The 288,358-nt window shown below is 45.2% G+C and overlaps 8 protein-coding genes across 11 annotated transcripts; 2 read left to right on the top strand and 6 right to left on the bottom strand.

The window, feature by feature from the left end:
• Window positions 1–2,091: 2,091 nt before the first annotated feature.
• On the bottom strand, window positions 2,092–7,370 carry LOC126545168 (glutamate receptor 3-like). 2 transcript variants are annotated; one of them, XM_055078259.1, is made up of 4 exons: window positions 6,965–7,370; window positions 6,619–6,836; window positions 4,110–4,396; window positions 2,092–3,015 (listed from the first exon to the last, which is right to left on the bottom strand). In XM_055078259.1, the coding sequence occupies exons 1-4, from the start codon at window positions 7,323–7,325 to the stop codon at window positions 2,745–2,747; spliced, it is 1,137 nt and encodes a 378-aa protein (XP_054934234.1). In that variant the 5' UTR covers window positions 7,326–7,370; the 3' UTR covers window positions 2,092–2,744. The 2 variants fall into 2 exon arrangements, with proteins under 2 accessions (XP_054934234.1, XP_050048890.2); XM_050192933.2 differs by having other exon boundaries at window positions 6,619–7,051.
• Window positions 7,371–21,143: 13,773 nt separating this feature from the next.
• On the bottom strand, window positions 21,144–62,946 carry ple (tyrosine hydroxylase ple). Its single transcript, XM_050192938.2, has 13 exons — window positions 62,874–62,946; window positions 47,813–47,926; window positions 44,150–44,251; window positions 42,795–42,981; window positions 41,890–41,978; window positions 41,045–41,112; window positions 39,832–39,882; window positions 37,096–37,241; window positions 34,713–34,848; window positions 32,527–32,653; window positions 31,180–31,275; window positions 28,568–28,701; window positions 21,144–22,663 (listed from the first exon to the last, which is right to left on the bottom strand). The coding sequence occupies exons 1-13, from the start codon at window positions 62,937–62,939 to the stop codon at window positions 22,501–22,503; spliced, it is 1,479 nt and encodes a 492-aa protein (XP_050048895.1). The 5' UTR covers window positions 62,940–62,946; the 3' UTR covers window positions 21,144–22,500.
• Window positions 62,947–78,086: 15,140 nt separating this feature from the next.
• Art3 (arginine methyltransferase 3) lies at window positions 78,087–114,775 on the bottom strand. Of its 2 annotated transcripts, XM_055078258.2 has the most exons (10): window positions 114,466–114,775; window positions 110,164–110,269; window positions 108,415–108,514; window positions 107,469–107,771; window positions 103,735–103,958; window positions 96,868–97,010; window positions 93,423–93,452; window positions 85,522–85,656; window positions 81,902–81,989; window positions 78,087–80,918 (listed from the first exon to the last, which is right to left on the bottom strand). In XM_055078258.2, exons 1-10 carry the CDS (start codon window positions 114,697–114,699, stop codon window positions 80,812–80,814), a joined length of 1,470 nt encoding a protein of 489 aa, XP_054934233.1. In that variant the 5' UTR covers window positions 114,700–114,775; the 3' UTR covers window positions 78,087–80,811. The 2 variants fall into 2 exon arrangements, with proteins under 2 accessions (XP_054934233.1, XP_050048873.1); XM_050192916.2 differs by lacking the exon at window positions 93,423–93,452 and having other exon boundaries at window positions 114,466–114,774.
• On the top strand, window positions 85,609–151,538 carry LOC126545156 (uncharacterized). Its single transcript, XM_072285078.1, has 7 exons — window positions 85,609–85,682; window positions 148,631–148,867; window positions 149,308–149,601; window positions 150,078–150,200; window positions 150,306–150,454; window positions 150,725–150,881; window positions 151,079–151,538. The coding sequence occupies exons 1-7, from the start codon at window positions 85,631–85,633 to the stop codon at window positions 151,450–151,452; spliced, it is 1,386 nt and encodes a 461-aa protein (XP_072141179.1). The 5' UTR covers window positions 85,609–85,630; the 3' UTR covers window positions 151,453–151,538.
• LOC126545165 (uncharacterized) lies at window positions 123,127–127,099 on the bottom strand. The gene is made up of 9 exons (XM_072284858.1): window positions 127,053–127,099; window positions 126,914–126,968; window positions 125,786–126,106; window positions 125,110–125,406; window positions 124,681–124,803; window positions 124,436–124,584; window positions 124,094–124,271; window positions 123,592–123,878; window positions 123,127–123,416 (listed from the first exon to the last, which is right to left on the bottom strand). The coding sequence occupies exons 2-9, from the start codon at window positions 126,963–126,965 to the stop codon at window positions 123,249–123,251; spliced, it is 1,575 nt and encodes a 524-aa protein (XP_072140959.1). The 5' UTR covers window positions 126,966–126,968; window positions 127,053–127,099; the 3' UTR covers window positions 123,127–123,248.
• A 7,872-nt stretch (window positions 151,539–159,410) lies between the features above and the next one.
• Window positions 159,411–163,441, bottom strand: LOC126545143 (transmembrane emp24 domain-containing protein bai-like). The gene is made up of 3 exons (XM_050192874.3): window positions 163,173–163,441; window positions 162,062–162,286; window positions 159,411–161,328 (listed from the first exon to the last, which is right to left on the bottom strand). The coding sequence occupies exons 1-3, from the start codon at window positions 163,350–163,352 to the stop codon at window positions 161,113–161,115; spliced, it is 621 nt and encodes a 206-aa protein (XP_050048831.1). The 5' UTR covers window positions 163,353–163,441; the 3' UTR covers window positions 159,411–161,112.
• Window positions 163,442–163,514: 73 nt separating this feature from the next.
• LOC126545132 (putative N-acetylated-alpha-linked acidic dipeptidase) lies at window positions 163,515–222,043 on the top strand. 2 transcript variants are annotated; one of them, XM_055078257.2, is made up of 14 exons: window positions 163,515–164,383; window positions 169,093–169,339; window positions 172,331–172,655; window positions 177,990–178,080; window positions 186,409–186,695; window positions 187,711–187,793; window positions 188,666–188,797; window positions 190,057–190,280; window positions 192,696–192,795; window positions 200,681–200,912; window positions 202,806–202,887; window positions 207,054–207,146; window positions 211,587–211,809; window positions 213,676–222,043. In XM_055078257.2, the coding sequence occupies exons 1-13, from the start codon at window positions 164,043–164,045 to the stop codon at window positions 211,792–211,794; spliced, it is 2,445 nt and encodes an 814-aa protein (XP_054934232.1). In that variant the 5' UTR covers window positions 163,515–164,042; the 3' UTR covers window positions 211,795–211,809; window positions 213,676–222,043. The 2 variants fall into 2 exon arrangements, with proteins under 2 accessions (XP_054934232.1, XP_054934231.1); XM_055078256.2 differs by having other exon boundaries at window positions 211,587–222,043.
• Window positions 222,044–224,645: 2,602 nt separating this feature from the next.
• Window positions 224,646–264,994, bottom strand: BBS1 (Bardet-Biedl syndrome 1). Its single transcript, XM_072284746.1, has 13 exons — window positions 264,653–264,994; window positions 262,082–262,320; window positions 261,322–261,470; window positions 258,770–258,816; window positions 257,418–257,459; window positions 257,256–257,334; window positions 240,372–240,809; window positions 238,143–238,409; window positions 235,943–236,174; window positions 233,135–233,305; window positions 230,382–230,656; window positions 229,500–229,580; window positions 224,646–224,796 (listed from the first exon to the last, which is right to left on the bottom strand). The coding sequence occupies exons 1-13, from the start codon at window positions 264,742–264,744 to the stop codon at window positions 224,725–224,727; spliced, it is 2,184 nt and encodes a 727-aa protein (XP_072140847.1). The 5' UTR covers window positions 264,745–264,994; the 3' UTR covers window positions 224,646–224,724.
• Between the last annotated feature and the right edge of the window lie 23,364 nt (window positions 264,995–288,358).

The following is a 288,358-nucleotide window of genomic DNA, read 5'->3' as shown; positions in this document are numbered from 1 at the left end:
TTTCTCTTCTTCTTTCTCCTTGCCAATTGATAGATACTTTGTACACACGGAAACTATGCGGAAGAGTGGAAGACACAGTCTTGTCCTCATAGAGCGTCCGCTAGTACAATGTACAGTCTCGACAAGAATGATTGAAATAGTAACTTAGCGCAATAAAAAGACGGAGACAACAAAGGTGGACAAGGACACGCGTTTGTCCTTGTACACCTTACTTATTTCCGTGATTTTATCGCGCTTAGTTACTATTTCAATTATGGACGACCAACTAGCCCAACAATCAACCCTTCGACAAGAATGAGTTGATGCTGGAAACCCTAGCGTCTACAGTTTGAATTACAGAGAGGACATAAGGAGGCAACACGAGTCGTGACTGCCATGCGTAGTGTTGCATTCGTGTGCTCTCCATAAATTACGGCTGTACGCGACAAGATTTCTTAACCAACATACTCAAATGGAACCGTTGTTAATGCATCCTAGCCCATATTGTTCACGCATACAAATTTGATCTGCATAGTTCTAATAGGACCACACGAACAAGAGTCAGCGCAACTTCGTATCCGTAAACAAGAATCATCTAGCCTACCTGAAACCGCTTGTTTACTTAAGTGTCAATAAAATGGCGTACTTAGACACACGTTGTTTTTTTGTTTGTTTTGCTGACGAGGAGAATTAGCGCAAAAATAAATGATAACTCACATGGGAAAAAACGACAGGCATTTGTTTGTTTGTTTGTTTGTTTGTTTGTTTGTTTGTTTGTTTGTTTGTTTGTTTGTAAGTAGTAAGTAAGTGTCGTATCTATGGCGGACCCTGTAGCTGGACTTCAAGCTTGCAGTCAGAACTTATTTGCTTATTTTTTTATGCATACGTGACTCCGTAATAATGAATTTTATTGAAGTGAATACTCGCGGATAGCTTATGCATCTGTCCTTACAAAAATATTCTCAGCTTGAAATCGTTGCAAAATACGGCCCCAGAAAACTGTGTTGTGTGATTTCTGCTTTGCCTCCCTTCTGGCATAGAACCACTCGTGAGTCGAACAAGAATTAGTGTACCTCTGAAGAAAGAGCGCGATCGGAGAAATAAATGGGCATCTATCGTGCGTAGCAACAATATAAAGCCAACAGAAAGAAAACGAAAGTGGAAGGAAAAGATACTTTCCGCTGATTAGATAGAGCCAAATTTGCACAACCTTCGCATTGAGCTTGCGGTGCTCTGGTATTTTTTTTTTATCTACGATGACGGCTGCCCTTTAGTCCATTTCTTTTAGTAATTATGCACATATATATATAGCTTAGCCCCCATAATATTAGCCAAATTCACACGACCATTTTGGTGTGTGTGGAACGTTGATTCAACCGCTATGCTTTCCCCATAATGAAGAAAGAAAAGGCAAAGTGCCGACCAAGGCGATTAACCACCTCTAGACTGTTGTCGCGATTTTGCGACGTAACAAATCTATGATCCTAAATGTGTGCTGAACGCATAGGCAATATAAAACCTGATTTTCAAGCCATGATTAGTCATTTCACAAAAAAGTCGCAGTTTCGCCCGAAAGGTGAAGCATCGATTGCGATAGCAAATTAGTGGACAGCTATACGAAGTAAGGAGAGTACTTTTAGCCGCGGCATAAACTTGTAAACATAGGCGCACTAACTAAATTACCAAGCATGGTGTCACGCGCGACCAAGCAGACATAAACGTATCTCACTCGATGACTGCGGAAATTCGCCGTCATGTGCTGCAGCGAGGAAACGCGGCAGCAGCAGCGAGCGAATTGACCTTCGTGCTGCCTCTCGCATCAACGCGAACTACGTGGTGAAAACACAGCGCACAGGCGAACTCTGTACCCGTCGCAGATGGCCTTAAAAATACAGCGGCCCGGAGTAGAACGAGCCCCTCTCCCCTCCCTGCCCTATTCCCGAACCCTTGAGCGCGACGGAAAACGGTGCGCTTCCTACCCACTTTCCTTCGTTGCGTGCGCGAGATTAAGCCGCGATATGCGGGACTCACCCTCGCACGCTTTCACTGACATATATAAAGCATATGGCGTGCGGGGACGATTTTATCACCCTTATACTTTATACGGAAGATAACGGCAACGCCGACGGCAGAAATGCACCCGAAATGTCCATATAATTGCTATCGCAATAAAACATGCAATAACGTGGTTACCTGCTGGAATTTATTACTTATATAACAATGATCTGTGCTTCCAATGAGGGTGAACACTCCCTGTTCCTTGTGACATTATTTTATTCCGTCGGGGCCAGCAACTGACCCGTGAGGTGATGGAACGCTTCCATATGGGAAGGAAAGGCGACATGTGTCTTAATCAAGCGTCTATCACTCTCAGCAACAAAGAATTTCCCTATCTCGATAGCCCGTGCGGTGTTCGACGAGTCTAACCTTTATGTTTGTTGCGTAGTCAGGACCACGACTCGTTCCTTTCATTCACCCACTTTTTTGTATATTTGTTCACATTTTTTTCCCAGTAATGATAAGTTGTATGTTCAGTGCATGTGCTGTTCATACCTTCGTCAGTCCTCGTACCAACAGCGCTCTCGCCATACATTTGGTGTGAAGCTAATTTTGTGCGTTCTAACAGCGCATAAAAGTAGTTCGCATTGCAACTCGTGTATGTTATCCTGGGCCAAAAAATCGGGCTACAAAAGGCTAAAGCGGTTTTAAATACGTGTCCTCTCCTACTTGCCCACTATGCTGCTGTGTTTCTCCTGCTGAAAGTTCTATTTAATGCGGCGCACTCGCACCATCAACAATTTTGTTTCTTTGCGCCTCTTCCTCTCGCGAGGTGACAAAGCGTGCGCAACCAACTCCAGGCCAAAGCCGATAAGGGAGGCGCAGACACCGGCCAAGTAGAGGTAGAAGACTCCGTGCACATCTCCGATGCTGAGTGCGTCGACGCGGTCTTCTTCCTCTTGCAAGCAGCGAGTGTAGTTGATGACTCGGGTGTCGATCATGCGTTCGAAGAGGTGGCTGTCGATCATGTACCGGGCTCTGGTCACGAAAGCAAAGAAAGCAATGGGAATTTGAAATGGCCATGTCGTTTGTAACATGACAACGGCAACGAGTCATACCCTAATAGCGCGCACGCTTTAGTCATGCTTATGGGAACAGACGAATGTGTTCGCCATCACTGCAAGAACTGTAGTTGAAACTGCTAGGCAGGCTAGTTGGCGGCTAGATTCGTGGCTCATGTGGTTAGCGCGAGTTTTGATGGGGCATTGCCACATTATATGGGAGATATCTGCTATCGGGACAGGGCAAAAGCGACACTTGGGTGTCGGGTATGTGACTGGAAAGAATAAGTGCGAAGTGCGAGGGGTAAGAAAAGTGGTTGTTTCTAGTTGGCGCCACAATATTTCTCTCTGGCATGTTCTAGGCACAGAGAGAGGTGGATACATTAGGCGTTGGTGTCTGTAATGTGTGCAAATTTCATTGAATGTGTCGAGTGTGTCTTCATTGGTATGTTATTGGGGTCATCGGGTTCTAGAGTTAGCCCAAATTTGAATCGGCTCTGCAGCCCGGTGAGCGTTCTGCCTTCCGTAGCTGGCGTTGTACGCGCACACACACGCGTCCCTGCTACGCAGCTGTGAGCACACAGTGGTCTGAGAGGAACGTACGGTGAGCTTCAAGGTACAAATGCCGACGGTTTCCCTGTGGTGTCATCTAGTGCCCCGTCGAAATGCGACACCTGCAACACTTCTCGTATCGCCAGCATCCTGAGACGCCTGGTAGCTTCCAGGGTTATGTTCCTGCTGCGAAGCAGACGGCGCATCGCGCGCTGCGTGACGCCAACGTGTCGTCCCCACTTAATGCTAGAAGACTGCCCGAAGATCGAGCTCCAGAGGTGCGATCGAAGATTGTTGTTCGAAACACGCTTTCAATTGGATGATAATGGCGATGATGAGGATGATGTCTGTGCCTTCTGTGCCTTCTTTCTCAGCGTACTAGTGCTTTGCGCGGCTATTGCGAACAGTTAACGCTTGTGCGGCTGTAGCTAGCTTCTAAGTTTAGGGGGGCGACCTACGCACCACGCGCGCTCCAGCATACCCGCACTCGGTTGTTGAGGAGATGACTGGCCGGCGCACCTTTTCTCGATGGCTTCTCTCGTGTCCGGCGCAAGGTCCTTGCGGTGAAACATGCCGACCGTGGTCAGCGAGAGCGGATGACGAACCACGTGGAAGCGGCAGCGCCCCTCGCTGTCGGTGTAGCGCGCGTTGAGCAATCCCTTGAGGTACGTCAGCGGCAGCACGAACACGTGGCTGCGGGCCTCCACCTTGTCCAAGATGGCGGCCGCCACTTTCATTGACGTCAGCGAACCCCGAACTGGCTGCAGCCGCGGAAGCAGACTGCGAAACGTCGGGTGCGCCGGTCTCTGAAAGAATCCAGTGTGGTTGTGTGCACTGTAAACCAAAGTTCTGCAAATCGTAAATTGTTGGTCATAGGGTCACGAGCGCCTATATATATATATATATATATATATATATATATATATATATATATAGGCGCTCGTCCGCGTGTCGCATGCGCCCACATTTACGCATTCGTGGCCTGATTTGCGGTGTTTGACTTGCTGTTCATAGCAAAACCGCGGAAGCAATTTAATCGAAAAACACGGAAAACCGGGTCGTATTTGATGACTCCACTTTGGCTGTCATCTGTGTGTTGGTAGTTTCATTCATACAGCTTACAGACGCACCCTATCGCCCCTATTTGCGTCATGACACCATCGTTGGCATTATCGATCAACAACCCTCGGCCAGCCTTTGGCAAATTGATTTTTCTATTAGTTTACTCCCGTAGGCTATTTTTAATGAACTGACAAGCGTAGTTTTCTTCTTCACTGGCTGGAGAAGACGGAAATCTTTGCACAGGGCTTAATCATTACTTTTCTGAAAAAGCTCAAGCTTTCCAGTGCTCATTCATTTTTTTCTTTCTTTTTCGCGCACCTTCTTATGCAGTAGGGTTGTTCCAGAGTTTGTAAAAAACGGAGTCATCAATTCGGCAATTGTGTCAATGTTGTGCGAAAGTGCTACATCGCAAAAGCGTATTCGCCACATGAAGAAAATATTCGCGCTTTAGCCTGACGTCGGAATTGTTAGTGTCGTCTCGCGGGCTACAAAACGGCTTCGCAATTCTGTAGCCCGCGAGACGGGTTGTTTAGACGAGACGGCCATATTTAGTTAGGAATCTAAAACACCAGAAACGTAAGCCTTTGCACGTACGCTGCCGTGGGTTCGCAGACGAATGGCCTGTGACACACCGTAGAATTTGACGCGGCGAACAAAGAGCAAGTGGAAAACGAAATGCCCTGAGTGAATGGCACTTTGTAGTCTGACGAAGTCGATGGTTTGACGACATCTCCTCTGGTAGAGTAGGTAGTTCACGTCAGAAAAGAAAGAAAGGAAGCCCACCAAAAAAAGTGGCTTTAATAAGTATTAGACGTTTCGACTTCCGTACGGAAGCTGGTCCACGAACCCAAACCTGAAACGCGTAAAACTTATAAACACCTTTTTGGTCGGCGTCTTTTTTTCTTCCGAGTGGACTTTAAAGTAATTTACGAGAATGTTAATTCAGTGTCAGCACTATTCAAGAACTCTGTCAGAAAGGCATTAGAACCTTATCACATATATCTGGCTGTATATTCTTGGTCAGTTTAGAGTAACGAAGCATTTTACACCCTTACATCACTAACGTTCTCAACAGTTTTTCAGACTTAACCAACTGTGAAATCTTTAGCACTGTAACCTGTACTAATTTCTGAGTCGCGATTTGTCACTGGATCACTTCCTACTCCTGGTAAAATACAGACAGTAACAGATGGCCTTTTTATTAATTCTTGTGTCTTTCGGCTAACTCTACCAACGAAAAAGTTGCTATAGTCTAGAAATGTGCGCGCACTTGTGTGTGCGTGCGAGTGCGTGCGAGTGCGTGCGAGTGCGTGCGAGTGCGTGCGAGTGCGTGCGAGTGCGTGTGCGTGCGTGCGTGCGTGCGTGTGCGTGCGTGCGTGCGTGCGTGCGTGCGTGCGTGCGTGCGTGCGTGCGTGCGTGCGTGCGTGCGCGTGCGTGCGTGCGTGCGCGTGCGTGCGTGCGCGTGCGTGCGTGCGTGCGCGTGCGTGCGTGCGTGCGTGCGCGTGCGTGCGTGCGCGGGCGTGCGTGCGTGCGCGTGCGTGCGTGCGCGTGCGTGCGTGCGTGCGCGTGCGTGCGTGCGCGTGCGTGCGTGCGTGCGTGCGTGCGTGCGTGTTGTGCGTGCGTGTTGTGCGTGCGTGTTGTGCGTGCGTGTTGTGCGTGCGTGTTGTGCGTGCGTGTTGTGCGTGCGTGTTGTGCGTGCGTGTTGTGCGTGCGTGTTGTGCGTGCGTGTTGTGCGTGCGTGTGTGCGTGCGTGTGTGCGTGCGTGTTGTGCGTGCGTGTTGTGCGTGCGTGTGTGCGTGTGTGTTGTGCGTGCGTGTTGTGCGTGCGTGTTGTGCGTGCGTGTGTTGTGCGTGCGTGTGTGTGTGTTGTGTGTGTGTGTGTGTTGTGTGTGCGTCTTATCGTTTTAGCCAGCCCAACGAATTTTGTTTTTCTCCAATGTTTTTTTAATGTATCATGCATAGCTCACGTTGAAGAACCGCTCGTGCACGCTGCCCTTCTCTGCAGCGATGCGTATCGAGGGAAAACGCAGCAGGTCGTCCACCGAGTCCACGTGATCCTCGATGTCCTTGACGAGCAGACTTCCTTTGAGCTCGCCTCCGAGGCTGGACATCAGCACCAGCATGGCCAGGAACCAGAAGCCCAGCAGCACGCGCCCAAACTCGCTCGAGGTGCACTTGTTGCAGCCTGCAATCGTGACGTCATGCCGGCGTTCCAAGGGTGAAAGTTTTCGACCAAAAGTTGCTACCGGAATAAGAGTCCGAACGAGACAGGCGTGCACAGGAAGGAGGAGGCTCAGTGTTGAGCCGAGATACCTTGCGGAAGCATGAACTGCAGGTAACCCCAGAGGCTGTTCCAGTAGCCACCGCGACGCACGCTTATGGCGCGACCTGGCGCCAGCGTGGAAAGCAGCGACTCTCCGAGTGTTGACACGAGAGCCACCAGGAACCAGCTCAGGAAAATGGCCAGCCAGACCTCAGGGACAACAAGACTGGGGCTTTGGCATAATCTAGCAAGCACTGGAGAGCAAATGCTCAAAGCTACTCCTACTACTACTTTATTTAGCATCCTTATGATACTAAATAAACATGTATTATAGCTACTAACCGGGATATTCAAATAAGGCGAACATTCGGAGCCCTCTGATTGATTCGTCATTCTCGTACTCGCACACATTTATTAACATCTTCCGATATTCACGGAATGTACGGCTACAGATTTTTTTTTGACCGCTCGGTTTTTGTGGGCGAGACGAGACAAGACGTAGCACTGACTTCCAACAGATTTTATTCCATTAATATGTGAAATATATACTAACTGTCATACGACATCTTATGGTTAAATAAATTCGTGTAGTCCTTTGTGTCGAAATTGCATAAGCGTATTAGGGTAGAGGCTTGGGCGAGTAGGTCGTGGTTCATAATGGCGGTGTTTGCGTAGCGCGTGAATGGGAAGGACAGAGACTAGTAAAGAATGCTCTCTTTACCTGTCTCTGTCCTTCCTTTCCTACTTTCGTGCGCTACGCAAACACCGCCATTGCATAAGCGGCCTGTGGAACTCACCATCCATAATTTACTGTTCGGGGTCTGTGGGTGGTCTTTCCCGTGTCTCGACACCCTTAATTGTGACCTTTGTCGCTGGGCACAGCCGCATGAGACGGCGAGCATCCGCTGCAGATGCGGGGGCAGAGCCCTTTTGGGCCCTTCACGGGGTCTTCGCGCACTGGGCCTCAGGAACAGATTACGCAAGGGGTAAGCGCCAACCCAGCCCGAAGTCACCAGAGAGAGACTTCCTCCACCTGAACTATATTATCAGGAATGGAGCAGACACTCGGGGCTATTAGAGCGCGTGTTTCCCGCCGGAGGAGACATTTTCGGCCTGCGAAGTTGTAGGGGTAATCGGAGGGGAAGGAAACTAGGTCGGCTGTCAGGTGAAGAAGGAGAGTGGGTGATTTAAATAAATTTTGCGCTTTTACATACGCGCCAAAACCACGCTGTGATTAAGAGGCACGCCGTAGTGGGGGACTATGGAATAATTTTGACCACCTGGAATTCTCTAACGTGCACCCAGTGGGTGATCTAGATCACCGACTGTAGTGGATGCCACCATGACCATGCGCCCACTGGACGCATAAGTGCTTTTGCTGCAACGCAGGAGCCGAAAGGCTGGGTAACTACCTGGGACTGGAAGGCATTGACGAAGCTAAATGGATCCACGATCTTCCGTGGCGGCGGTGCCAGTATGGTGGAGTAGCCGAACACATAGGGGTAAAAGTTGGCTGCCTCCAGTCGCTCGGCGATCAGTCCTGCCGGGCCGATGAACAGGTCCACTTCCTGCGCGATGTACGTGGTGAGACTCTTCTCCTAGTGCAGGGTAGCAAACCGGAGGCTTTAACTCTGATTAACCTCCCTGCCTTTTTCTCACTTGCACCTCTCTCTCTGTAGAGAGAGCCCTTGCAGGCCACTAGCGCACCCAATTGTTTCATGCAGAAAGTTCCTCAAAGATAAGTAGTAATAGCGTGGACGTCACCAAAACAGACGTTTGACTTGTTACCGAACATGCTTACTGCACTGTTGGTTCAGCACACAGCAACTGCTCGAAGCAAATCTCGATACCGAGAGATAATCTACGAGAGATTTCTACGAGAGATAATCCAGTTAAAATGCCTTTTCTTGCGATAATCTCACAGTGTGCTATCCGTACCGAACTGGAACAGCAGCACACAACTATTTGCACTTACCACGCAACGTGTGGTTTCGCTATGCCGTGTAGACTTGGCAGGTAACCGTGCTTGTCTGCAACGTATTCGTCTGAACGTCGCCTACGCAAAATACTTACTGCATAAAATTAGATGCATATGATCGCCACGGTGCCCCGTGTGCAATGTACGAGAGAGAATAGCGGATTTTATCTGCTACTGCAGCTTCTTTATATTCCAAAGGACAATCCTAATTTGCGTACGCGATGCACCTCAAGGATCGCACACATCTACTTGCACTATAGACCGGTTCTGTCTGCCACCATGAAGGCGCTTTTAACTTTTACGCGAGACACTGCTGGTCTCGATAAGATAATTTAATTGTATATTGTGCGTGTTCTGTGCATTAGGTGTCTGCGTTATATCCTGTGCCTATCATGGCATTTATCATCGCATTGCATCTAAAGTAGCATGGCTTAAGCGAGCCGCCAGGCAGAATTCTCCAGTTTTCATTAAAGAACCTACCTCTCTAGTCCAACAACATTTTATGCTAAGCCACATTTCGTGTGACCTTTCATACATGTTCAGCTATATATATACGATGAATTTGGATGCTTGAATAAGCTACATTTTCATCGCGTCATCCAGTGTGAAGACACACTGTTTTCTAATTCAAAAAGTACCTTGTTCATAACTGCGTAGTCAGTATGCTTCCCGTGTTGTCTTGTCGTTGTCTCCATTGTTCGCGCTACATTTCTGGTGTAAATATATGTATAGTGAAATACGAGAAATTCTTTAAGGTAATCTTAAATTAACACGACACAATGACAACACGGAAATATAGGAGATGTAAATTAACCAGAACAGCAAAAATAAACGACGAAAAAGAAAATATCACTAGCAGTGGTTACGCGGGTGTATGTGCACTTTGGAAATGCATTGTTGATTCAACGGATACTTCTTCCTGTCAGGTTATCAATCAATGAACCCCATGTAAGCGCTCACCTTTCTCTGTAACATGCCGATGGCTCCAGTGAAGCTACCGTTCACTTTGTACCCCCACTGGCCATCCGGAGGCAGTGACAATACCGGCCTGTTTGGAGTAGACAATGCATACGCAATCTTCTGCACAGAGACTCGAATAGGTCCCGTCTTGTGCTATGCCACGCTTAAAAGGAAACTTTCTCTCAGGGGATCCTATCTAAATATACGAAAACCAAAGAGAAACAAATATATATATATATATATATATATATATATATATATATATACTCAGACATTGTTGTTCTCGGCAACCACTGCTCCGATCCGATTGCGATAACTTGTTTTTTCAACGAAGACAAAAATTCATATCAAGGGCAGAAGTGGATCTTCAATATATTTTTATTTCTTCAAAATTGGAAAATTTGCAAAAAGGAAACTCAAATATCAAGTTTACATCTCTGTAACTCAAGAATGACAATATGATATCACAATTTTCTAAACAGCACATAGACAGGAGTTGGGGGAGGGGGGGGGGGGAGCTGACAGGCTGAGGTATTGAAAAACTCTTAACTGCAGCTAGCTGAGCGTCGCTGAGATTCTCGCTAGCACGGCAACCAAACTGAGGCGTGCCAACGCAGTGACGCAGGCGGACGCAGTTGCAAGCATTAGGTTAGTCACTTACAGTAAAAACAAGTGTGTTTCTCGGGTGATTTATGTGTTAGCGAGCTAGAAATGGAGTTCCACATCTCATTCGTGTTGCGGACAGTTAAAATGAAGCAAAGAATAGCCAGTCTTTTTTTTTTCTTCTGTTCCTGTCCCACGCCGACACTGACCTTTGATGTGCTTACCTAACGTTGAGACCTCGTATGATGAGCGCCAGCATTTCGGCGACAGGTCCGGACATGTGATGGCCGTTTGCATCTTGCGTAACTACGATGAATGGAAACATCTGGCGCAAGAAGAACGCGAAAACACGCGGAGCATATTATGCAGAAACATTTTTGTATAATAAAGTAGTGACTAAGGTGCAACAACAGCTTGAACAGGGCGAGTGCAATGACGAGAAAAAAGAAAGAAAACGCCGCAGCGCAGGACGTGTCCTCGTTAAAAACGGCCTCTTTGTGTCCTGGTTCCAGTAGTGCTGTTTAACCTTGTAATGAAGGTGAAACAACTGTAGGATTCAACATGTTATTACTAGATACGTTCGGCTATTTATAAAATCAAGTCTACCCGCTATTTATACATCTACATTCCAGGCTAATCGCTTGCGTATATCAGAGAATGTAGTCAAGTACAAAATTTTACGCAACACGGGATCTTAGAAAAAAGCTGAATACCTGCGCAGCCTCACACCGTAGCCTAGTACTCGCATTTACGGCATCTACCAGTACGTGTGAACAACATTGTGATGTTCGGTTTACTGTTACAGGCTGCACAGAAATTGGACGTTTTCTGGGATCTCGTGGTCCCTAAACTTTTGTGGTTGACTGCACAACATTATTGGCGTGGCTTGTGCAATCTGATTAGATAAGGCTCTTTCGCGACAGAATCGGCGACACATTCGAGAAATGTCAGATTCAGTAGCAGGTGTACCTTAAGCCAAACGATAACTTGACAGCAGTAATTAACCAAATTGAAAACGTCACCGGCAAAAAGAATAATATCGTACACGTGAAAGTACAAAGGAACAATGTTTCACCAATTAGCACGAACGTCAAATGCCGCTGCAAGTGAAAATGTTGGCCTAACAATCACATGCAGACGCGAGCGCATAGCAGAGATATTAAAGGAATTTATTATTGGTGTAATATTTCTGGAGGCTGTGCGAACCATCAGACAAAGCGTGTGGATGAAGAATGTATATTTTCTACTCAAACGCTGCAATTTTTTTTTTTTTTTACTCTTTCATATCTGTGCGCATTTCGTGTTTTCATACGTGCTGTCCACAGTTCTCGCAATCAATCAAGTTCCTCACGCTCTGGTAGACGACACGAAGATATCCCTGCTCGATGCTTGCGTTGGCTGGTGCGTCCACCTTTGGGAAAAACATTTTTCGGCGAGCAGTTGAAGTTCCGCAAGACCGGCTTGATGTGCTAGCGCAGTTGATGTTGGCAAACAAACGGCTTGGTTGGCACTCCTTTTATTCGAACTTCCTTAAGCCAGTCGCTAAAGCTCCGCCTGAGTTTCTACGAAGCGCCCACCTAGATACCATGCACATTTAACAACAAAGCCTGCTCCCCTTCTGAAGAACTAAACGCTGTTCTTCGGCGCGCTTTCAGCTCAGTGAAAAATGTCGCCGTACTAAACCCCACCACGACGCCGAAATGAGACGGCGGCCGCAGCTCGACACGGTAGCCTGTAGCGGCTTAATGAATTTGCGCGTTATAAGCTCACCCGAAATCTCTTAGAAATCGTAAAAGCCATTACTGCTCACAGATATCTCACCTAACATCTTATGGTGTCCGCTATGCGGCGCGGGCCGTGGCTCATTACGAGAATCGACGCTCTTTACCGTTTCGTTGAGCTTCGCCATTTTATGCACGCGAGTTCATGTCATAAACAAAGTTATTATCGGGCGCTTCGTTTCGAACAGAGCAGCGTATGAAGCATTAAGAGACGTTTGAAAGCCTGCCATTCATAATCATTGCGTTTCTTTCTTTCTTTTTTCTTTCCTCTCGCTTAGAAATTAAATGCAGCTTCTGCACGGTACCACCGTCTTTCTGATCAACAATCTTTGAACGTAAGTTCGTAGATGACAAATGCCATTTCTGCTTTACAAAAAACAATAATAAAGTGTAGTCAGTCGGACTCATAAGAGCCACGGTTGTGTTAAACATAGGCCATAATGCGATCATTTTGAACTCACGGCCCAACGCGCATGCCAGTTATTGGAACAGCTAAACAACCAGAATATAAGAACCGAAAGCACTACCTGTGCCAAATTTTTGTTCTGGAATTTGTTGAAAGTCTTTTTGCTATTTTATGTCATTTTCCATTACTTCCATTCTTCGTTTCTTGCCCCGAAGTCGGTGATCGAGTAGGGATCGCCGGAAAGCGTTCTGTGCTGCGCAGAAGTTAGGCCCACTTGTTCGCGCTAGGAATAAAGCAATCAAGACTTTCTGAAAGAGCTGCTGCCCATTTTTCAACAGACTGCAGGTTTATGATGTAAGTTTGCATCGTTAAATAAGCAGAGCGCAATGTCTAATACGACGAATTGTAAGCGCCGATTACAACAACCACGCTCGCGGTAATTCTCTTGGAGCCATAAGATATTCAACGTAGATATCGGCCGACGAAAGGGGCATTCGTGACACTAAATCGATGTCTAAAACTTCGTCAAGAGGATGTGATTCCATTGGAGCCACGACCAAAACTCCTTGCAAAGCTGATTTTATCTCTCATTTGTGACGAATCAAAGTGAGAGGCACACTCATTAGTTATTCCACTGCATCATAAATATAAAGGACGTGATAAAATTTGAATGTAATAAACTGTAGAACTGGGCGAATTGGTTTATATTCATAGTAAAGGTAGCGCAAAAATAACGGCAACACGAGACAGAGAAGTACACAGAAACGTCGCCGTCATGCTGCAGTCGAATCCAGAAAGCTTTTTGTCTGAAAGACTGGCTTGCATTGTTGGCGTCTTTTTCCCTCGGATCAATCCCTAGTTAACATTGTATTGCTTTGTGCTATGCCACTAATGACTTATTTTCAATACAAGTGTGACGATTTTCCACCAATACCATCTGTATGTTTATCTTATTTTTCCTACGTTTTCTGCAATCTAAATTTAAACAAAATACCAGCAAGTGCATTTCAGGTGGTGTGCAAATGTGGTAATTAGAACTGTAGTCATTATTATCACGCTGTGAACCGTAATGCCATCGTAAAGTACTTTTGTAAGCCCACTACTCAAGGCAGATGAGGAGACGAGTCAGAATGGAGAGGGCGTCGAAACAACCGGCACACAATGTGATGCCAATACTAGGCTGCAGAAAATGGAGGCTTTCCAGGAAGAGCTTCTCAAACAGGTGCAAGAGCTCAAAAATGAGCTAAACAGTGAGCGTGAAGCACGGAAGGTAGTTGAAAAAAGGCTTGAAGCAGCCGAGGAAAAGCTGAACAGGGCCGCCATTGTGAACGACAATGTGCGTGACAATGGAACGCAGACCCCCGACGCGACACGCGAGGGAGGGTCAGAGAAATACGTCGAACGCAGGCAGGGTGATGAAGGGTTAGCTGGAAAGAGCAGCACCTACCTTGAGGCCACTACGCGGAAAAAGCAGGAGCCCAGGGGACAATCCCCCTTGTCGAGCCCGAATCACGCGGAAAATGACAAAGGGAAGCAGGGAGAGGTAGGAGAAAGGGAAATGGTCATTATCGCTGGCGATTCAAACCTGGCTGGGTGCTCAAAAGCAATTGTGGAGAGGGTGAAAGGCGACAGAAGAGTGGCGGTAGGGACATTTCCAGGGCGCACATTTGGTTCTATCATGGAGCGAGCAAAAGAAAAGCTCGCGGAAAATGCCCACGTGCGCAACCTCGTCATAGTAGCAGGTGGGCTAAATGACGTCCTAAACAGGAAAGGGCCAGGACTAGCCCAGCGCTTGGCGAAGGGGGTGGACGACTTGCGTGAGCTATCCCCTCAGGTGCAGATCGTGGTGTGCACGGTACCGGAGGTGCCTGTGCGTGACAGTCACGTACAAAGAGCCGTAGTGGCTGCTAATGAGGCAATCTGTAAAATGAGCCGAGAGAAAGGCTTCGAGGTTGTCGAAGTAAACAGGGAAGTGAGAAGTTGTGGTGGTTTTAAACGAGACGGGATCCACTTCAATTACAGGTTAGCACGAGAAGTGGGCTGGCGACTTGGTGGTCGCGCTGTTGCTTTTTTAGGGGGCCCGCAGGCGCTCAGGAGGTCAGAGTAGATAGTAATGAAGAAGGTCCCCTAGGGGAACATCAGAAGAGCATCGCCGTCGATAATAGAAAAAGGAGGAAAACAAGAAAAAGAGCTCGCCATGCAATAGGCTACATAAACATGCAGGGCGGCAGAAGAAAGGAAAAGTGGGCAGAGATTGAGGAGCAGTTACACAGAGAACAAATAGGGGTGTATGCGGTTACAGAAACGCACCTTAGAGACTCAGAAGAGCCGCCAGTTATTGAGAATTATGTTTGGGAAGGGTGCAACAGAACTAAGTCGGAAAGAAAGGGAGGGGCAGTCGGAACGCTCATCCATCAGGGAGCCAAATGGAAAAGAGTAAACTCACAATGTCAAGAGCATCTTTGGTTATCAGGTACAATGAGTGGGAAAGAAACTTGGCTGGGTCTTACGTATTTGTGGACCGGAAAAAATTGCACAGAGAAGAATAAAGAGTTAGTGGAATGCATAAGCGCTGATATTAAGGGTTTCGGGAGTGGTGCTGAAATTGTCCTATTAGGTGACATGAATGCCCACATACAGGATTTAGATGGCTATACCGACAATAACGGGAAGTCAATGCTGGACCTTTGTGAGCAACATAACCTCGTGATCGTGAATACAAGACCTAAGTGTGAAGGACAGGTAATGTGGGCAGTGGGAAACCGGCAATCAACCATTGATTACTGTCTGATGACAGAAGGAATTCATGATAAGTTGAGAGAAATGGTCATCGATGAGGAAGGGTTTAACAGCATAGGGAGTGACCATAAACGCATCATACTGAAAATGGGATATGTAGTTGGGAAAGAAAGCAAGGAGAGCAAAATGGCCAGTCCAAATTTGAACGCTGAACAAATAGCAAATACAATCACTAGAGTTGAGGAAGAACCTGGCAAATAGCCAAGTAAAGAGTGGGAATATGGTGAGCTTCTAAGTGTAATAACGACAGAAATACGGAAAGAGAAACAACGTGTTCGTTGGAAAGGAAAAAAGAAACCAAAAAGCTGGTGGAACAAGGAGATACGAGAAGCGATCGCCGAACGACAGAAAGCATCTCGAGAGCACAGGCAGGCAAAGAAGGCGCAGTTGTCACAGGATGAAGTAACTAGTAAATGGGAAATATACCGGGAGAAAAGTCTATGGTTCAAATACTGGTGCAAGCAAAATTAAAAGGTGAAAGTGAACGTTGGTTGTCAGAAATACGTGAGAAAAAGAAGGCCGCACCTAGAATATTTTGGAACCACATAAAATTATTAGGCAGGAAGTCAACAACAATACAACAACATATCCTAGACGAAGATGAAAGCAGACTGAAAGGAGAAGCGGCAATAAATTACATCCGAAAAATAACAGCCGAATCTTTCCAAGGCAATGACGAGGTTGTATTTAAGGAAAAAAAGAGCATGAAAGAGACCCTGGAAAAGGAGCTGGTTCTGACAAATTTAAACTGGAAGAAAGCGGAAGAGAAAATTCCTAAGCGCACAGCCACAGGGCTAGACGAGGTTCCCGTTAAGCTGATAAATGAACTAGGACCAAAAAGTAAGGAAGCTCTGGTGAAAGCAGTGGAAAAAACTTTCAAAGATAGACGGATACCAGACAGTTGGCGACAAAGTAGAATGAATTTAATTTATAAAGGTAAGGGGGAGAAAGACAGAATTCACTCGTATAGACCGTTGACCATTACATCGGTAATATACAGGCTAGCAATGCAGGCAATCAAATTAAAGCTTCAAGCATGGACAGAGAATAATGGCATTTTGGGAGAGCTTCAGAATGGCTTCAGAATAGGTAGGCGTTTGGACGATAACCTGTTTGTTCTTACTCGGTGTATTGAAATATCAAAGGCAGAAAGCAGACCGTTGTATGTGGCCTTTTTAGACATTACAGGAGCCTACGACAACGTAGACCGCAATATTTTGTGGGATATTCTGGAAGGGGAGGCTTAGGTAACGATTGTATACAGCTTTTGAGAGAGATTTACCTAGAAAATACCGTTTGCGTTGAATGGGAAGGGATGAGGAGCGTGGAGAAAGTTCATATCAACAAGGGACTGAGGCAAGGGTGCCCTTTATCCCCGCTGCTGTTTATGATGTACATGGTGAGGATGGAGAGGGCGCTGGAAGGAAGTAATATCGGGTTTAATCTCTCATACAAACAGGCAGGTACAGTAGTAGAGCAGCAACTCCCAGGTTCATTTTATGCGGACGACATTGTGTTGCTCGCTAACAAGCAAAGCGATTTGCAACGTCTGGCTAATATCTGTGGACAGGAAGGCAACAATTTAGGTTTGAAATTTAGTGTTAGAAAATCAGGTGTTATGGTATTCAATGAAAACAGTGAACAGACAGTGGAGATACAAGGCCAAGAAATACCTCGGGTAACAGAATATAAATACCTTGGTATATGGATAAACGAAGGCAATGGATATATGGAAACACAGGAAAAAACCATAACAGTCAAGGGGAAGAGAAATGCAGCCATAATGAAGCACAGAGCGCTGTGGGGATACAATAGGTACGAGGTCCTTCGAGGTATGTGGAAAGGGGTAATGGTTCCAGGACTTACTTTTGGAAATGCGGTTGTTTGCTTTAAATCAGGGGTACAATCAGGACTCGACGGGAACCAAAGGTCAGTGGGTCGCCTCGCATTGGGCGCTCACGGGAAGACTACAAATGAAGCTGTGCAGGGGGATATGGGCTGGACTAGTTTTGAAGTGAGGGAAGCTCGCAGTAAAATTGAGTATGAAGAACGGCTGAGGAATATGGAAGAAAGTAAATGGGCTGGGAGAGTGTTCAGGTATCTGTACAGGCAAAACATTGATTCACAGTGGAGGAAAAGAACTAGGAAGCTTACCAGCAAGTATGCGGCCTGTGGGGTGGGCAACACAGCAACAAGGAAGGTCAAGCGGAAAGTCAGAGAGGCAGAATTAATCTCATGGGTGGCGGCAATGGAAAAGAAACCTGCCATGAGTAACTACTTAAGAGGAAAAAACGAAATCAGGAAAGAAACCATTTATGATAACTCAAAGGGAAGCTCATTACTTTACGAAGCGAGATCGGGATGCCTTAGAACACGCACCTATAAAGCGAGATATAAGAGGGAAGAAGAAGCATGTGCTTGCTGCGGTAAAGCTAGGGAAACGACGGAGCATATTTTATTAGAATGTGAAGACGTCTACCCAGCAGTCGATTTAGGCACCACTGGCCTCCTTGAAGCCCTTGGGTTCAGCGGGAGCAGTGGTAAAGCAAACAGGTCCGCAATAGACATTAGTAAGAGGCGATTGGAGGATTGGTGGAAGAAAAGTAGGGAAACGACAAAAGACGGAGACGTACAAAAGCACAATTCGCAATAGGGGATCAGAAAGTTTGGACGCGGTAGTTCATAGTGTTTTTTTTTTTTCTTTTTTCATTGGTTAACCTAGGTAGGATATTAGGCAGCATGGTAGCAAGAGCTTGGTGGCGCAACCCACCGCCCCGTTCGAAAGGGAACGCTCATAACATCCATCCATCCATTCATCGGCCTGACGGTAGGATAGCGAGGCCGACAAGATACTTATAGGAGTGCCACGAAACTAGACAAGTGGGTTTAGTACTGAGCCGTTGTGTATTGTATACAAAGGCATCGAATCCATTCTTTCCCGTCTCCTCACCATTATTCGTCACTCTAATTTCACTTCCTTTCCCTTTTCTCCAGTAACAGAGTAGACCGCAAGAGCTCAGGCCTACCTCTCTGCCTTTCCTGTAAACAATATCTATCGTGCTTGGTAAAGCGCGAACTAGTTTTTTAAAAATAATGCGAAGACAATGCACCGAAATACCCTAATGGCGCCTTATGACACTTGACATCGTCTTTGACGATGCCACGTTTTATCAACGCATTAGTCTTCACGCAGAGCGAACCAGAACGGAACTTCAAATGAAGCCTGTAGCTAAGGATTTTCTATTCTCGAGAGCTTTTATTTTAAGTCGTTATATAAAAAAGAACAATAGCAGTCGCGGTCGTAAAAAAAAAAAAAAGATATTGCGTTCTTCTAATCAATATCCTCTCTATGAGTGCATTCGCTCATCGTCGATTTTGATGACTGCGTCGGCAACGATAATGACCTGTTTGTTGCATGAATGTTTTATGATTAAAATATACTCAGCAAAATATGTCCTTGCGATATAAATTTGAATACGAGCACAGAAAAATAAGGCCGAAAGCCTGCGCGTCTTTCTGTAATTTTTTCTTCTTGGTCCGTCACGTTCACGTTGGGCTGACATCGACGCTCCACCTATCCGGATCACGTGACAAACCAAAAGAGAGTAAGGAGGAAATCCCGTGCCCGCTCGTCCAATCTAAAGTGACCACTGCGTTTGAACATTATGGGCGTCGACCGATGGCTGCGCCTGCTACCTCACGACGTTGAACGTTGGAAAGGAAAACAAAGCAAAGAAAGCGTGATAAAACAATGGGATTGCATTCCTGACTGTACGTGAGTCACCGCTCTGAGATCTATGTGTCGAAAAGGTCATCCATCTGAAAATCTCGCCTCAAACAATAACTTCATAAAGTCGAGAAAGGCACAGTACCGTCGTGCGTGATGAGATTAAGGTTTGAGGAGTCAGCTGATGTAAGACTTTAGATTGTTAGGAGAGGCCTTTGTGCGACAGAGGGCATGATTACGATGACTATGATGATGATAATGTAGGCCAGCAGCTCGTTCAGCAACGATTTCACATTTTCTTCTGATGTTCGAAGGAACGAGGGTGGCAATATGGGCTTGTTTGTCGGTCATCATGGAAAGTATTCGGATACCGCAACAAAAGGACACAAGAAGAAACGAAGACGAAAACAAGCGCTAATCATCAACAAAAAAAATTTACTTCTGGGATCGGTCGTACTTATACACCCAAACAACCACGTGTAGAGCGATATCAACGAAGGAAGCCCGCTATGAAAGTGGACGCCCACGGAAAAAAGGTACACAGTAGACGGGAGGTCGGGGCCCCGTTTTCACAAAACTTACCTTACGTAAACACGTCCACAGTTGGCCCAGCAAAGCAGCTTAATTAGTAAATCATCGCGTGCTTAGTCCAAGAGATGAGGGCGCAGCTCCCACCAGAGGCATCTTTCCGTCCATATTCGTTTCCCTTTATCCTATTATTTCTACATTTCAATTAAACCAATCTCGTGTGTTCGCGCGAGAGATTTGGAGCGTCTGAAGGTTTACTAGGCTTGGCGAAGTTCTCGGGAAGGACAGCTTTCCTTTCCTACCACCGCCCTCTCTCTTGTGGTGTCTGCGGGAGAGGGCACCACGGCGGTAGAGGAGTACTGCGGTCACCTACCCCTCCCCTCCCCCTCCCCCCGCTGCAGAAAACACGCACGCAAGACGAATCAACTTACGCGTACATGCATAGCCACCTATACTACCACTTCTGATGTATTGGTTAAGGGCTCCGTTACATAGAGAATTGCGCAGTGAAAAAAAAAAAACACTACCTAAATGGCCTCACTGCAACAATTCCACGCCTTCAAGTGCATCATGAGTGTCATAAGGAAGAAGCAAATGAACTAGGAGACAGCATCACGTCACGCGGCCAGCCTTCACAAGCCAACTCTCCGGGAAGCAATCCTGTTATCTGACTCTCATAGAAAGGTCGGCCCAACACGTGGCCCTGCTCATCAGACTCGGTCCAGTGTGCCTGGTTCGCGGTAGGCTTCAATCGACGCGCAATTGTTCGGGGGTGCCTGGGCCAACCACTCCGTGTGCACCTTCTTCCGTCGTGTTCGCGCATCTTGGTTCAGTCGTTCACACTGCCACGCGTGCATCTGTAGTCGTCGCCTTCGCCGCAGCGCACGAGTGCGGCAGCCGCAGTGCGTTGCTTTCGCGCACCCGTTGTCCTTCTGGAAGAGCTGGGCGTAGCTCGCGCGGCGGTGGAAAACACTAAACCTTACCGAGACATTATCACGTGTTGGGCCGACTCGCATGGCTTCAATTTTGTTGTGCAGTGCTCCCCGCCTAGTTCTTTCCTTCCTGCGTGCACAAGAGTGCCACTTTAATAGAAAGTAACTTTTCCACAGCCCATTGTAAAGAGCTTTCATGATCATCCAATAGCACATAAAGCGATGTACGTAACATAGACGAGACATACACAGAGCTTTTGTGTTGCGTCTCTCGTTTTACGCTCTCATTTTTGCTGATCCTGAATAGGCTGAGCTTACTCTACAGTGAATAACTTGCAGTGAGGCTGTTTACGTGCTACATTAAAGCAGTTAGTAACGACATTAGTCAGTGATGCTACCTAAGTAATCATTTCTCCGTAAGTTCGCTTTCAGTGTCGTTTGTCTGGATGCTTGAGATTCACGCAAAACCGTCAGCATTCTTGAAACCGAGTTTCATAAAGACAGACTTCATATACTTAACGTTTAACGTTTATTATACACGGAACAAGCTTATTATGACACATAAACAGTTCACGAGGAGTACAGTAATTTCGCCACTTCCCACAGCGCACAGTTTGGCTCAGAGGGTGTAAGACAACACGCCGCCAAGTAGGCACGTCACATGGATATGTCGTGCTGTTGGAGCACGGTGAGCAAAAAAAAAAACAGCACGCACTTTCGCGTAAACATTACTGTGCAGCCCGTTATGAAGCTGCCACTGTTGGTTCACTCCGGCAATGACGTGTACTACGTCGATCCTACTTTACTCGGCCGTTAATTTTGCTGACAATGTACCTGTGAATTATACTGCGTACGGTAAATTATGTTATCTTTTCGAAAAGAAAATGTCGTTCTTTTGTAAGAAATAAGTACGTAACCTGCAGTAATAGCGAAATTTGTCAGTACTTTCAATGTAATCAGTAAACAATGCATAGTGCGATTGTGCTGCTAGGTTGGTTACTGTTTTCATATAACAAGCACTATGATATTTTTGCCAGACATATTTTGCTATCAGCTCTTTTCCTTTGCTGATAAGACAAGCAAAGCGACATGTTGAATTGAGCTATAAGTGTATGCACATTTTTTGATGGCATATAACCCTGAAGTGAGTTGCCACTCCACGACGTTCGAAGCCATATCTATTGAGATCCACGTATTATCAACCGTTCGCACGGTGATTGAACAACCACACGAGCGTATTTGCCAGACGCCCGCGCAATGTTTCCGTCCTGTCTTACTTTTGAGCAACACCCTTCGGCAACCGCAACAGAGCGCATATGTCTCGCACTCTCGAACTGTCGCTCTAAAAGCTTTCGTATACATGCGAACAGTCTTAGCGATTAGACTCGCGAGTGTCTGACGCCAGCTGTGGCTGTGCGGTCTTAGCGCAGCGTGGAAATCAATGGGCTTGAATGCTTCTTTCTCGGTAGAACGTGAGGTCCTGAGAGCGTCAGTCAACTCGCAGTGTCGGATTATATGCTGTTGAATTCTTGTTTACACCTGCTTTTCGAAACCACGAATCCCTATCAAGTTGTTCAACTTTCTCTCGTACTAAAGCGAAAGAGCGAACGGCATCCCGGATGTCGAAGTAGACTAGAATCCGGAGAGGTTGAATACTTCGGGAGTTGGTGAAAAGCATTGCGGAACCAAAAGTAAAACGAAGGGCAGGAGAGAAGCAGAGCTCCAGAAGGCAGAATACACCCCTGAAGCAGGGTTCACACCACCACTGCGGTCGGCCCTAGAAGTGGTGCGTACCCAGGATCTATAGTGGGACACCGCAGGCGGAGCTGACACACGAATCTATTGCAGGGCCGGCTTGCTGCGCGTCGCTGACTACTTCATCTTCCCGAGGGCGCTGGTTAGGGCCTGTATCTCGGCGCGCAGCGTGTCGACCACGCCGAGCAGCTTCTTGGGTGTGTCGAGCACCAGCACGCACTGCCGGTGCGGATCGTAGCTCACCTCGAAGGGCCGGAAGTTGGTATTGGCCACGTACTGCCTGCAGGGCACACGCGGTACAATAGTGTCACCGTTGCAGTGACGGAGTGTAGAACGAAAAACACTGCCGAAAGTGCGAGGCAGGAACTTGCGCCTAGAAAAGACAAGCAACACTGAAATGACAACAATAGTGGCGAGCACAGTGGTCTCTCATCGAACCTTATCCAATGGGTCAATAAGTGCGTCCGCTACTTATACACGGCTCACCGTACAGTCAACAGCAAGAAGTGTAGGGACCACGGTATCTGAGAAAACGTTGAATTGCCGACCGGTTCGTGCCCGCGTAGCCAGTAAGACTGTGCAAAGCTATGTTGTTCACACGTACTATAGTACAGGGTGGATCTCCGAATACCAGGCTTCGTGGCTGCAGAAGTATGCAGCTTTTCTTTTTCATATAACGCAGTCCGTAAACTTTTGTGGTTGACTGTATGCATTGTAGATTCATCGTTGGTGCTCACGCATATTCTAGAATTTACAAAACTATGTGCGACGCGTGGCAATCTGATAAGGCGCGCCTGTTTTGATGATGAATCAGCGAAGACTTTCAAGAAATTATCTGCACTGGTGTTCGCATCTTGCTCGGGGAGACTTCATAGTGAATAGGTTTACGGTAGCGCGATCAAGAGACAGGACAAAAAAGACACACAGGGACATACACGGCCTTTAATCACGCTACCGTAAAACCATTCAGGATGCGTTACCAAGAAGCCCACATTGCTACCCTCGACAACTTGATAACAGTGATAATTCGGTGAGAACGAACACTGACAAAAAGTAAAACAACGACACGTGGCAATAGTTATGCCATGTAGTGTGAGGTCACAAAAGAAAGCACTAGTTTTATTTCACAAAAAGCACAGCCCCTCTACGCAATTTCACAATTACATAACGCTGGAGCGGATGCTACAGATGGCGTACTCAGCCAATCGGGAGCACGATCGTGCGACTACACATGTGCCTACATCGAACTTCCTTCCTCGTCACAGCGTCGTACGCCTTGCCGACCGTAGTCACCGGAATCTCGAAAGCCTAAGCACGTTTCTTAGTTTACACTCCAGGAGCAGATTAACTGTGAAACTGGGGCGCGCGAATGGGAATATCCGCACGGTCAGGTCTCTCACTTACGCCATCTGCCCTTTCGCTCTGGCTGGCTGCCGGAGCACGCTCTTGCCGTTTTTGTTTCCCACATAACTGTGCATCTGATTCAAATAATTCTGGAATCAGTAGCCGTATTATGTTACTAAAGCGTTACAGACGAGTCTTCGGTTTTCTTGCCTTTCTCTTTCACAAGTGCTGCGGAAGTGGCGAAGTCAGGATTTCTTTCTTCTTATTTTTTTTTTTCGGGGGGGGGGGGGGGTCGGTAAGGCGGGGGTTGCTTGCACTTGACCAGGAAAGCCGAATTGTGCCCCCTTCCCCTCTCCCTGGCCACGCCCCTGGATGCCTCAGGCCGGATGTCTATGATGCGCCCTCTTCTGGACGCTGCGATAATCAACATGCGGCATCGCGGTGGCCCTAGTATTGTGTAGTACTCGACGTGCTTGCCTGTCGTGCCATCACGTGACCACGACGCGTTTCACGTTCTGTCCATATTTATGCGCCGTAGTTTGTTGAATATTTGTTTGCTTACGCTTACCATTACCATGGCTCTCGGTTACGCACCGACACGCATTAGCACACACACCCACTCACCCAGTAAAGCGGGCTTTTTTTCGCAAACACTCTTACTGAGGAGAAGCCAGCGTTCAAAACGCCCTTTCTTGTTTTATTTTTTAAGTGCAGGCGCACGTATGCAATGACATTATACAGCTAGCGATACCTCTGCGAGCTATTCTGCGACCGTGCGGACCACCGCGCAGAATCGGAGACCGCCTATTCGAGTTCGGAACTCCAGGTTCAAAACACGCGAGAACGCTTGGTCAGGTACAATGGCATCACCAAGCACTACCAGCTAGGCAGGTGGTTGCTGCCCCCACCTCACCCCATGCTGAAACGTCGCCAGGCAGTCGTCTGGCGACAATTGCAAACACAAACTTTCCCTAGTCCTGTGCGACTGCAGCACATTTTCCCCGCGCTATACCCGTCTGCTCTTTGCAAATTATGTCAGGAAACTAGAGCGACGCTGTCACACATGTTGTGGGGGGGGGGGGGGGGTCGTGTTACATCAGCTACAATGGCAGTAGCTCCGGAGGCTCTTGCGTCGAAGTGGGCCGCCGCTCTGCGCGGCTCCAACCTCAAGGCACAAGAGTGGGCTGTCTAGCAAGCCCGAGAGGCGGCGACGAGGCAAGGCCTCGAAGTCCCCTCATGCGAGACCTGAGCCCGGGTCGTCAAATTTGCCGGATTCAAAATAAAGTTGTTTCCATCCATCCATAGCTCTGCGAGGAACTCTCTGATGTGTATGCGTGGATGCGATGTTTGGCGGGCGCTGGGCGCAGACATATCTTCAAGTGCAGCAAGACTGTTCCAATTTTGTTTTATTTCTCGCGAGCATCCTAATTTTCTGTGCTGACTCGCTGAGTAAAACTTGCAAATGATGGCTTCCGTCTTCATTCACACACTTGTGCACACGTGCATTTAAATGTGCTACAAAGCCGGACAGTACGAAAAGAGTATAAAGCTACCACGTTCTAAACATTAATTTATTGCGTACACTGATCAGGTGAAACGTTATGTGAAGTTGTTGTACAGTACCACTTGTCAAGTTAATGTTTTGATACGTATAACGTCATGCTGTATGTGTTTGATATCGTTCTATCTTCAAGAAATCTTTTCATAAGGTATTGCATATGCACGTCTGTTTTTGAGTACAAGTACACTTTCAGATTTGCTTGTCCCTAAATTATGTTCACTACATCTGTATTATGATAGCAAAAACTATCAATCAACGCTAGACACCTCAACATTTTTTTTTTTTTTTTGGCGCAGCTCTCAGTCGCCCGTTCCTGTGTTGAGCGTCGGCGTCGTCAGCGTCCCTCGGCGTAACCGAGCGAACGAGCACCGCGAAGGATGAAACAGCGAACGCGCAGTGCAGTGGGAGATGAAAGACGGCGAGAGCGAAGTGAGCGCGAGGGGGAAAGCGGACGAGGACAGCATGGCGAAAGGGTGAGAAGAAAAGCAGAGTGCCGCACGAGACGTGCTTCACGGCGGCGAGCACGTCCACCGATACCATACACGGAAACAAAGCGCTCGAGTGGACTTTGGACTCACCGCGCATGCGCTACTTCGCCTGCGCCGCCGCCGCCGCTAGGGAATGCGCTCCGCCTTACGCTTTCTTCCTGAACAATGAGCGACGCAACCGGTAGAAATGCGTCGTCTTCCGTTTCTGCTAAACGAGCTGCCCGAGCAGAGTTTCAGTGCAGCCACCGAGAGAACCCTGTCGTTCAGAATCAAATTCTTTGCCACAAAGTATCGCGAATTCAAAACACCTAAACAGCTGCGCTCAAGATTCACATCAGGGAGTATCGTAATCGTCGGTGAATATTTTCTTTGCATTATCCTATAACTGTAACGACAAATTTATCTGTTTAGTTCACTTTACTTATATGCTCGTGTGCTTTCGCGTTTAATTATAACATCTAGAAATGTATAAAATTGTTTCTTTACAACAGTTGTTATGCAAAGGAACTATGCTTTGTTCGTGGTCATCCGTGCTAAGACATGGCCAGGAGCATCGCCAAGCTACCGTTACAGTAGCTTTCTCTCCTTGTCCACAGTATTGGTGAACGTGACCCACTTAGCAGGCATCCAGCACTTAACAGAAAATGCGGACCGATTCCGAAGGCTGTGCAATCTAACATAGCTTCTCAAAGCGCTTGCGGTCACGAAGCAAGAATGCTCGAAACTAGCACGTGACGCACGCGCCCGACGTTTCGTAGAGCGTAATTGAGGCCACAGCGCCGAATGGAAACGGACAAGAAAATCGACACGACGTGCGCCTCGCACGTGCTGTCGTCTTTTGTGTCCGTGTCTGTCAATTCAGCGCAATGACCTCAATTACTGCAGTGAACTGGCCCGAAAATTGGTACTCCTGTGTTTCAGAGAGCTACTTTGGCACGAGAGTACCACCCGTGCTATCATGGCCTAACGGTTTTAAGACATTTTCTGCTGCTGTTCCCAACGTCAGTCACGCGTTCCTTCACAGCATTGAACCCAACTTCGGAGTTACCTTAAAGAAAGAGTCTCGAGGTGTGTTGAGCGTACGTGAGTGCTGCGTCACAGCGCGCACGAAATCAAGTTTCTAAAGAATGCCAGGTAATGGAAACGTCACTTTGATAAATGACAGTGTGCAAGGTGGCCTGTGAAGAACGCGCGCAGCTGTCGAAACGTCACAATCATCACAATGTAAGTATGCGACAGCATACTTATACCTCGGTCACACGGCCAAACTAAAATGCGCTCTGAGCGAGCGCACTTCAGCGCGCACTGAATGTCATTTTGGCGGCGTACTGCTACATGAGAAAGAAAAGTGTTCTTTCAAATTAGTGGCGATGGCGATAGGGAGTCAGAAGGCAAAGCGTATATTTGTAAAGCTAAAAATGCGCGCACAAGAACAGTTTGTTATTGTTAGAAACAGCATTTACAATAAACTTAACTGCAAGTGAAGTAATTCATTGCAACCTCAGTAACAAGAATGATCATCACGAGCGAAGACAAGACAACGAGACTTGACCAGTACTAGTCCAAACCATAGAGTTGCCCAAGCGACATGTTTCGCCAAACAAAACTGCAGCCTTGACCTGGCGTGGCCATGAGCAGCTCGACAGTGAGAATAGTGTTTTGCTGCTGCTTTTTTTTTCTTCTTGTGTGCAGTGACACATTGTATTACCTTGTAACTTTATCTATTTAAAAATATGGTATTAAAGATTACTCCTGACTCTGCTTTCAGTATTACTTTACTTATTTTTTACTAATTGCTAACAAGTCTACACACTGTCGCCCCGATGTGTGCTCGCCAAGCACACTTGCCGACGAGTGCGCTCTGCAGTGAGTGTCACTAAGCGTTCCCGTGTGGCAGCCTGCGAATAACACTAGCGAAGAAGTGCTCTGGCTCAAAGTGCATTTAAGTTTTCCCGTGTGACAGGGGTAATAGAGTGTTAGCCATAGAGTTTCTTACTATAACACCTAGAGGGAAATCAGGCGCCGCCATCTATGGGAGTTTCTTAAGGGGCGCTGTGCCGTCATGGGAATGAAGGTATATATATATGTGTCTGCGAGGCTTTTGTTGGCTGGTGTTGTAAGAGGCTTCGTCTAAAACGTGGATATGGCTACACAAATAACGTGTTTTTTTAAAGTAATATCTTCATAAACTGTTTCCATTCACGCATATTACATCTTTACTCACCTACCAAGCGTGCCCAAGCGAAGAAAAGCAAGAAGAGATGACAAACTGTTTCAAAGCGAGCGCGAATCTTGTCGTCTGTCCTCCAACTTTAGCGGCCCGCTGATACTTTTTACGTATCATATAATTGTACACGCAATAAAATGTTCTCATAGTTAAACAAAACATGTTTTTGTGTAATAATAAAGCTAAAACAGCTATTTACGTGCTGTTTAGTAGAAAATGAATCATTGTGACAGACGGTATGGTGTTTGCCTGGCTCTCTGAGAACAATGCCAATCCAAAGTCACAATATACCGGCATTCTCATGCATACCACAGCGAAGCAGCGCCAGGTTTCCCTCTAGGCAATATAGTGAGAAGCTCTACGGTTTTAGCCGCGTTAAGTTATGGAGTAGATTTTTCGGCGCAAAGAGAAAGAAATGCTTAAGAAAGGAAACCTGAAAAATGAAACAAGTGGCTGGGTTCGCGTGCATCTCTAACAGGAACTGGTTAAAGCAAAAAAGAAAGAAAGAGAACGAGCATGGTCAGAGAGACGGTCACCCTTCGAAGTATGGTGACCAATACAAACCGCAGTTTCTCTCTGGCGTCGAGGAAGCTCTCTGCCAGGAAGTAAGTGTCCTGGTACTCGAGGTCCTGGTACTTCTGCACCGCCGTCCTCTCCGGTACGAAAGGAAGGACAGCCGGCTTGCCCGACAACGCGTGCTGCGAGACGATGCGAGGTTGGTCACTGAACGCGTTCACTCTGGTGGTCGCTATTTGTGCCGGAAGAACAATTTTCACCTTTGAGACTTAAAGCCGCAGTAGCCGCATTTCGATTGGGGTGAAATGGAAAAAACATCTATGTACCAGACGTGCCTCACAGTAACGTCCTGGTTTTGCCATGTAAAACCTCTGAATTTAGTTTAATTATTGAAGATTTTTACAGGAACACTGTCAGAAATATCATCAAAAATTAACAGTGCTGCGTATAATGCTCACGATGTTTGAACGCATTCAGCGCGTATCTGCGTTTTAGTTTGTCAGCTGTTCCAGTCACGCTAGTGTGACCTCAAATCGCCGGGGTTCTTGAAGATACGTGCATTGCCCATCTAACCCTGTTCTCGTGACACAAAAGCTCCAGAATGTTTAGCATGAGCGCCGTGAAAGCCCCAAATGAAAACAGTACAACCAAAGGGCACAACTTTAGGCGTAAGTTTTACTGTTTGTTCACTCTTGCTCATTCTATTCCATTCAATGTTACCGGCTCTGTTTTCATCTGAAAAGTTTCGATTAGGGTGCATTTCTTATGCTATTCTAAACTCAGTGTACAAGTTTTAAGCAGTTTTTCCCACGCAAACGGCGATTAGAAGCGTCACGCCTTAAGAGAGCAGATATTCAGATTTGCCATACTCGACACACCTGGACGTTTGTGACCGAATGAACCACACGTACGGTATGTCGTTTGGTTCTTCGCTCGATACACGTACTGCGCTTGCATTTTACTATTCTTTATTTGATCAGCACATCCACCAGTCCGTAACATCCGCGTCGTCTTTCAAGATAAACAAAATGAAGCAAACGTAACGGCACGAAGGCGCCTTCACCGCGTGCCTACTCAATAAGAGTGCACGCTGACTGTTTGCCCTTTCAATTCTCAAGACGCGCATCACCAGATTGTCCGGAGTCCTTTCGATCGGTCCGATGGGAGAATGCATTTCGCAGGCGCACCTTTGAAGCCAACGTCTTCGTGGCCGAGCAGTGCGATCACAGCGCGCAGCAACGATAGAGAAGCAACGATAGAGAAGCAACGATAGAGAAGCAACGATAGAGAAGCAACGATAGAGAAGCAACGATAGAGAAGCAACGATAGAGAAGCAACGCTAGAGAAGCAACGATAGAGAAGATAGATAGAGAAGATAGCAACGATAGAGAAGCTACCGTAACAAGCACAGTCGCAAGATTACGCAATCGGCCAGCAAAGACAGCTCACTCGTCCAAAGTCATCGCGAGTCACTGAAAGTGTTGTTTCTTTCCGCGATATAACCACCAATAATAAATATTGGAAGGGGTTTGCTCCTTCACTGTAGGCGTGTTGTGATTTAATACGATGCACGAAAGACAGGTCGCAAGGCTAATGTAAGACACAGACGAAGCAATGTTCTCTAACTAAGGTTTGTTGGAAGAAAGGGACACTTGCGTATTCACGCGAAGAATGCCAGTAAGCGTAGACACAAGAAAACAACCAACGAAAAAACGAAACCGCTCGTTTCGTACTATCGTCTGCTCGCGTCAGTTCTCGCTCGTGCTTGTTTGGTTTGCTTGGTTTAGTATCGTTCGCGCTTGTTTCGAGTGTCATGGTTTGTGATTTTTGTATTGTGATAGTATGCGGGACGTGAATTGTGTAGTACTTTCCGGAAGCCACGCGGGCACCAGCGATCACACGGCTAACCTTCGACGAGTCATGCATGAAAGCCGACGCCCTTCACCCGCACATCAGATTTCCGACGATCGCCGACTCTCCTATACATGGCGCTATCGCTGTCCTTGAGATTTGCTGGGTGCAATTTTTGCCCAATAAAAAGTTAAATTTGTAACTCACATTTTCGACACTCAGTCGTTCTTCGCTGTCACTACCACGTGAATATATAATCCCAATACTTTTAAAATAGCGTCGGCCAGTTCTTTCTGAACAATGAGCGACGCAACCGGTGGAAGTGCTTCCCCCGCCGCCGAGAGGACCCTGTCGTTCAGAATCATATTCTTTGCCATAATATATCGCGAATTGAAAACACCTATACCGCTGCGCTCAAAATTCGCATTAGTGAGTATCGTAATCGTCGGTGAATTTTCTTATATAAGTTACTTCCATTAATTTTCGCCCAAGCCTACTTTTAGCTTATCTGCGGTGCGGTTTGCGCGCCATCATTGCAACTTTCCTTTTCCTGTTAAAATGCGTTTTCGCACCCGTCTCCCCTTCCTTCCAGAACCTGCAGATATAAACCAACCAGCCCAGCAACACGTTCTTTTCAGTCTCTTTTAGCTTTCGCGACCTTCACCTGAAGTCAATTTTTTTGTGTGTGTGTAATAATCGCATTCACAGTGGCCTTTGAATGACGCGCGAAGAATTCACAGGGTAAGTGGCGGCCGCCAGTTTGAGATCCACAGGCGTGCGGTGAGCGCCGGGCGACGTCTTCCACCCACCTGCAGTTCCCCGACAGAGGAGAGCAAGCCGGCGCCGTAGGCCCGTATCTCGCCCGCCTGCTTGCAGAGCCCGAACTCCACCGTGAACCAGTAGAGCTGCGCGCCACGACAGAACAGGGCTCAGTGAAGCATCTATGGCAGCCTCCCTTGGAAAACAGTCTGATAGGTAATAGAGCTCTACCCCTCGCAGTTGCAGAGTCGGTTATGAGGCACACCATAGTGGAGGGCTGTGGATAATTTTACTGCTTACGTTTCTTTTAAGGGAGACTGATGCGAAATATGCTTAGCTGTATTATTAAACTGCGCGTGTGCAGTACCGTATATGTCAGCCTATTACCGCGAGAGAAGGCTCGGTGAGCCAGAAAAGACGCAAACACGAAAGACGGGGCTGCTTCGAACTGTCCCGCACCAGCTTGCCGTGACGTCATAAATTCTGACGGCGTATTTTCTGATCCAAGTAATATTTTTTTAGATGTAATGTTTGAATATACCTTGTATTCCCCCCCAAAAAAACACTAGACACCAAACTTCGCGAGTTTCGAGAACATTTACAGCGACCCACCGTGGCGGACCAATCGCGTTGTGCTGCTGAGCTCGAGGTGACGAGTTCGATCCCGGTCGCGACGGCTGCATCGCGATGGCCGAGAAAAGCGAAAACGCTCGTAAACTTAGATTTAGGTGCGCGTTAGGAAGCCCAGGTGGCAAAAATTCATCCGAAGTCCTCCACTATGGCGTGCAGCTTGGGGAGCTTTCGTGCTTTCGGCACGTAAAGCCCCACAACATAACACAACATTTACTGCGCCAAAGCGGCTAAATGCATTGAAGAAGTACTTTGAAATCCACGACGTCATGTTCAACCTATATACCGGCGCTGGGATTTAAATGCGGAATTTCTACAGGAAATGAGCTTTTCCTCTCATTCTCTATCCTAATAATCAGTATTTTAATCAAGAATAACGAATATAACGAATAACAAGTTCTTAAAGAACATATTATCAGTCCAAACTGAATTATTGCTTATATTTAGTGCCCATATAACATAGGACACCAAAGAAAAAGCATGTGGTACGATGTTCCACATACTTAGGCGTTGTTCCTGTTACAGATGCGTAGACAAACGTTCTAGGTAACAGGTACCAAGCGTTTGGAACATTGTTCCAGATAACAGTGGATATTTCACTATGACATAGCTCCACGTATTTATTTTTATGTGCAGATGAAAAGTAAGAAGTTCAAACGTATGGAAGGCAGTTCCATTTATGTAAGTGAAAAATATTTGCCAAATGTTCCACTTGTAGCCGGGAGCGAGGAGGATTGCGAGTGCAGCCGAAGTATCAGTGCGCCTACCGTGGCCAATTTCTCGATGTCCTCGTCGGCGATGCCGAGCGAGGCGAGGCCGATGTCCTGCGAGAACTGGGCGAACCCTGGATCGGCGAACATGGGCACGTGACCAATCAGCTCGTGGACGCAGTCCCTGCGCATGCGCGATAAGGCGGGTCAAGGAGGAGGAAGGGCTCGAATAAGAAAGGTTTGAAATCGTCCCCCGTTTTGTCGGAAATATAATACGGGAGAAAGAGAGGAAAGAATGGAAAGAACATATGCTACGAAAGGTAGGCGTGAAAACAAGGACAGAAGTCTCGCGAAATGCCCTCAATACTCAAAACACTTCAAAATTAGCAGACCGTACAGTTCTGTACTGACATAAAAAGAAGGAACGGCAGTGCCCATCTCACGACCACTGTCGACGTTAATGTGAATAGCGTCCAAGCAATGCAGCGACACATTGTATTGCTGAAAACACCTTCATTTACAATCCGTAGCAGGGAAGGTATGCTAAGAATGCTAATGTCATTATTACACCCGCGCACTACCACAGCGCCACCAAAGCTAGACCACAGCGTGTGCAGTTTCGGACGCCACAAAGAAAGTTGCATTCAACGCGTCCTCCCAGTATCAGCCAGTTTTGTCCCGCTGACACTGCAGAATTGGAGTTCGGCATACCTGGCTTCGAGTGAACTACAGCTCCATTGCATTAGCGACTCTTCTAGGAGTAAAAATTTTATTTTCCCTGTCAGTTATGGAAAAGCGCGCGTTCGCTCGCTAATCGCATCAAAACGAAGAAGTCGGCCCCATATGGTCGGGGTGTGGTATATCATCAATATCGGTAGCTCGTACGCAATCTTGCAATGAAGTTGTCATGCCTAAACAGATACCTTTCGCGAGCTGCCGCACGAGTCATGGTTGGCGAGTTGGAGCTGCCTTCCCTTGAGCATTGCCTCGACCATGCGCAGATGAGTTTCGTGTCGTCCTTCTTTTGCGCCGCGGTGCGACCTCTCAGTCGGCGCTTGTGTTGTCCTTTTGGTTCTAGTACTAGTGTCCGCGCTTGAACGCCTGTCTTTTGTACGACGCAACCTTGTCGTTATTCTTATCAATCTTGTAAACCTAAACAAACACCACAAAAATAAATCAAGGTTTGCTAGCAATTTTCTCACAAGAGCGGCACCAGAGAAAAATTGTGCATATCCCACGCACTGTGGGGATCTAAGTTGTGCGAAGCATTTGGCAGATACCTCGCCATGAAGCATTCTTTGGGGCTCCGCAAAACGATGCCAGGTGGACCAACGTGTAAATCGAATAGTTGTGTGCGCGGGTCACAAGCGTACGCGCGTGTGACGACAGCAGTGTAGCAACCATGTTGTAGACGATCGTATGATGACAATGACATAATTTCCACGCCGTTCGACGCGAGCCCACCAAATGGCTATTTCCGGGTTCTACACAGGTAGTGTGCGAGCGTAAGCGAGACAAACACGGATCGTGATGTCATCAGCGACTACGTGTTACACAATCGCGCGCTTCATGTGGTGCATGTTAAAACGCCGATGGCATTTCTGCTTGGGCGAAGAAATGTTAAAACTTGGTTAACTTTGCTATAATGAATGAAGGCTGCACAACGTCGCACAGTTTCTACCTAACGTAAGCTGCGACGAGGTAAGTACTGGGCAAAGGGGGCTGGTCTAAGACGGCGCCTCAAAGCGCGAGTTGTCGCAAGGAAAGCAGACGACAAAGTGGCACGGGATGCACGCACCACCGAGTGTTTCAACGAGCTTTGGAACGCGAAAAGCACGCGGGCGAAAGGAAGCGATCGCGCCGCAACGGTTAAACACCCGGCTGCTGTGCTCGACGGCAGAGGTTCGATCCCCGCATCGATTACGGACTGTTCTATCTTTCTTAAAGTGAGGCGAGACAGGAACCTGCCTGCCTACCTACCGTAAAGTGTCAATAATGCGGTAAAGAATGCTTCACATTAGAAAGAGAAGAACAAACTTGCTCAGCCTCATTCGAAAAACAGCTAGTGAGATACTGAGGGGTAACACAGCCACGAAGAGCCGTAACAAGCGACACGAAATAAGCCTATATTTACCTGCAGGTACAGTATCAACCCCCCTCCTCCTTCGTCTATGGAAGAAAAACGCTGCATGCATGTTTTTAGGGGCGATGAACCACTTGCCGCGTTTGCGGCTGTCACTTACGGCTCGGGCGAGTGGTGGGGTGCGGACCCGTGGCGCATGTATTGCGTGCACTGGAACACGCGGAATGCCAGCGACGCCAGGAAGTCGCGCGCCGTCAGCAGACCCGAGGCCGGTCGCAAGGTGAAGCCACTGCGACCTGCGCGTTCAGAGAGAGCGAAGGCGATCGTGCGCGAAGTTGATGATGATGCGGTGCGGTATGGCGAAAGGGCCAGATATGAGCAACAGTGCTAAGCACACACTAATGAGCTGTCGATGGAATGATGTATTACGGAGGATACCTATGGCACGACTGTCAAGGTCTGAAATCAACCGCTGAATAAGTGCGTAACGTTCATATGTCATAAAACTATGAAATTGACTGTAGTAAGATGAGTTGGGAACATAAAATGCCATAAACCATCGTTATAACGAGGTTATCCGGACAGGAGGATGAGTTCGTTTTAATCGATATTTTGTTAGAAGCGGAGCTACTATAAATTAGTCTTGCAAACGCGAGATGACTCCTGGTAACACTCTAGCAGCGCAGGAGATCGTCAAACGTATATTGAAACAAAGCTGCGCTCGACACTGGTGACATGTGACACAGTCGAAATTTACCTGGCACCTGTGAACAGCTGCCTCGTCTGTCGGTTTACCAGAGTCCTTGAATGACTCTGGTAGTACCACCACGTGGCGGAGTGAAGCGCTTATTGCCTAGGCAGGTTGAGACGACGACAGGTCGGTCATCGCGAATGCTTCACCGAGCGATGCCGTGCAGCAACTTCCCGGCTTCGCGCATCGTATTAAGCGGAGTCCCGGTCTACTGCACTTCGAACATTCCGGTAAAAACTATAAACTAAAACCTCACATAACTTCGAATGGAGCGATATTGTTATAACGTGGACTTACTGTACGAGCTACGAAGTAATGACAAATTAAGAATGTTGCATTTACACCAGCTCTCAAGCAGCACTGCCGCTTCGCCAAGGGCCTTGAACGCAAGTGCCTGGAGGCACGTGCTGTACGCTAGTGTCGCAGCAGCAATCCCTGTTCAGAGACTGTTGTACGGATTGTCTGAGCTGATAACCTGCAATATACCAACGCCATTTTTAAAAAAAACCTTGAATTTATTTGCCATCAAGAAACGCTTCTCCGCTAAGAAAAAAATGTCGGGTGGCGAAGTAAACCTCCGACTCGAATTTGAAGATGTCGTTCGAGGGCTTCGGCAAGGAAAAATGACGCTGACTCGAGCTCACTGGGACGAAGTTTGGTTTTCTTGGAGACCATTTGACTCCCGTTGTAACATTCCGCTACAGCCATGACGACACCGGCTCCCTTTCGTCTGAAACTTGCTCAACCTTTCGGTGTTCCGCTGAACCGCTTGATTAACCTAGCCTGTGCAGCACAGCGCACGGGACTTGTTAGCTGTGGGCTCGATATGTCTACAACGGCGGCATGTTGTCATTTTCTGTCACGTCATCCTCAATCTGACCAAGTACGTAACACGGTGGTATTTCTAAAATTAAACTAAGTTCAGTATCATTTGTTTGCTCACGTGTTTGTTTACTATGTAGAAAAAATAGAAGGTAAGCTTGTTTAGAGCCAGCTTTCTCAAAATCCCACATGCATTACTCAAGTGAGAAATAGAAGGAAACAGAAGCAAGAAGCTATCAACAGGCAATATGCAAGCACACAAATACAGTGTCTCTACAGGCACCAGTACCGGATGCACGGTGCGCTACCTGGGACCGTGACCCATTACACAGAAAGGCCAAGGGGGTGTCCACGAAAGTCATTTCATTTATGTAGTCAAGAGTTCGACGAAAGTTCGTCTGGTCAGGTAACATGATGATGAAGAAATTGCGGCCACTGACCAAGTCAAGGTGAAAAAACACACAGAGACGTTTCGGGACCCGTACGGGTTCCTTGATCACACTAAAAGCGGGCAAGAGCCGCGAGTCGTTTTTATGGCAGAATGTGACGTAGGGAACGGGTGTAGTTGGCAGGAAGATTTCCATCAGTCCTGTTGATAGTGTTGTCACACTATCAACACTATCAACAGGACTGATGGAAATCTTCCTGCCAACTACACCCGTTCCCTACGTCACATTCTGCCATAAAAACGACTCGCGGCTCTTGCCCGCTTTTAGTGTGATCAAGGAACCCGTACGGGTCCCGAAACGTCTCTGTGTGTTTTTTCACCTTGACTTGGTCAGTGGCCGCAATTTCTTCATCATCATTTCATTTATACGTGCGTACATGCAACATCCATATTTGCGCATCCCGTGGATCCTGTGGTAGCTTAATTCACCTCCTGAGACCAGTGTTTCACCTGTACGCACCATCGCCTTGCCACAGTCTTAATCGCATGCGCATATAGCGCGGACAGTGGCGTTCTACTTGCGTTTGAGGAAGTTTGACACGTCGTCCAGCTGCGGGATGGCGTCCGGGCCGTACTGGAGCTCCCTCTCCAGCCTCCCCAGGGCGTCGGCGAACTCCTGGCAAGCGTGCGTCGGCACCAGCTCGCGCATGGCCCGGTACACGACGCCCCTGCGACGACGTGACGGCAAGCAATGCGCGCATCCAACCGGACTTTCTCGAAAGCGCACACGGTGCACTTCGGTGGACGTCTTATGACGCGCACTCTGGTTGCTGGGTGGTCGTCATAGTTTCCTACAGAAATCACCAGGAGGAAAATTGGTGCCAGTGTCTACGCAAGCTGCAGGCATAGCGGATAGACCAGAGTGGTTGTAGCGTGGGAACGATGGGCATGCTGGATTTGCCTAAACTTGCTCCTTATGACTTCAAACGACTTTGTTACTTTGCAAATTAATCATTTGCTCAACAAAACATTGCGTTATAAAAAAGCAAGAATTCGCAAGAATTGTGCACGTACATACGTAGACACTGTTTTTGAGGGTTTCGTGAAATATAATTGGTTGGAAATTACGAAGAGAGCGTATTAAAAAAACAGTCGCAAGAATATCTGAAGCCAAAAGCACGAAGTTTGGAGAAGTCTGTGTATTATGGTAGCTTAATGACCGCGGCGCAAGAGTTTTCTCCGGTAACTTTTCTGGGAAAGTTTGCGGCGGTTACGGAGTTTTGGGCAAGTCGTGGCGAGTTCAATTCCAAATTATACGCAACTACACTTTCAGTCACGTCTGGCGCGGTTTCGAAGAAGTACTGACACGTGCTCACGTTGAACGTGCTGCAGTGTGCTCTTCGTTTTCCAGCTCAGCTCGCACTTTCGTGTGCTTGCCTCTTTAGTTTTTGTTATCTTTACAATGACTTTCTTCTTCATTTTTAATAATTTTTAGCGCGGAGAGCTCACGTTCCTTACCCTTGGAATGTGTGAGGCACGCAAACGGTGGTCCGCTAAGCTAGCAGTGCATGACTGACGACAGGCACGAGAAACGCCGACGGTGAGGGCGAAAAACCAGGTGGAAATTCCCAAAATTAAATGAGATCAGGAAGTCGTATGTTTGGCACGGTCGACGCCCTCGTACGCGTGCGTGCGTGGGCTGGCTGAACACTGCGTTGTCAAGGTGACACACTGGCGAAAACGCTGCCACGCACTGTCGCGTGGGCCCTTCAGAAATAATCATCCGTAATCAGTTTCACCGATGGATCTTTTTCATAGCTGTTAAGCTAGCTTCCTCACGATGCGGTTTGCCAAGCTGTTGGTGGCGCCGTCATTTTTGCTGTCATAGCGGGTGTGAGCACAGTTAGCTTGTCTGATAGCATAGAACACGTAGCAGCAGCTCTCGAGGTGAAGCCACGCGCAAGAAACGAGCCGCAGCATGTGCTGCTAGCACTTGGTCTTCATTTGAACCATCACCACCGCTGCCACGAGTTGGTCTATTGTGCAATGGACAGAAGCGCACTGTAGGTTACCGTCTCGTTGAAATCCCCAGCTCTCTTTGTCGCCTCTGCAGATATCTCCTCACTTACATCGCAACTTTTGTTGATTGATTGATTGATTGATTGATTGATTGATTGATTGATTGATTGATTGATTGATTGATTGATTGATTGATTGATTGATTGATTGATTGATTGATTGATTGATTGATTGATTTGAAACGCACCTGTTTTCCATGAAGGGCGCCGTAGAGGAGGATTCTGAATTATTGCTAACAGCCTTAATAGTGTTTTTGAACATCGACCAAAACCTCAATAGTCACCGTGCCTCATCCCGCCCCTCAGCAATGCTGCCGCCGTTGTCTACGCAGAAATTCACCTTTTCCTCAGCAAAAAAAAAAAAAAAAAATATTGCTTTCAACTTCAATTTTAAACATTGTTCAAAAGCCAGAATTTTTTTTTTCGAAGTGCGCGCTAGGAGCTTGAAAAATCTTGGTTAGACCTGTGTCTCAGTAGCCTGGCACACGGCGGTAAATGTTTATATATATACACGCAGGCATCAATACTACAAGATTTGCAAGAACATTGTGTCGCTCGCAATGCTCGAGAAAAGACGTACAAACAGTAAATATCGTAGCCATCATTCAAATATAATTTTGTTTCGAAATTCACACTATTAATTCAGTTGGGGTGGGAGGGGGGAGGGGAGGACAACAGACTTGCGCGGCCTTGCAGAATCACAATCCAATTTTCAATGAAGCTGTTTTTTCGACCAGTTGCACTGAGAATTTCAGTCTCCTGTAATTAAACCGCACGCTTAAAAAGCTTCCTGTTTGTGGCTCACCCGTTAACCCGCCCGTTTAAAAAGTTGCCCGCACATAACGCCTTTGAAGCACTTCCTTAAAGACTTTCTACAAAGGCTTTAGTTCGTCCAAAATCAATCATCTTTGCGCGCATATCAGCCATAATGCTCCCCCCCTTTTCACAAACTTTGATGCCGGTGGCAGTTATAGTTCTTCCAAAGCAGCAGGCTAAATTCCTTTAGCGCCAAATTATTCCACGCGCTTCTAAAGGTGCCTGCGCATCATCACCCGTATGATTCCCTTCACGTTCTCTAAATATAAACTCGGTCAGTGACCTAGTTCTCCCTGGACACCATGATAACCCGAATACAACTTCTTCGAACGCTTATAGCAGCACTAAATGCGTCGCTGTAAAACGCTGACATGCTCAGCCGGTGCGACGCGGTCTCTTCGTCGATGTGTGCTCGTTCACTCACCAGGTGCGCACTTCCTCCGGCGTGTACTCGACCCTCGGTATGGGCTGTCCCCTGCAGTGAGCAACGGAAGCCGGTGCACACTGTATATGGTGAAACAGTCCCCGGTACACGACAGTGGGCCATACGTATCTCAGTCGGGATTCTGCGCCTTGAAATCGGGCCATCTCTTGCAACTAAGCATGGATGACTAAGCATGGATGATTGATCGGTAAAGCTTGCTATTAAATATTAATGCTTTAGTAACGTCTATTTATCTGGTGATGTTCATCATCGGGTTCCTGTGATCAAAATCTTCGGTTTGAATTCATGTCCAAGTTAGCGTGAGGCGCCAGAATCTGGTAGGAAAAGAAACTGTCCAGGGCCAATGTGCCTATGGTACTGATACATGTGCATCTACGTTAGAAAAGCTTACTGAGCGACAAAAAGGCACTCCCTTGGACAACAGGAACTGCAGCCACACTGGAACCATAATTGCTTGCTTCCGCCTCCATGAATCTGACGAGGGGTAGTGGGAAACCGCGCTGGGGGAGTCGTTTGTCCTTCAATGAACACAGGATAGGCTGATGAAATTTTCTAACCGACTATTTCTTTTAAAATTACATCGAGCTAAACATGCTCTATAAAGAACTGGCGCGCACTTGTCTGGGGGAGCTTTCGCGTGCGTTAACCTAGTTTTCAGTAGCATTCGGATATAGATATCAGTTACGATTTTAATTTGGCCTATGAAGCCTTGCCAACTTCAAGTAGTCAAGCTGCTAATTCTAGCCAATAGCCTAAGCCACGGTAGAGTGCCCCATACAGCCTGGCCAACCTCTCGACAAGGGGAGCTATCTTTTTTAAGGCGTCCTTGTCATTGCTTTGTCATGCTTGAAGTATTAATTCTATAGTGGACATAGGTTGGACATGGTAAAGCGATTTGGCGCTGGTCACGAGCAGCAGCGCGTTGCCACATTACCACCGCGTCATTCCACCGTGTTATAACACTAGCATAAAACTAACAGGCCAAGAATATGACACGCTAGAGCGTGTCATACCCTATATATATAATCCTATATATAGGATTAGCAAGAATAGGCCCTCATATCGAAATTATCACTGTATTATCTTGATCACTTTACCGATGTGCAGTCTTTTCTCCCCAACGTGTTTTCCATTTCTCACCCTTAACAGCTCGATCTTTGGGCCTTCACGATGCACATCGTGCAGCACTTACTGCTTGTAGTCGAAGGCAATCTGGGCGATCTCCTTGCGGCGCTGCCGGTACGTCGGGTCCGAGAAACCCTGTGAAAGAGCGCGCCCTACCGGTTCAACCTCTTCGGGCTCTGAGAAATGCTCCGCGAACGGTGACTGTTCTTTTGCAGGCGCCAATAGTCCGTTGCCAATTTTTCCAAGAGGATGTAACCCAAACTTGCCCGACATGATTCGAGCGCATAGAAGAATGCTATGGTATGCTTAGTTTCGCATACGTCATGAAGCCCTAAGTTCACATGAACAGAAACGTGAACGTCGTCTTACGCAGCACCTGAGTTATTGGGTGTACGCTGCTGCGCTACGCTAAACGATTGAAATGCGAGCAGCTGAGCGCGTTGCTCGTGGAACATATCACACTTGGTCATACATATTCGCCCCCTTAGCTTTTCGTTAGGACGCGCAAAATGCACAAGCTCCGCCGTTCGCATTTTAGTCGTTGAGCACAGTACACTTCTCGCAAAACCCGATGACAAATTACGTACAGGGACGTCACTTGTCAAGTTAATCAGGTCTTAATAGTACTTATAGCAGCACAGGTCTAGCACTCTACCAATTCATCAGCGACGCTCAAAAACGGTACCTTCTGTTTTGCTTTGTTTTGTTTTGTTTTTTCTAATGGGCATGAGCATATGTTACTGCAAAGGTCAGTAATACGACTCTGCTGAGGAATTCAAATATACTTTTTTTAACTGTGCGCGTGCGAAATTAGCTCACACAACAAACTGTGATGCCACAAGCATGTGTATGTTGACGTTAATGCTGTTATAGCGAGTAACAACCGACAACTGCGCAACGCGTGTGGCTCACCGGATGATCACTGTCCAGGTCCGGCTCAAACTTGGTCAGCACGTGTGTGCAAAAGTCCAGGTCGGTGATGTGCAGCGGGAACCAGATGTCTGCGTCACATGAGAAGTCACTATTAGCCAGGCGCCTTTGACTGAGGGCTCCGTGAAATAGGGCGAGCGACTGAGTGGGCCAGACAGCGAACTTTGGGCAGGTCGGCAAGTGAGTGAACTGGCGGATAACTAAATCAGAGACTAACCTGATTAGAGTGATTGAACGAGAACATAGAGCATTGGCGCGGCCTCGCGCGCTAATTTCGTGGCTTTTAGGGTGAACAAGTTGTCAACAGCATCACACGCTACGTAGCAAGAGAGTGAGCTAAACATCCTCTTCTTCGAGAGAATACAAATGCTGGACTAATCTGCAACTACTTTGAATTTGTCGGTGGTTAGTGTGTCAGGCCGCAAAAGAATGAGCAATTACCCCTTACTATCGCACATACTTACTTATGCACAAAATTTTCGCGCACAGAGATGAGTTAATTGAAGCGACACTAATAAGTATTCCTACATGAAGTCTAGTCTAAATAAAGTATGGCAGCCTCTTCCGCACCCGAAAGCAACTGTAAGCATGCGATTGTTCGCCGATGAATATGGCGAACCTCGTCGCTGTCTTTTTGGCACCTAATGCGAATTTATTGGGGCAATAATTTATGTAAATACTGCGCATATAAATCGCGAATACACCGTCCTGCCACTACGTGTAGCAGCTGCAAGAAGGACAGTAGGGACGAAAATCGTCAACGCATAGAGTAAACGGCAGGGAGGAAGAAGAGACGCTCCGTTTGTTTTGCGCTGTTGTGCTGCCGAACCAACGCTTGGTTTTCACTTCGAAATAACTGGGACCGCATAACTGCGTGAACCACCTACCTCCAGCGAGCGCGGACCCCACGTCCTTGACGACGCGCATGTCTCCGAGGCCACCCAGGGCCAGGTTCTTCCCCAGCCGCAGCAGGCCGTCCCGCACCATGCCGCGGAGCGATGCGAACGCCTCGAGCGGTGCATCGGCCGTGCGGCCCGTGCGGGTCTCGAGGTGCGACACGCGTCCACCGCAGGCCTGTGCGAGCGCCAGCTCAATGATGCGGCACTCCACGTTCCCACGTGTGTGACGAGAGAGCAAAAGACAAAACGATGATAGGGATTTATATCCCCTTTGAAACAGGGAGGCAACAGTCACCTAGGCTATTCGAGCTAATCGGGTTTTGTTACATATTATGCAGTCTAGCATATTGCCTATATCTGCTTGATCTTCTCTCTCCTCATTAAAACCTCTCTGTATTCGACAGTTACATATGCCTGTAATGAGCCCGGCTCTATTGATCTCTTCCCTGCTTTTTTTTCTCACCAATACTCTAAACGTCTCCTAGCTTACCTGGACCGCTGACCACTTAACGCTCTCATCACTTTTGAACCCCAGCGCTTCAGCAAGGAGGACGTTCCTTACAGTCATAACTGCCTGCACATCTTGGCATTACGACTTGTTGAGTAGGCACGTTGTAATGGGTAATAGCAAAAAAAAAAAAAAGACGACCACAGCAGCGCTCCCTAGCAACACATATTACCGAGAACACTTTTTTGTTAGAGGCCGTGTGGCTTGCATGACTCCAGTCAACTCATGAGTAAGGATGGCTGTGCGATGAGAAACGATGTTTATCTTCATCTCGTATCGGAGCCACGATCTTTCAATCTTTCTCTGGTATAAGGCGCTAATGAAGAAAAGACAGCAGGACGCTATCCAGGGATATCTTGAAAGGCACGATTTTGAAAGGGAGATTTTCGAATGAGTGGGGAATAAATGTGTAAATAAATTATAAATGTACCCAATTTTATGAATGACAGCAGTTGCAAGATACTATTTAATGCCAATCTTTACAGGTTAAACTCACTTTGAAGTTCGTGGTTCACGTAGGGTGAAATAGCACATCACGTAAGCGTAGAGAAAGAGTTTCCATGGTGATAACACTCTAACAGGACATTTCGCCTTACGTGCGCAAAATAGGAAGTTGACGTGTGCAGGCGCGTACACTTTGCAAAACGAATCGTAACCATGCTGGTGAAACAGAAAATTATGGCTAGATGCGGTACAATAAAGTATCTCATCAAAACCAACTGTAGACCGTTTGCGACATCTGACTGATGCCTTGGTGAAACTATATGCTACGTAACAATGGCAGTGAACTGAATTGTCCCTGAAGAGGAGCACGTGGTGGCGGGTAATGACGTACCTCGACCTCCTTGAGGATGGTTGCCAAGTCCTGGACGCCCTTCTTGAGGCCGAACACCACGCTTATGGTCGCATCCTCGCCCACTCCTCCCACGGAAAGGATCTGCGCATGCGCACTCCGCCCAGCGTGGGACGGGGCTCGTGAGCCACTGCGGCGCACATCGTCGCGGTACACTTCGAGTCGCGGTACTTGCGCGAAAGGCTTAGGGCCTCTCTAAAAAACAAGGTTCACAGTGAGCGCGCTTCCTGCCATTTACAGACTGAGGCACCGTATGTCGAATGAAATGTCTGCACGTCCACGTTTGACTTAACGCCTGTGCGCCGTGCGGATAGAACTTCTGACACCGTAACTTAGGTTCCCTGGAGCGATAAATTGTGTCACTGGTGCCATGGGTGCAGACTTGGGTCAACAGATGACAGAAGACGGCAGTGGTTGCTGAAAGTCTAATAGAATTTGGGCCGGCCGGTATGTAAAACTACTATATTGCGTTATAAATGACTACGTAAAATATTTCAGGGATATAATGTGCAATGTAATCGCTATATTTCTTTGCATTTACGTGAGCACAGAAACTGCGTTTCTGGTCGCGGAATAGTTCTCGTGATACAAGAGTGAACAAAAAGCGAAACACAGCTTCAGTTTTTCCCTAAAGTTGTGTTTGACTTCCACTGATGGCTACAACATCCGTAGGCTACGCGTTCAAGACCAGCACTGAGGCGAATGAGCTTCTGGAACTCTTTGGGCGAGTGTTGAATTGATTCATGCCAGAGAAATTTCATGTCTGGCACCGAGCGAGTGTCGTCAAAACCTAAAGCCTTTTAAGGCACTTAAGTTCATTGGCTCCTCCACTGTGGAACGGGATTACTCTTTTTTGACAGCCTGATGAGGCCATGCGCCGTTACAATAAGGTCAATAGAGAGTTTTATCTTGCCCGTAAACGTGTTACGTATAGCGTTTACAGAATGCCGGGCGACCCTAGGCATGGACAACAGTAGCAATGCTGGCAGCGACATCTTGTGATGTGTTGCCCAACCACTACGCGTCAGACACGTTTTTGGGCTGCATGAATGTTCTTGTCACACACACAAAAATGTTTAAGTAAATGTTAATGATCACATTACTGCAGACACGTTACCTCATCTAGCCTCTTGTCTCGATTTCGCCGAGTACCGAATCTGAGCTCATAAATTCAAACAGGGAGATTAAGCGAGAGAAATTGTGCTTTTGATGTTATGTGGGGTTATCCAGCAAACACACGTCAGTGTGTACCCATCTTTAAAAAAACAACGCTTTCCCCATGGTGCTTCCAATGTAGGCGAACATTCCACGAAATTCGTGCAGCTGCATCCATTCAGGTGCACAAAGTGAAGTCGCTATCTCTGCAATACCGACTATGTTATAGACTGACATACGATGCCAGACGGTTCATCTGTCATGTGCATGTTTGTTCAGTGCGAAAACATGCCAACACTATAAAGGCGTTGTTTTGTGTTAGATGCCCGTGTCACTTGGAATATTTTCCTTCTGGCAAGATAATTCAGGCTATAAGAGGCTAAACCAGCAGCTCGTAGAATATGGCTTGTGAATGCAATTACAGCTCTGTGTCCGCTTGTTAAACTCTTGGGCCACAAGATGATGCCACAAACATCACTGTTGCCGTCCACATCTCTCGTAGATCGGCATATTGCAAAGGCTCTACGTACAAGCTGCACGTCACCGCAATCTCTTGGTGACAGCTTTGTGTCCGCAACAACAAACGAAGCAGTCCGCAGCAAAGCAGTACATCACAGCGCGACACTTGTTACAAAAGCGCGGGTACGAAACAATGCAGCAACGAAATTATTATTTACGATTCTACCACGCACGTCGCCACACAGTAGCACGTCATCGCAGTCACATATTCACACAGCGACGTAACAGCCCTCTAGCGAATCGTCATTAGCCCTGCACTCCCAATCTGTCCGTCGTCTAGAAGAACGACCGCAAAGAACGTAACACGATATTTGGCAGCCGTGGCGATGAAACGTGGATTCACGCAGGATAAATTCGTATATTGGCCCAGCAAATGGTTAAACAATGTATAACAGACTAGATTGTATTATCAGAAGAATTATTCTAGCCAGTCGTAGGGATAATTGTAATTGTTGCACTTGTAGCTGCAGTGGTTGTTTCTGCACTAATTATGACAGTACTAAATGCAGCACTAATGAAAACAACTATTTTGCAAAGTGTTTTCTTCGTGTAGACTCCCGCACCAAGGTAAAACAGAACGCCCTCTTTTTAAAGGCTCGTTTTCGAGAGGTCTGCCACCATATAAAGCTTGTATTTACCTGACTAAAGCATCGCCTTAGGTACTAAGCGCCGCTTTCTCATAAAGTGCTACGTTGCCCGCACATTGAAATAAATTTAAATTTGAGTGGTCATCAAACTTTCATATATTTACTGGTATTCCAACAACTTTATAAGTTCATAATTTCGAATGAAATTTTATCCGTTATTTCTCGCTATCATATTGACAAAATAAATTTTCTCTGACGGCTTCTGTTCACTGATCTTCTAAAGTTCGAGTTCACGATTTATTTATTGTATACATTATAAGATGATTATTGAGAGTAGTTACTATAATATTACTAGGCCTTTCTTCAGTATTTTCTTTGTCTTCCTTTATTTGTGCGATCTTCGAGATGGGTGCTGTGCAGAGATCTCTGCTGTCTCAGAGGCCATACCATATTGGAAATAGTTCCATGGTGCCCTGGACGCTGTAAATAAGTCGCCAGTTTATTTTCCTTAACAGCCGTCTTGATTGAACTTCGCTCAAAGCACCTGCACTTGCCGTCCCCATCTCGAACCCCATCGAAACGTTCGTAAACCAGCAACGAGACGACACGGGTTTCGCGATGTTGGCTGCTGTCCACGGCCCGTGACGAGTAGATGATGAAATGTTTATCTCGTGTGTCCGTATTTCCGTTTTGCAAAAGAAATAAAAAAAAACGTAAATTATATGGTAGCGGAATAAGTTCAAAACTGAACAAATCGGAAACAACTCGAATGCGTTTTGCGTTTCTACATTCGATTTAATCTGTAAGCGTTACCCAATTCAAATTTCTAAACGTACACTTGGAACTGTTCCACGCTTAGGAACCGGCGACAGAGAGTTCTCACCTCATACTTCCGGCGGTGCAGGCGTTCTGAAATGTTATTTCGTGTGCAGTTAGAACAGTAAACTTTATTGCTAAGCGGAGCACTAAACATGGTATGTAATGAATAATTACAGTTCAGTTTTGACACGAAGGCATCGCGGAAATAACATTTTATCAATATAGGTTGTGGAAACTGTTGTCACTCGTTAGCGAGCGACCTCTTTCTAAGGAAAGTGGCAGCGCCGTCGGGACTTCTTAGTAAGGTCTACTTACCGGATCACATCAAGTACTTTTTTCTTCAATGAAGTTGATAGTACGTTTAAATTATGTTGATTTGAATACCAATGAAAGGTTCTGTTTAAGAATGAGCCACACGGCATGACTAAGCCACCAGCAAGGCTTTGTGTAGCCAGCTCCGCCTGCTCCGCCCCTTCTTCCGGCTCGCCATTTTCCTGTCCTGCTGGGCAGCGCATGCAGCATCGGGAAGGCAACGAGCGAGGATCCTCGCAGAGTGCGTACTCACGTCCTCCAGCAGGGCCTCTTCGTCCTGGGACCGCAACTTCTGGGCCTCTCGGCGCTTCTGCGTCTCGAACTTGGCGTCGTCCAGCAGCGAACGACGCCGCGACGGGTAGCCATGCTGCGACGACACCGCAAGGACTCAACGCACACGAAGCACACGCACAGCGGCATCACAATCTCACCACCAAGGAGTTTGCTACGAAAATTCCTAGGGGAAATTCTGGCGCTGCGATCGTACAGACAGTGTGGGTGCGTTGACATTGAAGGCAGTCTACTGACTGCTCAGATGACACCTTCGAACCCAAGCAATTTGGAAGACGTCTCTGCCAGTTGACGCCACCTCTCGTCGACAAGAAAAAAAACTACAAAAAGCACCTATTATTGCTTTACTTCAACACTTCGCGGGTGCAATACTATGAAAAAGACAAGGAAGCTTACATTAAGCACATAATAAAGCGATACTACGTTTTTCTATGCGCAGACAGTCTTTCCGTCGAGATTCCAAGCATTCTGCTCAGCTGCCATCTTATTTGAGCAGAAAAGTAGCCCGCATGGTTTTCGCTAAGCTGCCTGTTTTTCCCGGAGGTACTATTGTGGACATTGCCAAATTCCGCCATGTTGCCGAATCAGCCATCTTGTCAGCTCTGATTGGTCCAGCGCGTTCATACGACCTCCCTGCTTGGCTCAGAATGCTGTCATTACACAATGTGACAATATGGCGGAATTCCACAATGTCAAGATAGCGTCCCGGCTTCGACTGAATTGGAACGAGACTTAAGACCAAGAGCACCGACTTTTGGGCTAGTTGGTTACGCATAGCAGATCCCAGTCAAGCGCGCACAAACAAGGACAAAGTGAGGGGTACACAACACAAGCGCTTGTGTAGTCTACTCCTCACTTTGTCCTTGTTTGTGCGCGCTTGACCGCGATCTGCTATCCGAGAATCGAGACGGCCTTTGTGCGCTTAGCAGTCCCTTTCATCGTCTGCAGCGAGTGTGAGAACGATGGTAATCAACGCGAATTTGTCTAATCTTCGCGCTTGCGCCTGCAGGCGTTCATGCGTCGGTATTTGTTAAGCTTTGTTTTTCTGTAATTTCCTAGAAATCATGTTTTTCTAAACGCACGAAGGCAACATGTTTCTGCGCACATGTATAATCATAGCAAACGACTACATTTATATTGCAATACTTTGTTAAAAAATGATCAGTGTGCAAAGCCGCACGAAGCCCTTTGAAGCGAGAAGGTTGAGGTTTAATCAAATTCATGTAGCCCTACCCATAACTAGCACGCTAACTGAACCGCCTTATTTGCATATCCCGTGGACTTTATAGTATAGGGCCTAGAACCACTAGCGCCAGAGCGCCCTCTAGTAATTTTTGTCGAGAACTCTATGCTTACTACCACCCTACTGTCACCATACGCATGCATACGAACGCAAGAACGCACGCTGATTTCACGACGCCAGCACGAAATATGCCTCACTCTTGTGAACAGAATTCCGTTGGAGTGTCTGGCGCTGAAAAGAAGCTACCACGTTTTCTCAGCCGTCAAAAATTCATGCGAAGAATCAACTGGAACAGGATGGTGAAGTGGATAAGCTTGCGTGCTGCCTAAAATGAATCAAGTGGTCTTAAAATTTTTAACAAAGCCCAACTGCTTTTGCGATTACCATGTCGCGTTGTAGATTTTAATAATTTTTGTTGCGCTCTTTTATCTTGTTATGCAGAGCGCTTCGCCTCCTTCACGTTTCAATTTAGGTACTTTCCCATGCACGAGAGAACTGGTGTATGAATAGTATAGCAATCATAATCTTCAAGAGCGAAAGCAATATTCCGCCCTGTTAGCGCTTTCGATTGATTACGACAGTGGTGGCGCTCCCTGTGGCATATGTAAAAACGTGGCTGATGTGCACAGTGGTGAAACTTCCAGCATGCTTTTCGCGTTCCACGCGCGCCCTCCTCACTCTGTATTACTGCGCTTACCTTGAATTTCCTACTTGCACGATAACATTTAGCACGAACACATTTTCTACCGCTCTATATTTTTGATTTACGTATCTCAAGGAAACGCCACAAAGTTTGGAAGTAAAATTAGGAAAATATAGACTATAAACATTTTTATTGACATATCACTTTATGGAAGAGAAAGCTGGAAGGTTCATATGCACGAGTTATAGTTATTTCTGGTAAAAATATAAACATACCGGTTCCAACACTCACGTACAAGAGTGGTGACACCCGCAGGGCAAAGGCCCCTTTCAGGGATCTCCAACCACCCCTGTGTTGCGTCAGTTGATTCCTTGCTATGGCGGCAAATTTCCTAATCTCATATACACCAGCTCATCTTCTTCTATCCTCGAGAACACTTCCCTTTCCCTTGGGACCAATTCCGTAACTCTAGTAAGCCACCGGCTAAAAGTTAACTGTATCAGCTATCCGCGTCTCCTCTATAATCTATACTAATTTCTTCCAGTTTCTTAAAGGATCCGAAGTTGTACAAACTATAACACGCTCTTCCCGCATGTAAAAGAATGAGACTTCGCAAGTAAGAAGGTTACAAAACAATATATCCTCAAGGTCTCAAAATGACACCCTGGCATCATATAAATCTAAGTATAATTCCGCCGTCAGACTTGACCCACACGATGAAGACACCTATTTAGCGGCTTAACGTTAGAACAAGCGCGCTAAAAGGCGCATACATCCAATGCAGTCGAAATCAGTTTCTTTATCCTGAAGAGTGATAGAAGTCTGGCTGACGCATGCGCCCGAGTTTGCATGCATAAAGTAGGCTTCCACAATCTCGCGGTTGATATGATTCATATTTTTATATAATATTTCCGTTTGTTCAAACATAGGTTTGCATGAGCAAACTCTACAATGCGCGGCCAGATTAGAACTTGTTTCATTCCTGATCGCACCTTGGTGCTCCCTAAGGCGGATGTTAAGGCAGCGTCCCGTCTGCAAGAAGTACTTTTTGCCACACGAAAGTGGAATGACGTAGACCACTCCCACCGAGCATGCCACAAGCTGCCCCGAATGTTTGACGCGGCACATAGCCTTTGGACGCCGGTTCAGGTCTATTGACAAGATTGCAAATCTTGTTTAACGAGTTCTTTGCTGAAAAGACTACTTGAACACCATATGTCATGGCTGTCTTTTTTAACCCATGCCCCATCTGATGTAAATAAGAGATGACTGCGTACTTTTTAACTTTTTCGATCTGTGTCTGGGGTGCTTCCCCTTTTCTTGTTTTTTTCACTAGCCCTTCACATATTGACACGATAATAGATTTTGGAAAACCGGCCTTTGCTAGACGATTGAGTTGTTGCGAAAAGCTCAGATTGGCGAGGTGGTGACATGGCTTTCTAAGTGCGGAACCTGATAAAGAAGGGTACTTCGTCCTGCTAACCAAAGGGCAGTTTTCTGAGAAAGCATCAGCCGCTTTAACAAAAAACTTCAATAAGGTACACGTTCAAGCTAAGAAAGTCAAAGATCAAGCAAAGAAATTGTTGCTGGAATTGAACCGTGAGCGTCCATCTGGTACAGTGATCAAAAGTCAGGGGTTGAACCTTGAGGTTTTCTTTACATTAAAAACGCATAAACCTGAGCAACCTTTACGCACAATTGCGTCTGAGAGAAATATATGGCAACCCGTAGTTTCTGGTTATCTTCAGAAGAACTTAACAAAGCTACAGGTAGAAGACCCATTCAAAGTAAAAAACTCGGAAGAAGTCGTTAGGTTTTTACAAGAAAGGTTGTATCCAGCATGCGCAGCGTTCAGCATCGACGTCACATATTTGTATTATTCCCGTCCTAGAAATCAGCTGATCAAGACAATCAAAGATTACATTATGGAAAACGACGGGTTAAAGTTTAGGAATGGGAGTGGCGTCCCGGTTCAGTCTTTTCTTGAACTCTTGGTTTTTTATTTAAATTCCACATTCGTTATCTGGGATAATGACATCTTGATTCAGAAGCAGGGGGTCTGCATTGGCTCTCAGGTCGCACCAATTCTTAGCGAGATCTTCCTCGGCACTGTTGACCGGGCGCTCGAGAGCGTCTTGGCAGGGGCATTGATCAAGTGCTCCAGGTTTGTTGACGACTACTTGGTAGTTATCCGCTCTCAAACCAGTTCCCAAGATATTGGAGTTATTCTCACAGCCTTTGATAAAGAAGGAATGGGTCTCAGATTTGCTCATGAACTGCCGAGCAATAACAAAATTCATTTTTGGATTTGCAGTTAAGATTAACAGCGCAACATATTTGTTGGCAATATAACCCCAGAACAAGCAAATCAATTCTAAACTACGCCTCGGCACACACAAAACTAGTGAAAAGAGGAATTGCTATGACGTGTTTAGGTTCCGCACTTAGAAAGTCATGCCACCACCTCGCCAATCTGAGCTTTTCGCAACAACTCAATCGTCTAGCGAAGGCCGGTTTTCCAAAATCTATTATCGTGTCAATATGTGAAGGGCTAGTGAAAAAAACAAGAAAAGGGGAAGCACCCCAGACACAGATCGAAAAAGTTAAAAAGTACGCAGTCATCTCTTATTTACATCAGATGGGGCATGGGTTAAAAAAGACAGCCATGAAATATGGTGTTCAAGTAGTCTTTTCAGCAAAGAACTCGTTAAACAAGATTTGCAATCTTGTCAATAGACCTGAACAGGCGTCCAAAGGCTATGTGCCGCGTCAAGCACTCGGGGAAGCTTGTGGCAAGCTCGGTGGGAGTGGTCTACGTCATTCCACTTTCGTGTGGCAAAAAGTACTTTGTGCAGACGGTACGCTGCCTTAACATCCGCCTTAGGGAGCACCAAGGTGCGATCAGGAATGAAACAAGTTCTAATCTGGCCGCGCATTGTAGAGTTTGATCATGCAAACCTATGTTTGAACAAACGGAAATATTGTGTAAAAATACGAATCAAATCAACCGCCAAATTGTGGAAGCCTACTTCATGCATGTAAACTCTAGCGCATGCGTCAGCCAGACTTCTATCACTCTTCAGGATACAGAAACTGATTTTTTGAATGGCAAGATAGGCTAACACATTTGTAAACGTCAATTTACACGTGTTTACATTTTCTGCATATTATAGTCCTTCGTTTGAAAAAAGATAAACCAGTTGTTAGTCTGCACTCGTGTTGTGTACTTCCTCTCGTCTTTCGTCCGGGTTGCGCTGTCCACCCATAGGAACATGTGTATAGCGAAGCGCCTCTGTACGCAGGTGAAGGAGGTATACGCAGTACAAAAGAAGCAAAAAGATGTTCAGAAATGTCGGTGGAAGTGGCAATACCCCGAAGCCAGTGCCAACAAGTGGCGACCTTGGGCAGAGGCAAAGCCGTTGAGCTGCTGCCGCTCTTTTCGGGAAAGGCAGCGGGTTCATCGGAGCAGCGCCTAATTCGAGTCTCCGGAAGCGAGCACAAAGGGGGCTCGTCTCTGCGGGTGGGCGCGACGCCTTTGTTCCCACTCTCGGAAGGGGGGCTCAATTGTGAGGCCCGCGCTGCTGAGAAAAGCGCGCTTTTCCATTTCCTTCATCGTCCTCCTGGACCAGATTTCACGCCTTCCTGCCGCCGTGGGTCAGCACACTGCGCTCGTCGCAGCCTACTTGCAAGAAATTGACCCTCGGCGTGGATAGAAAAAAAGCCGGAGGCACCCACCGTCGGCGTTAGGATAAGCCTCTAACACGCGTATCACCGTCGGGGACAACAAATAAAGAAAGAGAGATTGCACGTGGGTATAAGCGAAAACACAAATTTTATATTAGAACTGTTTCTTCAGTCAGAAGGTCACTCAGGAGAAACACTAAATCACTTTATACTGGCACCGGTTAAAAATCCTACTTGTTTTCATTTTGTTGTAAGCGATTGATTACTGGAACAGAAACCGAAGACCAAAACTTCAATTCATTGAATTTCGCGACGAAGCCCTAGCGCCGGTACGCCATTGTGACGTCATGGATTTCCAAGTATATTCTCGTATTCGGGCCGTTGTGGCCCAATGAAACTACTCAAAACTCTTAAAGATTGAGGAAATATTTACTCTGGGCTCGTTGGTTCCCTGCCCTGGCACACGTGTGCATGTGTGTGTTTCATATGAGCCTTCACTCCGTCCTTGTCCTTATTCCGCGCCGTTTATGTATCTATTAGAGCTCAAACGTCATTCATTGGTTTATTCAGAATGCTATGTAGTCAGTTTTCACCGAAGTGAGGACCAAATGTGGTCATTAAAAAGAACTGTACACTGTGCAAGTTTGGTCCTGCCATACATCAATTTCTTTAGCATTTGCTCTCTCCACCGTTATAATTATAAAATGTTTTGTTTAATATATGCGGTAATAACAAATATCTGATACTAAACACACCGTATTAAGTTGCTATTGTGCTTCTTAGCTCGGGTGGCGGAATAGTTATAACGGGAAAATGTTTTCCCACACCATCTTCATTAAGTTTTCTTCTCCGCGCGTTAGGTTTAGTTGAGGCAAAGCACGCTTTACAGTAACTTGAACACGCTCGAAGTGTTTAAAATGGCACAGTAGCAACAACAATGTTCGCAGCCGCACTCAAGTATCCGGCTAGACACGGCTTTTCAAATTTGCAAAATTTCTATTCCGCGAGGTGTGCATTAAAGCTTTCACCCTCGAGAATGTAATCAAGTTTAGCTGACGGTCAACCTATTCTCATTCTCTGGCTTTTTTTATAGGCATTGCATTAGCTTTTGAAACTCGTACAAGTCCTCGTAAATGACATTGTTTCAGCTGCTACGCGAGGCGACCTTAGTTCCCCGCCCTGCCAGGATATCAGCTGCCTCTTGGCGTCGAATATGGCGCCACGCCAGTGTTCCCACTAACGAAATTTATATACACGTTGCCTCCAGATAATTGCACATCTTTGTCAGCAACACTGTTATTTATTTATTTATTTATTTATTTATTTATTTATTTATTTATTCCAGGAGCCGATTCAGTCAATACATTGGGGAAAGGGTGAACGACTAATCACGCAATAATATTAGAGAAAGCGTTTGTGAAACTGGACAGTGCAACACGGGTACATTTTGAAGCACTCTTTACGCAAGTATTAAATACTCCGTCGCGCTTCAACCGTCCAGCGAAAGAGTGATAGTCCAATAGATGCAATGCTTTTCTGCGGCCTGTCTCAGCTGCCTAAGACCAAGCAAAGCGGTGAGCGCGGTTGTAAGGGGATAGAAAGTAGGATGCAACATTTAAGGGTTGTTTGCGCACCAAGGCACGGTTGACTGGCTCGGCATGCAATGCAGTGAGCCTCCCATCTTCCTAGGCTTACTATATTTGAACCTACACGTTCCCTAAATAACAATAACAACTCCTTCATGCGGAAATGTCTGGTCGCTCCATATCTGACCCAATTTTCTAGGGTTGTAGTACCACTAGCGTCTCCACTTCTTTGTCTCTCCCTCTGCCTTCCCTCCTACGAAATAGGTCCACTTTAATTGAGCGCAAACAGGAGAAACTTACTCTCAATCGGAGAGCACTGAAGCATCTCCACAGTGAAATATGGTGCAAGCAAAATAGTTCCGCGCGAAGGAGTTGCCAACACGTCGACGGGAAGGACGCACTCGCGGCCACGTTCCACGAACAGGCCGGCGACCACGGCCGGCCTTGCCTCGGCCAAGATCGACCGAGTGCGTCGGCGGAGTCAGGGGGGTGGAAATGGCCGCTGCTTGCGACAGCAGCTGACCTCCGGTGCCGTCCATCTTACTCGGAAGCGAGCCGCTCCTTCCGGTTACGCTCGGTTGCACACCCTCCGATCCTGGTCCCCGCTCTTTCTTTCTTTCTTGTCTGAACCTTCTTTTGCTTCCTACCTCGCCCACTGCAACTCCAACTAGTGCGTATGTTTGTATCTATGTGCGCGTAGCTTTTAGGGCCGGACGTCATCGCCGCGGCGAATACGGTAGGAAAGTGCCATTTTCTGCTGCTGCTCCATCATCGCCAGCAGCGCTCGGGAATGACCCACGCAACAGGCGGCTGCGGAACGGTGGCGCGACCGTGGCCTGCTTGCCTAATCCTTCCCGTCGAAGCCGGCGTCTGCGTGGTGGCGGGCAGGATTGCCAATGTGGCTCTGCGCGCAAGGACAGTGATGAAAGCGGTTCGTGAAGTTTTAAGAGCCCGAAAAAATAAAGCGCGAAGCCTGGAAAAGATGCAAACAGGAAATGGACTAGAGAAATCCGTCATTCCATAGCACCGATAACTACATATCTTTCATTTACTTTTAAGTGAAACTTTATTTGGCCTTTATTTGGTCTTCCTTGTACCCGCTGCTTCTTTCCAAGCTTGATTATCTCCTCGCTGCATTGTCCTTGCACTACTGGCCCTCTGAGCAGGAACGTGGAGCCAGGGAGAGAAACAATCGTGCGAACAAATCGCTGTTGCTTTGCCCTGACTTCCCATATTTAACATTCAAGAAATAAGAAAGCAAGAGGTGTCGCGTTGCCGGCGTAAAGAACGACCGGCTACGATCGCTTATCCTAAACAAGCACATGCGAATTTCTCGCTGCAACACCTACTTCACCAGCGGCTATGTTAAAACAGTAACCGCGAGGAAAGAATACATGCATGGGAATGCAACCAGAGTGCATGCATTATGTCGAAAAGGACCTGCTGTGGTTGCTTAGTGGCTATTGTGTTGGACCGTAAGCACGAGGTCGCGGGATCAAATCCCGGCCACGGCGGCCGTACTTAAATGGGGGCGAAAGTACCACAACGCCCGTGTAGTTGGATTTAGGTGCACGTTAAAGGAACCCAGGTGGTCGAAATTATTCCGGAGTACCCCGCTACGGCGTGCCTCAATCGGATCGTGGTTCTGGCACGTAAAACCCCGTAACTTATTTTTTAATGTCAACAATGTAATAAATGGTGCTAGTTGGTTCGTGTTATTTCTTAACACTCTCTGATCATATAGTTCCTAAGGGAATCGTAATTTTCTGGAGAAAACATTCAACATCGATAACAAAAAACGAAAAGATTCTTCTCGGAAATGTTACTGGCAGCAATGCCAATCACACGACTTGTCGACTTTGTACCGAAGGTAAATGTGGTTCTCACTCTGATATTTTACAGATGTCCGTGCGTCGCATCACGCTGTGCATCTGTGCATCTGTGCTGTAAATTTGGAACCAGCCGCCTAATGCGTATAACCTGTCTTTGGAGCTCAAAAATGGTCTTCAAATAAGATGTCACCATATTTTACACCATTATGTTTGCGAATTAATGAGTCATAAGAACCAAATGCTGCCTGCAACATTTTGAAATGTTGGCACTTCGTGACAACCTTCAATTCGTTGCCAAAAGCTTCAGTGGAAACACGAAGAACACACCAAAAAATTCGTTTTGCCCTTGTGTACCCGTGTTGCTGTCACCACTCTTCGTGTTGTTGTTGTGCTCTTCGATGCAGCACGATTTCAAATGAAAAATACACGCATTGGTCGAAACAGCGGAAGCGTAATTGACAAAATAGCCGCTATAATGATGGGAGCTGACATCACCGAGCTGATGAACACGTTTCTTTTTTTCTCTCTCTCTCTCTTGTTAAGTTTTTACCTTCGCCTCTTACATTATGCGCGTCAGTGTTGAATAGAATCGAACTGAATTGTAGCCTTCGGCTATGCATGCGTTGGATACTACCTTCCGAGCTCGATTTCTTCCTCTGGCCCTCAACTATATTATCAGCCAAGCTTTTCTATGAGAGTGTAACAGAATGTGCGCCGCGTAAAGAAAAACGCAATGAAGGACGGAAAAATATGAGACGGTCTGATTTTGGTAAATTTGTAGGCCTAGGCAAACGAGCTGGCTACTTCAAAAGACACAGCTTGGAGGTCGCTGGAAGAGGCCTTTGTCTCCTACAGCAGGCATAAAATAGGACGACGACTACTTGTAGTGCTTGCAATTGCTCTCTCTCCCTCTTTCACTCCCCATTCCCCTCCCCACGTGTAGAGTAGCAAACTGGACTCAGTCTGGTTAACCTCCCTGCCTTTCCGTCTTCCCTTCTCTCTCTCTCTCTCTCTCTCTGCTGCGGTAATTGTGCCATGCAACAACAACGATTGCGCTCTAGGCTTCCTGCACACGCGCCATTCAATCAGGCGTATGTCCTGCCTTCCTTTTTCTACGGTAGTAAAATAAGTTCTGTCAAATTAATGCGAACTGAGTTTTTGAAGTCACGAGTATAAACTGACATAATGTTAGTTTTTAGAGCCCGCTGACGTTTTCTCACTGTTGTGCGCGACCACATTTTATAAAAAAAGGTGCTTGACTCCACACACGTTTTCGATCATCCCTCAATCCTTAGAGTGCATTCACACCAGCGACTGACAGGGGCCGCACGACCGAACGCTTCTGACGACCAAGGAGCGACTCAGGGTGATTAATGTTCGTACTGACGAGCGCGAACTGCCGTCACTACACCGGAATGTCTCGCGACTAGAGCTGGTCACGCCTTCTCGCACAACAATCCTGCGGCGTCATATAAAGCGTCAGTGTACTACTACTTCTGCACCACTGATTGATTTAGTATAGGTTTGCGGTAAAGGTTGCGGTAACCCTACTGAACCAAGCAGCAAGCGATTGACCTAAAGCGGTAGCTTTCAGAGCATTTGCGAGCGACTCGGGCGCACGACGTTTGCGAATCGACAGTGTGAATGAGCTCGTCATAGAAAGACTTAGATTTAACGCATTTAGCTTGAACAAACGTATGTTAATTTCTCACCGCATCACCTACCTCACCAACGACTATAACTACGAGAAAAGTCATACTGTGAAAATACTTCTGTTGCGTCGCAAGCCATAGCAATTAAATAATGCAACGCTTCCGAGCAGATATACCGAACTAAAAGGGGCATTGTGCTTGAAGCGTTTCAGCAAATTAGCAGCCCAGCTACTTAAAAACGTATCGAGCAGTAGCTTATCGGGCGACCTCTGTGATGATACAACGTCCGCGTTACAATCAAGTTCAGATATATTTTGAGTAGTATTGACAAGGTATTGATTTTTATGCTAATGTCGCACTAACTACACATCATCCGAATGCCTATAAGGTGATATCGCTGAGATTCCCTAAATTATTTGCATAGTGAGAAGTAAGACGTAGGCTATCGCAGAAGCGGCAGCTGTTTATTATTTTATTGTCGTTGCTATCACTCTTGCAGACATCCATTTTCAGCGTTTGTTTTGCAAAAGGTTTCTATTGTTTCAAGGTTTCATAGCGTCGTCAAGCAACCATTCAAATATCAGAGCGCAGCTCTTAGGCGCCCGTTCCTGCGGCGAGCTTCGGCGTCCCTCTCGTAACCGAGCGAACGAGCATAGCGAATGATGAAAGAGAGAACGCGGAGCGCAGTGGGGGGTGAAAGACGGCGATAGCGAAGAAAGCGCGAGGAGGAAATCGGAGGAGGAGGGTATGGCGAAAGCGTAAGAAGAGCGTAGTGCCGCGTAAGAAGGGCGCTGCGGGGACGATGGCTACGAGATGGCACCAAGTAGCGCGTCGTCTGTTCACCGATGTCGCCACCGATACCATATATGGAAACAAAGCGCTGCATGAGCGGAAGTCTGTCTGCGGCGGCTGCTGTGAATCGCGCCCACGCGTCACCCACGCGCTGCCTCTCGCGATCTTCCGATTAGAGAGGCGGTCGCGCCACACTTTACTCCGTTTGCAACCTTCCGCACGAGACAGATTGTCCGCGCCAGCCAATATATGGCGAGATGAAAACACGTATACAACTGCGCTCAAATTTCGCATTATGGAGTATCGTAATCGTCGGTGAATTTTGTTATTTGAAACCAGTTAAATCTCTCAACATGCATGCGTACTAAATAAAAAGAAAATACCAAGCCCATAGAAGCTGAGAATATATAGAGAGAATTGAAGATGAAAACACCCCAGCGCAAAAGCTGCCTTTCCATACCACATCACAAAACTCGCAACAGACAAGAGCCGTGTCGACAAATGAAACAAAGTGATAAATGGTCCTACTAGCACAATTTCTTCCCGAGTTTGTTTCACTTTGACTACATGCACGATTACATTGCACTACTATAACTACATCTTAAGCCCGGTTTTACAAAGTTCTCAGTTCGACGAGCCCGTTTTGGAAAAGATGGAGGAGACATAATGCTTGAAAAACTGGCGGCCCTTCCTACGAACTGTCTATCGACTTGAAGGGTCCCAGAGAAATGGAAGAATGCCAACATTACACCTTTTTTTAGATGGTATTACGAGAAAAAACGACACCATATTTTGCATCTGCTGCCCCTTCACCTTCTAAGAATTCATATTTTTCGCAAGTGTCCCACTCTAAATATTGTTAGACCTCCTTCAGTCACGGCATACACATTTGTGTACGCGACTTCAGCCATTTCTGTGCAATACCGGCGGCAAGGGATGCACCACGAGCATTAAGCTTATCGTCACCTGAACATTCTGCTTACCTAAAGTGCCTCCATTTTATTTCCGAGTGGGGAAGCTCGGTAGAAATTGTGAAATAATTTGTTTCCCTTTCTAGTAATGCTTGCAGCCGATAAAGTGTGCATATAATTCGAGCGGTTTAATAAATGTATTTTATGGGAAAACGTAGCATGACTGATTGTTCAATAAACAGATATTCAATTACTCTGCAATTATGATGAGTCATTATAAAATGCACAAAGAATCCATTCTACGACCTTGACTTACTTTCAGTGAAGTGTGTAGCAGCTTGGCACAAAATTATGTAAATGTCTTACATTTATCGACAGTCGATCATAACGCGTGATAGAAGGGAATACGAAACCACATTTTGATCCACATTTTAATCACCTGATCTAACAGGCCGCCATCTTTCATTCGCTAGTGCGCCGGCAGCTTATATCCCCCTCCCCCATTCGGCGTTTAGATACCCTCGCGCCAGCTGAAATAACCTTAGATGCAGATTTTAAGCTATGACCGCTTTCTTGCCTACGTGTTTACAGTTCTGAGTGCCACTGAATGTTACGCGCATTCTTGAATAGAATATTCCGTTATGTGCTCTCGCAGCCCACCTTCATTGAATGAAATACTCGGTTTTGGGGCAAAGGCTACTTCAAACAGCACACCTAAGGAAAGCCTACTGAAAACGTTTACGAATGGACCACGTAGATTATACTCCCAAGGCGCAACGAGTCTGTATAACACTGCAAAAAAAAAAACGGTTCGGCCGCATTCGTAATTGACCATGCGCCGAATTTATTTTTAGAACAGTTTCGTTAATAATTGTGAACAACAGTGCACGTTACATATGTGCTTCTTCGTCTAATATTACGTCTAACAAATCACGTGTTTTTTTAAAAGACATCCACCATTCTTCTGCGGGCATCTGGCGATGTTCTGGTACATTTTTTCTGCTAATATTAATTTCACATGCATATAATAACGGGGACAAAATAGCGATCTGCGAGTCCAAAATATTATATCCTCTAGTTCATTATTAAGTATTGAGGTCGTTGAAACGTGAACGATTATTTTCGCATGGACTAGAACCTGCGATATCGGAAGCCTTTGGGGATCCTGGCTACCAGTTTGTGCGCTAATACGAACAGGAGGCTGCGGAACATTGCTCGTTTAAGTTTTTGCCTGTCGATGTATGCATTACAGCTTACAGAATGCCAGATAGAGGCGACACCTTCTGAAGCTCATGTCAACCAGTGTACGTACTTACTACTGTAACCTACGAATACGTTCTACTTAGCTGATGCCGTAAAGGCCTCGGCAGCAGTACGATGTGAACGCTCATATTACCTGCGTCTTTCTTTTCCTTTCAACAAGGACATAGCAGCACGTAAAACACAGCAGCACGTGTTGTCGCCAGCGCTGATACTGCGCCGTCCATGTAACTGGTTTGCCGAAAACAATAATAGATTGATTAATGCTTGTGCGGACAGGCTGATTGATTTTGCATACAAGAAATGTATTTACAAGAAGTAATAAGCTACATTTCGGCTGTCAAACTTAAGTTCCTTTGCCTTCTTCTTCAGTGGAGCGAAAACTGGAGCAATGTCCAAATGCCTAAATAGATCAGTGAAGTAGCTTAAATTTATCTTTGACCACCACTTACGTTGACAACTACAAAAGGTCAGCGATTGCGGTTTAGAAGCCAAAGAATGTCTTTCTACCACCCTGGTTACGATACGTCGTTTCATCTACCAATATAAAGTTAGATTGAATTTATATACGTATTTATATCTTTTGAGTCACGTGTTATGATGGACTGTGAATGAAAGCACCAAAGTTGCATAATTTTTTTCGAAGGCGCTGCAGACTCTCACACTCCCCTGAAAAAAATTCAAGGTGGCAGGATGGTCCTTCGTGCAGTTTCTATTCAGCCTTCACAATCACGAAGTCATAAGTCGCTATTTAATCTACAGTCAGACCCACTTTTATCTCTCGCAAACAGAACTGAATCACCGGCTGAAAGCACAAGCACAAGTTAATTATTAGCCGCAGGCGTTACGAGGAAGGAAAAACATTTTTTTTTTTTTCATAATTGCTAACGGAAGGAGGCACTTCAAGCATTGTATCAAACATGGTAGTAGTAGCAGTACTTTGCGAAACACTTAAATGGAATGAAGCCACACTGTCTAAAGAGAGTGCTCAATTTACCAGGCGCGTATTACGTACGTGATATTTCGCTTGCCACCATCGGATAGAAATGGTAAAAACAATTCGCGTACACATATATCTACATCGCGACCGAAGGGGATCTGATTAAGAACGAAACGTCTTATTGAATTAGGATCAACTGTAGCGCAACACTGGGACAACATTTACCCAAGAAAAAAAAAAGACGGAGCTTTTCGCAGGTGGCTATGTGGTCTTGTTGCTTAGTCATGTTGAATTTGGGTAAACGCAAGCGGTCAATTCTTTCATGGGTCCGTGACGTCCCGGTGTTAAGCTAGACTATATCCCGATCCAGTACGGCTAACCAAGAAGCCCAACCTCGTCGCACGTGTTATCTTTTTTGTTTGTTGAAGTTTACGGACGCAAACGAACGGGCGCTTGGTACGATGTCGGGAGGAACGGTACCTCTACGCTGTAGCTCTTGATGGCGAACCGGGCCCGGCCAGCGGAGGCGAACGTCGGCACAGCCATCGCGCGCAACAGGTGGTGGTGGTGGTGGTGGTCAGCGTCGGGGGGGTCTCTCTTATGGGGCCGAGGGCGGGTCACGCCGGACGGCGATCGTTACGTCATGCGCGCCGCGCAGCCAATCACGGGGGCCCGCGCATCACCGCGTTTCCCGACTGTCCGACGCAGGGGACAGTTTCTCTTCCGAGGCGACACGCCCGAAGCGACCTCATCACGCGTCGGTGCGGTGCGCTTTTCTGTGCACGCTGTGCAACGTTAGCCGTGCGAAAATTCCCAATACGTACGTGTCACGGTTTTGTAATATGTCAGAGCAGTGTTGTCAAGTCGCCAAAACTAGAGAGAACTGAAGGATTCAAGTTTCCTACGTACATAAAGTGTTCGCTAAGATAACGCGACCTAAACGTGAAGCCTTGTTGTTTCTTCTGTTGGTGGCGGTACTTTTTTTTTCTTGTCTAGTACTCCAAAGGAAAAGTTATGCTTTCCATTTATTAAGTTTATGCGCAAGTTTTGATGTCGCTGACTTCGAATTCTGTGGTATTACGTGCCCAAACCACGATGCGATTATGAAGTACGCCGTAGAGGGGGACTCCGGGTTAAATTTGACCACCTGGTGATCTTAAACGTGCCCCCAATACAAAGGACACGGACGGTTTTGCATCTCGCCCCCATCGAAATGCGGCCGCCGTGGCCTGGATTCGATCCCGCGACCTCGTACTTAACAAAGCAACACCACAGTCGCTATGCCACCACGGCGGGTGATGTCGCTCACTGCTATTTCGTAAGAGTTGTGTGGGACTCTCCGCCTGTGGTAGTGTGGTGACTGGAATATATATATATATATATATATATATATATATATATATATATATATGAACACTGGTCTATACGCATAGTGCAGCGCCTATAGGGGCGCCAGTCATAGCCACCTAGCGGGCGTTTCCAACAGTACACACGGGAGCAGTAGCAGACGACAACCCTATGCAGTAAGGATGGCTGAAGTTCGCGGCTGCGATTTCTCCTTTGTTCGGGTGCCAAACTGGTTCTTCTGCGTTGACAGCTGGAAGACGCTGACCTCTGAGGGACCGGGCGTGAGCACGAAGTTACCGGTGTTTGGGACAATCCGGTCCACATACGTGACAGGTGCGCCATGAACCCTATTTACACGAAATGTAGCTCATGTTAACTAGCCGCTCAATTTTGTTGAGCAATGCGATCTCTCGATCGTTCTTTTTTTTAATTTACCCTTGCCGTAATGCTGCTTCTGTACCACAATAATAAGCACCCGTCGTTTGTGCAGGCTTATATCTCAAACAAATCCGCACGGTGCGATGTCTGCACATGTTGTAATTTTTCTGCCGATGAATACATGTCACATCGCCGTATAAGTGCAGTCAAAGTCGCCTCAAAAAGAGTAATTGCGAATTTATTGATGGAAACGCGTACACTATTCAACGCATTCAGCAAACGCATGGGTTAATAAAAGCGTGTGTTAGCGCTGTACCGCCGATGCGATTTGCTGCATACGCCGATAAATTGCCGTTCGCGCTGCAGTTCTTGCAATTTAAGTTCCCTAAGGGAGGTGCTTGGAAACGTACAAAGCTAAAGTCTGACCAACTTTTCAGTCCTTTTTTTTAATGTTCCTAGAGAGAGATGCCACATTATATATTTCAAGTGAGAGTAATGCCAGGTTTAGTCCTCTGCGGCGTAAGCATATAATAAGAAAAAATTCAGTTGAGCACGAAATTCACATGCAAGAAGGGACTACGTTGTGAACCAAAGAAATCAGTCGGTGTGGTAAGCCCGCTCAGACAGCATCAAGTGTGATGACTTCCCAAACGTGGCGCCATCTTTTCAGCGAAAATGGAACAACAATATCATATGCAGCAACTATTGGCCTCGCCTTGAACTACCTATTTTCTAAACACATTTCCCCCCCCAAAAGAACGAAATATCTAAGATGTCGTAGGGCAAAAAGAATAAAGCTCACTGTTAAAGAAGAACTTGCCATGGTATCATTCCGATAAGACAAAGCGTGATTTAGACCCTTTACAACCGAGGCAGGGTGAAAACCTCGCACCTAAAAAAAATCAACAGTTACGCATGCGCGAACCCACGCATAACATAGAGGCAAAAACGCGAAATGCGCGACAGCTGGTGCGAAGATTTTCCGGGCCGCATAAAACCAACAATATCAGTTCTTGCAAGCTTCAGTAACTTTAACAGAACACAATGCACTCGTGCAGTCATGCTGCCTAGCTAGCGCAACGCGATAAAGAAGCGGCAAACGGCATTCAGAACTTCAGCGTAATGCCTTTGAACCGCATGCTGCACTGCAGACGAACTTCGCCGCTTACCCGTCTAAATATGATCGAACGGAAAAAACACCGACACGACAAAGGAAGGATGATAATAAGAAATTTCCCGCTGAACGGCGGTGACCCATTGCTACCGTTTCTCCCGCTGTTGAAGCTTTGCGGGCAATGATGCGGGCAATGATTAGAACCGTATCGCCGGCACGTTTCTGCCGGTACATGAGCCCCCCACCGTGCAACAATTTTTCTTCGACATTCCTTGGAGCTTTAGCCACCCAACTCATGCGAAGGGTGTTGCCTATTTTGCTCTGAAAACGTGAATAAGTCAGAGAAGCACGATCAACGACACAGCAAACTACGGCGCGCGGCTGGCTCCTTTCCCGGATGTTCTGCGCAAGGCCGCCACCAGTGGCGCGCCCATCGGCGCGCACTACGCGTATAGTGAGCCATTAAGTGAGGGGAGCATGTACATTTGAAGATAATTTCGCTCTAAAACATCGGCAAGGAAACAATCACGCAATCTAAAAATGGCATGACCAACTAGGGAAAAACAAGCAAAACTGCAAAGCACAAACAAAAATCTCTAGAAAAGAGGAGCTTATCGCTGCCGGCATTACTGTACTGTTCTGAGTACCTGTATTCAAGTACGCAAGCTTGTATTTTCGTAAAATAACGTATTTCCGTAAACAACGAACACAAAGACGACAATTGAAATAGGGCAATGACACATTACCTGCGTGAACAAGGTGTTCGCACAGTCTTCACAAAAATTCATAATGATAAAAAGATATCAACTAGAAACCCTGGGAAAGTCAAAAATGACCGTCCATTGGAATTACAAGTTTGTATAAATCCGCACAGCTGGTCGAAAAAGAAAGAAAGAAAAGAAAATAGTTTGTGAGCAAAAATGTGTGTGTGTGTGTGTGTGTGTGTGTGTGTGTGTGTGTGTGTGTGTGTGTGTGTGTGTGTGTGTGTGTGTGTGTGTGTGTGTGTGTGTGTGTGTGTGTGTGTGTGTGTGTGTGTGTGTGTGTGTGTGTGTGTGTGTGTGTGTGTGTGTGTGTGTGTGTGTGTGTGTGTGTGTGTGTGTGTGTGTGTGTGTGTGTGTGTGTGTGTGTGTGTGTGTGTGTGTGTGTGTGTGTGTGTGTGTGTGTGTGTGTGTGTGTGTGTGTGTGTGTGTGTGTGTGTGTGTGTGTGTGTGTGTGTGTGTGTGTGTGTGTGTGTGTGTGTGTGTGTGTGTGTGTGTGTGTGTGTGTGTGTGTGTGTGTGTGTGTGTGTGTGTGTGTGTGTGTGTGTGTGTGTGTGTGTGTGTGTGTGTGTGTGTGTGTGTGTGTGTGTGTGTGTGTGTGTGTGTGTGTGTGTGTGTGTGTGTGTGTGTGTGTGTGTGTGTGTGTGTGTGTGTGTGTGTGTGTGTGTGTGTGTGTGTGTGTGTGTGTGTGTGTGTGTGTGTGTGTGTGTGTGTGTGTGTGTGTGTGTGTGTGTGTGTGTGTGTGTGTGTGTGTGTGTGTGTGTGTGTGTGTGTGTGTGTGTGTGTGTGTGTGTGTGTGTGTGTGTGTGTGTGTGTGTGTGTGTGTGTGTGTGTGTGTGTGTGTGTGTGTGTGTGTGTGTGTGTGTGTGTGTGTGTGTGTGTGTGTGTGTGTGTGTGTGTGTGTGTGTGTGTGTGTGTGTGTGTGTGTGTGTGGCTACATGTTTCGTAAGTGAAGCATTGTTAAGTGGGAGACTGTTACAGAGGCGGATATCACGTGGCAGTGGTGAAAAGTTCAATGCCTGAGTCGCACCATATATGCGGTCGTAGCTGAAGTAGTGCAATCTGCGCGATGTGAAGACGTGGCCATTCAAGCATATGCTGGTGGGTGGGAATGAACCGTCAGAGTGAATCGTTTTATGTAATAATAATAGCAAGGTAATAGGACGAAGAGTATTAAAGGACTGTAACGATAGTTCAACTTTGACTTGAGTTGTGCAGCACAACTCAAGTCACACTTGAGTTGTGCAGCACAACTCAAGTCACACTTGAACTATCGTTACAGTGCTCAGTCAAGCACAACTTGTGCTTGAGCACTGTAATTACACGACTTGGCATATTTTGAATTCTATCTAACGCTTCAGTAAGGTATTCTTGATGTGGTGACCAGATTGTAGAGGCGTACACTCAAGCTATATACTCTTTATGTGCGCCAGGTGCAAGCTCCAGTAAATGGACTTGAATAAGCCCGCTTACATTAAAGTGCGTTATCTTTGTATTTAAAAAAAAAGCATTTTCCGTGAATAAATGTAGTTGTAGTCAACGTTCGTCCTGTGTGATTTCTTTCTGTTTTCGTTCGCGCTGTCTGTAATCACGTCTTTTCTTGTTTGTCTTCATATTTCGCGTGCTTTCTTTGGGACGCATTACCAACAAGTGGGATGTTAGAAACTGCTGAATTAGATTTTTCCTTTAGAATGTTGTACAACTTTCTAAATGAGAGTTCTGCCCTAAACTTAATACTTGCGAACTTGGTTAATTATTCTTGACTAATTATGCAATTAAGCTGATTATAAAAAATAGGGTCACTTGCTCCAAACAATTGCCAACAACGTACGTTTGGTCGCGTCCTCCTAGTGCATCGGCGCGTTTTTGAACCTTTGCTAAAGTCAGTAGGGACGCCCTTTAGAATCATTAAATGCGGCTAGACGTGTGCTGTACGTCGCTGTGCGTACACCTGGCCATCGCCACTCTTCAAGCACCACACATCGCCTTCGCCCACGTGACAACGCTGCATGGACGTCTCACATTGTGCATCCGCCTGATTTGGTGCATAGCAGCGTAGCTTGTGGACGGTGTAGTGAATAAACATTGCGTGACATTGAAGTTGAGACATGTTCACAGCAGAAACATACACATTGCAAGAGAATAGCACACGTTGCATCAACTTAATGTAAATAATCGTACACATTGCATAAAGTTGTACAGCATTTAGTTGACCGCTTCCCATAGATTCGAACATGTGCACCGGATTTGCACACATCTTTTTTTAATTATAGGTCGGGATTCTAGGCTGAGTTTATACCTGTCCGTTATGTGCTCCCGCAGCGCAGCTGATAGAGGAAGAAAGTGCATCAGGCCGACCTTTCTGCCTTTGTAATCCTTAAGCTTTTCTCTGTCTTCTCGCCAGCGGGCTCCGTACAGCTGAAACATGCGGCATGTTAGTCACTGCTTCAAGCTGAAATTGCGATGAATGCACTTCGACTGTAAGTATAGCGCGCCGGGATGTAGACCTGCCGACGTCACGCTGAGTGCCCGCAAAGTACATGCCCAGGCAGTGGTTGAAGTAGTATATTTAACTCGGGTGGCAATGCATTACGTAAGCCTATGCTTAGGAAACCACTGTGCTTTCGGCATGGATAGAAGGAACCGGAGATGGGAAGGAATGAAAGGGAACAGTACTGAATGGGAGGCTATCAATCCGAAAACGGTGAAATTGTTTTAACGGAGGAACGATTTTTCTTTCTCTATAGGTTTCCCGCAGACTTCTCCGTAGCAAGGATACAAAGAAAACCACTTCGTAGCATGACCTGGCGTAACCTGGCCTGCTCGATCCAGTCCAATCGAGTAGCCGTTTCTAACCCGTTTAATTTAAATTCTGGGTTTTTACATGCCAGAACCACGATCTGATTGTGAAGCACAACGTAATGGAGAACCGCAATACACGACTCACGGACGTTTTTTGCATTTCGCCCCCATCGAAAGGCGGCCGCCACGGCCGGGATTCGATATCCCGACCTCGTGCTTGGCAACACCAACACCATAGCCGCTATACGGCGGGTCAACCCGTTTTCCCACTTCACGGGAAATTAATGGTGTGCAGACTTTCGCTGTACGCTTTATCTTGCCTCGGCAGCGAAGTGCGAGCGTTATCTCGGCGGTGTTCTTGAGATTGGTTAATTAAATTATGGGGTTCTATGCGTGCCAAAACCATGATCTGATCATGAGGCACGCCGTAGTGGGGAACTTCGGAAAATTTTGGACCACCAGGGTTTCTTTAACGTGCACCTAAATCAAAGCACAAGGGTTTTTTCGCATTTCGCCCCCATCGAAATGCGGCCGCAGCGGCCGGAATTCGATCCCGCGACCTCGTGCTTGGCGGCGCAACGCCACAGCCACATAGGTGAAGGCACCTATGAGCCTAAACTCTTAAAAAAGTTTGCACTCTTTGGGGCGTACCTTAATTGTCCCACAACAATTATCATTATCTGCCTTGCTTGCGTTTCCTTTCTTTAAAACTCCGTGCTCGCTACTTTCGTTATATGTATATACAATACAATTTGTCATATGTGTGTTGTTTCCAGCGGCGCTGGCGGGGAAAGCGACTGCTAGCCTCCCCTCCCTCAGCCGCCGCGAGGTGGAAGGTGGCGAAAAGGCAGAAAGGAGGAGGGGTGTCATTCCAGAGCGCTCCGCTACACAGCATGTGGACCTTCATACGGCCCGAAGCTTTCGCGTGACATTTACGCGCCCCACAACTATTTTGCACGACCGAGAGCACTTGCCCTTTGCATCGGCGCTGTTGTATCGTTGGTGAAAGTCCGAGAACCACCGACCACCACGAAAAACGGAGAAAAGAGCCAAAGAAATCTATTCGCTGTGCGAACTGACATTATGCTCCACATCTTACGGAATAATTGGCCATCCAGCGTGTTTTGCTTCTGCGAAACGTTACCAAATGGACAAACGTGTCTGTGTGTGTGACTACGGCGTTAGTATGGCGGTAAAGGCGATGACATGGCAACAAATTTTATTTCGATAGGGACCTTCCAGGCGACTTTTCGCCTTCGGCGTTGTCGTGACTTTCTGTAAAGCGAAAGTGCGATAACATCATATCGCACGCCGTATGCAGTGGGTGCGAGGGTGAGCCGACAACGATGGTGGCTTGACGCTCGCCGCAATGCTGTAGGTTACGTGATCAAGCGCGCGCTATGGGGAGGGGGGGGGGGGGTTGAGCATGCGTCTCCTCTACCCTACCGTGACTGCGTGCGACAGTCCGCGCGGAGAGTGCATACGCAGCCCACGCGCGCCATCTTGGAGGTAATCTGGGGCGGGTGCAAAGCTTTGGTGAGCTGAGATGGCTGGTGGCTTCATGTGCGCTGTATTCCCGCGCGCATAGTGTTCGAGGTCGCGTAATCTTAAGTTTCGAAAACGCGTTGAAGCGAGGCAGCACGAAGCATTCGCTCGCCTACGCTGTTTATTGTTTATATGTTTATTGTTGCCACAGAACAATAAACGTCATCTGTCTTGTCTGGATTTCCTTTTTTTAACGCTGCGAGCCCGGTACTTCCCAGTGGCATGCACGTTATCAGCATAACATAGCATTCCCGACAGAAAAGTAGCGGACGCGGCGTTTTCAAGAAAGGAAACGCAAGCAAGGCAGATAACGATTATTGTTGTGTGGCAGATATACACCCCAAAGGGTGTACATTTGTCTAAGAGTGTACTCTTCACTCTTAGAAAAATTTACACCCTTTGGGGCGTATCTTGTCCCACAACAATAATCGTCATCTGTCTTGCCCGCGTTTCCTTACTTTAACGCTGCGAGCCCGGTACTTCCCAGTCACGAACGGCATGCGCGTTATCAGTGTGACGCAGCATTCTCGACAGGAAAGTAGCGAGCGTCGAGTTTCAAGAAAGGAAACCCAAGCAAGGCAGATGACGATTATTGTTGTGGGACAAATATACACCCCAAAGGGTGCAACCGTTTTAAGAGTGTTATACAAAGGGTGCACCATTTGGGGTGTATATGTGCCACACACTCTACAATCTTAGAAAAATTTACACCCTTTGGGGCGTATCTTGTCCCACAACAATAATCGTCATCTGTCTTGCCCGCGTTTCCTTTCTTTAACGCTGCGAGCCCGGTACTTCCCAGTCACGAACGGCATGCGCGTTATCAGTGTGACGCAGCATTCTCGACAGGAAAGTAGCGAGCGCCGAGTTTCAAGAAAGGAAACGCAAGCAAGGCAGATGACGATTATTGTTGTGGGACAAATATACACCCCAAAGGGTGCAACCGTTTTAAGAGTGTAAACCAGTTGCACCTTTTGGGGTGTATAATTGCCACACTACAATAATCGTCATCTGTCTTATCCGCATTTTCTTTCTTTAACGCGGCGAGCCCGGTACTTTCCAGTAACGAACGACGTGCGCGTTATCAGCATGACATAGCATTCCCGACAGGAAAGTAACGAGCGCAGCGTTTACAAGAAAGGAAATGCGGGCAAGACAGATTACGATTATTTTTGTGTGGCAAATATACACTCCAAAGGGTTTAAACTTTTCTTACACTCTTAGAATATTTTACACATTTTGCGAATTACCTTGTCCCACAACGATAATCGTTAAATGTAATCGATAACCACAACGATAATCGTTAATCGATAAATGTCTTGCCCGCGCTTCCTTTCTTTAACGCTGCGAGCCCGGTACTTCCCAGTCAAGAACGGCATGCGCGTTATCAGTGTGACGCAGCATTCTCGACAGGAAAGTAGCGAGCGCAGAGTTATCAAGAAAGGAGATTTTAATTGCCCCCAAATTAACTGGAATAGGCTGTCTGTATCAACAGGGACCTTTTCTACTGAAGCAATGCAGTTCCTTGAAGTAACAAAAGATTTCAACCTCCAGCAGATGATAGCATGCCCCACCAGAGGCGATAACATACTCGACTTACTTCTTACAAGTCACCCGGACTTTTAAGAACGGCATTTCCGCCTTTACCGCGATACCTGGCTTCAGCGATCATTGTCTCCTGCATGTTGTTATTTGTCTTCCAGTTTTGTCGTTCACAATATTGCCACTGTGTTCTTCAACGTCACCACCACGTGACATCTGGTGGAGGTGCTTTTTGTTCATGTACCGGACGCCCCCGACAAGCCGTGATCCAAGCCCGGACCGCAAAGAGAACACCAACGTAGTCTCGGACCATCGAGCAAGCCGCCGTTTTCAACAGCTGCCCCCGGAGCACGGACTTCTACCTGAGAAGACCAATAAGATTGTAGCCAAGGCAACCCCAATGGCATCCCCAGCGTCCGCCATCGTGCTGCAGCAGCCCAGGGAACCACCGACATTCCGCGGTTCCACGTTTGAGGACCCGGAAAGCTGGCTGGAAACGTACGAGAGGGTCGCTACGTTTAACAGCTGGGCAAGCGACGACAAGCTGCGACATGTCTATTTTGCATTGGAGGACGCCGCCAGGACGTGGTTTGAGAATCGAGAAGCCACCTTGACGACGTGGGACCTGTTCCGAAGCGGCTTCCTGCAAACATTTACAAGCGTCGTGCGAAAAGAGCGAGCCCAAGCTCTACTGGAGACCAGAGCGCAGCTGCCGAATGAGACGATCGCGATCTTCACTGAGGAAATGAGCCGTCTGTTCCGCCACGCCAACCCAGAAATGTCCGAGCAGAAGAAAGTCCGCCTACTGATGCGTGGTGTAAAGGAGGAACTTTTCGCCGGAATGCTAAGAAGCCCACCAAGGACCGTCGGCGAGTTCCTTCATGAGGCGAAGAGCATCGAGAAGACACTGGAATTGCAGAACCGGCAATTCGACCGACGCACCAAGCCAACAAGCTACGCCGGAGTTCAATCAATGGCCACCGACAACCTGCGCGAGACCATCCGGGCAGTCGTACAAGAAGAGCTTCAAAGAGTCTTCCCTTCATCGCAACCTCAAGTGGCCTCAATCGCCGAAATTGTCAAAGAACTCCAGCGATCGCTCGGAGTTCCCGAGGTACAACCACAATCATCGCAGCCCCAGCCAGAAGCGATGACCTACGCCGCCGTCGCCCGCCGTCAAGGTCCCCCTCCACGACCGCGCCAGGGCCCTGTACCGCCGCAATTCCGTCGACCACCGCCGCCGCCGCCGCCAACACGCCCACCCGTCGCCCAGCGCAGCTACCCGAGGAAGACAGACGTTTGGCGCGCTCCTGACCACCGCCCGCTCTGTTACCACTGCGGAGAAGCGGGTCACATCTACCGTCGATGCCCATACCGGGAGATGGGACTCCGAGGGTTCGCCGTTAACGCGTCGCGACCACAGATGGGCGAACGACCTCGCGATATCGCCGACCGTGTTCGCCGCTATCGTTGTGCTATAAGTGTAGCCTGTCTTGTGGGCACAGGTTCGCCCAATAAAAGTTGGTTTTGTCGTTCACAGTATTGCCACTGTGTTCTTCAACGTCACCACCACGTGACATTATTGTTGTGGGACAAATATACACGCCAAAGGGTGCAAACTGTTTTTAGAGTGTAGAGTAGACAAAGGTACACCCTTTTGGGTGTATATCTGCCACATAACGATAATCGTCATCTGCCTAGCACTAGTTCCGTTGCAGCACAGTGCGGGTGCAGTTGGGTGTAGTGCCAGTTCAGAATGTCAATTGCATTGCTTGCACTAACACTGCACGTTTATTTTAAAAAATGAAAAGCACAAACGTTGTCTACTCGGTGAATTTTGTGCGTGTGGCTCATTTTGTCTTTCTAGTGTCCTACATTCATGCTCCTGTGGGGCGAAACAGCGTGCTGCGGGGCGTGTCGTAGCATCTGCTGTTGTCGCCACAATATTGTTCTACGGGCGCTTTTTTGAGTTGGTGTGGCTCCTCGTGGTTCGAGATGCTTTGCTTTCAACTACGCAGTGCTCAAAGTTTGGCTCTTGTGCAGACACGCTTCTGAAATCTGGCGGCACTTCCCATCAACTTAGTGCAGGTCTGTCGTGAACCATTTCGTCAAATTTCAATGTATCAAAAGGGAAAGTATTTTCGTTATCACAAAATCCGTTATCGAGGTAGTAGTGCTACATCGTGATAATGAAGTGGTGGACGTGGATGCTGTTCTTCCTTTTTTTTTTCTTGTCACAGAACGCGTTCCAAGCAATTCAATGATCGGAAGCATTAACACTTTGCATAACATTACTAAGCTGGCCTCACAACACATTCAGTCATCGAATTTGTCCCTCACATTCTTATGTCAGCCATAGGAACTGTTGTAACCAAAGTGGGAGATATTTACGCTGGCGCACCATTATTAAACTAGCGCTACACCGTGTCGCCTGCTACCAAGGGCTTGCACAATGCCCGCACTTCCAAAGTGGTGAGCGCAAGCGAACTGTGACTTGTGCAGAACTTGCCTTGCACGCGAAGTAAAATTGAAGATGGCACTGCACTGTAAAATCAAAGACAATGAACTAATGCAGAATGTGCAGCCAAATCAAAAAGGTCATATATTTACCTACGTACAATAAGTGCCAGGAATGAGGCAAATAATAATTTGCATTAAAAGGTTGACAAAGAAGTGTGAGAAGAGTTGTGGCACATGGCTTAGGTAGTGTGCGGTCACTTCAGGGTGACCGCACAAGAGTTACGACTTCAGGAAAGCTGCATTTGTACTTTGTCAGTGCATGCAAAACGACGGAAGGATCCAGGAGGCCGCAATGTCGCTAAGTAAGGTTGGCCACAGTCGCTAATTGGCGACATGAGTGCAACGAGCTTCGATCAACCAAGCAATAAGGTCATTGGTGTGCAGCTCATGATACATGGCAGTTTTGCGGCCAAGCTGGCACTTGACGAAAGTGTATGCAGCTCGATCAACTGAACAGATTATAGAGTTACCTAGTAGGAGACTTTATGCTATGCAACATTGATGAAAGTTTTGTTGTTGTTAAGCCTAACTGAAAGTGCGGAATCATATACACTTTATTATTGTTTGTGTCATTACTCACAGTTTGTGTCCACGTTACTGCTTAAGGCGCAAGAAAGACATACACAGCACTGCATGTGCCTTACTTTGACTTTGTCACATATTCCTGTGCTGCTCTTTTACAGCGCTTGTGCTTACACATTATGATCTGCATAAATTCTTTCCCTGCGTAATGTAATTTCCCTTTTTTTTTGCATTCGTCACATCACACGATCATGAGCTTGAGAGGCACGGATGAAGCAGAGGGAGCCTGATGCCACTCAACATTATAAATATGTGTTAATATTGCAGAAAATGAGCATTATAGCAATACGACACATTCTCACACTATATTTTTTGTTGTGTTTGACATCACATACTAGGTGGCATTACAACACTTGTATTGAGAAGTGTTATCCCAGTTCTTAGTTATAATATTTCGAGCATCTTTGTATTCAGCTGTGCTTCCTAGAGACTAGCTCACTGCCCGTGTTATCCCAGTACTAAAAAGGATTGGATACTAATATCAAACTGTCATCCCATATCACTTACCCCCTCTTGTTGTAAACTTTTTTTGGGAGACAGAAACATTTTGTCACCCCTGCAGCACGGTTTCTGAAAGGGTTTTTCTACTGTAACCCAACTAACTACTGTTATTCATGATTTCGCTAGCATACTGGACAAATCTGGACAAATTGACGTCATATTTTTGGATTTCAAAAAATCATTTGACCTTGTTACACCCACTCAAAGCTAATAAAAAACTTGCAAGCTGCTCAATTTACCCATGTATATTATAAATTGGATTGCTGCTTACCTTACTAATCACAGGCAATTCGTCGTTGCTGATACTTACTCTTCTAGTGGACTTCCCGGTACTTCTGGTGTTCCTCAGGGTAGTGTTTTAGGGCCATTGTTACTTGTCATATATACTAATCACATCGTTGACACTGTTACTCCACCTATAAAACTTAAATTATTTGCCAATGACTGTTAGCTCTTTACCAAAATTATCCGCCCTCAAGACCAAATCACATTAAATTCGTGCCTTCAAGACATTCAGTCTTGGTGCGCTCGTTGGAATATGGAACTTAATATACAAGCAAAACAGTCTTCATGAAAACTACAACAAAAATTAATAAGCTATCCTTTGCCTACAACTTGCATCTCAGCCATTTATCGAGGTTAGCCAGTACAAATACCTAGGCGTTATATTAACGAATAACCTTAGCTCGAACTCCCACATTTCTTAATTATGCGACTCTGCTTTTCGGAAACTTTGCCTGCTCAAACACAAATTAAAACATGCTCCCGCTGAAACTCGTCTAATTGCTTACACGTACCTTGTCCGTCCTAAACTGGAATATGCAGCTACGATATGGGATCCTTATACGAAAGCTAACGTTGATGCCCTAGAAATGATTCGGCGAAAAGCAGTAAGGTTTATCTTTTTGAAATATCGCTTAACTGACTGCCCCAGCCAGCGAATGATTGAACGTAATATTCAGACATTGAAATTAAGAAGAAATATCCACACTTAAATTTCTTTTTTTACTTAATAAAGGCAAATTGTCTCTCTCTCTCCCCAGACTTACATCCATCCACTTACAGCCTGCAGAACAAGACATCGTCACTCTGTGTCACTAACACCTTACAGTGCCAGAACTAAGGTTTTCAGATATTCTTTCTTTTCTCGCACAATAACAGAGTGGAACAATCTGCCCATTGAACGACTGACCAGCATTGACTCAACTGAACATACATCTAATCAAATTGGCTGAATTTTTCATGTTTAATTAATCTGTTGATCCTGCTGCCTAATGAACCTGTTATTGTTTCTGTTGTTTTTCTAGTTTATTAATGATTTGTACTTTTGCACTACTGAAGCTGTGTTGCATAAAATGATTTTGTTGTATTGTTTGTATAATGTAACATTTCACTTTCCTCTTCTAATGTGCTCGTCACAATATAGTTGTGTTGTACTTTGATTCAACATGTTCTGCTTTATTGTACATGTACTTTCCCTCCTGCTCAGGCTTTCCAAGGCCTGCAGCATTTCATAAACAGAAAAAACAAAAAAATAATACACTCGCAAACAACTTTCTAAGATAATGAAAAGAAAGCTACAGACCTGAAGTGCACATCTCACAGCACTACTGAAGATAGTTGCGCTACGCAATTCACACTCACTAAGGTGGGGAACAGAAAACATTACCATCTTACTCACTACAGCGCTTACATTAAATAAAGTAAGACATAAACCACAACCAGTTAATGTTACATTTGATTTTTTTTTTTGCTTTACTCTTCCACATTTTGGCAAATGCAAAACAGTTGCACGTAGCCAGCTACACTGATTCTGTATATGCTTTGGGAGAAGTACATTGTTTCTTAATTGCATGCTATCTTAGATACCATGTCACACACAACCTCACTCCATATTCTGATACATGAATCTAGCTAGCCTTTAATCTAGCCATGAGGTAGAGCAGAGAGTACTGGAAATCCCACTCTATTGTCAAAGGCAATGAAAACAGGGGTACTGTTCTGGAATTGCACAATGTTGGCATTGTGAGCCAATCTGAGAGACTGTAACAGCCCTGTGAGCCAATAAGATCAGACAGAATATCGAGTTCGAAAGTATGCAAGTGTGGAAACTTGGGCAGTTTGGCAGTGGTTCATTTCGATGCTGCTCAAAGCTCTTTCACTCCATACCTGTCCCTTACTCAGTTCCTTAAATCTGTGTGCGCTGTGAATACCATCAAAATTAATCCACCCTATGGCGGAATATGACAAGTGTGTGAAATAGCACTTCACGTTATGTGCAGCTCTTGCACAACTGAGAGAAATCTAGATAGAATGATGCACAAAGTGGGCCTGCGTTTTGATGAAAAATGTCTAAGCATACAGCCTTACTTTTGCTATTTATCCTTGTTTAATTTAATTGTAGCTCTCATCTTGCATCACTGTCAATCAACCTTGTGCCTAATCTCATGATTTCAAAACTATGCAAGCTCTTGAACGAATGAAAGCGCATGTTCTGGTTAGTTCTTATGGCACCTGTCCATATGGTGACAGATGGTTTCAAAAATTTTCAGTTTAAAAGAGATGGTGTCTAAGCAAAACACTAGAAAGGACATACAAGTGCTCTTCAGTAATGGCCACTTTTATTGAAATATAAGATTTACTTGCAGCAACACATCGAACCTTTTACATTTGAATTGTGATACACACAGCTGCTGTGTGCAGAACATTTTCAATTTCAGATTAAAAAAATTAAATTAATAATAATGGCTAGATTAAATGGCAGTGAACATAAAGAATATCAGGAGAAAGCATTAACTTGGGGCCAGCTCCGATTTCCCTATACAAATATAGGTGCCAAATGCAGAAATGCACTTGCACAATCGCTTAACTGGATTGTGAATTAAAATTGTTGCATTTAAGAAAGTATATTTGAGTCACTGTATAAGAAATTTTATATAGTTCCTTTATGTTTATTACAATGTGCAAAAATTAGTAAATTTAATGAACTTGAAGCACAAAGTTACTAAAAGGTTCTTTATTTCTGAAAGATGAGATGCTCAAACAAATATGAAAACACAGTGGCTTTTTCGTGCTTGTTTCTTGATGTGCATTCAGGATTTTCTCAGTGTCAGCAAATATTCACAACACCTCAATTGCAGTATTTGTGGTCCCACTTAAAGACATTGCCTTTTCTTTAACTTTCTTTAACTTTTAACTCTGTAATTCTGCCTCAAAAACAGATTTCATAGTTATGCAACCAGCATATTGTAGTTTGTATAATGCAGATATAAATGTGGTATGGCTTACTTAACATTGTCGCATTGCCTATCAAGCCTTGCAAAAGTCCCATTCACAACTAGTTAATATAATTCAGATTGATGTATGAAACAGCCAAAGTTTGATATAACAAAGACAGCTATAACTGATTACCAGATATTAGTGAAGGAAGTCTAAAAGGTTTCTTGCCGATGCTAGCATGTAACAAATCTGCGCTTGTAACAAACATAGGATATAATGTAGGTATTTCTGAATGAAGAGTATTAATATCAATTTTGTCTGGTTTAGACATACCACTTGATGCAACTTACAGAAATGAGGTATGGTACTACTATATCGTTCTTTATTTCTGAAAGATGAGATGCTCAAACAAATATGAAAACACAGTGGCTTTTTCACGCTTGTTTCTTGATGTGCATTCAGGATTTTCTCAGAGTCAGCAAATATTCACAACACCTCGATTGCAGTATTTGTGGTCCCACTTAAAGACATTGCCTTTTCTTTAACTTTTTACCAGTCACTGGACACAAAAATCTGTACATAAGCACTTGTTCATGTATATTCATCCATGCTTCTGTCTGAATCACTGAATCAGTGTGTTGCAATGAAAGGAAATCATGGATAACATTTTAATGCTGGAATAAAAGGGAGACATACACACCACAATGAGTTATTGTGGTGTCTACGTGTCCCTTTTGTCCTTGTCTGCTGGAGCTAAAATGTTATCCAAGTTCGCATACCAGCAGACCCAACACACAGCAGTGCCAAAGAAATCAATATGTGTGCATTACTGGCCGGTTCGAGGGACAACGCTTACAGACAGAGGAAGACACAAGGACACTTGAGCCATACGGTAGTATTCAGCCCAGGGCTTTGAAGTTATACTCTATCTCACAAGTAACTTGCAGCACTGCGAAAGGTATGAGACAATATCCTTGTTTAACAGAATATAGTTCTGGGTGTAACTGTCTTAACTGTTGGTGAGGTTACAGCTTTTGGGGGACATGTTACAGCAATACGCGATATGTCAGACCCTCTGTACATGCATGTCGTATACCGTTAATTATTCTGGCTGTTACCACCAGTAACCAGGACCGCATAGCAACATGGCAATGCCCACACAATCCACATCGCTTGCTTCAACCCAAATTCAAGTTTGTTACTTGCTCTCCACTGACCGCAAGAAATTAATGGTATAATTAGCCATCACTTAGTCTCACTTCACACAGAGCACGAAGCATGAGGCATGTTTTGTTGTTATATTACTTTGATCAGCTGTTTGTCTGACGCTGCTGTGCCTACAGAGGAGACACCAAGCTGTAAAAGAGGTGCGATCTCCACTTTGCAGGTGGTTTCCACTTAACAGCATTAGCACTGGTGATGCACTGACAATGCGAAATGACCTGAAAGTCGAATTGTCCACTGCATTAATTTACTACTACACTCCAGTGCAGTACATGGTGACAATGGTGAGCAAACACCAACTAGAGGCAGGGCAGACGATACAGCACGAGTGAACACATAAAGAGGGGTGTTCACCCTTAGTGTTGGCTAAGGAGGCTGCAAGAAACTGCTGAGAAAGAGTACTGTATGCATATATGAAGCAAAGCCCCACAGTCACATTCATGTAAACATGGCTTATGGTCATAGCACCAAAACATTTGGTGCATCAACACTCGTGCCTGGAAGCATGTATCAACAGGACAAACAGAAGATGACGCAGCACAGAAGAACACATCTTGAGGGGCATTTGCCCTTTTTAACGGCTAAGAAATCCTGCAGCTTACACAGTGCTGCAAGGAACGACCGATAAAGTATAGCGACTGATGTGTTATGGATCTCTCTTTTTCTTTGCAACAGAATGTCCAAACACTCTGTTTGCGGATCTGTAGAAATCGCGTGTTCAATGTGAACAACAACACGGGCTCAAATGTTCGCAACAAAGAGGAACAGTTGCGTTCATCTGGCAGCTATGGCCATGTTTGCCCTGTTCCAACACAGCACAAACCACCATACTGCCATGAACATGGCACCTTTTCAAGAAAGCATCAACTGCAGTTGCAGCAACTCTTTAGTGCAGCATGTACTGCCGCTGTGTTGACCCTAGTGTTATCGTGACCAGGAGCTCCCTGCGGCCTTGCCGTCGACACGCCAATCGCCCTCGTACCGTCTTCTCGCCTGCGTGCATAAGTGTGCATTAGCTAACACTTATGAACTCCACACACTTGGCCTACTATTTATGAGACGGCACGAAACAGCATGTGAATGTGCACATATCTCCACCAATAGTGTCCTGCAGCCGCTAACTGCTTCAGCACAGAGTTAAAGTGCCAACTGCAGTGAAATTTAACTTCTGCTAAATTTGTTATAAATGTGTAGCACATACTACTGAAGCACTCTTGGGAAAGCCAAAGGTCTGGTAATTGTCTATTTTTCTAAATAGCAGCCTTTAAACAGCACCTAAGAAGACAACGCGTACACCTGGTGGTTAGCGGATACAACATCAGTCCCAGCATGTCGCCTCAGAGATTTCTCAACATGCCACAGGCAGCCATGGGCACCGCCTGATCTCGGAGGTTATGCTGAGGAGCTGTGCGTTCTTGGTGATGCATCACTTTTGGTGAGCGATAATGGCAGAATTTTTTAAACTGAATTTCAGCATCAAGAACACCTATTCTTGCGAGCTTTTCGTGGCACATTCACGTATACTTCACACGTTAAGTTTTACACATAGGCTGCCCTATGGTATCTACAGCATCACTGCTGTAGGTGTTTCACTGCTACAGACACTGCCAGCTTTTTCGCTCAATGGGCCATTTGATACTTTCGCATCAAAACATATGACTCACTGGCTGCCGCTGCTAAGCCACTTCAGTGGGTCTTGTATTCATTCAGGCTGATGCTTTAACAAGCAATGTTGCACATTGCTCATTGGCAAACCATTAATTGTCCCGTTACTAAGTCGAACTTTAACATAACAAACTAAGTAAAGATTAAATTTTTCTCACCAGCATGTGGCAAATATATCCTTGTGACAAATATAAAATTACAACAAAGGTATTCTCATGCCAGATGCCAATTAGTTATAGCGAGGATAGACTACCACCTTCATCCTCACATTGAGAGAATGTAACCACCTCAAAAAACACAAAAGCACTTACCTTCAGCTAATAAGAGTGGCTCTTCCAGCAAGAATACTGTCTGTTTCCAGTGTGTGGACTCTGCCTCCATTGCTGTGCTAAGGACAACCTGCCATACAAAAGCATCTGTTTGCACATCATTCTTATATCTGGGCTACCAACTTATTATTACAAAAGTGATAGCTTGCTTTAGCTACTTCCCCTGATTTTGTGGTTTGCAGACAGCTATCTAACAAAATAGAGGGTAACAAGAGTGAGGAGAGTAAAGAGTGGAGAGGAAAATGCATGCAGTCCTAGGAGAGAGGCGATGAGGGCAAGCACCAGGCTGTACCCTCTCCGCATGAGAAACGCAGCGGGGTAACTGGAAAGCTATAGCTGAATGTGACAATAATACTTTTTAAATTTTAACCAGAATTTTATTACTATTATCTGAATTTAGAAAAGACAAAGTGAGCACCTTTAAAGGGCCCGTGGAACGGTTCGGACAAATCTTGTAGACGTGTAGGGCACAGCTAAAGTGAATCATCATCATCATCATCATCAGCCTGGTTATGCCCACTGCAAAGCATAGGCCTCTCCCATATTTCAACTACTCCGTTCATGTACTAATTGTGGCCATGTTGTCCCTGCAAACTTCTTAATCTCATCCGCCCACCTAACTTTCTGCCGCCCCCTGCTACACTTCCCTTCCCTTGGAATCCAGTTCGTAACCCTTAATGACTATCGGTTATCTTCCCTCCTCATTACATGTCCTGCCCATGCCCATTTCTTTTTCTTGATTTTAACTAAGATGTCATTAACTCGCGTTTGTTCCTTCACCCAATCTACTCTTTTCTTATCCCTTAACGTTACACCCATCATTCTTCTTTCCATAGCTCGTTGTGTCGTCCTCAATTTAAGCAGAACCCTTTTCGTAAGCCTCCAGGTTTCTGCCCCATACGTGAGTACTGGTAAGACACAGCTGTTATATACTTTTCTCTTGAGGGATAGTGGCAACCTGCTGTTCATTATTTGAGAATGCCTGCCAAGCGCACCCCAGCCCATTCTTATTCTTCTGATTATTTCAGTCTCATGATCCGGATCCGTGGTCACTACCTGCCCTAGGTAGATGTATTCCCTTACCACTTCCAGTGCCTCGCTACCTATCGTAAACTGCTGTTCTCTTCCAAGACTGTTAAACATTACTTTAGTTTTCTGCAGATTAATTTTTAGACCCACCCTTCTGCTTTGCCTCTCCAGGTCAGTGAGCATGCATTGCAATTGGTCCCCTGAGTTACTAAGCAAGGTAATATCATCAGCGAATCTCAAGTTACTAAGGTATTCTCCATTAACTCTTATCCCCAATTCTTCCTACTCCAGGTCTCTGAATACCTCCTGTAAACAAGCTGTGAATAGCATCGGAGAGATCGTATCTCCCTGCTTGACGCCTTTCTTTATTGCGATTTTGTTGCTTTCTTTATGGAGGACTACAGTGGCTGTGGAGCCACTATAGATATCTTTCAGTATTTTTACATATGGCTCGTCTACACCCTGATTCCGTAGTGCCTCCATGATTGCTGAGGTTTCGACCGAATCCAACGCTTTTTCGTACTCAATGAAAGCTATATATAAGGGTTGGTTATATTCCGCACATTTCTCTATCACCTGATTGATAGTGTGAATATGGCCTATTGTTGAGTAGCTTTTACAGAATCCTGCCTGGTCCTTTGGTTGACAGAAGTCTAGGTGTTCCTGATTCTATTTGCGATTACCTTAGTAAATACTTTGTAGGCAACGGACAGTAAGCTCATCGGTCTATAATTTTTCAAGTCCTTGGCGTCCCCTTTCTTATGGATTAGGATTATGTTAGCGTTCTTCCAAGATTCTGGTACGCTCGAGGTCATGAGGCATTGCGTATACAGGGTGGCCAGTTTCTCTAGAACAATCTGCCCACCATCCTTCAACAAATCTGCTGTTACCTGATCCTTCCCAGCTGCCTTCCCCCTTTGCATAGCTCCCAAGGCTTTCTTTACTTTTTCTGACGTTACTTGTGGGATTTCAAATTCCTCTAGGCTATTCTCACTCACATTATCGTCATGGGTGCTACTGGTACTGTATAAATCTCTATAGAACTCTTCAGCCACTTGAACTATCTCATCCATATTAGTAATGATATTGCCGGCTTTGGCTCTTAACACACACATCTGATTCTTGCCTATTCCTAGTTTTTCTTCACTGCTTTTAGGCTTCCTCCGTTCCTGAGAGCATGTTCAATTCTATCCATATTATACTTCCTTATGTCAGCTGTTTTACGCTTGTTGATTAACTTCGAAAGTTCTGCCAGTTCTATTCTAGCTGTAGGGTTAGAAGCTTTCATACATTGGCGTTTCTTGATCAGATCTTTCCTCTCCTGCGATAGCTTACTGGCATCCTGTCTAACGGAGTTACCACCGACTTGTATTGCACACTCCTTAATGATGCCCATAAGATTGTCGTTCATATCTTCAACACTAAGGTCCTCTTCTTGAGTTAAGGCCGAATACGTGTTCTGTAGCTTGATCTAGAATTCCCTTATTTTTTCTCTTACCGCTAACTCATTGATCGGCTTCTTATGTACCAGTTTCTTCCGTTCCCTCCTCAAGTCTAGGCTAATTCGAGTCCTTACCATCCTATGGTCGCTGCAGCGCACCTTGCCGAGCACGTTCACATCTTGTATGATGGAAGGGCCAACTCTAACGAAGGACCTACTTCTGACCTACGTCAGAAGGACCTACTCTAACGACTCAGTAAGGTTGTACAAAATCGTTTCAGGGTCCCTTTAAGTAATTTATTGCACAAAGCAGCACAATTACAATGATAGCACACCAACAATGGCAACTGTGGTATGATAAAAAAGTTAGCTGAATGACAAAAACAGAATGAGAATGAGAAGACTTTATCAACCGACATCAAAGACTACAAATAACCGTCCTCAGATGAGGAACATTGACAATGACTTGTGTGCTGGAAGTCTTGCTGCATATGACCATGCTTTACTAAGCCTTGAATTAACCCCTCTTTAGTATTAATCATGACCATGCCAACTACGCCATAAACATATTGCAGGTCTCTATCATTTCTTCGACTCTCTTTCTACACGCAATATTATGCTCATGTCACTCTTGACCTGCCTACAAGAGCAATGTAAAGTGTGCACTCCGAGTGTTACACTATGATGTGACATTGCAGGTGCTCAAACTTGGTTCCTTAGGACATTACTGCTTTGCACAGTAAAACATAAAGAGCTGGGGACAGGCTTGTTACCGTTTCTGAAGAGAGTGCAATGACTGCCCACCACAAAGGAGAAAGAATAAGAAAAGCACAGGAAAGCGAGACTGAGAAATTGCCAAATATAAGAAGACCAAAGCGAGACAACAAGCCTACAGGGAGTGCTGGAAAATCATTGCATGTGCTAATGCTCCATAAAAGCCAAGGATGATCTGCAGGAAACACAGAGCTGCAAACAAGGTAGACATGCAAAACTGCAACAACAGCTCAGATGAATTAAATCTCTAGCACTGAGCAAAAAAAAAAACAGCAAAAAAAGGGCAGGGGGCTTGAAGTACAGAGACACAGAACCGGATATTTTTCAACTTGAAACAAGAAATGTTTTTGCTGCTTACAGGCACTGGTAGCTCAAAGGTGCAGTCAAAGTAACCGGCCAATGCAGTGACCTGTTGTGTGCCTGGCTGGAGATCCAGTTCAAAGTCGCTCGCAAAGTCACTGTCCTCCATGTGGCACGTGTTCAAGTCAAGGTTCTGCATGAATGACCCATGCAAACCAGGTAAACATGATCAGCATGGAAAACCAGGCAAGAGATTGTCAGAATAAATGCACAGCATAGAAGAGAGACGGAGAACTTTAATGAGACAAAGGCAAAGCACTTGAAAGACTAGTAGGCAAGAATGGCGAGCTCTAATACAATGACTGTATCAAGGCCAACTGCAATTAAACTTACCTTAGGCTAAATTGGTTATAAATTAGTAGTATATGCTATCAAGGCAGCTTTGGCAATGCTGTTGGGCTGGTAATTCTCCAATTGTTTTAAGGGCTTTTAAGTAGCATCTTAGCAAACAATGAGTACCTCTAGTGCATTGCAGATATGGTACTGATCTTGGAACATGGCCCCCAAGATTTTTACAGTGTACTGCAGGCGCTTCTCAATCTCGGGCGTCGTGGCTATGCACAGGGCTGATTCTCAATGTTCCAAGGGCTGCATTATTACCAGCAAGTAGTGATGGCGGTGTTCTTTAGAGTTTCAGCAAAAAAAGCATTTATTTTTGCTAGTTTCCTAAGACACACCCACTTGCACTAGTAGGGGCAGAAAATTTTGCATGGTGGCTGCTCAACGTCTGCAACATGTGACGCTAGGTTTGTCGGGTGGTCCAAAATGTCATCGCAGTTTGACTTTTAAGCTGTGAAGCTTTAGCTCTTATTCTCCCTATTTGAATGCTGCACATGTGAAATACAGAAATACTCTTCTTAGACATTACATGAACCAATCTCAATGAGAGTGGTTGCATTTAAGAGAAACAGACAATGTCTATAACAAACTGAGCTTTCCATTAGGCTCTAAAGCTAGCCAGAAAAATTGGCAAAAATAAGAAAATGTCAGAAAAGTCAAAGTGTCTATATCAGAACTCTAACTCGGCAACAGAGCATTTAAAGCAGAATAAATTTCTATGTTGCAGTGACTCTAGACAGTGCCACAACTTTGTGAATGAAGACTATTGTGAAACTCAGAAAATTTTTGCATTGTACATGAACTGTAAGTCAATATGGTAAACTTAAATGAGCTATTGGGATCCCTTTATGGAATTGTGGTATCTCTATTTCTTGCACAGTGCTAGGTTTATGTAAACATCACAGAGCAAATTTTTTTTTTGTCAATGTCTATAAACGATTGAAGGGCCTAAATAAACCGTCTTCCTCTACCAGTCTTTAGAATTAGTATTCTCTTAATAAATGCAACATTATTCAGTTAAAAAGGTTCGATGGTTTCTTAAACAGAGAAGTCGTCTTCCGCATATATTAAAATAGAGGTGAAAAGAGTTAGTCTACCTTTGGAGTCAAATTTTTGTTCAACCAGTTAAGAAACATAACTCTTTTGTTACCACGAGACAATGGTTGTTTTTTATAGGTCTTGGAAAAAATTATTTACAACTACAAATAATGTTCCAGCACACATTATAGCACAGCATATCGTGCATAATGAAATGCTCTTTCCAGAAACATAAGTTGCCAAACAAAAAAATGTAATAGGTAAAACAAAAATTCTAGAAAGCACCATTTTTTCAAAGATGAATAACCCAGGAATGTCTGAAAAAATAAATGCACAGTACACCGCCATTCTTCATATACAAAAGAGAAACTAAGATCAGTTCATTGCTTATGCCATGCGGCGAAGCAGTTCCTGGATTTTGTGAAGCATAGGTGCACTCCCCATTTTTCCCACAAAACGCAAGATTTTTGTTCAACTTTGTGGTCGTCGTTACACATTTTGCAGTTAAACCTTTTGGGCATCTTCTGAGGATCGTCCGATGAGAAGTCCAAGGAATGTACTTTACCAGTTCGTCTAGAGTGACGCACCTCTTCCAGGACAGATCGCTTTCAGCGTAGCTGGGCAACTACAAGATTATGCATCCAAGCATATCTGTTTGCATTTTTGCACATTGACTTTATCACCTCTGCAGAGAAGAGTAGAAAGAAACCCCATGCCATTGTAAACTGTCTTGCGCTGATCTGTAGTGCTGGGCCAACATGTACTACGGGCGGCCTTCTTGGCGTGAACGGAAGTTTCTTTGCTGCCGATGGCGGCACATGATAACCAAGCGAAGTATGCACCCTGAAGATAATCAGTAGAGCTCTCAGGTCGTGAACAAAGATCAGCAGATAAGCGCGCACAAGCAAGGAGACCACTCAAGGCCGTAAAGGAAACTTGCTGGTGAACAGTTGCGGATGTCCCCATGTTGACTCAAAACGTCACCGTGAGAGCTTGAATCTGCTTTACTGTCATCTTCAGAATCATAACTCAAGTCCTCATCACTAAATTCAAGTGTGGGTGCAGCATAGTTTCGAGCAGGACACTTTTCTCGCGATGCAGCCGCGCGGGACGACGCCAACAGCGTCCCTTGCCAAGATTTTACGAGAGAAGCATTACTGAAACTCTTAGAAATTGGTTGCAAAAGCCACATCCACATGCTGGACATGCGGCAGACCTGCAGAAATACACTTTAGTGGAATAAAACGACTCGGACTCCAAACCATATCTCACTAGTGAGCAGGTGGCATCATTTTCTGTTAATTATCACCGATCAGCACTGTCGGACGGCAAAGCCGGTGATATTGTTAAGGAAGGATGAAAGAAGAGAGAGAGGAAGAAGATCGCGAGACGCTGGCTGCTGCGTGTTGTTGGTGGTCAGCCATCTTATCTACTCTGACTCATCCTGTATATATATTGTAAATCCAGTCTTTATATACTCCTAACATCCCTGTAACATATTGGTGGGAGGTGCGGGGTACCACGGCTGGAAACGGAACTCCACAGTGGACGTCACACCACAGTCCGCACTATGAATGACGGTGAACACGTGGGATCAACGTCGTTGCCGCCTCCCACATCACCGTTGCCACCTACGTCGCTGTTGCCTTCGGTTGTGGTTGTGCAACCCAAGGATCCTGGAAATTTCTACGGGACCGATGGCGCTGACATTGAAAAGTGGTTGGCTATGTACGAACACGTGAGTGGAAACAACAGATGGGACCCTACGCTTATGCTAGCTAACCTGTTGTTCTACCTACGAAACACGGCAAAGGTGTGGTACGAAAACCACGAAGAGGAGCTAACCAGCTGGGACCAATGCAAAGAGAAGTTGGCAGAGTTGTTTGGCAAACCAGCCGGCCGTAAGATTGCCGCAAAGCAGGAACTGAACTCCCGTGCCCAATCCCCCACGGAGTCCTATGTCTCATACATCCAGGACGTGCGGGCACTTTGTCATAAAGCCTATCGTGACATGACAGAAGCTGAAAAGGTCAGGCACGTGCTTAAGGGCATTGCTGATGAGGCCTTTAATCTGCTCATGTGTAAAAGCTGTTCTACAGTTGATGCCATCATTAAAGAGTGCCGACAATTCGAAAAGGCAAAAAGCCGACACGTCTTGCAACCATTCGCCAGACTGCCCAATACTGCCGCAACGTCGACGTGTGAAGCTTAACCCATACATCAGCATGTGTCGCCATCATAGGACGTGGCACGAATTGTTCGACGTGAACTGGATGCAATGGCGCCCGCAGCTTTCTGTTTGTTTAGCCCTAATGCTACTACTTCTTCAGTTTCCCTTGTACAAGCCATCGTTCACCAGCAACTTGAAAACATTGGATTACAATCTGTCTGTGCTATCGCCAATCCCAGAGCTAACGAACACCCTTCTACTATTTTCGCTCCACCCCGACGCTTCTCTCCATGTTATCGCAACCTGACTGAGTGGAGAACTGCGGACGACCAGCCGATATGTTTCACCTGTTGCCGCATTGGTCATGTCGCCCGATACCATCGCAATTCATGGCCCTCAACAACACGCACACTGACCAACCTGAGCTGTTTTAATGGAAATGCCCGCAATGTTTCGCCCACCGCCGAGCCCAACAGCGCTGACAACTCTGCTAGGAACGCGTGGTACAGTCGCTCACCATCGCCGCACAGACACCAATCTCACTCAACGTAAACACATCGCCCATCTTCCCGTTCGCCGCAGCCACGTCGCCTTTCGTCCCCTGTGGCTTTTGGCCACAACCTTTCAGAAAACAAAGAAATGTAGCCCTCGGAGGTGGTGCTGCATTGCCTACTACTACAGCAAATCCTCTGTCTGTGGTCACAACGGGAAGCGTAATTGACGTTAAAATAGACAGCGCACCTGTGCAAGCACTCGCCGACACTGGAGCCCACATTTCTGTGATGAGTGCTAGCTTACGTAGACCTTTAAAGAAGGTCCTCACCCCAGCAGCTGCCCAGGTGCTTCGTGTGGCCGACGGCAGCATGCTGGCTGTTCTTGGAATGTGTACTGCGCATTTAAGTATAGGCGGCCGCCCTACTTCTGTTCTCTTTGCTGTGATCAACAACTGCCCTCACGATGTTATGCCCAACAGTCAGTAATTCTAAGGTAATCTATATGGCTTACAGTGATGGTGTATGATAGACTACTCCTTTTACAATGTTTTTCATACTTTCTTCCTGTTTTTGCTATAGACTGTGCAAGTATATATTGCATGGTTGGGACAAATAAACCTTGTTGTGAGTCAGCGCCGTATCTGTCTCCTTTTTCTGGTCTTCCATCTCGTGCCCTGTTTTAATTTCCCAGTTGGATTAGACTTTTTATGCAGTCATTCTGCTCTCATCGACTACGCGACCGGCGTTCTTCAGTTAAAACTGCCTCAACTCGCCGATGCTCTGAGCACCGCCCCACCGCACTTGTGCTTGCTTCGCGATGTACGTCTGTCATCCGAGGCAGTTACTTACGTCACTTTGACTGCCCAGCCACAGGTTTCTGACGGTGAATATGTGCTTCGCCCCATCATCGACGTGCTTTTGAACCGGAACGTTGCTGTTCCGCATACGCTGGTCACGGTTACTAGTAACGAAGTCGTTCTACCGCTTCTGAATTTCAGCCTGAGCCCTCAAGTGATTCCAGCCTGCATGTTCTTGGCCAGCGTTTCTAGTGGTTCCAAATTTGACATTGAGGGTCTGAATGCCGAGAGTGGTTTATTAGCGCCAAATGCAGCTAACAGCTCTGGTTCCTTAACGGATGGCCTCGCGAAAATGATTGTACCTGACCTCACCTCGGCACAGGCCATGGACATATGTCTCCTGCTTGTATTGTACAGTGACATCTTTCATTTCAGCAACAGGCCTTTAGGCCAAACATCTGTTGTTCACTATCGTACAAAAACCGGAGACGTGAATCCTATTCGTCGGCGTCCCTATTGTGTATCACATGCTGAACGTCGAGTCATCCAATCAGAAGTGGACAAAATGCTCCGCAATGGGGTCATCGAGCCATCAGCCAGCCCTGGGCTTCGCCTATTGTCCTCGTCAAAAAGAAAGATGGTACCTGGCGTTTTTAGATCGACTATCGCCACTTAAACAAGATCACACGAAAAGATGTCTACCCGCTACCACGCATCAATGATGCCTTAGACTGCTTGCACGGAGCTAAATATTTCTTGTCCATCGATCTTCGATCCGGCTACTGGCAGATTTCCATTGATGAAATGGACCACGAGAAGACGGCCTTCATCACACCGGTAGGCTTATATCAGTTCAAAGTTATGCCCTTTGGCCTACGCAATGCTCCTGTGACACTTGAACATATGACAGACTCTCTTCTGCAAGGCTACAAATGGACCACCTGTCTCTGTTACCTTGATGACATTTAAATTGTTTTTTCTCCCACATTCAACAGCCACCTTACCCGACTCGCTGCCATTCTTGCAGTCTTCCAAAAAGCCGGCCTCCAACTAAACTCCACGAAGTGTCAATTCGGGCACCATCAGATTACTGTGTTGGGATGCCTCGTTGACGCATCTGGTGTCCAACCAGATCCGGAAAAAGTTCACGCCATACGCAGTTTCCCTGTGCCACGTTCTGCTTCTGACGTGCACTGCTTCGTTGGCCTGTGCTCTTACTTTAGCGATTTCGTCAAAAACTTCGCCCACGTTGCTCGGCCTTTGACAGATCTTCTAAAGAAGAACACCCCGTTCTCATGGGGCTCTGAGCAAGCTCACGCATTTGCCACTCTCATCGGGTTTCTGACCACCCCTCCCGTACTTGCCCACTTTGATCCATCTGCACCAACTGAAGTCCACATTGACGCAAGCAGCCACGGCATCGGCGCTGTTCTCGCCCAACAGCAGAATGGTACCGAGTGAGTGACAGCTTACACCAGCCGCCTGCTTTCACCTGCTGAGAGAAATTACTCCATCACCGGGCGGAAGTGCTTGGCTTTAGTTTGGGCTGTCACCAAGTTTCAGCCATATTTGTACGGCCACAGGTTTTCGGTCGTTACATACCACCACGCCCTCTGCTAGTTGTCTTCCCTCTGGGACCCGACAGGAGGGCTTGGTCGCTGGGCTTTGTGGCTCCAGGAATTTTCATTTGTTGTCAACTATAAGTCTGGACGTCTGCACAAGGACGCTGACTGCCTCTCACATCACCCCATGGATCCTCCTGATCCTGCTGCGCATGATCCGGTGACCTGCGTGATGGCTTTGACTGACATGACCGACATGCATGCTGAACAATGCGACGCATCCTTAGAGTCCATCATCACCGGAGTGCAATTGGGCAGCACCGACGGCACATGCCGCATGTTCGTGCTGCATGACGGCATCCTCTACCGCCGCAATATCAACCCTGATGGCCCTGAGTTGCTCCTTGTCCTTCCTCATCGTCTGCAATCCGCCGTTCTCGAACAACTTCACGATGCACCGATGGCGGGACACCTTGGTGTTTTGCGTACATACGACCGCATACGACGCCGATTCTTCTGGCCAGATCTCTACTGCTCTGTGCGTCGCTATGTCGCAACTTGTGAATTGTGTCAGCACCAGAAGAAACCTCCCCTGCCATCTGTCAGCCGACTCCATCCAATTGAAGTTCCGTCTGAACAATTCTTTCGCGTAGGCCTTGACCTGCTTGGCCCTTTTCCGACGACGACTAGAGGGAATAAGTAGATTGCTGTCGCTACTGATTACGCGACACGCTATGCGATAACAAAGGCGTTGCCGACTAGTTGCGCAACTGACGTCGCCGATTTTCTCCTCCACGACGTCATTCTCCAGCATGGTGCACCTCGACAGTTACTTACAGACCGCCGCCGCTTGTTCTTGTCTCGAGTTGTGGACGACCTCCTCCGCTCTTGTGCCACTGAGCAAAAGCTGTCCACCGCCTACCACCCACAAACGAACGGTCTTAGGGAACACCTCAACCGAACACTCACAGAGATGCTGTCGATGTACATTTCCAACGATCACCACGACTGGGACGGCGCTTTGGCCTACGTGACATTCCCGTATAACTCGTCCCAACATGACACCACAGGATATTCAACCTTTTATCTTTTGTATGATTGCGACCCCACTTTGCTCTTTGACACCATTCTACCTTCTGTGCCCCATGTTGCCACTGAGTACGCTCATGAAGTCATCGATCATGCTCACATGGCACGTCAAGTCGCCCAATCTCGCTGAATAGCCTCACAGCATCTGCAAAAAGAGCGTTAGACCGGTGCCATCGCCATGTTCAGTTCGCCCCAGGTGCTTGGGTGCTGCTTCGGTCACCATGTCATCAGGTTGGCCTATCCCAGAAGCTTCTCTCTCGCTACACAGGGCCTTCTGAAGTCCTACATCAAGTTAACGACGTCAATTACGAGATCGCACCGTTACAGTTTCATCCATCCTCAAATCTGCCACCTGACGTCGTGCACGTTTCGCGGCTGAAGCCATACTTCGCTCGCAGTTCTTCGCCTACCATGCGCCGAGACAGCACCACCCGGGAGTTCTGTTACGGAAGGATAAAAGAGAGAGAGAAAGAAGAAGATTGCAAGACGCTGGCTGCTGCGTGTTGTTGGCGGTCAGCCATCTTATTTACTCTGACTCATCCTGTATATATATTGTAAATACAGTCTTTATATACTCCTAACATACCCGTAACAATATAATTTAATTCGTTACGTGCTGGGAGTCATTTGATTACAAAATTTTGATGCTTCTGCAGCTTAATTGTAAGCAGCATGCTTTCTTCTCGAGCGCGGCAGAAGGTGACAGCCACGCCTCTTTTTGCTACAACATGCGCACATTAGTCCACAAAAAAGATCAGTCAAAAATCCTGACATCGCCCGAGTGGAAAAATTTCAGCTGATTCTGAAAGTGCGCTGCCTGTACTAGCTACTGGATGGCCTTATATGGATAAGAAACAACTCCAATAAGTCAAAATTGGCGATCTAAAGCATTGTTCACCGATGATCAATCTGAATAGGCATGGTAACGAAAAAGTTAAAGGGAAGCTATAGCTAGGGGTTAATCAGATGTCGCCTAGTCACACACATATATGTAAAATACAGGAATGCTCTCAGTGAGACAACCCCTGGGCCAAATGAAATTTGTTGCACTTGAGAAAGAAAGTTAAATTCTGTTAACTATGGAAGCAGAATTCTGATTTCCAGCCTGCAATTTTTTTAAAGGATTGCACGAAATCTACAAATTGGTAACTATGCACCAAAAACAGGTATTGCAATTCTATAAACTCCATTCTTTAGAGCGTCTAAAGCAGATAAATTTGATATATCAACTTACGGCTTATGTGAATTGTTACAATGTTTACAAGGGTTTTGCAAAAGTCCTACTTACATATCACTGGTATATTTCAGATCATAAGAAGTCAACAAAAGCTTCTTATAATATGACTAATAAAAATCGGGCCCCTCGGTTAACCCCTCTTTCTTCTGGCATATTTCAGAGTGGTATATAATATATCAATTTTGTCTGTTTAAGATGTGTTATTAGGTATGTGCAGTTTACGGAATTGTGATATCATTTTTAATTGCTGAGTTACAGAGTTGTAAACTTGGTAGTTTCGTTCTTGCAATTTTGCAGTTTTCAACAATTTTCATTAAAAGATTGATGGCCTGAATAAAAACTCTACTTCCTACAGTCACTAGATTTTAAATTCTTTCTTTTAAATGCAACAAACCTCATCACAATCAGTGCAGCGGTTGCTGAGAGAAGCTATTTCTTTTCGCATGTATTTAGATAGGAGCTCCCACGCTAAAGCTTTCTCTTAAAGGGACACTAAAGGTAAATGTTAAGACAAGCTAAAGTGATACACTAATGCTCAAGAATGTCTAAGGCACCAATATTATCCAGAACAGATCTTTAGTAATTGAGAAATTGAGGTAAATGGGAAATACAAATTGAGACTCCACCGTGACATCATAGTATTAACCCAATGACATAGTGACCATTCATCATAATTCTGTCACTTGTACTCAACCATTGATAGCAAAAATGTAATTGTGTTGTATTATAACATGGAATAAAATGATACTTGTCTACTTCTATTTGCTTCTTAGAAAAAAGAACTCACTGATGTTACCCTTGACAATGATGCGGCAGGTGGTCAAAACGTTGTTTTGCTTGAATCTGCGCCGCCCATGCTCTCATGTTTTGGTAGTTTTTGTATTCTGTAAAGTTGCACTTGTTTCCCTGGCTCGCAAAGCCCATTTTAAAGAGGCAACCACATGCACGTGATATTCAAGCGACATAATAGATGGACCCTGTTTTACTGTCACGTCTCACTGTGGGACTAGCTACACACATGGGTGCGGCATCGAGAAAGTAAATGCAGTGACAGACTACAATCATACACCCGTAAAAGAAATCACAAACTGGCCACAAGGCCAATGTTTTAACCAAGGGTACTAGATCTAGTTTATACATGCCGTCATTGCCAGTAAAAATGCATTCCATGTTGACAGCAGTAAATGATCTGACAGCTCGAAATAAAAACACTTTCGGGACTCCATGGCTTCTGAGATTATGGCGCGCGTGATCTCAGATGCTTTGTACTCAGCATGAGATGAGACAAAGCAAAGGCTCATTTTACCATTTATTTTTTGCTGTCACAGTGGAGAGCAAGTAGCAAGCTCAAACTTGGACTGAGGTAGGCGCACTGGTTGCTGTTGTCACACAATCATACGAGAATGGACGGGCTACCATGCAGACTTCCGGGTGATGAACAAAATTTCCTCAAGCAGCAGAAAATTCCATATCCATGTGATGTTTTGGGATGCTGTCAGCTGTGTCTTCACTCGGTTTCTGACTGTGCTTTTGATTTTAAGCAAGAAAAAAAACATAGCGTCGGCCGTCTGGCATCATTTTACTCACCGACAGCAACAAAGGGCAGCAATGGTGTATGCAACGCCATAACTCCTTGCTTCTGAACGGACAATTTGAATTGCACTAGAGGAATGCGAACCCTTTAGATGATGTTTTCGCTTAAACTAAGTGTTTTCTTGGCATGAAACATACGCTGTGTGCTTTTTAGAATGGTATTTTGACAGTCCACATTGACATATTTGCCTTTAGTCCCTTTAACAATGCCTTGACATGCAACTAAATTATACATTGAGTGTTGCATAAGTAGGAGCATTGGGTTTGCATGACTCATTCAGCTAAAGCACTGGCTGACATGCACAAAAACTTCGCACGGAGGTAGCAAATTGCAATGGGTTCAGTATAATGCCACATTTGCTCATCTTATTTGTGCATTTCGTTCACAGTAAAGCCAAAGCACGCATAGTCTGTGGTGACATCACTAAAAAAATATTGATTTTGCTGCGGTGGAATGGTGGCGCCATCTGTTGCCTCTATGCTTGAATGCGCTTTTCACTTTACTACTGTATTTGCACGATTCTACTGCGCCCCTAATTGTAATTTGAGTTATAGTACCACTCAAATATAAAGAAAATAACTTGGTGCCAATTCTACTGTGCACGTCAAGTAACAAAACGTGAGTCAACATGTACCGTGTGTTGAAACAAGGTTATAGAACATACAAAAACACACAGCTGAATCTTAGCCGCTAGTTGCCATCGTAGTCCGACGACACCTCCTTTTCGCTGTCTACCAACCAGAGAAAGTCATTTTCAGTTCCATCACATGCATTAGAAAGGCCACACTTACAGCAAACTGGAAAATGGTGACCGCAAATCAAGGCATAAAAAAAATTATGCAGATCCCACGCACTGTGGGAATCTATGTAAACGAAGCTTCCTGAGCTGGTTGCTGTTATTGATGATAATTAGCGGTGATGTTGACAACGAAAGCTTAATTTCTTAAATTGTACAGTAGTTAGATATGTGTAGATGTGCAGTTAGCACACATTTAGAAGCTACGAACCACCCACCCACACGTACCAACAGAAGGGCTGGTCGCTCGGAGCAGACACTTGAAGCTGGGGCGTCCATCACATGGGCCTCGCCAAGCACTTCCTTCCGCATGCAGGTCATCTTGAAGCCTTCTACATCATCCCAGAAGCTCACCATTCGTCGATGAATGTCTGGAGAAAGAAAAAGAAAGAGAGAGAGAAAGAAAAGGGGTGCTTGATAGCAATAGCAGGCTGCCAGACTAGCTGCAGCTTGTCAGCATAGGTAAGGGTCTCTATTTTGTACATCCTCTTGCTTGCCAGCATGATTAATAACATGTGGAATACAGATAACACATGCATAATTACATTAAAGTGCCAACCTTAAAATTTGAAAAGTACTAGGGTCCAAGCCAATACATACTAAAATTTAGTGAACAATACTAAAAATTGTTTTATTAATCAAGATGTTGACTGCTCATTCTAAAAATATTGCAGACTATTCCATAACGATGTCGTGAACAGGCACCCTGCTCTTTAGTAGCCACAAGCGGAAATACTAATTACAAAGCTTATTTAAGAAGTATTCACGAAACAGCAGTCAGAATTTCACTTACTGTTACTATAGATCAGCTCTATGAAGGGGTTGCGCTGCTGCAAGTAAGCACAAATAATCAAGCAGGTAAAAAAGACTGAGAAATCTATCACTTTTGTATTCTTTCAAAATTGGTTTTGACTTAAACTGGGCGCAAATAAAAAACTGTGAGTTGTCCATGTCAATGCAACAATTGTACACAAGCTCTAAAAATTGGGCATCGTATGATCATCGTATGGGCATCGTAGTTGGCACGTATGATCACATCTGAGAAAATGAGCACAAAATGAAAACGGTAAGTAAAACGACTGGATTAGTAGTCTCTACGAGAGTTTCATGCTCGTTTTCTTACATGAACATTTCTTTCAGCATAAAACGCGTGAAGACATTATATAAGACACACATATGTGGAGAAGGTAGGAAATAACAAAAGGCATGCTAAAAACAACAGGCAATAACAAGTGTACAATACCGTCAGTTACACACAGCGTTACTTCGTCTTTTTTCACCAGATTATCACTGTTATCAAGTTATTGTTTGGCGCAAGACGCACCTACTGTATTTGAAATTTCTTGAACACTGTTCAGAATTCTGTAGCAAAAAAGGCTTGCCTAATCACACTGCGCATGTGACAGACCGTGAACGTACATGAGCACTAGCAATTTCTCTGCAATCTAAAGTGGGACACGTATAAGTAAGGCATATGGCACTCTTTGGCCACACCTGGCCCTTGCGCCATTAAACATCAAACATGAATCAAACGTATAAGTAAGAAGAAACTCGACTTGTGAGTTTAGATTTGACAACCGTGTTCACTGGTATCATTGATTCAAGTGTTGCTTGCTTTCCTGGGCACAAGTTCGCCCATAAAGGGTGACATTCATAACCCTCTGAGGGTCAAAATCGTAAATATACAGCACCGCAAACAAGTCCTAAATGGTCGATGCCAAATATTTACAACGCTGTCTGTATGTTTGGAAAGCACGCCAGTTTTTCAATTCTCTGTTGCCCAGCAAGTGCTGCTAGTCTGTGTGGATAAAGGAAATTTTTTTTCACTCTGTAGTCTCTTAGTCTTGATTCCACAGCTTGTTAATGCTGGCACATCGAGAACCCCTTGCACATCCGCACGTGCACGGGCGTGCAGTGGTTAGTTTAGGCTTCGTCTCGCAGGCTGTTTTCGTTTGTTGCACTCGCAAGAACGAATGTCTATCTGGTTTCTAAACTCTCAGAAGGTCGCTGCTAGATGTCCACTCGTTTATTGTCACAGAGGTGTGATTACATCTGTTCACATGCAACTGCCGGTATTAAAAATGATGCCGTCATATATGAACAATGCTTCCATGCCTGGGTTTTTTTTCTTGAGACTCACGAAAGCTCGATGGCAATGAGACCAATTACCGCAAATTTCTGACTCGTGTGGTTTTTCTGACAGGCGCACAACCACCGAGATTTTTTTTCGTGTACTCACATATGTGGTTCGACTATGCTCTAAACGTATGCATCGGTTGCTTTTCGGCAACAGGGTCAAGCGCCGATTTCTTTGATGTGGCCTCCTGCTAAAGTGCCGTATCAGAATAGTATATCCATTCCAGTGTATCCACTTTTTTACTCTCATTATACGTATTTGTGCAAGTCCACCTGTATTCATGAATAAACAATGCAAGCTTACCTGCAGAAAATATTTTTTGTCACTTTATGGTCACACAAAAGAAACTGAGGTAAATATTTTTCTGAATATGTCACTCTGAAGATTTTAAATCTACAATAACAAAAATTACTTTAGGGGGTCGCTTTTGGCGACCCTCAGAGGATTAACTCTCACTTTGGCAGTTACAGCTTCTTCACTACTACAGCAGTAGAAACAGAACATTTAGGTGGCATTGAACCATGGTTTTATTTAAATAAAAAGGATGCAAGGGGTGATGTAAAAGGAATATTACTAGAAAAAAAAGCGAAATGAAGCAGTGCTCTGCTTTGTGTGGGTGTTAGTGTTTTGTTTGCAGTACATACTTATCGTTAACTATCATAACACAGGAACATACAATAGACAGGTGTGTGCTACAACAAATTTTTGGAGTGGCCAGTGTGCAATTATATTTGCACCTATATAGTTTGTAAAAGAATAATTTGCAATCAGTGCATGAGACTCCTATCATTGGGTAGGGAATTGGAGAGTACCATTGGCAGTGGACAAGCATGTCACATTCATTGCCAAATTGTGTCGACCTTACGCGCGTGTACCACTCATGGCAACAGTCCAGTTTAAATTTATTTTACTGACAAAACAAACAGTTTCCAAAACTCTTTGGACCAGCAGACAAAGAATGTAGTTGCAGATTCAATGGAATAATAAGAATTAGGCAAATATTGGTACTAGCTATACACAACATGGTTTGAGCATATCAATGTACACCGAGTTTTTTTTTTTAGACTACATAGAATTTGTTTAAATACTATAGTGGTAAATAGCCTAACTGAGTACATGAGCTGGATTCCTCATAGAGGCAGACATTACTCACACAATAAATCAAAATACATAATCTACCAGTTAACAAAATTTGCTAACTTTCTAATTAGTTACATTATAGCATATGTTGCAGTTTACTAATTGTAGCTGGTGAGTTCACAAGGCATATCCACTTGACACAAATTTTGACGAAATACATGGGTGAAATATGAATGCCCATGTGACAAAAAACATGGGCGTCCCAGTAACTTTTGTGCTTCAATGCATAAAATAGCATTTTGTCCAAAAAGGAAGTGGAACAGCAGCCCATTTTTACCACAACTATGATGGCGCACATCTTGAAACCTATGCCATTTTCAGAATTCCTTCCAAATGTATATGACTTGCAAACTCAGACTAACATTAATAAATTGTAATATGTGCTGTAATTAATTACAAGCTTAATTAGTGTTCTCTTTTTCTTAGTTGATTACAGATGTCAATTTCTCATGTAATTAATGTCCACCATTTCGAGTAACCTAGCTCAAGGATTACAATTGTTCAATATGCCACAGTCAATTTTTTTAAATTCTGTATAGTCGAAAAAGACACCCTGCATATCAAAGGTAAACATTCCACATAAATAACATACAGTCAAACCTTGATATAACAAAGCCAAATTAAACTAATTATCAGATATAATGAAGTAAATTTGAAATGTTCCTCGTCAGTATCAATCAAAATGAATATACACTCATAGCGCGTATTGCATATAGTGAAAGTATTTTCGTGTCATATGTGACTTCGTTATAACAATACTCAACCATTTGAACCTTGTTATGACAAAGTTGAAAGGAAACCCAAAATTATTTTGTTATTTCCATTACTTCGTTATACCAACTATCGCCCTTTACTGCAGTATATTATGCCCTGTGGTATGCACAACTTTGAACATGCAAAGAAGACTATGGCTCCGCAGCCTGCCGAACAGCTACGCGGCTGTGTATTCAATGAAAATTCAATAAAACAAAAGTGAAACAGTAAAACGCAACAGCCACTACGGTAGCGTCCTTATGTTCCAATGCGATGATCTTTCGATTCCGTGTTCCATTTGGCTCGCTGATTATTGTCGTGAAACTGGCAAGACAGCAACGCGGTCGAAGGGAATGGCTAGCATGCTGTGACGTGAACTAAGTTCGTCGTGTTCAAGCAGCATGTGGCACACAGCACGGTCCGTCGACTACTTAGGCAGCTGGGGCAGTCAGTGGTGTACCAACTATTTTTTGAGTGAAGGAGGGCAAGCCTCCCCCTTTCCCTCCCTTTCTATCATTCCATTTATATATATATTGATGACATTTCGGATAAAGGCCAGTTTGGAGATTATTATTGTGCTATTAGAGACTGAAGATGCATCAGTCAGAGTAACATTTGTCATCAACAGACCTGATTATCAATCACACATAATGAACCATTACAATCCACTGTTGCCAAAAGCAATTGAAATGTGTCGCTGAAATTAGACAAAAAGTAAGCGAAATTCCCACTGACAATTAACACTGTCAAGTAGATTTTAAATAACATAGGCGTTTTGGAAGACTACAATACAAGTTAATGTGAAGCCAATAATTTACCCAGACATTTCGCATTTGTGAATTTACCAATTGTGTGTAGAGGGCTTTTATTTATTTATTTATTTATTTATTTATTTATTTATTTATTGATACTGCAATTCCCACTGGTGATTTTCGCAGTGTGCATTATAAAACAAAACTGATAAAAAGATTTTCAATAACTTAAATACCTGACCTACCAACCAAGGTAAAGAATGCTGCTGCCAAAGCAAAGAAATACTAAACTTTCATTAAAATTATTACAAGTTGTTTGATCAGCCAAGGCACACACAGTCTATCAAATTAAATTGCCTGATTTTGTTTTGTAGGGACGCTTCTCTACATTTGCATCGAATTATTTGAATCACAGAGAAATGGAGATGCTCATGGTGTTTAGGCCGAAATATCCATTTAATAGCGACCGAAATTTCACCTGTTGTATTAGTGGGGGTGCTGCTGCCCGCTGGTTCAACAATTAAAGCTCTGAAAAACATCACTCGACAAGTATGTATTTGCATTCTGTTGACATCAATTCAGCCCTAAAGAGGACTCAAACTAAAAGTCTTAATATTATTGCCGTCAATACGACAATCATAAACAAGCTCTAGGAATGGGGCATTTTACGATAAAATTGTAAAAATTGGAAGATATGAAATAGAGAAACAAATTACAGCACACAAACGAAATAATGATTTCATGATACTAGTTTTGAAACAAAAGAGTCAACACATGGTTAAGGAACTTCATCATTAGACTGTTCCAATCGTTAACAACTCTGGGAAAGAAGGAGTACTTGAAGCAAATAACGCATGTCCGAAATGAAGTTGCTGCTAATTTCTGCCTTTGCCTGGTGGCATATCTGATGACAAAGCGATTACTATTGATGTATCAGTGTTCTAGTGCCCGTTAATTAACTGGTACAAGAAATTAAGACAAGCAGCAATTACTCTGGGACAAGGCAGGTAAATTAGCCTTGGCCAAAATAGCTGTTAGTGAAGAGCATCCAAAATTGTTATATGCAAAGGAGACAGCCTCTTTTGTATTTTCTCTATTTTTGTCAATGTAAGTTTCAGTAAAAGGGTCCCACATTATAGAAACATAGTCTACTTGTGGTAAGACAAATTTCATAGGCTAGCAACCAAAGAGCCTGGGTTTGATACTCTTTAAGCTCTTGTGGGAAAGAAGTTTCTGGCTTGGATTAGTTGTAACGTGGTCAATGTGCTTTGATCACTGAAGCATGTTATTGATCCGAAGCCATAGGTATTTATTTAAAGTGAGCTTTTTAAGCAAGAAGCAGATTACTTTCACAATAGCTAAATTTCAAAGGTTCTTGTTTCAGAGTAAAATAGTCATAAAAGTATTTCCGAAAGTGATTTTCATTTGCCGAAATTGACACCACTGAATAACCTTCTGGAAGTCCTTATTCAGCTTGTGTTGGTCACAAGCACTTTTCATGTCCGAGTATGTAACACAATCATTAGCCTACAATTTAATTTTAATTGAAATATATATTAATTTGTAATTACTGAATATTAGAAATAGGAGAGACCTAAGCATGGATCCCTATGGTATGCCAGAGTCTACTGAAAGCCTTTCTGATGAGTGGTCCTTGTAAACAACATATTGCTGCCGATTTCTTAGACTGACAACCAAGTTGTCAATTGTGTATTTTTGAGGACTTCATTTATTTAAAAGGTAACATTTTGTGAGAAACAATGTCCAATGGTTTGCTGAAATCTATAAAGAACTGTGCCAGTTTGGTTACTATTAGTAATTTCTACTCCGGAACCATGAACTGTTTCAAATAACTGAGTAGATGTACAATAACCTTTTCTAAACCCATGTTGGTATCTCACTAATATCTTTCAATGATAGGTGACGATACCGTAAATTCTGCATTTACTTTGAGATTCAAATACAGCACGATTTAAAAGAACACAAATAACCTAGTTTTCCTAGCATGGAAAGGCTCTTACAGTCTACATTATCCGGCAAGTTTCATGGTTCCCAAAGTTTGTGATAAGAGGATAAGAAAACTAAATGAGAGAGAGCAGTGAGAGAGAAGTGGAGGCACAGGTTTTTAGTACGCCTCATGCAAGCATCATCAATATGAGGTGCGATGCAGCTAGGTGCGACCTTTGCTATGGCCATCTCGGAAGGTGCGCCTAGCTTCGCCAGCTACGTATGCGAGAGAGAGAGCTGCGATGAGATGAGAGAGAAGTGCTGCTTGTGTACTTTGCTACGACTTGTGCATAATGCTGTGCTCACTAGTGTCACTGAGAGCCACCAGGAAGAGCTGGCACCGGCTGGGTAGCATCAACCCTCCCGGCCGCAGTAGCCGGTCCCTGGCCTGAAGCACACTGCCAAGCATGCCTTCGAAGAGGAGGAAGTAGCCCATCCACTCGGACACCAGCACGTCCACACGCTCGGGGAGCTCCAATTCCTCCACGCGGCCATGCACCAGGGTCACTCGCTCTGACAGACCATTCTCCCTGCATTACCATAGATGCCTTATTCACTGACTGACCCAACTCAACCGAATGTATAGGCTTAAAAAGGCCTTGCAACAACTTTTCTTCAAAAGTGACAACACACTGGAGTGCAGCGCCTCTCAATGAATAGTATATCCCCAAAGAAATCTTTTTAAAAGGGCCTAATAGTAATGAACATATAAAGGGCACAATAGTTCGCACAAAGGAGCACAAAGAAAGCTTCCCAATAAAGGGACACCATAGCGAAAACTATTTAGAACTGTATTAATAGATTACCCTTCTACAATACCAAAAGACAAAATAGAGGGCACTATCCCCATGCCTACCCATGCCACTATACCCATGCCATAGTACATGACCGGGGTAGTTGGAGAAGTATGGGAGAGGCCTTTGCTCTGCAGTGGGCGTAACCAGGCTGATGATGATCACCATGAGAAGCTGCTTGGCAAGGCATAAAAGACTCAAAAACGAAAGTAAGGTGGTGATGCCACCTCGAAGTTCCCACACAAGCTCACAGCGATATCAATTTTAACAGTGACTGCTTGGGTGTGGTTAATTATTTATCAAAGATGGACTACATTGTATTCTAAAATTGTAAAAGATGCAACTTAACAAGTTTTATAAACTGTTACTGAGACACAGCAGCCTAAATTCAAGAATATACTTCATAATCCATGATGCCACACTGAGTTACAAGCACTAGTACTAGCATAAAATTTTAAAAAATGAGAGTGACCTTCATTTTCACTTCCAATAAACAACCTATTGCTGCAAAATGAGCAAAAATTTAGTTCTCAATAAACCTTTATCTATATAAACTGATTTAGTATATATTTCTGTTTAGTGCAGTTTCAATATTGACTCTCCAGGGTGTTTATCAAGTTGGCATTTCCAAATTCCCTGAGTTTTCCAGGTTTTCCCCGAGTGCCCTTGCAAAATTCCCTGAGTGACACAGAACTTTGTTTTATGTCAAGGGGGGGCTGACACCATGTCACCTGATGGCTGTCACTCTCTAGTAAGCATGGTAAAAAATTAAAAAAAACGACTTAATCCAGTTTGAATAGTAAGGAGTAGTGCTTATCTTATTCAAAAAGAAAACAGAAGGGAGGGGTAGTAAAACGCACAACGAATAAATTATCTTGAAAAAAATCGCAAAGCCCATTGCAAATCGAGTTGAACATTTTCAAATACGAATAAAAAGAGATGCACACAGAAGCAAATATTTTCGAATATGAGCTATTTATATCAAGTGATAGCAAACTCATTGATGTGAGGCTCGAACTTTGGCACAAGTGACATTCTCTCTCAGCAGCTGGAAAGTCAACCTCAACTGTCCTGACATACTATCAGCCCGCACACAACGCTGCAGTGTTGCGTTTTCCTGCTTTAAAGAGTTTATTTTGGTTTGGATGAAGGGCACCTGCATCTCTGCGTCAGCCAACACTTTGCTTTTTGAGTTCAAGCTCCTTCAAAAAAGCAGCGGCACGCTTCCTTTTCCGTTCATTCCTCACTGCGTCGGTCCCTTCTGTTCTCGTTCTTATTCAGCCGCGCGTTCGCCCCACGGACCATTTGAAGCATCCTCTTGGTCAGTTGTACAGTCAACGTCCGATTCCTCGCGCTCCCTAGGGACCGCGAGAACGTCCAAAAAAATGAATGTGTGTCTTTTACTGCCCTTAACGGCTCAAATCGCCACAAGCACGTCCGAAAAAGCTCTGAAGGCCTGTCAGTACACTTATTAGGCATATCGGTGCTCGTACTGCACCGATATGCCAGGAGACGGAGACAGGAGACGGCGGGTGCACGCGTGTATAATTAAGGAATACACACTGTGTCCCGTGACAATTCCCCCTTCCCACGCTTGTTAAGCTTCACTGCAATACTTCGCGTATGATTCACCGCGTAACGTTTCTGTACCGAGGCGAAGCTTACTTTCGGGAACCGGAATTTTGCAAAGCGCTGTGTTTTCCGAGCTTCGAAGCCAATCGCTAAGATTACAAAGGCGGAGTTGGTGCCATTAGTGACAGCGTCAAATTTTTTCAATGAAAGAACACGGCACCAAACGGCAAGAAGCGTCTAAGCAGCTTGCCTTAGTGCCGCCGTGGTGGCTACGGCTGCCAGCGGATCTGCGTGCTAGAGCGCCGGTTCGAGTCGGCGAGATAACCAAAATGGCGGCGGTGGTGGTGGTGGTTTTGACTAATGCCGTTTCGGACCTGCGGTCACGGCAAGAAGTCCGGAAAATCGGACGGCGAAGGGTTCTTGCGTCCGAAATTTCAGACGTTCTTATACACTAACTCTATGGGGTACGTGGTGGTGCCGCGAAGCCGTCCGAATTATCGAAGCCGTTCGAATTCCCCGAGTTTTTCCTGAGTATTTCCAGATTATTCAAAATCCCTGAGAATTCCCGGTTTTCCCGGTTGGTAGACACCCTGCTCTTGATTGACGCTTCTCTTGTTTGCCCAATGTTAATAAATCTGTATCCACCTTCCTGCAGCCTCTTTGTCTAGTTAAGACCAAGACGTAAATGAAAATATTCGGTAGGCAGGTAATCCAAAGCCCACCTTAATCTAGAAAGGTCATTTTTTCTGGTAAAACATATTTATTGCCATTGGCCAAACTAGTCAAGGAACATAAACTGCAGTAAAGGAGTACTCACAAATATTTTCAAAGTTGTTGAAACTCTATCGCACCCATATCACACATAAAAGGATCACATTTAGCAATACGGAGGTTGGAAGACATAAGCCATTTTAATTTGATACTACAGCGATGTCATAATGCCACATGTGGCATCATCAACATTGTCACGACATCACGGCACAGTGAAAACTCCATGTAGCAATAAGAATAGCTGTATAATGACATTGCCAATAAAGAAAAGTTGACAAGAGTGCTGTGCACGTTTCTTCTGGTTGTGCTGGCAGCCACAGTGATCGCAGGAACAGAGCAAGCCAGTCATGATGTCATGACATGTCGAAATCGAAACTGAAATTGGTTCATAGAAATGAGTATTGTGCAGTGCAATAAAACCAGAAGTCAAAATGTTGTATTGGTACCAGGCAGGGGGGCTCCGGGCACCCACCCTGTCAGTACCGGAAACCACCAGTATGTACGGTGTACATGCAACAAAGTTGCACAAATATTTTTAGTCCTACCATGTTGGAATTCAGTACAAGAAAGCTGCAGTATAGTTGCATGGCTAAAACGGCTACCAAAGAGAAACAGGTACTATGAACAGTTAGGGCCTACAACCTATGACAAAAACAAATCTGCCTTTATGTTTATGACAATGCAACAGAAGACAAAGGAGAGGAATGCACAACTGAGCTGTCCATAATTATACAATGTAAATATGGCTTGTTAAATGTTTTTAGGTAGAAAAAAGCTAAACTTATGACATTTGGCCATCTTGACTGTGTGAAGTTAGGACTTGGGGCTTTTACTCCAAAGTCAGGATGTCCCACTAAATTCAGGACCATTGGCAACCTTAGTCAGTACAGCTGCAAGCCTCACCTGACAATGTCCATTGCATTGTAGACAACACCCGATTGGTCGATTCCCACTACACTGCGTGCACCAGCCCGAGCACACAACATGGAGAGGATGCCAGTGCCACACCCAACGTCAAGCACAGTGCAATTTCGAATGCAGGTGTCAGCATTTAGCTCGATGGCCTTGCGGTATGAATCCATCCGTGGCCTGTCAGACAGCATCTCAAGGTGGATGCCATGGTGTCCATATGACTCAAAGTAAGGCTCATCATGTTCAATGGGCTGTGCTTGCTCGTTCGACTGCAGCCAGCTTTCTGCCACTTCCCTGAAAGAAAAAGCAAACAAAATTCCCACATGTGGCTGTGACCCACTGTCGGTAAAACAGTGAGAAAGTTGCTAAATTTAACAAGACTTTAGTTGCCTTAGCAATAACTCTGCCTTTTTGTTGTCTTAGGAACATCTTAGTAACTTTTTCAGGGACATAAAAAACAGTAAATTGACTTGGGTAAAATTCCTCATGGGACTTAGGCTAAGTTTACCTCCTTTCCCCATTTTATACAAGGGGGATACATGCACCTCCCCTCTAGTATTCTAATATACAATAAATTAGGCCTTTGTTCCACAATAACATATTTGTGTAGGCGAAATGAGCCTCACCTCCTGCCAAAACCCCCCCCTATTCAAAATACACTTCCGTAGCTCCATTATCAGCTTGTGAACAAAATGTAACCAATCCTGGCAAACTTTCTCATGCTAGTCAGCATTAACCAAGAGTTCTGTATAAATTCATGACATCTAGGTAGGTTTATGAAAGACAAAGTTGGCATCAACCTGAATTAAACAATGCCACAAAGGAGACCCCTGGAGGCCCCCCCGGAGAGGCTTCACAGTTGAAGGTTGGCTTCCTTGCCAGCTACGTCAACTCTTTTTCATTCTTCTGCTCTGTGGTTAACTGCAAGTCCACATACCTCATGCGCTCGATGGCTTGCTCAGCCTGAGAAAGCCGGTCACGCAGTTGGCGACACTCATCCTCAGGTTTTGCACTGGCATTCAAGAGTTCTTCCACATCTGCACCAGCAAATTTGCAACATAAGCGCATAACTAGTTTAGTGCTTGCAAATCAGAAGGGGTGCACTTTACTGATCGATATAACACAACATGGTATCTGAATAGCTTACAATGTGCACATAAAGGCCTACTGCAACATAATTTTACTATGCCTAAATTAGTCATGTACAAGCTACTGCAATGATCTTGGCAGAGTTGCATGACCGGTAACTCTAATTTACTCACTAATAGTCTTTAAATAGCACCTAAGCAGTCAACATGTGCGCCTAGCAATTAGTGGTATGATGCAAACATCAGCATGTCACCTCCGAGATTTTTCACAGTATCACGCCCAATCTCTGAGGTCATGTCAAAGCGCTGCAGCCATTCTCAACATTCTGAGATCTGTGTCACTTTTGGAAAGTGGCAATGGTGGCATTTTTTTTTTCTCAGTATTAAAATCAAAATTTTTTTTCAAACTCTTCATGATGCATCCAATCAATTTTCAGATGTAAAATTTTGTAGGAACGCTGTTCTATATCTATGCTACAGGAAACCAGGCTTTCTACAAAGTCTTATAATTTTGTCGCATATGAAGTGCATTAACATTATACATCACATATGCACAGCGACAATAGTACACACGTGACATTCAAGGGCTTCAGTATGCATGTACAGTGCTATCATTCTTAAAATACCAGAACATGTGCGACACAGGTCGCAGATAGCAGCACTGGTGTTGCCACATTGTGAAACTTTGTTCAACCACAACGAATGACAAATATTTTTGTGTTGCATAAATGTGTTCTCACCAAACAAGAAATGACAGAAAAAGCCACTACATATTATTGACTTCTGCAGACTCCTTTACACCAGCTACTAAGTAGAACATGGTAGTTGCAATCCCACTTCTTTGTGCTCTAACTGAGCTCAGCGTGGCAAGATGACAGTAGCACTTCTTCTTAGGCTAGTTGGCGATGCATAGCTATTGGAAGAGGAGCGAAATCGACACATACGCACAGGAAGGAGACAGGACAAACACTCATCCTGCCTCCTTCCTGTCTGTATGTGTTATATTGAGCTCCTCTCCTAAAAAGATTACAGCTATAATAATGTTGCTAGCCTTCCTGTCTCCAGTACCCCCTCGATGAAAATAGATGCTTAATTAGAAGAAAAAATTTTAAGGGGAACCATGCAAGCACTTGCTGAATGCCTGAACTAAGCATCTCAGGATTCACCAAAGTAAATCACTGGGCTAGTTGGTGTTGCATTACTAAAGCTTTACAGTGCTTCAAACACAGACATCAGGAATACCATCATTTGATTGGACACTGTGAGTGTCCGGTCACTCACAGTGACCGGTGCATCAGCATGGCCTTGCTGTCCTTGTTAAGTAAACAGTGTGAGCTCATATCGCACAAGAAGCGACATTTGCGGTAAGACACTTCTGCCTGTCTTTAGTCTATATTGTTTTGTTTTCTTGGCATGATGCATATTTTTCTCGTGTAATAATAACAATACTTTATTGCCAGTCAATGTTTATATTATGTGTTTGCTGCACTGTAAACATTATTAATCCAATGACTGTTGCCAAAAAAAAGGGTGCTGACTTCAGTGAATTTTCACTTTGAGTTTCACTCAAATCTATCATTTAGTGGAAATTTGCCCACCATAGGTTAAGAGCAAGTCATCTTGCACAACTGGCACAAGGTATTGGTCATCCTCCCAGGGAAGGCATTGTGGATCAGCAGTCTGTAGAGCCTCCGGGCTTGTTTTCTGAAACAAGTCAGCAGCACCACATATGAAAAAACATATGCTGCAGTCTGCTGCACTTAGCTAAAACTGCTCTATTTCTACTCGCGGTATAAAGTGTATGAGTCCTTCATTGACAGGTGCAGTAATCCTGTTATGTGCATTGACATGTGCATCTGCAGTTTCTGTTGTTTCTCTTAAAAATGCACACTTTCAGAAACATGAGTGAAACACTGCCATAGTTTTCAATATCATAAAATGTATATAATTTATACAGCTTGCATTACACAAAGTGACTCTAAGTTGATGAGAAAAGATATTGTGTGCTACAAAAGCAACAATACACAAACAAAGTGCATTGTTGTGAAAGCGAATAGAACCAATGTACGAGTTTTAGAAGGATTGAAAACTGGGTTAGTTGGAATGTGTTCATGATACAGCAGTGCAAAAAAAATTATCTGAGCATAAAGTGCTGTAGTTGTTCCTGAGTCCTGGTTTACGTCACTTTTTCACGCTCCTATATCGCAGTATTAAAAGGGAGAAGAAAGGGAACCGAGGGGCTCGATTTTGTTAATCATGATCACATAATGTCAACAGTCAATGAAGCCAAGGAAAGCATTGGGGAAATTGGCTGTAGTTGAAATGCAAATGTAGAAAGTAATGAAGAAAAGGAAACTGAAAGTGGACGAAAAGATAACTTGTCGCTGGTGGGAGCCAAACCCACAACTTCCGCATCACGTGTGCGTTGCACATGCAGGAATGAAAAATAGAAGAGGGAGCACTACGTTACACAGCCAGCCTTGGCAAGCAAGAGCTCTGAGAAGCCACAGTGGTGGCCCAACACGTGACCTCTTGCATCGCGATCACGTAGCAAGAATCGAAATTTGCTGAGATGTTTGGTTGCCAGTAGTTTTTATTCCGTGCGTGCTTGTTCAGCTACCCCCTGCCCTGACTCTGCCTGCAAAGAACACTAAAACCAACCGCGCACTTTGACAGGCGATCACATGTTAGGCCACTACTGGCCCATCAGATTTCAATTTTAATTGCATTACAGTGTGCTCCCTCCTCTTTTTTCTTTCCTCCATGGCTTGAACTACCGATTGTGCTGCAGCTATGGCTACTAATCCATCCACTAACTTGGGTATTTATGTTTACTATATCTAGCCCTGAGTGTTAGCCAGCACTACTGAGAACCACGCAGGGCTGATGTAGAACATCCTTTTTTGCATGATGGCGTCACGAATGACAAGTTATTTTTTCATCCACTTACACTTCCCTTTCTTTCATTATTTTCTACATTTCAATTTCAACTACAGCTATCTTTTTTTCACTTTTATTTCCTTAACGACCCCTCAATGGGGGTATTACATAAGGGGTGGGGTTTACAAATGTTTATTCTAATTAGTGGCCACATGAGTTCAATGAAGAATATTAGTGTTAAGCGTATCAGCAAACGTCAATGAACAGGTGATTTCGGGTATGTGACGGGGCAGGCCGTTCCAGTCGGTTGATGATCAGAAAAAGAAGGATGCAGAGAAGGTTGTAGTACAGCTGCGTGGACAGGTTACTTGCAAGGAATGCCCTGTCGAGGGGGTGGGGCCAACACATATGGTGCATGATGGAGCAAACTGCAATAAAACTTATAAAAGAGGATTAATGAATCAATGCAACGCTGGAATGACAGCGTGTTTAAGTCGGACTGTGCTTTTGGTAGTGATACGCTAGCGTTGTAAGAATACGAAGAATGAATGAATCTTGCCGCACGATTCTGAATTCTTTCAAGTGCATTGATAAGGTAAGTTTGATGTGGTGACCAGATGGGGGATGCGTATTCAATTTTCGGGCGTACGAGCATCTTGAATGCTAGTAGTTTGACATGTTGCGGTGCATGACGCAGATGGCATTTTAGGAATCCCAGTGTTTGGTTAGCGTAGGCAGTAATGCGCGTTACATGAGCAGACCAGTCTAAGTCGTATGAAAGGGTGAGGCCGAGGTATTTAAATGTGTCCACTTTTTCTAAGGTAGTATTAGTAATATTATACGATGAGTATAAGGGCCGATGGCGGTGAGTGGAGCACATTACTATACATTTATTGGGGTTAAGGGTCATTAACCAGTTGTTGCACCAGTCTTGCACTTTGTTTAGGTCATTTTGTAATATACTGTGGTCAGAGTCGTTAGTAATTATGCGGTAGATGACACAATCGTCAGCAAACATATGGATTTGAGAGGAAACATTACGAGGAAGGTCGTTAATATAAATAACAATAAGTAGGGGGCCTAGAACGCTACCTTGTGGGACACTAGATGTTACAGGGAGGGGCGCGGAGGTGTGATTATTGACATGCACTGACTGTGATCGGTTAGTGAGAAATTCAATAACCCAATTTAAGATGTTAGGGTGCAGGTTCAGCTGGGAAAGCTTGAGTATTAGGCGTTCGTGAGGTAATTTATCAAATGCTTTAGCATAATAAAAAAAAAATGGCATCGATATGGGTGTTAGCATCGAGATTAACATGTAAGTCGTGGACAAACATAGCAAGTTGCGTTTCGCACGACAGAACCTTACGGAAACCATGTTGGGATGGGTGAAAGAAGTTGTTAGTGTCGAGGAAGTGCATAATTTGGGTGAAAATTACGAGCTCCATTATCTTGCAGGGTACGCTGGTTAGGGAAATCGGTCTGCAGTTAAGAGGTGAGTTTTTATTACCAGATTTGTAGATTGGAACGACCTGCCCTTTCTTCCAGGTGACGGGGATGCTACAGGAGGATAAAAACTGTGAGAAGATTAATCTAAAGTACGATACGCAGATGAGTTTGGTATTTTTTTAACAGTTTAGAGTTAATACCATCCGCCCCTGATGGCGATGAGAGTTTTAGCTTTTCAATTATTGTCGTTATGCCATGTTCAGCGAATTCGATGGGTGACATAACAGATTGCACAGGTGACGGTGGTATAGGTAACTGAGCATCAGGTTCAGTGGTGAATAGTGATGAAAACACGCGGTTAAATGCATCGGCACACTCTTCTTCGGGGATTACTATATCGTTATGGTCGGCGATAGTGGTAGCATCTGGTGGTTTGGGTTTACAAATTGCCAGAATTTCTGGAGGTTAGTGCTTAGTACACAAGACAACGTGTCATGGAAAAAGGAGAGTTTTTCGCAGCGTATAGCTGAGAGATAAACTTTCTCTGTCTTGTAATATTTGTCCCAGGCCACAGCACAATTGGTTTGCTTTGCCGACCAAAAAAATAGTTTTTTCCTGTTTTCTAAAGTTGATAATTTTTTTGTGAACCAAGGTTTATTGCTGTTAGTCGGTGCTGAAATAACTGGAATGCGGTTAGTAGCAAGGTCGGTGATTTTTTATTGGAAGATCGACCAATTTGCTTGAAGTGTGCGGTTGTGGAATTCTGCACTGAAAGTGGGGTAGAAGGAGCTAATTTCCCTGATGCTTTCCTTGGCTTCATTGTCCGTTGGCTTTATGTGGTAAGTATTAAAAGAGGTTGTTTTGGTTTGGGAGCTCCTTGTTTCTTACTTGGAGATCGTCATATATGTATGGCTGTAGTTATAGATCTGCATTAAACAGCACAGAAGCTGCAGTGCTCATTTGATGAAGTGATCCTTCAGTACTTCAATGATGCTCTCATATGGCAGAAGCTAATGTACACCGAGTCACAAACACATGTAGGTAGAGATGAACACGAGTTACCAGAAAAACAGACACTACAGCGCAAACGTTTGATTGACTAGGTTTAAAGTTACCCATTCATTCATTCAAGGGGCTGTGAGAAACGCCGTTGTGGATGTCCGGGAATCGAACCCAGACCTCGTGTTCAGCAGCAAAACACCGGAGCCACAGTGGTAGCATTTGCAATCGTGCACTCTGATAAGTAATGCGTTGGTATTTTTTTTATGCATTATAGCCTGTTCATTTATCTGCTACATTCTGTCCGTGCGTGCGTTATGCCAGGCGCATAAAAAAAATAGTTTAATGTCGAAGCTTGAGTGTGTCTGCACGTCTTTTTCTTTGTCGTCCTTCATCGCTCATCGCTGCTTCGCGTGTTTCCAGGTTAACAGAACACAGCACTGCGATGTTACGATAAACTGACAAGAAAAGAATTTCGTGCTCAGCGATGTTTCAGAATTGCAAGCTTCAACATCCGCGATTGGTGCAGGCCCGTGATCCGTGCATCGTGTTGAGAGCCCAAATTTACGCACGTGTTTACGGACGTAGTTGACCATCTTGATGTACCCGAAGCAGTCCAGCTGCAAGCGTTCAACCACATGCTTGATGGAGAACGCGTGGTCATGCGCGCAGTGCTCGTACACGAGCTCTGGTGAAGCGCGCACTTCGCCGCAGAACAGGCACGCGCTGTCTTCGCGCTCGGTCTCCAATTCCTCCGCGCTGTCCCACGCCGCATCGTTTTCGTCATCGGACATCGTACTACACATGATCGAGTGTACAAGTAAACCCACGTGCGCCAGCAGACCGCTCACCGCTCGTTCGCGATAACTGTAAACAGACTCTCACAGCCAAGCCAAAGACAGCCTGAAGCCGGCCACTATTGACGTCACTAAATCAAGCAATATGTTTGAGTAAGTGGTGTCCAAACCTGCATTCTAGCGGCGGCTCTTTCTGTATGGTACAGATCATAGAGTTTCTAAAAATACTAATATGAAACTCTATGGGTACAACTCTATGGGTACAGATCATATGAACAAATCTCGAAGGCTATGCTATTTTAACTGGATGAGCGACTAAAAACCAACTAGTAGTGTCCAAATGCACGCTTCATAACATGACGATGCTTCATAGGGTAGCGCCCTCTAAATTGGTAGCTAAATTGCTGTATGCTACTCGTAGAGCTAGCATACTAACTCTATGGAAAAAGCTAAGCGAAAAACGAAAACCACGGAGGTGCCGCAATGTTGCTACGGCTCATTTTTGCACCGCAAAAATTTTCAAAATAATGTGCGAAAACAATTAATAGAGTTTGCGTGCAACTTTATGCCTGCAGCCGCCATATTGCTAGAGGCAAAAGAGCTGCGTTCCCAGCATAGGCGGCCACGGAATAAGCGTGACATTATTCTTATTTGTAGTTTCACGATAGAAATTTGATGAAGTCAAGTCAAGTTTATTGCAACAGTCATGTTGGAGTTACATGGTAGCAGTATTACAACAGGAGGACCCAGAGTTTTGAAAAAAAAAATGCTTGGGTGACCTCCTATGATTACATAGGTAGGGTTATTGTACAAAAACAGCAAAGAAGCGCGGTCATGTGAACAATAAGAATATTAATTAGGGAAGTTGGTTATATATAACAGGAAATTGGATACATAAGTTATTGGTAATGCGAATTATTGAAAAACATGAACAATAATCGAAAGCGTGTGAAGAAGCAGAATAACAACGAATATCAACAAGAATAATCAACCCGAGATGAGAGACCATACTCGTTTTATTATCAATAATATTAACTACTTATTCAAAAACAGAAACCTCTTTAAGATGTATGTTAGGTTACAAATGTGTGTTGTTGGCGAAGAAAAATTTCTGCAATCCATTTCTTCACACAGGCTTCGAGAAAATCAACTGGCGGGACGCTATGCCAATCGGGTTTTTTTGTTGTGTAAATTACGAATGTTCTCTTATGTGATGTGACTGCGTTTTATCCACCACTGATTACCGGCTGGTTGCTGAGGAAGACTTTTCATCCATCTTTTGCGAAGACCTAGTCACCTTCTACCAGCAACTTGTGACTGTAAGGCGCGACCACCGCCTTCATTTACTGGTCTATCGCTCGTGAAGGGGGGGGGGGGGGGGGAGGGGGAGGTGGCTAGCGCATGGATGTGAACATAGTTAGGAACTGCAGTTCACATTTTACATCTGCTCCAAGTAGATTCAAAAAGGTCCTCACGCCATTGGAGACCTTATTTTATTCGCAATACTTTATTAAGAGCTCTTCCATTTTGATACAAGATTGCCAAGCTGGTTTTCTCGAGAAATCATACATTCAGCATCCGGAAACGCTTGATATTTATATAGTGAATCCAGATTTAGGTTACGTCATCGAACTTCACTGTGGATGTTCTCTCATAACTTATATGCACCGACAGAAATTGATGCCTCTCATCTATCGCGTCGAGAACATTTGTCACTGTAACAGAGGCATTGAACTGGCCCAATTGGAAATATTCAGACAACATAAACATATCAATCAGCAATGCTACAAAAGCATAGGAAGAGCATAAAACATTTTTCAGTGAACATTTCAAAGTTTATATTGGTTCATTACAAGCTCAGCTTGGAACTTAATTGTGCGTTCTGTGTCCATTGATCTTTTAAATATTACTTGTCTGGAACGCACTGCTCCTGCTCCTCAAAAAAGAAACAGTCGCTTAGATTTCTGAGGGATGTGTATTCTAAACGTTATACAGCATTCTGAAATTAATTGGAATTGAGCACAAGCGGTCAAGCGCTCTTGTGTTCAAGCCGTATAATACAACACAATGTTTTCTGGGCGAGTTGGTACGTAGTTGTGAACGAGCAGGAAGCCAGTGAGACATGCACACGTGGACGAAGGGAAGAAGTGGACTGGATTTCAATTTTACTTCAGCTTATTTACCTGATAGTTCTGGCTGGATGAGCGCAGCACTTGTAATTACCCTCTCTCTCCCTATTTTTTTTTTTTTTCATAACTCGAGCTCCCGTCCTTATTGTGCACGTGTCTCACTGTTTTTCCCATTACAAACACAGGCATTACGCTATACATGCAAGCTAAATAAAAAATTCGGTGCCCAAGCTTCCACCATGTGAAGAAGGATGACCACCGAACCTGTGTATGTGGGCCCCTTAAAAGCGAACTGCACCTGGCATTGCAGTATCTTTGGGATCGGCCCACGTATGGGGAGTGCTTAATGCCTGCATCACCTCCGCCGTGGGTCGGCCCGGCATTGCACTGCCTTCGGGATGTTTTTCTACACGCGGACACAATAGTGGGGAAAGTAGCCCTTAACAGCTTCGCTGTAAAAAAAAATCAAGTTATGTGCATTGTTTTACGTGCCAAAGCCACGATCTGATTATGAGGCACGCCGTACGTAGTGGGGGACTCCGAAAATGTTGATAACCTGGGGTTCTTTAACGTGCACCTAAATCTAATTACACGGGTGTTCTCGCATTGCGCCCCCACTGAAACACGGCCGCCGTGGCCGGGATACGATCCCGTGACCTCGTGCTTAGCAGCCCAACACCTTAGCAATTGCGGGTCAAGCTAAATAGAGAAGTTCGTGGAAAAAATTCACCGACGATTATGATACTCCTCAATGCGCAATTTCAGTGCAGCTCTACACGTGTTTTCATCTCGCGATTTATTGGCTTGCGCGGACAATCTGTCTCGTGCAGCACTTTGCAAACGGAGCGAAGCGTTGCAAAACAAGTAACACTGAAGCCCAGCGATAGCAGTGAGCAGAGTCGGCGATTGTTGAAAACCTAATCTGCGGGGCAAGCGCGGCGACTTTTTGTACATGACTTTTCAAAGGTTCCAGGGTAATCGATGGTGCCCGCGTGGATTTGAGAAAGCACAGCCAAATTCGCGTCGCGCATACACATTACAAAAAGGCTTTGATTTTTGAAAACAGCCAACCGATAGAACTGCCGATAACATTCGAGAAACTTCTGACACATGCAGACAAAGCAGTAACCGAAGAAAGATAAAGAAGTGAACAGACGACGCGCGGTACTCTGGCGCCATTAGCGATCGTCGCAGAAGACGTCGTGTGCGGCACCAAGCACGAGACGTTCATTTGAGGGGTCACCAGACGTTTGTGCGCAAGCTCGAGTACGAGCAGACGCGAGAGAGAAAATGTGGGTTTTTTTGCGGAGGAGGTTTCTTAGCGCGTGTTGTATATTACAGAAACAACAGAAGGACGCTCCCGCCGCCGGACAAAAGCTTTAATAAATATCAACAAGTGGCCTGGCGGAAGCTACAAACTAACACCTTCCCCAACCCCTATGTATACTCCAAGGCCTACCCAGGAGTCTACACCCCCGAATGTAACCTCTGCGGGGTCACAAAGGCAGATTTAAAACACATTTTATTCGATTGCGACAATCTAAAACCGAAAAGAGAATGGCAACTCTCGAACGAGCAAGAGTGTGAGGATGCGGTGTCCAGCTCGGACCCGGCGGCTCAACTGCAGGCCGTCATCTGGGCTTTGGAAGTCGCCGACAGACAGGGCCTCACGACCATAACAGGTGGCACTAGAGGAACTGATCGTACGGCCACCTCACGCACCCTGGAAACCCATTAAAGTCAACCAAATCCTTTCTGTTGACGAAATAAAGTTGTTACCACCACCACCTAGCGAGTGTTGTAGGCGTTTGTCCCTAGGCGTGCCGGCATTGCGGAGTGGGGTCGAGTTTATTTGCGCTCGGACGCTGGCTGCCGGCCATCCATCTTCACAGAATGGAATGGTTCCTTAATTTTCTATATATTGTTATGATCGGCCTGAAATGGGAAAAGTGTGGGAAACGTTTCAGCTCGATTTCCCGGATCGAGATAATTGCCCTCATCCCCGAGAAAGCGTCACCCCTATGGATCCTGCCACGCCCTGAGCTGACACGGGTAGCTCAGGGCAATCAGCCAGACACGAATAGGAGGAGGCCGTCGACATTCCAACTTCACAAGGTGACACAAGACTGCACTCAACGCGCAGGCACTGACATCTCCATGGGCGCAACCCCAAGGAGACTTCGACTACCACAAGACCACGAGAAGTGAATGACTCTTTCTTTTGGGGACCTCTCCACCGGTTGTCACAACCATGTACAGCTTAAGCGAATACATTCTGTCTACTTTTCATCATCACGATTCCCGCCTTCGTCTCCTGATCCTTGCGGTGAAGACCTACCTCACCCTGTCAAGATCTTATCAGTACCTCGCAACATTCTTGTTATGCAGTGCTTGTAGACTTCTGCAGCACCGTGTCTTCGTGTACAAACTTCGTGCTAATCTTTTATATTGAATTTATTTATATATTTCAATACCTCTCCCTTCTGGAATGCCCGAAGGCGTTCCAGAAGGGAGTGGTGAAGAAAGACCTGAAGTACATAGTTACATGATGAAGTTACAGCGTACAATAGTCATCAACGGTATTGCAAACAGAAATATTAATGGCGTTGAAGTTGGAGGTGGTTCCAATCAGTCGCTGTCTTCGGGATGAAGAGTGAAAAAGAAAGAACAAACAAGTTAGTTTTACGAAAAGGAACGCTACTTTCTGGCTGTGGTCTGCACGTAACGAAACGATGGCTCACTTAGTAGTAGTTCACCACTCAGTCCTCATTATGGAAGATTTAATAATATAACAATAAACGGGACATCTTCCTGCGCAAGACACGGTTAGGAAGTTGTAAGAATGCTTTCATAGATGACAACTTCAAAGACGAAAATAATGACATAAAATAAAGTGCATATGTTCCGCACACATTCAATTTGGTCGATAAGGTACTCGTGACTTGTATTCCACACTGCACATGTATATTCCAACTTAGAGCATACAAATGTTTTATACAGTGTTAGTTTTAGTGATGATGGTGCCCTTGAAAAGTTGTGATGTCGGTCACATAAAATTCTGTTAGCTTTATTTATTACATAATTATTGTTATTTTGCCAGCAAAGATTTTTAACGGTTGTGTGTACTTGTACATACATATATGAAGTTACTTCGTCTAGCACAGAACCACAAATGTTATAAAAAGGAGGGTCTTTTGGAGAAATTCTCATTGACTTACGTTTTTTTTTTTTTTTTATTGAAAGGAAGATTTAGCTTGGTGGCTCCTATCTAAGCACATGGGAACGGAAAAATAGTTCTCGGAAAACAATGCACCGAATTTGAAGAGGTTTGTAGCATCTAAAGCTAGAAGTTAAAATCTAGTGACTGTAGGAAGCAGCTTTTTGTTTCGACTGCAAATTTTTTTGCAACAATTGTTGACGATCGCAAGCTTTTAAGAAACCAGAATTTCAAGTTTAGAACTCTGTAGCTCGGCTACAGAGATAAATATGGTATCACAACTTCGTTAACTAAACTTAATAATACATCTATAGCGTGCAAACTCCATGCACACAGCCCTGAAGTTGATAAGTAATATGTGAGTGAAACTTTTGAAAAGCCCTTGTAAAAGCTGAAACAAATTCACGTAAGCTGTAAATTAATATAGCAAACCTTTCCGCTTTCGATGCTCTAACGGATGCACCTTGCATAACTGCGAAATCTGTTTTTTTTTTTTTTTGTGTGTGTGTGCACAGTTACAGATATCTAAACATCGCACTTCTGTATTTTTATTTAACTTACCAGTTTTGTAACGCACTCCAGGCCTTAAATTCTCAGAAAAAACATTTCTGGGTTATTACGCGCTAAATTACACAATCACCGGCATATAACCTAATGGATGACTGAACATTACGCAAATCGCTCATATACATTAAAAAAAAGAAGGAGCCCGAGAACGGACTCTGTGGAACGTCGGAGTTAACTGAACTAGGAGAATAATCACAGTTAGGGGCCACTTATTGTGCTCTGTTAGCAATAAATTTTGAGTCCAATCTAATATGCTAGTGTTGGCGTTTAACTTAATTAATTAGTTTAAAACAAAGCAGAGTGTGATAGACAAGGACAAACACTTTGGAAAAATCAAAAAATATGCACTCTATCAGGTATACATTGTCAAGAGCGGTGTAAATATCATTAGGAAACAAGTTAAATGCACTTCACAAAAAAATCATATTTGGAAACCATGCCGACCTGGCGTGAAGAATGAGTTGGCTTAGAAAAAATAATTAGGTTTTATAGATGATGCATTCTAATATCTTATCGAATACTAGTTAGTGAAAGGTCTATAATTGAGCGAAGATTGGAATTAAACAATGACGCAACCTCACCCACCTTCCAATCGCTGGGTAAGTGGTCACAGGCTAGAGATTGCGAAAAAAGTGAATATAATTTAACAGGACATTTCAGTGTTGTTTAATAATTTCAAATTGATATTATCCAGGTCCACATAACGATGAAGCCCCTAAGTTCTTAATTAAGTGAAACGCAGCAAGCGAGTCAATTGACACTTTGTCTATAGGCGGATAAATAGGCAAACCAAATTCTGGAAAATCCGCAAGACACACTTCCAAAAAATGGTCTAACGAACATTTCATTAAATATATAGAGCAGAATACACAGGCCCGTCATCACTATTAATAGTGGTTACCTATTGAGTCACCGTCGATTCTGCGGAGCTCTTTGATGTTCCTTGTTTTAAAAGTGAAGTAAAGGTGCATACGCACTAGCGGAAAAGCGGGTTATCGGAACAGCTGCCACAATACAGGCGCGCACGTCCATAGTGCGGAGGAGGCTGCCATAGCCTTCGCCATCTCAACCACCGCTGCCGAGGTTATCCTTAGTGACTCCAAAGGCCGAGTTCCTGAACGGGCACGGAAAATTCTCAATCGTCAGACCCCCCTCAGACCAATTAAGCTCATCTGCGTGCCCGCGCACGCGGGCCATCCAGGCAACGAGATGGTCCATTCTATTGCTTCAGTAGCCATCAACCGAGCCATCCGAGGGTTGCCGAGGGCCACAAACTCCCGGCCACACCACGCGCTCCTGAGCCTCCTCACAAGTAATGTTATAAAAAGGCTCAGTAATAAATGTTTTTATTTTTTATACTCCGAGGCTACCTTCAGCAGTGGAGTACCCACTGTCCAGCTTCCTACCTCGGGTGGCTATACCTGGAATAAGAATCTACTCCCTATACCGATGCCACAGCCGGAGCCAGTCACAAAGAATACAACGCACCGCGGTAGAGTCCACAGCGCTGATTCCCGATAAATTGTCCGGAGAAGACCAGCAAGTGGTTGTTTTGGCCCCTCATAAATACCCTTCGTGTACTTTTCAGCAAGTTGCATACTGCATCAGCGCGAAGTGCAACTACTGGATGCTCTTAATCCAGTGCTTGCAACTCTCCCACCCGCAGCCTGCTCTATTCGCGCGTCCACCATGCACTGGCTCTTTGAACAACGCAGATCATCGCCTATGGAACTCCACTTTAATGTCACGGTCCCCTTCCCTCACCCCAGTGTAGGGTAGCAAACCGGACGCTCGTCTGGTTGACCTCCCTGCTTTTCCTCTCTTTGCTATCTGTCTCTCACTCCGCTCGAAATGTTTTGTCCTTCTCTACGTCTTAATACTTCCCCCGTGAATTGGGCCTGCCAGAGCTTTCTGTGTACGTTCGCACAACCCTATATACTTTTCGAAATGGCCAAGCTTCTTCACTTTACGCCGTTGTAGCGATTAGATGGAAGTGTAGAATGTCCGTTCCAATGTCGGCCAAAGTATATCGAGAAAGCCATCGACACTAGGTGATACCACACTTGAATTTTGAGCATGAAATCGGTAGTCCGTCAAAATTGTAGCTGGTCAATAAAAAGAATTGCGCAGATTGGGTCGGGAGCCTGACATTATTTCTACACCTGCCGTTCCACGCGATCTTACTACGTGGCTGTGTCATGCCACGTGCCGTTGTGTTCGAACGATCTCTTACTGTAAGCGCGATGGGTTAGAAGTGCGGCTAACCACCATAAGCCATGTACGACTTCACTGAGTGCATAATATGCAATTGATTCACTTCGAATCAGACTCATTGACTCAGCGAATGTTACATTTTACTCTTGGTGTGTTATTTAACGGGTGAGACGCTGTGTGTCTCAACCCGTTAAATTATCATCGCTCAGTGTCAAGGTCTCGGCGATCTTGAGGTACTCAACCCCAGCGGTCGCCTGGCGTTGAGCATATTCAGGCTCCTAGGAGTTGCAGATCACGACAAAGTCCATCCAAAAAGATACAGAATGTACAAATTTATTTACAGAACGTATTTACACACGCTTGTCCGAAAGTTGATATTGCACAAGGCCCTGGCTGAGCCATCACCAGGGAAGCCGATACGACGAGATAGTTCAGCTGCAGTGGTTCATGAGGTAACGAACACGGAAGCCACCCACGTGAGGGTTCGAGTCTTCGAATGCTTCTACTGGTTGCGGCGGTTCTTTCACTCCGGGACCGGAGGCCAGGTCGGGCCGTTCGACGACCGTGATTAGAGACATGTGTGGATGGAGAGGCTTGTTCTGGAAGCGAACAAAGTGATGGTTACAGCCGAGCAAGTGCACCGAACATTCGCAAATAATGCAGATAGTTGCAGAAAGCTTGAGCTAATTCAAGTGTACCGACGGCCACGCTACGTTCTGATAATTTCGCACTCAATGCCAAAAACGGGCTAAAATAGAAGATGCTTCAGCGTACCTGTAGGTTGTGCGGCACGTGTTTGATGACCGAGAAGGAGTCCTTGACAAAGCCGACTTGAGCTCCGGCGGGCTTAAGGGCTGCCAAATGTTGTTGCATCTGCTGGTGCATGGTCAGCGCAGGGTGGGACACCATCATCTGGTGGTGGGGGGGCACTCCATGGCGGCCGTCGTGGCTGACGCTCACGCCACCGTCGAAAGCGCGAGTGGCAAAGCCGGCGCCGACGCCGCTGGTGGTGCCACGGGGACGCGACGTCACCACGGAAACCGTAAACGGCAGGACCTCGGCTGTAAAAGGAGAATGGCGTCATTGGCATTGTGCATGCCGCTGGACAAAGGAGTACATCCATGTGCATATTGAAACTATATATATATATATATATATATATATATATATATATATATATATATATATATATATACCAGTGGCAATGAACAAGAACCGGTACAGACCGGTGACCTCCGAAGGACACCATTGAGTGCATGCGGACATAGATACTCACAGCTGATGGTTCCTCCCGGGAATCCCTGTCCGCAGAATCGGTCAGAGGTCACGTCTTCCACGAAGGCCCTGTTTGCGCCGCTGGGCACAAAGATGTATGCGTCCTCACAACTCCTAGCTCCTGTCAGAGGCTCAGTGCCGGCGCCCATTTGGAAGGAAGTCGGCTCGCTCGGGCTGTACTGCACCACACAAGACGACAGACGATGAAGCGCTTACTCGTTGTAAAGACTGAGTAGGGCTAAGTGATTCGTACGGACAGCGCAAAGACGTGGAACAGCACAACTGTAAAGCGATGTGATGATCCAACACATACTGCATGCATCAAAATGTAAGCACGTCTTACAGTGATTTGGCAGAAGCCTAGCTGTTTTCTGAAGCAGACGGTGTACTTGTGGTCAGCGATCAGTTGCTGCTTTAGGGCACTCGGCTGGAAGTTGAAGCTGCTGAACTCTCCCGATGGGGCCGTGAAGTATTGCAGGCACGAGTCGGGCGCTGGGAATTCAAATAAACAGGTTAACGTCATCAGAACCGCACGGAGAAATGCAGATTGTGCTCCGGCGCCAATCTAAGCGTGCACTTTCAACCTACCCTTGACTGGTGAGAGGCAGTGAACAAAGGAGATTCGGATGTGCCACTTGCGTCCCACCGGCACGTCACTGCCGATGCTGAAGCTCAGGACAGCGCGCGTTGCCTCGGACACGTCGACGTACACTACGCAGAGAACAGGGCATGTCGTTGAACACATTCAAAAGTAATACACAGCGTCACTATTAGCAGCAATGCTCCCCGCTTTCGATTAGATGTTACAACTTACTACTACTGCTTTGTTTGCACTATACATCCGGCGCCATAACTTTCGGAAAGAAATATCTAAACGACTTATTCCCGAGAACTTATTGCTCATACCTATCGTGCACACGACCTGCCCGCATGCATACTGCGCATGTGCAAACACGCTATTTTGGTGTCTACAGCAGTGTACTGCCCTTATCAGGAAATATTGATGGGCTTGCTTACTGTGCTGTCCGGCGTTCTGTCCGCAGAGGGCTGGGTACGTGGTGCTTCCCAGGCCCGTGGCGACGGTGAACACGTCGTCGTCGCAGAGGCCAGCCCGAGCTCCGGTGGCGCGGGGCGGCGCCAGAGAGAACTGCACGAAGTCTAGCCTCAGCTGGCACACCTCGCGGCCGAAGGTGACCTCGGCGCTGCACATGCCTCCACGCCGGAAGTCAGCCGGGAAGTCCGGGTTTCGGAACGACGTCATGTTGTTAGTGATAGAGCCGCCACACGACACAGCGCTGTTCACCTGCTCGGGAACTGCAAGAGAAACACGGTTTAGCGCGTGCTGAGACAGTAGCTATAACGCAATGTTTAATTGCAGTAATGATTCGGGGTGGTATTATGGATCCACGCACCTATGGAATTGTGATTCGTGCACCAGCAGACCATATTTACAATGAACTGAATCAATCGATCATCACCGAATTGTACTCACAACTTGCCACATTATCACAATATCTGAAAACGTGTGTGCTAACGGCATCTCAAGCGAAAATCCGCTCAACTCCTTTAAAAGCATCACTAAGTGCAAAATGGCGGATCGTGCTCTCACATCTCAGAGGGAAGATACCAGGAGTTCGCCCTAATCATAAGTTCCGCCATGTTTGATTATCGATGAGGTCGGCTTAGCGCTCACCCTTGCAACAGACGGTGGCCTGGAAGCAGTCGCCGGACGTGACGACAACGCCGCCGCCGTTGATGCAGTTGAAGTGCAGCATGCACGTGCCCGTCTCCATTCCTCCAGCGCCCACGCAAGGTTTGCTGTTGCCCCGGACGCGGTCCACGATGCTCTGCAAGAGCGCCGACGGGCGCGCCCAGTCGGGCATCAAGCCACCGCCAAGGGCGCTCGTGGCCACCTGCTGCGGCTTGGGTCGCCCATCATGCTTGTGCGGCGCCATCGGCATCATGGAAGCCAGCATCTGCTGCGCCTTGGGCGGCACATTGCTGGCCATCGCTCCTGCGGAAATAGCAGAGAAAGCCTAAGCTACGCGGAGGCTCTGCACTTCCCTTGAACAACCAATGACGATTTGCAATAGAAAGACTATTATTCTTTACCCACACGACTACATTTCTCCCAAGGTGGAATGCTTTCGCGAGGTTTTCGTGGAGTAGGGACGCGTTTTAAACTGCTCAACTGAAAAACAAAGGACTAAGGAAAGCGGTCAAGGACAGCGACGAGCATTTGCGGGCCCTCCCAGAGTAATTGGTTCGTACCGAAGACTAGTTTGAACAGCTGAACTGCCTGCAGTTTCTAGTTGGAAAATAAAACATTTCGCGCATGTGCAGCATTTGCAAATGGTTCACGTCATTTTTAGCTTGGGGTGAGGTACCATGGAGGTCCACCCCACCTGAAGTAATTTCGTTATTCAGACGAACAGCAGAGTGGTGCAGATTCCCGGAACACATAGGTCTGCAAATGTCAGCGCTTTTTACGATATAGCCGACGAGTTTGTCCGACGTTTGGTAACAAAAACGAAATCGGAACTGTTTGCGATTCCTGTTGCATGAACGGTTCGCAGGCTATTATTTCTTCCAGTAAAATATAGCATCCATCATTCTTTGTCGGCGGCATCGCGGAATGCTGTGTACGAGGCGTGCGTTACTTGCTCGGCACGTAAAGCACAGTTGCGCAGGATAGACAGTGGCTATGGACATTCATTGGCTACAGGGTACCACAAATAACGCCAGACCGAGCCTCTCCTTGCACACATTTCTCCACGTAGGTGAGAATAACTTGTAGCGAAAACACCATAGTTTGACTTACCCAGGGCGAAGGCCACCAAGATGGCATGGAATGTGACTAGGACAGGCTGCATGACCTGCAAGAAAAGGAATATGGATTTACAACAAATTTCAACCTGGAACCCAGCAGCAACTAACACACGTATAAACCTCGTGCTTACTGGAGAGTGCGCGACCTCGGTGAAAGCTGCCTGCAGACTGAGTCGGATGCGCTCCGCTGTTTGAAGACCTTCCCGCTGTCACGTGGTGATCGTTCCCGTGATCCTCCGCGCGAGCTTTTTCTTTCTCCAGTGAGAAAGGAGGCCTGGCGCAACGTGCCTTTTCATTGGCCAGGACCCGAGGCACGTGTTTGGTGAGGGCACAAAAGAAGCGCCAGCCCTCCCTTCATGTCCCCGCCTCCCTGCTAACATCCCCTCTCTCTATATTCTGGGGGAGACGAGGCAAGTACCTCCTCATCTCAACCTATACCCCCTCCCCTTTTATTTCTATCACCTCCTGCTATCGGGAACGAAAGGATTCGTCACTGGTTTGCTTTCCATAGCACTTTTAAAGCGAAGTTTTCTTTGCCGTTTCCTTCGACTTTGCCTTTGCTTTTCCTTCGACTGCTGCTTCCGATGCTGTCTGGCACACCCCATCGGGGGTCAGATCAGAGCGTGACCACAGTCATACAAGACTGGAGCGAGAGAGAGAGAGAGAGAGGAACGACAACTCGATAAGCTAGTTTGGACCTTTGTACCGCGTTGAATGTGCGCAATGCCCTCTGGAGCCTCCTGCCCGTCGACATCCTAGCCTCCTGACAGCTGTAATTATCCGTGACACATCCCGCCGCGCCGTGCTCCCATATGGGCTGCAGAATTGAGCGTATTTTCCCTCTCCCAAATCACGAAGAAGAAGAAGACACATCCCAAAGCACTGGAGAAATTGCAGCCCTTACCATAAACCAGCGTGCTAAGGCGAGGAAACCCTGCTACCATAGACATGTCAGCGCTCGTGTGCAAAGGGGACACTCTTAATTTCAAAGTAAGGTGCAAGACGTGCTTGCACGTGCGTACTATTTCTGAAAAATAAGTACCATGCAAATTTGTAAAGCGGACAACCTAGGCAGGGCGTGCGGAAGCAGGGCTGCATTAATAGAGTGTTTTAGTTGAGCGTCTTTACGGTACGCTCCGCTCCGAGCGGCCCCGCTAAGCCACAGCGGAGCGGCGGGCGATTTTCACGTTTTAGTTGCACGTTTAGCGTAGCGGAGCGGACCTTTCGTAGTTGCAGCGCCCCCTGGCTAAATTCATGGTAATGAAAGAAAATAAAAACACTTTATGATCACTCTTATACCGTAAAACGTATATATGTATATATATAACTTGTTTCTCCATGAAGTATCTAGACGTGCGCTTGTAATGCGTTACCGGTCCATTTTATCCAATGGAAAATAAAGCGCCGTCTTGGGGAACGCCACGTGTTAGCCAGCGCGCTTGCTTTCGGCATCCAATCCAATGCGTTCGGACGCCAACGCTAGCCAAAGTGCTGCGCGGCACGCTCCGCTCAGGCAGCTTCTAAGCGGACCGTGTTCCTCGCTCCGCTATCCCGCTTACGGCTAAGCGGACGGCGCATGCGCATTCGCGCTTCCGCTCCGCTTAACTGCTTAGCGGAGCGTAAATACGCTCAACTAAAACACTCTAATATGCCCACCTTCGTCACCACGGAAGCGGTCACACGTCAACTGCGTATTCGAAATAAAGCGAAGTGAAGGTCGTAAAAAAATCATCCTGGCCGCGGCATCCATTTTTCGACCGAAGGGAAATACAAAAAACACTAGTACACTCAGAAAAACAACGGGGCGTCAAAATTAATTCGGAGTGCGCCACTACGGCGTGCCTCATAATCCGCTAATTACCGTCAATCAAAGCAACAGAAAAGAAAGCTTCGCTTACATCGATTCCCACAGTGCGTCGGATCCGCATATTTTTTTTTTTCATTTCTGTTTCTTTGGGCGTTTCTCAAAGGATGTGCTTTCGCGCACTCTTTTTCTCACGTATTATTTCTTCAGGTGTGTTCTTTTGCTGGATTATAAGCTACCAGTCCAGATGCCTCTTTATATCCTTTCTGTGATATTACAATAAAATATTTCATATTTATGAAGTGGGGCAATAATTTCAGAAGAAACAAAAAAGGGTTTCAGCGCTTTCTCACGAGTGAAATTTCATTTTTTTTACTCACAAGTAAAATGCACCTGTAACAAATGTAAACGCATGAAAAAAAATATGCGCGCCGTGCAAGTAATCTGCGATTCTTGCTGCATTATTTGGTTTTGCTTGTTTCCTGCTTGCAAGTACGCAATCAAATTTCCATACTGCTCCTGTCCAACCTTCTTGGCTGGGTCGTCTCTGTTGTCGCTTCCGACAGTAATGCACAAATCGCTGCATGCCCGCAAGCCAAGGCCTAAGGGTTTAGCACCCGGAAGCTATACGCATGAGAGCGCAGTGGCGGTGAACTGACAGATACCGCAGCTTTAAATAAAATAAACACCGGCGGCACGGGCTCGAACCCCGGCCGCGGCAGCCGCATTTCGATGGGGGCGAAATACAAGAACGCTCAAGTACCGTGCGTTTGGGTGCACGTTAAACAACCCCAGGTGGTCAAAATTAACCCGTAATCCCCCACTACGGCGCGTTTCATAATCATGTCCTTGTTTTGCACGTAAAAGCTCCGAAGTTAATGCTTAATAGAATAAAAATGACGGCGCTCACTTTTTTCGCCGCATTTAAGGAAACATGGCTTCGACGTTTTTCTTGGGTTTTCCCAACATTAAACTTTTGTCAATGATACGACAGGGCGCTTTGTCCCAACCTTATGCGACCATAATCCAGAATTTGAGCAAATCAAAATGCGGGCCTCGACGCTTTTTAGCTATAAGAAGCAGCAACTCTTCAAATACAACGAGGCCCTTATGTAGGGCCCTTGTGGACGAAATAAATGATGATCACTCCGTTAAGAATGATCTGGACGAAAGTCGGTTTTTCGTTGCCTTGAGACTGGTGGAAGATAAAACCACGTGAAAGAGTAAAGTGGTGTGATATCGTATGTTTATTAAATTAACATGCTTTCAACCACGTCTATTTTTTTCAACGAGGCAGTTGGCAATCTCGTGGCGGATCAGGAGTTTTACATTTCTGAAGCATTCTTTTGCCCCAGGATTTCTCGGGGTTGCTGTCAGCTAGCTCCGGGGCTGGTTGCTATCTGGGTAAATACATTTGTTGATAAATGCAATAATAATAATAATAATAATAATAATAATAAGTTTATTTGACCACCACGTCATACGTGATGATGCAGGGGGACCGAAGTAAAAGTTGGCTTTCAACAGCTTGACAGGGCAACGCCCCCCCCCCCCCCCCCCCCCACCTCTTTGGCAGTAGCATACAAAGTGAGATAGAAGTGGTTCTTCAAGAGAAAAAGAAAGTTTGACACTATTTTGAGGGAAAAAGAAAATGTCCAGAAAAAAAAGCAGTACTCGCTGCCATCACACTGCACTACAGAAAATATAAACCTGCTATATAAAGGCTGCAGCTGGCACATGTTTTAAAAATAATAAAACCATACATACATGGCAAAGAAAATAAAGTATTCTAATAATTTACACAATGCAATGACATGGCAAAGACACTTTGACAGCAAACATAGCAATAATGTCTAGTAACACCATAATTCTGCAAAGCAATTGGACTTCCGTCCCATAAAGAAATAACCAAGAAAAGTCTAAGAAAGAAAGCAAAGAGTTTCTGAAATGTAACACATAGGGGTGTTATATCCTGTTTCAATTAGTCATCACGAAGCCTTGGGAGCCAGCGTTCTAACGTTTGTAGATCATACGTTGTCCGGAATGTTTTAATTTCCCACTCTTGTTTTCCTGTTTTCTTGTTTCGCCTTTTCAGGCATGAAAGATTTTGAATAAAACATGTTTTATTTAACAGAATGTGTTGATGGGCAAGTTGTTTCATTGTATTTGGAAAGATTGTCTGCGCTTTGTAGACGATCACAAGGAAGAAGACAGGACAGGCGCAAACTAACAACTGAGGTTTATTCGAGGGAAACACTTAAATATGTGATCTTCCTTGTGATCGTCTACAAAGCGCATACATTCTTTCCAAATGTTTTGTTTAGATATTCCTGTTTAAGTGTTTGACTGAGGCGATAGTCATAGATTTTTTGTTACTGGAATAATTTTGTATTCTAAAAATATTTATCTTGTGTGATGTAACCTTGGTAATTTCTTGACAGTCCGCATTGTTTTTTTTTTTTGAAATGCAGGTAATTAGTTCAGATTTTCCGGTGTTGTACTTTACCAGATAAGGCTACAATAGTTAAGGCGAGAATGAAATAAAGAGTAATAAACTAACAGCATAGCACACGACGGTAAAATTTCACTGTTGCGACAGAGTAGACCAATCATTTGCGACAATTTAGGAGTAACGTTGGCTACATGATCGTCCCAGGACATCCACTGGTTAAACACGATGCCTAGGGTAATTTGAACTGTGGTGCTATTTCCATGTAAACTATATTTGTTTTGTCAAAGTAACTTGTTTATTCCTGGTCCGAAAGATAGTTGCTTTTGTTTTGTTCACATTACTTTGCGATGCATTTTTTGTGTCCATTTGTATAGGTGTTCGAGCATGCAGTTTGCTGTATCTATTAAGCCTTTGGCATTTTCACCAGCTAAGAATATGCTTGTATCATCTTCGTATATAACAAATTTTGCAAGGGGAAGTACATTGATGATGTCGTTAATACAACGTTTGAAAAGAAAAGGACCGAGTATACTTCCTTGCGGAACATCGCAGCAAACAGGGTGAGTTTGTGACACTAAAAGCCTGTCGGCGATATTTTATATACGATTTGGTTATCGATGCGGCGTGCCCGCGTAAACCACAGAGTACAACCTTCGGGATAATTAATTGATGATTTATAAGCTCAAACGCCTTTGTAATATCAATAACCATACCTAAGACTGTCCTGTTCTGTTCAAATTGTTTTAGTATATATTACTTCTGCTCTAAGGGTGCGAATTCTGTTGAAAGGTGCTTTCAAAACCCATATTGTGATTTGGTGAGCATTTGATCTTTAGATTCAAATTCTGCACTCTGTTTGTCAAAAGCTTTTTCTGATACCTTTGCGAATATTGGAAATATTGATATTGGGCGGTAATTGCCTAACTGGTTCCTATCACCCTTCTTGAAAAGAACAGAACAGGGGGCGATTTGCTTTCCATACGGCAAGACCGCATTTGCAATGCATAGATTAATGATGTGAGTGATGTAGAGCAAAATAATGTCGAGAATTGATCTTATGGGCCGTAACTGTACTCCATCTATATCACACGGGGGACTATATTGAGCTCTATGAAAATAATCATTACTACGACTTCATTCACGGGATTAAGATATATCGTAAGATAAAGGTTATATCTGGGCCAAACACAAATACCAGCAAACGGGCTTATATAACCCTTGGATGACTTACCGACAAAGTAGTGCCAATAGACGTACTTGTGCTTTCCGTAATACACAAAATTCTTACATAAAACCTAAACATATAGTGTCGGCTGATCGTCATTCGTGGCCAGACCTCCAGAACGGGCATGTGCTACTGTTACACAATTCATAAATGTTGCTTGATACGTGTTGTACTTCCCTATAATTCTTCTCTTGACGGATACGATGGGTTGCCTTCGTTCTCGTGACATCGCTGCGTCATACGGTGCATCTGACCGATTTGGTGTTTGCGTTTTAGCATAGTTTGTGATGGGTGCGGTGCACAGAAAAAAAAAATTGCATAAATGTCAAGTTCTGACCTTTGTGCTGGATAAGCGGGAACATTTCCTGAGATTATGCGTTGCATAGGATGAAAGTAAGTGCAAGCCGCTTAGTAAAGCTTCGCTTCACTTGGATTCCAACATGAGCATTGGGCAGCAAATCTCCACGATGTGGCTGCAGCTTACAGCGAACTCACAGGGATTTGAAAAAGAGCCGCTGCAAGAAATGTGTTCATTATATCACGTGATTTTCTTCACGTGAGTGCCTAAAAGCTGTACCCGGTTGTCAACCTCGTCAGATGTTACACACGAGAAAAGGGACGGCGCCATAAATAACAAACGCAGCCATTCTATTTCCAAGCAATTTGATCCCCCTCGATTATGAGCTAATACATTATGCACACAATTACAGGGCAGCATTAAACTCTAACCTACACAAGCACATATTTTTTAATTTTCATGTAGGCTGGCGCTCGAAAACAGCCCGGTCAAGCCGCACGTCAGCCTGAGGTTGCGGGATGAAATCCCAGCCGCGGCGGCCACGTTTCTATAGGGGCTAAGTGCAAAAACGCCCGTGCATTGGGAGCATAGGGTGCAAATACTTGCATTGGGTGCACGTTAAAAAATATCAGGTGGTCAAAATTAATTCGGAGCCCCCTACTACGGCGTGCCTCATAATCATGGTTTTGGCACGTAAAACTCAGAACTTATTTTTGTATGTGTGTTTTTCAAGCAGTACGTGTTTTGTTTTGCACGTGTGTGACTCTGAAGGCCTAATGGTGGTGACTAATCAGGATGCGATCCCTGTGACAGAGCAAGTGCGTCAAAGTTCATTTGTGTGAGCCTATTATCATGCGTCTTTCGTTGCATGTGGCAGCCACATGGCCAGTCACGCATGCCACGTGGCAAATTACGGATGCCACGTGGCAAGTCACGTGGGTAGGTCTCATCATAAGAAGCCAACAAACATTGACACCAAGGACAACATAGGAGAAATTACTTGTGCTTAATAAATGAAATGAAGAAATGATAAATTAATGGTCTCGTGCTTTCTGGAGCTACCCCGTGGTGTAATTGGCAATTTTCTTCGTCACGATCATTTTTGAATCCCTTTGCAAGCTCGTCAAATAGTGTGTTGACTCATAATATTAGTCAACGCTATTGAAGCCATTTACACATTGAACAACATCATCCGCAGCAGATCCGTAGTGACATAACATAATTTAATGGGAGTACTAAGTGCTGGCGCTTACGATATCACATTGGCAAGTAAAACCCCAAAATTAAATTCTTTTGTTTAGATTTACATTATCACTAGACGGCATCAGAGGCAAGCTTTTCGTTCTATGTTTAAGTCAGTGGTACATATCTGTAGAATCCGTACACGAGGTACATACTTCAACGATACAGTTTTATACCGAGCGCTCCAAAGGTAACCGGCAAACTTCATTTTCAAGGACAGACTATAGTCATGACGAACGATGAAACATATGTTACTACGTATACCAAACACTTTGTGATTTCTTAAAAGAACATTTCATCACGTGGTTGGTTAGCTTCAGCATATTGTTGATGAGTGCTTTGTTGTCCTTTTTAGTCACGTATATTTATGGTACCTTAAATTTGTGCTCGTAATATTCGCTACTGTATCGTTATTTATTGAATAGATTGTAACACAAGCTATTGCTTTCTGCATACTTCTACCTCTGCGTTCAATGTAGGCCTCCGTCAATCCATCTATGGCTTTTGGCATCCTTACTTTTTATGCTGGAATATGAAATAAAGTGACTGCGACTAAGCTCGGCGCTTCAACGACGAATGTAGTATGTGGACGTGAGTTGTGCGGGGTAGCTAACTTACAGGAATCTGGAAAGGCCCATTGCACTTATTAATTTTCCATGTACAATAAGATTCCCGCTCGAGTTTCATGTCAGGTTAGGCGTCATCCACGCCCAGCTAAAGCATATCATCCCTTCATTGTTCGCCAGCTCGCGGGGCCCTTCCCATCTAGGCCACGTGGTTAGCAGGGAAGCTCGATTTGGAACAGCGGTCCGTACCCGCACAAATCCCGGACGCGGATTTCACGCACGGGTGCAAGAAGTCCGTCAACAAGATTTTGAAACTTGTCGGCTGCCTTGCACGGCTGTCCGCTCACTACGTTGAGGTCCCCCAAATAAGGATAGGTGAACGCACAAGCATTCGAAGAAGTTCATGACACCCCCTCCCCCCCCTCGCATCTGGTCCCCAGGTGGAATGTCCTTCCATTCAATAGAATTCACCTGCTCGGAAACCTGGCAGAGTAGCGCGGTGGGGCCGGTAGGAGGGGCGTTCAGAGTGCTAAAGGGTAAAGTTTGTGGAAGTTAGTTCGTCACACACAGGAGAGAAAAATAGAACCGGGCACGTTTTCCCCTATCGCAGCATGACTGTCCAGAGCTCATTGCCACCATGCCACTGGGTGCCCGGTTAAACGCCCGCCTTTCCTTTCACATTAAACCACTTCTCCCTCCCAGCAAATGGATTCTTTCTGCACTTAGAGCCAGTTTTTCCTTTATGAATACCCCCCACCCTACACCACCGATATGTTTAAGTGGCCGTCAAGGTCCTGAGTCCCATTTGCAATGGATGTCTCACTGCTCAATTTGACGAGGACGAGGCAAACTTGTTCTTGGAAATGGAGATGGTGGCCCAGCGCTCGGTTCGCAAAGGCGTATACGAAGCATGCCTGCGGAGATTGAGCTATACAAGATAAAGGGATGGATAAGAGAATGAGGGGAGTCGAGCCGCTGGGTGCATTTAGAAGCAACCATGCATTGTCTGCTATGATCTTTACCACTAGAAGTTTGCATTCAATTTCATTTCGGGCCTAACCTTTTTATTTTTTTTTCTTTCCTTAAGCGAAGCATTTTTTGCCCATTCCTTCGACTTTCCCACTGCTGCTGCTGTGGCTGCTGCTGTCCGGCACACCGCGTCGGTGGTGGTGGCGGCGGTGAAACTTTACTATTACAGAAATATTTGCGCAGGAGGTCGTTCAGAGCACGTGTATACATGAAGAAGGGGGGCAAAGAGGAAAGCCGACGGGAAACTCTTTTTTCACCACACCTCGAATGCGCAGAATGCCCTCTGGAGCTCCCTGAGCGTCTCCACATTAGGCTCTTGGCAGCTGTAATTATCCGTGACGCCTCTCGGAAGCACTGCAGAAACTGCAGTGCTTCCCTTTCTACTAACCTGCGAGTCCAGAGCGGTCGTAGATAGAATTGTAGAGGGAGGTGAAAAGGCAGTTCGCATACAAAGGTGGGGAGGGGTGACTTGAGAAGGCAAGGAAACCCTACAGGATACGCTTAAATTCAAGGAACCGTACAGTACGTTGCTGCTATTTCTGAAAAATAAACCCCATGCAAATATGTCGAGCGGACAAACTACGCAGGGCGTGCAGTGCAGAGCGGCATTAATTGCTAGAATGGCGTTGCTAGAGTTCGTGGATTTGATCCCAATTGCGGCAGCCGCATTTCGACAGGGGGCGAAATAGAAAACGCACGTGCACTTAGATTTTGGACACGTTAAAGAACACCACGCTGTCAAAATTAATCCGGAGTCCGCCACTACGGCGTGCCTCATAATCCGAGTGGTTTTGGCACGTACAGCCCCATAATCCAATTGAAGTTTAATAGTTCTGCCACAATGCGATGTGCCATGTGAGGAAATGACAACGCTCAACTCTCTCAGAGGTTATAAAATATGGCGGACAACAACGCCTCAAGCAAACACCTCTCCATGTGTGTTCCGCGTAGTAAGCAGACAAATAGCAGTGGTGCATACAAGGTAACGTTTAACATCAACTCACCGCTCTAGTGTTAAACTAAGCGTTGAAGAAATTCAACATTCGCCGTCAACATCACCGCTAATTATCGTCAATCAAAGCATCCAGCACGAAAAGCTTCGCTTACATCGATTCCTGCAGTGCGCGGGATCTGCATATTTCTCTTTCTTTTTCAGTTTCATTTCGGGCCGAACAGCAGGCGCAGTTATCTGCATCATCAATTCATGGCAAGTCACGTGGGTAGGTCTCATCATAAGAAGCCAACATTGACACCAAGGACAACATAGGGGAAATTACTTGTGCCTAATAAATGAAATGAAGAAATGATAAATTAATGGAAATTAAAGTGGATGAAAAGATTTTGAATAAAACATGTTTTATTTAACAGAATGCGTTGTTGGGCAAGTTGTTTCATTGTATTTGGAAAGATTGTATGCGCTTTGTAGACGATCACAAGGAAGAAGACAGGACAGGCGCAAACTAACAACTGAGGTTTATTCGAGGGAAACACTTAAATATGTGATCTTCCTTGTGATCGTCTACAAAGCGCATACATTCTTTCCAAATGTTTTATTTAGATATTCCTGTTTAAGTGTTTGACTGAGGCGATAGTCATAGATTTTTTGTTACTGGAATAATTTTGTATTCTAAAAATATTTATCTTGTGTGATGTAACCTTGGTAATTTCTTGACAGTCCGCATTGTTTTTTTTTTTTGAAATGCAGGTAATTAGTTCAGATTTTCCGGTGTTGTACTTTACCAGATAAGGCTACAATAGTTAAGGCGAGAATGAAATAAAGAGTAATAAACTAACAGCATAGCACACGACGGTAAAATTTCACTGTTGCGACAGAGTAGACCAATCATTTGCGACAATTTAGGAGTAACGTTGGCTACATGATCGTCCCAGGACATCCACTGGTTAAACACGATGCCTAGGGTAATTTGAACTGTGGTGCTATTTCCATGTAAACTATATTTGTTTTGTCAAAGTAACTTGTTTATTCCTGGTCCGAAAGATAGTTGCTTTTGTTTTGTCCACATTACTTTGCGATGCATTTTTTGTGTCCATTTGTATAGGTGTTCGAGCATGCAGTTTGCTGTATCTATTAAGCCCTTGGCATTTTCACCAGCTAAGAATATGCTCGTATCATCTTCGTATATAACAAATTTTGCAAGGGGAAGTACATTGATGATGTCGTTAATAAAACGTTTGAAAAGAAAAGGACCGAGTATACTTCCTTGCGGAACATCGCAGCAAACAGGGTGAGTTTGTGACACTAAAAGCCTGTCGGCGATATTTTATATACGATTTGGTTATCGATGCGGCGTGCCCGCGTAAACCACAGAGTACAACCTTCGGGATAATTAATTGATGATGTATAAGCTCAAACGCCTTTGTAATATCAATAACCATACCTAAGACTGTCCTGTTCTGTTCAAATTGTTTTAGTATATATTACTTCTGCTCTAAGGGTGCGAATTCTGTTGAAAGGTGCTTTCAAAACCCATATTGTGATTTGGTGAGCATTTGATCTTTAGATTCAAATTCTGCACTCTGTTTGTCAAAAGCTTTTTCTGATACCTTTGCGAATATTGGAAATATTGATATTGGGCGGTAATTGCCTAATTGGTTCCTATCACCCTTCTTGAAAAGAACAGAACAGCGGGCGATTTGCTTTGCACACGGAAAGACAGCATTTGCAATGCATAGATTAATGATGTGAGTGATGTAGAGCAAAATAATGTCGAGAATCGATCTTATGGGCCGTAACTGTACTCCATCTATATCACACGGGGGACTATATTGAGCTCTATGAAAATAATTATTACTACGACTTCATTCACGGGATTAAGATATATCGTAAGATAAAGGTTATATCTGGGCCAAACACAAATACCAGCAAACGGGCTTATATAACCCTTGGATAACTTACCGACAAAGTAGGGCCAATAGACGTACTTGTGCTTTCCGTAATACACAAAATTCTTACATAAAACCTAAACATATAGTGTCGGCTGATCGCCATTCGTGGCCAGACCTCCAGAACGGGCATGTGCTACTGTTACACAATTCATAAATGTTGCTTGATACGTGTTGTACTTCCCTATAATTCTTCTCTTGACGGATACGATGGGTTGCCTTCGTTCTCGTGACATCGCTGCGTCATACGGTGCATCTGACCGATTTGGTGTTTGCGTTTTAGCATAGTTTGTGATGGGTGCGGTGCACAGAAAAAAAAATTGCATAAATGTCAAGTTCTGACCTTTGTGCTGGATAAGCGGGAACATTTCCTGAGATTATGCGTTGCATAGGATGAAAGTAAGTGCAAGCCGCTTAGTAAAGCTTCGCTTCACTTGGATTCCAACATGAGCATTGGGCAGCAAATCTCCACGATGCGGCTGCAGCTTACAGCGAACTCACAGGGATTTGAAAAAGAGCCGCTGCAAGAAATGTGTTCATTATATCACGTGATTTTCTTCACGTGAGTGCCTAAAAGCTGTACCCGGTTGTCAACCTCGTCAGATGTTACACACGAGAAAAGGGACGGCGCCATAAATAACAAACGCAGCCATTCTATTTCCAAGCAATTTGATCCCCCTCGATTATGAGCTAATACATTATGCACACAATTACAGGGCAGCATTAAACTCTAACCTACACAAGCACATATTTTTTAATTTTCATGTAGGCTGGCGCTCGAAAACAGCCCGGTCAAGCCGCACGTCAGCCTGAGGTTGTGGGATGAAATCCCAGCCGCGGCGGCCACGTTTCTATAGGGGCTAAGTGCAAAAACGCCCGTGCATTGGGAGCATAGGGTGCAAATACTTGCATTGGGTGCACGTTAAAAAATATCAGGTGGTCAAAATTAATTCGGAGCCCCCTACTACGGCGTGCCTCATAATCATGGTTTCGGCGAGTAAAACTCAGAACTTATTTTTGTATGTGTGTTTTTCAAGCAGTACGTGTTTTGTTTTATTCATCCCGCCATTTACCTTTCTCCCTCTTGTAAATTCTGTGTCTCTCCCAGAGCAGACTTAAACCACATCATGTGGGGGTGCCCTAAGCACCCCCTTCCCCCTTTCTTCAAGCAATTAATATCTAGTGAGGAGCAGTGGGAGGCTGCCTTGCGCAGCTCCAGGCCCGAACTTCAGGAGGCCATCCTGGAGTGGGCTGAGAGGATAAAGGAGGCCTACTTCAAGTAGTTCCTCCCCCCACCCTCTATTCCATTGCCCCCTTTCCTTTAAAGAGGGATAAATAAAAATTTTCATCATCATCATCATTTGTGTGAGCCTATTATCATGCGTCTTTCGTTGCATGTGGCAGCCACATGGCCAGTCACGCATGCCACGTGGCAAATTACGGATGCCACTTGGCAAGTCACGTGGGTAGGTCTCATCATAAGAAGCCAACAAACATTGACAACAAGGACAACATAGGGGAAATTACTTGTGCTTAATAAATGAAATGAAGAAATGTTAAATTAATGGAAATTAAAGTGCATGAAAAAACAACTTGCCGCAGGTGGTAACCGAACCCACAACCTTCGCATTTCGCGTGTGATGCTCTACCAATTGAGCTACCGCGGCGCTGTTTCCCCATCCGCTTTCTTGGGTATTTATGTGTCCTAGTAGAAACCTGGGAGTGTTAGCCAGCGCCACCACTCACTGACCTTGGCGGCAGACGTAGAACGTCATTTTTGCCGCAGGCGTCACGAGACCGTGATCTTTTTGGGTGAAGGCAACTGGTCAATAAACCCACATATGCTACCCTGAAGGCATCAATGTTGCCGGATTCGAGACCCTCGTTATGTAATTAAGGAGAAGAAAGGGGGTTAACCGAGGGGCCCGATTGTTATTAGTCATATCATAAGAAGCCAACAAACATTGACACCAAGGACAACATAGGGGAAATTACTTGTGCTTAATAAATGAAATGAAGAAATGATAAATTAATGGTCTCGTGCTTTCTGGAGCTACCCCGTGGTGTAATTGGCAATTTTCTTCGTCACGATCATTTTTGAATCCCTTTGCAAGCTCGTCAAATAGTGTGTTGACTCATAATAGTAGTCAACGCCATTGAAGCCATTTACACATTGAACAACATCATGCGCAGCAGATCCGTAGTGACATAACATAATTTAATGGGAGTACTAAGTGCTGGCGCTTACGATATCACATTGGCAAGTAAAACCCCAGAATTAAATTCTTTTGTTTAGATTTACATTATCACTAGACGGCATCAGAGGCAAGCTTTTCGTTCTATGTTTAAGTCAGTGGTACATATCTGTAGAATCCGTACACGAGGTACATACTTCAACGATACAGTTTTATACCGAGCGCTCCAAAGGTAACCGGCAAACTTCATTTTCAAGGACAGACTATAGTCATGACGAACGATGAAACATATGTTACTACGTATACCAAACACTTTGTGATTTCTTAAAAGAACATTTCATCACGTGGTTGGTTAGCTTCAGCATATTGTTGATGAGTGCTTTGTTGTCCTTTTTAGTAACGTATATGTATGGTACCTTAAATTTGAGCTCGTAATATTCGCTACTGTATCGTTATTTATTGAATAGATTGTAACACAAGCTATTGCTTTCTGCATACTTCTACCTCTGCGTTCAATGTAGGCCTCCTTCAATCCATCTATGGCTTTTGGCATCCTTACTTTTTATGCTGGAATATGAAATAAAGTGACTGCGACTAAGCTCGGCGCTTCAACGACGAATGTAGTATGTGGACGTGAGTTGTGCGGGGTAGCTAACTTACAGGAATCTGGAAAGGCCCATTGCACTTATTAATTTTCCATGTACAATAAGATTCCCGCTCGAGTTTCATGTCAGGTTAGGCGTCATCCACGCCCAGCTAAAGCATATCATCCCTTCATTGTTCGCCAGCTCGCGGGGCCCTTCCCATCTAGGCCACGTGGTTAGCAGGGAAGCTCGATTTGGAACAGCGGTCCGTACCCGCACAAATCCCGGACGCGGATTTCACGCACGGGTGCAAGAAGTCCGTCAACAAGATTTTGAAACTTGTCGGCTGCCTTGCACGGCTGTCCGCTCACTACGTTGAGGTCCCCCAAATAAGGATAGGTGAACGCACAAGCATTCGCAGAAGTTCATGACACCCCCTCCCCCCCCTCGCATCTGGTCCCCAGGTGGAATGTCTTTCCATTCAATAGAATTCACCTGCTCGGAAACCTGGCAGAGTAGCGCGGTGGGGCCGGTAGGAGGGGCGTTCAGAGTGCTAAAGGGTAAAGTTTGTGGAAGTTAGTTCGTCACACACAGGAGAGAAAAATAGAACCGGGCACGTTTTCCCCTATCGCAGCATGACTGTCCAGAGGTCATTGCCACCATGCCACTGGGTGCCCGGTTAAACGCCCGCCTTTCCTTTCACATTAAACCACTTCTCCCTCCCAGCAAATGGATTCTTTCTGCACTTAGAGCCAGTTTTTCCTTTATGAATACCCCCCACCCTACACCACCGATATGTTTAAGTGGCCGTCAAGGTCCTGAGTCCCATTTGCAATGGATGTCTCACTGCTCAATTTGACGAGGACGAGGCAAACTTGTTCTTGGAAATGGAGATGGTGGCCCAGCGCTCGGTTCGCAAAGGCGTATACGAAGCATGCCTGGGGAGATTGAGCTATACAAGATAAAGGGATGGATAAGAGAATGAGGGGAGTCGAGCCGCTGGGTGCATTTAGAAGCAACCATGCATTGTCTGCTATGATCTTTACCACTAGAAGTTTGCATTCAATTTCATTTCGGGCCTAACCGTTTTTTTTTCTTTCCTTAAGCGAAGCATTCTTTGCCCATTCCTTCGACTTTCCCACTGCTGCTGCTGTGGCTGCTGCTGTCCGGCACACCGCGTCGGTGGTGGTGGCGGCGGTGAAACTTTACTATTACAGAAATATTTGCGCAGGAGGTCGTTCAGAGCACGTGTATACATGAAGAAGGGGGGCAAAGAGGAAAGCCGACGGGAAACTCTTTTTTCACCACACCTCGAATGCGCAGAATGCCCTCTGGAGCTCCCTGAGCGTCTCCACATTAGGCTCTTGGCAGCTGTAATTATCCGTGACGCCTCTCGGAAGCACTGCAGAAACTGCAGTGCTTCCCTTTCTACTAACCTGCGAGTCCAGAGCGGTCGTAGATAGAATTGTAGAGGGAGGTGAAAAGGCAGTTCGCATACAAAGGTGGGGAGGGGTGACTTGAGAAGGCAAGGAAACCCTACAGGATACGCTTAAATTCAAGGAACCGTACAGTACGTTGCTGCTATTTCTGAAAAATAAACCCCATGCAAATATGTCGAGCGGACAAACTACGCAGGGCGTGCAGTGCAGAGCCGCATTAATTGCTAGAATGGCGTTGCTAGAGTTCGTGGATTTGATCCCAATTGCGGCAGCCGCATTTCGACAGGGGGCGAAATAGAAAACGCACGTGCACTTAGATTTTGGACACGTTAAAGAACACCACGCTGTCAAAATTAATCCGGAGTCCGCCACTACGGCGTGCCTCATAATCCGAGTGGTTTTGGCACGTACAGCCCCATAATCCAATTGAAGTTTAATAGTTCTGCCACGATGCGATGTGCCATGTGAGGAAATGACAACGCTCAACTCCCTCAGACGTTATAAAATATGGCGGACAACAACGCCTCAAGCAAACACCTCTCCATGTGTGTTCCGCGTAGTAAGCAGACAAATAGCAGTGGTGCATACAAGGTAATGTTTAACATCAACTCACCGCTCTAGTGTTAAACTAAGCGTTGAAGAAATTCAACATTCGCCGTCAACATCACCGCTAATTATCGTCAATCAAAGCATCCAGCACGAAAAGCTTCGCTTACATCGATTCCCGCAGTGCGTGGGATCTGCATATTTCTTTTTTTTTTTTCAGTTTCATTTCGGGCCGAACAGCAGGCGCAGTTATCTGCATTATCAATTCTGATGTCATCTTTGAAGAACAAATGAAAGGATTTTGTTGTATTGCTGACGTTTCTTCAAAGTTAATGTTTCCTGAGGAGATGTTGCTGCTGCTTGCGAAAGTGTTGGTGCGTGCGTAGGCGTGCCCCCTCCAAGCGCTCGCTTTGACGGGGCGCGCCTTTCTTTCCTTCCAAGAAGCGCGTCTTCCTCAACCTGATCGTCGTCATGCGTGAGCACCTTGCGCGCGTGCTCAAAAACACGTGTTCGCAACACGTGCTCGCGAAGAATATGTATATTAACATATAATCTTTCCAAAGTGTTTACCACATTTCTCGCCTTATAATTTTCAACGCTTCATTAAACGCGCAGCGCATGGCGTGAATGTACGTTGTATTAGGTAATATCGGCCAGAAGATGTGACTAGTGGCCAAGAGTTCTTTTTTATGTTCACATATAACTTTTTGTAGTTTCTCGTACCACAAACATAATTTCCTCAATTTTTGTCTTCGCACATTTGGCAGTGAGAAATTTAGTTCCTTTTCTCGCGTAGACGAACGAGTAATGCATAGTCTTATTTACTAGAAAGCTGTACGGACTCCTTACTATGGGAAGTAAAGAAAGAAAGAAACCAAAAATAAAAATGTATTACTATTACTGACACGACTCACTTATAATCAGCGTTCTATGTATCAGAAACAGGGGGCCGTCAGTCACACGGCGAGTTACTAGAGCAGTCACTACACCTTGATAGACCTTAATACTAAAGCAGAACAGGCTGGTGCAATTTCTGTGCTCTTCATCTGCCGTACTTGCCCAACTCTCAGTTAAGCCGCAATAAGAGTTCCGCTTCAAGTTTAATGCGAGATCGAATGCCTTGATTTCGTTGTATACGTGTATGCACGCGTTGAAGGAAGTACGTGTGCGTTTATGCACGTGAGCCTCTGCCATTCTGAATGACGATCTCGACGCTGCAGCGATATTCGGGGCTAACGAATGCGGCCACTGCCAGAGTCCATTTTAAGCTTTCAAGTCAACGTATACGGATGAGAAAAAATAATTGCAAGAAAAATGTGGTCGTGGAACAAATGGTGTAAGTAGTCCAGGTGCGGACGCCCTGGACTAAGACGGACAAAAAACAAAAGGAAGAAATAATTTATTGCGGGACCATTTTATACGCTAAAGCAACACACTACCATCGGATGACTATTTCGATCAACTGCAATGTGATAGAGGCCACGTACACAAGTTGAAATATACTATTTTTTTAGCCTGTTAGCAGCAAAGTCACCGTTTTGTGAGTTTTACATCAATATGGAATATAATAAACTGAATTACGTGTCCTTCCTTGTACTCGTCACAGCATTGGTGGCCTACTAGCGCAAGCCACCGTTCCCCGAAGAAAAAATCGTTCATATTTCTCTTTTTTTCTTTTTTGTGGCAAGTCGCATGCAGAGCTATGGTTTCGGCGAAATGGTTACTTCCTTACATATAAATTTTCAAATTTCTGTATTGGTAATTAAAACTTATCGTGAGTTTAATATACACCAGTAATTGTTCACAAGGTTATAAATACTTTGTTTCTTGTTTGCCCAATTTCGTTATCTATTGGCTACAAGAAATGGAACCTCTCAGTTTCTGCTCAAAATTCATCATGTCTGACTTAGATACTCTGCCCTGTACTCTGCCATTAAACGTGCGGAAAGAATAAGCATCTTATTTGTTTTATTCGCGTTTCCTTTTCAGACTTAACGAAAACTCGTTCATCCCGAGCTACTGTGATCACAGTGATAATTTAATTGCACTAAAGAGCGGCGGACACATACTCATTGCCGATGTTGGTCTTTTACAGCATGTTTAGATGCCTCAAACATTTGCGTACTTCTATTGGTTGAAATCGTTTTATATATGGCTTTCATAAGTCCTGAAAATGATCACAGTGATAATTTAATTGCATTAAAGATCGTCGGAAACACACTTATTGCCGATGTTGGTGATTTACAGCAGGTTTAGATGTCTCAAAGATTTGTGTACTTCTATTGGTCGAAATCGTTCTATATCTGGCTTTCATAGATCATGAAAAGGTGTTTGGTTCATTAGAGATACTAGCAGTCATGAAAACATTGTGTAATCAAGGAGTGCAGGAAGCATACGTGAATAACTTGGGAAATATCTACAAAGATTACAAAGCTATTTTGGTTCTCCGCAAGAAAAGTAGAAAAATGCTTATCGAGAAAAGGGTCAGGCAACGAGTCACAATTTCGGCAATGTTATTCACTGCATGCTTGGAAGAAGTATTCAAGGAATTAAACTGGAAAGGCTTAGGAGTGAGGATCCACGTCGAATATCTCAGCAAACGTCGGTTTGCAAATGACATTGTCTTGTTCAGCAACGCTGGGGCCGAATTACAAGAAATAATTGAGGGCCTTAACCGAGAAAGTATAAGAGGGGCATCGACGATTAATATGCAGAAGACAAAGATAATGTTCAAGAGCCTGGTAAAATGTTAGGCGTAACGTTAAGATACAGGAAGTTGGTGGTGTGGATCGGAGAGCCAACGAGGATAGCATTAAGAGAAACAAAAATGGAGCTGGGCAGGCCATTTAATGCGCAGGGTAAATAACCGGTGGACCATTAGATTTACAGAATGGGTGCCAAGGGAAGGAAACGTGGCATGGTGAAATTAGGAAATTTGCAGGTGTGAGTTGGAATCAGCTGGCACAGGAAATGGGCGAGGTCTTCGTCTTGCAGTGGACTAAGGCCTCGCCCTTCATGATGATTGATTGAAATCAGCACTTTCTCATCAGCTAGAAATAATCAAACTTGTCTTAATTTCTCATCGGATGTTACTAAATGTACAAGGACCATTCTGCTTCAACGACAGCAGGTCACAAGTATTCCCCCAGACAAAATAAAGATGCTTTCGAGAAAGCAGACTATCTAAATGTACTTGTTATGCTTTCAAGCGACACAGGTTTGCACGTTTACTTAACGCATTTAATTTTGTATATTGTCATTCAAAAATTCGTTGCATAGATCGAACGTATGCTCATTTCTAAAGCTTAATGGCACTCAACATGCGCGTGTAGCATTGATAATACTAGCAATCTTTCCCATGCATCGTGGGTACTAACATTGTAACGTGGCGTCTTTCAGAGTACTTGCCCTGCATACACCTTATGTATATATCCCGTAGTGGCGGAAGCAAATGAATATAAACAATCTTCACAACCAGTATTCGAAACGTTAGTAAGTGTCTGAAATTAAACAGCGGACGCCTGAGGCTTCCGTTTAGCCAACGTTTCGACCAGAGGACTTGTCTTCGTTATTTCCTTGGGAGCGTTTGTATGTGTATGGACCAGAACAATTAAGCACTTTATTCGTTTATACGTGGTCATGGCTTATCACAATGAACGAAGAAAGCGTTTATTACTGCAAAGTTGAGTGTATAACTAAATAATTATTAGAATAATGTTTACAAAAGCAGGCGTTGTGGACCAGCTAGCACATGCGTGCGGAGTCAAGACAAAATCGAAAATGTGCATTGTCTGCGAGTCTCAGAGCAATAAAGGCAAGTTTTTCCTTTAGTCGGAACGATAGCGGTAGCAGCATTACCAAGTTACGTTGCAACGGAGCGCATGTATATTTTATCTATGCAGTCCATCCATAAACATGAACAAATAATCCCCACTACCGGAACACCACGTCTGCAATACATTTGAGTGCAAATAATTGCGATTTAGCCGAAAAATGTCTGGTATCCAAGAGGTTCACAGGAGTTGATGTGATGAACGACTGTTTATCACATCAAACATCCCTTCTTCAACCAATGTTGAGAGACATCCCTTGTTCAACCGCTGTTCATTGTGTTCTTTTTAGCGCTGAATTTCCGCATTTCATTGCTTCGCGCTCAAAAATCACGCCATGTTCTGTATAACTTTTCATGCTTTCACGATGATGGCGATGAAAGTTGTTGCATTCTCACTTCAGTTTTGTTTTAGCACGCACAGTCGGCGATGTGAAATTTATTGGAAAATGTCCGAATATGTGAATAGCGTCTATTAGATTAGAGAAGGGAATCTAATTTTGATTTATTAATTCGAAAGTTTCACATATGTGGACTTTTCTCTATTTTTTCTTTTCTCTTATACACGTGGCGACCGCGTGCGCCCCTCTCACGCCCTAGGCCTAATCATGGCGCCTATCTTTCCCCTGTGAGAGGGCTAAGGAGAAAGCCAGAGAGAGGGTCGCATAGGGAAAGAGAATAGAGTGAGGAGGAGTACGAGAAGAGAATCTGGCAGATGGCAACACAGTCACGTTGGCAGGAGTGGAAAGGCGAAAGAGGACGTAGAGGCAAGAAAAAAAAAGGATGAGGGGAAAGGGGGTGCATGGCACGCCTTCACCACGGGAGGCGGAGCTTGAGGAGCAGAGAGGGTTTCTACGCCTCCCATTGGCTGGCCCGGTGTACGCAACTAGTGACATCACCGGACCTGCATGATATTTATTCAAAGCGATGGTCCTGGAGGAACCAGCACTCGCTCCTCACTCAGCCATGAACGGAGAAGCAGTGGAGACGACTTCGGGAGAAGGACCATCACTCGCAAGAATGACGATGAGGATTTTGGTCGTCTTCCTGTGCGTCACGGCGACATTGGCCGACTACGATGTTGAGCGCAGCAACGATAAGACAGGATGTGAGTGCAATTGCGTGCTTTCTTATTCTGCGTGGCAACGGGCGAATTTGTTGTCTTCGTTTGTACCAGGGCCAACGTGGTGCCACTTGTACTTTAGTGAATCCGAGGTATTAAGTATAGGGCAGCCTTCATGTAGCAACGGTCTAGTTTAAGGTAAATTTTGTGCATATCCGACTGCCATGGATCGCTCGTGAGTTTTATGCGATTCACCTGAGTGTTTCGCTCTGTACAACTCTTCTAATCGGACCGTCTTAGTTGCGGCCCTGAGTGACGGTTCTTTGTTGAGGCAGGGCATCGCCTGATATAGCAGAACGTTTTCAAATTCGTATTGCTGAACGTAAATCTAGCCTTACGACCTCGCCAGCCTTCGCCCTCTGGGTTTGCTTGTCATCGCTCGCTCAGGTAGAACTGTGGACAGCAAACAATTGATCGGTGTTTTTTGTGCCATATGACAAATTCATTTCAACGTGTGCCCCTGCCTCTTTCAGTTGGCGTGTCGTCAATGGCCCAGAGTCTGGGCCTTCCCAGCAACGCGGCATCGTTGGGCCAGAGCATGGGCCTGCCCGGCTTCCTGGTTCAGACGATGGACCGCGTGACCGCCACGCCGCCGCAGTGTGTCGCCGACTCTGGCCAGGAGGGCGTCTGCGTGCTCGCCAAGCAGTGTCTCAAGGACGGAGGCGTCTCGCTGGGACGGTGCTCCGACGGGAAAACGATCTGCTGCCACCGTAAGTGGGAACAACGTTTCAGTTGTTGTTCATATCTTGTGAATGGTTTAGTACTGAGTGAGACAACATTTTGCGTAGAATGGAAATGAGAAAATAAGATTGTACGTATCGCATTCACATGTATTTTTGTACATAACGGCATTCCAAAAGAAATGCGGAGGAAACTCCAGACCAGCTAGACCGCAACCACGCAATATTTGCAAGCAGCTTTCTTTTTTTTTTGGGGGGGGGGGGGGGGGGGGCTACTGTGGCTACAAATAGCTACAGCGCTATTCGGGTTTCCTTGTTTCGTTTCCTGTCGTTGTCCCTATGTGCGCTGTGGAACGTGAAACACTGAATAGCCCGGGCTCAAACCTTAACATTGTTATTATTAGCTTTGCAGTTTTCTAGAGCAGTGCACCCGCTTTTTTACGCACACTTGCCCCTCGTTTAAAATGCAGGTCCCGAACAGGAGACGTCGGTCAGGTGCGGCAGCGTGGTGACCGACGACGAGGTGGTGTTCCGCAGTCCCGAGTACCCGCACCAGCAAGCCGTCTTCGGACAGTGCCAGGTCACGGTGCACGCCCGAGAGGAGGTCTGCCAGCTGCGGCTGGACTTCTCCGAGTTTTCGCTCTCGCCGCCGGAGACTTGCGGGCCACGGGCCGGCCACTGCCTGGACGACGCGTTCAGCGTGTCCGCAGGCCTCGAGTCCGCCAACTACCCCGTCCTCTGCGGTTTCAACAGCGGCCAGCACAGTACGAACATCTGCATTTATCCGCGTCACAGCCAGCATGCTATGTCAGGGTCAGAGCGAGGGTTAGGGGTTATATCACCCAGATCACTGTGGTGACACTGTTTAGCACAGCTTACATATGTGCCATTACAGGTATGTCGGCATGTAAGCATTTTAGCTACAAGTGAACATGGGGTACGACCATTTAATAACGAAAAAAAAATACCGAATTTAAGAACGCGTTAAACAACGCCTAGTCCGCATGTGCAAATTCGAAAAGTTCGTGCAGCCGCCCCTGGGTACAGTCCTGCGCAACGTACCGCTCGGCTCGTCCGGAGTGCACGCATTAAACTTTTCGTAATTGAGATGAAGACGAACGTTGACTATTGCGCTTAATTATAGTATGCGACAATGTTCTGTCAAGCTTTTATATGCCTAATAGGTCTCCAAATACGGCCTCCCAAATAATGCGCGCATTTTTTCTTCCTTTCTCACCAGTGTACGTTGACGTGAGCCAGACCAAGCAGGCCGTCCTTTCTGTTCGTCTGAGTGCCCGCACAGAAATGGAGCGCCGGTGGAGCATTCGTATCACGCAGGTGGCCTGCTGGAGTCCCACTATGGGTGAGTCCTCCTGTATACTGTGTGCTTCCATTACGACTATTTGTCGTGGTTAGAGCTCACAATGAATGCTAGCGGTATGGTAACACTGCGCCTACATTATTGCAGCTCCTGAGGGCTGTCTGCAGTACCACACCAAAGCTGCAGATATCATCACCAGCTTCAACTTCGCCCGCAACCCAACCGGTTTCCATTATTTTGCCAACATGCATTACTCCATTTGCATCCGACGTCAGCTCGGCTTTTGCTCTATCCTGGTGAGTTATAATTAGTCTGCGCATCAGTTCGGTTGCACTCTTAAGGTGCAGTGCGCCGATATGTGTTGCACGCAATAACAACCATTTTTACGGCATTGTGCGAGTGCATTGCGATGAAGTAGCGCCAGAATAAGCTATTCTGGTATAGAAAGCACATGCTTTGTTATGCAGCAAGAAATGCTGAGGTCGCTATCTACACGGCGTTTCTCATTCCGCGAGTGTTGCATGGAAGGTGCGGGTCATATATGTTTCGTGCAATTCCTTTTGCAGTTCCAGGAGAATGGTGCCAACGGCTTCCGCCTCAGCCCCCTGGTAAACCAGCGTTGCCGCGACGCTTACGTACTCATTCCTACCGGCTCAACTGGCACTGTCACCGAGGGCAACCTGGGTGACCGGATCTGCGGCACCACTTTTACACCTGTTGCTTGTAAGTTCTCCTATACGTTGCTTAACATGATGCTTGCTAGGAGCAAGAAGTGTGCACATGGACACGCTCTCTGGAGCGCACGTCCATGCATCGCAAGCTTTGTGCGCCTCCTAGCTAGTGCAAGTTGCGCTTTCGCGCGCTTTTTCTTCCTTTTCTGTTTTCCCTGGTCGTACTAACGTTGTATATGCTTTCCGCAGCCAACCTCGCACCCTTCCGTGTATCGTTCGTGACTGGGCCTCGTATTGGCTACACGGACTGCCCTTGCCCGGGACGCCGCCCGAGTGCACCTACATCGCGCCCGAACACGCCAGAGCGCCCCAATTTGCCCCCACGCCAGCCCACTCTGCCACCACGTCAGCCCACACTGCCGCCACTTCCTCCCCCTCGTCCCAACCCACCTACCGCGACTGTGCGGCCGCCTGTTCCTGAGACTCCTATCGGATCCCAGCAACCCGGAGGACTGGGCTTCCCTCCGTCAAACCAGACGCAGGGAAGGCAGTTCGCCGACGCCCTGGTGTGCCGCGCTGGCGGCTTCAGTCTGCGCTACGCTCAGCTACCTCACGGTTGCTGAGTGTCCACGTGTCTACCTCCCCGTTCTAGTCCACTGTACAGTTCTGTAAATACTGTAAATACTGCAATAAAGTATTGTATATTCACGGCGCTCCTGTAGCATGGATCAATGCAGCGAACGGATGTACGCGTGAATGCAGCCACCATGCGCAGTCGCTAAAGTGTTCGCGCTATGCCGTCGTGTACGTTGTCGGTTTTATTGCAATAGCAGGCGTCGATACAAGCAGATAAGGCATATTTTAAAGCGAAGCTTCTTTGCCTTTCCCACTGCTATGTACCGCGCCGGGGGTGGTTCAGAGCGTGACGGGAAAACGCGAGAAACCGCGTTGAATGTGCGCATGCCCTCTGGAACTCCCTGGCCACATTAGCCTCTTCACAGCTGTGATTATCCGTGACCCCGGTTTACCTTTCTACTAACATGCAAGTCCAGAGGGTAGCGAGATAGGAGGCAGAGAATGGGTAGACCCGACGCAGTCACGAAACGAGTGCCTTGCCACTCGCTGTTCCCCTGCAAAGTGGTAGGGGTGACGTGGGAAGGCAGGGAAACGGGATATATTCAATTTCAAGGCACGATGCGTAAAATTAATCCTGCGTCCGTCACTACGGCGTGCCTCATAATCCAATTCTGGTTTTGGCACATGCAGCCTCATAATCCAATTCAAGTTGAATACTTCTGCCACGATGCGGTGAGGCAATGATAATGCTAACCTTCTCGAGGTGGCTTGACCCCGCGTGCCCTCCCGTGCCGTCCATTTCGCGAAGCTCGCCACTCGAGACATAAACTTGGAACTAAGTTTTTTAGGGTAGGTAAGAGGGGATCCTGGCTACATTTTTATTTCAACAAAATGTTTGTATGACTTATCAAAATCCCTCCACACATCGGCGCCAAGCTTAATCTTTAGCGCACGCTTTTGTCTGAGCCTAAAAAAATCTTAAACATGATACTTAGGTCGAAAATGCGGCTTACGCAATTGCACGATGTTCCTAATTTTAGATTCTAAAAAGTTATATAATTTTCTGTTTTCGTACCTTTTATACCTACTTGACACAACTTGGTTAATTTAGTTAATAAAACAAGGGCATTCGTTTGTACGGGCCCTCTACACAAACACTTGGCAACTGAACAAGACGCTATAAAGACGGGCCTTTCTTGTTATCGCGAGCTTCTCAGTGTCAAGATTTTTTCCTGCGCATACACACAGAGTGTGCAGCAAGGTATTTATAGTCTCTCTTAGCATTGTCTTGTATTTAGGCTGCAAGTATTGAAAAATCACAGAACGTCAAAAACTAGTTTTCGTGCGAGAATTAGAAAATGAAATATTTGATCTGACTCAAAATTCGGCAGGATTATCTAGTGTCATCAGTAATCTGTTATATGAAAAACGTGTTGCATTATTTTTTTTTCTAAGTGCAAAAGAAAGCAATGAGTATTCATAATAAAGCGCGCGCTTTATTATACCGGCCAATCTTAGCCAATAAATGTCTGCGATTGGAGCTAAGGTGCACGAGAATTTCTGGCACTGTGTTGGCCGGGGCACTGTTATTTGAGGGAATCAAGACTGGCTGAATGAGCAGACGGTCATGAGCAGCAATCGTGTCTAGGAAGAGCCGCAAGTGGAAGCCATAGTATGGCCACCAAACTGCGCTATACGTGGCGATGTACAGCTACATAGCTTATCGTCGTTTGCGTTTGTTTTGAAATGGTGCGCTGACAAAAGAAAAAAAAAAAGGGCCACTTGAAGTGCACGGATATTTTCTAATCCGGGACATCAAGACAGTTTGTCTTGTAGTTTGTGTTCTGGGAACAAAACTTCAATGGATAGTCTTCAATGAACCACGTGGTGTCTGCTTCCTCTTTCTTCTCCTGTTTGTTTTTTGTTCCATTAGTGTACACTGCCTTCGTTCTAAATGACCATGTGCCAACTAGCCCAACAGTAAACGGCCTTCCGTGCTTTGCGCTGCTTTTTCATGTCATGAACAAAGATTTATTGGCGGCAGGTAGTCCTCGTGACAGCTTTGATTGCGTTGCTGGTATAGTGGTTTTACCATCGTGGCGCAGGCCGATGTACATGTACAGGAAAAACATTGATTCAAAGTGGAGGAAAAGAACTAGGAAGCTTACCAGCAAGTATGCGGCCTGTAGGGTGGACAACACAGCAACAAAGAACGTCAAGCGGAAAGTCGGAGAGGTTGAAATAATCTGATGGGTGGCGGCAATGGAAAAGAAACCTGGCATGAGTAACTACTTAAGAGGAAAGAAACGAAATCAGGAAAGAAACAGTTTATGATAACTGAGAGGCAAGCTCGTTACTTTTCGAAGCGAGATCAAGATGCCTTAGAACACGCACCTATAAAGTGAGATATAAGAAGGAAGAAGCATGTGCTCGCTGCGGTAAAGCTATAGAGACATGATGGAGCATGATTTATTAGAATGTGAAGACATTTGCCCAGCGGTCGATTTAGGCACCACTGACCTAGAAGCCCTTGCGTTCAGCGAGAACAGGGGAAAAGTAAACATGTCCGCAATAGAGATTAGTAATAGGCGATTGCAAGATTGGTGGAAGAAAAGTAGGGAAAAACAAAAAGAAAACGGAGACGTACAAAAGCAAAGTTCACAATAGGGGGTCAGAAAATTTGGTTGAGGGAGTTTATCGTGTTCTTTTTTAACCCTAGGTAGGACACTTGGTAGCAAGAGCTTGGTGGGGCGGCCCACCACCCCGTTCCAAAGGGGACGCTCATAACATCCATTAATCCACCCATCCGGTGCAATAGGCTACATCAACATGCAGGGCGGCACAAGAAAGGAAAAGTGGGTAGAGATTGAGGAGCAGTTAAATAGAGAACAAATAGGGGTGTGTGCGGCTACAGAAACGCACCTTAGAGACTCGGAAGAGCCGCCAGCGATTGATGTTTGGGAAGGGTGTGACAGAGCTAAGTCGGAAAGAAAGGGAGGGGGAGTCGGAATGCTCATCCATCAGGGAGCTAAATATAAAAGAGTAAATTCAAAATGTAAAGAGCATCTTTGGTTATCAGGTACCATGAATGAAAAAAGGAAACTTGTCTGGGCGTAATGTATTTGCGGACAGGAAATAATTGGACAGAGAAGAATCAAGAGTTAACGGAATGCATAAGTGCCCATATTAAGGGTTTCGGGAATGATGGCGAAATTATCCTATTATAGGTGACATGAATGCCCACATACAGGATCTAGATGGCTGCACCAACAACAGGAAGTCACTGCTAGATTGTTGCGAGCAACATAACCTCGTCATCGTGATTGCAGCGCCTAAGTGTGAAGGGTAGAACACGTGGGAAGTGGGATACCGGCAATCGACCATTGATTACTGTCTGGTGACAGAAGGAATTCGTGATAAGTTGAGGGAAATGGTCATTGACGAGGATTGGTATAGCATCATAGGGAGTGACCATAAACGCATCATTTTTTAAATGTAATATGTAGTTGGGAAAGAGAGCAAGGATCGAGTGCAAAATGCCAGTCCAAATTTGAACGCTGAACAAATAACAAATATAGTCACACGAGTCGAGGAACAACTTTGCAAATTGCCAAGTAAGGAGTGGGAATATAGCGAGCTTCTAAGCGGAAACGATAAAAAGCGGATACGTACAAAAAGAAAGTTCACAACAGGGGGTCAGAAAATTTAGTTATAGAAATTCATCGTGCGTTTTCTTTTTCTTTTCTTCATTACCTAGGTAGGACATTAGGCAGTATAATAGCAAGAGCTTGGTGGCGCAACCCACCTCCCCGTTCCAAAAAGGACGCTCATAACATCCATCCATCTATCCATCTATGCGCTCTTAACAGGGCGATATCGGTCTATACTGGATTTGGAGTCCTAGCTTGCTAAATTGATGCAGAAATGCTGGTAATTTCCAACACTTTCCCAAGAAGTCATACAGTTAGACCTCGTTATAACGAACAAATGAAGATAACCAAGTGATCGTTGGTCCGTCTTGACTGTGCTCTTAAAACAGCGCTACGGACGAGGACGGAAAGTGCAAAAACGACAGGATGGGCGCTGATTTTTCAAGTCGATCCAAGTGATGGCAGGGTCGATCGTAGCCACTGACGAGAGGATAGAACCCACTGTGTGGAAGAAATTTGCAGCACCAACACCTTTATTCAGCCGAGTTGGTTCCTTTCGATCGACAGTGACCTTAAAACAGCGCTATAGACGACAGAACAGGCACTCGTCCTGCCGTTTGTGTAGCTTTTGTCCTCATCCGTGGCGCATACTTTAAGAGCACTGTCACGAACCACAATAGCGGATTTAAACCCGCCGTGGTTGCTCAGTAGCTATGGCGTTGGGCTGCTGAGCACGAGGTCGCGGGATCAAATCCCGGCCACGGCGGCTGCATTTCGATGGGGGCGAAATGCGAAAACACCAGTGTACCTAGCTTTAGGTGCACGTTAAAGAACCCCTGGTAATCGAAATTTCCGGAGTCCTCCACTACGGCGTGCCTCCTCATCAGAAAGTGATTTTGGCACGTAAAACCCCATAATTTAATTTTTTTAACCGGATTTAACAATATATCTGGTATAACAATGAGCAGCTGTGGCACCGCGAAGTTTAGTGCGCGTTCTGTGGTAAAATAATTTCCGTGCCACCTAGTTAGTTATAATAATTAAGTCTGGCTATGTACTTGGGAAGAAAGAAAAAGCACGAGCCGCCGCATCGCGTGCACTCTCGCGCGCGTCTCCCTACCACACTTCCGAAACTCGTGTCGAGGAATGGAGGGGCGACGCCCAGCAGCCAGATTTATGGCGACATTCCAGTAATCGGATTATTGTACAATAGAACACACACAAAAGTTCACGGTGCTGCAGCGCTTGTAAGCCGGTTCAACTGTTTCTTTTTCTAATTAAGATGTTTGCTGTCGGTTCCCTCTATTCTTTTTTTCTTCTTTCCAACCAAGTCATAACAACTATCGGTAATAGCAATGGAATTTTCTCGGCATTGATTGTTGTTAGAGGTGCTAAACATTTTCCCTTTATAGTTCATAATGAAGACTTACCGATGAGCTTGCGTCGATTAACCCGACATTTGGTGGCGTGCGACTCTGCTAGTAATTAGTGTATTGCAGAATTTGAAAACTCCCGCGAGCTGTCTGCTGCCTGGCAATGCGCCAAACCAGCCCACTGCCGTATCAGCGATTACGCCCACATACTACAGCTGCCGACGCGACTAACAGTGTGCGTGGTTGTGTGTGTTAACTGTTTTTGATTACTTTTTTATATTTCTTTTAAGTTTTTGTTATTACTCCGTTGTAACGAGGTTTTGCTGTACTTAGTGCAAAGTGCTGTTAAAGCTCTTCAAATCCGGATCAACTTTAGGGAGAAATTAGGCTTATAACCCACGTATTACAAAACCCATTTATGGTGCAGTAATCGGACGGAACAGACTTGCCCCAAAACAAAGGAGCGTGCTAATATTGAGTATGTGATTCAGACCTATGAACACATTTTGCTTACCTTTCATTAAGGTGTTCCCGACACGGTTTGGACAAATTTTGTAGACGTCTATAAGGGTACAGCTACAGTAAAACACGATTTATTTGAAGCTTCTCATATTAAGCTGCAAACGATTACAGGTTACCCTCCTTTTTAACCACGCTGCTGCTCCTTAACTCGCTCACCGAGTCATTGGGGTCAAAGGGACACTAAAGGCAAATATTAAATCAAGCTAAAGTAATAGTTTAGTGCTCGAAAATCTCCAACGCGTCAATATTATTACGAACAGAGCCTTAGTAATTGCGCCATAAGACACTACATATCATCATCGAGAAAGTGAGGTAAGTGCAGGACACGATTACAGACTTCCCCGGGAGATTCAAGTACTTGCCCGATGACGAAGGCACTCTTCATTTAAATTCTGTCGCTAGTACTCAACCACTTGTTATACAAACACCACTGTACTGTATTATAAGACGAAAGAAAATGCTGTTTGTCCAGTTCTATTACATTAAAAAAGAACATTACCCTTGACAACGAGGCAGGCGGTCGAAAGGTTTCGTTTTCGCTCGACTCTGCGCCGCCCGCGCTTTCGCGTTTCAGTTGTTTCGTTATCGCGTAGTGCTGCGCTGGTTTTGCTGGCTCGCGAAACTCGCACAAACTGCAACTATCAGATAATTACACTTCTATGTGATATTGCGCGATGCCTGAATGGTCGACGCCGCTCCACCGCTCTGTCTTGGCTCGATTTCTCCATGGCTGTGCGTTTGCGCAAACAACCGTACCGCCGTCTGTTGGGTGCAATTTTACTCACCGACGGTACCAAATGGCGGTGTTGGCGTGTACAACGTCACTACTCTCCGGTTGGGTGGCGGAAGACTTGAATTGCGATAAAGGCATTCAGACCCTTCAGATGCAATTTTCTCGTAAACTAAGTCTTTGCATGAAGCAAGCATTGCCAGGTTTCCGGAATGGCATTTAAACAGTCTTCGTCGACTTAGTATTTGCCTTTAGTGTCCTTCATTGGGTCTGAGTCATGATGTGAAGTCGTGTCGTCTACTTTCGGTTGCCTTGGAGCCAGCGCACAAAGACTCTCAAACCTCTCTGCTAGCCGCATGTTCGTTGATCCACCACGAGATCAACCCAAGCAGCATGCGTTACGAGCGTTCAGTCACAGCGCCGAGCGTGTCCAGTATTCCCGTAACCGCAGGCAAGCTGGACGTTTCGGCATATAGACAAAGTCGTAAACTAAAGCCTCTCCATACTACTACCACTGTTATCAAGGGGCTTTAGCTTAAACATGAGCAGCCTGCAAGGCGTAGCCACCCGGTGGCACAGAATTTATAACAAGCCAAACACACATCTACTATTGTTCTAAACAAGTGTAAAACATTACAAACATTTAAAAAGACGTGTTCATGATTGCGCTACTGCCGAAAATATACACCAGCAGCACAGCAGAATACGCTTGGTCACTGCTATATTAGCTGTGTTTGTATGGTTGCGTTTTGTGCCACCAGGCAGAGTGCAGGCGGTTCACATTTGCGCCTCCACTCATCCGGTCAAACATGCAGTCTCCTTGCGCTTGCGTTTACTTAAATACTGTACACGAAAAAACTATCTATTATACTAGTATTCTCCCGGCATGAAGTGACGGCCACAAATGCGTAGGTCCTGGTACCAATCGGATACAGACAGTCCGATGCGCTGCAGCCACTACGCTCGTCTGCTGCATTGCAGAGGCACAATGTCCCAGTTTGACATCGCCGATCGCCACATTTACAGCCCACAACGCAACAAGAGTGAACTATGGGGCTCGCAAAAAGAAAGTGCAAAATCAACACTGGCTGCGCAACTAACGTCAACATGGAGCACGTTGTAACACAAGCAGATGACATGCTGTGCGCCAGAAGGGCTCTAGTGTAGCGATTAACTGTCGTTGTGTATTCTCCTTCTGTTACTTTTTCTTATAGAAACAAGTTAACCAACATTCCGAGTTCCAACTATTGTGAACATTTGTTCACCATAAGGTTTGAAAAATTATCTATGACACAACCTGGGAAGCCAGTCGAATATCGCCCAACTGACGTCAGTTGGGCGGAACCAGCCAGCGGCTGCAAACTTAAGTAGCGATCGGTAGAGATGCACATTTTTAAAATTTTATAAATTACACGCTTTGCACGGAGCACTTAAATTTGTCACTTAATGATCAGAACGAGCTACCCCAACTCAGTATGTTTGCACAAAATTGTTCCAGGGTCCCTTCAACAAGCAACTGCCTGCTTTAGCTATTAAAGTTGCACCTCAAACATTTCTTCTTCCTATATTACTGTTTTTGTGATATTATAAACATTTAGTTTTTACTTCAACCACAAAAAAAAATATTATGCAAGAGTGCCTCTGGGCTCAATTTGCTTGCATCATGTACAAGTCCTGCATGCTTTGTTTTATAAAAGAAAAAGCATTACTCATACTTCCACAATAATACATCCATATAATGAAAATTTTATTGAGTTTGCAAGATGAATGTTAACAGCAACACAATGTGTTTGAAACCTGTTTATTTTGTCTCAGATCTCAGAGTCAGTATGTTTCAGACTGCTGCCATGTGTACTTCTGTGAAGTTTGCAATCTTCAATTTGTAGGGCTTGTGTAAAAATTTATTCATGATTCACAGTACATTAAATAAATAAGTGCTGCTAAACAAATAGATGACACGAGGAGAGCAGCATAATATCCAAAAGACACAACCATAAGTATGCAAAGAATTGCAACTGGATGGTTAGCACTGATTATGTCTGACCCTAAATGATTATAATGCACTGTGTAAACTGCAGCCATGGCTCACTAGGCTGAGAAAGGCAGCATGCAGCAGTGGCTTTGTGCACTAACTAAACAAGATCAGGCCACAGGCCAGGCCTGCTCATTAAGGTGCTACTCAACTGCACAGAACTAGCCACTGCAATACTCATGGACAACCTTCTGTGGCCATGCAAGCCAAAGCTACAGACCCAATGCACATGCGTGAGGACACACCTGCCTATCGTTGAAAATTTGATTGTTAATGTGCACAAAATTTCATTTCACATGGTTTAACTACTGCATTTGCAGAGACAACACATCTATACACAGGCAGAACTAATAGCAACAGCAAATATAGGGCCACCTGGCACCTTCACTAAAAAAATTACCTTGCCCCTGTTTCTATGCCGCGAGTAGTGCTCTGAACAGACTATTGATGCAGTTTCTATTGATTACAATATCTGAGCAATGAAGTGTATATTCTTATGCCTGTGTTGAAATGTTTACCACGTTCAAGCAGGGAAGGCACAAACGCTGCAATATAAAAAATGCGCAGGAAAAAGCAATATGTTCTTACATGCACAATTTTTATCTCAATGTATCCAGCAGGACAAGAAAACTCAGTAATAAGTTGTTTCTCAGCGTTCGTTCCTTTATTTTACTCATTACAATACCAAAAAAGTAAATATAGAGTTGCAAAGAGGTTTGCTTTTCAGCCATGGTAGTGCACTAGGATGTGAAAACTCAAAAATGGTGTGAAAGTAATTTTCACGAGAACTTCACGATATCATACATGTGCCGATGCTCTGTCCCCATAGCTGTCCTTCCATGCAATAAACACGGCAAGTTGTCCACAAGTATAGACAAGTGGGCCCATTGACTTGCACACAGGTTGCTTTAATGTGCCCCGATGCCCAAAATGTTCACTTCATATTTAGGCAAGTTTTAGTTGTAGAGGCAGCTTGACCCACTCTTCGTGAGATCACTCAAACTAAATGACACTCACTCTGACAAAGAGATGCTACCGCCACAGAACTTGCAAGTGCAAATGTAAGTACCACACATGGGAACAAATAGACATTTGCAAACTCTCTAGTTATACAATGCTGCACGCTACTGGAGATATAGAATGGTGTGTGGCAATCATTCTCTGGCACCACTCTGTAAGCTGGCAACAGTTCTCAAGAGTAGTCTGAGCAGGACAAATTCCCCCAGGGGCTCTTATTACAATTTCAAAATTCATATAAATAGAGACAATTTCTTCTTGCAGATTTAAAAAAAAAAACGTTTTCTGTGGACCTCCACATACTAAGTGTACGCAGTGTGTTTTTATTGTCCCTCCTGTACGTGTACCCCCCTCCACAAACACTCACAGATCCAACTGTTTGTTCACTCAATGAGTTTCTTTGCCTTGAAGAACCGCCTCAGGTAGAGAACTTGCCAGGTGGCCAGTCCAAGCAGGCAGCACATGGAGAAGATGGAGAAGTACAGCACGCGCGAGTTGGTTGACTCATTGGTGTCGCGCATCTCTTCCTCCCGTTGGCGCATGTATGCAAAGTCCTTCACCACAGCCTCCGACAGGTCCTCCAGCTGTTGGAGCTTCATCTGGTGAAACATTTCACAGAAATAAGCGATGATCACAAACAAAGCCAAGTGTTCCATAGTGCAAAGCTCCTGCTTATTGCCGAGTGTGCTTATGAGGTGCACATCAAATTAAATGTCCTAAAGCAATGCAATGACTATGAGGAACACTGTAGTGAAATGCTGCATATTAATTTGAAACACCCAGGGTTCTGCAACATGCGCCTAAATCTAAGTACTACAAGAGCATTTATTTTTTGCATTTTTCTACCCATCAAAATGCAGACATGGAAATTGAACCTGCGACTTCGTGTTTAGCAGCAGAATGTCACTGCAAAATTGAGACACTGGCCTGAGTACAAATGCACATACCCCGAATATTTGAGCCTCAGGAAAAGCAAGAGCCCAGATACCATGGCCATGCAGGCGTCACCACAGATGACCCTTCGTTGTGAACGAACAGGCAAGTAATGCTCACAGACATGGTAAACTGAACCCATCACAGCATGCTACTTCTAAGCAAATCTGATTGAGATATACCGAGCATTCTAGGTAGAAGAGTTATGTATACATGGCATTCCTACATATGTGACACTCCATACAACAGTACCAAGGTGCAACTTGACCCTGATCTATGGTTGTATTGTGCAGTGGCTTTACAACCCGTGGCAAAGCTTTTTTCTTTCCATTTCAGAATAATGGAAACAGGGGCACCCTAATGAGCATGCAAACCTGAAACTGTATTGGCTTCCCTCACCTCTAGAGGCTTCAGCTTGCCTACTTCGGCCAGGCCTTGGTAGTTCTTGGCCTCTGCACCATGCTTGAGCTGGAGCTGGACTTCCCGGTCCCCACCTTTCACCTCACTGGGCATCTTGGTGGTGAAGCACACCTCGTACACATCATACGCATCTGTGGTGAAGGCAAACTTGCCTTCTTTGATGTCATCCTTGTTGTAAAGTATGTGTCCATTGCTGTCCTTGACCTGCAAGTGTTAAGCAGACATCCTGTAGCAGGAATGCTTTTGCAAGCGGCCAGATGTCCGAACAGATGGTGAAACATGATGCATGAGCAATGAGAAGACCTGTGAACACATATCAGTGGAACTTGAGTGTCATACACTGAGCTAACATGTGCCGCCATTCTATCGCAAAAATTAGGGATGATGTGTAGATAACCACTCAAGCACTGCAGGAGTTTTTGAAGTATATTTGTTGCGATTAGCCACTAGACTTCACGAATGGTTTAATAGGTACTGCCTTGTCTGTTTTCTTTTCCTTCTCTTTCTTTTTCCCGTTCTCCAGGTACTACGCCTAACAACACCTCTTCAACATGCTGAGATTTTGTACTACCTAGAGCGTGTTCTGCACCATGAATTCCTGTACCATTATGCTGTTTATTAGTGGCCAGTCATAGAATTTATGCTGTCAGGTACCACGCAAGCAGCCAGAACCAGCATTCTAACGTATCAGTGGAGCTGTCCTCCCGTAAACATCATGACTGTAAGCGAACGCTGGACAAACAAAATCGCCGCACGCCTTCACGCAAGTTGTCTACGTTGTCAAAACAGCGGCGCAGCAGAGTGCTGGTAGCGGACCAGTACCAAGATATATCGGCGTGTCGCTGTCGTTTCTTTAGGCGCAGGTACCTGCATATCTTTGCCAGGCGTTAGAGCGACACATGCCTCCGCCATCCGTGCACGCGCAAGCTCGGGTAGCGAGTTGCGACGCACGAGGCTTTATTTTGCAGCTAGCTCCCGACTTGCGCACGAGATCAATGGCCTGTGTCTGGCCTGGTAGAAGCTTCACGCCAATGAGGGTGCACATCAACGCCGTTAGTACAGCTGAGCTCATAATGATTGCAGTACTCACTGTCAGGTCTGTCTTGTGACCCGGCGTCTCGGAGACGTGGTACTCGCCAGAAACGAGGACGTCTTTGAGCACCTCATCCTTCAGGCAGCGCTTGGTGTTTGGCTTTATATGAAAGCGTATCGCGTGCACTACGCCTAGATATAAGGTCAAAACCGATATTAAGGTGGCACAAGACACCATCGTACTCAACAGTCGCAAAGTATGTTTATCGAGGCGGTTGTACACTGACGTGGAAGAAGGCCGAAAGCGGATAAGTCAACGACTCTGTTGCGGATTGGATGTCCCTGGATTGTCCCGACTTTTATGAGTCGTTTGCTGAGGAAGGGTCGTCAATGGGGGTGGGCAAAATCACGAAACCACAAAATATAGGCTTGTGTAATGAATTGTTCTATAGTAATAAGTAATTCGCAAGGGTGGTTGAATGGGAATGCTGGTAATGTTGCACCTTGTGTAAAACACAATGAAACGACGCCGGTTTTGCTTTATTATCATCATGATGTAAAAGTGGGTAAAAACCGCAGCGCTCGTTGTGTGAATCAACGCCATCGATGCCATACATTTTGAACTAACGCGACTGTGATCACTCAGAGCTTTCACAGGTTGCCGTAGGCGTGGGGCGCGAGTCTGGTATGTTGTCGTAGTCCCGTAGTGCACTCTACCTGCGAGAGGCAGCTAGCGACACTACTGTACCTGACGGAAACGGGTGGATGACGCTTGCGTCCGCTTCACATCGCAAAATCCGCCGCGGTCGGAACTTGACCGAAAACCGCGCGCGCGTGCCGTCGCACGTGTCATGCGCCCTGTAGTGCGTCGTCCCGAGCAGCAGCGGCCAACGACGAGCAACAGGTGTCCGCCGCCGCAACCAGCATCATGAGTGCCCAGTACCGGCCGTACCGTGACGAGGACAACGGCGGCGATAGCGAGCCGATGACATGGCCCGACCATGAGCCCACGGGCGCGGTTCAAATCTACGAGAAGACGACCGAAGACATTCGAGTCGTGTCGCACCGCAACCTGGTCATTGGCGGCCTGGGCATCGCTCTGCTGGGGGTGCTCGCGGGGCTGCTGGTCGGCTACTTCGCGCACACGGAGCACAGTGGCTGCGTGCGGGGCAAGTCGGTTGCCATCCACGCCGTGTACGACGCCGACCCCAGCATCAGGGCGCGGCTCTTGGCCCTCGTCAGCGCTGACGGCATCAACCGAACCGCAGGGTCAGCGCCCTTTATTTTCCTTTTTTTTTTTTTTTTTCACACCACCTTCACACGCGCCCTGCTCAAGCGAGACGGGCGTGCGTCATTCTTGGGCGCCTCCAGCGGCACCTCCCCCGGCTTCGCCGCTTTAATCTCATTGATACTTCCGGCACAATAATGTATGGACGTGCGGTCGAGTTTGAAGGGGGTAGGATAGTGAGGCCAGTCAGTGAATTGCCGCGTTACCTGTCGAGGGCAAATCATAATGAGCTGTCAAATGCGTTGTTGCTCCTGCTAGTTTTAAAATTGGCCGCCTGATATCGCCGAATTTGGCAGAGAACCTGTGGTAAAACGGTAGAAGAATCGTGTCGCAACTATTAAAGCTTGCAGAGCACGACGTTCTTGGCCTTGGCGAAAACCCAAGCAGCGATGCATACCGATCAACCTACTAGCTGCACGTGCCGAGAAACCTTTACTGTGCGCTGCCAGCACCCCGCGTGAATCATAGCGGTTGTGGTCTCCGTTTTTTAAATTCTGGCCCCACCACCACGACGCTTCTTGCTCCTTTGATAATTTTTTTTCTATATCTGCTGCAATTCAGTGCTTTTCTGAAGTAAATGCAAAACAATACTAAGCCCCAGAAAGACAGCAAACTTAGTTGCTGCAACGTTGCCAGTTGTAGCCAATAAAGTTGTAAATACGAGATGCCACTAAATGATTTTGAATTCATTTCCAGCCTCCTTGTTCTTCTGGATAAACAGAGACGTTTGAGCAAGTCACAGTGAGGACTGATTAGGTCCTATGTTACACTTCATGCAGTGCACTCTCAGAAAATTTTAATAGCAAACGAAAATAAAATAAATAAGTAATCACCTGCCCTAGATTAAGCTCGGCTGGGTCGTTTATACTGAAGTTGATATGGTATACCTGTGGGTCCCATTACCTGTGCAACTGCACCTGCTCAAACCCTTGGTAACATGTGGCATGGGTTGTTCGGGCCATGGCAGCCGTATAATTCTTATTGAGCTCAGGCCATTAGGGGCTTCTACCTGATTCTGCAACTTCTGCATGAAATCATGTGTGGCTACTCCAGCAGTAGTGCGGTAAGTTAAAGGGGTACTGTCGTAACATTTTCGAATTGTAAATTTTTGTGTTAAGCAAAGGACCAGGCCATTGAAACCCTTGAAAAAGATTTGCAATTATTGGAGTGAGCTAAATAATTTGCTGTAATACTTGATCGTGTACCCAGAATGGGGATCTGTCATGCAACATGCCCTTGCTCCATTCCTGCAATTGCTGCTGCCACAGGCAAGCGCAACCAGAAGAAAGCGAGGCAGCACTGTGTTTATCTTTTTTAAGAACATGATTAAACCTAACCTTTTTCACGCAAGAAAAAAAGTAAGGCATGCAGACACAGACACAAAATGAAAATAGATCTACACAAATGGCATTCTTGTTGTCCGTTTTTCTTTTGTGTCTTTGTCTGCCCTCCTAACTTTCTTTAACATGAATACCTACCAATTAGCTCAAGTATCGGTCATTCTAGCTTTATTGTTACAGTGACAGCAAATTTGAGTGACAATTAAAATGACGGCAAAATAAGACACTGTGTCTTGTCATGATTATGTTGACGGCGCCATGTGCAGCATACCGAGACACCAGCTTTAGTGTCAAAGTAAAATATTCTAGATCTGTTCCCCAACCTTCATACTTGATAAGTGTCATACTTTTACGTGCGAAAAGTGTACGATAAACTTTCTGCAGTGTCAAATATGTGTACACCTTTAGTAGCAGCTTCATTCACATAATGGTCAAACTAGACTAAGGGTTAGCTGTAAGTTAAATGTGCTGTGCTTATTCCAAGCAGGCACTATGTGCTCATCTATTAACTCCTGCAACGTGCAGTGTTCACATTTTAAAGTCTTCTTTCATTGTTCACTATATAAAAGGGGTGTGGAAATGGTCAAAATTTGGAATACCAGTCTCTGCTATTCAATTCATATTTTATTTGAGAATTCACTATTTGAAATTGTCTAATATTAATTCCTTTCAAATATTGGAGCTGCAATATATAGAGAATGGTAGAAGCGAAGACAGTTTCGAATGCTTCCGCTATATAGGAAAGCCTTGGTTGCTGTACAGAGATGTCAGTTCCTGTGCAGCAACCCTCCTTCATAATGTCCAGTCATTCAATAAAACTCTCATGTTTAGCAAGCCCATGTACATATTTGATGTTCTGATTCACTCTTTGGCCAGTCTCGCCATGTTTGGATTTATTGATGTGTGGTGCTCTACTGTAGTATCACATTTGTCACCTTCAGCGAACACAGCACTGTACGTGCTTCTGGTGCTAAGCTGTTCCCTTGTTTCATTACTGCCATTCTTGTGGCGCCCGAGATAACTCGAGTTGCTGTTACTAACTTACAAGCAGCTCAATTGTCCAGACATGTAATTGCGAACTGTTGAATATATTCACGTCAAATAAATTTGTAAAAGCCTTATTTTTCACTAAACTGGCTACGTGGAAACTTTTTGTTTAATTTTTTTAGAATTGATAAAGTATTCTATTTTCAATTTGATATTTGCAAGTAGATTTTCTCAAACATTCATATTTGATTAGGAAATTTCACTATGCAGACATTCCTTCCAAACCATCTTTACTGACGTTGAGACCACCTCACAACTGGGTACAGAATGTGGTTTCCATACTTTCCCATTTGTGGAGACAGCCTGTTCAAAGCAGAAGCTAAAAGCTTTTTATTTTGTTTACATATTTTATACAGAAAAGTGTACGCTAAATGCACTGCATTATTTGTTTTTCAGCTCCTTAAGCTGAAAAGCTATTTTGTCAAAAGCTTTACAGAAACAACTTTGTAATGTTGACGTTACAGTACTTTTGTTCACAGATGCTGAGCACAACTTCTGCATGGTAAAATGTACCGTCAAGAATACTCTAGGTACCACTGGTACTAAATTTTTTTTTTTATTTGTAAACCTTACGATTGAATAGCTCAATTTTAGCAGTGCATTGCAGAACCCAATTCAAGGATGCACACACGAGCTGTGAGGAAATTTTGCTTCCTTCAAGGTTCCTATAGCATCAGTCCAAGTTTCATTCATGGCAGCAGTTGTTTTGTGAAGTTGAAAAACTTCATAGCCCTGTGTAATCCTGCAAAGCCTATCACTACTTGAAAAGAATTGTGGGGGTGATGCCATTTACGAGATATGCACTGCCAAACTTGCAATAAAAAAATTCGCTGTCATTCCACCTAATTTCTTAACAAAACACCATTTTATGCATTGAGGCATGAAAGTAAATGGAACACCAATACATTTCTCTGCAAAGTTCGGGAATTAATTTCTTGAAGCTGGCGTCATCCTCAGAATTCGTTCCAAGCGGATCTGCCTTCCGAACTTTCAGACTAGAATTTCTAAACATCAATATGTCATAAGGTAATTAGTTTAAACTTAACTACGTAATTTTCAGTAATTATTAGATTATGCATTTCAATTTTTTGTGCAAGTAATGTCCGCCTCTTTGTGTAGACCTGCCCATAGACTAGAACTGTGCTATCTGGTGCAGGCAAGTTCGAAATTTTTATTTTTAGGTGTTCACTGAAGCATCCAGTACATTAAAAAGGCCCTAAACCACCCCTTGGGCATGGTGAAATAACATAGTCCGCAGATAGCATATGCTGCTGGGAACATCTGAGCCAAGTTTTACTGTTGTACGCAGTGCGTGGAGCTTGCAAGCAGATCGTGCTGTCACCTTTCCTTCAATTCTCTCTTTTCAACAGAAGGCCTGTCCTTACTCTCTTCTAGACATACTATTTCGCCATCGGCACACCATTTTGTCATTCCCTTAGATGGCTACTGTTGGCCGATAGCTGACATCAAGCTGCGGTCGGCTACATGGCACAGATATCGTGGGCTCCGCGGGGTGTCGCCACGAGTCCACTGGCTAAGCGCACTGCGGCTCACTGAGGACAACTGCGTCTGGCTTATGTTTAGCACGTTGTAGGCACCAAAGACAGAAGTCGTGGCATCTACATTAACACCCAAAATGAAATTTGAACTGTGCACCACGGTGACATTTAGAAGGCATTGTGGGCACGTCCCACTGTGCCGAAGCCTTCGCAGTGCAAGACATTGAAGAAGGAATAGGAGCATAGCAGAGGCCGTGTTTGATTGCCAATAGCTCCGCTTCTGCTGGACGCATTAAGGTACTTTTTGCACCTAAGTATTTCTGAAATAGCTGGCTTTCACTTCAAGTGCCTTTCTCCACTTCGATAAAAAAGTGATTCAGGGCCCCTTTAAACATTTGTTCCGTTTACCTTGTAGCATTGCTCAAGTTCATTACATTTGAAAGATAGCCTGAAGAATCTCGCTTTACTTATATGTATATATTGTGATGTTCAACAATTTTTATAAATTCAGGCTCCAGCTACAACATTAAATGTCTGTGAAATGGAGAAGTGCTTATGTACTTAGATGTAGGTCCGCATTAAAAAACCCCCGGTGGTGAAAATTAATCCTGAGTTCCCCACTACAGTCTGTTGATAATCAAATCGTGGTTTTGAATCTTAAAACCCGAGAATATGAATTTAAATTTTTATTTTATAAATAGATTTATGGCCTAAATTAATAATCTACTTCGTACACCATTAGAATGGACAGCATTTATGGTTATGTCAGGGACACTGGTCAAATGACTCGTTATGTGACTGCAGGCAGCTGCTTGAGGTGCGTACAGACTCCGAGATTGTGGACCTCCTGCAGCAGCGTTGGAAAGAGCAGGGCCTCGAGGCTGTGCAGCAGCACACATACGAGGTGCTGCTGTCATTCCCAGATTCATCACGCCCGAACCGGCTGCGTCACTTTGAGAATGCGTCTGATGCAGCAGGTGCCACTGTGGACCTGTTCTCAGAGGAGCACCGTCCCTATGTTGCCTACTGCACACCCAATGGTCCCATCAGAGTGAGTGAATCATTCTTGCTCAGGAGTCTGGGCCATATAGTTTCCTATATGATTCAGCATATGGTTTTTTAGATGGTTTGCTGCATTGCTGTTGTGCTGTATGGATAGAAATTCTTGGTGGTAGTGGCTTTTGAATGGTGTCTTTCTCAGAGATCTAGGACAGCTTAATAGGACATAAAAGGAAAACACCAAATCAGTTTGCGCTGCCAAAGTAGTCTTGTGGTAGGACTGGTTGTGATAAGGAGTTTGCTACTATAGAGAAAGTGAAGGTCAAATTTCATTTCTTTAAATTTTGTTCTGAAACCCTAGTACCAACTACGTCAGTGTGACATTACGGATTTCAAGGTATTCTGTTGTATTCAGACTACGGTGACTTGTTAAACGTTCTCAATACTTGCCAAGTTAATTGTTTGGCTCTTTTAGAATACAGTGTGGTGCATCTTTACTGATAAAAAATTGACTAGGCATGAGCAGATATCATGAAAAATCATTAGGATGGCGAGCTGGTGTAGGAACCTTAATCGCCATCCATCTTTTGTATTTGCATATTTTTTGGCTTACCGAGCCTCTTTTCACAAAGTTTTCTTTTTTCTTTGTATTATTGAAAGTTAATTTGCAAAATGGCTCAAATTATTTCTTGTCTTTATTGTCCACTTAAAGATGCATCTGTCAAATAGCCTGCCACATTTAGTTTCATTCGGTATTATAACATCCTGTAAAGTGCTGTTTTTTGTGTATGTGACAAGATTCTTTATTAAAACGAATTCTTGCCATAGGGGGGGGGGGGGGGCTCATATGGTTGCATGAACAGTACACCACTGGCTTGCTGCCTAATTTTGGTAGAAAGACGGGAAGGCCTGACCTCAATTGTGCCCCAGTGTGTCACATTTCTTTCTCTCTTTGTTTATTTCTTATAATAATGTGTGAGGAAACATAAATGCAATACATATTAAAGGAGAACTAACACTTTTTGTGAAAATCTAATTCCAAGAGAGCTGATTAGTACAGCCTTGGCCAAGCTTTAAGTCAAGCAACATTAAAAGCAAGCCAAGCATCACATACCTGATGGCCTATGTAGGATTAGGTATAAGGGGGCAGTGTGAACATGTTGGATATTCATGATTATATTGCGCTTGGTGTTACACAGACAAATGATAGGGACAGCACGTGGACGTAAGTAGTGCATATCAGTTTAGGGCTAATAAAGTGTTTTCTGAAACATGCTTTGCAAGAAACTCTTCCTTGCAAATTCTGTCTGGAACGTACCAGTAACATTTACAGCTGATTTGATGGTAGCACGAGAGCAGATTTATGTATAAAACAGGCGGAAAGTTTTTGAATAGTTTTGAATAAAGATAAAGGTACACTCGGGAGGGAAAGGGGGAGGGACGTGATGTAGGCATGTGGGGTAAAGGGCTGAGTGGGGTCAGAAGCTTTGACTGAACATGGTGGAATTGCTGGGCATGGTGGCATTGCTAGGCATCTCACTATTCTGTACACTCAATCAATCAATCAATCAGTCACTATAGTTGTGCTGCGGGGTGAAACCAAAGCCATTAAGGCTTGACCAGGGCTTTCGCCTCGTTGCACAAGGCGGTGTTTTGCAACAGCAGTGGTCGTAAAAAAAATGCAGCATATTCAATATGCACTGTTGAAATCTATGTAGAGCGAAGTTTTCCGTAGATCCATAAGGAGTGCTGGAACACGTGTTTGTGTTTATTTAGTGTGAGTGCAAAGTGAAAGCGAGTGCTTTATTCATGTTGGTGAAGAATACAATGCACCATTGAACGCAACCAGTGTTATGGGGTTTTAAAGAGGCAAGCTGGCCATCTGCGCCATTTGTTTGGGGTACCCGACCTCCCCTGGGAGGCTCAGATGCGACCGTCCACGTGGTTGCCAAGCAGTGTAATGTATGCACAACATGAGGCCATCTCCTCCGGTGCTCTCTCTCATGTCATTGCAGTTTCCACATTGCGTTCCCTTCATGCTCTCTCCCAGCGGCCAACGACCCCCATGCACAGGTCGGCTTCCCTCTCTACTTTCCTCTGCTGTCAGCAAAGTAGTGTGAGCCATCACTCCTAGATGGCGCTGCTCTCCCACAGCAGAGTGTGAGCTCTTCGTTGAGAACATATGAGCAGCAGCAGCAGAAAGCAGCAGCCACAGTCAGCAAGAGAGGCGCAGGGGGATGTGCAAAAAAAGCTTCGCTTTAGAGCAAGAATCTTACACAATGTCAAACATCGTAGTAAATGTTACAGTGGGTACATTTTACATGCATGTGTAATCTACAAGGAAAAATGTTTGTTGAAGAGGAACATGGCACTATTTTATTGGGACATAATAGAGTTTAGTGCTAGGGACCATGGTTCTTGAAGTGCACTAACGCTGGTTGGATGGATGCTATGAGCATCCCCTTTGGAATGGGGCAGTGAGTTGCCCCACCAAGCTCTTGTTATTATCTTGCCTAATGTTCTATCTATGTTAAAAAGGAAAAAAAAAAGAAGAAAAGGAAAAAAAGCATGATGAGTTTCCATAACCAAACTTTCGGAACCCCTATTGTGAACTTTGTTTTTGCACGCCTCCATTGTTTGTTGTTTCCCTACTTCCAATCCCCACTTACTAATCCCTGCTGCGGACATGTTTACTTTCCCTCTGCTCTTGCTGAACCCAAAGGCTTCAGCGAGGCCAGAGATGCCTAAATTGACCGCTGGGCAGGCATCTTCACATCGTATTAAAATATGCTGCATAATTTCCCTATAGCTTTGCTGCAGCAAGCATGCACATGCTTCTTCCTTCTTATATCTCACTTTATAAGTGCGTGTTCTAAGGCATACTTATCTCGCTTCGAAAAGTAATGAGCTTCCCTTTGAGTTCTCATAAATTGTTTCTTTCCTAATTTCGCTTTTCCTCTTACGTGGTTACTCATGGCAGGTTTCTTTTCCATTACCGCCACCCATGAGAGTATTTCAGCGTCTCTGTCAACCTCTTGTGCAGGGCCCCCTGGTGTACGCAGGCCGTCTGCAGGCATCCGACATAGACTGGCTGCATGGCTCGAACGTGACGCTTGATGGCAGTGTCTTGCTCGTGCGGCTTGGCACAGAGCCCTTGGGCCGGCAGCTTGCCTTGGCACAGCGGGTGGATGCACGTGCTGTCCTGTTGTACCCAGACCCTCGCGAGTTTCGACCACTGCCTCCAAGCTACCCCACGGAGCAGGATGGCAGTGCTGCCTGGTGGTGGCTGCCACCTGACGGAAGTCACAGTGCCAGTCCCCTGGGTCCACTCCTGGGGGACCCGCAGACCCCCGGATACCCTGCCGTAGGTCAGTTGGAAGTGTTGATCATCATCATCATCATAATTTATTTGAAGGGACACTAAAGAGAAACAGTAAATCAGTTAAGACTGACAGGTATTATTTCAAAGTATCGTTGCTCCTAATTTGGTGAGAATAGGTTCATAGAAAAAGTGACTGTTAAAGTTCCAATTCTTAGATACCAAGCCGAAACCCCAGTACTGGCATTTCAGCGTGACATTACAGATTTCAAAGTATGGCTAAGTAAAGGTTTTGAAACTTGCTAAGTCTACAGCTCTTTTAGAATGCAATATAGTTCATATTTACTGACAAAAAAAGATAATTAGGCCCAAGCAGGTCTCATCGAAATCCATAATGTCACGGCAACCTGGTATAAAAAATTCAAGGCGGCCTTGCAGCCTGTTTCTCATTTTTGCAATTTTTCTTGCTTACCAAGAACCCTGTCTCGGTAACAGGAGCGTTTTTTTTGGTATTGTATGAAAGTAATTTACTGCCATATTCATCTCATCCTAATACACCCCTGCATCTAATGCACACCCATTTTTTGTGGGTTTAAATACATAAAATCAAAGTGCACCTAAATGTATTATGGGCATGCCCATCGAGGGCACACCCTAGCGTTAGATAAGTAAAATATAGCACAAACCCTCCCCCCCCTCATGTTCACTATTAGAAATAACAAGACATGCAAAGTTTACTTTCACAGAAGCAGTTTGTTTTAATGAGCTTTCATGTTATGAAAGCGGCCTATCGTCTTCGCCATTTGCACTTCATTGGCCACAGATGCCAAGCAGATAGGGACGGTATTCTCAAGCAATCACATTTAGAGATGCTATTATTACTTTCATGAGACTCTGCATCGGACTTGTTGGCCACAGAAGTATGTGGCCGACAGCGCTCCTGGCACTGTGGGCAGATAGCGAGCTTGGCACACTTCCAAAAACGCCAACAGCCATAGTGCCGATGCCTGTGGTGCCAAGTGCAGAAATAAAGGAAAATCTGATTTCAAGTTTTGATAATAATTACGTACTTCTGTATGAAGCGAACTATCGTCTGCTCACGCTCTGCTGCGGCCGCCCACGTAGGAATTAAACTTTGGCCAACCTGCTTATCGGTGTCATAGCCGTTGGGTCTCGCTAATTTCAACTAGCTTTGAACACTCACAGAGCTTATAGTCTGACCACACGCACGCTTGCCAGCACGTGCCGACTCCTGGCTGCCCCTGGTTAGACTCCTCGGCAGACTTCGCTTCATAATGAGCTACTGAAAGCGCTTCAAAATGTGCAAGTTGTATGTGGCTACTATCCGTAGGTCAAGCTGGTGCAGGACAAAGTCTGTCTGCACTACGTAGCATGGCCAGACTGGAGCATTTCAGCGTGAGCGCACCCTCAAGCCCTGTTGTACACAAAGCAAACACTGCTCATACGCATTACAGTTGCATGTAGCTGCAGTCTAGCATAAATACTGCACCTAGCGTAAATACTGCAGTCACTGACTGACTGAGCACACTGCGGCTCGCTGAGGACAACCACATTTACCGCGTCATAGGCGCCAAAATTGGAAGTACTGGCATCTACGTGAACATTCAAAATCAAATTTGAACTGCGTGCCATGGTTACATTCAGTAGGCAAGGCGTTGTCTGTACGGGCTAGTCTGCCAGAGTTGGGAAATAAAAGATGCAAGCAACAGCAACAGGCTGTGAGGTTTGTCTCGCACCATCTGTCATGTAAAGACAAAACCTATCGTAAAATTTTGGTGTAACAAGCTTTGACATAGATGGCACAGCTAGTGCACAGGTTTCTCACGTTTAAGAACCTCTTACTCGCTCACGCGAGGCCAGGGGTGTGCATATTTTTTTTATTTATTCACAGTTTCCTGCAACGCAAACAAGGTGCCAACAAGGCAAGGCAGATGAGTATATTGGGGAAGGACGCTTAGAGATTTAAAGAAAGGGCTCTTGTCATTGTCGGAAGTGGCAGCAGAGCTTCCTTTGTGCTACCTGCTGTAAGAAAGAATGCAAGGAAAAAATTGGAGGACGCTTAAGCTTTGCCTTCAAGAGTGTAAAGCGCTAGCGTTATCGCACCCCGTTCGCACCGCCCACTCATTCGCTCGGCATGCACGCAAGGGTATTGGGGCATCCTCGCACCGGTCCCCGCACGGCCCCAATGTTCTCAAACGAGACGAAGGGGAGAAGCGGGCGAGTGGTGCGGCACCTGTCGGTGCAGCGCCGTGCATTGCGAGCAGGGAGTCTTCTGTGTTTGCCACAAGATGGCTCTGCGTGTGCGCCAAGCGCAGAAGAAATGTAGCGGAAACGTACTTCGCTACTTGTTTATCTGCGACTTCTGTAATTTACATGCTCATAATTACCAATATGCACCGCAATATAACTTTCAACACCACATTCACTAGAGACGCTTTTGTCCTGCTTTGAACCATCGAACTCATGGCTGAGTGGTAGCGCCTCCATCTCGCACTCTGGAGACCCTGGTTCGATTCCCACCCAGCCCATCTTGCAAGTTGTTTTTATTTATGAATTGCCTTCCGGGATTTTTCGCTCATGGCCAACGCTACCGACGCCGACGACACCGGCTTTTCTGCGACACGAGCTCCTTAACGCTGTTGCGTTAAAATGTTTCTTGTTGCTCTTCAAGGTATCCATGCCAACGTTACTAGAACCACCTCAGTTTCACAGCTCCACTCAAAACATGGGCGCCACGGCGGTCACGAGAATTAGTGGCACTGCAATAAAGTCACGCTACCGGCAGCACTTCCGGTTGCATGCCTTTTCCACTGCGGCTGTGTCCCAAGTGGTGTTTTGTTGCTGCGCTTTTGTTGCATCGTGCAGAAGTTTGTTCAAAGGTTTGAGTATATGGAGCTCGCACTGGTCTGCGGGGGTGTGAAGCTTTGCTTGCATCAAGCATGTAATATGCCAACGTGTTTTGCTGTGGGTTGTCAAGTCGTCAACTAAGTGCCATTTTTAATGCGTAAGCATTCTTTGGCACCCGCCGGGGTTGCTCAGTGGCTGTGGTGTTAGGCTGCTGAGCACGAGGTCACGGGATCAAATCCCGGCCACGGCGGCTGCATTTCGATAGGGACGAAATGGAAAAACACCCGTGTACTTAGATTTAGGTGCACATTAAAGAACCCCAGGTGGTCCAAATTTCTGGAGCCCTCCACTACAGCGTGCCTCATAATCAGAAAGTGGGTTTTGGCATGTAAAACCCCATAATTTAAGCATTCTTTGGCAAGTATCACAGGTCCATCACATGAAAAATGTGATGATACCTTGTATTTGTGCAAAAATATGTAGTTTGCAAAGTTAAGACATTCAATCGTTATGTAATGGGTGTACTGAACAGTTCCGAGGGTAATGTCTGTTCGTAGCCGAGAAGGCAGGTGACGCAGAGCAGGAACAGCTGGTTGCTCGAACGGCTCACACTCGTGCTAAGCACTGGCGATCCGGGTGGCCCACTGGTTGCACAGCAGGCATGGAAGAGACGATCTGGCTGGCCTTCTTCTTGTGCTCTTCTTCCTCATTACAGTTATAATAATGTAAATGTAGTTTATTCGTAGCTTTATAAGCGATAAGAAACAACGTAAAAAAAAAATTGATCTGGGAGAATACCCATAGAGGTATTCTATGCACAGGGGCATTGCCTGGCCAACATAAATATAGGGGTGGGCCAGTGCACAATATGACTTTCTGCAAGGAAATGCATAGTTTATATAAGATGTAAAGAAGCTCTCCATTTGCAGGTGGCGAGATAAACAAGAATTTTTAAAGATATTTTAAACTATTGGGTAGTTATTTTCTTGCTTCTTCACTAATTAGCTATCCTACTTTTGCCCCCCCCCCCCCCCTTGTAATCGATTGTGAACTGCCTTATCTGGCAAACACATCTAGTCACAATTGACGTTAGACTAGCTTCGCGCTATAGCACAGCCGTTGAAAGCGAAGCATACATGTCGCTCTTAGGATTCATGCTGCGCTTGCGAAGCTGTCACTCATAGTGAAAACCATGAACTCTAATTACAAAGGCAGTATAGCCTTTCACTGGAGTAATAAATCGGCTCAGACAAATGAACAGGTGTGCAACACTAAGCTGTCGTTCTGCTGCAGCAGCAGCTTATGCGGCCAACCGGTAGCTGGAAGTGACTGCAGCACCATTAGTTCTCACAACCACCATGTGGGCCACATGCTTGCACTGGTCAATGTGCAGAGCTGTAAAACTGAGTTGGTTCTAGTAACGTTGACCCATGGAACACTACCTCTAGGATTTTTGTGTGTGCTCAATTTGTACTGACAGAGTGAATCACACAGTGGCACATTTCACGTGACATTCGTTTGCTGGCAACATTTTGTATGGAAATTTGCTGAAGTTTGTCTCAGATTTTTCTTCTTTCTCTTTTTTTTTTACGAGTGGTATATTTTTCTTCTCTTTGCTTGTTATGTGGAGACCTTGGTTCACACATGTAATGCATTAAAGATTGCTCATGGCGAATTTACATAACTATAGTCTATCTGCACAGTCCACAGTAGTTCAGCAAGGGATCAGAGGATAACTGTGGCATAGACAAGATTCTTAGCTGTAGCATCTCTGTGCCTTGTTTCCATCTTGGCATCAACCTTATTTACCTGTGGCCAGCAGTGAGTTTGCAAGTGCTGCATTCATCGTGCTCCTACCTGTAGGCATTGATTCGTGCACATTGTGTGCAGGCGCAAAAGAAAAGTTTAATGATACAAAATGCAGAGGTGTCAGCCTGAGGTACATTCCTCTAGCCAGCTGCTCTGCGCTGGGGGAAGGGGAAGAGGGAAAGAAGGAGGGCAGAAAGCATGCCATATGTGATGCATCCTATGCTCACATGGTTATTGCACCATTGCCACATCTTGCATCAGCTTTGTGCATGCACAAGGGGCAGATGGTTGATGGGTGTTAATGTGGACTGATAGATGGCACTGCCAATCGCTGGAATAAATCTAGTGACATCGAAACATCTTGTTTGAACGTTCCTGCATTCAGATGTGTGATTGCTTAATCAACACAATTTGCCTGCATGCATACTTCAAAAACAGTTTTTTTGCGTTATGGTACCGTTTACATTTCGGCTCCAGCCTGAGGCATTCCTCATTCTAACACCTAACACTGCAATCAGGCCAGTTGGTGCAAGTTCATAGTGGCAAACAGCGTGAGCTTGACATGTACGCAGGAACCAACAATCACAAGCACTACTGATTAGCTCCTGATTTAGGGCTCGTGATTGTTTGCTTCTATGTCTCCGTCAAGTTCGATTGCTCATGAGGCAAGGCACAGCATGCCCAAAACATTTTGACTCCCTTGCAGTGTCTGCACACCGGCTGCCTCGGGAGCAGTTGTACCTGCCTACAGTGCCAGCGCAGACCATCAGTGCAAACGTAGCTGAAATTTTGCTGCGGTAAGTGGGATGATTTGACTCAACTGTCTGACTCTTTTGAGGACCCTTTTACTAGGGAAAGGCATCTGTCATTTGCAGTGAATACATCTAAGTGTATAAAATGCCATCTGCTCTAAATGCTGACCCTGTAAAAGATAGTGTTGTTTAAAAAAGATAGCACTGTAGGAAAGTTCAATGTCTCTTGCACCATTTTTAATTTTTAATATCATGATAGAAGGGTGTTGATAGAAAGGACGCCATAGTACACACCCTGAGTAGAGGTGGGAATGAAATTACTCCTACTACGTCATATATCCTATATGGATTTGATTTCCAGTAGCTGGTAGGAATAATGCCCTTGACATTTGTTAGCTTGTTCTTCTGCGTGATCCTCCTTACTGTGTTCATTGCCATCAGTGTCATCGTCCTCATATGATAGAAGACAAAACAGTCATCACCACATCCTCTTTCTTTTTGTTGTTGTTCTAATTAAGCTTGCTTTTCTTCTATTACTGAATTTCACTAAACAAAGTTTCATAAAACAATATCTAACATGAATGGTTTCAGAATCCCCACTAGTATAATCGCCAAATTTTGGTTATTTACCTAACAAGTGCATGCCACAATGTTTCTGACAGCTGCAGCCACGAATGCGTTGCTGAAAAAAGTACAGTACAACTTTGTTGATACCTTCCCCTTATGTACGTCTTCTCGGCGCCAACGCTCACAGTCCCCAACATAAGAAATGACCCAATAAAGTTACGCTCATTGTTTACTGGATCATACGTTCCCAGAAAACAATTTTTCAGCCTCAACGTTCAGTACATCGCCAAACTGCAATTGTATGATATATTTTCCGGCTGCTGGATGTCATGTAAACAAGGAAATGTGCGAGGCATGCACAATCGAGAACGATATATAGGTGCCCACCGCGACAGCTTCACCACAATACTCGCCCGCCCGTCTCGCATGAAAACGCTGGCACGCATTCAGTTTCTCATTTTGGCACCAGCAAATCTTCTCCGGGATTGTTGGGCGCAGCATTCACGGCTATCGCTGCCAATCCTATTGCGATAAGCATCTTCGCCTATCTGTTCAACAGTGCGTGGAGCTGTGAGTAGCGCAGCGCACCCACTGTGGTTGCTTAGTGGCTATGGTGTTGGGCTGCTAAGCACAAGGTCACAGGATCGAATCCCGGCCACGGCGGCCACATTTCGATGGGGGCGAAATATGAAAACACCTGTGTGCTTAGAGCTAGTGCACGTTAAAGAACCCCAGGTGCTCCAAATTTTCAGAGTCCCCCACTACGGCGTGCCTCATAATCAGAAAGTGGTTTTGGCATGTAAAACCCCATAATTTCATTTGTAATTTTAGTAGCATAGCACATACTTTTAGTAAGTGATAACTGAAACTTGCCGCCGTTCCCTGCTCCAGAATGCGATCGTATACGTTTTCCAGCCGCTAGATGCCATGTGAACAAGAAAATGCATGAGGCGTGCGATCAAAAACAATATATAACCGCCCGTCTCATGTGAAAAAGACGGCACGCACAGTTTATTATTCCAGTATTAGCAAATCTATCGCCAATCTATCACCGCAGAACCTATTGCGATAAGCACCTTCACCTATCTGTTTTACAGCGCATGGTGCGTAGTGCCATTGGCAGCGTACTGCACGCTTTTAGAAGGTGATAATCCAGATGCACCTCCGTTCCCTGCTGCAGGTGGTGCGATGCTGGTATCGTGTTTCGCTTCGGTGACATCCGGCATTGCCCACCAGCTCGATTTCTTTTCGGTTTCCGATTGCCCTCTTAAAACACCAAGCAACAGTAAAACAACAAAACATGTCTCGGGCTGTGGAGCACCACTAGCTCGATGAGTGTCGGCATCTCGTGTCGCAATGATCCACGCGACGCTTTGCATTACGGAAATGCAAACAATAGTCAAGTCTGTCTCATTTTTATAGTTACTTTGGATCATACATTTTCCCAGTTAGTACGTATTTTCCAGCATTTTTTTCCAAAACACATGAACGATGTTCTACAGTATTTTCTTTCCATGCTGTGCTGTCTTTATGAATATTGTCCAACTCTGTTAAACCATGTTGTATAATATTTCTTTTTCCAATGTCTTAAATTTAGAGGCTGGTGAATATTCAGTTTTATATATGAATTAAATATTAGACACTACCTATTCAAATTTGTATTAGAAGAATATTCATTCGGTATTTTCAAATATTGAAACTAACCAAATATTTCGCAACAACTGACTGAGTGTTAAAGCCTTGCTACTGTTCTCCGGATGGTAGACAAGGTACTGTAAACAATGATAACTTAAACGACAACAAACATATTGGAAGCACTGTAGAAAAAAAATGGGGGGGTGCAAGGTTTATTTTCGGCTTCGCAGTGAAAGCCTGCATGACAACCTGCAATTTTTGCTTTTAGCCCTATTATTTAATGTTTTTGGCAGTCTGTCTGTAGTGTAGCAGTTTTGTCTTTTACACTACAACCAATGGTGCTATCCTTGCAACAAGCCTTTCAACATATGTCTACGATACACAAGTTCTTCAGAAGCTTTCTTTTATTTTTCCTCTACTTCTGATCTGTTTTTGGCAACCATTTACATTGTGGTTTTCGAAAACTAGTTTTACAGCAGCCAATCATTCTTAGAAAGCTTGTTTGCAACCAGGCTACTGTGAAGTTAAGAGCTTATTTGTTCACTTATAATGATAAGTGATCTTGGGTTTAAAACTTGTGGGGTTCTCACCCGTGCTCTTGGGACAAAGGAACGACAACGCAGTAGTGCAAACAATCACAAGGGCATTTATTGCACCTTTCATAGACTAATCCCTGCTAGCCGAGTTGCTATCTACAAAACATGCCGATGGGCACACAACAAATCGAGGAAGTCCAACTCACCGCGACCGGATAGCGAGCGTATGGGTTCGCCCCATGCTGGACACCAACACCTGGTCATTCGCGTGTATGGTCACGCAAACAGTGGCGCGTTCAAATGATTGTGTTTGTCTATTGCGGTGTATGCCACACGAGGTGGTTTCTCAGAAGCATGGATCGGCGCACGCACGGAGCGTCTGCGCCACCTTCCGACCCGGAGCCAAAGAGGAAAAGCTGTCACTCCCGACCAACCCTGCCATTAGGTGGCACTAGCAGCACCACACTTGCGCCATCTCTCGTAATGCGCTACAAACAGACCAACTACTGCTGGCACTAAGCTATGCAGAGAAGCCGGATAACAAGAGACAAGAGACATGCAGGCAAAACAACATATCAGGGGTCGCGTGAGAGTAGCGCATCCCCATAAATTGAACCTAACTTTCTGTGATAGCTGTCTTTCTTTCCCTTCTTTTTTTTTTCCACTATCCAGTGCAAGTGTGCTACCTATTTATACAGATATAGGTATTGCTGCTCTAAATATACGCGTCTGCATTTCATTATTCGATACTCTATTCAATATTCGATACCTACTATTCATATTGAATTTGTATTTGATAAAGTTGATATTTGCCCACATCTACTTAAATTACTTCGCTCCTGAGAAATAAAAGAGAGAGAAAGTGAAAAGAAAGAAATAAGCTCATGGCAGTTTACTCCTTTATTCTGTCATTGAACTTTTATTTTAAAGCTATAACTTTCTTTAGCTACTTCCCTGTTAGATTAAAGTACATGTTAAAGAGCCCTTGTTAGTCAAAATCAACCCTTTCCCTGCCTCGAAAAAAGAAAATTTTGCCGAATTTACTGGAATTTTTTTTCCACTCAGTTTGTAGAGTTTTTCTTTCTGAATAAAACAGCACCATTATGTCAATTCGATCAGGTTCCTTCATTTCACAAATTGCCTAAAAGGATAGTTTGAAAAAGGCTTCACTGTGTGACCCTAGTGTCTTGCAAAAAGCATTTTGTAGGGCTCGATACTTTATGAAAAAAGAGAATACGAAAAAAAAAATTTATCCTAAACCATGCAAAAACATGCACATGAATAGTGGCTACTTTTCCCCAGGCCGTTAGTAGGCCGTCTTTGTTTGGTAGAATCATGGGCAGCCGCAAGATCCTCCGGTCCATTTACAGAATTGTTGTCATCAGACTCCTCAGATGAGAACACAGCACTTCCTGTTCGGTGCAAAACTCTATAGAGCTGTCGACTAATCAGGAGACTTCAAAATACTTAATTTTATTCGCGCTTTCATTACCTCATTTCGAGGAGGCAGCCATGCTTTACGCGAGGGTGTCAGAAACGTCAGTTTAATGAAAGGAGACACACAAATGGCACAACAAAGACAAGTGTGGCCATCTAGTGTCAGGAATTGCAACTAGATGCAATAGGACAAGTATCGTCGTCATAGGTTCATTGTGTGACAAATTTTTGTTTATGACGACTATAGTCATCATTAGTTAGATTGGTACAAAATTTCATGACCACTATACTTGTCAACTGGCAGTAAAGGGTTAATCCGGAATCTCTCGCTACGGCATGCCTTATAATGAGATCGTGGTTTTGGCATGTAAAACCCCATAAATAAATTAGCTACTTCCCAGCATTTTCGGGGTCAGCATATTGCGATCTTAACATGGTAGAGGGTAACAAGAATAAGTGGGAGGAGAGCAAAGAGGGGAACTGGAAATGCAGAGGAGGGAGGAAGGCACGGGATTCATTGATGCAGGCGGGGATGTTAGGCACATCACGTGTAGCTCACTCCATTGGTAACTCTTAAAGGGACACTAAAGGCAAATGCTAAGTCAAGCTAAGGAACTATAGGTTAGTGTTCGAGAATGTCTAAGGCACCTATATTATTGCGAACAGAGCTTCAGTATTTGAGGAATTGAGGTCAATGCAGGGACACGATTAGACTCCTTTGGGACATTCAAGTACTCGCCCAATGACAAAGGCACTCCTCAATATAATTCTGTTACTAGTACTCCACAACTCGTACTAAAAAGGGTCATTGTATTGTATTATAAGATAAAAGAAAGTGCTACTCCTCCAGTTCTGTTTGATATTTAGAAAAGGGAATTCGTTGTCGTTACCCTTGACGCGGGCGTCAAAAGGTTCCATTTTCTTCATGCTGTGCCGCATGCTGTTTTGCATTTCAGTAGTTTCGTTGTTGCATAGTGCTGCACTGGTATTGCTGGCTCCCGAAACTCGCACAAACTGCAAGTAGCAGAGAATGCCGCATTTGTGTGATGTCGTGGAATTCCTGAGCAGTACATACCATTGACCAAGGGCAGCTGCAGCAGCGAATAAAACACTCTGTCATGGCTTTGTTTCTCCATGGCTTCACACGTTTGCGTTTCGTGAAGGAAACCGTAGCGCCGTCTGTCAGGTGCCGTTTTAAGGAATGCGTGCCTTTCTGATGTAATTTTCTTGTAAAGTCTTTTCTTGACATGAAACAAGCACTGCGAGGTTTCTCGAATGGTATTTTAACAGTACATGTTGACTTAGTATTTGCCTTTAGTGTCCCTTTAAAGATTTCTGTTACACACTCACAACTATCCTGTGAATTTTTCTTTTTAATGCAGTTAGCATTCTTAGGGAACTTCACGGGACTTTCTATGTAATTGCACCTACTAGCTTGGGCCACTGGGTAGTCCATTGTCTAATGAGTACAGAATCGGGCTGCTGTGCTGAGGGAACAGGGTTTCAAACCAGCTGCCAGACCAACTTGAATCACTGGGTCTGTGGCACTCTTCAGTTAACCTCTTTCACGCTAACTTGGCCTAATGGGTATGTGCCGCTTTCATCATCATCATCATCATCATCATCAGCCTAGTTACGCCCACTGCAGGGCAAAGGCCTCTCCCATACTTCTCCAGCTACCCCGGTCATGTACTAATTGTGGCCATGTTGTCCCTGCAAACGTCTTAATGTCATCCGCCCACCTAACTTTCTGCCGCCCCCTACTACGCTTCCCTTCCCTTGGAATCCAGTCCGTAACCCTTAATGACCATCGGTTATCTTCCCTCCTCATTACATGTCCGGCCCATGCCCATTTCTTTTTCTTGATTTCAACTAAGATGTCATTTACCCGCGTTTGTTCCCTCACCCAATCTGCTCTTTTCTTATCCCTTAACGTTACACCTATCATTCTTCTTTCCATAGCTCGTTGCGTCGTCCTCAATTTCAGCAGAACCCTTTTCGTAAGCCTCCAGGTTTCTGCCCCGTACGTGAGTACTGGTAAGACACAGCTGTTATACACTTTCCTCTTGAGGGATAGCGGCAACCTGCTGTTCATGATTTGAGAATGCCTGCCAAACGCACCCCAGCCCATTCTTATTCTTCTGGTTATTTCAGTCTCATGATCCGGGTCCGTGGTCACTACCTGCCCTAAGTAGATGTATTCCCTTACCACTTCCAGTGCCTCGCTACCTATCGTAAACTGCTGTTCTCTTCCGAGACTGTTAAACATTACTTTAGCTTTCTGAAGATTAATTTTCAGACCCACCCTTCTGCTTTGCCTCTCCAGGTCAGTGAGCATGCATTGCAATTGGTCTCCTGAGTTACTAAGCAAGGCAATATCATCAGCGAAACGCAAGTTGCTAAGGTATTCTCCATCAACTTTTATCCCCAATTCTTCCCACTCCAGGTCTCTGAATACCTCCTTTAAACATGCTGTGAATAGCATTGGAGATATCGTATCTCCCTGTCTGACGCCTTTCTTTAATGGGATTTTGTTGCTTTCTTTGTGGAGGATTACGGTGGCTGTGGAACCGCTATAGATATCTTCCAGTATCTTTACATATGGCTCATCTACACCCTGATTCCATAGTGCCTTCATGACTGCTGAGGTTTCGACTGAATCAAATGCTTTTTCGTAATCAATGAAGGCTATATATAAGGGTTGGTTATATTCCGCACATTTCTCTATCACCTGATTGATAGTGTGAATATGGTCTATTGTTGAGTAGCCTTTACGGAATCCTGCCTGGTCCTTTGGTTGAAAGAAGTCTAAGGTATTCCCGATTCTATTTGCGATTACCTTAGTAAATACTTTGTAGGCAACGGACAGTAAGCTGATCGGTCTATAATTTTTCAAGTCCTTGGCGTCCCCTTTCTTATGGATTAGGATTATGTTAGCGTTCTTCCAAGATTCCGGTACGTTTGAGGTCATGAGGCATTGTGTATATAGGGCGGCCAATCTTTCTAGGACAGTGTTCCCACCATCCTTCAACAAATCTGCTGTTACCTGATCCTCCCCAGCTGCCTTCCCCCTTTGCATAGCTCCCAAGGCGTTCTTTACCTCTTCCGGTGTTACTTGTGGGATTTCAAGTTCCTCTAGCCTATTCTCTCTCACCTTATCGTCATGGGTGTTACTGGTACTGTATAAATCTCTATAAAACTCTTCAGCCACTTGAACTATCTCATCCATATTAGTAACGATATTGCCGGCTTTGTCTCTTAACGCACACATGTGATTCTTGCCTATTCCTAGTTTCTTCTTCACTGCTTTTAGGTTTCCTCCGTTCCTGAGAGCCTGTTCAATTCTATCCATACTATAGGTCCTTATGTCCGCTGTCTTACGCTTGTTGATTAACTTAGAAAGTTCTGCCAGCTCTATTCTAGCTGTAGGGTTAGAGGCTTTCATACATTGGCGTTTCTTGATCAGATCTTTCGTCTCCTGCGATAGCTTACTGGTTTCCTGTTTAACGGCGTTACCACCAACTTGTATTGCACACTCCTTAATGATGCCCATAAGATTGTCGTTCATATCTTCAACACTAAGGTCCTCTTCTTGAGTTAAGGCCGAATACGTGTTCTGTAGCTTGATCTAGAATTCCCTTATTTTTCCTCTTACCGCGAACTCATTGATTGGCTTCTTATGTACCAGTTTCTTCCGTTCCCTCCTCAAGTCAAGGCTAATTCGAGTTCTTACCATCCTATGGTCACTGCAGCGCACCTTGCCGAGCACGTCTACATCTTGTATGATGCCAGGGTTCGCGCAGAGTATGAAGTCTATTTCATTTCTAGTCTTAATGACACAAAAATAAGAAGTTTCTCTGGTGCTGGGTGGTATCGAACTCTCGTCATATTCAGACAATCTTGTCTGAATATATATTCACACCCACCCCACACATGGGCTTCGTGGCAGTGCCACTAGACGGTGCCGTGTTTTCGGTGGGAAGTGCAAGAGGAACCCGGCTGGTATACATAAAGGGTCTCTGCAGCGGCATTAGTGTGTTGCTACATTGCTTCAGTGCTAATCGCATGATGTGATGTGGGCCCTGCCAAAATTCAAAATATATATATATATATATATATATATATATATATATATATATATATATATATATATATATATATATATATTTTAAACCCAGTGTCGCCAAACTTTTTGCAGGCACATGGGGGGACCACCAGTCACTGCGCAGATGCAGGGCTCCTTGGCTGGTGAGAGTGGTGCTGCCCTTGGCGCTGGGCCAGGCCCTGTTGAGGTCGAGCTGCAGTTGCACAACATGCTGCGAAACCATTCTGTGTTTGACCTGGTTGGGTACGTGCGCGGACTCGTCGAGCCCGATCGCTACGTGCTGGTGGGTGCTGGCCGCGATGCGTGGGGTGACTCGGACATTGGCAGCACGGCCCTGCTGCTCGAACTGAGCGCAGCCTTTGGAAAGCTCCTCCAGGAAGGTGAATGCCCTCTAACTATCGTGGTTTTTAGAAGGAAGCTTCATGTTAGGAGCTCTTATATTGATACATGAGAAAGGAGTAGTTGTGTCACTTGACATCCACTGAACTGATTTTGGGGAGGTTTGTTGCATTACCAAGAAGTGAGAATCTACCGACTGTTGGATGAAACATTCCAATTTAGTGAACCAATTTTATATACACCCGCCATAGTTGCTCAGTGGCTATGGTGTTGGGTTGCTGAGCACGAGGTCGCGGCATGGAATCCCGGCCATGGCGGCCGCATTTCGATGGAGGCAAAATGCGAAAACACCCGTGTACTTAGATTTAGGTGCACGTTAAAGAACCCCAGGTGGTAGAACTTTCCGGAGTCCCCCACTACGGTGTGCCTCATAATCAGAAAGTGGTTTTGGCACGTAAAAACCAAATTAATGAAATAATTAATTAATAACAATTTTATATACAGTAATTGCCAAAAATATGTGGGAAGAGAAAGGAAGCCTCTAGTTTACATCTCTATAACTTGGCAATGATAAAGAATATCGTAATTCTGTAAACTGCATTAATTTTTACATCAGTGCAAGCAAAACTGGTGTGTTATGCACTGCTCTCAAAGACTTGACTTATTTGGGTTTAATACTTTTGTAAAGCTTGCATAAACAGTGTGACGATTGCATGTAGGTCACTAACTATGACATGACATTTGTCCACGTTAGATGACCCAGTGGATAAAGCTTACAGAATTGTAACCTTTATTCTTGGTTCAATGTAACAAAACTGTATATTTTGGGTATTCGTTTCTTTCTTTCTTTTTTTCTTTTTTTTTTAGTTTGCAATTATTCCGTAATTTCTGTAAAAAAATATAAATTCTGCTTTTAATAGCCAGTACAATTTAGCTTTCTCTATTAAATGCTGCAAATTTCATTTAAACAGTTAAGCAGCTTTACAAGGACTTATGCACTTATGAATATGCACTAAAATTGAATACTTCACTGATGCCTTCGGTGGAAAAATGCAGGCTGGCGACCTCGCCGCACTGTCATCTTCTGCAGCTGGGGTGCGGAAGAATTCCAGTCCGTGGGTGTCGTCGAGTGGCTTGAGGTAGGAAATTCTGGTGGTTCATTCATTTTCTGTGATAATATTATTGCCACGAGCACAGTAGAATTAAATTAATTTGACTCCTGTTAATTCAAATCTTAGGCTAATTCGCTCGTACCAACAGGTCCCGGCCAGCGACCGTTCATTTTAATGTGAATAGCATTCTTGACATTGTCAGACCAGTTTTCTTTCCGGCTATCTATCTACCATTTTTGTTGGTCAATCCTGAATGGGGTGTAGCAAAAGATATTAGGCCTGTTCTGAAGGTGTCTCAGTCTAAAAATGTTGGCCTAACTTCGTTTGCAGTGCTCTTCTATTAAAAAAAAGAATAATAAGTAAATAAAGAATGCTTTAAAATTTCTTCAAATTCATTTTCCATAAAAAGAATGCTATTTCTATACTTGGATATTCATTGTAGATGAATTTCCACCCAAATTTTGGGGGCGCAAGGCATTAATTATCTTGATCCTGAAATTGTCCCTCACCGGATAATTCAACCTCGAATGATCCGACTGAGAATGAGGAAAGTGCACACTAAATGTAAATAAATTTACCCTCTGTAAATTTGCAGATTTCAATCTTTTCCAATTGCCAGAATTGGAGGCACTCTAAATTGTCCCTTTTATAAAATTCGGTGTGTGTTAGATATGGGTCGACATTGTTTTCTGCTTCAAGCCCATAGAAGATATGTGCAAAAGGGGTTCATTAGAATCTCATAAATATTGCCCAATGAAGCAGTGGTATGTTCACTGGTAGGAAGCACAGCCAGCAGGTAGTATTCTTGTGTGAAGAAAGAGATGTCAGCTTTGTTTATTGAGCAAATGTCATTAGTACCTGTGTAGTGTGTGGTGTGATGGCGTGCCTCGTGTCTCCAGGAGAACCTCAAGCTGCTCCATGGCCGTGTGGTGGCCTACATTGACCTTGGCCAACCTGTGCTTGGGTCCACTTCGCTAAGTGTGGCGGCCTCCCCTCTCCTCTACCATGCAGTCTTCAATGCCACCCGGCAGGTGAGGAGGCACATGGTTGACTCTCCTGCAAAGAGGGACTGAGGTTGCTGTAAGAGCAGTGTGGTAGAAAGACGCTAAAAGAGAAACCCCAAAGCAGTTCAGCTCTTTCCACTTTGTGCTATTTTCCTGAATTCTGACCAAAAATTGCCAAACTATATGTTGGCAACCCTAGTTGCCAACACGTGTTGCCTCCTCAGAAAGCATAAATTTTCTTTCGATAAATTATGTGCTGCCATCTACCAAAATCCAGACTAAGCCCCAAGACAAGGCTAGGCTCATCCATGGCATTGCTAGACAATGCAAAGTACTGCTTACCTGGCTCATCTTTGGCTGTTTATTTTACCCAATATCCATGGACGAACCCAGCTCCTCCAAGGCACAGGAGGGGTGAAGTATTCTTTCAAAACTTTATTTTCATTAAATTTGCACTAGGCGATTGTTTAGTACAAGAAAAAATGTTAAACCTATAGTTTGGGAATTTCACATCTGAACACCAGTGCCAGTATTTCAGTGTGACATCAGATTTTAAAGTAGTTTCTCTAATTTTGTGCATTGAGCCACAGTAAAAGATATTAATATGTGCAAAGTTTGGTCCTTTGCTCCTTCAGAATACAAAGTAGTCTATCTTTACTGACCAAAAATGAACCAGGCCCAAGCAGATGCCGTCAAAATCCATAACCTCACAGCAAAGTGCAGGAAATTCAAGGTTGTGTAGCCTTGAATTGAATAATTCTGTAAACTCGTAAATACATGCAACCTTACATGCTTATTTCGAAAGTTAGGTCATTTTCTTAAAATTTCATTTGGTTCTTATTTTACACTCCTACTGCAGATGCTCAGTAACTATGGCATTGTGCTGAGGACCATGAGGTTGGAGGTTTGATTTGCCAGTTGTGGCAGAACACAAAAGCGCTTGTGTACCATGCTTTGAGTGAACATTGAACACTCAGGTGGTAAGAATTAACCTGGGGTCCTCCACTACAGTGTCCGTTATAGCGCGCTGTGCAGCATCTGTGCATTAAAGCCCACAATTTTAAAGCATTATACAAATTTTATTTACCTCACTTTCTGGAAAGCTTTGCAAAGGTTTAGTTCCTCTGATTTTGCCAAGGTGTATCAATGGCTTCTGCATGATTTTAAGATATCCAGTAAGACCAACCTTATTGTTCTGTATATCATAGTATGAGCGTTTGGAGACTTCGTAGTTGGCACCTAGAAGAGTTATTCTCAGTGACTCTCCTTGTGCATGGTGCGTGCAGGTGCCAGCTGGCGGTGACGGCTCACGCAGCGTATACGAGCAGTGGGTGGCCACCTTCCCCAAGCACCGCAATGCTTCGCGACTCCTGTTCCCTCCTCCGAGTGGCTCTTCTGCGGCACCCCCTGTGCTCCTTGAGGAAGGAGAGGAGTGGGACTCCTTCAGTGTGGAGCCCCTGGACCTGCTGACCAACTACAGACAGGCCGCCATGCTTCCTGTGCGACCAGCGTGAGTGCACCTCACTTACATAAGGACTCGGAAAACTTGTGCAGCATCAAGGCCTCTAGGGGTAACGAAGGAAACCCTCATGTATGACCATCAAAGGCTGACTGCACCGAAATTTTACTTTGGCTAAATTCGTTATAAATGAGTAGCATATACCACTGAAGCTATCTTGGCAGAGCCACAGCACTGCGAATTGCATAATTTTTCTATTAGTAGCCTCTAAACAGCACCTAAGCAGACAATGCATGCACCCGGTGGTTAGCGGCTACGACGTTAGTGCCAGCACACCTCCTTCGCAGCTTTAAAGCGAAGCTTTCTTGTCTAGTTCCAGGCACTCTTTCGTTGGCCTCTAATGCCAAACGCGTTAAGCAGAATGACGCCATCTAGGAGCTATGCAGCGAAGAAGTATTTTATGAGTTTACTGTTTCAAGCACGGAGGAAAAAAGGCATAGGAGAGGCCCCGGCTAGCCCAGATCTGTTGAGTGTGTGGTAGAAGTAACGTGGTGTTTTTCGCAAAGGAACACTGGGGCTGTTGTGCCAAACATCAACATTGCCATAGCAGCCGTACTCCTGAAGCTCTCACTGCTGCTTTTGGCCTCTGAAAAAGTGAGATAAGATTTTTCAGCCCATGTCTTTCTCGCAGCACATTCTGTTTGAGAGACAAACTGACTTTGCAATGGGCTGTGTAAGCTTGAAAGTTGTGTTTTGAGTATGTGAGTGTCAGCCAGCAACAGACACGCTTACGTAATTACGACACTGGTCTGTGTTGTCTTCAACGTGCCACGGAAAAACACAGGAGCATGTCTGCTTCACTAAATCTGTTACAGAAGTTTTGTAGGCTTTGTTCTGACGTGCATCAGCAGCACGCACTTCAGGTGGCTCATAGCAGTGCAAGCTCAAAGCTCGCGCCTATCTGCTCTGGCGAGCTGATTGGAGGTGCAAAGGAAGATAGCACACCAAGATGGCTGCACTTCCGGCTTCAAAGACGTGACTTCATGGCCTCTCCTATTTTGTTTCCTTTCTCCATGTGCTTTCATACCATAATTACTAAAGGGAACTGTGGTGCTAGTGTCTATGGAAGTTGCAAGCAGGGTAATCCGGCCAGCATGGGGATGATGGTTAGTACATCGATTTGCCTAAACTTCATCCTTTTGGCTTTGAACGGCCTTGTGACTTGGCAAACTCGTGATCTTCAACAATGTACAGTGTTATAAATAATTAAATAAACATGAATAAAATTGTCTAACGGAACGATGCGAACACGGGGAGCACACAAGTCTGATATTGAAACGATTACACCACAGAACCATGCATTGACAAGCGGCATAGAACACCCTTACTCAAGGGCAGGCCAGCGCATTGAGACACTTGGCACGTTTCTATCTGCAGTTGCACTAGAAGAAACCAACATATTAGAAACACCACGAGTGCAACACGATACTACGGAAGCCACTGAAAACTTACGCACACGCGCGCACACTCACACGCACACACAGTGTCTACCTCGTTCTAAGTTCTAAGTATCTCCACGCAGCCGGTGTCATTATCAATGTTATGAAGCTTGATCCAGCCAGCACAAACAAACGACAGTGCTGCGGCGATGCGAACTGGTGCAGGCGGCGCAAGGTGCATTGATAATGCAAGCAAAGTACCGCAGGTGGCGGTGCCTGGTGTGCTGATGATGTTCCGATCGTTATAAGCTGTTATCGCTCATTAGCAGCCTTATCCAGCTGCATCTAACTATTATGAACTGTGATCAAATGTACACTGGCCGGCGCCTGCGTATATGGCATGGCTGCATGGACCATATCTTGAAAGCAATGTGTGCTTTTAGTCAGCCGACTCGTTGCGGCACCCTGCGGCAGCCCTGGTATCTATGCTAGGCAGCAGGCCGGAGCTACGTGCAACTGCAGTGCGTATGTGCAGCATTTGTTTCGTGCGCGACAGGGCTCGAGTGCACAAACCAGCTTGACCAACAGGTCAATGGCTAAACACCGCTATCAATAGATAAATACAAAGTGAAGTCTGCCAAGGCGTCTAACCAGGAGTGGTCAGGAGGGAGTGCGTACTGGCAAGTGGGCTTAAGGTCTGACCTTAAGTTTCGCGTAGTTCAAGGCTAGTCGATTGTTCAAAAGTACTAGTCGAAATTAGCAAGACCAGGCGACTATGACGCCGATAAGCAGGATGGCCAAAGTTTAATTCCTATGCGGGTGGTGTTCACACACAGCCCGCAAGTATCAAAGAGGGTGTATGACTTTCAGTTGGGAGTACAGATTTGTGTGTCCCATCCATCTCATTGTCCTGAGTTTTTTTTTTATGCCATTTACAAATAAGCTGATCCCTGCTGTATTCGGTGTGGAATGCTGCCAAACAGTGCAGCAGTACACCACAATAACCCACTGACATGCTCTTTTGCAGAGTGCGGGCTATGGATGTCGAAGGCAGCTATGCGGCCTTCTTCTCCCAGGCAGGCATTCCAGTGGTGCAGATGAGCTACGTAGACGACATCCTTCAGAAGGTGAGTGGCCGATGGTGAGGAAGCACCACCGCATTGCCTGATCTTGGCAAGCTTTATGGCACTCATTACTCATTATAAGCCGTTATCGCTCATTAGGCCTTATCAATCCATGTCTAACCATTATGACCCGTGATCAAGCGTACACCGGCGGTGCCTGCGTATATGGCATGGCGGCGCGGACCGTATCTTGAAAATGATCTGTGATGCGGACAGAGAGTGCCGACTGCTAATAGCTCTGCGCGCTGCGTTTCCGCTGCTACGCGCTGAAGAGAGAAGCGTGGGCCCACATATTGAAAGCGATCTGTGAAAAGGGCAGGGTGTGGCTTGTGCCAAAAGCTTCATGAGCGCTGTGTTCTCGCCGCCTCGTTAGCGTTGAAGCGACAGGCAGCGTGAAGGTACAGTCGTTCGCTGCTGCAGGCTTTATCTTGAAAGCAGTTGTCTTACAGGATGGATGGTTGGAGGGAAATTTTTCTCATTAGATAAGCATAGAAATGCCTGCGCATCTAAAGAACAAATGTGCTTTTGCACGCTTACTACTTGGATTGGATTAGGTTCGACTGCGACAGCGAATTCGCACCCTTACCAGCAGCTTCTGTGCATTACGGGAAGGCAATCTCGAAGGCCATGCGTTTGTGCGCTGCAGTCGCCTACAGCTGTATGAGCAGGACGTCGGTTGCCATGTTTTGATGTCACTATCACTGGTGGCTGTTGTTCGGGTGTCGCAACTCGAGAATCGGAACGTCTGTGCGCATGATATTTTGACAATTTAGTGCCTGTGCATGTAGAACAAAGAAAATAGTACACACTTAGTGTTTGGTGGGCACTGAGTAACTACGGCTTAAGCGGTCAGCCATTACATGGGGTAAAATGGGGGCTAGTGGGGGAATCTTCGCGACTATGTTCAAACTGCAATTACACATTAAGCGGGTATGTATTAACAAGGTTTGACTGTATAACTTGCGTTAAATATTTTAAAGAATTTAGCAATAAAATCGGGGTGCAGGTTATTTGCGAATGTTGCCCTAAAGTGTGACTTCACAGCAGAACCACATGTTTAAGCCAAAGTCCTCCACCATCACCGTCTCTGAAGAGGTTGGGAACAGAGCTGCCAGCGGAAGATATGAACGATCTGTATATCCCTAAATGGAGGCTTTCTTTAAATAAAGATTTGACCATTGCATGTAGTGATTTCCACGGATGACATGCAAACTTTAATTGTTTTGCTCTTTCTGGGGTGCTGTAAGTGTGGGTGACGTTTATATGCTGAAGTGGGTCATACGAAGAAGGATACATATATTCATTCATGTTGAATACTTTGGAAACATTAAATACTGAAATTTTGGACAAGGCAAATATCAAATACAGTACTGTATTTACTCGCCTAATGGTCGCACTCGCGTAATGATCGCACCCCTGAATTTTTTCATCAAAATGCAATTTTTTTTCTTTCCCGTGTAATGATTGCACCCTGAACTTGTCGCAGCGATATGTCGTGTGCCAAGTCTAGCTAATGATCCCGCTTAACATCTGTCAAATGCTACACGAACGACTCTTGAAGACATACCAAGCGGTCTGCACGCACCCAACATTCTTAAGCAGACGCCCTATTTCATTCCTTTCGTCACTTTCCGCACTTCCATGAAAAAAAGCTACAACCAAACTTACCTCGGCTTTATTATTTGTAGGCTTCATAATGGTTTTGGTCAACAACAACGTAAAGGGCGCCTTTCGATTCTTCTCGTCTGTACTCGTGGGCACGCAACAAATTGCAAGCGGCAACGATAGGAGCCACATTTACACTGATACATTAGAAGTGTACCCTATTCATATGCTTACGCTTGTAACACAGCTAAGATATTCGCCCACCCTTATCGGAAATGTGCCGTATTAGGATAGCAGCGAAGATAAATGCCGCAGTTTCCGCAGCATGCCCGCCATGTGTTTCTATGTTACTGGCAGCTAAGTGCGCCCATCTCTGTTTCTGTCCCCTCAAAGTAAGCATGGCTGCGTTATTGTCGCAAACTTGCCGATATTAACAATATTATTCATTACTGATACGGAAGAAACTGTTTCAATGCGCTTAATGTACTCATGAGTAGAAAAATAATCGCATTCGGCGCATCCGGCTTGCTCCGCCGGCCGCCATTCTTGTTTTGGTGTCCTGCACTGACAGCGGCAGCCGCCTGCTTGTCATCCCGTAGCAAATGCGGGATGAAAAAATAAAATGCTTCTTTTCATGGGAAATTTAACCTCAGTAATGATCGCACCCCTGAATCTGCATTATTTCCTTTGACAAGAAAGTGTGATCATTATGCGAGTAAATACGGTAGCATAATATTCGAGCAAATATTCGAAAATATTGAATACTCGCACAAGCCTAGAAAATATGCTTCTAGAAATATACAACAGGTGGTGTAACTACCTTGGAACTCACCAACTTTGTGTAACTGTGCACATCTCACTGGAGAGAGTGAACATGTGGGTAGGTCAGTCACACGGCGGTACAAAAATTTGAAAATGCCGGCACATCAATGAAACTGAAAGGGCTAATATACAGCTAGCATTGTGTAACAATACTTCACTGTTATTATCTGTCAAACTATGGTAACCTACTCCTGCTTGGGCCATTCATGGCCTATGGTACGAATAAATTATTTTTCAAAACGTATTGCGAGCCCCCATACACTGAATCAGAGCAGCATTCTGGGAGCCAAAGGTGTCACGAGTAACTCGGAGACCATGTTCACAAGGCTGACCACACTTTACAACAGTGTTGTCATCTTCGCTGGTTTATCGCTAGAGCTCAAAATTCAGTCTGTACTGGCTGGTTGATGCATGGTCAAGGAAAGATATGAACTGTACACAGAAGAGAGATATAAACATGAAGTGGCAGGCTATCTACTGTTGATATTATATTCTGTTTGTTCTTGAGATTTCATGGTGGCACAAGTGAGAGAAGTTGAGAAATGCAAGTGAGTTCAGTAACATTCAAGGTGATAATTATCGGATTCTGCTTTATTCACCAGCAGCCAGTACTGTGTCAGACCTTGCTTTCAGTTTTGTTAGAGTAGTGGGATATCTATTTATGTAAAGGGTGACCGAACAACATTGAATTAGCTGTAATGCAGTGATTTGGGCTTGCTAGTATAACATTGTAAGGCTTATAGCACGTGAAAAGACAAGGACGAAAGGAAAATGTCACACACACAGGTGCTAACTTGCAACAATCTTTATTTCGAGGAAAGGACCCACACATATACAGTAAAAGCTCGTTAATTCACTACTTGCTAATTCGAAATTTCGGATAATTCGAAGTAGTCGCCACGGTCCGTCCAACAACGTATTGAAAGCAATATGTAACACATCCCGCTTATTCACACTGAAATCCGCACCGCCACCGATAATTCGAACTCCGCATCATCGTGGATGGGGAGGGTACTAGTGCGCGGGAGCACGCTGGCGTCGCCGCGCGGGTCGCGCAGCCCTGCTTTTTCGATCAGCGGCAAGGACGATAACACCGTCGCCGCGCGCCATCGTCTTTGTGTACGAGCTTGCGAGGGTGAGCCGGCGAACGCGGCTCAATCTCGCGTGCGCGAGAGGGGAAGGTGGGGCGGAGCGCGCCCTCTCTTGTCGCGCGCGAGGCAGGGGGGTGAGGCAAGGGAGGGACGGGAGGACGATCTTCAGCGGCTGCTGCTTACGGCGCGGCCATGCGGGCGCTGCATCTTGAAAGCGATCTGCGACGTGGCCAAAGTGCGCGCCCGTGTGGGCCTCATCTTCAAAGCGATCCACGATGTTTGCCGAGTATGCGTAGTGCCGGTAGCTTCGTATGCACTATGCTTTCTACGTTTCGTTCGCGTTGAAGCGAGAGCTGTACGAACGTCAATTCGCTTGCTGCTACTGCTGCGTGTTTTCACTCCAGCGAGTTTCCGCGGTCATCGAGCGAGATGCGTTCATGCTTACCTGTGCACGCGTGACACAGTGCTTGTTAATTTATTTCGTAAGCGAATGCTTACACGTTTATACGGCCGATAAAACTATTATCGTTACTTCGTATCATCATCATCATCAGCCTAGTTACGCCCACTGCAGGGCAAAGGCCTCTCCCATACTTCTCCAAGCTATCTACTAATTTTCTGTCGCAATCGATGCTTCGCTTTTCGCGCTAGTCTGAGACATTTTTTTTTTCTCCGCCCCAGTCAGCGCTACGAACGCGCGGATGGAGCAAGAGCCATTCCGACGTCGGGCGCGTCGGACCGCGCTGGCCGCGTCCGGTTACGTTGGCTGCGCCAGTGCTTCAAAGTATAGACGTTGTTCACGCCGACGTGACGTAGCGTGTGCGCGCGTGCTCACGCCACGTCAGACTATATACGCGCCTTAACCGAGCGATTTTTTCCTCTGACTTTCAATAGTTCGAATTAATGAGCTTTTACTGTATACAACTTTTTCGCATGCGTTATCATACATGCGGTAGCGTAGCAACAGGGGGGGCCGGGGGGCCGTGGGCCCCGGGTGCAAGGGGCCAGTGGGGGGGGGTGTCATATACGTCTGAAGACACCCCTCTTTCCACCGGCTACACCGGGGGGGGGGGGAGGTGACAGAAGACCTATGGGCCCCGGGTGCCAGACGACCTAGCTACGCCACTGCATACATGCACTGTTTGCAAAAAATACCTTGCCATTACGCAGATAAGCTAACTCTTTGCGGGAAAGGGCAATTGATTATTTTTAAACGCAGTTATCCCCTAGCCTATCAATCATTTCTGCTTCGATAATTTTGCGAGTTAATCTTCCTCTGGCTCTTCCCATGATGGAGCAGTCTCTGTATGCTGGAGCACACGTCGAGTGGTCACCATCATCCGCCCTGGCAACAGTGCGCTTGCAATACCTGCAGTGAGCGTCGGGGAACCCACCCTGCTTTTCTGCTACATTATGCCGATGTTCCTTTAAACACTCGTTGAGGCACCTTCCGCTATGCCCCACGTAGTTTTTCCCACACTTTAAAGGAAGGTTATAAACAACTGCTCCCACACATTCAACAAATGGTTACTGGTGTTTCTTTTTGCACATGTGCTTGTCAGGCAGGCCTGGTCTGGCTAGTCTGCACAGACATTGCAATCTTGTAGAAGCTGAAAACTGTTGGAGATACGCGGTTCTCCTCCATACTCTTGGGGACAAAGGAACGACAACACAGTAGTGCAAACAGTCACAAGGGCATTTATTGCACCTTTCATAGATCAATGCCTGCTAGCCGAGTTGCTATCCCCAAAACATGCCGATGGGCGCGCGACAAATCTAGAAGTCCGACTTACCGCGACCGCATTGCGAGCGAATATGTTCGCCCCATGCTGGATCCCAACGCCTGGTTGCTCGCGCGTACTGTCACGCGAACGGTGTCCAAGGCGGCCACGCGTGACGGTCTCACAGAAGCATGGTCGGTGCACGCGCGGGCGGCACGTCCGTCCCGCTCGCTTCCCGAACCCATAGAGACCAAGCGCCTTCCTTTCGGTGCCCAAGTAACCTCGCCTGTCGGCGGCGTTAGCAGCGCAACACTAGCGCCATCTCTCGCACTGTGCTTCAACCACTCCGACCGCCGCGGGCGCCAGGCCACGCGGCGGGCGAAACCGCCCTGCAGGAGACGCGCTATGCGGGAAAAACATCAGGGGACGCGCGAGAGTCACGCGTCCCCACATCCCCCCAACCTTAAATCACTTCTTATTCCGGCGAAACATGTGACACGGTCTAACATTAACCCGTGCTTCGCGAACAAGATAGTGCATGCAACAGCGGCCGCGCTGAGGAAATGTCCACACGCTGTCCATAACATGCGAGCCGACTGTCCTTGGGGTACACCGCTGGCGTCCGCCGGTCACAGCAGCAGCTTTGCGACTCGACGGCACGATCCCAGGCCAGGACTCCGGAGACGACGACGCAGTAGTCGGTACGAGCAAGCGTCGCTCGCGCCGACGCGCCCTGCTGGCAAGAGCCGTCGTAGCTGTCGGTGACTGCCGGCTCTTTTGTCCGCCGCCGAGGGTTGTGAGCTGGATACAGGAGGCCGCCGAAGTCGCTGCGCCGAACCGGCCACAGCATCACCATCGCCCGGGGTGGCTCGATCGTAGTCCGGGACAGCAGCGCAGACGATGTGCAGGTGACAGCAAGCCAGGGGTGACTCCATTCACGCTGCGTACACTTAACACACTCGGCAAAACACTAAAGTAGTGCAAGGGAGAGGAATTCTGCATGCGCATCGCCCACGTGGTACGATGTTCAACTCGGCTAGCAAAAGATCGGGCGGCTACTCAGTTGCTAAGTTCACGTGAACGAAGCTCGCTTCCTTGAGTCGAACGAGCAATTTCAATTCGTGCGAGGCTAAATAGAATGAGGGAAGCAAATTGCAACGCCTCAACGCCACGGTCCACCAGGTTGTGTGCCTCCACGTGCGACAGGCAGCTTCGTAAAGCCTTAGGCCTAAAGCGTCGCTACTCTGACAACAACCGGCATCCAAAAACAACACCCAAAATGGGCGCAAAACAGGCAGCCGCGAGGAGACGTCAGCTCTGTGAGGTGGTCCTACTCCGCTCGGTGCACACAGCATCCGAGTTGACGGCGCCCACCGTCCCAGACGGTGTCGGAGCGCCCGGTGCCAGGCCGCAATACCAGTCAGCCCGTAGTGGCACCCGTGGCCCGCGGCCACCCGGCTCCCAGAGCCGCGACTTCATCCGAGTCAAAGAGATGGAAGAAGCTATTTACATAAGAAATTCGGACCACCCACGAGGCTTCCGTATTCACTCGCTTCAGGCATGCCACTGCTCCGCGGGCGCTCAGCCTCGCTCTCCCAGGATGCAGACCACGTGGCTCTCGTACTGACGACTGTCATTAAAAAAACACTTGCGAAAAGGCTTAGCATGTTGACATGTTCAAACACACTACAGCCACCGCCGCCTCGCTCAAGAAAGCACGCCGCCAACGCTAGCGATCAAAATCCACGCTAGCCCTACGCTTCGGTTCAAACAAAGGTCTCGAACGAAGCAAAACTGTTAAATCTATCGTCCGATGCCCCAAGAGCCCCACGTTGGGCAGCCAGATATGGGAGATACGCGGTTCTCCTCCGTCCTCTTGGGGACAAAGGAACGACAACACAGTAGTGCAAACAGTCACAAGGGCATTTATTGCACCTTTCATAGATCAATGCCTGCTAGCCGAGTTGCTATCCCCAAAACATGCCGATGGGCGCGCGACAAATCTAGAAGTCCGACTTACCGCGACCGCATTGCGAGCGAATATGTTCGCCCCATGCTGGATCCCAACACCTGGTCGCTCGCGCGTACTGTCACGCGAACGGTGTCCAAGGCGGCTACGCGAGACGGTCTCGCAGAAGCATGGTCGGCGCACGCGCGGGCGGCACGTCCGTCCCGCTCGCTTCGCGAACCCAAAGAGACCAAGCGCCTTCCTTTCGGCGCCCAAGTAACCTCGCCTGTCGGCGGCGTTAGCAGCGCAACACTAGCGCCATCTCTCGCACTGCGCTTCAACCACTCCGACCGCCGCGGGCGCCAGGCCACGCGGAGGGCGAAGCCGCCCTGCAGGAGACGCGCTATGCGGGAAAAACATCAGGGGACGCGCGAGAGTCACGCATCCCCACAAAACACAACCCTAACATTCGCACATTGGCCTATTTTCTTTAAATGGTGCAATAGGCCGTTAGCGCCTGCGTGTGTCATGTCTTCCTTTCGTTCTTGTCTTTTCACGTGCTATAAGCCTCACGATTGGATTAGCTATGTCACATTCAATAATTTTCTGAAGTACCAGCATCAGCAACCACTGAATTTATTCTTCTCAGAGTCAAACGAATGAGCTAATTTGTGCACCTGCCACTCTTGCCATGGATGCAGTTGTCCCGAGTGGCATTCCCACGCAAGCACACCCAGTACGACCGCTTCTCTCTATTCCGGGAACACGTGGACCCGGAGTTGCGGGCACATGCAACGGTGGCAGCTGTTGCAGGAGAGTTGGTGCGCACCCTGGCAGACTCCCTGTTCCTTCCCTTCAACCTGTTCGATTATGCACAGTTGTTGAAGGACCTCTGCTTCAGCCTCCATCTGCATGCACATGGCCTAGATTTGGGTGAGACAATGCCACAATTTCAGGCTTTTTCAGATGTTGGTTAACCCCTTCTGTGTGTCTGATTTTCTATAAAAAATTATTTATTTTTGAAGGGCAGGGGGGGGGGGGCAGTTTTGTCTAAACATGTCAGTCTATTTCATATGGTCATTGATTGTATTGGCTGTATTGACGGTATTGGTCATTGGCTGTATAAAACATTGTAAAGCAGAAATGCAATTTACCAGAGAAATGTAATTCGCAAGGGCGGTTGAATGGGCACATTGGTAACATTGCATCTTTGGTTAGCAGCATGACGATCTACGTGGGAAGTAGAAGTGACAGGAAAGAGCACTCTTTCTAGAGCTGTTCTAACATGCAGTTTCCTCCGAACAAAATTATATTTGAGTAAGAAACCAAAACTACGATAGTAACAAGCTGTTGTCATTGGCATTAAAAATTTCTGTAATCCAATCCACATACCACTGCAGCAATGGGAGCTGCAGTAGCTTTGTGCCCGCTACGTAAGATAGTAAGTTTCCCCATTCTGCAAGGCATATAAGAAATGCAGTGTCTGAAATGTTGTAGACTTGCAAAGCTGATATGCTCTGGGTTGTTGATAGGGATACCTCTGATGCAGACGATAGGCGACGCCCTGTCCACTGTAGCTTGGATGCGATGTATTTTCTTTTTCCAATTAATCGGCATCGCTCTCTCTTTTACCATGAAAAACTTGTCTGTTAGCAAACTATGGCACTGTGTTTTTCCAGTTTTCACCATGAAAACGTAGTGCTTGTTACGGTCAAGGTTGGAAGCAAGTAAACAAGGTACTAGGTTTGATTTATTAGTGGGATAGCATGGACTTGTACCATGTTGCTTGCTACAATTTTGCAGCATTTTCACAGCAAAATTGTTTTAGATGGTTGCTGGAACCTAAATAGTTACATAGCCAAGGTCTTCATTAGCATTTGGAATCCACGCGTTGTACCTACCATGACGGCATTTGGTTGGAATCCACTTGTACCTACCATGATGGCATCTGGCAGATTACGAAGCGAAGTGATCACATTACGCTCAAATTTTTCTGGGAATTGTTTTACCAGAGTATGATGCTGTCCAGTTATGATGATATGAAACTGACTGGGCAAGCACTCCATGTCTGAAACAGTAAACTAAAAAAAAGCATGCATAGTTGTAATGAACATGTTTTCATTCAAAACAACCATCAGTAGCATTGTCCGTATGTCTGAAACACTGAAATGATTAAGCAGTTCAGAGAAGTGTTGAGTGCTGGTACGCCATATTATTTAAAATATAATGTAACTATATATATATATATATATATATATATATAAAATAAAAATGTAAATATATATTATTAAAAATCTAATGAAAATAAAAGCACAGACGTTGAAAAGGCAGGAGGGCACTTTCTTTTTTCTAACCCATCCAGCAGACTACTGTAACTGTATCAACCTAATCAGAGTTCATGTGTTGCTCCGCATTCTTGCAATACTTACGGGTGACCATATAAGACGGCATGCTGACAGATTATTCTTGCCTCTGTCATTATCCTTTTCATGCTTGTTTCTTTTACGGTTCAACATTGCACACATGTGCGTTTGTTTTATTTATTTTATCCTTTGTGAGAACAGTATAGCACAGTAAAGAGAATGGTACATTTACAGGTGTGTTGTTTTCTGTAGCCTAGGTTAACGCATTTTGTGAATGCAACTGAGTAGAACTTAATAACATTGCAGCTTTCGTGTATTTTATTACCATTTCATTCGTAAAGTTACAGGCTATAAATTATGCCTTAAAACAACATCAGGAAACAACAGTGCACATACAAAATTTCCATGCTTTGTTTAGCTCGCTCCACTGGGAATGCAATACATGCAGACATTTGCTTTCCAGGACCCCTAGACGCAGCTGTTCACAACTTCTCAGTAGCAGCCTTTGACTTCCACTCCCGCCAGAATGGCCTCGACACCTCCGAGTAAGTTGACCTGTTCACTGTAACAGGCACATGCAATGTTTCTTGTGTTATTTAGGCAAAAGCTAGAGCTCTTGTGGTGGCAAGTATGTCAGATGCAGATGTGTAGAGACACATCATGTCTGTATTCTCGATCAGTCCATTTTTGGGTCTATGACTGTCAACACACAACAATCTACAGACCTTGGGACAAGCTTTCTGATGTCATTGCTGTTACAAATGACGTCGATAGTTGAATGATAGCCTGGGGCAAATACAAGTTCTGTGGAAATCTGGAACATGGAGGAAGTTTCATTAGAAGGTTTCCTCTATAGCTTCATGTTCTCTCTAGTGGATGACAAGTTTTTTTCTTGATTGCACTACAGTCGAATCTCGTTAATTCAAACACGCTTAATTCGGACTTTCGGTTTATTCGAACTGACGCTGTAGTCCCGTCAAAGTTATGTGTATCCCAATGGGCGAAAACGTCCGGTAATTCGAACGCGCAAGCATTTGCGACAGTTAATTCGAACATACTGAGCTCGAACATTGCTCTCAGCAGCGCGCCAAATCATGCTGCGGCGCCTCCGACCAGCAGATCCGCTCGCAACCGCAGCCACACCGCGGCAACGCTAGGCCTAACTACTTCGACGTTCGTTACCAAGCGTCTTGCTGTTCGATGCCGTGTTTTTCATTGAAACAATTCGCCGCTGTTAGCAATGGCGTCGACTCCGCCTTTGTAATCCTCGCTAATGGTTTCGGAGCGCGGAAAGTATGGCGCGTTGCATAATGCCGGTTCTTGAAAGTCAGCTTTGCCCCAATACAGAAGTGGTACGTGGTGAAGCATACCAAAAGTTAGAATGGGCAATTGCCGCGGGACATGGTATGTTTCCTTTAATTACACACGCGTTCACCCGCCATCTCTTATCACAGTGTGAACACCAAAACGCCTAATAAGTGTACTGGCAAGCCTTTACAGCTATTTCGGACGTGCCTGTGGCGATTTGACCCTTTGTGGGCTGTAAAAGGCATGCATTCATTTTTTTCGGACGTTCTCGCAGCCCATGCGGAGTCCGAAAAATCAGACGTTGACTGTAATATGTAAATATGTGTGAATAAACCTTCTGGAACTTCCCACTCGTGTGTTAGCTCAATGCACATGCACCACTGCAGGTAAGTCCTCCATTCAATTAGCTGCCTTTAATTCGAACTTCTTTTAATTCAAACAAATTTTCTGGCCCCTTCGAGTTCAAATTATCAAGATTAGACTGTGTATGAATGATGGCCTGGTACTCAGGTGATAGTTTGTGCATGAGTGCAAGTCTGTACTCAAATGGCAGAGTGTACTCGTATAAATGTCAGCGATGCAAAACTATTTGTAAATTGACTATTGTTAGTATAGATAGTTATTTTGAAGCTATTTATAGTATTGCAGTAGTTTCAAAAAGAAATGATTTGTAGAATCAGTAGCATTATGATAGTTTACCAAGGTTTGCTTTTGATTGCTTTGCGGTTGTTAGATAGCCATATTAAAGTTTTTGGGATGACTGACAATCAGTAACACGCAGTTAGTGCATTTTTGCAACACTTGGCAAATAAAATTAATATTTTTCTTCAATATCAAAATTCTAAATGTGACTATCACTTATTCATACCCAAAACCATGGTTACACCACACCAATAAAATTGAGTTTTCTGGATTTTTAAATTGAGAAAGTCCGAGGACACATAAGCACTTATGAGTTGTGAATGTGAAAAGCATTAATGTCCAATTGAATGGTACTGAGCAGTCCTTTGAGTTTTGCGCTGAGAGTAATATACCCTAGCGTTGTGTGCTGCCCGAGCCAACTTGCAGCAGCAGCAGGTGGCAACGCCACATGCCACCAACGTCCTGCATGCCACCAACGTCCTGCCAGCAGGTAATAGCAGTACGTGCTGCCCAATCCAGCGAGCAGCAGCCTGCAGTAGTGGCTCGAGCACAACACGCCAGCTTCCAAGAGCTAGAGCGATGGTGACGTGGTGTCAAGGCAATGGCCTCTCCCCTCACACCATACCTGGTGCACTATCACGGCAGCAAGTGTTCCCTTTTGCCCATTCTGTTCTGCCAAGGCGTGCTCGAGATGTGGCGTCGCAGCCAATGGGACTTTAGGTGCCGTTTCGCTGCCACAGACTACAGATGCTGGCGTAATTGCTCACTGGGCCATTTCATGCTTTCACATCAAAATGCCATGAATATTTGCTGTAGTGCAGTTGTGCTACACATTCATAATAGCTTTCCTCTTACTTGAATGGCAGGGTGTAGGTCTCTTCAACTCACGTGTGGTTCGTGGCACACCACGCACCAGTTCAGTGTGGTTTGCCACAGCACTCAGTTCTCTGGTGCAAAGTGCACTGTGGCCTTTGATTGTGGCATGGTGCAGGGAACCTTTGCACCTGCCAACGAGATGGTGCAGCCGAGGTGCATAGTTCCAGAGAATGTGGGAACACCACTACCTAATTGCGCTTGCTAGAATGAAAATTGCATTATGCTAGCACCTTTGTTGTCGTCATTTATTTGAGCAGGTTTTCCTTTAGAGCTAGTTGTATTAACTATGCTTGTAAGTGTTGTCAAAACTTGAGTACTTGGGAGTCTTTACTTGAGTGGTTGACTATATGTGAAGTGCAGGCTGTAGCCTGAAGGAGAGCTGTCTTCTTCCAAGCAGTAGACGTTTTCTTCTTATTTTTATGCTTCATTTCTTGTAAAATCTTGTAAATGAGGAAAGGGTAGAGGGTGTCTCAGCAGGGATAAATGGGGTAGTATAGGATTTAGGTGGTCAGAAAACAGTGGTGCTGCCTTTGCTCTGTAAGCTGGGCCATAATAATTTTCTGTTACACTATGGACTTGATGGTGTTCTCACATGCATATGTATTTCCCAAAACTCAAAACCTCACCCACAGGCAGGTGTGCTAGAATATTATTGAAGTTTGCTAGTGAGAACTACAATATTTGCCTCTGCACCACACGCAAGGTTGTCGTGAATTAATGTGGACTGGTAAGAGGTGAGAACTACAAGTAACATGACACCAGCAGAAATTTGCATGCTCTCTATGAGCATGGTGGAATTGTCCTACTGGCTAAATGAGTGAAACAACAAGACACTTGTGAGCTCTTCTCCTTATTGTTGTTTTCAAATGGCACAATTTATTACTTGTGATACATAATTTAGCTTTGCATTTTCATTACCCTTGCAGTACATTTAACCCTTCTAGGTGGTTCTGGTTTCCCAACATGCCAGTCCCAGGATTCTATATATCATAACAGGGTTTTTATGCCAGGATAAGCTGGGTTCTGATGTGTATAGTTGTTCACCAAAAGCATGTTGACACGTCATCATCTCCAACTTGCAACAATGCATCGCGTGCGAAGTTTCCAACAATGGTGAACACGTCAAGAAACTCTCATTGCTGCATACATTCAGGATGATATGAAATGCGACTCAGTTCATCTTCTAGTATATTGAGAAACCATCAATATGAAATCATTCTTTTGCACAAAACACCTGTTTCGGTATTTTGCAACAGGCCCACAAATTTCAGCATGGCGTATTTATTTATTTATTTATTTATTTATTTATTTATTTATTTATTTATTTATTACCCTGAGGGCCAAAGGCATTAAAGAGGGGAGTTGGTTACAGCAAATGAGAGAAAGAAACAAATATAAGCAATTAGAATGTTTAAGTACAACGGCTTCTAGTTATACAGTTTTAGCTAGGGTTTACAACGTCATGAAATTGTTAGCAAACTAAGATAATAAAGTGGTGAGTACAAATGTACTTGGGTTACAACCGTACAGTAAGCAAAAAATGCTTAGATTGCGCAGTGTTAGCTAAAGCTGCCTGAAACCTTGGGTAATCGTAAATGGATAAGACTTCACCAGGAAGATGGTTCCATCCTGTGGATTACCGGAGGAAACAGGACTCCAAGAAAGTGTCACTGTGGCATGATTCGAGACAAACTTTAAAACAGTGGTCGATTCAATCAAATGACGTGAAACTAATTTGGAATATTCTAAGCTTCTATGCAAGCACAAAGATGTGCAACTGATATGTTTTTCTACGCGTAAAAGAATTCAAGCATCAAGTGATTATGAATGTGGACTTGCTTGTTGCTCATGCAATGGGTGGTGATGGGCCATGTGTGATATGCAGCCCAATGGCCATCCGGATGGTGAATGACCAGTTGCTGTTGCTGGAACGCGTATTCCTCGACCCTAGGGGTTTGCCAAGAAACCCCTACAAAAAGTAAGTTGCTTGCTAACACTTGTTATCAGCATTGAGTCAAGGCAGTGAACGACTTTTTGTAATTTCCTGCTGCATTGGCACTGTTGTCACCCGTGCTCATGGTATAGAATTGTTAGGGCAGGATAACATGCTGTTTATTTTTACCTGAATACATTATTGCAGAAACTAGTGCTTCAAAGAGGTCGTGGCTTCAATTCATGGCCTTGACAGCTGTTTTCTCGTGATAGAAATAAGAAAAATTCCACAGTCTGTTGTGAAATGTAAACCAGTGACAGCAACAACCTGAACAGTATATGTTTGCATGAATTAACACCCATCTACCTTGTGTAACTTGCTGCCTGAGGAACCACATCTTTCTATATAGTATTCAGAACACGGTAATTGAAATAAAGCATAACTCCTGCAAAGCCTGGGCGCATAGCTTCGAATTCAGTTTTGATCCGTAGTAGCTTTTGTGACATACACTGCTATTCATTCTGAAGCATGATGCCGTGACAGAGCAGAAATTTAGATTTGCTCTGAAAGAAACCTGTGTCTCGTATAAGCTTTCGTGGCTGACTGTGTTGTATTTCTACATGACATGTCACCATTCTGTAACTTTCCCACATACTGTTATGTTGCATTTGAGACAATGCAGTATTGTAAATTTGGTGCAGCTATTCAGTTTACCATACCTGTCAACTCTCCCAAGTTTTTTGTGAACCTTGTGAATTTGGACCTGTTCATCAATCTTGTAAATGTTGTGCCAAGGTTTACAAAAAATATATTTTGTTCACAAATATATTCTGTTAACAAAAAAATTTTCTTCTCGTAAGTTTTTGAACCTATCATTGGGCACTCTTATTGTAAAAAGCTGCCAGAGAGAGTAGTTCTGGCAATTGCTCATACAGTCAAGTTTCTGAGACAGGTAAAATTGGTAATAGCTAGCAAATTTACTTTTGGAATGAGGCGCGGAACGAACTTGTTCAGGCTACTAGGCAATGACCACGCTCTTGGGATGACTGCAACCAACAGTGCAATCCAAACAACCCCCCACCGCAGCCGATAGTTTTTCACAACCAAAGAGCTTTTTCCTTAATGAATGTCAACGCTAGAAGCATTTTAAATAAAAGCGACGATCTGGAAGGTTTACTCATTGCTTACGATCCTGACATCACCGTGGTAACAGAGACTTGGCTTCACGATAGCATAGATGATGCAGATGTTGTACCTGTAACGCATGAAATTATCCGTCATGATCGCTGTTCAAGAGGGGGAGGTGTGGCACTTCTGATGAAGAAAGGCACTCAGTATACGCTGGTTCCACACAATAAGCAGATTGAAATGGTGTGGATAGCTGCCAAACTTTCCGGCCGAAACGCACTTATCGGAGCTGTCTATAGGCCACCCAATGCTGACATTTCTATGCTGGAGGCACTACACGATTTTCTGTACGACAACAAAAAGCGCTACAGTTGCGTTATAATGAGTGGCGACTTCAACATGCCTAATATAGACTGGGACTTGATGTGTGCTACGTCAACATGCCAACACGCGGATCTGTTGCTAGACATCGCATATGCCTTCGATCTACGCCAGGTAGTGCATACCCCGACGCGCCAGACTGCCGTATCAAGTTCGATTCTCGACCTCGTCTTCATATCCGAAAACGTCAGTCAACTAGGTTATACTGTCGATATCGCGCCCGGTATATCGGACCATTTCTCTGTCCTTTTTAAAAGCCAACTGTGGCGTGAAGCTGAGCGCAGCAAGCCAAAACCCTACTATGATTTTAATAATGCGGACGATGTCAGCATACTAGATTTCTTAGAACAAGACTGATTTCTTTTTACAGTGTCACATTAACTTTACAACTGTTAATAGTTTGTGGCTGCACTTCAAATGTGCGGTGCGTCATTGCATGAATAAATATCTCCCGAAACGACATAAGAGCAAACGTCGAAGCCCCTGGATAACGCGCGAAATCATTCATATAAAGAGGCGCGTAAAACGACTATCGTCTAAAAACCAGAGAGATAGCAGCACCTTGGCTGAGCTGCGATCGGACTTGCGCTCGAAAATAAAATCGTCCAGATTCACTTTTTTTAACGTCAAAATGCACAACTTCCTTTCCAGTGATCCGAGAAAGTTTTGGCTTCACTTGACGCAAAAGAAGGAACCAGTTAATAAATTGAAAATACACGATAAGGACGTCACTGACCCAACTTGTATAGCAACGGCATACAACGACTATTTTTCGTCCGTTTTTCTGCGCAGTGCCGATAACAATATAGATTTCAGCCACGCAACTATGTATGAACTTCCAGAGCTAATAATCACAGAAGAAGGTATTTTTTCAGCATTGCTTAGCTTAGACATTAGGAAATCTTCGGGACCCGACGAAATCCCAAACGCATTTTTGTTTAGATACGCGGAGTGGTGTGCCAAGTATCTTTATATTATCTTTAGCAAAAGTTTGGAGAAAGGAGAAGTTCCTTCTGACTGGAAAATAGGCAAAATTATACCAATACACAAGACTGGCGATAAGCTCACAGTAACTAACTATCGCCCGGTGTCGTCGTTGTGCACAGCTAGCAAGGTATTGGAACATTTTCTTTTCAAACATTTAAGCAGTTTTCTCGAAGGCAACAATTTTTTCATGAACAGTCAGCACGGATTCAGGCGTGGCCTTTCAACAGTGACACAGTTACTCCACATTACTAATGATTTGTTTGCAGTTCTTGATAACAGTGGCCAGGTCGACATAATCTTTCTAGACTTTGAAAAAGCCTTTGACCGCGTGTCGCATTCCAAAATGATATTAAAACTAAAGCATCTCTTTAGAAATGAGCGTATTCTGAGGTGGCTTGACTCTTACCTAACGCAACGCCAACAATATGTTCAAATAGGTGACTCTAAATCATCAATGCTTCCAGTCCTTTCGGGCGTACCTCAAGGGTCCGTCCTTGGACCATTACTTTTTCTTGTTTATCTGAATGATCTCTCACTTGACACTGCTGTGCAATGCCGATTTTTCGCGGATGACTGTGTTATTTATCATGCCATTCAAACTAAAGATGATCAATTACTCTTAAGTAATTCTCTAACATCAATTTCTAACTGGTGCCAGACCTGGAAAATGAGCCTAAATATCCCTAAGTGCTCGCAAATGACCGTAACAAAAAAGAAGAGTCCACTACCGCATGCATACAAAATTAACGACGTTGGCGTTACTCTTTTCGATACGTTTAAATATCTGGGGATTGAAATATCTCGCGATTTAAGATGGAGTGCGCACATTAAAAATATAGTTTCGTCAGCCTCAAGAAGACTATGGTTACTTCGGCAACGTCTGAAGCACTGTACAAGCAAGACAAAACTAGTTGGTTATACTTCACTGGTGCGTCCTCTACTTGAATATGGTGATGTCGTTTGGGACCCGCACACTAAGACTGATACAGATAAGCTGGAAAAAGTACAAAAAAGAGCACTCAGGTTTATTTTTAATGCCTACGGAAGACAAGTGTCACTATCTGATCTCCGTTCGAGGTCTGGTCTTCCAACACTGGAGGAACGCCGTAAGCTACACCGTCTGAAGATGCTTTACACGATAGTGAACGGCCAAACTAAAATGAATTTTGACAAATACTTACAGTTTAACACGTGTAGAAGTACCCGCGAAAAGCACGAACTTACCCTTATTGTACCCCAGGCTAGAACTATCGCTTATCAATTTTCATTTTTTCCTAGAACGATAAGAGAATGGAACAGGCTTCCACAAGAGGTAACGAACAAGCGTACTGTCGACTCTTTCTTATCGGCTATTTCTCAGTTGTGAGCGAAGCACGCAATTCCTTTCGTACCGAATTTTTATTCAACTCGTGTCATTAGTTTCAGAGATATTGTTCTGCGCAGTAGCGTACAAGTATGATCTGTGTTGCACTATGTGTGAGCTCGTTGTGTTCGAATTTTATTTTGAAATTTTCTTTGCTTGTACAGTATCCCTTTTTATTTTCTATGTACCACTGCTGCTTTGGCTGCCAAAAAGCAGCTGGCAGTATTTTCAAATAAATAAATAAAATAAATAAATTCACTAAAAAAGTCGGTGTGACCTAAATACAATGTGGTGCTTGTCAGTCTCTGCTGTTCCAAGTCTGTTGCTGCTGCTTGTGTGCTTGGTCTAAACGTAAATTGTTGCTAATGAAGCGCATGTGTACGCAAAAAAGTTGTGTGTGTTTCAAAAAAATCTGCACTATGCAACAACACAAATGAAAGTTTCAGAAATTCACAGTTAGCAAAACCAAATAAACAGCGTTTTTTAATTATAACTTCTTCCTGAAATTCGAAGCAGAGTTTTGGAACTAGTATGATCGAATAATTCTGGTAAAAATATTTCAGCATGCCGAAGTAACCTCTGTGCTCCCAGTCAATGTGTACATAAGTGCCTGCCTTCCCTTGCAGGCACTTGGTGCTGTCCCCACCCGAGCTGCCCTCATACATGGACGAGATGTTCCCAGGCATCATGGACGAGTTCACGCGCCTTGTAGATGAGCTGGGCTCTCCCACCGATCCAGGCCCCCACTTGGATGTGCTGAGGCAGCACTACGCCTTGCTGGTGCAGGTCATCCAGCAGGCTGCCGACACACTGGCTGCTGTGGTGCCACCCTAAGCCTAGCAACGCTACGTGTAAACCCATTCCGTTTCCCAAGTGAAGTTATGAATAATGCAAGAACAAACTGAGCACATGCCAAAGACAAGGGGCAGAGGCTTGCACTTTCATCCATCTTATTTGACCAGAGTTGCTTAGACAAAATGTAAGTGTAATTGGAAGGTAGTACCCCTGACCTTGTGATTGATGTGCTCTGTCTGGTTCTAGATATTCATAACTTCAAGTATGTACCAACTAAGCCATCACAAGAAGCATGTCCATTTCATGGTGTTTTAGATGGCAGCCAAAGCAAGGAGCATGCATGTTTCTACATCTGGCAACACTCTCACCTGATGCTGTAGATGTGTCCGAAAACCTTTGAGCGAGGCTGAAATCCCTGGATACCTTTTTTCCTTTCAGGCCTCCTGTGAAACCATGCTAGGAATATCATTGATTTAGAAGGCAGTACATAGCCAGGAATGTGGAGCTGAACAATGACAACATGGGTGTTGCTGCAAAGGCTTTCCTTTTCAACTTCAGGCTTTAAAAAAAAGCTCATCTAGGGACTTCAAGTTAAGCTGGCATGTACATGCTTCTGCACTGTTAAAGCAAGCCCAGCGCATTGCTGCGATTGAGGTAGTCGCAATCCATCTGTGAAGAATCCACGTGGTTAAATCATTCATGGCGATGCCTTCTGTTTCACATGTGCAACTACCAGCAAAATGCCGCACTGTAGCAACAGGCACTTACTGATGTCATGACATTTCTGCTGATTTATTCCATCAACTGGAATGCCAGTATCTTTTGTCATGTCCATTCACGCTATATTTTAGCTCATCAGCATATGGTGCAACCCTCGCATATTGTTGTTTTATGTTAAGTTTCAGAAGAGGAAATAGCTTAAACAACTGCTTCAAGGTGTGAGTTAGGTTACTTGTAGAAGCTGTCAGCATCTCTCTTGTTGCAAAAGGCTCAGAAGCCATGGCTCTCAAGCTGTAAGAAAATCACTCATTGTATACGGTAGGGTGGGAAATGCAGGAACAGATGTGACCTCCGAACTGCAAATTTCTCTCATTGCACACAATGATACAGCGCATTGCACTTGTTGCTATCCTGGAACAGAATGTGAAACACTACACACTGAGCTGACCAGAAGAGCATTTCTATTCTCTTTTTCATACACCGCAGGCAATGCTACGAAGGCTCTCTTAGACTTCTGTTAATGCTCTGACCATAGAGTAGTGTGTCACATGTGAATGAAAGATGTAGGCGTGCTCCATGTAATTTGATATAACCTAGTTTCATAATATCATGTCACAAAATATGACTTGCTATATAGAGGGTGTTGCATACCTGATCCTTTTTCTTACAGAACAAGCAGTGGCACATTTCTGTGACAAACAGACACAGTGCACCACCTGCAGTAGTTATCAAAACTTAATGCATTGCACACAAAGGTGTGCAAATAGTACGTAATTTGACGTAGCCTTGCATCCACAAGTTATATCCACAATATATGAAGTAGGTGTTCTATAGAAAGCATTCCAGACAAGAAATTACTGCTCTGCAAAATATTTGGAGGGGGACATCTTTGAGCGCGCATAGCTTCCGTAGCATTGCCTGCTAAGTATGAAACAGAGCAGAGAGAATGCTACAGTAGCAGACATGCGGCTTGTGGCTCCTAGAGGCTTTTCCCTGCACTGCCATTCATTGACAATGTGGCTCGTGCTTACGATGCCACCAACATGCACCTTTCACCTCATTTCGGCATTTGCCTCTGACCGCATGTGCGTTAGACTACAATGGTGCCTTCATGATGCCACATCCATGCTCAGAGTTGTGCCACACGCTGTCCATCCAGTTGTTTATTTCGTCCAGACGTTGCTTTCACCGTTACTTTAGGTTCCTACTGGACGTGTGAATGCTGCAAGCGTGCCTTCAGATGCCACCAACTACAGATTCAATAACAAAAGTGTGTGAGTGACCCTTTTAGTTGTTTGTCACACCATACTACAATTTTTTTTTCCTTCTTTTTCTTTCCAAATTTCAGTAGCTCGTATGGTCGCTTTGTTCAGACAAAAAAATATAGCTAAATTTAAATATGCTGAAACAGCCAACTCTGCTCCATTGCTTTAATATGTAAGTGTGTTAGTGTCATTTAGTGCGAAAGTGTGTTTAGGCTGTGAAAATTGAATTCTGGGGTTTTATGTGCCAAAACCATGATTTGATTATGAGGCACGCCATAGTGGGAGACTTCGCATTAATTTTGACCGCCAGGGGATCTTTAATGTTCTCCCTTTGCATGGAACACGGGTGTTTTTGCATTTCGCCCCCATCAATATGCGGCCGCTGCGGCCGGGATTTGATCCCACGACCTCATGCTTAAGCAGCGCAACACCATAGCAGCTGAGCCACCGCGGTTAGGTGGTGAGCATGGGCGAGTGTATTTTAGCATTTTCAATGGAACCATTATTTGGACAAGAATGTGCATCTGTCCTGTCCTTGTTTTGGCATTATTGCACTAGGCTTCATTCTTTTTCCATCCTGTGCTGCTAGACTTGTTAAAAGACTGTGGGTATGTTGGGCTATTTTTGTACACTTGCGCTTAGGTCAGTAGCACAGTTTAGTATGCAAAGGTTGCTTTGTATGTAGAAGTTGAATCTTGGTAGACACTCAGTCAACCTGTTGCTATTGCTGTTAAAACAATATATGCTATATTTACACAAATCTGGCATGCCCCTTTAAAAAAAATATGGTTTGAAAATTGCTTTTGCGTTACAATCTGATACGAAACCAAATCAGTGTTCGTGGCATTGGCAATACGGCTTACCATCAGAGCCGTCAGACACAGCATCATCACCATCATGAGATGGTGGCAAAGCTAATTCTTCTTTAAGGTTGCTGTGGGTTCATTTTGTGCTTGACTATGATCACTTTCCAAGATATCTTTTTCGTGAGATTTCATGCGACTCGACACTGGATGTGTCAGCCCATACTGCTACCAGCGTTCCTGATGCTGGGCCAAGTGCCTGTGCAGAATGCCAGGGACACCCTGGGCCACATATTTTGACCAGCCCAATGCTGAGTCACATAACATCTCGTGAAACTCATGGTAGTATTTCAAAAAATGATGGCTTGAGAATACCGCCTTGTTTGTTGGTATCTGTGTCCATTGAAGCGCAAATGGCGATGGCGACATGCCGTTTTCATTATGAAAACTCATTTAATTCAAAAAGTTGCCCTTCTGTGAAAATTCTGGATGTCTCATTTTTTCTGATCACAAATGTGGGGACATACTGTATTTTTTTTAAATATAAATCGGACACATATTGCATTCAGGTGCATGTCACATTCAAGTGCATGTTACATTCAGGTGCACTTTCATTTTCTTACTTTGAACCCGTGAAAATTGGGTGCCCATTAGATTCAGGGGTGCATTGGAATCGTACAAATGAGGTATATTATAGACGTGTGCGAATATGAGCAACTCGCACATCAAATAAGGCAAAGCTTTGTAAGCTAATTCTCAAACCTTAGAGAAATCCCATCTCAAACCCTACAGAAATCCCATGCTCTGTTTTGCCACTGCCTAAAATCTACCCAAGGTTTGGCAAGTGCTTCACACCTGTCACAGTAGCTTAGTACACATGCAATTGTGCTGCTGTGTTCGAGGTCATAGGTAGATCTCCACTGCGGTGGCTGCATTTCGAAAGGGGCAGAATAAAAAAACACCCGTGAACATAGATTTAGGAGCATATTGAAGAAGCAAGGGTGGCCAAAATTAACCTGGAGGCCCTCCCTACTGCATGCCTCGTAATCGTGTTCTGGTTTTGGCATATAAACCCATAAAATTTATTTTTAATTAAACTCTTTACTAATATCTGCTGCAGTTGCTTCGTAATATCTGATGCACATTGCTGTATGCTTCGCCGCTTTTACTAACACTGGCGTCCAGCTGCGCATTGCGACAGCCTGCTGATACAGGTACTTCAAGACCTTGATGCATCCAGTGTTGCAGGTTGTTTTCTGGCTGACATTCGGTATTGGCCACACCGCCACACATAAACAATTGTGGAACTACCTTGTACAAACTGCTGTCAATGTCCTTTCAGTTTGCTGGAGAGGCAAAGGTCACTTCCTTGCCACGGTGGTTGCTGCCAACCTGTGCGAGGCAGCGCGAGTTTGTGATCCCATTTACACTCACCTTTCCTAAATTAATATCGTAGCGTGATGGTCTTTAAGACTTGCGCACCTTATGGCAAATTTCACAATGCTGTTAAGCCTGGTTGCCATGGGAATGGCTCCTAATGAAAAGTTGTGCCTGTCATTGGTGCCATCTGCAAAATTGCATTTAAGGGGCCATGACACCCAATTTGCAAGACGCAATTATACATTGCATGGTAAATGGTACGTATCCCACTACAAGCTGGGGTAGAAAATGGGGTAGAAAATTTGTATTTCAATTTTCTAATATCGCATTTGAACCATACAGAAGTCTGGCACCACTAACTGATGACAATATGACTCGCATCCCCAGCTAAGGCTCCCTCAGAGTAACGGAAGTGAATCTTGGAGCCCAAGCTTTCGTATACCGCAAGCACTGGATGTAATTGTAGGAGCCGAAAATATGTCATGGTCACCATGTGGTACTTAGTCTTTAATGTGTTAGCATTTGGAGTGTCAAAGGGGAAAGAAATGTATGTACGTGGAGTGCGGGAAGCCGATCTGAGGTGTGTAAAGTCGGTCACCTGGTAGATGTAGAGAGGAAATGGCAGGGCTTACAAGAGCTTACCAATGGGAGAGCTTAGAAGAGTGTGGGCTTTCTAGAAGCCAGTCGGAGTTGGGAAGGAGAGAGAGAGGCACAGCTGCGAATTGGCATTCAAGAGAAAGGGAAAGAGTGGCGGCACTGAAACACCTCAGTCTGCTGCAGAGCACTGCCATGTGCAATTCGCTCTGCGAAGTGGCAAGTCGTGTGTTGAGTGAGATAAAATGATCTGCGAAGCTAAAGAGGTGTGATGTAATGCTGATGCATTTCTCTCGCATTTACCACGAAATCACCACTGACTTTCTGCATGTGCGTTACGGTGGTCAGCCTAAGATAATCTCTGGAGGCGTTCTCTTGTTTGTACTACTTTTATCACTTGAGTAAAAAATTGCCAGCACAATTTGATAGCGATACCCTTGCTGCACCATAGGGTGCCAGAGCATGCAGAGCAAGATGTCCGATGTGGTTTCTGGCTGTTTCGAAGCAGTAGTCGACACAGTGTTAGCCCCACAAATCCCAGCATCACGCAACACGTCTCAATATGGCGGTCACTGTCGCTGGCAGAGGCTTAAAGGCAGGGATTTCAAATTGAAATTCCCAAGTAATGTGCGCTGAGAGTCAAGTTTTTTGTGAGCACGTATAACCATATTGACCCCTCTACTCCCACTTATAATGATGAACTGAGAATAGCTTTAGGACCGTGTCATGGCCCCTTTAGTAGACATGTAATCTAGTAATTGCATATAGCGGATTATTCTTCGCTGCCGGAAAATGCAGCCCATAACTGCTGACAAAATAATTTTAACAAAATAACTTTAATTTTAAACCCCACAAATGTACATGTTTGAAGAGCATGGCAATGACTTCATGTTGCTTATATGTTTTCCCCGTATCATACAAGCCTAGGTAATATTGTTTTATGTAAATGTGAAGGATTTAAACATTGGTTACTGAAGCTTAGAACACACAGGCAGTTTAAGGAGAGCTCCTGAAGTCGCTGCTATTTGCCCAGAGCATTCTTCAATTGCTCCAAATCATAACTATAGTCTAGCATCCCTGTCACATGGACAGCCTTCACACACAACACAGAACAGTGTTTTTCATAGCCCACTGTAGTGTTCCTGGATGTTAAACCCCACAATATTTTAGTTATTCTTGCCCATTTGACACCAGTTTAGCTTCTTTGGGTCGAGTGACATTCATGTATACTCACATGCGACAGGGATCCTGTTAGTCGAGCACTTCTGTGCCATCGTAGCACGTTCACCTGCCATACAGCGAGATGTATGTGGCTGTTAGATACAGTGTGCCCTATGGCTCACTAGTCGCAGGTCAAGGAGCAGAAGGATACTCAGCTCTGTTGCGTGCTTCTTTCCTGTCGCACCTGTTTTCAACGGTGTAGGCTTAAAGAAGCAACCAGATGCTTACAATATTCAAGCGACAGGGACAAGCAATGTAACAGGCTGCTGAGCCATGGTGTGGGGCGACTGCGTAGACTCTACATTAAGAAACGAAGTAGCCACAAAGTTACATTGTTGTCCAATTAAATACAATCAAACATCCATAAAAAATTGCAAACATTTTGTGAGATCAACATTTTAATTAGAGTATGCTAGATCTAGCGTACTGCACTTGACCACAGTGAAAAAGCCTTTTGAATAGCCAGCATTAGTAACTGCTATGGCCTCATCTTGCAGGCAGGAATTAGTACTATTGTGGCTCAATGGCATCTTCAGTCTATAAGCATCAAAACAAACAGCTGATCTCAGTAGTAACAGAAAATTGTTAGTTCTTAGTCTTGAGCATGAGATAGGACTAAGCGAAGTCTGATTTCGTCATTTGTTTACTGCTGTCACAACAAATTGTAAGTGGCAAGAGCAAATTCGAATCTGAACTGGAGGCCTGGGCACTTCCATGTTATGCAACCACAATAACCAGCAGAAGCTGCCTCATGAAATTCTAATTGACAAGCAAGTTTTTCTAGGTAAACAAACACCAGCGATGCGACATGCGATGGCAACATATTGCCCTCCACGACAGCTAAACACGTTGCTGTCGCTTGAATATTCAATGCGTGTGGTTCAGCCTTAAGTGTTGGTGTGCTGGTGCAGCTGTGTCAGCAGCTTTGCATTTTGTGTCTTTTATTTTTTATTTTGTGTGTTCCTGTTAAGTTTCTGTTTTGTGTGTTCCTGATAAGTTTTCCTTTTGTTTTCATACTCGCATGGCTCTTGCTAACTTTTTTCTTGCTGTCAAGCATGAAAAGGTAAGCACAGCTGTTAGAGCTTCTGCGGCAACTCAGCAGCCACAGCACTCAGCTGCTGAAATAAAGGTTGTGGGCTAAATTCCTGGCTTCTGTGGCCATATATCGATGGGGGCACAAGGCAGGAATGCCTGCATAAAGAAAAAGTTCGCTGCATGTTAGGTTGCCTAGTGGACAAAATTAGTATGGAGCTTGCTACTTTGGCAAACCATGTGGCCTTGGCATAAGTTTAGGACGCGTAAAGCTAATTTCACACTTCACAAATGCCTAACCTTTGGGCTCAATAACATTTTTTTCCCACCTTTGACACGTTTCAGCATCACAATTTTATGAGATTGTTTAACATATGGCATAATTCAATATGACTTTTTATATGCCTAAGTTCATGCACAGAAAGAATTGCAAAGCATAAATGAGGGAGGAAGAGCTGTACTAGTATGTATTCAACATGAGCTTGCTTGTTGACACCTCTGTGGCATGTGTGGCGATGTTTGGATGATTTTATAACTTTTTATGTTGTATGTTTGCATTGTATTCAATGTGCCTGGTGCGATAGGGCTCTTATCACGGTGTGGGCTTTATTGATGGGAGAGTATTGTGTAAGCTGTCTATCTTGTATTCCTTCAATGAGAAGCTTCGTCATAGGCACAATCCGAGGTCGGAACATTCCATTTTTTAGCCTTTTTGGTCATGAGAGCCATGCATATTTTTCTGTGGCTTGATAACAAAACAAAGCTTCCTCTTCCATATGGTGTCTCAGAACTACAGTGCAGCTAACATTTTTCTTCATAATAAGAAAGAACTGACAGCTACGGTTACTTCGCAGTATATAGTGGTGTGTTGATGAACCATAACTACAACTGCTGCGATCACAGTTCACATTTGGCAGTATTTGCCAGAGCTTTAATGCGTGTTAGCATTAGCCAGATACATTGCTGTGATAAGCCCACATTAGGTGTGAACAAATGACCAGAAGTGACCAGTGGATGGGAACAGTGCAGCCTTGCAAACCTTAGAGTCTCCTGACATGATGCACTGTGCTGTTATGATGTGATTACTGTTTGCACATGCATCCTGCAGAATTGTGCCGTCTGCTTTATGTACCAAACGTTGCATAAACCAGAGTGCCAGGTATATAAGGCTCTTCTGGCTGAGCCATTGGTTTGTTTGCATGCAAATTTGACACAAAGGTGACATTTCTTGATGCATGCAGTTTAACTCCTTCCGTGCCATTGACAAGCTGAATCCATCCACATGTTTCTGTTAAAAACAGCCGAGGATGAGTTCAGCTCATCGCTTTTTATTTTCTTTCATTTTGATGTATAGTGCTGTTAAACTTAACTTTTGCAATAAATGGTAGAGTGTTTTACATAATGCATAAAATATTGTCTTCATTGTTTTTCGTAAAGGATTTGATCATCTTTGTCAGAATTCAAGATAACTGTGTGACACAGAAGTGGTCAGTACTAATTTTGGGCACAGTGCTGGCCTGTTTCATTCAGCACAAATAAGAAGTGTGCACATGAAGTGATGCCAGACAGGAAATGTAAATTTTCTTTTGGCGGAACAGTTACACCAGCTGTCATCATTAGGACTAAATGTGGTGCACACACTATTTTTTTCACTACCACAGTGAGTAATGGCATTGCTATTATTGTTCTGCAAACCTACATCTTTTGTCTGGCATCACTGCACTCACTGCATGCTGCTTATTTATATTGAACAAAACAGGTATGTACTGTACTCAAACATGGCAGTAAACTGCCTGCACCATAAAATTCCACCTATGTATCAAATTTGAGCGTCAACAAGGTTGCAGTATGACAGGTTCACTTACACTTAGTGCTCTTATTTGCATGTTCACATTTGCATATGTAAACTATTGCTTTGGCATTTGTAGTAGGAACGGCTTGTATTGCAACGTGATGCAATGGCACAGGGCAGTGGTTTTGAGGGCATCTCATCTCAACAGCCAGCACTGCATCTTTGCTCTGCATCCTAAATTCTCAATGGCCTTCTGCAGACCTCTTGGCATTGCAGAAGCCTACTGATGGTGTAATATGTTTTTTCTGTAGCCTATGCCATGGTCTTGGCAGATTTCTTAGGCAGCTGGGCCAACTAATATTGTGTTGTCATATTTATTCTCTTATTCCTATTTTTTGTCTGTTATCGCCTTCATTTTTATATCAGCTTGCGTTTTTCTCATTGTACTTCATATTTTAGCATATGTTCTCTACTGATAGCGTAGGGCTATTCATTTTTGCTGTACGTGGTTCAGCTGATTCACTTCCATGAATGTCTGATGGATAAATCAAACTTGGACTTGCTATTCAGAAATAAACTTTTTTATGAGGTCAACGAAGTAGTGCAGAACTTGATTCATTTTAAATTTGAGTTAAAGGGACCCATAAGCGACTTGTTAATTTCACCTGGATTCATAGACTACATTGCTTGAAATGCAGACACATCAGTTTTAATGCGAGTGAAGACATAAGAGCTGCGATAATGTGTAAATGAAAGGCACATTTCAACGCCACACTGAAATTCCTGTACTAATTACCTGTGATCTAGCAGACTTCGGTAGTATCTGCGTGAGGCTACATAGAGAAAGGACTGCATTGTACTTGGAAGAAAGCTAGGACTCTCAATCTGAACCTGGCAGCTATTGTTATTTGCCTTTTTGAAAAGAATTCAATACACTCAAATCACCATGAAACGTTTGATATCGCACTGACGTCATCACCATCGCAGTGTCATTGCAAAATTTAATTAAAGCAGTTTTGTCTTTCTTGGCTAATAGTCAGTCTTTTACTACTAGAACAATGCGAATATGTATCCTGAAGGCTAAGCCTATGTTTTCTCAACTGATGTATGTTCTTTAGGGTTCCTTTAATTTTTTCAGATAAACTCTGCATCAGATAAAATTACTAGCAGGAATTTTCTGATGAACTGAAGTGGATGGAGCTGAAGCAACTGCACCATGCACAGCTTGGGTGCGTGTCCTTATTTGTGATTCCAACAGCCGGTGCAAAAAGCTGATTATTCCTCAAAGGGATCAGAGTTTCTGAGGTTGTGTTTTTAGGAGCCTGGCTCCAAGTGGAAGAAGAGCAGCTGTGCCTTTCGCAACCAGCCTGCAATTTGTGACTGTGCAAATACTGTCCGCCTCTAGGCATGTGTTTATATGAGTGCTGGAAATGTGAAGTATGTAGTTTTTTTACTCATTAAATGGCTGTTAGCCAAAGCACCTTCTCTGTCTATTTGTTATGTTTTTTCTTCTCCTTTTTTAGCGACCTGTGTTTGGTAAAAGTGTTGCAAGCTGGGATTTTTAGTGGAGCCATTGGCACTGTGCTTTTCTCTTTATCTTCTTGCTATGGCGCTTTTTTAATTCACTTTTCTGTTGCTTGATCAAAATGTAAAATGCATCTTTAAGTTGACAGTACACATTTCAGCAATTTCTCTAAGCTCACTAATTTGCTACTGTCCCATTGTATTGAACATGCTAATTCTTGGCCTGAGCTGGTACAGACAGCCACACTTCAACACTGCTGCAGAGCAAGGAGCAATAGCACAGCATATGCTAGGTACCAGTCTGTATACTGTATGGCATGTGCATTCTTGTGGCTTCCACTGTTCATAAGCATTGTCCCTCAAAGAGGCCAACAATGTTCAAATGGCTTTTTTTTTTTTTTTTATTGCAGCGCGCAGATTCATTCCTCTAGACAGGAAATGGGGATGACTACATGTCCATACCTTATAACTCTCCCAGATACGCCTGACAGAGTGTTTGTGATTCAAGTTATGTGCTAATCTTAAGCGAACCGGCAAATGGTGTACCGATGTGGGAGTTGAACTGGCAACCATCACTCTGAGGACCAGGTGGCAACCTTAAAGGGACACTAAAGTGAGAAATGATTTCTTCTGCATCAGTAAATTACCATTCTACAACACCAAAAACACCACTCCTACAATGATAAAACATTTGGTAAGCCAGAAAAAGTGCAAGAACGAAATACGGGTGGCGACGCTTACTTAAGTTCCCGCACCTGGGGGCTGTGACGTCTTGGATTTTGATGGCATCTTCTAAGGCCTACTAATTGTACATATCGGTACAGATTGACTACATTATGTTCTAAAGGAACCAAATATCAAACATGGCAAGTTTCGGGAACCTTTATTCAGCCAACGCGGCCCGAATGCGAAAACATACTTTGGAATTCCTGACGTCACGCTGACATACCGGCGCTGGGGTTTCGGCGCGAAATTCAAATACTGATACTTGGACCTTCATTTTCTCATCTAATAATCAAACTATTTTTTTGCAATGACTGCCTGCAGGGTTCTCAAACAATGCTTCATTAGTCTAAACTGATTTATTGTTTCGCTTTAGTGTCCCTTTAAAGCCTGTGTGTTCACGACAAAGTTAACAAATTGTGAATTGTAATTTAAAACATTTTGCAAATTTTGAAGTTCACAGGCTAGCAGGTGTGTTTGTGCTGTTAGTATGTACGAGGGGAAGTCAAAAAGTGAAGGGACTTTTGCAATTTCTCGCACTAGAGTTTGGTAACACTGGTAGTATCCAGTGCTGAATTAGTGTCATCTGCAACACTTCTTAGTGTCATGTGCAACACTTCTAGGGAACGCGTCACTCTTGTTCCCGCATTAGTCGTTAGAGTGTAGCTGACCGTTAAACATGGCAGCTCCATTGTAGATCTGCACCAAGGAGGAAATCAGGGCAGTGACTCGCTTTTTGTTTGCAGAAGGTGTTAAACCTGCAGAAATTATTCGTCGAGTGCAAGCGCAGTATGGTGATCATTGTTTATCGCAAAACAAGATCTATAAATGGATAGAGTTTCAAGCAGGGAAAAACTTTATGTGAGAAGGAAAGATCAGGCAGGCCATCGACGTCAACGACTGAGGATAATTTGAAAGTCGTTGAGGGTATGGTGATGGAAAACAGACGAATCGCGGTAGACGAAATCGTCAATACTTTACATATCAGTCATGGTTCAGCTTACTTCATCTTACATGACAGGCTAAATTTTCGGAAAGTGTGTGTAAAGCGTGTCTCAAAAGAATTGCCAGCGCAGCATAAGGCGCAAAGGTTGGACATCTCGTAAACATTTGGCCTGTTATCGTCGGGAGGGAGATGGATTTTTACAGCAAAGTGTTAATGTAGATGAAACTTGGGTACATCATCACGAACCGGAAAGTAACGCTATAAGCATGGTTTGGACACACTCATTGTCACCATAAGTTAAGAAATTTAAACGTCAACCATCAGCTGGTAAGATTATGCTAACACTATTCTTGGACATGAAAGGTGTGGTAGCCATTCATTTCACCCTAAGAAGTGAAACTGTGAACAGTGAGAACTATTGTGATGGGTTGCGAACTAAATTGAAACCTGCAATCAGACCCAAACATTATGGAAAACTGAAAAGTTCGCATTCTGCAGCAAGATAACACGTGGCCACATTCTGCCAAAGGATGGCGGAAACAATAACGCAGTTGGGATTCGAATTGCTGGAACGCCCACCATACAGTCCAGACATGGCTCAAGCGATTTTCATATGTTTGGACCATTGATGGATGCTCAGGGGAAGAAGATTGCAACAGATGCAGAAGTCATTGATGCGGTGCAAGATTGGTTACAGGTGCAACCAAAAAAACTTTTTTTCTGACGGAATCAAAAAACTTGTGAAAAATTGGGCAAAGTGTGCTGAAGCGCAGGTAGTTTGTGTAGAAAAATGTATGTTTCAGTTTTCTGTCATTAGAATAAATGTACCTTTTCTCAAAAGTCCCTTTAGTTTTTTTACTTTCCCTCGTACTTTATAATAGTAACAAGAGTCTGAACAATTGCATGTATTTAAAAAAATATTAACAGCTGCGTCCAGTCCTCTTTCTTGTTGCGATCGAGTGAGCACAGCTAAGGCATATCCAGAGCAGGCATCTGCACCAGAGCTGTCGCCAGGACCTTCGTCTGCCTAGCCACGACCACCTGCATTGCATATGCAGAAGTAGTTGGTCTCCCTTTCGTTCAGTCACCACTGAATAATATATAGCAGTTGGGGAATCCAAATGTGACAACGGCAGCACGGTATAGCGAGGCAAGGCTGAAGACTAGTTCCTCTGTTGCTAGATGCATGCAATGACAATTTTGTTAAGGGTTGTTAGGCTAGTTGGTTCCGATTTAGAGTGAACGAATAACAGCACAAACTGACAAGGACGAGACCAGAGAGAGAGCGACACTCACGTGTGACAGCACATGTGCGTGCCGACTTCTCAGCTCATCCTTATCAGTTTGCACTGTTATTCGTTCACTATGAAATGACAACCCCCCCCCCCCCCCCCCAAAAAGAAAAGATATGTTCCACATCCGCCGTCAAGGCCGCGAGTTGTGATGCTGGCTAACACTCTTAGGTTTAGTTCTAGTAGCTAAAACATAAGTACCCCAGAAAGTGGATGGTAAAACTGCACCGTGGTAGCTTAATTGGTAAGAGCATCGCATGTGTAATGCGAAGACGTGGGTTTGTGCCCCACCTACGGCCAGTTGTTTTTTCATCCACTTTCATTTCCATTAATTTAGAATTTCTTTAATTCCATTAATAAGTACATGTAATTTAACTTATGCTGTCCTTCACGTCTTTGTTCTTTAGCTTCTTATGATACGATTAATAGGAATCAGGCCCTCGGTTTCCTTCCTCGGTCATTACATAGCGAGGCCTCGAATCCACCGTCAAGGTCGTGAGGTGTGTCGGCTAACACTCCCAGCTTTAGTTCTAGTAGATAAAACGTATATACCCCAGAAAGTGGATGGGAAAACTGTGCTGCAGTAGCTCAGTTGGCAAAAGCATCACACGCGTAATACAAAGATGCACCTAATACACCTGTGGCCTGTTCTTTCATCCACTTTCATTTCCATTAATGTATCATTTCTTTAATTCCATTAATAAGTACGTGTAATTTCCTATGCTGTCGTTGGCGTCTTTGTTTGTTGGCATCTTATGATACGACTAATAAAAATCGGGCCCTTGATTTCCTTTCTTCTCCCTCAAGCGAAGACAGGAATTCAGATCCAGTGCAGAACTGTTGAAGTCGCAAAGAATTCAGCAAGAGGTTCTAAGGTAAAGAGACTGGCCACATTGCAAAAAGAGCCGTGTTGGCAAGGAGGTAGTGGCGCGTGACTGCTAAGAAGTAAAACGACAATGTTGAGGAACATCACGATGCAATATGGCTGGGACCATTTGCTGGCCAAAGACTGCCAGTAAAGCTTTAGTCGCACTCAGTGGCGCCGATGGCGCAAGCTTTTTCACCGACAACTGTCAACATTGCGCCAGCTTTCCTGGTGTATGTGAGCCCCCTCAATAAATCTTTTCTTCATTTATCTTGCTGCCCCAGCTGGCAAGCAGGTCCCCGCCTCCTGAAGCCTCTGTATCTATGTGCTACTGCAGCTGTTGCTAGGTGGCGCCGACCTTTGATGTGTGCCGCTGCTGCCCGATTCATTCACACCAGTTCCGCTTCCGCAATTCCCGCTTCCGAAGTTTTCGTTTTCGGTTGTCCCACTTTCTGGATTTCTGGTCCCTGAATTTTCGCTTGTTGCGCGCAAGGAGGTGTATAACATCCTTGGCTGCACGCTCGCTTTTCTATGCAGCAGTGACGTCGCTTCTGCTTAAAACGGAAAACTGGGACTACGTAATTCCGCTTGACGCCGTACGCTGACAGGGTGAGCGAGCGAGGGAAGAGAGCGTAGGAGGAGGGTAGGTAGCGGAACCACGTGGTTGCGCTCGCGTCGTCACCATGGGAACGCGCGCGAGCGTCCGCACGCGGTCGGTCGCGCCTTTTGTTTTCCTTGTGTGGTACACCGGAATCCCAGTACATATTCCCTGTCTTGAGTTGTGTCGACGCCATGACACGTGTTCGTACTGCGCTGGAACGGCAATGTGTAGGTCGCGTTTCGCGCAAGTTCCGCTGCCGAAGTTTCCCTTGTGTGGTGCTCAGTTACGAAGAGGAATGCATCAATGCAAGAATGGGGTTTCCTTACGTCTTATAATGGCTTTCGCACCACGCGATTTGAAGGACCTTGGGTGGTCAAGTTTTTCTGCAGTGAATGAAAGCGTGCGTGCGCTGCGGTAGGCAAATTTGTGCATATTGTGTTTGTTTTGTGTGATTATTGCTGAAAAAAACCGAAAACACTTTTTTGTGGAGTATGTTACATGATTCAAATTCTGTGGAATAGGGTGAGCTACAAAAGCTTCACAGTACAGACGGACGAGTGCCTGTTTGTACATTGTGAAAGTTCAACCTGCTTTATTTTCATTGCCAACGCGCTCCAATATCAACGATGTCTGATATTATTGTTTTTAATCTTAAATAGAATTTATTCGCAGCTGCTGTAATAAATGACGCATAATGTTCGTGGACACAACGAAAATGCAGCTGCGTGCTGAAGGTGCGTGTTGTTTCGCACACGCGCACCTGTCGTGAAGGCCTTGAGCTTCATATTTAATATAACGGAAAATAATGACGCGAAACCATATAAAGGAACGACCGGACAGGAAATAACGTCATTGATACGTCTGCGAGTCAGCAGTGAATATCAGTTCTTCGATCATACGTATTTTATAATAAGCATGTATGTCGTCAATGTTGCTTCCATTGTTATCTGGTATGATTTCGACGCAAGTGTGTCTGGGCACGCTGCCACCGCCCTAAAGAAGTATACCTGTCTTCTCTGAATTAGTTGCGAATGACGTTCTCTTCTGTACGATGGTTTCTATATGGTTTCCCGCCTTTTTCGCCTATGAACCAAGCAGCCCAGCAAAGTACTGATAAGCATTATATTCATAAGAGCTGCGATTTGGACGGGTTTGCGCAAAGAACAAGGGGACAGGAAAGGAAGACCAGGGAGGAGGAGCGCTATGTTACACGAGAGTGCTCATCCTGGTCTTCCCTTCCTCTGTCCCCGTGCTGTTTTTTTTTTTTTTTTTGCGCTTCAGGTATGCAGCATTATATTTGTTCTACCATTCGAAAACATGTTCTGAAAAGCGCACAAACACAATAAAAAACATTTTTGTCGAGCAAGTTAATGAAAAAAGCAGGAGTGCGCTTGCAATCAAAGCGTTCTCTGTTAAGCGCTTATTTTTATTATTATTGCAGCGCCATTTTTATCGTTTAGTGCCAAACGAGAGAGCCACGTAGTATAAGCAGGTTACAAGCATGTACGCTAGCAAGCCTTTCTGTGACGTTCTTCGCTATTGCTTGGCGTAGAAATACAGCACAAAGTAATAAAGGTTTGAAACCACCAAGTGAGACCCAAACAATTCATGTGATGATGGCGTTACATTTAGGACCGGTGCGAGTGAGCGCCGCATAACGTAGGACCTGCTCAAACAGACAGTCAAGCTAGAGTTACAGTCGCGAATACCGCGAGCACGAAATATTGTTTAGGTGGAAACACTGGAGCTTTCTGTTCGCCTGCTTCAATGCAACAGCGTACTCCTGATACTACCGAAAAATAGAATAGTTTTTGCACTTCTCGCCCGCCTAACAAGGCCTAAGATACTGCGCCAGGAGCTATTCACACAATAAATGCCGAATACACGACAAAACTGGAAGCGGAAAGTGTGTTAGTGGTATAAATTAAACCGACGCGTGTACTTTCGGCTGGGGAATGCGAACACGAATACGCGCGCCATGGAGCGAAAGAGCAAACTGCGAGAAGGAAAGGGCCAGTGTCGAGGAAATCAGAAGAACAGACCTTGCGAGAAGGAGTAATGCATCCGCTTAGCGAGGCGGATGCATTAGTCGAATAGCGGGTCTTATAACCCCTTGATAATTTGAAAGTAACGACACTCTCCTCCCCGCGGCGCTTCCCTCCTCGATTCTTCTCGCCCGCCGGCTGCTCGTGCTGCGCACGGTATGCTTTTTCTCCCGCGGACGGGCTGTAGCATTCTATGAAGGCGCGTTATTTTGGGCCAGTTGCGCACCCCAGTGGTGTTGAAAACTGACAACAGCATCGATAATGCTGAAGGCAACGTTTATGAGGAGGTTGGTTTTTCTTCAAGCCGTATGAACGGGATGTACTGATGTAAAAGAAGCTTTGGGGCGAGTTCTAAGACAATTTTTCTGTGACATGATGAGATGCTTTACATTGTACGTCTGATCTAGTATTGCTTGTGGCACATCCCTCTGCGTGTGGCTTATTAAGCGAAAGCCTTAGACCTCTGTTTCAAAGCGATGCACATTGGTCAAACAGCCTCCTTTCCCCTGTATATGCATGCCTGTTGCGGATTGGCTTACGCGGCTGGCCGTGTTTTTTTTTTTTTTTTTTTTTAGTTGCACGGAATTACTGACGCGATTCTCCGCTGTTGGTTGCAGAAGCAGGAGGAAACGCGAAACCATTATATTTGTGCTAGACGAAACGGCATGTATAACCCTGGAAAGTCCAACTTTATTTTTGCTACGACGAGTGTGATACGTAAAATTCTGATTTAAGCGCGGGATATATTTAAGCAAACCAATAATTTGTTGAACCTTTTAGTTACTCAAGTAGCACTTGTTTAACACCAGTTCTAATTTTCCTAGATATGGAATGACGTTCCGGATTTGTGGAGTAAGCAATCCCATTCGCGGTAATCAAATGACTACCTCGGCAAAACGGCAAAGGCACCGGCTCTAGCCTAATGAAGGACTACACTTTACCTTGAGCACTCCGGGCACGCCGGAATCCGCCGTGACGATTGCGGTGTAGCGGTAAGCAAGGCCTGGAACCAGGTATGCCACCTGCAGCGTGGTGGAACACAGCACACGTGCTGTGAGGCCAAATGACTGTCGGAAAAAGTGCCTAGCTGCAGGCTTGTGAAACGGTTAACTAGGTTATTTATCAAAGCCCCCACCCCACCCCCCTCAAGAAGAAAGAAACGGAGAGAGCCACAGTTTCTCCCGAAATGTGAAGCATCGATAGCAATATCAAAGTATGAGACTATATGTTACTCGAAGTATAAGGCTGATAGTTTTATGCCGAGCTGATACAAATTGCAGCACAAATTCGTTTACAAACCTAAATATGCGTGGTGTCACGCGTGCTTATGATAGTAAGCGAATATAATAATAGTAAAAAAGACGCATGGTTTTTGGTTAGTACAAAGAGCACTCGATCACGACCGCGGACATTCGCGCTCAAAACCCAACCGTGATGAGAAACACCGGCAGCGGGGAGCGGCCGGGCGTGCCTCTCCCAAAGCGAACGCTCCCTGTTGCCGCTCCAACAGTGCCGCGCAAACTCGGCATATCACGGGACCTCCAAAATTGGGCGCACGGGAATCACGTGACGGGAAGTTCAAGCCCCCGGCTGTGTCGGTACCTGCAGCAGATCACGTAACTTCCAGCGCAGGGTGTGCGGCCGGGTCGCGCATGCGCATTCTCACCCGGGACAGCATGGCGGCTGCACGAACGCGCCTCGTGTTTCCGGACAATTGCTATTGTAATAAACGTCGTTTGAAATTTCGGGTTGTGCGAGCGTAGGGGCCCTACAACAGGTCTTGTAGGTCAAGCTTCGAAACCTGTTGGCAAAGACCTGCCTACCTGCATGACGGGCTTGTGCAGTCGGTACTGGTCGTCTCCGTGCACGACCATGGTGAGCCGGCTGAGCGGCCGCGACGACTGCAGACGCACGTGGACGGCAAGTCGGGGTCCCAGGCCCTGCACCTGCGCCGACAGCTCGACGAGCGCGGGGCCCGTTTCTCCGGTGCCGTCGGCGGCTCGTGCGGGCGCCGCACCTCCCAGCACGGCGCGGTGGTAGTGGCGCGCTGCCGTCAGCCGCAGGCGCTGCAGGTCGCGCAGGAAGCCCCGGTGCATGGCTGCGAGGCAGGCGGCGCGCGCTCCCATCGTGCACGTGTGCGGACATTCGCGCCGTCGTGATGTCACGGTATCGACGGCGCATGCACGGCACGTCGCGTTGCGTCCGAAGACACGCAGTGTGCGTTCGGCGCCAAAAAGGGGTGAAGCTAAGTGGACGCACAGTCCGCTCAGTCGGCTCTGCCGCAACTAGGCCAGCGTTTACGAACCTAGCGTTGTGCGAACACGCATTCGCGTTACCGCTGTGCCAGCTGTGCTATTATGGACTGTTCTTGTGTTTTCTTCCTTCGTGCGTTGTCTTTCTTGCTGCGCTGATTTTCCTCATCAGTGCATCAGCTGAGCGCGCATTTATCATTCAGAGACACCGTGGCGCGTACAGCGGACAGTAAAGGACAAGCTAAATCTATCTTCATGTGGCGCTGCTGACGATTCTTCCGTCAACCTCCTCTCGTGCGTGCCACCGAGCCGCGACTCCCGTAACGCCGCTGTTCCTCGCATCGCGCCCAGCGCTGTGACACTCTGCTGGGGCGCTGCTCCTGGTGCACAACAGCAGCTCTCTCTCCTGCTACGTCGCCCCTCCGCTTATTGTTTCGCTCGCGCGGCAACAGCAGTGAGTGTGCGGTCCCAGTATACTTTCGGTCACGTGCCTTATCAGTCTACTAAACTGGAACAAAATGCGTGTCCTTAAGTTGTTTCAATGTACTAAAAGTCTCTTTTTAAGTTTTCGGGTAAAATAAAGGCGCATAATGCCTCTAGACTATAGCACTTATAATTTTCTAATTACTTACGGAAAGGTTGACTCGTAAAATTGTTATGTGCAGGGAAAAAGTTGAAAATCGGCAAGCTTCTTTTCTAACGCACTCCTGCTAGTTGCGATTACCTTTTCTGCCCGCTAAATTTAGCAGGCTACGTCAGTGGGCAAAACTGAAAGCCGTCCAGTGCCTATGTTTGTAAACATCGAAACGGTTGCATGACGCGCAACAAACTCGCGGACCAACCCTGCTGAAGCATTGTGGCTAAGTAAAAATTCTAGAAACTTGCCAAGTTCAGTCTTTGACTCTTTAGAATATAATGCGGTCCATATTTATCGGTAAAATGATAACTAGGCCCATGCAGACGCCGTAAGATTCACGACGTCACGGCTATCTGGTGCGGCCGCGTCGTCGCCCGTCTTTTAATGTTGCCTCTTCTCTGGCTTACGAAGCCTCTCACGAGTGACATTGTATTGCAGTAGAGTAGTTTACTGATACAGCTCAACTTACTTTAAAATATAGTTCAGCAAGATGTGTTGCTGGGCGAGTTGGTCTAAAAAAAATTGTATTCTGGGGTTTTACTTGCCGAAACCACGATCTGATTATGAGACACACCGTAGTGGCGGGGACTCCGGAAACTTTGACCACCTGGTCATCTTTAACGTGTACCCAATGCACGGTACACGGACGGTTTTGCATTTCGCTCCCAGCGGAATGCGGTTGCCTCGGCCGATCCCGCGTCATCGTGCTTAGCAGCGCATCGCCATAACCGCTATATGCCACCACGGCGGGTTAAGGCGTGTTGGTTGGATGCTAGGGAATACGTACTAGTGCTAACAAAGAAATGTACGCTTAATGAGGAGGGAGAAGAAAGGAACAGGGAGGACAAAACACTCATTTAGCAAAACGCTCCTTCACCATGTATAAGATGTTGAAATGTTTAACATTAATGGCAGGTGCCTTAAAAGGCGGCTTTGCCACTTTAGACGTGTTTATGCAAAAAAGCCCGCTTCTGGTTTTCCATCGTGTTTCAAGCGATGACCACCATAGAGCAGGTATGTACATGTTTAAGATAAATGAAGCGCGACCACAGACACGACACCATAAATGGACAAGAGTTCTTGTCCGGCGCATTAGCGCTAAAAGGGCAACAGAAAGCAGCTTGTTTGATTTTGCTGACTGCTTTGTACAGGGCAGTCAGTAGGGGGTTGTGGGCTTCAGTCAAGCTGCTTTTATCCTCAGTCTCCTCCATCAGACTGATGGGAAATAAATAATTTATTATCATTATTATTATTATTATTATTATTATTATTATTATTATTATTATTATTATTATTATTATTATTATTATTATGACGATACAATGAACGCGAACATTGAGGGGCACATATGTATACCGCACGGGCCAGCCTGTTTCTTAGCTCGAGAGGCTAATTTCTGTTCCGCCCGACACGCACGACCTAGTGGTTGTCGGGCGTCATCAAGCAAGCCGCGCTATTCGAACGGTGGCTGTCAGGAGAGGCTAGGCTCAAGAGCAGCGTGGTGCTGTGGCGGCTTGACGATCGCTTGCAGCGTGGCTGACCACGGCGACGAGTGACCAGCGCGCTAACCTGGCTCGCGATATGTCGGTACGTTTTGCGTAGTGCCTCCTGAGTATCCCAATGAACATTTAATGATGGAGCGGGAAGAACGCGACCTGTCTAGCGGCTCGCGCACGTGACCACGCACCGACAGAGTGCTCCCTCTCGCGCATCGTCTGGTCCACGAACAGCTTGGTCTTCTTGGGAAGGCTCCAGCGGGGAGCGCCCAGCGCGCCACCTCCGGGCGCCTCGCGGGTCGAGGACGGCGACTGCAGCAGCTGGGCGTTGCGCCGCAGGATCAGCACCGTCAGGCTGCCTCCTGCGTTCGACGAGGACTTGTAGCGCTTGCGTCGCGCCCACGAGTGATATCGCAGGAAGAGAGGACTGCCACGCACGGGCACGAAGTGGCCTGGTGGCCTAGGCGCAGCGTTTGTGGCCGGCTTGCAAAATGCAAAGGGAGGCGTGCTGTAACAATCTTTGTAAAAAGGTAGGGACCAGGACACCGACCAAAAAGTTTGAAAGCATTTTAACTTGTCGGCTCCTCACGGAAGCCTTGTTCACAAAAGATTGTGAACAAGGCTACTGCGGACAACCGAAATGTTAAAACGCCTTTAAATCTTTTTGGTCGGTGCCCTGGCCCCTCCCTTTTTACTATGTATCATCCCGACCAGACGGGCTTCCGTCATACAGTCGACGTCAATCACAATCCCTTTGGCCGCGAACACGGGAGTTCGTGGTTGCTACCGATCGATGAATATTACGAGCGTCCCCATTGAAACGGGGTGGTGGCAGGTACCCCACTAGGCTCGTCGAATTTACCTTTCATCTCCACCTATTTTCGGTATTCGGTATTTTCGGCAATTATCGTAAAACGTTTAAGCAGCGATTAGATTTTTCCCTGTTTGATAAATTTCCATCGCAGGATTCTTCTCCATCGCGCGCCTATCCACTATGCTTTCCACTATCCACTATCTAACTTTATCTTTGAAGCTTTGTTTCTTGTCGCTATCCGTGCGGTTAGCGTAGTAGTACTGCTTAGTTTCTTTGTTCTTTTACTACACCGTGAGTCGACGTTTTTTCTATTTAGGTAACTGAAAACGTGAGGCGCGCACTTATTTTTCTTCATATTGCTCAGTCGTTTTTCGAAGCAGACTTTGCTTTGGGCCTCCCTTACTTCGAAGGACGTCCCAGGCCAAGTCTCCCTGTACTGGCTCGTTTGTGCTTTTCCCCGTGCGCCCGTTAAGCTAGCTTTCCAACCGCCCTTCGATTAATATCAGTCCAGTTTACATTTCGGATTTTAACCACAACCACAACTTTCTGTAGTCCAGAAAGCATAACCCCTGTCCTCATAACTCCTCGTACTACCTCATATTTTTCGTGTGCCATAGCGCTCTGTTTCATTATGCTTGCATTTATTTCCCTGTCCCTTTGAGAGCTTGTTCCTACTTTTTTCATGTAATCATTCCTTCCCCTCGCTAGTCTCCGAATTGAACGGTTAGTACATTCTCGTAACATGTAGCGTGGCTTTCAACACGCGTAGCCTCCTCCAGGCTCGGCGATATCGAGATGGAGCTGCTAACGGAGCGACACAGTGCAAGTGCATGAACAATATTAGCTTCGGTCCGTGATTGCGCGGAATTACGTCAAAACACGCACTGTTGCGATAAGATTTGTCCCTAACGTTTGCGCGCTGGGGTGCTAACTTGGCTTTCTCGCGTAATGTCAAAGGATTAGGTAGGACCAGGGCGTTAGAGATGCGCTACTATGGTGACACTCAACTGCAGTGCCACTTCGAAAGGGGCACTGCGTGTACCCAACTTTGTTTCTTGAGTAACCGGAGTCCGAATGCGCGCTCTAATGGTGGTGTAAAATAACATGGCTTCGTTTGCATAATCATCCGCCACGTCTCTTTTTTTCTGTCGGCCTTCCCTTTCAGCGCGCAACCGAGAACAATAGATCATAAAGTTTCATATAGAGATCTTTTGAAGATGTGCCGTCTCCTGCATATGACATTATGCAATCATTGCACGAAATCTTCTACAAGTCACGGTCATGCTCTTACCGCATTTTTAAAAATTATTTGTGACGTCTTCGAGGCTGTTCAAATATAAGCACATTCCCTCTAAACGAGTGTAGTAAAAACCATTCCTGCACCGTTCCTGCACGTGCTGTTAAACCTTGTACGAACCACAGAGCACCGTCTTCCCTGCCGGTGTGCTTGATTGCTTCAGCGACACAGTCGCCGACACAACTAACATTGTACAAAGTCAACTCATCATTGATTTTTTTTATATATAAGCTTTTCCTCTCTTGTTAAGCTAGTACAGCTCGGCTACGCAAAGCTTACCTGAAGATTGGTATCACTTCCACAAGGCACACGCGAGAGCACTTCAGGCAGGTGGAGCATTGTTCAGTAATCTCACAAAGAATCAACAAAATAGGAGGCACATCATGTACAAGGTGATGAAGCGAGACATCAACGCTATGTATTAATTGAATAAACGTCTATGCCAGTACATTCTGCTTGTGTTTAAAAAGCAGTGCTGCAAGGTTGAACCACAGAGACAAGAAAAGGAAAAGCACATTTGAAGCGCATCTATCAGCTGTTTATTGAAACAAAACTCTATTAAAACAAATCAACTTGGTGCTGCTTTTTAAACACAAGTATGATATTCCAACTAGCTCCAACGCAAGCCTTAATCGACATTATGACTTCACTGACCGAGCCTCAAGACCTAAAGCAAACCGTGCCCAATATTTTCAATTTCCAATGGGCTTTTTATCAAAATTGGCACTTTAGGTTGAATTGAAATGCCATCATTATTGATTTTTAATTGTCTTTACGTCCGCCATTTTAGTGTAGATGTGCGGGCTGCCCCCTAAATTTTATGTAGTTCTTTATTTTGGGGCCGAGAATTCGCAAAAGGGAGCGGCATAGGTGATGACCACTGCTGACCGGTGCCAACCATGGCCAGGGCGTTGTCCTCCCTCCCGAGGCGGCCGAAGTGGACGGCGGACACGGCGTCCCTCGTGTGGAGCACGTGCGTCGGCGCCCCGTCGGCCGCGCCGTGCAGCACCACGCGGCGGTCCGAGAGCGCCACGGCCGCTGCCTGGCACACGCCCGGCCGGCACACCGCTGCCACCGCCAGCGGCTGGGCTCCCAGCGGCACGCTCCACAGGCACTGGCCCTGCGCGGCATGCGCTCCCGCGTCACCGCTGCACTTGCGCGGTGTTTAGTATAACGCTCTCCCACGCTGGCAGGGTCATCTTATAAAGGATGCGATGCACTTTTGAATACTCTTGCTTGGTGCCTTCCCGGCCGATAGGCTAACTTAGGTGACGGCGATGCTTATATGCGCGTTCGACAAATATTATTGCGAAGCAATACTACTTTAGGTCGCACTTCAGCCCGTTCCGTGGCGAGGCGGTGGTAGGCACCATTGACCTTTAGCGTGACCTCGCTGCGTGACGTCACACCACGTGACCTAGAGTGACGTCACACCAGCTGTGTAAAAACGGGGCCCCATCTCACGCCGTCGCGAGGCGAGGCGGTAGCCACCAATGGCGGCCTAACTCCCGCTCCTCTCACCAGGGGCGCTACGGTTGGTGTGACGTCACACCAGCTGTGTAAAAACGGGGCCCCATCTCACGCCGTCGCGAGGCGAGGCGGTAGCCACCAACGGCGGCCTAACTCCCGCTCCTCTCACCAGGGGCGCTACGGTCAGAGTGGGCATATCTTACGACGCGGGGAAAATGGAGTGTTACCTCACCGTCGGCCAATCGATACTGGAAGATTTTGTAATGGGTACGCTGGTGAGGGAAATGTTTGTCGGCATACACGGATTCGACGGATGACTTCCTCTTAGATGATTCACTGTAAGCCGTAACACTAGCATAACCCAAGACTACCACCAGCCATACTACCAGCTGATCCGAGAATAACACACTATTGCTTCGCAATCACCAGGCTTAACCAAGCTAAGCCACGGCCATTTTCTTTTTTTCTTATAGCGTACTTAAAAAGCAGGTCATGCACGATGAGATGCTATGCTTGGCGCGTGCATAAAGTGCAGGCTTGTGCTTGTATAATGGTTGTTTCCTGAATGAATGACACGCTGTTAGTCGGCGCTCGATCGTATCGTTGTTAGCGTGGTTTCTCGATGTACTTGTCTAATTTGCGCAGTGTTAGGAAAATTACAGTGTAACTCGCGTGTAGAAACTCGATCACGTGGCCACTCCGGTTGCTCTGGGAGGTAATTGATTGGCGCGCCACTAGTGAGCGACAATATGAAACTCGTCGTTAGTCACAACCTACTAAATAGGTCTAACTGTGGCTGACGTTGCTTAAAAATGAGGCTGATTTAAAATAGTATTTATTTGGCTTTGCTTACAGCGTGCGCCTAGGTATTATTTTGTCGGTTGTGCTCGTGAAATTGGATAATTTTATTGTCTATAGAATAATCAATGGACCCACACGCTCTTCGCCAATCGCCGTGTCCGGGTTTTGAAACGTACGTGGGACCTACATAGTGATATTTGCAACTAGTATGACGCAAGAAGAAGCAAATAGTAATACCCGCCGCGGTTGCCTAGTGGCTTGGTGTTGGGCTGCTAAGCACGAGGTCGCGGGATCGAATCCCGGCCACGGCGGCCGCATTTCGATGGGGCGAAATGCGAAAACACCTGCGTACTTAGATTTAGGTGCACGTTCAAGAACCTCAGGTGATCCAAATTTCCGGAGTCCCCCACTATGGCGTGCCTCATGATCAGATTGGGGTTTTGGCACGTAAAACCCCACAATTTAGTTTTTTAAGTGATGATGATCGTATAACTTTATTTCGAACCATAGAGTCTTCTAAGCAATTCTTTGACCTCTCTGTATTTCCTGTCAATATAATCTCTCCCTTACTAGAGAGCGCTTTAGCTCTAGTATCTACGGGAGGAGCTACAATTATGGTGGTTCAACGGGCACGGGAATGATAGCTACAGTACAGTAGAGTATATTCAACAAAATATTGCGCTATAAATCCAACAACGCAGTGATTATGCACGTGCGCGGAAACTTGTCTTCGTGCATTAAGAAAACTGTGGTTTCTTGGAAATTTGGCGAGGCGAAGCGCAATAAACGGCGCCCGCGAACAAGGGCGGCCGCATACCTTGACGGAGTAAGCGCGCAGGCGCCGGTCGGCGCACGCGGCCACCAGCTGTCCGGGCTCCAGGTGGCAGAGCCCCACGGCGGACGCCCCGGGCTGGGCGAGGACGCGCGACGCCTTGTGGCCCCGCTTGACGAGGTGCAGCCGGTCGTCGCGAGTGGCCAGCGCCACGTGGAAGTCCACGTCGAAGGCGCCCTGCGCGTCCAGGCAGCACACGGCGCCCGGAACCTGCAGCGGGCAGAGCCACGCACGCGTGTGCGAGGGAGTACGCTGACGACGATTTTCGAAATTCGAAAAGCTCTACCATTTGGTTCTCGCACGTGAAGGAATGACACTCGGCGGGCACGAATGTTGGGAAACAGTTAAATAACTAGTTTAATTTAATGCAAAATTTGGGTCTCTAAATGCCAGATCTGGTGACGTCAATAACATCCTGACGTCCTGACACAGACCAATACTTGCTGACGTTTTGTAGCAGTAAGTATGCAGATGTACAGTTACCCCAGAAAATAAACTGAGCACACGAGCGGAAGCCCAACTCCATCACCGTGCGCTCACCGCGTATACTCCAGAGCACGCGAAAAAAGAAGGGAGATGTACGGTGATCGTGCGATGCGCTTTCCACCACTGCCTTGTCGTAAGCGCACGCGAAGGAGCGCTTCTTTTCAGCGGTCCACGCTACGGAAACTTGCGCTTGCAGCAACCATTTATGGGCGGCGAGCAGCTGTTGCCACAAACATTTGCTTCCTGCACACGCGGCGCCCCTCACTGCCCGTAGTAGTAGTTGGTTATTCATTTTAAATAACTACATAAATATTAGAAAAGGAGAGGAAGGAAGATTGCCACTGACCGCCATAAATTTTCTAGTGCAGTCTGCTGACACCCGAACCGCGCTCAGCAGTGGATGAGGGAGGGCGTAAAAGTGCAGTGACACAGTATACAGGAGAACAAGTCTTCGAGAGAGTTTGTCACCCGGCCCCGCACACCGGCACCGTTAGGTCGCGTGCTTTGTTGATCGTGGCATATGCAACGAGCACCGTCGTCTCGCTAGTGTTCCTGTATATGCTCCCTACGGGAGCATAAACAGGAGCACTACGTCTCGCGGCCTCCGGGAGCGCCCTGGTGGCGCTGCCCGGTGATTTCTAAGCGCGATGGACTCCCACTGTTCCTACAGACGTGCGGTCAATTGACATGCTGTATTCAAAAGTACACAAAAATTACCTATTAGTTACCAATTACCATAGATATAATAAACTAACTAATCGCTTCCGACATCAACATTCTTCAGATTACTTTGTCAGGTGTTCGAAAACGCCTTATTAACTTTACATATTATTGATTGTGGCTTTTCCCTCCCAACGTTAGTTAATAAACCCAGTCACAAAGTACGTGTTCCTTCATAATTTGAGGTTAACATCATCCAATATGAATTTACAGTGTGCGCTGTCATTATTCCTTTAATGCTTATGCTGAATTTGCTTTCTTGATGCCTTGTGAGAAACATGGCCTCATTATGGAACCGCGCATTGATTTCGCTGTCATTTGTCTGTCGTCTCTTGTTACTGCGTGTTGTAGAGGGGGTAAGAATCTACCCAAGAGGACTGGCGGTTTTTGTTCGTACCCCTCCATCACATTTACTGATAGAAAAAAATTATTATTATTATTATTATTATTAGTAGTAGTAGTAGTAGTAGTAGTAGTAGTAGTAGTAGTAGTAGTAGTAGTAGTAGTAGTAGTAGCAGCAGCAGCAGCAGTATTTACCTTGCGATCTCGATATTTTTGATAACTCACTGTCATTGTTCTTTTCCGAGCTTTGCATTGTAGTGTTGTAGCTTTGCACGTTGTTCAACTGCCCTTCTCCTCCTTTTTCTTTTATACTTATTTTGCGCTTTGTTGTATGTGCGCTCTCCTTTTCGAAATTGTTTTTCTTATTCACTGTTTTTTTTTTGAACTTATGTTCCACTGCAGGTATTTTTTTCTTATCTTTTGTTTTTTTAATGTTACGCCAGTACATATACCTCAGGGTTGTTGCTGGGCGCGGTAAATGAATGATTAAATGAATGATTATTATTGTTCTTATTATCCGTCTTTCGGTTGTGAATTCACGTTGTCCTTTGTTGGTTGTAAACTGTTCCTTTTCAGAATTGTCGTTTGCTATTTGATGTTTCATGTCTTTTTCCTGTATTTGTATTTTTTCCCGTGCGCCAGCACTCAGACATTAGAGCTGTTCTTGGGCACGTTAAATAAACGATTGATTGATTGATTGATTGATTGATTGATTGATTGATTGATTGATTGATTGATTGATTGATTGATTGATTGATTGATTGATTGATTGATCGATTGATTGATTGCATAGAAGCCGGTGCTTGCCTGCACGGCGGCGAGCAGCGTGAAGGCGTCCGGCTCGAGCACGAACAGGCGTCCGTCCTCGGTGGCGAGCAGCAGGCAGCTGGCGGCGTCCTCGTCCGCCAGGCTCTTCTTGAGCACGCCCAGGGCGGTCACCTGCCATGAAGCCATCGCGCGCCTTCGCTGTGCGCCCCGAACTGCGCGTGACTTTCCGTCGCGGAAACGCTTCGCCATATAGAGCTTATTACTAGCTATTTGTTGATAAGCTAATTGGTGCGTGTAAACACTTAAGAAAAAATTTCGTCGTCTGGGGCTTGTTCTCTACGATTACAGTAATCATGTACCTTGCGTGCACTTCCTTACTTTAACGCTGAGCTACCAGTTATTCCATGTCACCATGGAGGAAGGAAAAATTTAGGAGGGAGCACAACGTCACGCAGCCAGCTTTGGCAAGCGAACGCTCCGTGAAGCCACAGTGGTGGCCCAACACGCGACCTCTTGCGTCGAGATTACGGAGCAAGAATCGAGATTTTCTGAGGCCTTTGGTTCCCGGTAGCTATGTCATATAGTTTTTATTCGGTGCGCGCTCGTTTAGCTCCCCTGCCGTGGCTCTGCCTGCAGAGCGGGAACACCAAAACCACCGCGCACTTTGACGTGCGGTCACATGTTGGGCCGACAGTTTTGGCTTCAATCGTGTTGCGGTATGCTCCCTCCTATCTTTTTTTCTTTCCCCCTTGCATGTGACGAACGGCATGCGCGTATCAGCGCGACATGGTGCTCCGGACGGTAGGGGTGGCAAAATCTTTATCTTCTCTAAGGATGCTATCGACCTTTGACCGAAGTCGTATGGACGAAAGGTAAAGGGCAAGATGCGTAAAGTAAGGTTAAATTAGGCGTCCGAGATTACTTTTCCGGATATAACACAACAGGCTCATTCCTGACGGGCAAGTAGAGAGCGGAGAATGTTCAATTACGGAAGTGCATGCAAATTGGTGACGATTATTGTTGGGGGACAAGACAAGTTCAAGAAGGTGTGAAAATGTACTTGTTAGTGGCGTAAAATGGCCCGAAATCAAGAAAGAGCGTCATCTGCCTTAACTCACGCGCCTACGTATCTGCATCTTTATCAAGTATTTGTATTTTACGAAGGCTTGACTTCAGTGTGTAGAACACAATTAATTAAGGGAAAATAAATTTTGGGGTTACACGTGCCGAAACCACGATCTAATTATGAGGCACGACGACGCTGTTTAGTGTCGTTCGGGGTCCCGCTATGCGTTCCCAGCATGATGGACCGTTTAGTGTAAGCGAGCCATTGTGTGTGTGACGCGTGCTTGTGTGACGACAGCAGCAAGGCAACAAAGACGGTGACGGGGATGTCATGACGAGTGATTTATTGTATTACGAGAAAGAAACGTTACCACCGGTCCTGTTACGGCCTGGGCCGATACCGAAGGTAGTACAACGTCACACAGCGTCTTAAATCGCCAGCTGCCATGAGGCACCGACCTGTATAGGTCATATAAACACGATCGCGTACGAGTGGAATTCCATAAGCCCGGTTACAACGGCGTGAGCAACATACGGGCTCGTACGGTTTTTCTTTTACAGTAATAGCTTTTGCAGTTTTGAAATGCGTAGATAGAAGCCAAGCTGCAGCCAGGTGGCTTTGTTGTGTTGCCTCCCATGCGCTTAGTGAAAAAAAAAAAAAGCGCGAGTTATCGCCAAGAATTTCCTCTCAGTAGTCAAGGCCTACGTGAACAAGGTAAAAGCCAAAGCAATCTCACTGTGTGTAGAACTTGAACTTGCAAAATTGCGCAAAGCCGTTAATGCCACTGAGCATGCCTATCTGTCGGTGCTTTTCTTTTTTCGGATAAAATACCTATTAGCTACAGATACGCCTTTTAAATGCATTACAAGTAAGCTGGATTCCTGTCTGCGGAACGTTATCCATTGTCTACTAAGACTCAACTATAACGCACTTGTGTTGGACGTTCCGTTTGTTGCAACTCGACAGTTGCAACCGATTTATTGCAAAGTTATCACTCAGCTGGTTCTGCTTCCTTAGCTGATGGTCGCATGGAGAACTCTTGTCTACTGCTAGTGCATTGAGCAAAATGGTGTGCTAGAATTTTATGTCTTCTCAATGATACTACGATCAATTTTACATGCAACGCGGGGTCTTCTGCTTCGGTTCATGTGTCGCCGCACTTACACGCAAAAGTCCTTTTTTTTTTATCTCATCTGCCCTTGTACGATCCAAGGGTGCTTAGAGTATCTAGATATGTTGACCATATTCTAATAACATTTAAAACTAACCCCTCTACGACGCCTAGGAAAAAGATTTAGCGTTGTTTGGGCACGACAAACGGTTTTCTTCTGCAGCTTCCTAATAGAAACACCTAGTAAATTTTGGATATAAGCCTGACCTTTGCTGAGCGACACACGTGCTATGTATAGTCCACGATTACGCAAAAAGTCGCCGCTTCAGAAGAACTCTCGACACATTTGGCACGTGCTCTGCTACCTAATCGCCGCTAAAAGGACGCAGACGAAAACACAGAAACATGAAGGAAAGCAATGACGGCGACCCGCGTCGTCGTGATTGTTTTCCTTCGGGTCCTTAATTTATATTTAAGCGCGTTCCTTTAGCGGCAATTATGTCTCGGAGCTGATGCCGTTTCGCTCAAACAACACGCAACTTGCCAGGAGGGCTATACAGTTGCGGCCAGCCGGGAAATTTTGCGGGGCTCGGCCTCCAAGACAGACGTAAATTTATTCTGTGCTAAGGCATGTCGCTTATAGTTTATACTCCGATTAATTTGCATGCCGGCAAAAAACTACTGCAGATTGAAACTTTCAATTCGACGCTATCGATTTGCCTATGCCTCGCGGCAATTTCGCTTTTTCACGAATACCGTGTCCCGCAAACCTTCGTGGCCGAATGTACTTTGCTTTTACGGTGTACATTGTGGCAGATGCGCCAGACTTACACAGAGCGGTGGAATCAGAATGAAAGGAACACGAGGCATGTTAATGCTGATATCTGCGACTACTTATCGCGGACTGCATGCTCGATATCTGCAAGTGTCCAAATGCACGTGGTTCTGCGTGACGCCGCTGTCTAATTTGAGTGCGTAAGTAACACGTGCACCCAAAGCTCCGCAGATGACACGCAGGCCATACGGTTTCTTACAAAACTTATTGGAAGAATAATTGGCGCATGCACATTTCGAACCCGCTAAACACGCTGAACCAGAACTGTCTATTGTCTACGGTATCTACAAGTATGGCGGTTCTGCCCGGCGATTCAGCGAGCGTGGGTATCATGGATGCATAGATTTGCCTAAACTTCGTCCCATTTCGTCCTAAAGACTTTGTAGCTTTACAAAGTGATCATAAAAATAAATATGGCGCCATAAATGAAATGATTTCGAAGCATGTTGCATGCGCGTACGGTAGAGTACTATTGCCTTTATACGTTTAGAAAAAAATATTATTGCTTGGAAATTTCAGCCAATAAAAGTATATAAGAAATGCAAGAACGTCTGAAGCCACAAGCACGAAGATGAGACAAATCCACGTAGAGATAGAGAGAGAGAGAGATAAAAGAGATGAGAAAGGCAGGGAGGTTAACTGGAAGATAGATATCCAGTTTGCTACCCTGCACTTGGAAAGGGTAAAGGAAGACAAAGGTCTTTAAAAAAGAATTTAAAAATGTGCACACGCATGAAAAATGTGGGAGAGGGGAAAGAAACCATCACTCCCATGGTAGTTCAGAATGATTGCAGCAACAGAGTTTCTTCCAGTAATTTTAGCAGGAAACGCAATGCCACAGACGAAAGATTATGCAGGGGTCGTCGTTTGGAATGCCGTCGTATTTTCTACGCTTTGTGGCGGCGACGCTGGGGTGATAAATGAGATTCGCAGTACTATTTGGTCGGTGCAAGGTGCCTATAGCTTCTATGTGCAGACCGCGTTACCTTAAGGAGAGATGCGCCTCAGAGATCCACTTTCAGAATTAATAATGCTAACTGAAAGACTTGGATGCAGAATATAGAGCTTAATGTCCTATTTTCAAATATTCTTAGTTTCTCAATATTTTATCTGGTTATTTTTTCTGCGTCCCCCTCAAGTGGAAAAAGTAGGTTGTCTGGTGCAAGGTTGGGGCTTCACATTAGGCCTACAAGAATGGTATAAATGATTCAGTGCATAAGCTCGAAATGTATTTTATTTTCGCTCTAATATTTCACAAAAATAATTGTTCACCTTGACTATAGTTATCGACATTGCACATGACTAGAATTGCTGCATATTACTGTAAAACCTAGATAATTGCATTCTGCAAGTCTTTGTTCTTCAAGACTTGGCCGAGATTGAGTTACATTAAGAATGTTTGTGCTTAAGTAGCAAAAACTGCGTAACATTTGAAAAAAAGAGAAAAAATAAATTAAAAGTTTCTACGCGTTCTTATTGCTATTGCAGATGATAAATTTACATGTGCCCATAATGTGGAATAGCTTTTCCAGATGAAGAAAAAAGTTTCCCACTTTTCCCTTCTGCACACGTCATAACCTCAGATCTCCTGCGAGCTTCCTGTAAAACTTCCGCGAAGACTTTGTGGCCCTTGTTGAACCACAGGAGGGTTCTAGAAGGGGCCAAATCTCCAGAACAGTGTGAAGCAAATATTATTCTTGGGCACAGCAAAAAGATATTGCTGTTGGGGAATCTTGTTTTAATGCTTAGCGTTGTTTGACCAATAGCTCATCAATATGGTAGCAGAATCGTGTAAGGCAAAAAGCGTGACACCTTGCCCATAGGAATACATAGTGCTTGGGGCGGGCCAACTTGAAAGTGGGAGTGGGTCAACTTAAATTTTGTGGTGATATGGGATGGGCCAACCTGAATTTGGGGTAATATGTGGGTGGGCTAAGTTAAATTTGGAGGTCATATGGGGTGGGCCAACTTAGATTTGGGGGCGATTGGGGATGGGCCAATGTAAATTTGGGGGTGATATGGGGGTGGGCCTGTGCGTTGCCTACAAAGTACTTACTAAGGTAATTGCAAATAGAATCAGGAACACCTTAGACTTCCGTCAACCAAAGGACCAGGCAGGATTCCGCAAAGGCTACTCAACAATAGACCATATTCACACTATCAATCAGGTGATATAGAAATGTGCGGAATATAACCAACCCTTATATATAGCTTTCATTGATTATGAGAAAGCGTTTCATTCAGTTGAAACCTCAGCAGTGATGGAGGCATTACGGAATCAGGGTGTAGACGAGCCGTATGTAAAAATACTGCAAGATATTTATAGCGGCTCCATAGCCACCGTAGTCCTCCATAAAGAAAGCAACAAAATCCCAATAAAGAAAGGCGTCAGGCAGGGAGATACGATCTCTCCAATGCTATTCACAGCGTGTTTACAGGAGGTAATAGAGAGTTTTAGAATAGGGGCCCCAATATTTTGGGGCCCCAAAGAGCTTTGCGGGTGTTAGCGTTGGGGCACGCTGGAGTGAAGAGCTTTAGAATAGGGCTCTTTGCGTTTGCAGAGAGCGTCTTGCGCTGACAGCGCCACTACGGCGTCTAAGAAAAACGATTAAAAATAATTAAATAAAATATACCATCTTATGATATGAATAGTAATTTTGACTTGCGTGTATTCGCGTTTAATTACAATTTAGAGGTTATTCTTCAAGCAGCAAACAATTAGTTGTGCTTAGTTTGGAGCAACAAAACCAACTTTACGTGCCTTCACCAGCCAAGCTTAGCCGTGTTAGGCCTACGAGCCATAAAATCCACACTCGAATTCGGAATCAGCGGCGTCTAATGAATCAATCTTCATAACACACGCTAGTTGAGAGAAAGCGATAATTGCAGTCGCTTCTCCTAGCTTGCGAACTTCACGCATTACCGCGAATCGAACCCAGTTTGGTGCTAGGTTAGAGCCGTCGCTTCGATGGGTGCCGCCATGTTTGTTGACGCAAAGCTTTTGGGAACGCTATTTGAGCTCCCGCTAAATCGGTGAAATAGCGTTCCCAACGCAAAACCCAAACGCAGTTTGCGTCTCGCGCATGCGCAGTTGCTTCGACGCTATTTCTTTGCAGCCCCAAAACGTTTGGGGCCCCTATTCTAAAACTCTCTATTGAGAGACCTGGATTGGGAAGAATTGGGTATAAGAGGTAATGGAGAATACCTTAGTAACTTGCGATTCTCTGATGATATTGCCTTGCTTAGTAACTCAGTGGACCAACTGCAATGCATGCTCACTGACCTGGAGAGGCAAAGCCGAAGGGTGGGTCTAAAGATTAATCTGCAGAACACTAAAATAATGTTTAACAGTCTCGGAAGAAAGCAGCAGTTTACGATAGGTTGCGAGGCACTGGAAGTGGTAAGAGAATACATTTACTTAGGGCAGGTAGTGACTGCGGATCCGGATCATGAGACTGAAATCATCAGAAGAATAAGAATGGGCTGGCGTGCGTTTGACAGGCATTCTCAGATCATGAACAGCAGGTTGCCATTATCCCTCAAGAGAAGAGTGTATAACAGCTGTGTCTTACCAGTACTCACGTACGGGGCAGAAGCCTGGAGGCTTACGAAAAGGGTTCTACTTAAATTAAGGACGACGCAACGAGCTATGGAAAGAAGAATGATGGGTGTAACGTTAAGGGATAAGAAAAGAACAGATTGCGTGAGGGAACAAACTTGAGTTAATGACATCTTAGTTGAAATTAAGAAAAGGAAATGGGCATGGGCAGAACATGTAATGAGGAGGGAAGATAACCGATGGCCATTAAGGGTTACGGACTGGATTCCAAGGGAAGGGAAGCGTAGCAGGGGGCGGCAGAAAGTTAGGTGGGCGGATGAGATTAAGAAGTTTGCAGGGACAACATGGCCACAATTAGTACATGACCGGGGTAGTTGGAGAAATATGGGAGAGTCTTTTGCCCTGCAGTGGGCGTAACCAGGCTGATTATGATGATGATGATGATGGGGGTGGGCCACCCTAAATTTAGGGGTGATACATAGTGGGCCAACCTGAATTTGGGGGTGATATGGTGATGGGTCAAATTGAAATTTGGGGGTGGGCCAACTGAAATTTGGGAAACAAAAGCAGAATCTAAGTAACACCGAGCCCAAGAATGTTGTCCATTAGGAGACAATTTCCTAAATTTCTGTAGCTTTTTGAGCACAACATCAAATCTTGATGTTGGGAGAGAAAATCTTGTTTCATTGTGACAGAAATTATATGGACACTCCAGGCGCATCTCTTCCGTCGCTATCGGCGTGGCCGTCGCCTTGAGGTTCCGTATAAAGTCCAAGGAGGATGACGTCGTCGTCGCATGTCGTAATCTCTATGTGCAATGAAAGCGTGCGAAGGTGAGCCGGCGATTGCGGCTCAATCTCGCGCAGCAAGATAGGAAAGCGACAAGCAGCGCGCCATCTTCCGTTGCGCGCGAGCCTTCGAGCGGAGTGTAGAGAGGAGGCGCGTTCTACTCTGGGCAGCCGCGCGCACCCGCCCGGGCCGCTGTAACTTGAAAGCTATCTGCAAGCGGGACAAAGGCCGCGACGCACTGTATTCTCGCGGAGTAGTTCGCGTTGATGCGAGACGCAGCACGAAGGCCAATTCGCTCACTGCTGCTGCCACGCTTCCTCACTGCAGCGTTTCGATAGCGAGTTTCCGCGGTCACCGAGTGAGACGTGTTCGTGACACCACGTTTGTTAATTTCGTTGGTATGCCTATGTTTACAAGCCTGTATGGGCAATAAAAATTCTATCCTTACTTCGTCTAGCCGTCCACTAATTTGCTATCGCAATCGATGGTTTGCCTATCGGGCGAAACTGCGACTTTCTTTTGGGGGAAGGGGAGCTACAGCAACCAAAGCTTGCCGTTGGGAGAACAAACCTTGTTTTGGGACACAGAAGCCAAACCTTGCTACTGGGAGAGCAAATCTTGTTTTCAGCATAGCAACCAAACCTTGCTACTGGGAGAGCAAATCTTGTTTTGAGCATAGCAAACAAATCTTGCTTTTGGGAGAGCAAATGTTTTTGGGCACAGCAACCAAATCTTGCTGTTGGGAGAGCAAATCTTGTTTTTTGCCATAGAAAATAAATCTTGCTGCATAGCAACCAAATCTTGCTGTTGGGAGAGTAAATCTTGTTTTTACGCACATCAATCAAATCTTGCTGCTGGCAGAGGAACTATTGTTCTTGGTCACAGCAACCAAATCATGCTGTTGGGAGAGAAAATCTTGTTTTGGGCACAGCAACCAAATCTTGCTGCAGGGAGAGCAAATCTTGTTTGTAGACAGAGCAACCACATCTTGTTGTTGGGAGAGCAAATCTTGCTTTTTAGCATAGCAACCAAATCAGGCTGTTTGTTGGGAAAGCAAACCTTGTTTTGGGACGCAGCAGTCAAATCTGAGTGTTGGCAGAGCGAATCTTGTTTTCGGCCACAGCAACCAAATCACGCGGTTGGAAGAGAAAATCTCGTTTTTGCGCACACCAACCAAATCTTGTTCCCGGGAGAGCAAATCTTCTTTTGGGGCACAGCTACCAAAGCATGCTGTTGGGACAGTAAATCTTGTTTTTGGGTACAGCAATCAAATCTCACGGCTGGGAGAGCAAAACTTGTTTTGGGCACAGCAACCAAATCTTGTTGCTGTGAGAGCAAATCTTGTTTTTGGGCGCAGCATCCAAATCATGCTGTTGGGAGGGCAAATATTGTTTTCGGGCATAGCAACCAAATTTGCTGTCGGGAGAGCAAATGTTGTTTTAGGCATAGCAACCAAATCATGCAGTTGAGGTAGTAAATCTTGTTTTTAAGTACAGCAAGGAACTCTTGCGGTCGGGAGAGCAAACCTTGTTTCTGGACAGAGCGATCAAGTCTTGCTGCTGGGAAAGAAGAGCTTGTTTATGGGCACAGTAACCAAATCTTGCCGCAAAGAGAGCAAATCCTGTTTTGGCGCAGCAACCAAATCATGCTGTTGGGAGAGCAAATCTTGTTTTGGGGCACAGCAACCAAAGCTTGCTGTTGGGAGAGCAAAACTTGTTTTGAGACACAGAAGCTAGAACTTGCTACTGGGAGAGCAGATCTTGTTTTGAGTATAGCAACCAAGCCTTGCTACTGGGAGAGCAAATCTTGGTTTTCGGCAAAGCAACCAAATCTAGCTGTTGGGAGAGCAAATCTTATTTTTAGGCACAGCAATCAAATCTTGCTGCTGGCAGAGCAAATCTTGTTTTGGGGCACAGCAATCAAATCTTGCTGCTGGGAGAGCCCATCTTATTTTGGGGCACAGCAACCGAATCTTGTTGCTGGGAGAGCAAATCTTCTTTTTGACCAGAGCAAAAAAAAAAATCTTGCTGTTGGGAGTCGTTGGGAGTTCAAATCTTGTTTTCTGACACCGCAACCAAATGTTGCTTCTGAGAGTGTAAATGTTGTTTTGGGCACAGGAACCAAATCTTGCTGCTGGCAAAGCAGATATTGTTTTTGGCACAGTAACAAAGTCTTGTTATTTGAGTGCAAATCTTGTTTTTGGGCGCAGCAAACAAATCTTGCAGCTGGGAGTGCAAATGTTGTTTTGGGCATAGCAACCAAATCTTGCTACAAGGAGAGGAAATCTTATTGCTGGGAGATCAAATCTTGTTTTTGGAGATAGCAACCAAATTATGCTGTTGGGAGAGCAAATTGTTTTGGGGCACCGTAACCAAATGTTTCTGCAGAGAGAGCAAATCTTGTTTCTGGGCCCAGCAACCAAATCTTGTTGCTGGGAAAGCAAGTTTTCTGTTTGGGCACAGCAGCCAAATCATGCTGTTGGCAGGGCAAATCTTGTTTGTGGGCACAGCAACCACATCTTGCTGTTGGGAGAGCAAATCTTACTTTTTGGTATAAATCAAATCATGCTGTTGAAAAAGCAAATCTCCTTTTTGCGCACAGCAACCAAATCTTGTTCCTGGGAGAGCAAATCTTGTTTTTGGGCACAGCTACCAAATCTTGTTGTTGGGAGAGCAAATCTTGTTTTTGGGCTCAGGAACCATATCTTGTTGCTGGGAGAGCAAATCTTGTTTTTGGGCACAGCAACCAAATCTTGCTGTTGCGAGAGCAAATTTTGTTTTTGGGCATAGCAACTAAATCATGCTGTTAGGAGAGCAAATCTTGTCTCGGGGCACAGCAACCAAATCTTGCTGCTGGGGCAGTAAATCTTCTCTTTAAGTACAGCAAGGAAATCTTGTGGTAACCTTGTTTTTGGGCAGAGCAATCAAGTCTTGCTGCTGGGAAAGCAAATCTTGTGTATGGGCATAGCCACCAAATCTTTCTTCTGGGAGTATAAATGTTGTTTTGGTCACAGCAACCAAACCTTGCTGCAAGGAGAGAAAATCTTGTTTTTGGGCAGAGCAAACAAATCTTGTTGCTGGGAGAGCAAATCTTGTTTTTGGAGATAGCAACCAAATTATGCTGTTGGGAGAGCAAATTGTTTTGGGGCACCGTAACCAAATGTTTCTGCAGAGAGAGCAAATCTTGTTTCTGGGCCCAGCAACCAAATCTTGTTGCTGGGAAAGCAAGTTTTCTGTTTGGGCACAGCAGCCAAATCATGCTGTTGGCAGGGCAAATCTTGTTTGTGGGCACAGCAACCACATCTTGCTGTTGGGAGAGCAAATCTTACTTTTTGGTATAAATCAAATCATGCTGTTGAAAAAGCAAATCTCCTTTTTGCGCACAGCAACCAAATCTTGTTCCTGGGAGAGCAAATCTTGTTTTTGGGCACAGCTACCAAATCTTGTTGTTGGGAGAGCAAATCTTGTTTTTGGGCTCAGGAACCATATCTTGTTGCTGGGAGAGCAAATCTTGTTTTTGGGCACAGCAACCAAATCTTGCTGTTGCGAGAGCAAATTTTGTTTTTGGGCATAGCAACTAAATCATGCTGTTAGGAGAGCAAATCTTGTCTCGGGGCACAGCAACCAAATCTTGCTGCTGGGGCAGTAAATCTTCTCTTTAAGTACAGCAAGGAAATCTTGTGGTAACCTTGTTTTTGGGCAGAGCAATCAAGTCTTGCTGCTGGGAAAGCAAATCTTGTGTATGGGCATAGCCACCAAATCTTTCTTCTGGGAGTATAAATGTTGTTTTGGTCACAGCAACCAAACCTTGCTGCAAGGAGAGAAAATCTTGTTTTTGGGCAGAGCAAACAAATCTTGTTGCTGGGAGAGCAAATCTTGTTTTTGGGAACAGCAACCAAATCTTGCTGTTTGGAGAGCAAGTCTTATTTTTTGGCATAGCAAAGAAATATTGCTGTCGGGAGAGCAAATGTTGCTTTAGGCATAGCAATCAAATCTTGGTGCTGGGAGAGAAAAATCTTGTTCTTGGTCACAGCAACCAAATCATGCTGTTGGGAGAGCAAATCTTGTCTTGGGGCACAGCAATCAAATTTTGCTGCTGGGAGAGCGAATCTTGTTTTTAGTCACAGCAACCAAATCATGCTGTTGGGACAATAAATCTTGTCTTTAAGTACAGCAAGGAACTCTTGCTGTTGGAAGGGCAAATCTTGTTTTTGACCACAACAACGAAATCTTGCTGTTGGGAGTCGCTGGGAGTTCAAATATTGTTTTTTTTTGGCACAGCAACCAAATCTTGCTTCTGGGAGTGCAAATGTTGTTTTGGGCACAGAAACCAAATCTTGCGGCTGGAAGAGCAGATCTTGTTTTTGGGTACAGTAACAAAATCTTGTTATGGGAGTGCAAATCTTGTTTTTGGGCACAGCAACCAAATCTTCCAGCTGGGAGTGCAAATGTTGTTTTGGGCATAGCAACCAAATCTTGCTGCAGGGAGAGGAAATCTTGTTGGAGATCAAATCTTGTTTTTGGGCACAGCAACCAAATCTTGCTGTTGCGAGAGCAAATTTTGTTTTTGGGCATAGCAACTAAATCATGCTGTTAGGAGAGCAAATCTTGTCTCGGGGCACAGCAACCAAATCTTGCTGCTGGGGCAGTAAATCTTCTCTTTAAGTACAGCAAGGAAATCTTGTGGTAACCTTGTTTTTGGGCAGAGCAATCAAGTCTTGCTGCTGGGAAAGCAAATCTTGTGTATGGGCATAGCCACCAAATCTTTCTTCTGGGAGTATAAATGTTGTTTTGGTCACAGCAACCAAACCTTGCTGCAAGGAGAGAAAATCTTGTTTTTGGGCAGAGCAAACAAATCTTGTTGCTGGGAGAGCAAATCTTGTTTTTGGGAACAGCAACCAAATCTTGCTGTTTGGAGAGCAAGTCTTATTTTTTGGCATAGCAAAGAAATATTGCTGTCGGGAGAGCAAATGTTGCTTTAGGCATAGCAATCAAATCTTGCTGCTGGGAGAGAAAAATCTTGTTCTTGGTCACAGCAACCAAATCATGCTGTTGGGAGAGCAAATCTTGTCTTGGGGCACAGCAATCAAATTTTTCTGCTGGGAGAGCGAATCTTGTTTTTAGTCACAGCAACCAAATCATGCTGTTGGGACAATAAATCTTGTCTTTAAGTACAGCAAGGAACTCTTGCTGTTGGAAGGGCAAATCTTGTTTTTGACCACAACAACGAAATCTTGCTGTTGGGAGTCGCTGGGAGTTCAAATATTGTTTTTTTTTGGCACAGCAACCAAATCTTGCTTCTGGGAGTGCAAATGTTGTTTTGGGCACAGAAACCAAATCTTGCGGCTGGAAGAGCAGATCTTGTTTTTGGGTACAGTAACAAAATCTTGTTATGGGAGTGCAAATCTTGATTTTGGGCACAGCAACCAAATATTCCAGCTGGGAGTGCAAATGTTGTTTTGGGCATAGCAACCAAATCTTGCTGCAGGGAGAGGAAATCTTGTTGGAGATCAAATGTTGTTTTGGGGGACAGCAACCAAATTATGCGGTTGGGAGAGCAATTATTGTTTTGGGGCACCGCAACCAAATGTTTCTGCAGGGAGAACAAATCTTGTTTTTGGGCCCAGCAACCAAATCAAGCTGCTGGGAGAGCAAATCTTGTTTTGTTGGCACAGCAACCAGATCTCTCGGTTGGGAGAGCAAATCTTACTTTTTGGTATAAATCAAATCATGCTGTTGAAAAAGCAAATCTCCTTTTTGCGCACAGCAACCAAATCTTGTTCCTGGGAGAGCAAATCTTGTTTTTGGGCACAGCTACCAAATCTTGTTGTTGGGAGAGCAAATCTTGTTTTTGGGCTCAGGAACCATATCTTGTTGCTGGGAGAGCAAATCTTGTTTTTGGGCACAGCAACCAAATCTTGCTGTTGCGAGAGCAAATTTTGTTTTTGGGCATAGCAACTAAATCATGCTGTTAGGAGAGCAAATCTTGTCTCGGGGCACAGCAACCAAATCTTGCTGCTGGGGCAGTAAATCTTCTCTTTAAGTACAGCAAGGAAATCTTGTGGTAACCTTGTTTTTGGGCAGAGCAATCAAGTCTTGCTGCTGGGAAAGCAAATCTTGTGTATGGGCATAGCCACCAAATCTTTCTTCTGGGAGTATAAATGTTGTTTTGGTCACAGCAACCAAACCTTGCTGCAAGGAGAGAAAATCTTGTTTTTGGGCAGAGCAAACAAATCTTGTTGCTGGGAGAGCAAATCTTGTTTTTGGGAACAGCAACCAAATCTTGCTGTTTGGAGAGCAAGTCTTATTTTTTGGCATAGCAAAGAAATATTGCTGTCGGGAGAGCAAATGTTGCTTTAGGCATAGCAATCAAATCTTGCTGCTGGGAGAGAAAAATCTTGTTCTTGGTCACAGCAACCAAATCATGCTGTTGGGAGAGCAAATCTTGTCTTGGGGCACAGCAATCAAATTTTTCTGCTGGGAGAGCGAATCTTGTTTTTAGTCACAGCAACCAAATCATGCTGTTGGGACAATAAATCTTGTCTTTAAGTACAGCAAGGAACTCTTGCTGTTGGAAGGGCAAATCTTGTTTTTGACCACAACAACGAAATCTTGCTGTTGGGAGTCGCTGGGAGTTCAAATATTGTTTTTTTTTGGCACAGCAACCAAATCTTGCTTCTGGGAGTGCAAATGTTGTTTTGGGCACAGAAACCAAATCTTGCGGCTGGAAGAGCAGATCTTGTTTTTGGGTACAGTAACAAAATCTTGTTATGGGAGTGCAAATCTTGATTTTGGGCACAGCAACCAAATATTCCAGCTGGGAGTGCAAATGTTGTTTTGGGCATAGCAACCAAATCTTGCTGCAGGGAGAGGAAATCTTGTTGGAGATCAAATGTTGTTTTGGGGGACAGCAACCAAATTATGCTGTTGGGAGAGCAATTATTGTTTTGGGGCACCGCAACCAAATGTTTCTGCAGGGAGAACAAATCTTGTTTTTGGGCCCAGCAACCAAATCAAGCTGCTGGGAGAGCAAATCTTGTTTTGTTGGCACAGCAACCAGATCTCTCGGTTGGGAGAGCAAATCTTGGTTTTTGGTATAGCAATCAAACCATGCTGTTGGAAGAGCAAATCTTGTTTTGGGGCGCAGTAATCAAATCTTCTTGCTAGGGGAGCGAATGTTGTTTTTGGTCACAGCAACCAAATCATGATGTTGGGAAAGCAAATCCTGTTTTGGCTTACAGCATAACGTCTTGCTGCTGGGAGAGCAAATGTTGTTTTTGGGCACAGCAACCAAATCTTGTTCCTGGGAGAGCAAATCTTGTTTTGTGGCACAGCAATCAAATCTTGCTGTTCGGGGAGCGAATGTTGTTTTTGGTCACAGCAACCGAATCATGTTGTTGGGAGAGCAAATCCTGTTTTTGGACACAGCAACCAAATCTTATTCCTGGGAGAGCAAATCTTGTTTTTGATCACTGCTACCAAAACATGCTGTTGGGAAAGTAAATCTTGTTTTTAAGTACAACAATCAAATCTTGCGGCTGGGAGAACAAATCTTGTTTTGCACACATCAACGAAATCTTGCTGCAGGGAGAGCAAAACTTGTTTTGTGCACAACAACAAGATGTGTTTTGGGCACGACAACAAAATCTTGCTGCAGGGAGAGCAAATCTTGATTTTGGGCACAGAAACGAAATCTTGTTGCTGGGAGAGCAAATCTTGTTTTTGGGCGCAGCAACCAAATCTTGGTGTTAGAGTTCAAATGTTTTGGACACAGCAAATAAATCTTGCTGTTGGGAGACTTAAATGCACTTTGGGTTTTGCTTTGAGCACAGCTAGACAACAGCGTTTCATCTGTCAGCCTCTCATATGTGAAAAAAGTGGCCTTCGTCTGAGCATTGATGAACGATGCACCATGAGCTTGTTCTGGCTTAGCTAGGGCTAGTGCTTGCTTTTACTTACAACATAAAAGCTCACCATTCAGTCAAAACTCGCGGTTGTGATGCCGGTCTAGCATGACTGGAAACTGAAGCCCCTACAGATACCATGCCTCATTAAGAATCTTTTTTCACAGCCTCTTGTGTTGAGTCTTGATTTTTCTTTTTTGCAAATTCAGATCGATTATTTAAGTATATTATTGAAACCAAGGTCTAAGGAAAAAGATTTTACAAAAGAAAATTACGATTTTTCAACTCAAAGCTGCCCTAAAAGTCTTATTGTCACATGATGTAATGCATGCTTTATTTTACACCGTGCCATGCTCTGCCGGGCTTTCTTGCTAGGCCATGGTTGATGGTTCTGGAATCATAGAGTTTCCTACTGTAGTTACTAGGAGAAATCTGGCTCTAGTGCCTACGGTAGCTGTGGCTCAACCAGCGCAAGAATTATGGGTAATGCATGGATTTGCCTTACTTCGTCCAGTTTGGAAGCTCCTAACATTTAGTGAAGCATTTAATGAAAAGAAATAAATTGAGCTGAGACTATCGGCGATGATTTTCAATGTAACCAGATAGCCGAGAGCTTTTAGAAAGCTGTTCGTTTTAATAAAGGAATTATTCGCTTAAAGGCCTATTTGTTGCAGTAAAGGTATTAGGGTAGCGTTTGTTTCATTGCGTAATTCCGCAGAGAAAAGAGTCGTTAATCAGTACTTCTGGAGAAGTGCTGGACATCTTCCCTGCCGTCGCCACAGGGAGAGAGGGTGGCAGGGGAAGAGCAGTAACGCTTCCCGAACGCTCCCCCATAGCCCCTAGACCTTCAGACGCCTCTAAAGCTCCGACAGCATGTGCCAAGTGGCCTGACTATTCACTAATACGCACAACGATGTTATGAAGGCACGCCTTCAACAAAGCGAAGTCCTATCTTCCCATTGTCACCTATTGTAAATTTTCACTACCTCTTAGCCCCGGATGTTTAATACAATTTGGGGAAAAATAGTTATTTTATCGTTGCAAATGTCATATCTTAGAACTCACAAGTTTGCGAGTACCACGTTCGCATTGAAGGTGTTTTGATTTGATATCTTTAGTGATAGCGACCAACGCGCCCTTGATAGCGACCAACGCGCCCTTTGTGTTGGCGGAGAAATTCCGGCCGCCAGCCGCCGACCACGAAAACAGGCGAAAGATCAGAACAAAGCTATTCGCTTTATAACTAAGGTTGCACCTTATTAAGGCAAAGTGGATCACAACAACCCGACAAACTTGTTTTATGGGTACAATGTACCTGCTATTTTCTTGTCCTTACGGAAATCGGTAGGCCAGTGTCCACGTATTTTGAAGCTGCCGAAGCTGCCTTTGTGTGGGAAAAGCCGTGCTAAGCCGTACGTTGCTGACACGTGATTGGCGCTTCGTTACGTTTGTAAAAATATTTCATTTCCATCCACCTGATTAGCGACGCATCGGAACTTTGCAGGGAAACGGGCCTGACCTGCGTATGCCGCTTGAGCGGGAATTCCCTGTTGGCCTCGATGAACGCCTTTGTCTCATCCGGCTCCAATAGCAGGAACCTGAAAGCATGTACAGCCGTCTCTCCGTAAGTATGCGTTCGCCGCTTGGCACTTAGGCGTACAGGTGCAGCGTGCGCGCTTACCTCTGAGAGCGTGCCGTCAATCTTCCCATCCCTCCTTGGGATCTGCACATTTAATAGATGACGTTGAGAAAATGCTCCTTCTTCTCGACGGGAGTTTGCCTTTTCACAATTGCATAACCATTTAATGAAAAGTCAGACGCAAAAAATATGAAAAATGAAAATTAAAATAGAAGAATGTTGACGGGTTGTGGCTTCTCACTTCCTTCATTTTTCATTTGAGTTCATCCACTTGGGTATCTGCCTGAGCTCGTGCCTAGAAAAAAAATCGAATTTTATGATATCTTCACAATGCAAGCTTTGAAATATCATATTTAATTTCTGTCTATGTTATATAAAAAACTGTTGGGATAGACTGTGCGAAATCAAAGTCTGAACTGCGAGAATTATTTCGACAGAGCGGTTCTTTCATTCTTGATTGGGTTTCCGTAATCCCTGCAGTCTTGGTGTTTCCGTGGTTCTTCTATCTGCGATCACAAGTGTTGTTTGAATATGGCACTCAAGAGGGAGGTCATTTGCACCAGTCCTAGCACTTATATTTTGTCAACTCCCAGGAACATTTCTTTTGTTGGTGAAATTTACATAAATGATGTCACTATACTTTTGTTTTCTAATGATTGCTTCTGTTATTATCATCGTTTCGAGCACAACCTTTATGTCACAGAAGAGGAGTGTCCGGCGCCACCTACAGGCAGCGAAATATGATCAAATACAGTTAATAATTAATTATTCAGATCCAACGCACATCTCAGAATTTGCATGACGCGGTTAAGGAAATGCTATGAAGCTGCCCATTTCATTCCTGCTTGTTTGGCGTAAAGGAAACTGGGGTGCGCGTATGTGCTCTCGCGCACCCGTGCTATGCGCAGTGTGACACACGCGGCGGCAACCTCAAAGAGCCAGTCGGTGTTGGCACGACAGATGTGCAATTGGTGGTCTAATGGTCAGAGCATCGGGCTGCTGTGCTGGAAAACAGAGGTACCAACGGGCACCTAACTTTTTTGTAAGTGTGAGCTATTCTGCAAGGCAGCAGCGCCTAGCAGCCACGGTCAGGAAAGGTCGGGAGAGTTCGCAAAGAAAGCTTCGCTGTAGGAAACCTGCGAGGATCGCATACTATGGTCTGTATGGAAAACAAGTGGACTGTACTAGCGAAGTCTGTCTACCTGGCTAACACATGCATAATGTTATGTGTCAGTGTCATCGCTCCGAATGGCTGAGCGAAGCATTGGGCAGGTTTTAGCACGTAAGCGATGCGACGGCTACTCTAGCGGCAGACTGGGCGAGCTTCGGTGCGTTCACTGCGGCCGCACGGAGAGGACGAGAAGGAACTCGTCGGCAACGACGCAGACACTCACCGCAGAGCCTCGAGGGCGTCCCTGAGGGCGTCCGGATCGGCCGGATCCTGCGCGACAGCGAGGAAGTCACTGAGTAACGAGGGTGCGTGGGTTTAGATCGAGCGCTTCCGAATTCGGCATGGCGAAGAAAACACGTTACTTGACATTCCGAACAAACAGCACAGGAAGTCGATGTTCCACCTACTAGCCCATATTATCACTCACTTTTGCACGTTATACTTGAACAATGCAGCGCACTTTGGCTTGCAGCGGCATTGGGGTATAATACGATTATTCGCCACTCTTCCGTATTTTATTCTGTTCTGTTCTTGTCATATACCCCCGTCGTGAGTAGATGGTCCTCTTTATATAACACAATGACAAAGCAGATTTAGAATCAGTGGTCAAAGTCTAAGTTGAATTGGTACCCAATTCTAGAATCGCCACAGCATATTCTGGTCTTGAGCAGCCTCATGGAGAGCCTTATCGGACGAACTTTAACGCGCTTACCGCCCATGTACTCGAAACGGACCTCCACCCGCGCTGCCTGCTATACAGAACGTCAACAGTAATTTTGGAGGAGACCAGACTGCGAACAAAAGGCACTGTTTTAGTGTGTTCTTTTTTTTATTATTCGAAAGGTTACTCTGAGACATTATTTAGCCTATTTTCCCAAGATTTTGGAGGCTTTGGATTTATCGCTTATGACTGATGGCACTGTCGAACACTTTCGTGTGATGTCAAATCCATTCAGCGGCCTCCTACCCACTGCCGCCCCAAGTCTCGTTCCTTGTACTAAGTGCGAAATAAAATTTTATGAGCGTGAGAGAAAGGCCCGCTCCCACTGAAGTACAGTAGCAAGCGTAAGCCATTTTAAAATAAATGAATAGACCTTGCGACAAATCCCGCGGTGCAAAATTTTCTTAGCAGAAGACCAGTTGGAAACATGAGAAGTGGACGAGGTACGCTTTGCAAGGCTTGGTCAGCGAGCAGAAAAGGTCGCCGCGTTGAGCTTTTATTTTGGTGATAATGAATGATGTCATTAAAATGTTCGGCAGAATCTATCTCACGATTATTGTCGACGGTAATGTGCGGTTAGCATTGAATCATATAGCGACACGCACATTGCCACCGTCGAAACGAGTTATATATATATATATATGAGGTTTCCTCTTTCATGCTTCCCTAAGAACACTCGGCGCCATCTAGCGGCGCCGCCACGAAGCCTGCACGTAGCCTCCGAAATGTATGGCGCACCGGTGCGTGCGAACGCTGAGAAACACGTCACGCAGCAGCTGGGCTCTTCTCTCCTGCTTCTTTCCTAAAGCCCTTTAAACTTCGTAAAGTACTGTCACGCTTTGAAGAATGCCGCCTCCTTCTCGCGCGCTCTGGCCGAAGCCGATGCCGCGTCGCTATTGGCCTAATAGCACCACGTGGGCCCTCGCGCCGTGCGTCAGCGCCATTTTTGCTCAAGAAGCGTCTACGGAGTGGCGAGGAGCGCATGTTGGCGCGTTGCTACGCTCGAGCAGTGTAGGCGGCGCCATGGTCGAGGAGGGAGCGTGAAAGAGAGGAGAAATGAGGAGGAGTGATGGCGGAGGAGGAGTGTGTCACTACTTTACGAAGTTTAAGGGGTTTTATTCTTTCCGGACTAGCTGCGCCATCTAATGGTGCTGTCACGAAATCAGCGTGTGGCCTCCGAGACGAGAGGCGCGGCGTACCTGTACCTGCGGACGCTAGGAATTGTTTCCTCGCTGGCCGCACACCCAGTGGCACATACTCAGTGACCCAAATTGGCGAAAAGTTCATGCCGAGAGGGCTGCACATGCCCAACTTATTCATGGCGCAGCTCGCGAAAGCGTTTCCGTATAAGACGTTCATATAAAAGCGGCACATAAGCCCAGTGCGAAAGCGTCGGGTTGCTGTACGTGATGAAACCTTATGATGTGGGTTCAATTCCACCCAGCATCGGATAAATTTCAAGGCTCTTTCAATGCGTTAGCAATCTTAGGGCACTTTATACGCACTTCCCGGGAGACAACTATGTTTGTAACTAACCATTTCACCCCTACCTGGGTCACTGGGTTATCCGTGGGCAAATGGGTAGCGCATGGGGTTGATGTGACGAGGGAACAGGGTTCGAAACGAACCGTCGGACCAACTTGGGTGGCTGAGTATGTGGCGATGTGTACATATGTGCCACTCCTCAATGAACTCCTTTCCCACCGATATGGGTCACTGTAGACGCGGGATAGGGTATGTACCGCTGTTCAATGAAACTCTTTCACGCCGATTTGGAGCACTAGGTATATTCCACTAGATTGGTGCTGATATTCAATGAACATCTTTGATTCCAACTTGATTCAATGGGCATGTGCTGGTACTCGAGTATGAGCGGACAGTACATGGTGCTACAAATAACAGTGCGCAACCGGACAAGAATTGAGGCACGAAGGCAAGCGTTTCGCTTCCTTTTTTCTTGTCTAGTTGCGCGCTGTGATTTGTAGTGCCAGGGAACACCGACTATCCCAGTTTAATGCCGTGGGGTCAAGGTACATGTTGGTCTAGTTGTGTACCTGGTGCTTAGACCAGGCCTCCTTTTCTTCCTCGTCCGCGGCCGTGTGGGGCAGGCTGAACTTGTAGAAGGGCCGCAGGTTGCGGTACACGTACAGGCAGGAACCCGCTGCCACGGCAACGGACGGAGGCTGCCCCGGTGGGGCGGACTCTGCACGGTGTCCAGGCCAGTCACTAGTGAGATTGGGCCACTTGGTGTATGTCATGTGTGTACTATATAGGTGTGCGCCGTGTTATAAGGGGCGCAACGATGGGTGAGAGACGATGAGACACGATATGTAGGGACACAAGTTCAATGACACTTCATATACAGCTGCTCGTCCTTTTCATCCTCGGTGTTGCCTTCCATGGGGAAAGCAGTGTACTAAACCGATCGAATCAAGATGCAAGTTGTCACCACCGTTGAGTACAGCGGTGAGTCTGGCGTAGTAACAAATGAGCGAACTCAATGTGACCTTCGTAGTTTCGATATCTAACCCTGAGGCCGTGGACCTCAATTACTGCTATAATTAACCGTTATGAGTATGATGTGCTCACGGAAGGCAAATCAACAAAATGGCGAACTGGGCGAGTTGGTTGGCGAGACGACTGGACAACACAGAAATGGGCTGTCTTTGTTCTTCAGTCGTCTATGCCCCTGACCACGAATTCACGGAACGCGCCTGCCCGACCCTTTAGTAACATTCTGGTTGTCATAGCAGTGATGGGAGGGCAACTTGGCTCAATATGTGCCGTTTGTGACAGTCCTAGACGTCGACGCACCCGTTCGAAAGGCAGCCAGTCCGCATGGCAGCGCGGCTAGGGCCTGCTCGCCTTGCTGCTGCTGGCGTCCCCCGCGGAAAAGGCGCAGGCGTCCTCCGTTGCGCAGGTCGGCCACCAGAAGCCGCTGGTCGCCGTCGGCCAGCACGTCGGCCGTGCACACGCCTCCCGGAAGGGCGTACAGCGACGCGTACGGGTCGTGGTGGGCGCGCAGCCAGGCGCCGCCGTTGCTTCCGCCGCCACTGCGAGCCCGCCAGGGTGAGCTAGTGTACAGACACTTATGGGGACAGCGCAAACAACACGCGTACAATGGCTGACAACCGACAGTTTTACGGAAGGCAGCACGAAATCGTGAACGAGGCATGATAAATTGTTAGTCATAAGTCAGTCCCACGTCGTTGCATGCAAGCTCTTCGTCGGTTGTTTCCGCGCTTTCCCCTAGTATGTGTCTCGCGGTCATTCAGTGGTTGTTTATTATATCATGAAATTCTGGACGCATAGGCCACTGAAGAGCAGACTGTTCCTAACCGCAACAATAAACTCTAGCCGCTAAGAAATTTCAAAAAGAAACGAAGGCGGAAATGAAAAGTAGCCGTTGAACAAAGCGTCGCATGACTCCGGTACAGCCTGCTGTACTACATGGAGGCTACGTATACCAGCGCGTGATTTGCCAGCAGCACGACAACGTCCAGTCACAACACGCGTTACCGTAACAGTCGCTGTCTGTAGACTCACTATACGATAAGCAAATATCCTGTCCAAATGCACCGTAACAATATATATATATATATATATATAATTTATTTATTGCACCAAGCGAAGATTAAACTACATCACTACAAATACTACATCTAAGACATTCACAGCACATATATCCAAATAACGCTGAAAACATTGGTACAAGTTTGCATGACTGCGCCCTAAGCCCAATCGATTGTGTTTTAAGGAGCCTGCATAAGGTCACTATTCAAAAAGTCGCAATGGGCTGTGACAGCGTGTCCTTGTCCGTGCACGACCACAGACCAACAGGGTAAGCGCGGTGAGTAATGTTTCAGAGCTAAAAAGAAGAAGCCTGATCTGCGTGTCAGTAGCATGGGAATAAGAAGGCGCAGAAGGCTTAATAAAACTTCGTTTAGCTGGTGTTACATATACGTATGAATTCAATCAATGCAATCGGGTACCCCCTGACCTGATGGCGTTGTTTCTGGAGTTACAGGGCCCATGTTCTACTGATTGATGTGGTTGTATTTATTTAGCTGCTTGTGTATAACGAAGTTTGCAGTTACTTCGTTAATTCTATTAGTTACACTCACTCAACTGAATAATTTTATGCAACATACTCATATTTGCAGAACTGGGCTTCTCCACAATAAATGTTTTATTGTGAAAAAGCCAGCTTTCAAGGGCGCATTCTGGGCAGCTACGGACATTGGCAAATCTTTTTAGCGCAAGTCGCAGGTACCGTGATGTAAGTTCGGTGTAGTGCCTGGAACAGCTTTCACTGGTTATCATTATATAACTGGTGGCTCGAAAAATTAGCTACACTGAATTGTGCGCAGCGCTATCCGAACGTTACAGAGAGAGTGAACTATAAACTTTATTTCATAACGACTCTTTGTTCGAGTCGCCGCTAATGGAGTCCGCCACTCGCGTCAAGCACACAATACGATCCAAACAAATGGACTCACCATTACCATCAAGACCAGTACGTTAGACAGCCCTGGTGTGCTACCGTATCCTAACAGCAGGGACATACGATAAGGTTTCCGCCCCGCAATACTCGGAGGGACACACTCGCCGAAGGCCAATGAAGTTTCCTTGACATTAACCGACAACAGTGCTTGCGAGTTACTTAGCCATTTTTACTGAGTTCCTACCGCTTTATTTCTGTTTATATTAATTTTTATTGTGAGATAGAATGGTGTTTTTTGTTTCCTTCTTTTATTTGATTCCTCAGTTTTTTGTACATGTTACGCCTTTTCAATTCAACCTCGCTCTTTGGTTTCGTATAAAACAGAGACGTAGCGCTTTGTGGCATCGTCGTCTTTACGTATTCTTATACGTCTCCTCAAAGCTATCGTGTCACGTAACATGTGTCAATTCTGCCACGCGCTGATTTTCCTTTTTATTTATCTTTAAGTAACACTTTGTGAAGTGCGACCGTTATGTACGGCGTAAAGGTTGACGCACGGCGCCGCGAGGACAGATGGCAATACATTTCAAATATTCGAGGTAATGTTGGAACGAGGTCATCGTGGTTAAACAGCGCGACAGACTACATACAAAGGCAGTCGGACAAATAACGTCGAGCGCCCTTCGTCTGTCGCTCAGGTAAACTGCGACTAGTGGAATCCAATTCGTCCAACCTTCGTTTCCGCCGCAAGAAGGTCACATATCTTTTTTTTTTCTTTTTTTTTCGAAAACCGTTTTTTGGATAAGCAGTCTCTCTGTAATGCGCGTGATGGGCACACGCTCGTAACGCAGCGCGAATTTGTCACTTGCGCATTCCCTTCGACATTGCATTTCGCATGTCACCTGCAGCGATCAAGAAATGCACCCTCGTCGACTTCTCACCTCGACGCTGACGCGTTGCTGCTCATGTCCATCCACCTCTGACGCCGCTTCCTCGAAAGCAGTGAGCGGCGGAGAGCCGCACGCAAACACATATACGCGCGTCGCCGTGGCAACAGCCGTCGCGTTCATGTCCCGGAAGATGGCGGCAGCTGCATCGATGCCTTACGGAGGCCCCTCCGCAGCACACGCAGCGCTGACCCGAGAAAGGCGCGAAGGCATCATTTTTGAAACCGCTTTTGCTTGCGAGCTTCACGAGCGAAACGTTGCATAACGAGGCGCCCCGTTTATGTGAGCTCGTCGTCTGGATCGGTGACACCATTCCGCTTCTTACGATGGCCTACTCGTGGCAGCGAACATTGCTTACATGACGAACTGCAATGTTCATTTAGATTATTAGGCTCGGGCGATCCCTTGTACAGTATACAGCATATTTCCTTCAGTCCTTCTCAAAATTTAAACCACTGTGCAGTTTCGGAAACTTAAACGCGACAAGCTAATTAAATTCTACTTTTCGAAATTAAGTAGGAAGCGACTACGAAAGTATTCATCCCATATATCAAATCGCTTGCATGATTCTTGCTGTCAGGTTTCGTGAAAACTGGCACCAATTCGGTTTATACCGTTTTGTTCTCAAAGACAGCGAAAATAACTCGCGAAGGGCGATGCGAATGCTGCGAGTCAACATGAAAATTCAGGATGCAGCGTCAACATGTCAAATGCCCACCGTAATGGCCTAGTGGCTATGGTGTTGCGCTGCTAAGCACGAGGTCGCGGGATCAATCCGATGCATTTCGATTCTTTAACGTGCACCCAATGCACGGTACATGAACGTTTTCGCATTTCCATGGTGACGAAATGCAAAAACACTCGTATGTACCGTGCGTGGGCTGCACGTTAAAGAACCCCAGGTGGCCAAAATTAATCCGTAGTCCCTCACTACGACGGGCTTCATTATCAAATCGTGGTTGTGGCACGTAAAACCCGCAGAATTTAGTTAATTTAATTAATGAATCAACATGCCGATCTGCCACGCGATGTAGCACTTTCAAATGTGTGTTTAGGATGGATGGATGAACAGAGAGAGAGAGAGAGAGAGAGAGAGAGAGAGAGAGATAGATAGATAGATAGATAGATAGATAGATAGATAGATAGATAGATAGATAGATAGATAGATAGATAGATAGATAGATAGATAGATAGATAGATAGATAGATAGATAGATAGATAGATAGATAGATAGATAGATAGATAGATAGATAGATAGATAGATAGATAGATAGATAGATATTCTAAATAAAGATGGTTTTTCATGTTCGTAACATACCAATCGGTAACAGCAACCGACTTCAATGGCGGTTATGTCCCTGAACTGCCTGCGGTTCTAAAGGTGTTAACAAAATTCCCGCTGATTATCTCTTGCGACATTCACTTTAGAATGCGTATTGCAATTGTGGAGTAAATGTCGGTTAGGGTTTCATGCATCTGCATATCGTGGGAATCCTGGAGCTAGCACCAGTTTCAATATCTTTTCGTCTCCACGCGGCGCCATGAAACGCATGCCAATTCACGATTTGTCCTGAAGCGCTTAAGGTATACGACTGTTACGTAAGGCTCGCGGAATGCCAACGCACTTCGCCGTAAGTTTGCCGGCGGGAACACGCAGCTAGTCGCGAGAGAGTTCAGTTTAAGACGGACATTTCGCCGAGTTGATAAAACATATTGACAAACATGTCAAGCCCACAAACAATCGCTTTATTTGTTTGTTTGTGTCTGTCTGTCTGTCTGTCTGTCTGTCTGTCTGTCTGTCTGTCTGTCTGTCTGTCTGTCTGTCTGTTTGTTTGTTTGTTTGTTTGTTTGTTTGTTTGTTTGTTTGTTTGTATATTTATTTATACTGCGATATCATACAAGAGCTTTCCCAGTGGTGATTTAGTAAAACTAGAAAAAAAGAACAATAAATACTACAAAGTACAATAGCTCTTGCTCAGACGAGAAACGAAAAAAAAACGGCTATTAAAATCCAACTTACATGCCGGAATGTATATGTGAAGCGAAGCGGGTAATTAAATGCTATGCAACTAGAAGCGATGCTAACAATTGTATTCGTTTTTATTGTATGCAACGTGTAATATTATGCAATGTTTATGTTTATGCACCGCAAAGGTCACAACTTTAGTGCTCATGCACAATTTATGTTTATGCACTACGCTATTCACAAACTAGGCTGAAATGCAAACATGAAGCGCGGCGGACGTACCGAGTGAGACGTCAGCGCAGCGATGTCATGAGGTCGAAAGCGATGAATGATGCTTCTTGTCGAGAGAAGAATGGCGATGACAGGTGCATGCACGGAGAAGTATATACGGCACATAGGCTGCAGTTACGTTTAACGGTGACCGTGTTATACATCTTGTGTGACAGTGGCGTATACACATTCTAGAGGATTGCCAAGGAGGAGCGCATACCCAGTGGGCCAAAAATAATGCACATATAGCCCAAGTATACGAAATTCAAGTAACTCAATAAACTTTGAATATCATGCACTATTCCATTAAGAGGTGCGTATGCTTCAGAGATACTTTTCAGAAGAGAACATCACTAAGAATAAGGATGCTGCGCTGACTGAAAAATTATTTAGCTTTGCAACAAACGTTTATATACGCTAAGAAGCTTCGTTAATGACATAAAAACACAGGTATGAGGCTGTAACACCCAGCGACGGATGCGCGTGGGAAATGCGCGTGTTGGCAGGTTTAAAGACATATAGGTATACGGCACTTTCTTGTCAGTTAATAAAACAAATGGCGCATTGAAACATTCTTCGTTTAGTTTTGATACTCGGTAGACTTCGAATATTTCCCGGGTCACATGGATTCTGTTTTCACTAGCACATCGCACTTGTCAAGTTTTGGCCGGTAACCGCCCTCCTTACATTGAAAACCGAGATAGACATTCAGTGCTCCTGTCACATTGTACGGTGGTGTTGGCGAAGCCTCGCATTCAAATATCCACCCGTTTGGTCCACGTATACATTTTCACATGATAAAGGAATAGCATAAACCATGTTGCCGACACAAGGGACAAACCAGTCATAGTTTATGACTGGTTTATTACTGCGTGTGAATCCATGTGTTGATTGGTTGTTAAATTTGTTACGTAGTCTCGACAACTTGTTCGGCGCCGTGAGAACAACTCTAACATTCACACTCGGGCATATCCGCGTAAAACTGTGAGAAAAATTCATGATATTGCGAGTACGGTATCGCTTTAGATTTAATTACTACTTTTCGGGATTTTTCTTTCTACTCGCATGCTCATTTCCTGCCTTTGACGAATCTTCCTAGCGTACACTACAAAATAGTTTACACCGCTTAAAAATGAAAAATTTTGTAAATATGTAGATAGCATGTGAGTTATAGACGGATTTACATCATTTTGCGCACATAAGGGTGCGTTATATTACAGTGTACATAGATGTTTGTCTGTCGCAAAAGTGAACCATTTGTCAGCGCAGCGCGTCGTATTTCTCTGCAGTCGCTTCGTCCTCGTCCGGAGCCGTTTTTGCCTGGAAATGAATAATATATTAGCCGATGATATCGCGCATAGATGAACCTATGAGACAACATTATATGTGCAGGTTTTGTACCGTGATTTATTAGATTAAGTGGAAGAGAGATGGGGGCGTTCTCTGGCATTACACTTTGTCAGTCAAAATTCTGTGCTTTGTCTGCCCAAGCATCCCACAGTAGCGATCGACCAAGAAGCCACGCGAAAGGCCTTTCTTAGGCAAGTGTACAGTTTGAAACACTTTCGTAGTACTGTAGATTTAGAGGCACGTTAAAAAAAAGTCAGGAGCCTAGATTATTCCCGAGCCCTTCAATACGGCGTCCCTCATTTACCGACTGTGCACTTTGTGTCTAAAACGCTTGTGTCGAAAACAAAGATAATCGCCTGCGTTAATCGTTTGTGAAACGTACCACAAGACGCCAAACTTTAGGTTGCCAGACAAGAAAAGAGAATGGGCTTTAATGAATGGGATGGCTGTGGCCTAAGCAGGGGTGAGGGTCAATGGTGGGGATAATAATATAAACAGAGATATAAAAGAAAACGATTTCCCCGCAGTTTTCCTATTTTGAAATCACACACGAATTTTACCCCCGGCATTCCAAAAAATATAAAGCCCGAGAAGCGAGGGCTCTGTTTATATTTAATAACAGAGCTAAAAAACCCGAGGACACCTAAGCACTTCTTATGAGTTGTGAATGCAAAAGCACTAATGTCGAATATTGAACGCCGCTGGGCGGTCGTTCAAGTTTTGCGCTGCGAGTGGTGTGCCATATCGTTACGTGCTGCCCGAGCCACCGAGCAGCAGCAGCCTGCGGTGCTAACGCCGCATACGCCGTCGCGTTGCCGTACCCGCTCCGTTGAGGCGCGCTAGTGACGTCGCGGCGATGCGCTCTCTCCTCGCGCAACACCTGGCGCGCCAACGCCCAGCTGCAGGTGTGCCCTTTCGCCCGCTCTGCTCCGTCGAGACGTGACGTGGCGTCTAGACGCTAGACTCTTTTTTTTTTTTTTTAAGAACGTCCTATAATATGAGCAATCGTATAACGCACGAGAATAGAGAAGGAGGGAAATCACTTTATTTTACGAAAATTAAACAAAGGAGGCATCCGTGCCCTCAGTCCAGTGCGTAGCTTGTGGCGCGGTTCAGCGCAAGGCCAATGAAGTCCGCAAAGGAACCGTGAGGAGTGGTGGCGGCCGCGGTGGGACACTCTGCGGAATGTGTTCTGTTTTGTTGCTATTGGTCCCTCTGATTTGTATTAATTTTTTGAAATATCACTCACACCATGGACAATGTTTTGGTTTGTCTGAGGGGATGTAAGATACGCAATAAAATATAATTGTCTTTAAGACAGCGATGGTGAATGGTAGTCTAATTCTCATAAATGTCAGATATACCAAAATTGCAACGAATTTGAATCGTCGTCGCAAAACCCAACACTTCTCTAAGATCTCGCTCTCCAAACGCAAGAGCTAGACTGGCCAGCCCCATAAGTCTTATTTTGCCTTTAAATTACAAAGAAAAAGATCTGTAGTACGTATATAAAGCGGTATACACTGTTCTGAAGATGCTGTCGTCAGAAATGAACAGGTGCATATTGTCATGGGAGGATTGATTGATTGATTGATTGATTGATTGATTGATTGATTGATTGATTGATTGATTGATTGATTGATTGATTGATTGATTGATTGATTGATTGATTGATTGATTGATTGATTGATTGATTGATTGATTGATTGATTGATTGATTGTGCTCGATGTCCGAAAGCAGAACATTATGTATAAGAGAGTTCCCAAGCAGGACTCATGGATTCGTTATTAAGATCCTTAACGTGCAGCGAAATACAAAGTAACGCAAACGTTTTGCATTCCACTTCCACAGGAATGTTGCCACCAGGGCCAGATATCAAACCCGCGTCATCGGGCACTCGGCAGTAGGACGTCATCCATTTCCACTTATCCACTGCAGTAGCTTGTAAAACTAATAATTCTGGCCAAAGTAGCAAGTGTGGAAACATTCAAGAACTTTGGCAGCTGCGGCGGCCACGACCTGCAGATAATAGCTCAATTTTCTGCAAACTGGCATGTTAGGTGCTTTTTTTTTTCGGTATTCACCTTGTTGGGCACGCGTCTGTCGTTGCCTCGCTGCATGCCATTTCTGTTGATTTGAGGGCTCCGAATTATTATTCGTGTCTCGCATGTAGATAATTCTCAATATAAGTGCTTAGCTTGTCTCGAATCGTCACCTATCTCCAGTTTCCTTAAGTGTGTCGAATGCGAAAATGAATGACACGCAGGTAAATGCTCAGAAGTGAATGCACCATCATTCAAGGCGAATACGGAGTTCCTTAAGACCACATGTAAATGTCCCACTTGCTCAACTGCGGAGCTCAAAGGAGCGAAAGCCACGAAGCCTATAGTCTATAGATGTTGATGCCCTAGAAGCACTGGCCAGCATCAATACGAAGCTCAAATCCTTGGGCCCCTTATCAAGAAAAGTAGACGGGACTGAGTCTGCTTGGGACGTCGTCGAAGCATGATGAAACCTCGGAGGCAGCGAAGAACACTCAGTAAACGCTTCGAGATGCTCTTAAAGAATGAAGGCAACGAGCAAGACGCAAAGATCAGTCTGGCTGCGAACGATCTCTATAGTGACGAAGCAGACGCCTCAACTATGAAATTCGTGGGCTCCCAAGAAGAGACCATGGAAACGTTTTGGCTACCGTAAATGAGGTCGCTCGCAGAATGAAAGTACTCGATCTTACAGTCGACTGTCGATCGTACAATCGTTGATCGAGTACTCGATCGTACAGTCGGCGGTTATGTATATAAGGCTCTCCGCGGTAAGCAACCTGGAATAATTGTACGTTTCCCTCACCAAAAAGAGTGGGACCAATGGCTTTCACTGAGCAAGCTCCTAAGAAATGAAATTATGTGTTTATCGCAGAAAATCTGACTAAGACAAACATAGAGTTGTTCGCAGCTAAATGATGGGCTTGGTATAGTGGGTTTAAATATGCCTGCTATATGATGATGGCGAAGTCCTGCTCCCCAAGGCATATGACTCATTATTCATTGTACGCACGCTGGAAGATCTTGCAAAACTAGCGTAATGTTTAGTAATTTGGTTTGCCGGGCCATTTGGTGCATGATGACAGTATAGGGAGTTCCAGCAACCACAGACGCGAGCACAACAGAAATGCACGGGACAACGCGGGATCGTCCTGTGCATTTTTGTTTCTTGTGTTCGCGTCTGTACTTGCTGGAACCCCCTATACTGTCACTATACTAGCGTAATGTAATCGAAGAATTACATGCTCTATCATATTATTATTTTTTATTAATGGATCATGAATGTTTGAAACCATGTGATTCGTATCCACTTATTAAAGACCGATTAGCATCACCCCTCGCAACCTTGCACCTCAACATGCAGTCTGCTTTGAAAAGAAGCTGAGGAATTTAGTGCAATCATTGAACAATTCCTGCTCTATTTTACTTTAATAAATTAAAAGGTAAACTAATAAAAATTAAATTCTGGGGTTTTATGCGCCAAAACCACGATATCATTACGAGGCACGCCATACCGGTAGTCTCAGGATTATTATTGACCATCTGGTGTTCTTTAACGTGCACCCAATGCGCGGTACACGGTCATTCTTGCATTTCGCCCCTATCGAAAACGTGGTTCACTAGCAGGGACAATGGCATGTGATTTGCGTGCTATACACCTTTCTATGTAAGCATGGAATGTGAACGAGGAGGAGGCGTTTCTTTACACATGAAGTGTTAAATTGATTATGAAGTTATGACATTATCTACGCCGCATTTTGACATGGTTATGTGTATTAAGTGTAAGAACTTTGCTTTTTATATTTTGTACACACTCCCTGATGGTCATCTGTGACTTTTTTACATCTACTTATTTTTTTTTTGCAAATCAGGACGCTTATACCGCACGTCGTATTCGGTGGCAATATAAATATTGATACATTGTCTAACCCTGCGAAGCAAAACGATCTGTTAATATTAGTTAAGTCTAATTTTATTTACAACGCCATTAAAACTCCTACGCGCATTACTTAAATTGCAAAACTGCTAGCTATTGACCTGTTCATAACAAATTTGCCGTATGAGTATTTATTGAATGGAGTAATAAGTGCCGTGGTTAGTGACTACGTTCTAACATTTTTATTTATTGACGATGATATTAAGCTTGTGAAAAAAAAAATGCCTAGAAATCTCTATTATTCAATACATCACACCCCAAAACCTAGCTCAGTTTAGAAGTGAAATTGCAACCATAAAATGGTTCTACCTCTTGTCTTTCTCTTCATCGAATAAGGTATATGAGGGCCTTGTTGAATTAACACGGCAAGCTGGGCGAGTTGGTGATTGAACATATTCCAGTGGGTGGGCAGCGCAACCCGGACTAAAGACAAGAGGAAGTACACGATGCGAGCTGCGAGCGATACGATACGCTCGTATCGTGTACTTCCTCTTGTATTTCGTGCGGGTTGCGCTGCCCACCCATTGGACCATGGGCTTTATTGAACGAACTTGCGAAGTGCATCAAAAGCACTTCCCACATAAGAAAGCACACAAACTAAAACGCGCGCGAACGTCGTGGATAACCACAAAGCTACTCAAAATAGTCGAGCCAAAAAGAATTCACTCTGTCGATATTTTTTTAAGCAGTCGGAACCCAGAACTACTCAGCTCTTTAAAAAAAAATATCGTAATATCCGGAATAAGCATCAACTTTCGCTCAATCCTTCGTACCACGCACTATCATCGATTGGAACGATTTACCCTCATACATAGCCATGGAAACTGACGTAGCCAAATTTAAGGAAACAATTTGCACTTCTTTGACGTTCTGTTAAAAATGTTGTGTTTTCTTATTAAGTGTGTTTCCCTGATATTTTGGATGCTTTGTGAGTTGTTGCTTGCTCCTGATGTTTTTATGTGTTTTTTTTTTTTGTTTCTTGGTTCAATATGATAACTACACTGCCTTGTTGAGCGGAAAAAGATCTCTTGTAAATGTTTTGTCTTTTTATGTATGCTGTACCTGAATGTACACTTGTGTTTTTTCTTGTAGCCCCCACCCCCTATGTAATACCCTCCTTCGAGGGCCTTTAGGGGTATTGTAAATAAATAAATAAATAAATAAATAAATAAATAAATAAATCAGTTTAAACACGCAAAACGGAGCTATACTATGTATATTTGTTTAAGGTAATTACAGACGCCAAGCACATATGGCAAAAATTGCGTTCACTTTTACCGTCCAATTCACGTACATCAAGTACTAAAGAAATAAAGATAGGAGACCCAAATTTATAAAGAAAAGGAGCCCGATTAAAATGTTATTCAATACTTCACTTTTTGAGAGCGCGTATGTCAAAGCTCTGCAATATTTACAGAAGTCCTTAAAGCATACTATTTTTCTTAATCCCACATCATCATCATCATCATAAAAACTTTATTGTCAGACTGAGGAGTTTGGTGCACGCAGGCTCCCGGGCACCCGCACGACCCCACGGCGCTCAAGCGTTCATGTTGCTTCGCTCCGTAACGCTGGCAGCCCGATCAGTAGCCATGGTCTGCACGACCGGGTCTCCAGAGCGCAGCAGGGTCTCCCAGTCCTCCCAGGTCTTCAGGCGCTCGAGGCCCCGCGGGGGAGGATCCGCCGGGCAATGAGAGAGGAGGTGGAGAGCAAAAGCGCGAGGTTCGGGACAGAGATTACAGGCTGATGTGAGGAAAAGTGGGTGCTAGTGAGAAAGAGTCAGAGGAGATGGGAGAGTGTGCGTCAGACAAACGTGAGGTGCTCAATGTGTTTGCGGCTCTAAAGAATAACAAGTCGTAAGACATTGATTGATTAAAAATCAAACCAATCAGCTCTGTTATTGACATATTCTCACATTTACAATCTTGTTATGGTTACTGGTATATTTCCTCAGTGATTAAAACTTGCCAAGAAGATTAGCTTGTACAAGAGTAGTGACAGGAACAACCTTAGGAATTGAACACCCATATACATTTAGCTATATTTTCCAAACCACTTGAGAAGTACATTTCCACACGAATGCCCCAATTCCTCGAGACCAATGCTGTAATCGCAACATCGCAGTATGGGTTTAGATTAGGCAAGTCAACAGAGTCAGTGATACTTCACCGAAAAGAACTAATACTGCGAAATATAGAAGCAAGAGAAACTCACCTTAGGTAATATTCATTAACTATTCGAAAGCATTCAAATGTATTCATCACGACATTAGGACAAGCAAACTTGCTATATAGTGCACGAGAGGTTGTCCTGAACCTCATATATCGGCAGTCACAGATAGCGCTTTCCCGCCTTTTCAGGTAGATTTGTCGAGGAGTGGAAAATTGCCAGCACGAGAAAGCACAGTGTCCACATAGCTGATTTAAAGAACGATTTATTAAATAACTATTTAATAATTCCCCTTCGGGCAAGTGTTGCAGCTGGGGTGTTGAAGCCCAACAGTATAGTGAAGCCATCTCTGCTTAGAAATCTCAAGACTATATAGCACCACTGGGTTTGACGTAATAGTGCTGCGAAAATCCGCAAGGTGGAGAGAAGTAATTAATAAAGGGAAAATGAGACATCCACCCAATCGTAGCAATTGCTTCAAAGGAAACCACACGGGTCCTCGAAAGAAAAGCCTCGCAGTTGAAGAAAAATTCATCGCGGTCCGGGAAGAAACCCGCCTTGTCCTGTCTTTGTTCCTTCTTAGTGTGCTGCCACTGTTGGCGCTTCATATTTTGAAAGATATGCACCAACTAGCCCCACAACGTGTTTTACTGCAAGAAACCCGTATGGGTTTCGTTTGTAGCAATTGGTGTACGATTTGGTGGATGCCTTATTTTCCCTTTATTATATAGCAGCACTTTCGAGATATCAGGCCTTAAAGTGTGCTACAAAAGCGGCCACGATATTTTTTCCATCTTTCGTGGGAGACGGGTTAGCTACACCCCGCCGCCCGGACGATCGTTTGGCAAGTACAATCGACTCACATTAATTCGACCCTTGCGAAACCGGAAGAGTTGGTCGAATTATCCGAAAGATCGAATTAACGAATGGCAGCAGAATGAACGAATGTAAATCTCTCTCTCTCTCTCTTTTTTGCTTTTTGCTTTGAAGCGCGACTCAACCAGTGTGAGACGAAGAGCGCTGATACGTTTTTAAATACCGGCTCGGCTTGACTCGCGACACGAAAATAAGCGGCAACGAATTGCTTCACGGGAAGAAGGGGCGTCGGCAACCAAGAGGAAAAAAAAATCAAATTTCTATAACACAGTCTTTGCGCCTACGGAAGCAGTAGCATCGCCTGCTGAATTTCTGGTGTTTTCAATCTTATGGTACCCGCTGCGCTGGTGAGGGGGCGATGGTACGGGTCGGTGGGGATAGGTGGGGATCGGATTACCCGAAGCGGATACTTTTAGAGTTCGACATAAATTAACTTTTTATTCCATAGTTATGTATAATTTTTCGCCGGGAGTTTTCAGAGCGTTCGAATTAAGCGAAATGCCGAATTAACCGAGTTCAACTGACGGGAGTCAACTGTATTACAATTTTGGCAGTAAAGTTGGCGGGGCACTCCCACAAGGTGTGTTTATTCGAAGGATAGATTCCACACTGTTTACAAGATCGGGATGCTATGCCCCTATATTTTGTAATTTATATACTGTGTATCAGTAATGTGTATGTTCGTGCTTTTCGTATGGTTGAGGCATCCCCTATCGAATGCGTGTAGGATAGCACGTTAAGAAGTGTTGATGTGGACCTGCGAGACTTTAACATCTGCAGCGTTGATATGTTCTCGTTGAGACTCCTCATATGTGAAGCCGAACCATCGCAAGCTCGGGTTGCAGTACGTGCTCAAAATTAATTAGGTTATGTGTACCACCTACTGGAAAACTCCATAGTAAACACGGAAATGCTCCTTTGTAGAAGTGAAGGCTCCCCCGTATATAGACGGCAGCCCCTGGTATAACGCACGGACGTTCTTGTCGTCCCCGTAAAACCTCCCGCAACGAGCAGCAGCACGTGTCTGGCCCTTCTGCGCTCGTAGCGCCGGTATAGTTTATGGACGAGAGGCCGCGCTATTCTTGCGTTGTACCGAAACATGCTGCCTCTGCGCGCTTGTTGGGTCGACAGCAGCGTAGTAGGTGCCGCTTTTGCCACTGCGCCAGGTTCGTTTATTTATCATAACAAAAGGGGAATGCGTCGTTCGCTTTTGACATACGAGGTGCGCGCGAGGCACCGTGACGGGGTTGCTCCGCGGCGTTCTCCATGTTTTGACGATGTTTGCTTCGAGTCGTCGAGTGGACTTAAACAGCACGCATCTCCTGCCTAGGCAGGGCTGCTCGCCCCCTCGCGTCCGTCAGCGACTCTCTCCGGGCCCGAAGAAGAGGAAGCGCTGTTTTCGGGGCGTTGAGCGAGCCGCCGAAAGCATCCCCCATCGATCGGCCCGCGCGCGCACACACACAAATGCCGGCTGCGGGGGCGGCGGTGAAGTGGAGGGGATAGAATGAGCGGATGATCACGAGTGAGACTCGGCGGTCTGCCTCGCGGGCCGCACACACTACTCGCGCCCGGCTGACGTCAGCCGAGCGGAAGCGGACCAATTGGCCCGGGAGAGGAAAGCCGCCGATGAGGAAGCGCGCCGGGCAAGCGAGTCGCGGCCATGCGCTTCGCGACAGCGCCGAAACGGAGCGCGTCACCTGCTCTGCTGGTGCTCGCCGGGAGCAGCAGCGGCGGCGGCCAAGCCGAGCCGGCAGCAGCCGAGCCAAGGCTGCAGTCCCGCCTCCAAGCGCGCGCCTAATCACAGGGCACCGCCGCGCCTCGCTCTCTTTTCCGGGGCCCTCAAGACGCGCCCGCCCCGCCCCGGCCATTAATCACGCGTCAGACAAGGAAGCCATTAATGGGCGCGCCAAAGTGCAGCGCGCGCTCGCGATCACAACCCGGGGCCCCGGGGTTAAGAAGCGGAGGGAGAGGCAGCGGTTGTTCTGCAGCGAGACAGCCCGACCCGGGGCCCACCCCGCGCGCATGCAAATAGCGCGCCCACCCTGATGGATGGAGTGCGCGGGACGCAAGGGTTGCCATTTGGCGTCGTTATACCTGCGCCGTTGCACGCGCCGCGTGTATGTACCGTCGGACGGGAGCATGTACGTAAGCGACCCACCCGCCGCCCCGTCGTCGTCGTATGTGTAGTATACGGTATACTGTCGCGCTTCGGAATACAGTTCTCGACGCGGCGCTTGCTTCCCCCCGCCATCGCTGTCGCTGCCGCATCCATCACGGTGTCGTCGACCACGCGGGGGCCCGGCGTCTGCGCAGTGGCGGTGGGGGGGCTGCCAGGCAGTACGTGACGCGCCGCGCGGCCCTTGTTACGGGGACCTCAAATGTCATAGCGCGGCGGCGGATTGCGCCAATAAGCGGGGAAACACGTTCCTCCCCCTACCACGGCGTCGTGTTCCTCGCCGGCGGCGGCGCTCGCTTCGTTAGCGTCAACAGCGGCGCCGCCGTGCTGCGCTTCTTTGTTCTATCCCGGGGTGTTCCGGAGAGAAACTTTTAATCACGCCCCGCGATGACACCGCACGGAGATTCTTCTCGGGGAGGCCACGTAATTGCGTCGCCTCCCGCGCCGGTCCGTCGGTCTCCGGCACATCGGTAATGGCGGCTAATGCGACCATCAATCGGCCACGGCGGCAGCCGCCTGCTGCTGTTGTTGCTGCTCTCGTGTCGGGGTCCCGGAGGCTTTGGCGACGGCGCGAACGACTGGAGACGCCTGTCGAGCTGGAGGGGGTGCGTGCGCCAGAGACGACGGCACTAATGCGCTGGCGAAAGACGCGTGCGGGTCGGGGACGAGCTGCCGAGAGTCGGCACCTGTCTTCGCTGGGCGAGGAATCCTTGGTGCGTGCGCTACCGCGTGGCTGCACCCGCCGTCTCTGCAACTGCGTGCGAGCTCGCGCTGAGAAAAAGTGACATCCCCGAGAACGTCGCAATCTTCCAAAATCACGAATGTCCAGTGGAGTCCAGAAATAAAGAGGCTCATTATCTCCTTGCCGCGAACGACAAGTTTCTTTCTGCAGTCGTTAAAGCACCACACGTTGCGCGCTTGGTGGCCACCGCTTCTGAAGTTCTTATTCAACTGACACGCACAGAATGCCGGCCACCCTGGAGTGAAAGCATAGCCTTAAGTCCACACTCAGAATTGTCCAAAACCACAGGATCTCAACTTTTAAGAATGTATCTGAAACCTCTGTCGAAGTGTGCCTGCGATACGCCTCCGACAGTGTTATAATTAAATAAACGGGCTGTCTGTTGGAGCATAGAGCGCGAGAGAGATAGCTCTTTATTTGAGAGCAATGAGGTTTGCCGGCGTAGAAATGTTCGCTGACATACTACTCTGCAAAGGAAGAGGATAAGGGAGAGAAAGGCCCTAAAGGACAAGAAAGAAAATGGATATCTTCATTTCGCTTTGGCTCCTGCTTCTCCGAATATATGAGTCGTATTGACTTCACTGCTGCTTTTACATACGATTTAATAGTCCGAATAAGAGCTATTCAGTTTTGAAAGAACGCCAATTCATTGAAGGTAATCAAATAAGAAGTAGAGTGCCATAGGGCCTTGATAGGCTGCTGCCATATTTGTCTTGTATATGTCCCTTACATCACTGCACACTACAGCCTAATAGAATATGTCCGATTGTTTCCACAGCGCCACACTTGTCGCGACAGGGCTTGTAGTTTGACCAAGGCGGTATAGAGGAGGCTGTTTCTGTACGCCACGTTTAGCTATAGGTAGAGTGTCTGTATAGTTCCTGGGGTAGTCGTCTTGGAAGCCTTGGTTGAAGTTCCGGTTCAATACAGTATAGAAATGCGTAGTGCCCGAGTGAGGAAGACCGGAGTTTTTTTTCTTTTTCCTCTCTTGAACATTCGCATTGCCAATGCGGGGGCCTCGGTTTTTGTGAAAAATATATTTCTTAAATTTTTATGGTTAGGGCCCTTACAAGCCGCCTCAACTGATGTTTCATCGCCTTATATGCGCAGTGTGATGGATAAGCGCAGTTACGAGATGACCAGTGTTACATGCAAAGTGGTGCAAGTATGTAATGTAATTGATGGCCAGGTGACAGTTCGAATTGGATTTTTCATGTGCAGACATTGCAAAGCTGCTTTCGAGTCTGTAAAGACGTTCCAATGTTGTGGAAGATGAGGTAATAGGTATATGATCGCTTCTTTGATCGCATAAAGCTCAGTCAACGTCGTTGATGTTCTTTCAAGGCAAATAATATTTTTCTTTTGGAGGGCACAAACAAGCCTCAAGATGAGCATTGAGTTACTGAGGATCCATCAGTGAAGGTATGTGTCATATTCCCGTATTCAGCCCTGATATAACCATGTATGCTGTTTGTAAAATAGCTGCTCATGGGCATAGCTTTCTTCAAACATACATGGTACCCAACTATAATGCACAAGACTTGAACATATGCATATTCAAATCACACGTAGCTGGACAGAACCAATGTAATGTTGTTTGCAATCGCTTGCAGATACCTAATTGCATTTGCATTACACCCAATTACATAATTAGTCTTAATTAATTAATCGAATTCTCTAATATTATAATTAGCTTAAAAGTGTCACTGAGAAAATTGTAGAGCAACATGAAAAACTCCTTATACAGCTTTCTGTTGCTCAATACGTGTTACATAAAAGCGCGTTTGCGAGCATGAAAAAAGCCCACGAACACGCAAATGCCTCGAGCGGCCAGTCACACGTCTATCGGTGTAGAGGAACATGTCTTTAAGAGGATCAAACGCTTAAAACCATCTTCTTCGTGTGACCCTGCTGACATTCCACCTGCTTTGACGAAGACGTACAGGTCCTTGCTTTATCCAGTGCTTACTGTTATCTTTAATTCTGCTTTAAAAATGAAGACATTCCCAAAGGCTTGGAAAACCGCGCAGGTCGTTCCCATTTTTAAGTCAGGGGTAGAAACTGCTCCGAGTAACTGAAGGCCTATTTCTCTCCTATGTGCAGCATCTAAATTATTCGAGTCAACTCTGCACTCAATAATTTCATCCTCTATTAAATATGCTATCACTCCTCAGCAGCATGGATTTATATCGGGATGCTCCGCAACCTCATTAGCTTCATGCTGCATGCCTCTCAAGCAATGTATATGTAAGAAACGACAGCTGGAGGTCATTTATTTTGACCCCAGTAAGGCGTTTCATGTTGTATGCCACAATATACTCCTTCAAAGGTTGACACAACTTGATCTGCACCACTCTGACACAGCGCTGATAAGAAGCTAATACGCGATCGGTGCTCCTACATTAAACCTCCTCCCATGCAGGGTAAGACTGGTGTCAAACAACGTGGGCCATTTGTAAGCGTATATGCCTTCCAGTTCTTTAGTATGCCTCTGTCGTTTGGGGCGGCACTTGTAGGTCAAATTGTCAACTTCTCGAAAGTGTGCAAATATAACTTGACATCTATATTTAAGCATATAATCTGTCAAAAGCGTTCCACCTTCATAGAGCTAACACAGACACTCGCCTAACCTATCCTCACCTGTAGACGCAACAAATCGGATGTTCTTTTTCTCCACAAATTAATACATGGAAAAAACTTCTGCTCCACTTGCTTTCTAATGTCCGCTTTTACATTCCACAGAAAGGCACAAGGAAAGAGCGCGCCATTCGTGCTTCCGATTTTTGTCACCCTCTATCTATAGAGTGCAGGCGACATATAGCGCCCATTCAGGGTGCCTGTATATCTTCATGCCTAATTTTAATATTTTCCTGAAAGGGTTTGCAGAGGAATTTCAATAACTGAACAAGAACTCTCATATCTGTCGTGTGTTCCGTCATTCTGTAATCCTTTCTCTGTTTCTCCACTTTTCCTTTGCATTCTCTTCGTGTACACATATTATGCTCTGTTAAAATGTGTATTCGCGAAATTATTATTTGTTTATGTGTGTGCGCGTGTGTATGTGTGTGTGAGTTTGCATTGTTCCTCCTGTGCACTGTTTTGGCGAGTGCGCCAGCTCCATGATCCTCGAAGTTGTTCCTGAGCACTTTAACAAGCACATTATTATTATTATTATTATTATTATTATTATTATTATTATTATTATTATTATTATTATTATTATTATTATTATTATTATTATTATTCCTAGCTTATCAACACCTGACCTGAAAAGGATTCTTTTTAGTTTTCGGCAAAATAAACCACCAGGAATAGATGGCATATCTGTAGGCACTCTGCGAAGAAACTTCGATGTGCTTGCTAACATCTTGCTTTTTTTAATCAATGGCTTTTTAGAAACTGCAGTAATTCCCGAGACTCTGAAAACGGCTATAGTTAAGCCACTATATAAAGGAGGCAGGAAAGATAACATTGAAAACTATCGGCCAATCTCAATTTTGCCGGTACTTTCCCAAATACTAGAAAAATTCCTTTACGAATGCATGATGTCTTTCTTAATGAAGTTTTCGATTTTATCGCCCAGACAGTTTGGTTTTGTTGTGAATCGAGGTACTACAGTCCTATTGGAAGAATTCTCAGATGAAGTATATTCTGCATTTGAAAACAACTTATTCACCTGTGCGCTATTTCTAGACATAGCGAAAGCTTTTGACACAGTTAATCATAACATTTTACTAGAGAAATTAACTTTAATGGGATTCAGAGGACCATTCCACAGGGTACTGCGAAACTACATGTGTGGTAGGTCACAGATAGTTATGGGTGACAAGGAAACCGTCAGTAGCAAGCAATGGCTTACAGCCGGTGTTCCCCAGGGCTCAATTTTATCACCTCTTTTATTTAACATATTCGTAAACGATCTTCCTCTAGTAATTTCTAAAGGCACTATCTATCAGTATGCTGACGATACGGTTATATTAACAAAGCATATAAATTATGAAAAGGCTGTGGGCGCCCTGCAAAATACAATATACAGTGTAATGCACTGGTTTGCGAAAAATTGTATGAATGTAAATATCAGGAAGACACAGTTAATATGTTTTAGAAATCCCTTAAAGACCACAGCAATAAACATTCCAGTATTCTTGCATGACCAGCACTGCATTTCGTGTACATGTACCCCTGTTCAGTATGTAGACTCTGTGAAATATCTCGGTTTATTTATTGATAGCAGCATGTCATGGCAGCTTCATCTGGCATATCTGTGCGGCAAGCTTAGGAGTGTCGCTTGGTTGCTTTTTAATATAAAAGGTTTCACGCCATTATCGGTAAAGAAAACCATAGTGCATGCACTCGCATACAGCATCTTGCGATACGGAATCACCGTTTTCGCTTTCTGCGCATTGAGATGGCAGACGAGAATTGACAGTTTACTAAAAAATATATTGAAAAGTGTTGCCTATGGCTGCGGCCAGATGGCAGGTGACAATTCATTTTCCGCGTTAGGTTTTCCTTCATTTCAGTCCTTATTTAAGCAAACTGTTGTTCTTCGTCAATTTTGGAACGACCAATTCCGAGAAAAATATGTAGCTCCTCGACTTTTGAGGTACAACATTCGTTTCAATGTTCCTCGTTCATCAACTCGGTATGGCGAGGCACGGCGATGCGTCTATGTGCCCAAAATCTTTAATGATCTACCTGACGAATTTTTCTCGGTTCAGTCAAAAAAGGTTTTAAAGAAGATGTTATCTTCCATTTGAGTTTTCTTTTATGTATGGGTATGTGTTTATTTGAAGTAATTTGGTTGTATTAACCTGTATATCTTTATGAGCTTACAAAAATGTTCATTACGTTGCCATAACTTGTTTTTAATTTTTGTTTCTTGTTCTATGTAAGCATAAAAAAAAAATGTTCACTATGTTGGACTACCATGTATCAAAATTTTCTGTTTTTCATCTATATAAGCGTGAAAATATGTTCACGCTACATTGTATTGACATGTATTTATTTTTCATTTATGCACAATATTTTGTCGGCACTAAGGTTACGCATGTATGTACATACACTGACCTCATCGCTGTTGCCGGCACTGCCGGGCCTAGTCACACAAGCCATTTAGGCTTCGACAGGCCCGCTTACTATGTATTTTTTTCTTGTGGTACATAAATAAATATTATTATTATTATTATTATTATTATTATTATTATTATTATTATTATTATTATTATTATTATTATTATTATTATTAATATTATTATTATGCCATTTATACACATAATAATACAATTATAATACACAAAATGCACTTTAAAAGAATCTGTCAGCTTCCGCATATCTTCCTAAGTTATCGAAGGAAGATCTTGCCAGATTAGTGTTTAGCTTCAAGCGGAGTGAGGCCGCTGGAATAGATGGCTTATCGGCGGCACTGTTGCAACGGAACTTTGACGCTCTTTCGGACATTATGCTCTTTCTGATTAACGATTTCTTATAACATGCCGTCTTACCAGAAAAGTTGAAGAGTGCTATTGTAAGATCACTGTTCAAGGGAGGCGAGAAGAACGCAGTTGAGAACTATCGACCGATCTCTGTTTTGCCGATCCTTTCCCAAATATACTGGAGAAATTTCTATTTGAACACATGATAACCTTCTTAAACAAATTTGCTGTCCTTTCAAACCGTCAATATGGTTTTATCCCAGGAAGGGGCACCATACATCTTCTGGAGGAATTTGCAGACCAGTTGTACGCAGCATTTGAGGAAAACTCGTTTAGCTGCGCTCTCTTTCTAGACGTAAAGAAAGCTTTTGATACGGTTAACCAAAGTATTCTTTTAGAAAAACTGTACTGACTAGGCTTTCGAGGTCCCTTTTATGCCATTCTCAAGAATGTTTTGAGTGGTCGTTCTCAAATTGTTAGTTTAAACAACCAATCAGAATATAGTAGCAAGCTGCCTGTGAAGGCTGGTGTACCACAGGGATCCATTCTATCCCCACTACTCTTTAATATATTCACAAATGACTTGAGCTTAATAACTTCCAAGTGTTTAATATTTCAGTACGCGGACGACGCTGTTTTGCTCACAAGACATATAAACTACGAGACAGCAGTTAATATGTTGCAGGAAACCGTGAATCACGTAATGAAATGATTCGCTGAGAACGGAATTTCAGTGAACACACAGAAACCAAAATAATATATATTAGAAATCCGCTAAAGACAGCCCTTATAGACAAACAAGTATTTTTACATGATCATGATTCTCTCTCTTGTCGTTGCAAACCCGTTGAATATGTAAATTCGTACAAATATCTCGGGGTGGTTTTCGATAGCAGTTTATCATGGCATGACCACTAGGCTTACGTTTGTACCAGGCTACAAAAGGTTTCATGGTTACTCTTTAATATCAGATCTTTGGCACCAATGTATGTGAAGAAAACTATAATTTATGCACTTGCGTATAGTGTTCTTAGATACGGAATCACCTTATTTGCGTCATATCCTTCCCGTTGGCATTGCCGAATTGATAGCATATTAAAGAAGCATGTTAAAGAGCATTGCGTATAATTGTCATATCCCATCCGGGACGGACATTTCCCGCTTCTTATATCTTCCTTCATTCCATTCTATTTTCGTACAAACAGTTGTTCATCGCCACTTTTGGAATTCAGACTTTTTAATTAAATATGATCCTAACTGAAAGTTGCGAAAAACCATTCGATATTATGTACCACGGAGCGTAACAAGGTATGGAAAGGCAAGACGGTGGGCTTATGTGCCGGATATTTTTAAGGGGTTACCAAAAGAACTTTTTGCGGTAAACTCCATGCGGAACCTAAAAACGCATTTGAGAACATTGTGTCGATTGTTGTATTCTTTTACAGTTGTGCTTAGAAGTATGAGATTATGTATTTTAAGTTTTGTTTCCTTGGAGTTAGCACTGATGTCCTTGGTACTGGTTTCGTGATTGCCTTGTTTTTCTATTTCTTCAGCTGAACCTATTGTTCCTCTCAATCAATGTTCTGTTTGTTGTTGCTATTTTGTTACCTCTGCCGTAAACTGCCGGGCCCAGTCCTTCAAGCCTCCTGTTGGCTTTGACGGGCCTGAACCTCTCTGTATCCTCTACAAAGTGGCAATTATTATTATTATTATTATTATTATTATTATTATTATTATTGGATTATTGTCATTGCCCTTACTTGAACTTCTTCACGGCATCCTCACGTGTCCCGAACTCGTTAGTTGTATCATGCTTCATATTACGCGCGAGATCACCAGAGAACATGAAGCTTTCCATGTCCCTGCTTCAACAACAGGCAACCGCCCACAGAATGCAGTCCTTACGACGCTTATTTTCATGATCTTGATATTTTTCATAACTCGTTGTCATCGTTCTTTTCCAAGCTTTGCCTTGTTCTCTCATAGTTTCATGCATTGTTAAACTGCCCTTTTCCTCCTTTTCCTTTTCCATTTACATTGCGCTTTGTTGCATCTACTCTCTTTTCACAATTATTCTTTTTATTCCTTACTTTTTTCAATTATATTCCCCTGCAGTGTTTTTGTTATTGGATTTTAATGTTTAAGGGTTGCTCCTGGCACGTTAAACATGATTGATTCACTGATTGATTGAGTATTGATCAATCAGTCAATCAAATCTTTATTATAGTATATAATTTAATTTATAGTTTACTATAGTGCCCAATAACAACTACGGATCCTTCGTACTGATGCACTTAAAAAGTAATGCGAGAGAGAAAATGTACAAAGAACACATATATGGTAGATAAAACAATGCGAGATGGAGAAATAAATAGGGAAACAGAAAAAGGAGGCGACCGTAAAATGGATTTAATCATGCAACATGATTATCTACATTTATACAAAACAAAGGAAATAAACTCTGAAATATGTCAAACAGGCAGAATACTTATCACATGTTTTCTGGAGTCGGGCCATAATACAGTCTAATGCAACAAGGCCGGGCAGGAAATGCAGAATGTTGCCTGATATACCTTCGCGGTGCGAAAAATTGCACATGATTAAAAGCTTTGGGCAATGTACGACGCCACGGACCACCTTATAGAGCAACAAAAATGGTCGCCAGAACGGCAAAAGCGGTGCTTGGAAATAGATGTCAATTTGTTTTACACGCGTTCAATGAGGTGAGAATGAGACTTGCCCGTTCCGCCCCAGACTTTAGAGGTGGAAGGCACACAGTACAATACAATTTCTTACAGGCAACAGGGGAGTGGATAATAAGAAAAATAATTTATTATACCCGTAAAGGCCCCTTGCAGAATATTACATAAGGAGAAGACAATGTACGAAAATGCTGCATTCATGAGGCAAGTAGGTTATTGCATTAAAATTTCACATTAGATAAACAAGGTCTGGCACAGCAAATCAATCAAAAGATGTCAAAGATCTGAACAGTAAAAAATGCAAATAAGTTTATCGAAAGAACTTAATGAATGAAAATAAAGATACCAGGTGTTACCACATTACATATTTCATTAAAACGTCTCTAATATTGCGGGGGGGGGGGGTTTCTCCGTCGACAGCGTGATGAGGCAAATAGCTCCTTTCCTTGATTCAAACACGCCGCTGGTCTTTCGTGTAGCTATAGTATGTCATGTAGCCACCTCCAAGTCTACCGATCTGGATCTATCGAAGGTTTAGGCAGCTGCGAAAGTTCGGTTTAACTGAATTACCGGTTCATTAAGTTGGACTTATTCGGAACCAACAAAATATCCACACACCGTTTGTTTTTTAACTATTTATTTCGAACTTTCTCACATCAAAAATTCAACTTGAACAAGTTCGTCTTAGCAAAATGTACCCTCGAAAAAAAAAACCAGACCACAGAAACGCTGCGCTGTTTTTCTCAGAATGCGCCTCTGCCAACAATGGCCCAACCTCTCACTCTATGCTGTATTCATTTTAGGTTCCAATTGCGAAGTTGAAGGCAATCGGTAAGGAAATAACGTATCTTTCGCAGCAGTCCTAATATATGTGTCGCCAAAATATGCTACATGACTGCGTTGGCGTTACCGTTATGATAATCCTGAACTGCTTGACACATGCTTTTGGGGAAACTGGAAAGCCAATGTACCGTATTGCACACTCGTTATCTTACTGTCCATTCCATTTCATCTTTTTTGGTGTTGATCGCCCATTGTATATTCTTGTATAATTAATTATTTCTTTTGATGTGTGCATAATTGATTATCTGTTTCCCCTCGTCTTCTACCTGGTCTTTAATGACCGCAATATTTCCGAAATAAACAAAAATATCTCGAAAGTTGTGTTAGTATTACAACTTATGCTAAGCGAACACGACTCGGCGTCAATTTCGCAATTGCCACACGTGTCCTAATGTGAATAATTAACGACTCAATTAGTGGATATTTTTAAATATCCCACTGGACACTGAAATTTATTATGCACGTGATTGCCACCTCTTCCGGAAACGTGCCTGGGAAAAGTGGTTGAGCGCTTCCTGTCGCATGCGATCAATTATTTTTTTTTATACCTTTCTAAATTGAGAAAGAAACGTGCGCAAATAGGCGGTACATGTGTACTACCGGCTTTCACGCCCACAGAGTCGATTGAGACCGTAACAATCGCCGCTATACCTGCCGGCACACGCGCGTGACCCCAGGGATGACGACAACCACTGCGACGTACAACTGCAGCACACTGTGCAGTGGGCAGTGAAGGTTTCGCTGCGCTGCAGCGAGCCAGCGGTGGTTCGCCGTAGCTCGCCGTACCCGTGCGGGGGGGCCCATCTAACGGCTCCAGTCACGCCCTCGCGGCCCAATTACCGTGTCGCGCGGAGCGAAAGAGACAAACGACGCGTCAGCCCATCGGCAGCGAGAGCGCGCGGGGACCCCCAACATGGCGGCGACGGCGGCCCGACGCGCGCCACAAAGGCGGCCCCGCGTGAAAAGAGCGGCCGACATCGCTAATTCCAGCCGCCCCGCTTTGTTCGCCAATTGAGCCGCCGGCGGGAAAGCGCCGCCGCCTGGCTGCTGCGGCAGCGAGGACGTGTTTCGACACGGAGCGACTTCGGCGGCGGTCGGAGCGAGATGCACTTTCGGAGCCGTCTTTGGAGCGAATCCGTTGTTCCGCCGCTTGTGCTGTGGAGCTCTCCCTCTCACCGTGTGCGCCGAGGTC

The sequence above is a fragment of the Dermacentor andersoni genome, chromosome 10 (assembly GCF_023375885.2).
Source record: "Dermacentor andersoni chromosome 10, qqDerAnde1_hic_scaffold, whole genome shotgun sequence".
NCBI classification, from domain to species: domain Eukaryota; kingdom Metazoa; phylum Arthropoda; class Arachnida; order Ixodida; family Ixodidae; genus Dermacentor; species Dermacentor andersoni.
Note: the sequence above shows the minus strand (reverse complement) of the source record. Positions and strands in the feature narration are given on the sequence as shown.

Bases quoted from the DNA above. Each gene is read 5' to 3' on its own strand.
- LOC126545168 (XM_055078259.1), bottom strand. From the start codon at position 7,325: ATGTGTGCGAGTACGAGAATGACGAATCAATCAGAGGGCTCCGAATGT. The intron at 6,837-6,964 runs GTATCTCGGCTC...TCACGATTGCAG, and splicing joins GCAGTTCATGCTTCCGCAAG to GCTGCAACAAGTGCACCTCG. The intron at 4,397-6,618 runs GTGAGCTATGCA...GGATTCTTTCAG, and splicing joins TGCACGAGCGGTTCTTCAAC to AGACCGGCGCACCCGACGTT.
- ple (XM_050192938.2), bottom strand. From the start codon at position 62,939: ATGGCTGTGCCGACGTTCGCCTCCGCTGGCCGGGCCCGGTTCGCCATC. The intron at 41,979-42,794 runs GTAGGTGGTTCA...CATGTGACGCAG, and splicing joins GGGGTCCGCGCTCGCTGGAG to ACATCTGGTTCCCGCTGCAC. The intron at 32,654-34,712 runs GTAAGTGACAGC...GCGCATGCGCAG, and splicing joins CCCCACCACTCGCCCGAGCC to GGACTGCGTCCACGAGCTGA.
- LOC126545143 (XM_050192874.3), bottom strand. From the start codon at position 163,352: ATGGTGTCTTGTGCCACCTTAATATCGGTTTTGACCTTATATCTAGGC. The intron at 162,287-163,172 runs GTGAGTACTGCA...TAACACTTGCAG, and splicing joins GTCACAAGACAGACCTGACA to GTCAAGGACAGCAATGGACA. The intron at 161,329-162,061 runs GTGAGGGAAGCC...ATGTTTCACCAG, and splicing joins GCAAGCTGAAGCCTCTAGAG to ATGAAGCTCCAACAGCTGGA.
- BBS1 (XM_072284746.1), bottom strand. From the start codon at position 264,744: ATGTGTTTGCGTGCGGCTCTCCGCCGCTCACTGCTTTCGAGGAAGCGG. The intron at 257,460-258,769 runs GTGAGTGTCTGC...TTAAATGTGCAG, and splicing joins GACGCCCTCGAGGCTCTGCG to ATCCCAAGGAGGGATGGGAA. The intron at 238,410-240,371 runs AAGAACAGCTCT...AATCGTCGTCAG, and splicing joins ATCGTTTATTTAACGTGCCC to CGTACTCCCTCGCACACGCG.
- LOC126545132 (XM_055078257.2), top strand. From the start codon at position 164,043: ATGAGTGCCCAGTACCGGCCGTACCGTGACGAGGACAACGGCGGCGAT. The intron at 186,696-187,710 runs GTGAATGCCCTC...GGAAAAATGCAG, and splicing joins TGGAAAGCTCCTCCAGGAAG to GCTGGCGACCTCGCCGCACT. The intron at 200,913-202,805 runs GTGAGACAATGC...TTTGCTTTCCAG, and splicing joins TGCACATGGCCTAGATTTGG to GACCCCTAGACGCAGCTGTT.
- Art3 (XM_055078258.2), bottom strand. From the start codon at position 114,699: ATGTGTAGTACGATGTCCGATGACGAAAACGATGCGGCGTGGGACAGC. The intron at 108,515-110,163 runs GTGGGCAAATTT...TTGCTGGTGCAG, and splicing joins TGACTTGCTCTTAACCTATG to ATGTGGAAGAACTCTTGAAT. The intron at 81,990-85,521 runs GTAAGCAGCAAA...TTTGTATGGCAG, and splicing joins CCTTTGAGCTACCAGTGCCT to GTTGTCCTTAGCACAGCAAT.
- LOC126545165 (XM_072284858.1), bottom strand. From the start codon at position 126,965: ATGCAGCCTGTCCTAGTCACATTCCATGCCATCTTGGTGGCCTTCGCC. The intron at 126,107-126,913 runs GTAAGTCAAACT...CTATTTCCGCAG, and splicing joins CTTGGTGGCCTTCGCCCTGG to GAGCGATGGCCAGCAATGTG. The intron at 125,407-125,785 runs GTGAGCGCTAAG...TTTCTCTTGCAG, and splicing joins GGCCACCGTCTGTTGCAAGG to TTCCCGAGCAGGTGAACAGC.
- LOC126545156 (XM_072285078.1), top strand. From the start codon at position 85,631: ATGTGGCACGTGTTCAAGTCAAGGTTCTGCATGAATGACCCATGCAAA. The intron at 148,868-149,307 runs GTAAGTGGGAAC...TTTAAAATGCAG, and splicing joins GAAAACGATCTGCTGCCACC to GTCCCGAACAGGAGACGTCG. The intron at 150,455-150,724 runs GTGAGTTATAAT...TTCCTTTTGCAG, and splicing joins TCGGCTTTTGCTCTATCCTG to TTCCAGGAGAATGGTGCCAA.